Source organism: Odocoileus virginianus, chromosome 26 (assembly GCF_023699985.2).
Source record: "Odocoileus virginianus isolate 20LAN1187 ecotype Illinois chromosome 26, Ovbor_1.2, whole genome shotgun sequence".
In the NCBI taxonomy this organism is placed as follows: Eukaryota; Metazoa; Chordata; class Mammalia; order Artiodactyla; family Cervidae; genus Odocoileus; species Odocoileus virginianus.
In genome coordinates, this window is record NC_069699.1 from 5,984,415 (window position 1) to 6,258,689 (window position 274,275).

The 274,275-nt window shown below is 38.1% G+C and overlaps 2 protein-coding genes, 2 long non-coding RNA genes and 1 pseudogene across 43 annotated transcripts; 4 read left to right on the top strand and 1 right to left on the bottom strand.

Annotated features, from left to right (window-relative positions):
* Nucleotides 1-19,816: 19,816 nt before the first annotated feature.
* CLASP2 (cytoplasmic linker associated protein 2) lies at nucleotides 19,817-191,919 on the bottom strand. Of its 40 annotated transcripts, XM_070455323.1 has the most exons (43): nucleotides 191,710-191,919; nucleotides 180,922-181,000; nucleotides 168,865-168,968; nucleotides 167,022-167,113; nucleotides 165,734-165,809; nucleotides 164,164-164,261; nucleotides 159,308-159,378; nucleotides 133,621-133,767; nucleotides 112,527-112,606; nucleotides 109,715-109,807; nucleotides 106,326-106,471; nucleotides 103,313-103,448; nucleotides 97,631-97,701; nucleotides 95,434-95,493; nucleotides 94,231-94,308; nucleotides 93,380-93,547; nucleotides 90,658-90,713; nucleotides 89,460-89,633; nucleotides 81,689-81,712; nucleotides 79,637-79,654; nucleotides 77,407-77,508; nucleotides 77,226-77,252; nucleotides 74,378-74,404; nucleotides 71,410-71,580; nucleotides 70,860-70,967; nucleotides 66,993-67,055; nucleotides 65,908-66,014; nucleotides 64,217-64,240; nucleotides 62,655-62,899; nucleotides 60,680-60,743; nucleotides 50,302-50,465; nucleotides 49,414-49,492; nucleotides 49,245-49,295; nucleotides 45,245-45,388; nucleotides 42,061-42,204; nucleotides 40,325-40,431; nucleotides 38,415-38,568; nucleotides 35,720-35,948; nucleotides 28,464-28,657; nucleotides 27,370-27,498; nucleotides 24,668-24,874; nucleotides 23,503-23,619; nucleotides 19,817-21,582 (listed from the first exon to the last, which is right to left on the bottom strand). In XM_070455323.1, exons 1-43 carry the CDS (start codon nucleotides 191,902-191,904, stop codon nucleotides 21,496-21,498), a joined length of 4,710 nt encoding a protein of 1,569 aa, XP_070311424.1. In that variant the 5' UTR covers nucleotides 191,905-191,919; the 3' UTR covers nucleotides 19,817-21,495. The 40 variants fall into 40 exon arrangements, with proteins under 40 accessions (XP_070311424.1, XP_070311427.1, XP_070311425.1 ...); XM_070455326.1 differs by lacking the exon at nucleotides 81,689-81,712; XM_070455324.1 differs by lacking the exon at nucleotides 79,637-79,654.
* On the top strand, nucleotides 86,324-89,833 carry LOC139031196 (uncharacterized). Its single transcript, XR_011483588.1, has 2 exons — nucleotides 86,324-86,778; nucleotides 88,314-89,833. It is a non-coding gene; the product is annotated as an uncharacterized lncRNA (long non-coding RNA).
* Nucleotides 184,190-185,203, top strand: LOC110143682 (L-lactate dehydrogenase B chain pseudogene; annotated as a pseudogene).
* Nucleotides 191,920-204,138: 12,219 nt separating the features above from the next.
* Nucleotides 204,139-204,973, top strand: LOC110143688 (large ribosomal subunit protein uL30). The gene has a single exon (XM_070456138.1). The coding sequence runs from the start codon at nucleotides 204,176-204,178 to the stop codon at nucleotides 204,920-204,922; it is 747 nt and encodes a 248-aa protein (XP_070312239.1). The 5' UTR covers nucleotides 204,139-204,175; the 3' UTR covers nucleotides 204,923-204,973.
* A 15,246-nt stretch (nucleotides 204,974-220,219) lies between these two features.
* Nucleotides 220,220-256,551, top strand: LOC139031197 (uncharacterized). Its single transcript, XR_011483589.1, has 3 exons — nucleotides 220,220-220,592; nucleotides 240,712-240,842; nucleotides 254,943-256,551. It is a non-coding gene; the product is annotated as an uncharacterized lncRNA (long non-coding RNA).
* The last annotated feature ends 17,724 nt before the right edge of the window (nucleotides 256,552-274,275 follow it).

The following is a 274,275-nucleotide window of genomic DNA, read 5'->3' on the forward strand; positions in this document are numbered from 1 at the left end:
GGGTCAGACATGACTGAGCACACATGTCTCAAGATGGCTGTCACAGCTCTAGATATTACATCTATTTTGGGGCTTCCCAGATGGTAAAGACTCTTTCTGTAATGTACGAGACCCAAGTTCAATCCCTGGGTTGGGAAGATCCCTTGGAGAAAGGAGTGGCTACCCACTCCAGTATTCTTGCCTGGTGAATTCCATGGACAGAGGAGCCTGGCGGGCTACAGTCCATGGGGTTGCAAAGAGTTGGACACAACTGACTGACTAACACTTTGACTTCAGTCCTGTTGAGCCCAGTCTCCCCAACTGCAAAATTCCATTGCAGTGGTCCCTGTACCTATAATCATGGTCTGTCTATCTTTAACAATTATCATTGGTTTTTTTTCCCTTAACACTTAAGGCGTGGGACCAGAAACTGATACAGAATCTTTATTCTGCATTGTATTCTATTAGTCAAGCGGCCACAGAATCAGACTGATGGGCGGAGAGTTAAATCATTTGAGGATCATGTCTTAAAACTTCCAGAATCACCCTCTGACCACAAATGTTTTGCATTCTTTCCACATGCAGCATAAACTCGTCTTCTCCCCAGGCCCATGTGAAGTTCTCATTCCACTACAGCATTAAGTTCCAAAATCTTGTGAGGTCCTGGAGCAGATGAGGCTCTTGGATGTAGTTTCTTGGGTGTAATTCAAGTGGTTCCTCTCCATGTGAAGTTCTGTGAATTAAAAAGACAGCAGATCTGCACCAATCACTACCACAATGATGAGAGATGCACAGGAGACTGCCTCTACAGGCATTTCCCTTCTAAAAGGACAGCAGTAAAAGGCACACAGTAGTTACTAGTCCGTAAAAATTCTGAAGTCTAACTGGGTAAATACTGTCGGTTCCTTGATAAGGATTCTGTCACCTTCCTGGGAATACTCAGTGGCTCTTTTCTCCATCTACTGGGCTCTTGGCTGCACCTTCTGAGTTGTCCTTCCAGTTCCATAAAAAGTAGCCCATGTTTACAGCTAACTCGTTTTCTCAGCTGCTTCCTGTCCATAGTTGTGCAGAAGTCTGAAGACCTCTCTTCACGTTGTACTGTCCCTGTCCCTTCCAATCTAAGCTGATACAATTCATTTTTAAACGTTGTAGGTCTTGAATCAATTTATAACCTACTCCAATAAGCAAAAACTGCACCAACACATTGTGGGGGGAGATGCAGCTTAATTGTATTGTTCTGGTTCAGTTTCTTATAAAGTCACAGTCATGACATTCAGGCTGCAGTGGTGAAGGCTTAACCAGGCAAGAGGATCCACATCCAAGCTCACTTGCGTGACTGCTGGTCAGAAACCTGTGACTCAATGTTTGGGACCACAAGGCTGCTTGTTGTTCAGTCACCCAGTGGTGTCTGACCCTTTGTGACCCCACGGACTGCAGCGTACCTGGCCTCCCTGTCCCTCACCATCTTCCGGAGTTTGCCCAAGTTCATGTTCAATGGATCAGTGATGCCATCCAGCCATCTTATCCTCTGATGCCTTATCTTATCCTTCTTCTGCTCTCCATCTTTCCCAGCATCAGGGACTTTTCCAGCGAGTTGTCTGTTTACATCAGATGACCAAAATACTGGAGCTTCAGCTTCAGCATCAGTCAATATTCAGCGTCAGTGAATATTCAGGGTTGATCTCTCTTATGATTGACTGCTTTGATCTCTTTGCTGTCTAAGGGATTTTCAGGAGTCTTCTCCAGCACCACAGTTCACAGGCATTAATTCTTTGGCGTTCTGCTTTCTTTATGGTCCAGCTCTCACAAACATACGTGACCATATGTTGGGAAGACCATAACCTTGACTATACAGACTTCTGTTGGCAGAGTAATGTCTCTACTTTCCAGTACACTGTCTAGGTTTGTCATCACCTTCCTGCCAAGAAGCAATTGTCTTCTGATTTCATGGCTGCAGTCACCACCCACAGTGATTTTGGAGCCCAAGAAGAGGAAATCTGTCACTACTTCCATCTTTTCCCCTTCTGTTTGCCATGCCGTAATGGGGCTGGATGACATGATCTTAGTTTTTTAATATTTAGTCTTAAGCCAGCTCTTTCACTCTCCTCCTTCACCCTCATAAAGAAGAGGCTCTTTTGTTCCTCTTTGCTTTCTGCCATTAGAGTGGTATCACCGCAGATCTGAAGTTGTTGATGTTTCTCCTGCTTATCTTGATTCCCGCTTGTATCTCATCCAGCCCGGCATTTCTCACGTATAGGTTAAACAAGCAGGGTGACAGCAGACTCCTTTGCTGCTTGGGTGTCCTCAAAACAAGCCACTGGCCCCTCCTGAGAGAGCTAATTCTTAGATATGTTGATAAGGAGTCCGGGGCCCTCAAGGAGGAAAGGGTCCAGGGCTCTCGTGGAGGAGAAAGGGGTCTAGGGCTCTCAAGGAGAAAGAGACAAAACCATCTTTTGAAGGGACGAATGTCAAAGAGTTGGTAGATGTATTTTTAACCAGAAGAGCCACATTCATCATTATCGCTTAATAGGTTTTTGAAGGCACTAAAATAGAAGAATTAGATCAGAAATTCAAGGTATAAAATTGGAAAGAAGGAGGTTAAAATTATCACTGTTTATAGACTATCTGCTCATATATCTGAAAATGTCATGGGAAGAGAGTAAAAATTTAATAACACGGTAGCATCTAGAAACCAACTTACAAAGTATAAAGAACTGTGTGAGCAAAGATTTTTAATTCTGTTAAACACAAATGTACATTGAAAACTGAAACCACCACAGGTGTGTCCAGTCACTCAGCAGTGTCCGACTCTGCGACCCCATGGATTGTAGCCCACTAGCTCCTCTGTCCATGGGTTTTTCCCAATAAGAATACTGGAGTGTGCTGCCGTGCCCTCCTCCAGCAGATCTTCTGGACCCAGGGATTGAACCTGCGTCTCCTACATTGGCACTTTACCACTAAGGCACCTGGGAATCTAAAAATACTACATCCAATATGATAATGGTAGTTCTCCATAAGCTAACAGTAAGCTTAATATGATTGCAATAGAAATAGTAACAAATATTTAACTGGACAAGCTGATTCTAAGATTAATATGGGAAAATAAATGAGCAAAAATAGCCCCCCAAATTTGAAAAAGTCAAATGAGAATATTTATAAACCTAAATATTTAAAAGAGTGTGCATTGGTGAATGAATGGGTAGATAAGAGAATGAAAAATCTAGAAACAGATCAATATGCATATGGAAACTTACTGTGCAATAAAAACTGGCATCTCAAATAGTGGAAGAAAATGGAACATTCAGTAGATGACATGTGAATCAAGTTAACCATCTGAAAAGCATACCAAAACCAATTCTAAGTGGCTTCACTTTGTTTTTTTCCAAAAAGATTGGAAAGGATGGAAAGCAAAATCGTAAAACAATAGAAGTAAATATGAGAACATAAAAATTTTAGATATTCAGAGAGGACAAGGCTTTTTAAATTATTACTCAAAATCCAGAAATTTTAAGAGGTGGATAATATTTGACAATCTAAAAATTATACTTTTCTTCCTAATGACCACTGCCATAAGCAAATTCAAAGGAGAACAGGAAAAAAAAAAAAAAAAGAAGAACAGGAAAATACTATTTAGGACTTAGGTCATGGACAAAAAGTTTTATTTCCCTAATACATAAAGTTTCTATAAATAGATTAAACAAAGTACTGTGAAAATGGCCTTTATACACTACAACTCCAAAGAATACACAAATTGGGAGTCTTTAGGATATACCCATACAGAAACTTTCATTGAAAAGAGCAACTAAATTGAAGGGCTTCTTCTTGCAGGACAACCTAAAACCTCACCACTAGAATTTTATGTTGTCAGTAATGGTGAAGATTAGCCACATCTTTGTTCTTGTAAAACGGTGGAAGAAGCTGATACAGCTTTCAATAGAAAAGACTACTATAGCCATAGTCAGTGATCCCATACCTATCATTTTCTCCCAATTAGATGAGACCCTGGGGATCAGCTGAGGAACAACTGCTCTTAGACAGCCTTCATCCAATCAGAATTTAGTGGCAGCTGATGGCCAGGAAGACAGTGGTAAACAGGAAGGACAAGCTTCTGATAAAGAAAATCAGATCTTTAAGAAATGTTCACATTTGAGTGCTGGATTAAAAAGTGTTACCTGCTTGGAATTCTGCACAGCAGTTAATTTTCACTTGAGAAAAATGAATGATAGATAGCATGATTTTCAAATGCTCACGAGTTAGCATGATTTTAAAATGCTTCTGTGTAATAAGTCTTGGGCTTATGCTTAACCATTTCAAAATATGCATGCTTTCAGACTCTTTGTTAAGCGGTTCATGGGGGCTAGTGAGTGAATGTGCCCCCTCAAAATTCCAAGTGATAGTAGTAGAAGGCAGGGCCTTTGGGAGGTGATGAGCTCATAAGGTCCCACAGAGCTCCCTAGCCTCTTCTGCCATGTGAGGACACAATGAGAAATCTGCAACCCATAAGACAGCCCTCTCCTGTCTATGCTGGACAGCTGTTCTCAGACTTCCAGCCTCCAGAACTGTGAGAAATAAATCCTGGTGTTTTTTCGTCATAGTAGCCTGGAGAGATTAAGACAGTGGGGTGCTAGGTGTCCCTTTGGGACATATGGAGGTTTTAGAAAGTTAGTGAGCTGCAGTGTCAGCTTTTGCTGTACAACCAGCCATTTCAGAATTTACTGGCATAAACAACCAGCATTTACTTGGCTCATGCTTCTGTGGGTTAACTAGCTGGGCTCAGTTGGGCAACTGTTGTGAGCTCACCAGTCTTCCTCATGCCACTGCAGTAAGCCGTGGGATGGCTTTGCTGATCTTGGCCGGCTCTCTCCTAGATCTGGGGTTTGTCCGGGACAACTGGGCTGACTTGAGTTTCAATGTATGGCTTCCCACTCTACTGCAGACTAGCCCTGCTTTATGCCCGTGGCAGTTGAATGGGTTCCAAGAGACCGTGTAAGGACCTGATCAGCCCAGAACTTGAGCACCATCACTTCTGCTGAAATCTCTTGGCCAAAGCAAGTCATAAGACCAGCCCTCGTCCAAGAGATTGGGAAACAGACTCAACCTCTTAGCAGGAGGCAAGACAAAATCACAATTATCTGGATATAAATGCTGACAAGGAACAAACATGATTTTTACTTGCTGATTCTTAAAATGCTTCAACATAATAAAATGCACTCCCCCCCTCCCCCCCGCAGATTCTCTCTGTTAATAGGGGAGGGATTGGAAAATTGTGGCCATTTTTGTAAAAAACATTAGAGATACCAAGGGAATGTTTCATGCAAAGATGAGCACAATAAAGGACAGAAATGGTATGGACCAAAAAGAAGCAGGAGGTATTAAGAAGAGGTGGCAAGAATACACATATACAAAAAAGATCTTCATGACCCAGATAACCATGATGGTATGATCACTCACCTAGAGCCAGACATCCTGGAGTCCGAAGTCAAGTGGGCCTTAGGAAGAATCATTTCGAACAAGGATAGTGGAGGTGATGGAATTCCAGCTGAACTATTTCAAATCCTAAAAGATGATACTGTTAAAGTGCTAAACTCAATATGCGAGCAAATTTGGGAAACTCAGCAGAGGCCACGGGACTGGAAAAGGTCAGTTTTCATTCCAATCCCAAAGAAAGGCAATGCCAAAGAATGTTCAAACTACTGCACAATTGCACTCATCTCAAATGCTAGCAAAGTAATGCTAAAAATTTTCCAAGTAAGGCTTCAACAGTATGTGAACTGAGAATTTCCAAATGTTCAAGCTGGATTTAGAAAAGGCAGAGGAACCAGAGATCAAATTGCCAGTATTCATTGGGGATCATAGAAAAAGCAAGAGAATTCCAGAAAAAACATCGACTTCATTGAGTACGCTAAAGTCTTTGACTGTGTGGATCATAACAAACTGTGGGAAATTCTTAGAGATGTGAATACCAGATCACCTGACCTGCGTCCTGAGAAACCTGTATGCAGGTCAAGAAGCAACAGTTAGAACCGCACATGGAACAACAGACTAGTTCAAAATTGGGAAAGGAGTACATCAAGGTTGTATATTGTCATCTTGCTTATTTAACTTATACGCATTAAAATCATGTAAAATGCCAGGCTGGATGAAGCCCAACCTGGAATCAAGATTGCCAGGAGAAATATCAATAACCTCAGATATGCAGATGACACCACCCTTATAGCAGAAAGTGAAGAGTAACTGAAGAGCCTCTTGATGAAAGTGAAAGACGAGAGTGAAAAAGCTGGCTTAAAACTCAACATTCAAAAAAACTAAGATCATGGCATCTGGTCCTATCATTCCATGGCAAATAGATGGGGAAACAATGGAAACAGTGACAGACTTTATTTTCTTGGGCTCCAATATCACTGCAGATGGTAACTGCAGCCATGAAATTAAAAGAAGCTTGCTCCTTGGAAGAAAAGCTATGACCAACCTAGGCAGCATATTAAAAAGCAGAGACATTACTTTGCCAACAAAGGTCTGTCTAGTCAAAGCTAAGGTTTTTCCAATAGTCATGATGTGACAGTTTGACCATAAAGAAAGCTGAGTGTTGAAGAATTAATGCTTTTGAACTGTGGTGTTGGAAGAAGATTCTTGAGAGTCCCTTGGACTGCAAGGAGATCCAATCAGTTCATCCTAAAGGACATCAGTCCTGAATATTCATTGGAAGGACTGATGCTCAAGCTGAAACTCCAATACTTTGGCCACTTGATGGAAGAACTGACTCATTGGAAAAGACTGATACTGGGAAACATTGAAGGCAGGAGAAGGGGACGACAGAGGATGAGATGGTTGGATGGCATCACCGACTTGATGGATATGAGTTTGAGCAAGCTCTGGGAGTTGGTGATGGACAGAAAGCCTGGTGTGCTGCAGTCCATGGGGTCGCAAACAGTTGGACACAACTGAGCAACTGAACTGAACTGACAGGTAGGTAGGAAAATATTTGAAATACTTCAAGTCAGCTGGATAGAAAACTAGCAAAATTTGTTCCTGAAACAGTTAACAAATATGCTCATTGTGAGGTTGGTGGATAACAATATAATTAGGTAGGATTTGATAAAAGCCTTTTGCCTTTTTTTTTGTTTTTTTTTTCCCATTTATTTTTTATTAGTTGGAGGCTAATCACTTTACAGTATTGTAGTGGTTTTTGTCACACACTGACATGAACCAGCCATGGATTTACATGTGTTCCCCATCCTGATCCCCCCTCCCGCCTCCCTCTGCCCTTTGCCTTTGAAATGAGAATGTTAGGACTTCCCTGGTGGGTCCGGTGGCTAAGACTCTGTGCTCCCAGTGCAGGGGGCCTGGGTTCAATCCCTGGTCAGAGAACTAGAACCCAAATAAAAGCATGCAACAAAGATCGAACTAATCCTGTGTGCCGCAACAAGACCTGGTGCAGTCAAATAAATACTAAAAAATAAAATTAGAATGTTACCTTCCTGGTTCTGTGTTTGCATGGGAGAATGCCCTTCAACCAGACTTTGAGAACTGGAAGTATGTCACTAAGAATATGAGCACCATGTATTGAAAGAATGCATAACCACAAGTAAGGGTCAGGCACTCTTCTGAACATGAGACAGCAGGGGAGACGGCGGAGCTAGATTTGGATTTGAATTCCAGCTCTGCCCGTTATTACTGTGTGATCTAGGACTAGTTACAAAACCCCTCTTTACCTTAGCTTCTTCATGTGTAAGATGGAGATATGTTTTTTATGGAGTCGTTATGAAGATTAAATAATGCATTGAGCTTGAAACTCTGCACAGTTCACAAGCATTACGTGTTTGCTCTTGTGCGTAATCTCCGAAGACTCTCTGACATATCCCATAAACAAGAATGAGCTGACTACTGTGCCCTGAAAAAGCAGGCAATCCAAGCACAGATATCCCTCATGGTGTCTTTGACTATGTCATAAAACCAACAAAGGATGAAATGCTATTTGATCATATGTTAATGTGGACAGTTCTACAGCTTATAGTCAGTCATTTCACTGAGATGCCCCAGACACATGGCAGTTTCTTGGATGTTTTATTCAATGATGAATGACTGAAAATATTTCAACCTAGAGAACTGTGTGGGTCTGGTAATCCATATGCTTCCAAATGCCCTTTATCTCAAAAAACAACAACAACAAAAAAAAAACAGAACAGGTAATTTTTTTCCTCCCAGGCAAATATTATGCTTAGCCAAATTACCTTAAATCCTTTTTTTCTCTATTTAAGATTTTTAAACTTATAAGAAATTTGAAAGAACACAAAAATGATCACCTATGTATTCTTTAGTGATATATGACTATTGTTAATATTGTATTTATTTTTTCTCTTTATCTACTTATTATTTGCTTAAACATGTGAAATTAAGTTGCAGATATCATGACATCCCTATGTAAATAGTTCACAATGTATTCTAAGAGTAAAGAAATTCTCTAACAGAATTACAGTATCATTACGTCCCCAAGTTTTTAACTTCAATTAAATAAGTTATTTTCTATTATGATATATCATTAATGTATATTATTTTATTCATTTCTGAATCTCTCCATTTGCCCTTAAATTGTTTATTATAATTTTTTCTTTAATCCAGAATTCAATTAAAGGTCATAACTGTATGTTTTTAGTGGGTTTTTTTTTTTTTGGCCATGCCAAGACCATTGTGGGATCTTAGTTTCCCAACCAGGGGTTGAACCCAGGCCACTGCAGTGGACCGCCAGGGAATTCCCAAGCTTACTGCAATTTTGGAGATGTTTGTTAAAGCAGTTAGCATGTCTGTATAACCACATGTCCAGCTCCCTGTATTAGCTTCCTAATACACTGTAACAAATTCCTGGGTGATTAAAATAATGCAAACTTATTATCTCACAGCTCTGGAAGTCGTTAGTCTCAAATAAGTATCACTGGACTAGAGTTAAGGTGTTGGCAGGGCTGTGCATCTTCTGGAGGTTCTAGGGGAGAGGCTGGTTCCTTGCCTCTTCCAGCGTTTGGAGGCTGCTGGCACCCCTTGGCTCTCGTCAGTTCAACCTGTGGCCATCACATCACCTTCTCTGACTCTCCTGCCGCCTTCTTTCATTTATGATGATTATATAGGGCCCACTTCCGGGATAATCCAGGGGACCCTCCCCAGCTCAAGATTCTTAATCACGCCTGCAAAGTCTCTTTTGCCATATAACATATTCAGTTTCCCAGAACTAGGACTGGACATCTTCGGAAGCCATTATTCTGCTACTGATAAAGTAAAATTATATATCTGAAGGTGGGACAAGAAAATATTTAAACATATTCTCTCTTGGTCCATTTGCACCACTATCCACTCCCCTTTAGTGCACATTGTGCATCTCCATTACACATTAACTAGATCCCTTTAGAAAACACAGGAAGGCCACCCACCCAAAAAATGCTATTTCCTCCCAGTGCCAGCAAGGTAACTCCTTAGGAGGTACATTCCTTTCTCAATCCTATAACGGGTCACAGTAATCCACCATTCGCCTTGTTGGATTATGTAAACTGTCAACATGTTAGTTCCTTTGATGTACAACCCTTTGTCTCAAAAATTTATATAACTGTGCTTTGACCTCCAATGAGTGGAACGGTCCTCAGAGCTTTCTGAAAGTCTGTCTCATGGGCTATATACTTCAGGGCAGCTCAAATAAAACTTTCTATTTCCTTCTTGGAGTGACAAATCATTAATTTTTACATTGACACTTCCACACTTCACTTCCTTCACCTCTTTGCTTGATATCCTGCTCTATGAAGTCTTACTGCTGGTCTTTTTAGGGCTCCTACACATCCTCACCTTTTTCATCCCCCTTGATTTTTTTCCTTAGTCTTCATTGTAATCTCAAGGATGCTATATTTTTCTTATCTTTTCTGTTCAACTAGAATATAAGTTTGTGAGGGAAGATTTTTTCCCCCAGTTTTCAGTGCACAAATACCTAGAACAATGCCTGACATGTGAATAGGTGCCCAAGCCTTTGTTAAATAAGTGACTTTTTAAAAAATGGACTGGAATTATTTTTGTTTTGTAGCATTTATTGCTCAAGCAATAAATCTGATGGGTAACCTGAATCAGCCTACTAGATACTTCACCATGATACAACGTCCATTTCACTGCTACAGGCTGTGTGATTGTGGGATGCAGCACGAGAATTCCCGGGGTTGTAGTTAACACATTTGAGCAGAGATATCTTATGAGAACGTGTAATGTAAAAAACAAAAACGCTGCTAACTGGAAAGATTTAAAGTGGTGTCCATAAACTGCTTGCCAACTGCTTAAAGGATCCTGAAATCAAAGAGCTATGCATTATAAGTTACATCGCTGCTATTTATCATCAATACCTCTAGATCAGTGCTTCTCACACATTAATATGCATATGAACCACAAACCATGACACACCTGTGTTACCTGGGAGCTTGTTAAAAAGAATGCAGAATGCAGATTCTGATTCTGTAGGTCTGAGCTGAGGCCTGGGCTTCTGCACTGATGAATTTCTGGGTGATGTTTATAACTGCTGATCTATGAAACAGCAAAACTTACATGATGTTAAAATCAGAAATGTCAATGGTAACTTCTTCTGCAGGAAAGGTGTTAAAACCGAGTTCTAAGGACCTAAAGCAAGAATCAGCGTGCCCCAATTGTACCATTATGGATTACTGGTGTGGTAAGGGATTCTCTGAATTGAGATATCACTTAAGATTGGTGTTTGTAATGTATAAATACTGGTTTAAATACAGAGGGAAGAAAAAAAAAGGCACGCTGGGTCAAGGAAGCAGAGGAAAAGATGAGAAGGCTTAACTTTTTTTGTAGGAGTAAGACTTTAAAAAAAGAAATATATATGAAGCCATATCCCACATCTCAATACTCTTTTTCTTTCTTCAGGTCCCCCTGTCTTTGTATCCCCGCTTGCAATCTCAAATGAACCCTTTCCCCCCAGGCTATAAAATCATATATATATCATGTACACGTGTTAGTTTTTTATTGGTTATGCTTTTGCCACCATGGACATCTGGAAGTGCTGGTGTAATGTATTTACTTTTTAAGAAAACCAAACTGGCAAAAGTATGTGGCTTGAAACATCTACTACAGACATACTGGAAGGTTGGAATTGACATATTCACACTACTATATATAAAATAGCTAATAAAGACCTGCTGTCTAGCACAAGGAACTCTATGCAATGCTCTATAATGGCCCGTAGGGGGAAAGAATATTAAAAAAAGAGTGGATATATGTATATGTACAATGGATTCACTTTGTTGTACAGCAGAAACTAATACTGTAAATCAACTATGAAAAGTGAAAGTGAAAGACACTCAGCGGTGTCCAACTCTTTCTGACCCCATGGACTATATAGTCCATGGAATTCTCTAGGCCAGAATACTGAGTGGGTAGCCCTTTCCTTCTCCAGGGGATCTTCCCAACCCAGGGATCAAACCCTGGTCTCCTGCAGTGCAGGTGGATTCTTTACCAGTTGAGCCACAAGGGAAGCCCTGTAAATCAACCATACTCCAATACTTTTAAAAAACAACAAAACAATCCAATAATAAAATGATCCAACAAAACACAGCCCTCTGTCCTAACCTCCCTTCTCATGAGGTTGCCACTTTTCAAAGCACACTTCCAACCTTTAGCAATGGCTCCTGATACATAGTTCTGGACACTGTCTATTCACTTTCGAGGGAAGGTGAGGTTTCAGTGGTCTATATACCTCCCACCCAATCACAGCTAACGCAGCTTCGTGGTGAAGTTAGCTTTTATTATTACCATCATTATGAGTAGTAATAGCAGTAGCAGTAGTCGCCGCTCAGTTGTGTCCGACTCTTTGCAACCCGGAGGACTGGAGCCTGTCAGGCGCCTCTGTCCATGGAATTCTCCAGGTAAGAATACTGGAGCTACCTGGGAAGCCCTCATTATGTGTAAATATTCAAAATTAAGGATATAGTATATTATGATACATACTTCGCTTTTCATTTGCTTGTCAAATTACCTACATTCACTCCCAGTGTGAGAAACTTTCTTCCCAATATATTCATTCATCACATGAATCCCCCCTTCTCTTCCCTCTCTCCCTCCTCTTCTTGAAGACATTCCCCTACTACCTGTAGGAGCCTCCTCTACCTGTATTCCAGTCTGGGCTGGCTATCCCTCTTTAGGGCTACTGATGGCTTCTTCCCGAGTCATCTCTCAGCAGCTAGGCTTGAAGACAGGCAAGCAAAGGGCGGAAGAGCAGGAGGAAAGGATGATGAGATCAGAACTATTAGTCTCAGTGAGACGTCAGGAAGGGCTGGAGCAGGCTGCCCTGCCTAGCCACACTGGCTTACCAAGCATGTCCAAGACAAATGTTTGGCGTGAAATTTTCTTTTTTGGTCACACCACAGAGCTTGTGGAATCTTAGTTCCCCATCAGGGATCAAACCCAGGCCCCCAGCATTGGGAGCGTACAGTCCTAACCACTGGACGGCCAGGGCATTTCCTGTTTGGGTTGAATCATAAGGCCTCATTTTATCGATGCTTCCAGTACGACAGAGGATATGGAAATTGCATCCTCTTTTTAATGACTATGAATATTTTTTACTTATTTTGAGAACTTCTGTACTTCCCTAGGTAAGGTGTGCATTTTTAGAAACTTTTTATGCACCAGTTATACAAACTGTATAAGGAATATTTTTGAAATGTATAGACAGTTATTGATTTTAAGATTTTAAAGGGCACCAATATTCACAAAATTGGGAGGGGACCTTACAAGTGTTCACGTACAATAACTAGAGTATCCATAGCACAGAGATTAAGTTTTCTATCTCTGGCCTTAGTCTGGGTTTAAAACACAGCTTGAGATACACAACTTGAGCAAATCAATTAGCTTCTCTAAGTCTTAGTCTCTATTCTATAAATTGGGGATGACGATGATAATATCTGTTGTGTAGGACTGGAACAAAAAGTTAATGCATCTAAAGTACTCAGCACAAAACGTAACACATAGTAAAGAACAATTAGTATTATACATTTTCATGATAAAATATAGAGCAGCTGGTCAAAATGTGAAAACACAGAATAATTTTACTGTTTTTATGAGATTTGGATATTCTAAAGACGCACTGAATTAACTTACTTATGTATTCATTTATAAAACAAATATTAAGACTTCCTATGTTCAAGTGTTGCAGACAGTGTTATAAATATATAAATGGTTTTTAAAATAAAAGGGCCTATGAAGCATTTCAAAAGCCAAATTTGCACTGATAGATGAATGGATAAATATAGTATATAAGTATATTTCCTTCCTTATAAAGAAGGAAATCCTGGTATATGCCACAACACTCATGAACCTTGGAGAGGTTATGCTAAGTGTTCAATAAGTCAGTCTCCAAAGGACAAATACTGTAGGATTACACTCCTATGGAAGTACCTGAAGTCAGAATCATAAAAACAGAAAGTAGATGGATGGGTGCCAAGGGCTAGGGGGAAGGGAATTAGTGTTTAATGGGAACAGAATTTCAGTTTTGCAAGATGAAGTTCTAGAGATCTGTTATACAACAATGTGAATATACCTAACACTACTGAACTGCATACTTAAAAATGGATACAATGGCAATTTAATGTTACATGGTTTCTTTTTCACAATTAAAAACAAAACTTTTTAAAGCCCTGCAATTAGCAAATGAAATGCGGAGTCTAAGACGGTTAGGTGGAGAAACTCAGATCCGAGGAGGTGAAATGACTCAGCCTGAAGGAAGCCAGCAATAGCCCAGGGTGTCGGCTCGGTCACTGTGCCCCGCCCACAGCTGTGAAGGCCCTCACTTGTGGAGTTTCCGGCTATGTCCAAGAAACAGGCATTACTTCGTTTAGTCTCACAGTATTCTTATGTGCTAAGTGCTACTGTTTCTGCTGTTCTGTGGACGAGGAATTCGGAAATTTTTGAGAGATGAAGTTGTCCAAATGCTGGAAATAGTGACTCTGCACTTGAGCACCAGCTCCACCATAAAACGTATTCTCTGCTACTATCCTCTTTTGGGCAGATGAGGAAATCTGGGACAGATGCCGAATAGCTAACGCAACAGCAGAAGGTGAGGATGGTGACGAGAGGCAGAGGGGGGCAGATCTACTTATTGTATGAACCTTAAAGAAGGCAGGACTGAAGACAAAGTAGGTCTGAGTCCATATGCCAAATAAAAAAAAAAAAAACAACACATCAGCACTGACGTCAGAATCACTGAAATCAGTGCATGAACAGAGTGAGTAGAGAGTGCAAGAGACGAAGCCATGATTGGATTCTTGCAATCTCTGTGGCAATACATGTCAATATGCAACTTTTGAAAGAGTTGCTTCATCCAATAGGTAACTAATGAGAACCCACTGTACAGCACAGGAAACTACCTACTCAATGCTCTGCGGTGACCTAAATGGGAAAGAAATTCAACACAGAAGGGCTATCCGTTTATACATATGGCTGATTCACTCTACTGTACAGCAGAAACCATCAGCACTGGGAAGCAACTATACGCCAACAAAAATCAATTAAAAAATAAGTTGCTTTAACTTGCCTACTCTGTTCTTTTATATTACTCTGATACACCATGGGTATCATCTAATGTATTAGTTACTCAAACATCTTTACACAGAGTCATTTATGGTAATCAGGTTGTGAATAAAGTTCTTAATCACTTTGGTACTTTGACCCTATCTTAATGATCATTAAATTATTTTTTGGTTATTTTTATATATGGTAAAATGCATATAACATAAAATTTACCATCTTAATAATTTTAAAATGTTTAGTTCGGTGTCATGAAGCGTATTCACAGTTTTGCAACTATCACCGACATCCATTTCCAGAACTCTTCATCACTGCAACATGTAATCCTGTGCCTTCATTTAACAGTGACTCCCTCTTCCCTCCTCTCTGAAACCCCTGACAAACACCACTGTATTAAAACTTTCTGTCTCCAGGTACCTCATACAGGTGGAGTTATTCAATATTTGAATATTAAGTTTTTAATACTTTTCAACAAACCTCAAGGCCATTCTTCGGAGTCTCCTCGGTTATCCACACTGCTGCACACCTAGAGAAAACCTCGCTGTATGGAAATTCTCTGATCTCAAGAGCGAGAAATCAGTTCTTAGAAATAAAAATCACCATTTCTCTTACAAGAGCAAAATGCGAAGGATTACCCTAGCTCACAAGCACTAGACTGAGATTTCAGAATGGAGTAGGTGGCAGGAGAAAATGAACAGAAAATAGTTTGGACAGAATTGGGGATCATCAACCATTTGTGTTGAATGTTTGGCATGTGAGCTCATATGTATTAAAACATGGGAAAATTTATCCTAAAATTCGGCTGGAAATGAGTTCTGGATTCTTCACTTACTATTTAACATTAGTGTAAAAAATTGACTCACCGTTTTTAAACAGGGCTGTATTGCCAGCGCAGCTATCTACGGAAACTCCTTTGTTTTGATGCAAGGTCTCTCATCCTGGGCATTACTGACATCTGGGGCTGCATACTTGTTTTGTTGGGGGGGGGGGTTGCTGGAGGGGGCAGTCCTGTGTGTGTAAGATGCTTAGTAGCATCTTTGACTTACACCCACTAGATGTCAGTAGCACTTCCTTACCAAGTTCTGACAACCAAGAAACCCTTGACACTGCCAGATGCCTTCCAGGGGGCAAAATCATCCCAGAAAACCATGGTTTTAGGAGGATGGAGAAGAAAAAGCACATTTCTTGCTTCGTTGAAGTAACTCAACTGTAAGTCTCTACTTTGACCTGAACTTTGATAAAAATTAGTTATAAATCTGGTTATAGACTAAAACCAGCGAGCACTCTCTTTTTGCACTGACTTCCAATAAAATAGTAGCTCAGATGGTAAAGAATTTGCCTGCAATGAGGGAGACCTGGGTTCAATCCCTGGATCAGGAAGATGCCTTGTAGGAGGGAATGGCTAACCACTCGAGTATTCTTGCCTGGAGAATCCCATGGACAGGGGAGCTTGGCAGGCTAGTCCATGGGGTGGCAGAGAGTCTGACACGACTGAATGAGTTTCACTCACTCCAAAAATATCAGATTCACTTTCTTTGTGCATGCTCAGTCATGTCCGACTCTTTGTGACCCCACAGACTGTAGCCCACCAGACTCCTCTGTCCATGGGATTCTCTAGGCAAGAATACGCGAGTGGGTAGCCATTCCCTCTTACAGGGGATCTTCCCAATCCAGGGATCAAATCTGAGTCTCCTGCATTGCAGACAGATTCGTCACCACTGTGCTACCTGGGAAGCCCTCACACATTCTTAAGGAAAAAAAATACTGGGAGACTGGGGCTGCACTCTGGCTAGCTGGTCAGGACGGTTTGCACAAAGCAGCACGTCTGGGCACTTTCTACCCTGAGTTACAGGCCGACTCGTCCTATACCAATCACATTTCTGAAAGCTTATTAATGCATTTCTCCCATTACCAGATTCACAGCTACATGTTAACAGCAGATAGATTTTAGAGGTGTCAGATATATACCTTCCCTGGTGGCTCAGCTGGTAAAGAATCCACCTACAATGCAGGAGACCTGGGTTTGATTCCTGCGTTGGGAATGATCCCTTGGAGAAGGGAAAGGCTCCCCACTCCAGCATTCTGGCCTAGAGAATTCCAGGGACTTGAAGAGTTCATGGAATAGTCCATGGGGTCGAAAAGAGTTGGACATCACTGAGTGACTTTCACTTTCAAATGCACAGCAGGTGCTCAAATATTTACTAGGTAAAAAAGGATAATCAGAACCAGATTCATAGAGACCAATCTGGAAAAAATAACTGTAACCTGAAAACCAACTCACTTCTGAAGTTTTCGGAGTATGTAAAATTGAGGTGTCTGTGATGTTAATTCTATGATCATGCTGCTTTTCAGCTTGTCTTCGGTGAGCGCCTTCATCCCGTCAGATGAGGACTAGCACGCAGCCAGGCGCCATTCTCCACTGGCATCCCATGTTCCAGCTAAACCAAGCTGTGCCATGACGGCCAGGTGGGCAGATACAAATGCTATGTTTAGTCTGGAACGCAGATGTAACATTGTAACTTTGTAAGAAAAGGAAAACTTCTGAACTAAAACCACTGAAAGAAAAGCTACATCCAAGTATCTTTTTTGATTGTGAGAATGCATAGATTTTGAAGGAGAAGATCTTTTATGGGAATTTTAGGAGAGAATGAATTTTTTTTTTTTACATTTATAAAACAAACCGTGGTTTAAAAAGTTCTAGTGAATCACCCTAATGCTACTTACTTCACACATAGCCTTAGCACTGCCTTGCTCTCTGGCTTCCCTCTGCTGTTCCGGTCCTGTAACCCCAATGAGTCTCAGGCCCATTTAGCTCGAGACAAAGTTTAAGCATCACCTCTTCTAGGAAGCCTTCTGTGATTATACCTTATGTGCGCCTTCCCCCCATTCCCTACCTCCCATCAACACCTTGTGTGTTATTCTCTACAAGAGCACTAACCACACTGCATCATGGTTATTTGCTCTACTTTGCGTCACTGAAGGCAAATACTCAGATCTTTTTCATGAATGAATGTAGGTAAATCTGATACTGAAATTCTTACACATATAAAGATTTCTTTATTTTCTTGTTCTACTTTTGATTACTATTATAAGAATAATTTAAACCCAGCTAGAAGAATTTAGACACAGCTATTTAAGTAACTAGTAAATCTTAAAATAAGCGATGTCTTTCTACATTTGGCAATTTCATAGTAAAGACATCTATAAAGTTACCTAGTATGAAATAATTAGAGATGTGCCATAGATGTAGCATTTGTTACAGGAATATTCAGCAAAGGTCTACAACCCAGGATTATGCTGCACACATACCATGGAATATTTCGCTGCCATGGGACGTCATCCTATAGAAAAACAAACAGAGAATATTTTCAAAATGTAATGTTAAAATACATGCACAGAACAGATGCACTCAAAACCTTAGTTTTGAATTCTAAACTTTTCATTCTCTGGTTAATAAAACTGAATGTTCCTTTTTGGAGAAGGAAATGACAACCCACTCCACTATTGTTGCCTGGAGAATCCCATGGACAGAGGAGCCTGGTGGGCTACAGTCCATGGGGTCGCAAAGGGTCGGACACAACTGAGTGACTAACACAACAACAACAATATTCTTTTATAGTTTCCAGCATTAAGTCAAATTGATTATCTTAGCAACCCACAAAATAGCAACACAGACCATCTCAAGTGGTGCTATTAAGAGGTAATTTCTTTTGCAAACTTTCCAAATATTCCACAATAGCAATGGACAACTTTTTAACTGACAAGGTTTTTTAAAGCTTGACTCTGGACCTTGCATTTGCATGGCTATAAAACTATACTGATTAACTACAATAAAATGAACTAAAACAATACAGGAAGCAAATATGTCAAGGGTTAAGGGAAAAAAAAAAAACCTTACGGGGGGAGGGATAAATTAGGGGTTTGGGATTAGCAGATAAAAACTATTTATAAAATATATATATATATATATATACCATGTAGCACAGGGAACTATATTCAATATCTTGTAATAACTTATAATGAAACAGTATGATAAAGAAATATGTATGTATAACTTAACACTTTGCCATACACCATAATCTTACACAACATTGTAAATCATCTATACTTCAATAAAAAAAAGTTTCAGAAAAAAAAAAAAACAACCCTCATATTGTGGAATAATATTACCAATTCTCATTTCTATTTACTGTAAATGTCATTCTAAATTAACAATAAAACAACCCTCATTATTGTGGAGTAATATTAACAATTCTCATTTCTATTTACTGTAAATATTATTCTAAATTAACAATAAAAAAATAAATTAACAATAATAAGAAACACTTGAATTTACAAATAGATCTGCCCTGAAGATTTGTTTTCTACTGTTAGACATAACTTGGTGAAAAGTTGTTTTGACCTAAGTTTATAATAAAATATGAAGGAATAGAGTGAATTTACTCCAAATTTGAAACCTCAGATTCAAACCATATCTTACTTGAAATTGTCAGAAGTCTATTAATGATTTTGAAAACCCACAAGAAACAAACATGTTTTAAAACATGGAATTACATGCTTTTTAAATTGGTTTTCTGCAGCGTGGGTAAATGAATGACACTGATGCTTAGGGGAGAAAAGTAGAAAGAAAAAAAAATTAACCAGTAGCTTTTTATCACCATTCTTTAATAGCTGACATATTAATATGTTTCTGATGAACAAATTAAAGGTATTGTAAATAGCAATCTGAATAGTCAACAGTAATTTTCTTATAGTCTTATCAACTGAAATAATAGAACTTTAAACATGACTTAGCTTTCACCTTATCACATTAAACCATAATCTTCTGTTACCCATTCATTTCTTGAGTGCCTGCCTTTATGCACCAGGTGTTTGATCTAAGTTTTCAAGTAGAGTTATTATTCAGGCTGTGTCACTCTATTTGGTTGTCAACAGTAGTTAGAGCAGGACCTTAAAGAGGTCAAAATTAAATTAATATTTTGATCCAAAATGATTATAAAACATACCAAGGTCATGAAACATAAAACATTACTGAGATAAGTTCAATGCTTAAAATACCTTTTCTTTTTAAGGATAAGCTATAATATATACATGCATTTAGAGTTATATACATTGGATTGTGGTTGCTACTCCTGACAAATCCTTTCCCTTCAGATGCACTTACAAATTCATGAGAACACCACTGATATAGGACTTCCTAAAAGTTTTTAAAAACCTAGTTAGGAGATAAGTGACTTGTCACACAGTAACACAGAAAAACAACCGATATACATCGTTAATTTTTTCAAGTAATGTTATGTACAGTTTTATTGCCAGTATATGCACAACAGTAAGCATAAAACTATAAATACACAATGTAATTAACAGTAGAAAACAAAATTGTTACAGGTAAGGGGGGGTGATGTAGAGAAACTATTTTCCTGCTGCTAGAACAAAAACAAAGGAAGGTAAAAGCCTATGACAAATCATCCATTCAGTACTCTTGTCTTAAATTCTTTACATACATTTCTACATTTTTTTTTTCAATTAAACAAAGAAAGTACAGATAACTCTGTTAACAATAGCAAATTGCTTCCCTAATAGCCATTTGCCTTTCCAGTCAAATTCACTTTATGTTAAGATTTAAAAAAAAAAAAAAGAAAAGTCAAGGTAAGAAATCATTAGTATCCTGGTTCCATAAGATCTAATCTGCCTTTCACCAAAACCAGTAATTTTTGAAAGTTGGCTGCACGTGAAAATAAGAGGTGTAGCAAAAGGTGATTAAAAAATTTGTTAAAAAGTAACAGAAGATCACCCTTTTAGTAGTTTTCCAAAAGACGCTATATAGGCAGCAGCTCAGTTAAAAGTATTAGCCCTGAAGAGGTAGAGAATTTGAGCCCATTACATGAAGATAATAATAGCCTTGGCACCATCTTCTCTCTCATCAGGATCAATGTTTTCAAGTAAGACAATTTCATGGCAAAAGGAAACCAGGTTCCACCATATAAAGAAAAGGTGCTGGTCGACTCCCATGTCGCAAGTTTGTTTCATTAAATGAGAAACAGAAGACGGTCAAGGACACACATGCACTTGCTTTCTTTTTGTCTGTTTCCATTATCAAGTTTATTCATAAGTGAATTTGATATTAATAAATAAAAAAAGCATCATTCACAACCAAGATAAACAAACCAAAAAACCCTGCAATGAAACCTTCTACTTGAATAAGTAACAAGAAAAACACAGGCTGATGATTTGGTGCAGCTTTCTTAAGGGATCAGAGAGGGGGGACATGGTTTTAAATAAACGTGGCAAGGTCAACAACCAACAAACGATACCAGCTCTACAGAACTGGCTGGTTCTGTAACGTTTCTTTGAGGTCTTAGTTTTAAACTACAGATCACCCCAAAGAAGTTGCAACTAATGACATATATCACCATCACACCAACAGAGTCCAGCTGGAGTTCAAATTAGTCCTGTTTTGTTTCACATCATTTCAATATTTCTAGCATAGGACATGATACGGAACAAAACTCAAAAGTAGCAATAAAAATATTATTCTGCATTTGAATAAAGGCCAAAAAAAAAAATGTTTTAGACTGTTAAACTTTAAAGCTTTAAGCATTCCTGTTTAACCAGCATTAAAAAAAAAAAATTTATACAGTCGTTAACACTGGCAAAGGTTAATGGGAAGACAAAGAAGTACAAACATGTGAAATGATTAATTAGATTAAAAATTACTTTGTATTGATCAACTGATGTTAATACTGCTTCTTCTTGAATTTGGAATATCTATTGTAAAAGTTACATGCAGACTGAGGATAGTCCTCTGTTACGGAAAATACAAAACAAAACAAAAAACTAAAACTGGGAAACAATGGTAAGTTTCAAAAGCTGTATTTGAAAATTTCCTTTCATTGATGAGGGTGGTCTGTCTGTCCTTTCTTTGAGAGACCTGGTTCACTTCTGTCAGCTTCACTAACTTTGTCCAGAAACATCAGTAGTGGGGTCAACTCCTCCAGAACCTGTCTGTGCACGTTTGATGTAAAGATTCAGTAGCTTCATCTGCAGATTCAAGCCAAACACACATCATTTCGGCAAGATGCTCTAAATTATCCTGAGATGCTCATTAAAAAAAATTATACACATATGCGAGCTTTAAAAGGTATTTTAGACTGAGGGGTTATTATAATGCACCAGCTATTGTTGATAATTAAGAACTGAAAAAAAAATTTAAGTCTTACTTTTGTTCATGACTGAGTATTCTAGCATGCCTTTTCAAAAACAGAGTAATTAACATATAAAACTTAAAGAAGTCACCATTAGGACAAAAATGGTAAACATTTGGGCATTATGTGCTATACAATATGCTGCCTTACATTGTATCTTTTTATCTTCACAACACTTTAGAGATGAGGAAATCAAGATTCAGGATGTACCATCCCTGCCTAAGGTCAAAAGGGTAGAGAGAAGTGGGCCAGGAGATGAAATTAGGCTCTTGGGTTCCAGAACCCAAGATCAAGACAACTATGTCACTATTCTCCTAACAGGAATATTTTTTATTTCTCTGTCATTTTGCAGTCTGTACTGTATGAGATCATATTATTATAGTTTGGAATCAAAGCACATCCAATTCTGTTTTCTATTTTTTTTTTTAACCTAATGTTATTCTCAAATATTTTTCCCACCTTCTTATTGTCTTCACATGCAACATTACTACAGGCTGCCTAGAATGCTGATAAAGTGATGAATTTTAATTCTTCTACAGATAACTCTGGATTATCAGGACCTAACTTGTCACAAAACTCAGAAAACTTTTCCCTCTGAAAACCACACAGTTGTTCAAAATTTGCTTTTCTTAGCATTTACTCTTTGACCCAATGGTTTAACCCAGCATCCATGGCATTCAGTGGCTCACTGAACCCTCTGAAACTAGGCGTAAAATTTTCTGTATGAGTTTATTTTTCTTGAGATGAGATTACACCCGAAGCTCAAAGTGGTCTGTAATACAGAAAAGCTTAGGAATCACTGCTTTAATCTATCTATAACTTGTATAGGTTTTAATGTAAGGTATATATTTGAGTTCTTTTTCCTTTATATGTATTTCTTATTCCCTTTTGCTACTTAAAAAATAATTTTGATTATAGTAATGACAATTGTTAGGATTTGTGGAAACTCTTTAAATGAAGGTGAGTGTCCCGCTAACTGGTTCATAAACCATAATTCAACAATCATAGTTTATCCTCACCCTTCAGAACAGATTTAAGGTTTTGATGATACCAAAGAAATGAAGAAAACAAAACTAATGTTTTTTACATCTTAAGGACTAATTGTAAAATTTATTTTAACATATCAAGTAAAAATTAAACATTTATGGTGATCATAATAAGAGCAGAAAGAGAATGAGAACAAATATTTGATTATCATAATTCACAGGGGAGAATTTTCTAAATGTTCTCGTGTTCCATAATTTGGTACATGTAAGTCCATGAATATGGACAATTTATTCTTTTTTTTTTCTTCTTTTTTTCAGCTGTACTATGTGGCGTGTAGGATCTTAGTCCCCCAACGAGGGATAGAACCTGTGTCCCCCTACAATGGAAACACAGAACCTTAACCACAGGGCAACCAGGGAATTTCCAACTACTATTTATCCTTTTCTCTTTTCTGTTTATTTTTAAACAGCCACAGGGGTAAGAACTGAGTGTGAGAGTGGGAAGAGTGAGTTGGTGATCAGGAACAACTGGAAGCAGTAGGCATTTTTTCACAGCAATCTACCAACCATCCTACCAAACCGCTGACTTCACTCGAGTGACAGAAGTGAAAGTACAGATAGCTAAACTGCAAACGGTAAGAGGAATTAGGTTGGACGCTTAAAGCCTAATTAAAAGTCAAGTAACAAATTACCCTTCAATACACACAAAGAAGTCTATTTTGAAGAACGACCCATGGCCACCATCTTTGGGAGAGAGCAGCCTTACTTACTTTACTGCCAGTGAGCTGACTGAGATGTGGTTTTAGTTCATCACCAATTACTGCATGAACAGCCACCAGGCAGAAGACACAAGCTTTCCGAACACTGCTCTCCGAATTATCATAGCCCTGGGAAGAAATCCTTGTTAGTACTCCTGCGGGATCTGACAAAAGCACCACTGCACAGAAACAGAAGTGCAACTCAGAGAGATGTCAAGTGTGCTGACGAGAGAGCGTTTTACTGACTGGGTAAAGTTAATATCTCACCTTTTCAGGCAGAGACGTCTCTTTCCCTCTTCCCTTTCCCCTTGAGCACCCCCATTCCACTGTCAGCCTGTTTTATCAGGGTCTTTCTTATTCAGCCTGGTAAGCTACAATCTCTGGCTGCAAAAGTCTCTGAATTAACCTTTCTAAAGCCTTCAGCTTTTGGGTATTTAGCAGCTCCTCGCGAATGAATAAAACCAAACCTCCTTGGCCTGGCAGTCAGGGTGCTCCTCTAATCCAGGCTGAATTAGATTAACATCTGGACCATCCCTACCATTACTCTAAGTTATTTATCCAACAAACATTTATTCATGTCCACTACTATATGTGTGACACATACCTATTATGTATATTCTGTTCTTAGCACCAAAGCACAGATAAAGAAAGAAGACATTTGGATCTTATCTTCAAAGACCTCACAACTTAGTAGCTGCAGCTTAGAACAGTCACAAAGCTAATACTATAGACGCACAAAGAAATGAATGATGGCATCTTACACACACACTATTTAATATTAGTCATTAAAATTATACTATAGCATATTATTTATTAGATTGGAATAGGAAAAGGTTCCATTCTATAGAAAAGGTTCATAGTCTTTGATTAACTTAAGCAAAGCATGTCACAAAATAAGATCCCATTTTTCTTAAAGAGTTTTTCATATGTCTGGGTTTGTATGCATAGACAAAACCACATTACATGCTCAGTTACTACACTAAACAGTAAGTTTTGTGTACCCCCCGGCCCCTACACACACACACACAGAGCTAGCTATGGGAAGTCTTTTGCGCTGAACACCTGAGAGAGCAGGAAGGTTTGGTCATGACATTGGTGTTGCCTGGCAAGTGCCTAAAATAACTGAATCCCCACTGTATCAACACAGCTTCTTTCTGAACCAAGTTTTACTGCTTACCTGTATTAGGCCTGGCATGATCTCTGGCAAAAGCAGGTTAAGGGTTTCCTTGGACACTCTCTCGATCACTTTTGTTTGCATTTTGATGGCAGCCAGGTTGATGGGGTAGTCTGCAGTCTGGATGATGGGACACAGCACTTTGATGCACTGTTCCGGGCTGATAGAAGTGGCCAGCACTGATGCGGCCTCCTCAGCAGATCTCACCACCTAGGACAGAGGGCAATGCTGAGCAGGGAAATGACTCTGTAAAATGTATGCTCTGTCCTGGATGTGCACATTTCATAAAATACATAATACAACATGGGATCTGGAGTTTTCTTTGAAAACATGAAAGTAAATAAATGGATACATGGGGCTTTATTATATCATTCTTCCTTCTTCTGTGTTCTCTCTCTTTTTAAAAAATAATCAGCATGTATTTATTGGGTAACATTTTGCTCAGTGCTGTAATATAGAATGTTTGGGGATACCAAAAAGCATCTGCAATCAGAAGGTTTCTAGATATAAAATTTACATGAATTTTGTGAGTTTGGGGACTATGTCTTTATTCTTCTGTACTTTCTTAATGCTGGCCTGGTTTAACAATGAACGCAGTCTGACCATGATATTGTGGTCAGGTTCTGCAGGGGAGCAGGGGCTCTGTCCACCTTGACTATCCTGTCACTGGCGTCCTTAGCATCAGCCGTGCGAGACCCTGCTCACTGTGAGGACCCTCAACTCCAGGATGACTCATGTCCCTTTTATCACATTATTACAAAATAAAGTAAAAGTTATTTCATTAATATGTTATCAAGTTAACAATCTAGTTCCCCTACTGTTCATAATGATTTTCTTTCCTTCTATACTGGACTTGGGGAGGTAAGATGCTGGTTTTGCAAGAAAAATTATCTATATTTTTACTGGAATCTGTAATCTCTAAAGATGCTCTTGAAAAGATGTAAAAATTACTGCCCCTGTGGCTATTTTTGGTATTGTCTCACTTACGCTCTCAACCTGAGAGGTTTAGAAAGGAACAGTGGAGAATACACTGGAAATCAGAAGCTGCTGTTGTTTGGTTGCTAAGTGGTGTCTGACTCTTGCGACCCCATGGACTGTAGCCCACCAGGTTCCTCTGTCCACGGGATTTCCCAGGCAAGAATACTGGAGAGGGTTACCACTTCCTACTCCAGGGGGTCTTCCTGACCCAGGGATCGAACCCATGTTTCCTGCACTGGCAGGCAGGTTCTTTACCACTGAGCCACCAGGGAAGCGCCTGGCAAGTCAGAAGACCAAGGGCTAATTTTGGCTGTGATAGCTTAAGGATATCAACTTTATCTTTTGCAAAAATTGGTATGCTGCCGGCCTTATTTGGCTTAGAAGGTGGATAACTAAACTACAAATATTATGTAGTTTTTTTTTTTTTAAGGCTTCAGTAAGATGCTACAGATGTACCACTCAAACACCAGCTGATTTTTTAAAACTGGATTAAAAATCCGGGTAGATTTAAAAATTATGGTGCATAATACTATAAGATTCAGTCATAGCTTCTGAAAGGTGAATAACCCAGATGGTTTTGATTTCTTCATAGTATCACCAAGATTTTCTTATTGTCATGTATGTGAAATGTGGTGTTTCACTTGGTTTTAGCTGCATTTCCCTAAAAATGAATGAGGCTGAGAATCGTTTCATGTGCTTGTTGGCAATTTGTATATCTTCTGTTAAGAAGTGTCAACTGATCTGCTCACTTAAAAGACGAGTTATTTATCTTTTGATTGTTGAGGTATAAGAGTTCTTCATATATTATGGTTGTTATCAGACATGATTTGCAAAAACATTCTCCTATGTTGTGGGCTGTCTTTTCATTTTCTTGAGAGTGTCCTTTGAAGCGCAAAGGTTTTTAATTTTGATAAAAGTTCAATTTACACCTTTTCCCTTGTTATCTCTGCTTTTGGCATTATGTCTAAGAAACTACTGCCTAATCCAAGGTAACAAAGTTTGATGCCTATGCTTTCTTCTGGGAGTTTTACAGTTTTGGTTCTTATGCTGAGCTTTAATCTATTCTGTCTCATTGCTGTTTTAACTTTCTTTTTTTTGACTTGTCTTTTGCTTATGTCTTAGAGACACCTAATGCTCTCTCTTAGAATTGCAGTCCCTATTTGAAACTGGCTTTTCTAATTATTTCTAAGATTTTAATAAAAGTCCTTATGATTGTCTCATCAGTGCCACTGGTTATGGTGGGGGTATCCTAACAATGAAGTAATGAGATAGGTTTACAGGACTTTTTCAGGAAAGCTGTCCTCAGTGTTTTATTGAATAAACTCTTAACAGATACCCAGCTATTAAAGGCAATTTACCACTTTAAAATAACAATGATTCTTATTTCCATTAGTTACTAAAAAAAAACAAATCCTATCGGTAAATGGAAAGTGAAGTTAAGACTGGGAAACTCTAAGTGGAAATCTAAAACTGAATGAAAGGAGAAAATGAAATCAGATAAATTATATCCTGGAGTTAGCCTATTTTGGATAAAATGCCATGATATCAACATAACTAATTTAACAGAAAAGAACGTATCTTTGCCTTTCAATCAGATACTACCTTGAACATGAGGTGGTCATTAAGAAAACGCTTGCCAAGGGTACTTTACAAACACATTTATGTTTCATACAATAATATCAAAAGTACTGAGAACAAAATAAGAATTTATTTGTTAGATAACTCACCTCCTTATGAGGGTCTTTATGTGCTTCCAGTGTTTTCATGACAGTCAATTCTGCATAGTTTTTAAATCTTGCTGGTTGATGCCTTAGGATTTCTCTTAAAACTTTCAATGCCAAAGCCCTGATTGTAGGCTAAAAAGAAACATTTTAATGTTGTAATGCAAGAAAAGTTATGACCAACCTAGACAGCATATTAAAAAGCAGAGACATTACTTTCCCAGCAAAGGTCTTTCGAGTCAAAGCTATGGTTTTTCCAGTAGTCATGGATGGATGTGAGAGTTGGACTATGAAGAAAGCTGAGCGACGAGAATTGATACTTTTGAACTGTGGTGTTGGAGAAGACTCTTGACAGTCCCTTGGACTGCAAGGAGATCCAACCAGTCCATCTTAAAGGAAATCAGTCCTGAATATTCATTGGAAGGACTGATGCTGAAGCTTAAACTCCAATATTTTGGCCACGTGATTGAAGAGCTGACTCACTGGAAAAGACCCTGATGCTGGGGAAGACTGAAGGTGGGAGAAGGAGACGACAGAGGATGAGATGGTTGGATGGCATCAGACTCAATGGACATGAGTTTGAGTGGACTCTGGCAGTTGGTGATGGATAGGGAGGCCTGGAATGCTGCAGTCCATGGGGTTGCAGTCACACATGACTCAGCGACTGAACTGAATGCAAGGGTCTTAATAAAGGTTGAGGGAACTGTAGAGAACTGCATAAAATACGTGGTATATTACATAATCAAGCTTTCACATCTCCAGCTGAAAACTTACACTTCTCAAAGAAATAAAGAACCACTAGTTCTATTAAAAATTTTTTTACTTCTGAACAACTGATTCAGATATGCAAAAAAAATTGCACATTTGAATAAAAATTTATGTCAGCAATGTTTTATTTTTCCTGCGGTCAACTGCTTAAAATCATTGATCTACTTGGTTGAGAAGAAAAAGTATTTTATGGTGAAAATTTCATGCAGACTGAAGCAGCAGCAAAGACTCACTTCCCCAATTGCCAAATACGTGTAGTGTTTGATTAATAGGCAATGACAGGCAACCCAAGACACAAAGACAGGCTACTGTTTACATGCTCTGCTACTTACCTCTTTATCCCCAAGGGTTTCAAGCAATAAAAGTAATATTGTTTTGAAGTGTTCATCCCAAACACTGAAAGATTCTTCCTGTGTCAGTTTCATGAGTTCATACAGGGCGATTTTTCTTTCTTCTACGCGTTCATTATGGTTAGACAACTCCTTCAACAACTCTGCAACCAGGTCAGAATGGTCTAGGGAAAGATCTGTCATAAGGACATGATGTTAATTCTTTGACTTTAGAGGGCAACTTTCACAAGGATAGGGATGATAACTTTATAACATCATGCGACACAGGCCAGAAAGTTTAGTTATAAAAACAGCAAAGAAAAATGACCAAGATTCTTTTCCATTTGTCATCCCCAAAACCTCAACGCTAGCTTAAAACTGTTTATGATAAAAATTCATGAGAGAGAGAACTGTATAATGAACCCCCATGTATAATGAAACCTTAATTGTATAACGAACCCCCATCACCAGACTTAAAAATTAAGATTTTACCATTCTCACATCATCTTTGCCCCAACCCCCACCTAGTTTTATCAAATATTTCTAGCAAATCCCAAACTTGTCATTTCATCCTTACTCACTTCAGCATGCATGTCTATGTTGTCATGCCAAGGGGCTCACAGGGTTTGGGCACTCCATTTTTAGCGATACCAATAGTGATCCCTGGATTTAACTAGTAACAACTTGATCCCACCACTGGGAAGTTCCCTGTCAGTCTTTGAACTAAAGATTTCACTCACTGATGGGGCTAAATTACTTTATTAGGAGTTAAAAATGTGTTGGAATTTTTCTGAGAGTGAGTTTGTCAACTAGTGCTATTTTGATTACCCTGAAAAGGAGTTTAATATTTCCCCTTAAATTTCAGAGTCAAGAGTTTGGGCCCAGTGGTTATCAGAGAGTATTCATTTGCTTCTGTTTTTTAAAAGTGTAATTAGGAACTCATTAATTTTATGAATGTTAAAGGGCACGCTGCTGATTTTTCAACAGTCATCAGATAATGCTTTGAGTCATCTCTGTAGGAAAGATGATTCAATCCAAAAGTTCACTTCAGAACATTACAAAACACCAGAGTTCTTCCTAAATTCTTTTGATGATAAAATACATGTTAAATTCAGGTTTTAAGGGACTTGGACAGGCATTTGCGTGAGCAGAGCTTGTGCCACAGACTCCTTTTCCTTCTAACCTCATCTCTGGAATAAAATAACCACAGACCATGGTGCCTGAGCCTAGAAGGTCCACCTGGGGTCACTGCCTCTCCAGGAAAGACGGCTGTCAGTGTGAAGCTGTATGCTCTGTGGCTCTGCTCGGCACGAACATTCTGGTCTTCTGGAGAGGGTCATAGCCAACAAAAGGAAAGGTTTAAGAGGAAACTGCAGGTTTCCCAAAAGTGAACCTGGAGGTTGTAGTTTGTCAGATGGCTCACTACTGGTCCATAAAAATACACACTACTGTGCACATCCTGCTGGCTGAATAGCCACAAACCTAGAGATACCAACGACCTGACATTACAGATCTCAGGGAATCAACAACTACATAAAGAAAAGCTGTATTTCACTTAAGAGGATTCAGAAATCTGAAGAAAGAAAACCAAGCTGAACTACCAGAACAGATGAATTTTTTTCCCCCTTTTGGCTCTACCCCATGGCATGGAAACCTAAGTGCTCCACCAGGCACTGAACACATGGCCCCACCCAGCATTGGAAGCGCCGAGTCTTGACCACTGAACCTCCACAGAAGTTCCCAGATGACTTCTATTGGAATAAAACTAACAATGATAGGGAAGGGAAACTGAACCAAATAAAATGACAACACTTACTGACTATAAAAAAGGAAATGTGTTAGGACAACTTTTGTGGAACTATAATAACACTAAGAACCTCTGATCCCTAAACACTCATATATGACAGCACAAAATGTGACTAATGAAATTATAACTTGAGGTAATCTGGAAAGAATGAGTACTGAGGAGAACCAAATTAGGATTTTGGAAAATTAGGAAGAATTTTTAAGAAATGCAGAGCAAAATCATGAAAAATAAGAAATTTCAGTTCAAAGATCTTAATTTGGAAAATAAAAATAAACTTATAATAAATTCATCTGTTATAGACCAACAACAGAACAATGTTGCTGGTTTAACAAGAACTACTGCAGCAGGATAAATACATCTCTACAAACTCCTCAAGAATCACTCCTGAGAAGTTACATTATCAGACTTTCAAAGATGTCAGAAAATCATTCTGATTAAGAGTGTATTTTATTTCAGCTGAATAAAGGGAAATCTCAAGAAAATGCTTTGTTTCAAAGGAACTCAGTTCTCTTCTTCATGAATATAGGCTTTGTAATTACTCTAGAAGATAATTAGAAACGACTTGTCATATATAATGATCTGGACAGATGACTGACAGGAAAATAATTTCTGCCAAAGAAAGCACAAATTATTTGTTGATAAAGTATAGCCAACTGTGTTTCCTCTTCTAACACAGAGAGGCATTGTGGCTCTGTGAAAAGAACAGAGGCTCAGGGATCTCACCAAGCCTCTCTCTCTCAGCCTTTGTGGGACAGGAGCACACTCTTAATTACTGTGGAGGCTGGGTTTCCTTGATCAGTAGAACAGGAAAACGGCACCCACCTCCTAGGGTCAGAATGAAAATCTGGGTTTAAAACATGAGTTTCTCTTGAATAACAGTATTATCCTCATCAGAGATAGTATATATTCTGGAATATTACAGTCCCTGGTGAATTTTACAAAGGTCATAATTAGAAGTGGCTATGAGTGGGTTTGACTTGTTATTTTGATAAACCTATCACTAATGTATGTATCTGTCTGTGACATGTACAGAAACATCTGAGTAAGAGAGATACTTAATAAGAGTATCTCAGAGTTTTAAAACAAATTTTCTTTCGTAGAAAACTCCCACTTGAAGAAAACAGTAATCTCCTAACAAAGGTCCGTCTAGTCAAGGCTATGGTTTTTCCAGTGGTCATGTTTGGATGTGAGAGTTGGACTATAAAGAAAGCTGAGTGCAGAAGAATTGATGCTTTTGAACTGTGATGTTGAAGAAGACTCTTGAGAGTCCCTTGGACTGCAAGGAGATCCATCCCATCCATCCTAAAGGAGATCAGTCCTGGGTGTTCTTTGGAAGGACTGATGTTGAAGCTGAAACTCCAATACTTTGGCCACCTGATGCAAAGAGCTGACTCATTTGAAAAGACCCTGATGCTGGGAAAGATTGAGGGCAGGAGGAGAAGGGGTTGACAGAGGATGAGATGGTGGGATGGCATCACCGACTCAATGGACATGGGTTTGGGTGGACTCTGGGAGTTGGTGATGGACAGGGAGGCCTGGCGTGCTGCAGTTCATGGGGTCGCAAAGAGTCGGACACAACTGAGTGACCGAACTGAACTGAACAAAAGTTTTAGATTGTAAAAACAAAAAGAAGAGGAGAAATTTTACTTGGGGCCAGGGTTTAAAGGAAAAATCAAAACAGCAAAATTGATGTCAATATATTAAACAGGATAATGTTAGCAACATTCACAATAATGTCAAAGTCTTCACCTTACATTTTAAAAAGAAAACAGACAATAAGTGAAAATAATTGATGCACAAAGCCTGGAGAAACTATTTTGGTTTAGTAGGAGGCTTATCCATCTTTGAAGAGTGTTTACTCAACATAAAAGGTCTGGCTTATGTTTCAGAAGTCAATCAAGTATTATGCTGTGAAGAAATAATGTTCTCAAGTTCAGAACTATTCAACCCAGTTTAGGTTTCAGCTAATTTCCAGAGATATTTTCCTTTAACAAATAGGAAATAGATGATCTTTATTAAAGGAGAAGAAAATTAGAGTAGGGGTTACCCTGCTACATTGTCATAGTTTTGGCTTTGTGATGTGATATTTGTGATATATCCAGTCTCTTTTAACAGAAGTTGGTAAAAACACAATTCCTCAATCTCATAAAATGAAGATATTTTTTTCATTCATCAAAATTACAGGCCTGGGGACACATTCATGGGCAGAGTAAGCAGGGTTTCCACATGAGGATGGGAAAGGTAGGGTTTCAGAGTTCAGCCAGAATAAGAAGCGAGTCCCCGTGTAGTGGCAACCAGGTGTGATCTGTCAAGAGCCCAAGCAGAAGGGCACTGGGTATCAGTGTCCACGTGGAAGGGGGAGCCCAGCGGGGTGAGGCATGCATGTGTGCAAGTGAGGAGGTGGTGATAGGGATGGAGAACTGGTTGCACACAGAAGCGGGGATCAAATAAGCAAATATAGTAAAGATAATGGACGTCAGGTTTCTCATAGGGGTTATCAATAGCTAAAGAGAGAAGCTAAAATTAATCTCATGGTGCTAGACTGGAATTGGAGTTATTGGTACAAACACACAGCTTTTGACAGATACAGAAATAGATATATATCAATGCATACATACTCCTTAGCTCTAGTCACTTAGAGGAACTATACCAAGTGTCCAAACTTTAGTCTTAAAAGATCATTTCCTATTAAAAGAAACCAAGGATTGATCCTTGGAGAAATGGTTGGTTACAGGACTGAAGCAAGGACAGTGTAAGATTATGCTGTGTCAGAACGTAAGGATGGGGACCTGTTAAAAGGACACAAAGCCAGCTTAAATGGGATCCTGGTGGTCAAATCAAGGACCACTTGAGCATCAAAACAAGTGATGATAATTAAACATTATAACCCACTGAATACAATAGGAAATTGTGTCTGTACATAAATTATATGTCTATACTTATAGTTATAACAAGGTCATGTTGCATTTAGTCTTCACGTCTCCTTCAGTGTTCAGTCTTTTCTTGGCGTTCATGACCGTGGCACTTTTAAAAATTAAAGGCCAGTTATTTTGTAGCATTTCCCTCAATTTAGGTTTGTTTGATGTTTTCTTACGATCAGATTTAGATTATATGCTCTTGGCATCAGTATCACAGAGGTGATACTGCATCTGTTGACTAACACACGATTTCACTTTGCCCCAAGGGTGGTGATATAACTTTGATCACTTGATTATGGTGCTGCTCCTAGGCTTCTCCACTGTGGAGTTACCCATTTTGGAATTAGTAGGTTTTTTTTTTGAAAGATACTTTAAAACTGTAAATACCCTGTTTCTGATTTGTTGCTGTTCATTCGTTCAGTGTGGTCCAACTTTTTACAACTCCATGAACTGCAGCACTCCAGGCTTCCCTGTCCTTCACCATCTCCCAGAATTTGCTCAAACTCGTGTCCACTGAGTCCATGTTGCCATCCAACCATCTCATCCCCTGCTATTCCCTTCTCCTCCTGCCCTCAATCTTTTCCAGCATCAGGATCTTTTCCAGTGAATTGGCTCTTCACATAAGGTGGCCAAAATATTGGAGCTTCAGCATCAGTCCTTCCAATGAATATTCAGGGTTGATTTTCTTTAGGGTTGACAGGGTTTGATCCTTCTCAAGAAGAAGGAACCGTATTCACAACTTTTAAGCTTTTGCCTGTTTTGAAATAATACTTAAAAAACAAACAAAAAAACACCCTACACACAGACACACACACAGAGGGCAGACGGAGCAAGTCATGTCAGTTGTGACCACTGTGCATAAATAATATAAAAACAATTAAAGTTGTTAAAGCTAGGTCTCAATCACCAGGCTGCTGGCATGAGTCACGGGCCCAAGGACACTTTGCTGCTTCGTCCGCTTTACTCACACACTCCTGTTATGCTGCTGCTGTGACTAACCCTCAAGAGCACAGGCAACTACGAGCATAGACTGAAGTGCATAATGGTCACAACTTTATAGATTCTTATGTAATTTACAGCATTTGGCATATCGTCATAATTCTGCCTTTGTGATATTTGTGATATATTAAGTCACTCAATATGACATGTTGATAAAAACATGATTCATCGACTGCATTAGTGAAGAAATACAGAAGTGAAGAGATTTTTCTACTCTTCAAAATCACAAAAATTTAAAAAAAAACTGAGAGCTAATTTTTCAGTCTTCCTAACAATTAAAGAAATGCTTATTAGGATATCTATTTTATACCTATTACAATGATAAAACATAAAAACACTTAAACATTCTGGGTAGCTGAGGAAATCAGTACTACTTAAATTTGCCATGTGTTTTGAGTTGGTAACTGGTAGTAACTCTGAAAACTTAAGACTTACATATCCTTTAATTGAGCAATTTTATCTCTAGAACTCTCTTAAAATTATCTGTATATGTGCACAAAAGTTTATGCAAAAATAAGTTCACTGACAGCAACACTGAGGGAATAAAGGAATACCAGAAACTATTAATACCTAATTATGAAATCATGAGGCAGTGTTGAGGGGGAGACTTTCAAGTTTATCTACATATAAGTTACATATTACTAAAGATTACTTAAGCCTTTAGTTCAAAAAAGAAGTAATGAATCACGTAATTTACAGAGGAAATATGCAATTCCTTATTATTAAAAACAAAGAAAATACTATTTGCACTGTTTTACACTTTATAATCAGTTTCTATATACCTTATCCAAACCTCACAGCAGACTATGATCAGAAGGGCAGGTAAGACGGCATCTCCACCCATGACAGGTGAAGTTCAGGAAGGTCAATCAACCTCCCAGGTGATGCAGCTTATTTAGTAAGTGTTAAGAGCTTAGACCCAGACTTCCCTGGTGGCTCAGATGGTAAAGAATCTGCCTGCAACGCAGGAGACCTGGGTTCAGTCCCTGGGTTGGGAAGATCCCCTGGAGAAGGAAATGGCAACCCACTCCAGTATTCTTGCCTGGAGAACTCCATGGACAGAGGAGCCTGGTGGGCTACAGTCCACGGGGTCGCAAAGAGTCAGACAAGACTGAGCAACTAACATACACACACACAGAGAGCTTAGACCTAAGCCAACTCCAAATCTTAATTGTACCCTTTCCCATATTCAGTCCTTGAATTAAAGTTTGTAACTTCACACTAAAGAATGGGTATCCCTTTAATGGGTTTTGTCACTCTGTATAAAAATTAATAACTAAATGAAAATGTAACTGGTTTCAGTTGTTCCTGGGAAAACTAAAGTTTTCTTGATTTCAAGGATGATCTTAGGATGATTAATCTGTCTTTTATTCTGGAGAAGAAAACTACTAAACCAACAGAAATGAGCTCCTAGAAGATGGCAGAGAACATTCTCACTCTCAAAGATCCTTACTTTTTAGAGAATTGCACAAAAAGAACATGTATCTTCTTTTGCATCACTGATTATCAGTCCTCTGAACACAGACAGGACATACCATCAGGAAACTGGTCAGCATCGTCATCAAACATGGCCTCCTTGAGGGCAGACTTGTTGAAGGGACTGATGCTATCTGAATAGTTATACGGATTATAGTCTCGGGAGCGTGGAGAGGAGTGAGCAGGCATCGAATGGAGCAGTGAAGCCTTATTATCAAGGGCTGTTTGGCTTGAGTCAGTAGCATCACCTCCTGCTCTTGGGTCAGACATCCCAGGACCACCACACATCTATTAATGGGAAGAAGAAGGCACAGCAAATTAAATCATTTCAAATATCTGTTTGAAAGTCTAAAGAGGTACTTCCCTACTGCTTGAAAGTCTATTTTGAAAAGATAACAAAAACCAGCTGAAAAAAATTAAGTAATGAAATCCACATGATGATGAACTAAAACTTGAGTTCACAAAGTCAAAGTTTGCTAGAAAAGATGTAAAGAAACCATAGCTGTAAGGGTGAATAAGAATCATGAAAGAATGCTGTCTCTAATGATTCCCACAGTTTCCTTATCAAGGACAGAATCAAATATATACAATGTGATTAGCAATGCCAGTAAAAGATACAAAACAACTTTCATTAGAAACACAGAACTAAAAGGTCCCAGATTTCATTATTAAGGTTGTAAATTCTATAATGACAGTATAGTAATAAAGTATAAGAAAACAATTTTAAAAGGCCTACTTAAGGAAAAAAAGGCCACAGAGGACAGAATAACTTTTGGAAGGCTGTATGATGGGAGTTTGGGCACATTAACATAACCTATCAAAATACCAGTTACCACCATCAATATCACTATTACCACCATCTACTGAGCAACCACGTGCTATGCCAGTAGCAAGGTGTTTTACAAATATTCTTTAAATATTTACTGTACATGGAATACTGTATGTATTCCATGCCAGGCATCATTACTGGCATTGAGAATATACTAGTTAACAAATGAGAGAATGCCGTCTATGCTCACGAAGCTGACATTGTAGTTGAGGGACAGAGACGTTAGGAAAACGTAACGAGTGAGTTATGTATGCGGTACAGTAGGAGGTGAAGCTCACATGGCAGGCAAGTGCAGTATTAAAGGGATCCGAGTGCCAAAGCTGCAGATGAGCCAGTGTGGCTGGAGCAAGACTCACTGGGAAGCCACTGCAGCCGAGATCTGGAGGAAATGAGGAAACTGGCCATGGGTATCTGGAGTAAGAATGTTTAGGGCAGAGGGGGCAGCCAAGACAAAGGCACTAAGGCAAAAAGCATGCTCTGTACGTTCAAGGAACAGCAAGGAGGCATGTGGCCAGAGCAGAAGAGAGCAGTAGGGGATGAGGCTGGAGAGGTAACAGGGGAAAAAATTCTACTGTGTAGACTGCGGCTTGTATTTGAAGAGAGACTAAACAGATCTCCTGATGGACTGAGTAGGGATGATGAGAAACGGAGACAAGATGAGGACAACTGGTCTGTCCAAGGTTTTTGGCTAAGCAACTAGCACTGTATCAACTGAGAGAGAAAAGAACAGTTTGGGGGAAAGATCTGGAGTTCAAACAGGAAGCTAGATGTATGAAATCTGGAACTCAGAAGAGAGGTCTGGGTTGGATGGAATCACATGATTTATTATATGCACAATAATTTTTAAGGTATGCAGTAACATCCCTATTTTCCTTAGGCAGACATGAGGTTTACAAATGATAATCTGACTACTGAGTACATGGCACACTTACTCAGTCCTGCCAAAATCTACTACTTGACACTGCCCCTGCTACTCTAGGAGGGAAGTCTCAATCATGCAGTGATGCTTCCTAACCTCTTAATGCTACCACACTCAACTTGTGAGGCAGGGAACCTCAAATACCAGCAGTAAGCAGGGGTTTGGCATTCCGTTTACTAGGCCCATCTGCTATGTAGGCACGGGGAGAAAAACAATAGCAGGAAAGACGTCAGGAGGCAGAGGAGGGAGCCCTTTAGAGATCTGCTAAAGTACTGCAGTGTTCTACAATTGTGCAAACACTGAGAAACCACAGATTCCACAGGAAACGGTGGGATAGCTTGTTCTTAGAAAAGTCTAAGATGCCAGAGAAAAGTCAAAGAAAAAGTAGAGTAAAAAAATCAACAGCTCTTTATATAGTGGCAGAGATAACAAACTGAACGATAATATTCACAAATGTTAGAAAGATGGGTCATAACATTCTTAACTGGAACCACATAAACTGAAGAAAATATCACCATGCTGAACAGGAATTTTAAAGAGCCTGAACACTTTATTTTGTCCTACAAGAGCCATGGGATCTGGCCCATGTTCTAGGTCTCCGCTCTTTCATAACACACATGCTTTCATAACTACACTGACTTTCGTTCTGGTTCTCAGTGGGACAAAGCCTGCTCCCATCTAAATGTCTCTGTGCCTGCTATTTCCTTAATGGAATTCTCCTCTCCTAGACCTTGTATGGCTCGATTAGGGTCTCAATGCAAATGTCATCTTTCCTATAGCATTAATCTCTATCCAAAACTCCACAAGGAACTTGAAGGCAGCATCTGTGCCTTGTAAATCTAAGACTCTGTTAGAACAGAGCCTGGAGTATGGTAGGTACTCAGTAAATACTGAGTAATTGACTCCTGGAAGTTTATATCTGAAAGTGACAGAAAGCAAAGTTTAAAAACAAAATTAAAAACTCTTAATGAAAACATGTGCAATGTAAGAATATTCAAATACTCACTGAATCGCCATCATCTTTTTTAGAATCTCTTTTCAATGGTTCATTCATATCTTCTTGACTACGGAAGCTGAAATTCTGAATTGCTTCAGTGACACCTCTAAGAGAGCTATAAATATCTTCAGAGTTCATATTTTCCGTGTCATAATCAAAAGCACTATGAAAAAGACAACAATTAATTTTTGTTTATGTGTAGTTTTAAAATACAAATACATCTGAGGAAATGGCACAGGATATTTTTAAAGACAGAGTTAGAGAATGTTTATGTTCTAAAGCACAATTAGCAAAACAAAACCTGACAGCTACAAATGGCTAAAGAGCATGTTCCCCCGTTTGCTCATCAAGGGCAGTTTATAGTGACTCTAGAAGGCACAGCCCTTGACAACTGGTTTTTCTTTTCACCTTAAGAACTTTTTTTACATTTTTAAATAGCTGAGAAAAAAATCAAAACACATCTCACGACACAGGAAAATTATATGAAACTCAAATTGTGTGTGTGTGTGCATGCTCAGTTGTGCCCAACTCTTTGCAATCTCATGGACTGTAGCTCACCAGACTCCTCTGTCCATGGAATTTTCCAGGCAAGAATACTGGAGTGGATTGCCATTTCCTCCTCCAGGGGATCTTCCCGAAATTGTTTCGGAACATAGCAAGGCTGATTTATTTAGCTATTGTCTTTGGTTATTTCACACTACAGCAGAGCTGAATAGACCTGACAATGACCACCCTGCCTGTAAAGCCTAAAGTATTTACCACACGACTCTTTACAGAGTTTGCTGACCCCTGTGGGTTAAGTCACAATAACGGTAATGCTGGAAGAGGAGATAAATACATTTTACACAAATATGTAAGACGACTGAGAATTTTTAACATAGAATATAAGTTTTACTGATATGAATTCTTTTTTTTTTGCCACATCATGAGGCATGCAGGATCTTACTTCCCTGACCCCAGGGATAGAACCAGTGCCCCTTGCAGTGGAAGCACAGAGGCCCAAGTACTTGACTGCCAAGGAAGTCCCACTGAAATATGAATTCTATAATCAGATTCTAAAATTCAACTCAGTCTGGAATTTAGCCATCATAATTATCACATATGCATAGGCATGGAAAAAATATGATGGTAAGTTTAAAATATGTTTTGCAATATAATAAAACATCTTATGTAATTGTAATGAATATGATGAAGAATATGCTATTTGGCTAATAACAAAAATCAAGCTGATAAGGACAATAATGGCTACTAAGCCATTTTTTTAAAGACCAGAAGAAGGGAAAAAAATGTTAATTCATTAATGAGTTAACTTATAACTTCTCTGAAGTATAGCTCATGTAGGGATTGATCAAGTGTGTGAAAATTTCACACATTTCATGAAGGATCAATCTCAAGATCACATTTTTTTCCTAAGAAGTATACACATTGCCAATTTTATATTTAACCCTTCCCTATTTGTTTTTATTTTTACATTTTTTTGTCTATAAACTTAATTTTGTTTTCTATTTTTAAGAGGTGGTTGGCCCATATTAGATCTAAATTTTCATTATAACTTGATCTCATCATTTATATCAACCATTATAACTAAAAGACACAACTGGAAATTAATGGATATACACAGCTTATCTGAGAAACAGTAACTACGTTATTTAATGTTTAATTACTGCTTGCTTTTTTCCAAAAGCTGTGTCCAAAGTTTTCCTGTCACTTACAAGAAAAAGAATTCCATATCCTATATATTATGATCATCTAAAGGGCTCATTGTGGAATAAACCTAACATTGTTTTAATTTGCTATGTTCCTATGTGTCCAAAACATTTTAGTTAAGTAGTAATCAACTGGATTTATATTAATGTCAGCTTTTCTAAGAATGGGAATCTGCAAATACAAACCATGATGGAAAACAATCCTTTTATTACCTTGGAGACAAAGTATTCTGTGATGTATTGGTAGGAGAAGTAAGAGGACTGGACCAGTTGGCTGGTGACCGTGGTGCTGGTCTTGTCAAAGGACTTCCCATGGAACCCTGATGGACAAGAGTCAAATAAACATTAACATATGACAGGCTCTTAGGGAAGCCATTCAGTCAAGATGCTGAACACATGAAACAGCCAGATTTATACTAATAGGTCATTATTTTGTGTATTTTAAAAAATACTTTGTCTATGTAGTGAGACATGTGGGATCTTAATTCCCCAACCAGGATCAAACCCACGCCTCTGCACTGGAAGCACAGAATCTTAACCAATGGACCACCAGGGAAGTTCCCAGGTCATTATTTTACTTTTATCTTTCTTTTTTAAAATTTATTATTAAAATTTATTTAGCTGCAGTGGGCCTTAATTGTGGCATGCAGACTCAGTTCCTCCACGGCATGTGGGATCCCAGGTTCCCTGACCAGGGACTGAACCCATGTCCCCTGCACTGCAAGGCGGATTATTATCCACTGGACCACCAAGGAAGTCCCCACTAGGTTGTTATTTTAAAATATTGATGTACTTATCTCTAGTTTCTGTGGGGAAAAACTTTCTTTCTATTCAGCAATCTAGCTCTTTAAGTTTTGTTGTTGTTGTTGTTCTCCTCACCTACTTCTTTCTCCTAAATATTACCACAACCATCTTTTTTCCTCAATAATTAAAGAAGATTCCAAATTAACAATCTTAAATTAGCTTCCTGCCCTAAGCCAATTCCTTCCTCCAATCATTACAATCACTTAAATTTTGTTCCTCCTTCAGTCTGATTTACAAATGATTTTTACAAAGACATCAAAGAAGTAAAATCTGATCATATTAGCAATTTGCCTATCTCTTAAGATAATAACAAAACAATATCTTCTCCTTTTTTTAATTTTTAGTTGTTATCCCACATAGCTTGTGGGATCTTAGTTTCCTGACCAGAGAGTCAACCCACGACCCTGGCAGTGGAAGTGCAGAATCCTAACCACTGCACCACCAGGGAATTCCCCCTTTCCATTTAAAAAAATAATTGACTTTGGTCCCAAGAAATGGTTCTCACATTGTTTTATGCTTACATTTTATCTTACTCCTGCCATAAGTGCATCTGCTTTCTCCCTTATGCATTATCAAAGGTATTGCCCTCTTTGTCTTTTTAAAACCCAAGTTCAGTTCTTTGGCATATTACGCAAATAGTTCAATACCATTTAGATATAACACTAACGCTTCATTTACTCAGATCTTACTTCTCCAAAACAAACTCTTGTATTATTCAAGTACCTATAGACTAACAAGCCTGCACTACCCTCCTTGGGCCTGTCATTCCTGGAATAAGTCATCCTTTCTGGTCCTCCAATAAGGACTGGTTCATCTAAAGAGCATGTTCTAATTCTCATAGCTTGCGAGGGTGATGCCCTCATCTAAGTTCTGCTGTATTTCACTTTCCTTGTTCATACCATGGTTACCATTCACCACCACACTAAGGCACACCAAATAATAACAGAAAAATTATAGGCCTAAGGACTATTTTTTCCAAGACAATATTTAATTCTGCTCAGGAAATGCCGCCTAATGCAGATGCAAAAATTATATACTAGGATCAAAGTTTACTTCATGCAAAAAAGAAAGCAATTACTGTTGTTAACCATCCATCACATTAAACAATGGCCTAAAAAAAAAAAAAAAAACAAGTGAAAAAAGACCTGGGTTCCATTGCCAGTGTTTCGAAGGTGATTATGAAGAAGTTTGGTAGCACCATCCTGAAAAGTTTTTGGTAAAGCTCCTAATAACATTGTAAACTCTGGGGTATTGAGTTCAAATAAGGAAATCAGGACTGACTGTGCTGCCTAGAAAACAAAGACATACAAGAAGCAGATGAATATATTTTGGTTACTCAAAGGAGACCATTTTCTTCATTCAACATTTCTGTTCAATAGTGCCAGACCAGCTTTCCTAGGGAAAAAGATGTTCCTATACGCTTTCAAATTTCTTTGCTGAAACAATAAAAAATTTTTTTGACTTACCTTTTTTGAAAGTAAGAAGGGATTATGAAAAGTATAACAAATATGCCTACCAAGGGCAATGGTCTTGGCACCCTTATTGAAAATCAATTGGCCATAGACACAGGTTTCCTCTGGACTCTCAATTCTATTCCATTGAACTTTACGTCCATCCTTAAGCCAGTACCACACTGCCTTGATTACCACTACTTTGTATGGTCTGGGTTTGTAAGATAAAACTGCCCTCATAGAATGAGTTGGAAAGTGTTGCTACTTCTTATGGTTTTTATTTTATTTTTTTCCTCTTATGGTTTTTAAAGAAGAGTTTGAGAAGAATTGATATTAATGTTTGGTAGAACTCACCAGTTAAACCATCTGAGCTTGGCTTTTCTTTGTGGGTGGTTTTTTGATTACTAAATTAATCTCTTAACTTGTTCTATTGAATTTTCCAGTTAGTTTCATTAGTTTGTGTCTATCTAGGGATTTGCCCATTTCATCTAAGTTTACTACTTCCTGGCATACAATATTGAAGCATTTCTTTATAATCATCTTTATTTCTGTAAGGTCAGTAATAAACTTCTCTCTTTCATTTCTAATTCTAGTAATTTCAGCCTTCTCTTCTTTTTTCTATCAATCAAACTACAAGTTTGTCAATTTTGTTGATCTTTCCAAAAAACACAACTTTTGGTTTCACTAATTTTCTCTATCACTTTTCTACTCTCTATTTTATTAATTTATGCTTAATTTTTTTTGTTTGGTCTGATTTTTAAAATTGAAGTACAGTTGCTATACAATGTAAGTTTACAGGTGTACACGATAGTGACTCATACATTATAACTCATTTATACTTAATATTTCCCTTGTACAAGATATCATTGTGACTGATTTTATACTTAAATGCTTGTACCTCATCATTCTCCACTCCCATATTAGTCCTCTCCTGCTGGTAACCACTAGATTGTTCTCTATATCTGTGAATAGGGTTCTTTCTTACTATATTCACTAGTTTGTTAAACTTTTTAGATTCCACACATAAGTGATATCATACAGTATTTGTCATTGTCTGACTTATTTCACTGAGCATAAAGGTCAACCATGTTGCTGCAAATGGAGAAACTGCTCATTTTTACAGTTTAGTAGTATTCCATGGTGTGGGTGTATACTTATCACCTCCTCTTTGTCCATTTGTCTGCTGATGGACACATGTTGCTACCATCCATATCTTGGCAACTGTAAACAATGGTGCTATGAACATCACTGGAGCATGTGCATCTTTTCGAATTAATGTTCTTGCTTTTTTGTTTTTTGTTTTTTTAAAGATATATACCCAGGAATGGAATTGCTGGGTCATATGGTAGTTCTATTTTTAGTTCTTTGAAACTAAGGACCTGTTTTCACAGTGACTGCACCAATTTACATTTCCAACACCAGTGTATGAGGGTTCCCTTTTCTCCACATCCTTGCTAATACTTGTTATCTGTGTTCTTTTTGATGATAGCCATTCTGACCAGTGTGAGGTAATATTTCTTTGTGGTTTTGATTTGTATTCCCTTGATGATTAGTGATTTTCAGCATCTTTTCATGTGCCTGTTGGCCATCTGCATTTTCTCTTTGAAAAATAGTCTATTCAGTTTTTCTGTTTTTCAATTACGCTGTTTTTGGGTTTTTTTTTTTAATGCTGAGTTGTACAAGTTGTTTATATATGCTGGATACTTATCCCTTATCAGTCATTTGCAAATATCTTCTCAAATTAAATAGGCTATCTTTCTGTTTTGTTTATGGTTTTCTTTGCTCTGCAAAAGATTTTAATTAGGTCCCATTTGTTTATTTTTGCTTTTATTTCCTTTGCTTTGGGAGATGGAACCAAAAAACACTACTGCGATTTATGTCAGAGAGTGTTCTGCCTATGTTTTCCTCTCGGATACTAACAGTATTTGGTCTTACATGTAAGTCTTTAATCCATTTTGAGTTTATTTTTGTATACAGTGTTAGAGGATACTCTAATTTCATTCTTTTACATGTAGCTGTCCAGTTTTCCCAGCACCAGTTATTGAAGAGATTATTTTTTCCTCACTGTATATCCCTGGTTACTTTATCATAGGTTAATTGACCATTTGTGCATGGGCTTACTTCTGGGCTCTCAGAATTCTGTTCCATTGATCTGTGTGTCTATTTTTGTGTCCATACCGTATTGTTTTCATTACTTTGGTTTTGTCAGTACAGCCAGATACAGGATGCAAGAAATGAGTGATTAGGGTTTAAGAGGAACCTCAGGAGGATGGTGATAAGAACAGAGGGTCTAGAAAGGGACACTCCAGAAAAGAAAGAATCAGTGTTTTTGAGCATATGGAAAATCTCAGCCATAAGCATGTGGCAGAGATGTTGAACCTATTAACACTTAAAAAATATGTTGGGGGGAGAAACAGGACAATGAAAAACAAGGCAAATTATTAACACTAGGACAAATAAAGTTTCCATAAGGAGGGAGGCAGTAATTAACCACTTGGTGAAGGAATTAATACTTTCACAGTCAAAATTAAATCTTTTCTATTGATTACCAACAACTGATTCATAAGTATTTTGAAGGTTGTGGGGAAAGACATAGGATAGGATACTGGAAACTGAAATCTTCATTTACAAAGGCAGACAGACAGATACACAATGACTGAATCTATCAACAGGTCAGTAAATAATGCCTAAAACGAATACATCAAGAAACAGTATAAACTCTTATTATTATTTTTTTTTTTAAAGATCTTTACATCACCAGGTAAATAACCCTATGCTAATTGGTAACATCCTGAAAACATTAGCTTGGTTAACTGGCAATCTAAAATGACTGATTTGTTTTTCTAATTTATCTTCTGAATCTTAAATTAAAACATACCTTCCGAACATCAGAACTTTTGGGTTCTGTTGTCCAAGTGATGACTCGAGACACTGCCAGGCGAGTTTCACTGGAATTTACAAAATCTCCTGGATCCATCTGTTTGGCCAGAGTTTCTATGTATTTGAGGATAGCAACCTTCACCTACACGGGGATGCACAAAGAGAGAGGACAATCAGCTGGGCATCGTCAGGCAATAAGAACATTTCAGAAACAGTTAGGTAATAGTTGGTTTTTTTTTTTATAGATACAAAATGAAAAAGCATCAACAGCAAAAGAAAAGTTATACATACAACCACCTACCTATCAGAGGTACAAGTATATGATAATGCGGCTTTTTTCCCACACACAGCAGACTTTATAAATTTCATTACCCGTCTTTGAAGAATTGCTGACACTCTCTTGATAAGATTAGACACTTCTCCTTTAGTCTGCCTTCAGAGCTTATAGCTGACTCTTGTCTAGATCTCCCCAGGAACCAGTCTTTATACATCAAAGGATAACTTGCCTCTTGGGGAAATGAACCAAAGAGTTTTGGAAATAAGGTATTACACATCCAGTGGGTAATCAAGTGAATAATCAAAGTGGGCAATACAGATAAATATACATTAAGGCTCCAATGAGACCAGGTTCCTTAATAGGTCCATCAACTGCTAGAACCACCTCTCAAAATAAATGTGACAAAAAAGCTTTACAGAAGGACAACTGGGGAAGAGACAATAGTTATTTGCATAAAAGAAGTATAATATATGAGTTTTAAAAGTCTTACTATTCTCCTAGAAATTCCTGATATGTGGGTGGCATGGTAGGTAGGAGTGTGGTAGGATGCAGGCTTCAAAATCAGCAAGAGGTGGGGCAAAGCATACATGCTTCTCTCTTAGATGTAGCCTTCTCTTCCTTAGAGTAAGCCATTATTAAATAATCTCTCCTTTCTTGGTATGGCAGGGTAGAAAAAGTTAGAGAACCACTGTTTTTAAAGTCACGTCTAACATTCTAGATTTCTAAATAATGATTGTCTAAGACTTTATCAGTGTACTTTAGAAATGCCAGCTGGCAGAGTGCACAGTCCTTGGATACAGCAGACTCTAAACACATACTAAATGCTGATTTGCAGACTTAGAAAAAGGAAGGTTTAAATGTATGATTAAAATAGCAACTTTGAAAAAATACTGTCAAAGATTAAGGTAATCAGGTATTCTGTACTCCTTCATCCCCAATTATTGATCTTATTATTGATCATTTCTCTCACTCAGTCCAAATAAGGTCTCTGGGAAGTACTATGTCAAGTTAATATATAGAAGTAATAAGTTAAACTTCTTTTTTTTTTTCCCACAGCACTAAGTTAAACTTCTGACTCTTGAATATCTTCCCCTCTCTGCTTCCAGTTTAAAGAAGACAGAAGGCATCAACTTATTGTCTTCGTTTCATAATAAATGATTTTAAGAAGTAACTATAACTTTAAGAAATTTTTTTTTTTTTTAAAGAGTTAACCCATAACCATCCTGAGTAAATCATATAGTGAAGAGGGAAAGAGATGTATAGCTAATTTTGAGTAGCAGGCCCAACTAAATTATGGCAGCACATAACATTCTGGATTTTTAAGCCACATCGTCTTCTATTGGTGAGACCAGCTAAAAGAAAGCTAAAGTAAATCAAAGAATAAACAATGCATTTTGTTTTTTGAATATATTTATTTGTACTATGTGAGATTTAATTAGTACCATGTCCCGGCAATTTATAGAGGCATGTAAAGTTTCTAAAGAGTTTCATAGAATAGGTGTGTTTACTATACAAATAAGCAAAACAACCATAATACATATATAATCATTTGAGAATTTATATTTTGGTAGTATATTTCAAAAGGTTATAATACATAGTTTGTATTTTTAATAACATAAACATGCATTCTTCTTCAGAGAGGAAAAACAATATAGTTTCTAATGTGTGTATAATTCTAAACATATTTCTGAAACTCAGGGAAAAAAAAGTCAAAAAGTTCCACTTATTTAAAAAATATTACTCAAATAAAATCATCCTGTATGTCATCTTTTGTCTATTTTAATGCTTCCTTTTTGACATCTGGCGACATGACAGTCTGTGGGAAATATAAAATATTATCTGAAAGATCCAGGACTTTTTAAATAAAGAATTTTGATAACTCTCATACTCATTTGTGTTTTTCTATAATCTGTTAAGTTTTTAATTCTTAATCCTGTCAACCATCTGAAAGCTACTTTTATTTTCAGCATAAGGTACAGCTCCAATAGAATTCCTTTTTGCTATCCTAAGACATCAATTTGTGGGTTGAAGAGTGATTTTCCCCTACAGCTTTATGTGTATGTGTGTGTATAATATATAAAAGCCACACATATGTCCGTATTATAGATTATGATATATACATATATATAATACATTTACATAGATTATTTCTCTAAAAGTCATATACACATACACATACATATTCTCTCATAAATATGAGGTAATATGAGGTAAATATTCTTTACCTCAGTCGGTAAAGAATCTGCCTGCAATGCAGGAGACTGAGGTTTGATCACTGGATTGGAAAAATCCCCTGGAGAAGGAAATGGCAACCCACTCCAGTATTCTTGTCTGGGAAACCCCATGGACAGAAGAGCCTGGTGGGCTATAGTTCATGGGGTCGCAGAGTTGGACGTGACTTAGCGACTAAACCATCACCACGTACCTATGTGTGTGTGTATGGATGTATGTATGACTTTCAGAGAAACAGTCTGTGATTCCAGTCTTCAGTATGATATTTCCTAACAGGGAAACTAATTTTATACTTCCCGTTGTCTTTCTCTTCAGGTCTTTAGCAACTCTTATTTTGAAAACTAGTGATTCAGACCTCCATTTCTACTGGCCCATGTAACAACTCTATATATGTTTTCAATAGCATTTGAATACCTACCACCAATACCTAAATCATAATTCTTTCCACAGTTTACAGTTCATCATGTATTATAAATATTAATGACAGAAAATTATAAGGAATACATAGCACAATGGCTTGGACAAATAACAAGTTTAAATAATATCTATCAACAATATCAAGTAAATTATTCTCCTTCTGCAGGTCACTTTTAAAAATCAAAACAGATGGAACCTCTTTCACAAAGCAGCTCTGAGAAAATAACATATGTTGAGTACATGTTAACTCTGGTAAGAAATATAATTGTGACTTTAAGGCAAAATCATATTCAGAAACTTAAAAGGAAAATCAGTCCAAGGCAATAATGCTTATAGAAACATTTCGTGCAGAACAGAGCAGAAAATACAAGGTTTGTAAATGTACATATGCTTGTTATTTCCCTGATATTAATCTCATTTAAGAAAACTTAATAAAACCATTTTTAGTAAAGAATTCAGGGGTGCAAATTATATTTTCTTCTATGCTAAATAATTATTTTTAACAAAAAATTGGTATCTACCTAATTTCCACATGAATTATTAGAAAACGTGTGCTAATAAAGTTGAGAAAGCTAATCCCAAATCTAAAGCTTATGCACACATCAGAAATAGCACATTGTAAGAAGAAAAAAAAAAGCTCCTGTTTCAATTAAGAAGAACTGGAGAACAGCTCTGAGATTAAACTTAAAACACTTTGTTAATTGAAACACACAGGCAAAACGGATATTCTGCCCAGAATACCTGTTCAAACCCTAAACTTTGAAGAAAAAAAAAGGACTGGGAAATCACAAACATAAACTGAGAAAAGACTTTATAGAGAGAGTTTGCACAACAGCTTAGGGTTAGACGGCCATACTTGTGTTGCTTTCTAACTATGAGTCCCCAGTAAGCTTCTCCGGAAGATAATCTGGCACCGAATAACACTTGAAATCAAATCCGTGCATGCTTTAGAGGCTTATAATGGTTAGTAATTGAATATATAGATGCATACAAACATTATCAGAAACACTGCAGAGTTTGTAAAGAGAGTTAAGAAAAGAAATAATGCAGATTAAAACAAAACCAATAAAACCTTGGAGCTCCAAAAAGAGTGAAGCTGGTCCCGAAGTGCTGGCTTGACTGTCTGAAAGTTTATAAAAACAGAATCCACTGATTCTCATGTGACAGAAATACAAACATTAACTTTATGAATAAAATACTTGAATTCCTTACAATGTCTTCAAAAGACCTCAAATTTTTACCTTCAAGCTTGGTGTTTGGGTCTGATCAACTGTAAATCTCATTAGAATATTGAACTGAAGATCATTTGGAAAAGATTCTCTGAAATAAGGAAAGAACAAAGCAAAAAATTAAAAATTAAGTCACCAAGTAAGCTTTTAGCAAACTTAACAGATTATGTTTGATACCAAAACATAATGTCATTTAGAAAGCATGCATGAAGCAGTATCTATATGTGGGATAGTCTATGTGGTAAAGAATATAATAAAAGCTATTCCTAGAAGAACCAGAACGTTTGAATTTATACCCTGCAAGTATAAATTTAACCCCCTGTAGGGGGTTAAAAAGCAACACTAGAGCAAATAATGACCTCTTGCCTCAGTTACAGATTTAATTAGAAAATGTATACAGGGGAAAGTTCAACAGTATCAGAGATGTTTCCATACCTAATATCTGAATTCTAGACTCACCTCAACTTAGTAAATGGATATTTGAAATAAGTCACTTCAACAATCTACACAAGAAAGTAGAAATGTACCATTGATTCAAAATCTTCTGAAAAAAGAATGCATAATAAAACATTCTTTTTAAATTTAGCAAATATTTTTATCTTTATATCAGATTGAATAAAATCCTTAACTTTGCAGTTACATCTTAATTACAATAAATTATTACCTTGAATTACTCAACTGTTGTTAATGAAATTTTTTATAGATTAAATGCAATGTTTGAACTAAGAACCTATGTTGTATCAAATTATACCATGTAAATGACATCAATAACAATTTTCAAATGGAGCTCATGCAGTCTTTTTGGTTTGAAAGGACTCAGAAATCTGAACTTTCAATACAAAAACTAAGTATTCTTAATTACTACTGGGTAAACTTGAAATATATGAAGAAAAATCTTACCTTGTAACATCGAGGGCTTTCTGAACTTTTGCTTGAACAGACCCAAGCAAATCAGCACCCATTTTTTTAAGTAGTTGCGTTAGCAGTACAAACAACCAATCCTGAAGATCGTCTTTGTGGACTTGTATGAAATCCACTAGAGTCTCCAAAAACATGCTGAATACCTACAGTGGGTAAATGGGGGAAGGAGAAGAAAAAGGAGGAAATATTGACCTCTATGATCAATTCAAAACTGAAATAGAAAGGAATACAGGAATCAGAGGCACAGCGATTGGCAGCCAAGCGGAAAAACAATCTCTCGCTTTTCATTGGACTCTGTGATACAAGAGTACATTTGAACTGTTATCCAACTTCTGCTGAAGTTCGACAATTAGCTATTCCATGCAGCATCACTTGGTAAAGAAACTTTGGCCATAATGGCTGGCACACCTAAGGTTGTCAATGATGCCATAGCTTAAATTGAAATTCGTTTTATCTGAATTTAGGCCAAGAAACTACCTATAGTCTCACCAGCCCCCAGCTCTCTGAAGTATCAGTGAGTTAATCAGAGGAAGACTATGCTGACAGCTACCTTAATATATAAGATGATTTTTAACATAATGGGCTAATTGGAGACTTCTTAGTTCTCACAATGTTAGTGGCCACAAAATTCTTTGGTATAAGATGTCTTATTCATTAAAACTGCCCCAAAAGTAATTTTAAATGACCTGTGTGCTCAGTTGCTCAGTCGTGTCTGACTCTGCGACCCTGTGGACCGTAGCCCTCCAGGCTCCTCTGTCCATGGGATTCTCTAGGCAAGGATACTGGAGTGCGTTGCCATTTTCTCCTCCAGGGGATCGTCCCAACTCAGGGACAGAACCCACATCTCTTACGTCTCCTGCATCAGGCAGGTGGGTTCTTTACCACTAGTGCCACCTGGGAAGGCTTAAATGACCTGGATACCTGCGCCTAAAATAAATAAAATCAGGACACAAATCTACATCTACATTTTAGTGATTTCTACAAAGAACCAGATGGCATGCTATTAGTCTCCATTTCTCCATTTTATACTTGTTTCCAATATTAATCTACTAGTTTTAAACTCCTTATAAGATTCAAGAAAAATTAAAAGGGAGGGAAGCTAAAATTTGTAAGTGATTTATCTCATTAAAAATACAACAAGTGACAAACAGTAAGGTTATATCTCTTCAATAAATTCAATATCATACTGGACAATTTATTTCAACATAAGGAGGGAAGAGTTCTTAAGACAATGTCAGTCATGTTGTGTTAGGAGACAATTTATAATCCCAATGGATTATAAAATCTATGGCTTAAAAAAGTTAAGTCCAATGTAACTATGCTAATTTAAAATTAAGAGTTTTGCTCTCAATATATATTTTACTTCTTCTACTTCCTTTATGTAGTTATACACAAATTCCTGTTTTTTCGCTGTTAGGAATGAAGGACTTTTTATCTATCAGAATGATAACTAAGCTTTTTAACATCTGAATTTGAGTTAGAAAAAGATGTGCTTGTGTGTATGTGCTCAGTCGTGTCTGATTCTTTGCAACCTCATGGGATGAATATAGCCCAGCCAGGCCTGTATGTCTATGGAATTTTCCAGGTAAGAATACTGGAGCGGGTTGCCGTTTCCTACTCAAGTGGATCTTCCTGACCCAGGGATCAAACCTGCATCTCTGGGATCTGCTGCACTGGCAGGCAGATTCTTTACCACTGTGCCACCTGGGAAGCCCTAAAAAAATACACTTTGCTCAAGATGCTATTTGTAAAAGCAGAAAGTATGACTACTTAAAATTTCTGTTACTTCTGATCTCAAGGCAATAAGTACATGTGCCTCAACACTGTTCTTAATCACAATGCAGACTCATTAACTCCAGTCCTACCCTACCAGAACCACTTGGACCACGGCTTTACTGAACTGTCTCTGGCTCCCTCTTCAGGGCCTGAGGAACTTCAATAGACCTACTCAGTGACAAATACATGTATCTAACCTAGTGCTCACTCTGACTAGCAAATCTGTCCAGTGACATCCTGGAGTTAGCCAGTATCTGCCTAGAAAGTCAAACGTTAAATATTCAGGAATTTTGTGAGATGGTTGGTGGCTTGAAATCAGCCATTTGGGACTATTTACACCTCAGGAATTGTAACAAACATGACAAATCAGGGCTTCCTGCTACTCCCTTAAACCTGGTGTACCAGCACAACACTCTCTAATTCTCTGGTTCACTTTCACTCTTACTGTTTCAACTACAGCCTATTTTCCTTAAGATTCCAACTTTAAGCTTTCACTATACCAAAATCCATTTTGAAAATCAAAGGCATTAGAATGCCTAAGTCAACTCTCACATTTTATCTGATTCTCAGAAAATTGAAAACTAGAAAATTAAGGGACTTACTTGCTCAAGGTTTCCACAGCTCATCAATGGCTAAGTCACTTGGCTTTTAATTGTGTTCAATGCACTCAATTACTGGACAACTTCCTCATCTACTCGACTGCCATTCATGATAAAATTCTCCACTGACTTTCCCCTCATTTTGATTTCTTCTATAGCTATCCTTATAATAACTCTTTCTCGAAGGAAGAGCCAATTTTATTTCTAAGACTAGTCTTTCTATCTGTATCCATGCTCTCTAAAGTATGGTCTCCTCTATCTTTACTCTTCTATTCGCAACCTGAATTATTTGTTTACCAATGCAGAAGACACTGTCTCAAGAATTTCGCCTTCAATTTCCAGTCTATTGTGCCCATCCAATCGAGAAATGTCACAGCTTTCTCATGAGCTTAGTACACCTGGCCATTCCATAGTCTGACACTGTTTTTCCTCTTCTTATCTCCCTTTTTTCATTGTTACCAGGCGTTTTCCTTTTGTATCCTGAATGTGGGGAGATTTCTTAGATCTTCATCCTGATTCTCTTTTCATTGAAATTATGACTTCCTTGACAGAGCCTCTCTGATCTAGCCTTCTAGGCCCCACAATAACCTCTATAATAGCTCTCACTGTTGGCCTTACTCAAATCTGTCGATCACAAAATCACTGTAGGCACCAGGCCTTCCTGACCTCAAGTCTGGATTTCTCTAACAGGGCAGAAAGCAGATATTCTAGGCTTTGCAGGCCATGTGATGTGGGTCGCACTCTTCAACTCTGTCATCATAGCATAGCCACAGACACTATGCAGACAAGTGAACACAGTTTGTCTCAATAAAACTTTATTTACAAAACAGCAGACCAACTCAGACTTCTTTCTGTCAGACGGTGACATCACTCTTTTGACAGAAACAAGATTCTTTAATGTCCCTTCACTGTCTATAGAATAATGTCTCAAATGCTTAGACGAGGCTCTAACTCTTCAGACTGATGTTGGACTATTTGGCAACATAAAGTCTTCCTCCCTAAACACATATCACGCACACTCCTGATTTCCTACCACACTCTCTAATCCCTCTGTTTACACAAAGTACATGACTCCTGACAAAGCTTACCACTCAAGTCCCAGCCAAAGAGCTTCTTGGATATCTTTAGATAATAGCCACTGTCCATCCCTGTTTAAAACTGGTACTTGGGCTACCTTTACGGTGCTCTTTAACTTTTTCTGTATTTATGTTATCTTCCTATCTGGAATATATAGCATTTGAGAACAACAGCTCTATTTCAGTCTTATGTCACTAGTTAGAACCAAATCTAAAGTTATAAGAGTTTGAGGGTGCAATTAAAAAGTTGTCTGATGAAACTGTAGGAAAAGTTCTCTTAAAAGTAAGAATTTTCTTTTAGTTGAGTAAAATTTACCATGGTAACCAACCCCTTTTCTCAATGCAAGGGAAGATATGGATGACCTTCCTTTCACTACAGCCAAGGTTTTCTTCACTATAAACTTTCTGACATCTCCCACTTCTCTGGACTCAGGGTAGTCATTTGTAGGAGGCCCTTTCTTCTCATCCTGATATAATCCAAAGTTTATGTGCCTGTCAAGATCTGAACTGCTATTTTCTTCAGGAAGATGTGTCTGAGTCTCCTAAGTAGAAATTTCTTTTGATGAGATTAAATGTGAGTATAGCTAAATAAAACTGTAAATGTGTACTTATAGTACTTTACATATAGAATTATACTATTATTTTTCAAAATGCTTATATTCTATCAACAGTACTTCCTAAATGATACACATATGCATATATATACACATACATATATATATATATATCTCCATCCAAAATATACATTGGAAGTTCACATAAAATTTCATGTGACTGCTGTATTATAAAGAGTTCACTGTCAGACAGATGTTGCTATTCTCCAATTTCCTTATCTGATTAAAGGAGAAAGAGAAAAGTGGATATGCTAATAAAACATTGGGCTAAAAATCTGATTTCAGAAGAGAAAGCTGAGATCAATGCTCCTTAAACTGCTCTGTTTCCTTTTATAGGATACCATTAACAGAATAGTAGAAAGTACATATAAGGAGGTTAGAACTCAATTTAAAAAATTGATTGTGAAACTTGGGAATTATTTTTTTTTTAATAATTCAATGAAATCAACCTTCAACAGACTCAATGTATGATCCTATATATTTTACAACTCTAGTTCACTGGGAAAAGCACTGCAATATTCGTGTTATTACAATTGAGGCAGCCTTTTCTTCATCTTGCTATATCAGGCACGTCAGCTGCTCAGCTGTGTCCACTCTTTGTGACCCAGTGGACTGTAGCCCTCGGGGCTCCCTTGTCCATGGGATTCTCCAGGCAAGAATACTGAAGTGGGCTGCCATTCCCTTCTCCAGGAGATCTTACCAACACAGGAATCAAATCTGAGTCTCCTGCGTTGCAGGCAGATTCTTTACCACTGAGCCCCAGGGAAGCCCCCGTATCTTAGGTGTGCCAGTCATCAAATATAGAACAGAAGAACATAATCAAATTAGATTAATTAGTAGATTAAAAAGCACATCTCCAAACAGAATGACAGTTTGCGTAACTGCAAATAGCATTTCGTGGATTGCAAAGGTTCCAACACTGCATGAACTCTTTGGGAGAGAAAATAGAGAAAAAGGGTTAATTTCACAGTCATGCAGTAAAGTTAGGTTTCCAACAAATATTGAACCAACTTACTCTCTATTGAGAGTTCCAACACAGGGGACAGCATGCAAAAGGAAAAAAAGAAAAAAAAGAAAAACACACAAATTAGTCGCCATCAATGCCAAGTTCCTGTATGGAAGAAAAACACTTAGAAAATAAAAATGACAAATGTTTTCCAAAGTTTTATGATAAACTCAAAATAGCTTTTAACACAAGAGTTAAATGAATGGTATGGAAGAAGAGTATGTGGTTTTCCTGTATTTCTCTCTCACTTTCTTGCCAAGAAAAGTTACAAACAAAAAAAAGAAAAACTCCCTTCTTTTCAGACCCTACTATCCTTGACGTTCAACTTCTGGAAAGAATCTAAAACTAACAGACACCTGCCAACATTTCTGAACAGTACCAACATTTGCTTCCAAAGCATGGTATCTAAGAATTTTTCGTTTATTTTTTCCCCCTCTTGAGAAGCAATGTATTCACAAGTTAAATTATTTCTGTGAAGGACTGGAGCAATTACTATTGTATGCAGGTTAAAAATACTACAACTTTTAGTTTTCCCCAGGTAAGATGCCTGTTTGGTCTCTTGATTCTAAGACCTGTAGGCAGGTAAGACTACACAGACCATAATATGTCAAATCAAAGCATGTTCTTCAGTAAAGGTGGCGCTCCTCAAGTACTTCCTTCTGAGTTGACTGTCAGAATCACAGGGGATAAGCTTTCTGACACATCTTACATTTGGAGGAAAAAGTGTGTCTAGAGCAATCAAAATAAAAATCTGCCCTGAATTCCTTAATTTTTCAAACTTACGTGTTTTTAAAAAAGCGTATGTAGTGCTTATTGTGTTCTAAGGACTTTACATACATTAACTCATTTAATCATCACTGCAATCTTATTAACTCTGTTTTACAGACTAAGCAATGCACACACTGCTAAAAAGTGATGGAGGTAGGATTTGAACCAAAGCAATCTAGCTCCACTACTCATATTTGTCATCACTGTGTTATACTGTCTCTCTCAGGAAAATATTAAGAGGCTTTAAACTACACATTTGCAGCTTTATAATCTAAATTACTGTCATACAGACACCATGACTGAATCAGCAGTATATGAAAATTTAAAAAGTTTATCAAGTTATGGACATCAAGTAATTTCAGCTTGTACACTGTAAATGTCAACCACATTACTCATGTCACAGAAAAAAATCCAGCATCTACTTCAACTGTACTCAAAAAGAGCTCTTTTCCAGCCCTTCCTTCCTGGAATGTCTTTACTGTATAGTGGAGCTCACCTGGTATTTCAGCTGGACTCAGATACTTACTAACACAAGAAAGAGAAACATTCTAGGGGTTGGAGGTGATCCTCGATGAAAGGAGATGGGGCTGCTGCTCACACCCTGGTTCTCTAAGTCTCCTATTTCTGCTGGGGACAGCAGGTGGTCTACTGCTACTTTTCAGATGCTATTAAAATAGACTGAAATGTCGAATTCAACTTAAAAGGACACAGGAAAGTCCACTCAATCAATCTCATGATAGGAAGTGTCTCCGAAACCCTATGGCCCATTCTGGGGCAAGGCTTCAGATGGTTTCTGCCCTGTGAGCTCTCAGGATGGCTGAGGTTACAGAGAAGTGATTCTAATTCAGAGTGGAGAGCATATTTGAGGAAAGAAAGAGAAGTGACTTTGATGATCTGTTTCGAGGCTATGAGGAAAAGTGCAGGGCACATTTGGGGAAATGAACATGGTTTTCAGGTTGGACGGAGAGTGAAAAGGGAATAACAAGCAAAAATGACAGGCTTTGTTTGAATATTTTCTTGCGGGTAATGAGTAGTCACTGAAGAGTTTTAAGTCAGGAGAGATTTACCTTTCAGAAAAATTATTCAAGAGAATTTAGGGATAGGAGGTGGGGAGGAGGTACAGCAGGCAAAAGACAATTGTGCCAGGAATGAGTAGTGAGAATGGAAATATTTAGAAGGTTGAATCAATTAGGACTGAGTAAAATGATGCCCAGTGAGGGGATGGTGGCTTCATCTAATGAGATAACGTGACACAAGAGAAAAAGTAGTTTTAAGGTTTAAGATGAGCCAAAGGCATGTAAGTGAAGGAAAAAATATGGGCTGGAAGTACCATTTGAGAGTCATCAGGATAAAGTGGGTGACAAGCTTCAAATAAGGTACAGAGTGAAAAAGGAGGGCCCAGGGCAATGCTCTAAGATACAGCAACACTAGTAAAACAGAGACAGGTGTCTGAAAAGAGAGGTTGTCTGTTGCGAGGAAGACTGGATTAGACACAACAGAAAACAACCCTTCTCCTCCTCTTCCACACCACATTCCTTAGACTGTCAGAAAAGATAAACTGAATACACTTAAAACAAGGCTGAAAAATAAAAAGGGATGTCAAAAAGCAAGTTGAAATTTATGAAAAATTCCTGGAAGACCAAGCCGATGAGGGTATATTAGCAAAAAAATAGAGTACAAGTTTATGTGGCTGCTAACAGCTTCAAGGTAAGACCTCCTGCCATTTCCACAGGAGAAAAGGTAGAAAGAATGGGCTTATGTGAAATTAATTTTGCTGGTTTGGAGGCAGGAAATGGAGTTTCTGTTGGATGGCTTCAATTTTCTTGGTAAGCCAAGAGGCCAGGACAAATGCTCAGGATAGGAGATGGGTGGAGAGGGGAACAGGGCTGGAGTTAAATTTAAGGAGAGACTATTTGACACAGTCTCTCTGGCTGACAGAAGAGAAAAGCAAGAGGTACAGGAAAGGCAGGACTGAGCTTTTAGAGCAAAATCACAGATCAGAAATGGACAGCATATATATGGAATAAAGATTGATTTAACCCACCAGGGACCGGTACACTGTTTCCCCTCAACAGTCTTGACCTTCAACCAGTGGCATGACTATGAGCAGAGGTTCTTGAACATGCTTTTATTTTAGTGTCAATGTGTCAATCATTAAAGTTGATTGTATACAACAGGGGTTGGGAAACTATAATCTGCAAGCTAAGAATGGGTTTTACATTTTAAAATAGCTTTTTAATTTTTTAATCAAAAGAAAAGGCTATTTAGTGACACAAGATAATTTTATCCAATTAATATTTCAATGTCATAAGTAAAGTTTTATGGACACCTAGCCATGGTCACTTGTTTAGGTACTGTCGATAGATGCCTTTGTGCTGTAACGGCAGAGCTGTAACAGAGATCATTATGGCCCACAAAGCTGAAAATATATACTGTCTGGCCCTTTATAGGGAGGGGGAAAGAAAAAAACCAACTCTTGATAGACAGCAGTCGGGAAACTAAAACTAAAATTTTACTTGGAAGGAAAAGAAAGCATCAAGAACAGCTACTTGATTCAAATGACTGGACTATTAGTATTTTATAAAATTAAAAAGGAGGGATATCTACTACTTGAACAATATAAAGATATGCAAAAACCCTGATATTTTTAAATCCCCACTATATGGTGATATAACCAGTTTATTCTTAATTAATTACATTATTGGCAGTCTCTGATGGACAATCACCAAATAAAAGCTGAGCAAAACGAGTTAACAAAAATCTTCCCTTTATATATCTGTATTCAGTGAAATAAAAAAAAAAAAAGCCAGATGGATCAATAAGAATTGTATGCTGTCATAAAACTCCACAGGAAAAAAAAACAAAAAGTCTCCTTCCTGACACCTCTAGGGAAGATCGTGGCCGGTTCTCCATATTTACTAAGGGAGGCCAAACATCTGTGTTTTCACCAACATCAAACTCGGCTTTTCTATTTGATCTTCAAGAGACTTTAATTTTAAAATTTACTTCATTTAAAAAATTTTTTCTTCAAGAGACTTTTTTAAAAAAGTCTCTTTATTACTGTTAAATCCTAGGATCCAACTAAACTGCATTCTGTCCTAACAAAAAATAAAAAAACTATGACTTCAAGAAATAATAACGGCCTCACTCTCATACCTTCCAGTACAGATGAATTATACTACTTACTGAAGATGTTTTAAAACTCTATTTTTAAAGGTTGTATAGATTATTAACAAAATATTATTTAATAAAACAAGTCCACCCAGATCCTGTCTTGTTCTTTGACTCATACTGCTAACAAAAAAAATGTCAACAGTTAATTTGTTTAGGATTTATAGAAACTCTTCCATTATAATAATTCCTACAGTAATTAGTGGTAGTAATATAAGTATAAAATGGTATAGTTATCTACATGTTCAGTTTGAAAATGATATAAACTTAGTGTGCTTTTTGTCTTTAATGGGATCTTGCATTTTTGGATAAAATAAATATACCTTCAGATAAAAGGATAATCTTTGGAAGCTATTGCTTTAAAGTTAAGACAGTTTATTTTCCTTAGCCAGATTTTAGTTTATGAAAAGAGTGGGATTTTAGTATCTTTAAGTAGTGTAACAAGTAATGAAAATACTGAAAACAGAAAAAAATGAGGAGAAAGAAAATGTGCAACAATAAAGTGAAGACAATAAAAAAAAATGAAGCAAAATTCATTAATATTTTTCTTATGATTTCCCTTCCACATCTCCCTCTCACTTAGGTAAGAAATTCTCATGTAGACACCTGGTGTCCTAAAGGAAGATACTGAATAAAATTTCACCACTGTCAAACACACTGCTGAAAATAGAACAAATGAGTACATTTTACAACAAAACTTTACATTTTAAAGCAAAAATTCCACAGTACACATGCACCCTATACATAAGTACTTACATAAGATTTTAATCAGCATTAAAATCTGAACAAAGTTCTAAAGGTTTTTATGAACTCTTTCAACATATGAAATGTTTCTCTTTTATTACTCACAAACTATAGGTCAAACCGTATTTTGTGCTTTTTGTGTTTTTTTTTTTTTTTTTGCTTTTTGTGTTTTAATGGCAGTTTTTGTCTACAAAATTGCTCTTTTAAGAATATATGTTAAAAGAGAAGAAAACAATAAAAAGTTAGAAACTTTTTCCAACTTATCCCAATTATTTCTTTTACAAATAGTAAAATGTTTTTAGTAATACAAATACTCACCCTGACTAATTGTAGAAGAGTTGTGCATGTGACTATATATTCTTCAGTTTATAGCCTTAGATAATCTCTCTCTCTTTTGGAGAAGCTTAAATAGTTATCAGAGAGCAACTTCTAAATTATGTAAGATATCAAATACTCAATTTCAATTATGTTGAAAAGATCATTGCCACTTTAGGGCAATAAATAAATAAAAATGGCTTATAGTTTTTTGTTATTATTTACTTCTTTTTTGGGGCAATATAATAATGACACCTTACAGGAGTAATCTTAAATACTAAAACATACCTTGCCATGAGGATCAGCAAACATTCTTGTGAAAATTTCACATAATCTTTTCAGTTCAACTCGACTGTCAAAATAATAAAGTGGCTAATTAATACAATGCTGTAGAAAGAAGTCATTTAAGTGACTTACATATATATTTGAGCTTCTTCTTTTTTTTTAAGCCAAAAAAAAAAAAATCAGCTCTCAAAATTGAGAAATTTGTAGGATTTACTAGTCAGGGCTAAATTATACAATTTATCAAATGCAACAATAATTCTGTAGTAACACACACAATATTTTAAAGGTTGAAAGTTACATGAAAAATTTGTGGTCTATATAATTTATGTATAACCTTCATTGTTGTAAATTTAGGGGGAAATGCATCATACAGTTATGATTTTTTTTCACCAGTGAAACAATAAAGTTGCTATTAACAACAACAAAAAAAGGTTATATGAAAAGAAATACAATTGTACTTTATTAATGTAGCACAGCAGAGTAAACTATACAGATGATGTTCTCAACACATGAATCTTATCCTTTTAAATGCTTTTCTGTTTTCCTAAATTTTGCCACCTGAGGGCTAAAATCTTTCTAAACTACGACTACTTCCTTGCCATTTAAAATGATACACTGAACCTAACACTAATCTAATCTTGGTGGGGTTGGAAACAACATTATGATGATTTATTGTAGTGATTCATGAACTGTAATATGTAATATTCATGAACTGTAATAATATGTAATATGAAATTAAAATATATTAGGAAGTACATAGATAAACACTTATTGTAAATTATATAGTTCTAACACCTCCTAAAATCAAACCCTAATTTCAGGTATTAAGGCAGGAAGTAGCCCTCTATTTTCCACCATACTGAAACTTTCGAATTTTCTGAAACTAGGTTCTTAAATGGATAGACTGTAGAGATTTCAAACACTACACAGATAAAAACGATAGACTTTAGAGGGGAAAGGCAAGCGAAAGCCAGTAGGACAGGAAACCGAATCAAACCCAACTAAAAATCAATATAAACTTAAAAAAAAATTATTTAATTATTTATTGGTGACATCTCATGACATGGGGGATATTAGTTCCTTAACTAGGGATCAAACCCGTGCCCCCTGTAGAGGAAGCATGAAATCTTAACCACTGGACCACCAGGGAAGTCCCTAAACTTCAGTTCTTAAGAGAAATTCACTTCAAATCCATTTCATACTATACCAAGACTCAAACATCACATGAACACCACGAATATACCCTCATTTTCAAGTGAGCATAAATATTCTTTCATCTCAATGAAAAACTTATCAGGAATGAATTTTAATGAATGAGTCAACTTTAATATTATGTTATATTTTATTATTTATTTTCATTTAATTAATAACATTTTTATTTAATAACTACTTATGAATAAAAAGTTCCCTTTAATAATGTTTCTTTAAATAGAGCAAGATAATTATAATTTAAAAAATAACAATAGTATGGATGGTCCTAAAAAGGATTAAGGCTTGGGATAATATTCTGATGCCACTTTTGAATTCAGGACACATATGAGCCCATACCAGTATCTTTAAAGTTATGAAAAAGTCAAGTAAAAAAGTGCTAACTCCAGGGCCTTCCCTGGTGGCGCAGTGATAAACCATTTGTCTGCTAATGCAGGAGAGACGATCCTCAGTCCAGGAAGATCCCACATGCCATGGAGCAACCAAGCCCCTGCACCACAACTATTGAGACCGTGTTTCAGAGCCTGGAAACCACAACTATTCGAGCCCACGAACCACAGTGACTGAAGCCTGAGTGCCCTAGAGCCCATGCCCTGCAACAAGAGAAGCCAGCGCAATGAGAAGCCTGTGCACTGCAACTAGACAGCAGTCACGCTCGCCACAGCCAGAGCAAAGCCTGTGCAGCTCTGAAGACCCAGCACGGTCCCCCCCATCAAAAAAAAAAGCCCTAAACAGACACGATAATTATTTTGAAGACAATATAACTCACCTTAGCGTTCTCTGATTTTTTAGTAAGTTTTGCAGACCCAGGAGGCCTTCTTTCCTTTCTGACCAGTTGGAACTAGCACATCTGTTGAGGACTTCTGCCACATCTTCTGTCTGCCTCATGTATGTAGGAATACTACCATTCCGAGAGCTGTAGGAGCGTTCTGAACAAGCACTGGATGCATCACTGTTGGCATCATCATCTGAATGCATCCCATATGATTCGTATCTTCTTCGAGCAGGTTTTTTCTGTTATACATAAAGACTCTCATTAGTGGGAGCTAAAATAACATGCCGGTATTTCACGATTTCTACTGACCAGAAAAGGACTGGCTTTTGCATAAAAATCATTGTAAAGCATGCTGCTAACCATTGTAATAATAAAATGTCGAATTTTAGTTTTTTTCAGAAAACATGTTTTAGGAGTTAGTAGGAGATGAAATACTCTTTAACTATGGGGAGTGGTAGAAGCAGAATAAGACTACTATATGGAAGTCAGATATGTAAAGTGGGGAGTGCTAAAAACATAAGGTTTCCTTTTCTTTTTTCTTTTTGTGGAAAACCAATACCTACTACTAGAGTGTAAACAGACTCTCTACTAAAATTCTGAGTTGTTACAAGAAATTAAAACCTTTTTAAAGGATGAGAATGGGTCAGAAAAACATGTTTCCTGTGTAAAGTTCTATTTTTTCTGTCTCTCTACCTCCCTTTTCCTCTGTTCTTTCGCTTCCATTGTCACTTCTCTGCCACTCTTCCTTCACTTGCACCCATCCCTGATGTTTCTTCGAGAAGAGAATCACGGGGAATGATGACAGCCCATTTAGCTTACTCTTACTTTGGGGAAGCAAGCTCCCGAAGGGCTCTCCATGCCTTCCCCAATGTGTCTAAACTACCTGTTTCAATATATGCAAGAAAGTATTAATTTGATTTCTTCACACCTGAAGTTATTATTTAATAAATAAAGCTGCTAATTTTACCTTGAATATTAAAAAATGAAATGAGACAGAATAGATTATTTGAGATTTCCCTGAAAGAATTAGAAATAAATCTTTATGTCATCTGATACTTGAATTCAGGCTGGTGAGAGGTGAAGATGTTTCTATGAAACACTGCAGAACAATAATTTTACATGGCTCCAGGTGACTTAAATTGTTCAAGTTTAAAATCTAAAAGAAATATAACCTGAACTTAATTAAAAATAGTTTTTCAATGACTTTCCATCACTAAATTGATTTGATTTGGAGGCACCAACTTAATTTAGAATGGCAAAAACACGATATTTTTTGTATTAGACTCCAAGTCTTGTTATAGACATAGTGTCAATGACATCATCGCCTTTGTACAAAGCAGTAGGGCTAAAAGGATGAGAACCCCACAGGACACTATCTAAGCACTGTCTCCCTACTGCTAATCATATAATCATATGGACAGAAAACTGAGGTGTGTCTAAGGATTTTATTACTTCCACCTGAATTCTTCATAGAAGACTATCATCTGTTAAACTGATGAAGGAAAGAAAAGAACGTTATGGTACCATAAGATGTCAGAAAATAGCAATGTCTATACCTTAGTCCGTATGTCTCCTAAGAGCTGAGAGCAGTAGATTTTTAAAGAGAAAAATTGAAAATAATGAAGAACATTTTGCTAAACAGCACAGTGAAGTAGGCATAAACAATGCCCATAATCAGAACCATTAAGCTTTTAAATATATAGATACATAAGAACTGCTTATTAGCAGGCTATATCTTTAATCTCGTCAATATCCTTTAGTCCAAATAAAAATATGTAAGTTACAGATATATTCACATAACCAATTTTCCCAAAGAAACTCAAGTCTTCTTCCTATTTGGATCCTTTTGTCATTCCTAAAGTTAATTTTATTTCTATGATTTTCCCTAGGTCCAACCAGGCTTAATAGTTGGATAGTCTTTTCCTAAAAATTGATAGTTATAATTGGAATATCTATGTTATGCAAATAATGGAAGTAGACACAAATAATTGGGATTCAGCTTTTAGCACTGGTGGCTAAATATTCCTCATATAAACCAAATACATCTTATTATAAATAATAGGATAAAGATTACTCAAGAGTAATCCAATCAATTAATAAAATTTGTATGACTAGAATTTAACTAGTAAATCCTTCACATAAAGGAAACTAGAAAATGTGATTTGAGAAATACACTGATCAAGAAGAATAAATTTAAAACATATGACTAATTTAATACCATCAGAATAAGGTGTGATAAATATATCCCAAGCTCGAGGGAACAAAGTTCTTATTTAGTAAATACACTGATTTATGAAAAAAATCAGATGGCTGAGGTAAAAAGAAAAATTCAGCACACACACACTGTCAGAGCAGAACTACACATATGATTACATTTAATACATTATAGCTATGACCAATGAATATTTTTAAAAACTTGCTTATCAAATATATGTGGCAAATAGTGTATCAGCAATGGTTAAGAGCTGGCATGCAGGTTTAAAAGGCACAACGTATTTTCTTATTTTGAAACAAACATGATGCCTTTGTAAATTCCGTGTAAGCAAATGAGTAGATGTTTCTCAAAAATAGGATTAATATCATAATTTGAGAGAAACTGTCATACTGAATTGACGGGGAAAAAAGCAAAAGCCAATCATCACCACTGTCTCAAATACTTCCTTCATAATTTTAAGGGAGAAAAACTACAGTGATATCTGTACAGCACTCTTCTGACAAAACCATCACGGATCAGTAGATTATATTTTCAAGCCTCACTGTTTAACGTTTCAGGTTTAAAGAGCTAAAAAGATACCTGAAATATAATTTGTTTTGAAATTGTACTTTCTCTCAGCTCAGAAAATACAAATAAGTGAAAGACTATATAAACTTTTACTCTAAACTAAAACAACCCCTAAACACTCAAGGTTAAGCTAGCTTTGAAATTATATACTTGCAGTGTACATATTTATATACTAATCTATCTGCCTTTATTCTCAGTGTACTAGTGTATAAAAACTCCGTGTTAACAATATCAGTATTTATATTCCTGACATTCCATCGTGGGTGATGGCTTAAAAATCTGACCAATTAATAAGGATCAGCAATAAATTATACTGCTTTGCTTTTTATATGGACACATTTGATCTTCCTAGATTTAATCCACAAGAACCTTCCATCTCCTTTCCCACACTTGTGGACTGGCTTACTCAGACATTAGCTTCATTAACTGGAACATCTAGAGTGATAAGAAAATGGACAAGAGTACCAAGGCATCTGCCACTGCCTCCTCCACGTCGGAACCTGTGTTCAGGACTCGCATGGCACTGACCGAGGATGACAGTCGGCTTGATTGGCTGATCCCATACCCCGGACCTAATTCATCAGAAGAAGGAAAACAGCTTTGAGAGAGCTGTAAATGTAACATGGTCAGGCTGGAAAGTTTGAGATCCTTGAGGAGGGGGGGAAAAAAAACCAATGGGGCAAAGCATTTTAAAAGCAATATTGTATTCTCTGGGTACATTTAGTTTTGGTCAAATAAAATGGTAAAAGCAATTAAAATCACTGACAATGTGTGGCAAGTGAATTTAAGGAACAGTCGCTATGATACATTTATCACCAGAAGACAGAAGAAAGTATAGCTGGTCGACTAAGGGCTTGGAAGTTGGTAGCCCTGTAATTAATCCAGTTTTATCAGTCAGGCAAATTTCATCCATGTGGGTGAGCCACAGGGTGGCCCAGAACAAAGATCAATCCTCCAACCAGTAATGATTAGGGAGCTCAATGAAGCCATGCCAAGAATTTACAAGGAAAAACTCCTCCAATGATTCTCTCTTCTCCTTCAAGATAGGCTGATTCATTCCATAACTAAAAGACATATCATTTGATATTTGTTAAGCACCTACTATTGCCTGACACTCTGAGGTATGTAAAGACAAACCATAGTTGGGTTCTTCTCAGCTACTTTTTACAATATATCATCATTTACAATTAAAACACTTCATCCACCATTTTGGTTTTTTTTTTTTTAAACATACATACAAAAGATGAAGTACATAACAGAGAACATAAAACAATTCTATTCTATTTTAAAATGATGTAACTTAGGTTATACAAAAGAAAAATGTCCATCTCCAGTGAGAAAAACGCTCAAGTAAGATTGCTGAAAGGAAAAAAGTTACTTGGGGGGAAATTAATAACAACAACAACAACAACACACACAAATGACTTATTCTTCAACAAATTAAATAAAAACAAAATCAATTTTAAAACATGATTATTCAATGGGAACTGAAAAGGACAAAAAACTGAGATGAATGCACAGATGATAGTGAAAATGTACTCATCCTTCACCTGAGACCCCATACACATCGGGGGCGTAGAGGGCACCAGTAGATCTGGAGTGGTGTCTGGAGGCTGGAATAACAGGACCATACAAACCTCATCTATTACCACAGAAACAAGGTATAGTGGCGGCACTAGAGTCAGGCAAGGAGAGTTAGTTAACAATGGTATTATACTACTACATACTTAAGGGTCAGAATATTGCCTTAGATAAGGGCAACTGAACACTGCAGTATCATCCTTGACACACAACAGATCTTACACCTAAGGGGACAGACATAAGCCCACAGGAGACAAGAGGCAAGTATTCAAATGGAAGGAAATGTCAAAAGTACAAGCATGAAACAGAAAAATGAACACTGTAATTAAAAAAAAAAAACCACTATGGTAAATAGTAACCAATAGTAATCTTATCTCCTCTAATCCTGAACTCAGGGAGGTAGTTGTTACTATTCAATTTGACAAATGGCCAAACTAAAGCACAGAGAAAGGTTCATTAATTTGATCAAGGCCACACTCAGTAACTGTAGTTTTTAGGGTCTTTGCTCTTGAACAGTACACATACCAACTTCATATTGCTCAAAAGATAACATACCTCATTTATATTAACATAAACATTTTTTATAATAGTTTATACAACCTAAGTTCTGAATTCAGTAGATTTAAATATCAAAGCACATTTGAACACCAAAAGGGGAATATTAATAAAATTTAAAAAATCTAGAAATGTGTGACTTTTCCCTATATTTATGACATCTCTCTAAATCTAAATTTAGTATATTTTAAAATTTTAGATCTTAAAATCCTTATTTTCATAATGTTATAATGTCAGTCTTATTCTTAAATACACAAATAAGGGAGGAAAAATTCCTTTTATTATTTAATGAAACATATTACCCTTATTTTAAAAGTTACTCTGCTTCAGATATATTAGAACAGTTGAAGTACTTTTATTATATGAATTAATCTTTTCTTTGTCACAGGAATGAATAAGAAAATGATCAAAAAGATTGAAAGACAGGATTAAAGACAAAATGTTGTATAAAATGTTTAATCGGACCCTGAAAGGTGACTGGTATCATTAGTAAAACATACTAGTATATAGTTGGTTTTAATTTTACCCAACAGAATAATTAATAAAGTGATAAGGAAGAGTTGAAGCAATATGGAAATGGTTTAATAGATAAAAAACCTTTTGAAATCAAGTTATCTGTGGCTGAAGATAACACTCACATGCTTGTAATAACGTAGCCTTTCTTTTTCTATCTTAGTTCCAGAAACAGATGGAAACTAAGAGTGCAAGTTCCAAAGTTTATCTTTGTCTAGCTCTGATTTACCTCTGGTGTATCAGGGCCCTGACGCTGGCTTTGTGCTACAACTGAATAAATGGCAAGCTATGGGATTCATGTATTGAATGGCCATATTCAAGTCAGAGGCGACAGAAGGTTTCACCAAATGAAGGAAGACAGCAAAATGTAGGCAAATATACCAGAAAATCCTGATCTCTGGGAATGTTATTTTTATCCCTGTTTAATAAATAGGGCCAATCTCCTATCTTTGCAATGCAACATCTACATGTAAGCAAAAGGCTATAAAATTTAATTTTTCTAAAACTGTATGATAAAAAGGTTTAACCACCTCTAAACCAAATAGTATGTTTTATCACGACTGAGAAAACTGCCTCCTTTAATAACAAAATTCAAATGATCTCAGTTGCCAATTGGAGACTGAGATAAATCTAGAAGATTAATGACTAAACAATATCTTCCCTCCTAGCACAGCCTGTAAAGTATCTGCCTTCAATGAGGGAGACCTGGGATCAATCCCTGGGTTGGGGAGATCCCCTGGAGAAGGAATGGCAATCCACTCCAGTATTTTTGCCTTAAGATTCCCATGGACAGAGGAGCCTGGTGGACTACAGTCCATGGGGGACACAACCGAGTGAATAACACTTTCATTTTCTCTTTAAAAGTAGGCATATTAACATGTTTATAACTAGAAGTTGGTTATAAATTTCCTCTAATCTCTATTGCACAGGTTTAAAACAGTCTAGAAACATATTTTGTTCTTGCTATCTCATGCTTTCTACTGCTGCTGCTAAGTCACTTCAGTCGTATCCGACTCTGTGCGACCCCATAGGCTCCTCCGTCCATGGGACTTTGCAGGCAAGAGTACTGGAGTGGGTTGCCATTGCCTTCTCCATGCTTTCTAATAATTCTACATTATACAAGGTATTATACCATTAAAAAAAAAATCAAAGATCCTTGCCACTAACATGTGACAGAACTAACTGCAGGTGAGCAAGCACTGTTCAGGGCAAGAGGTGGAAGAGACGACAGTCCTGATGACCACACGCTCACTGTGTGCAAGCGCTGCTTGGAAGGATCGTTTCCGTGGCATCTCTGCTTTACAATGTCTTCAGATCAATGCTAAGAGCTACATGCTGTTATTACCCTCATTTCACAGATAAGGGAGCCCTGGTACACAACAGCTACAAAGCTGGGATATCAACCAGACCATCCAACCCTAGAACAGATGCTCTTAAACTACCACAAGCCCACTCCAACTCTTAAGGTGATGTGCTTATTTTACACAAATACAGGATTTATTTCATTTTTAAACAGATATGCATGAGGACTAACCAATACATATGCACCTGTATGTGTGTCTGCACACACACACACACACACACACACACACACACACACACACACAGACACTCTACAGCCTACTGTATCATCACACAGGAACTAAACCTATCTCTGGCAAAGTACAGAAGGAAACTCTTTGGTACCTGGAACTGGAACACAAACAAGGCTTGAGGATACCCCTGTCTGTGTTCCTAGCTCAAAGGGTCAGGAGAGGATAGTTTAGTAGTGATATAGTTGAACCAAATGGCCCAAAAGAAACTTAACTTCTTAGAAATTCTATACCAAAGCGTCTATTGAAGGAAATAATACTTCCAACAGCTAACGAGTGGAACCATGTTCTATTTAAGTGTCACAAAATCTAAAGTGCAACTCTCTTAAGTGTTACAATAACCTACACTCTATGGAATTAAAATAAAAAAATATGAAATGACTTTAGGTAAGTGCATAAAAATAAAGTACTAGTTAAAATGCTGAGGACCACAAAGAAATTCTAAAGATTTTCAACATAAAAAAATTCTGCCTCTCCAATTACTCTAAAATATGAAAAGTTTTAAAAGATCATTTAACATTTTATAATTGAGGTAAACAATACTACAGTCAAGGTTACAGTACAATCTCTATAATAAGGAACAGACAGGTTGCACAGCAATGACATGATAAAAGCTAATGCATGAGAAATGCTATTAAACTGTAAAATATACAAAAATATTAATCCCTTCCATTTTATGAGACTGATGCGCTGCCCACTGCGCTAAGAAGGCGCTAATCCCTTCCATTTTAATAGTTCATATATGATTTTGCAGCCTTCTTTCCAGCAATCTTAACTTAAATATCTAAGGTGAAGAGCAAATATTTCTGCTGAAAAGCATAAATGTCTTTATTCTTATCAAACTAAATAGTCCACATTTCACTTAAGAGTAATTACCTAAATATTATCTTTAAATTTTATAGGGATATTTATTAAGAAAAAATACTGAATTCAATATTATGTAATCTAAATCTGTATGATATTTACTTGACTATGAAGGCAATTTGTTTATCTAATGTCTAATTTGCTTATTTAAAAGAAGTAAATGTCAAAGGAACTTCACAAACATGTAACCTCCCTCTGACTGTCCTTAAAAAGGCAGAAAAGAGAGGCAAAGATACAGTTGATAAAGCTAAATCCGGGGTCTTTTGAGGTTATCAGATGGTGCGAACACAACAGGGAAGCCCAGACACTCACCAAGGGGCTGGAAAGAGCGCACAGGACTCGTATCCCTGCTGCTCTCCCGGCTGGCTTCCCGGCTGCACCCTTGACTCACGCTTGGCCGAGGAATCCGACTGCTTCGGGCTGGTGTGAAGCAACGGCAGCACAGAAGTGGAGTAAACAGGAGAAGGGTTTGTATTTTTGACATTTTGGTTTTATTCTTTTCTTTCTTATAAAGCTAATAAATAACAAGTTCTGCTAAGGATGAGAAGAAATGATTCTTGATGAAGCATTACCAGGAATACCGTTAAAATTCTTGCTTATACTCTTCTAGTTTATTTGTGATTAGAAGAGCAAACTGTATTTTACTAAAATTCAACAGCTGCAAAGAAAAAAATGGATTTAAAACAGAAATAATACTGCCAAGATAAGATATCTAATTTCATTTTTAAACCTGTATTTCACTTCTCCTTGAATGTGAAGCTGTTTTCCTCAAACTCAGAAGACCTCAACGCGGTCCTCAGTGCTGCCGAGGCCTGAGGTACAAAAGAAACACAAGGCCGCACGTCTGACACGACAGCCTTACCCACTGACAGCCGGGACGGGCTGGCCTCCCTGCTGCAGCCCTGGCTCCGGGGGATCTTGCTTCTCTTCTGCGCGGAGGCGGAGTTAACCAGGACTCTCTGAACGCCAGAGCTCACCGTGGAGAGGGCTGTCGTGGTCAGAACTCTTCCTGGAGACCCAGACCGGCTGCCAGCTGAACACCAAACATACATATAGATGTTAACCTGTGAACTCTAGGAGATCTCTGTCGAAAGGATAAAAATTCAAGAAGTACATCTGAGAAACCTGTGATATAATGGCAAGTTCTAAGTTCCAAGGAAATAGATTAAGGAAGCTTTATATATACTGAAAACCTGGAATAAAAAGATATACCATATATATATATATATATACACACACACACACACACATATATATATATATGTATACACACATACTAGGATTGAATGGTAAATCATGTAAATATATTTTCAGTTTTGGGGAATATAAGATGTTACATTTAATAAGGAAAACACTATTATGATTTCAGAACATAAATAGTAGAAAAGGTTTCCAAAGAAATAACTTATCTAACAATACATTTCATGTAACTAGAGCTATATGTTAAAAAGCTATTTATTAAAGCTATACATTTATAAGGACACAATAATTCTATTATTGATAACATTCTTGTTAAGAATATAATAATGAAAATTTGCTTCCTGTTAAAACAGTTTGCCTGTTGAGATGCCTTGAAATGGGCATAACAAAGTTGTCTATCTTGTTACTTACACGTATTTTAAAATTTTTACAAGATTAAATTTTATTTATTTATTTTGGCAACACTGAGCGGCATACAGAATCTTCATTCTCCAACCAGGGATCGAACCTGTGCCCCCCACAGTGGAAGTGTGGGGTCTTAGCCATTAGAAAGCCAGGAAAGTCCCAAGATTAAATTTTAAATGTTTACAAAGTTGGGCCAGCTAAAAAAGAAACGGATTTTGCTATTTGCCTTCAAATAAAAAAGGGGTCTTGGGTGGCCAAAGTCTGGCATGAAGATGTGTACTGAGGGTAGAACAAGATTAATGGACAAATAAATGTCAAAGAAAGTAGATTCTTTCAAAACTAGTAATTTTCAATCTTGGAAGAGAGAAGATGTGGTCAGGTAGAGAGAGGGAGCTGGATAAAATCTCAGAGACAGGGGTAAGACTTTTTAAAAAAGAAACATGCATTTAAACTAGAACTGTATAATTAGTTTTTAAAGGGGTAAGCTCCTTGTCAATCAGAGCATTTTGTGTCTGCATTGAAAAGGAAAATAAGCTAGGTAAGTCCAAGGTATAATTTAACTCTAGATTCTGGACAGTAGCATTATAAAAGTTAAACTTGCACTTAAATAAAACTTCATGAAAGCAATGTTTGCTCTTTGCTGGGCACTTCTCCACAGTCACTGCTCACCTTGTATCATCTTACCCAGCCATGCTTCATTTCCAAAGAGCAAAGATTAAAGACTCAAAGTCAATGGGGAGAAGCAGGGAACATCACTGAGGAAGGAGTGCTGAGTTCAAGGGAGGGAGTGGTGACTTTTTAGGTCAAACCTGTCCTGTCTTGAGGGCTGTCCTGGCCATATTTTTGGATTTTTTTTTTTTTGGTGAAAGCTCTGAAATTTTCTGATTTTTATCATGTTGTATAGACCAAATAATACATGAATAGAGGCAGACTGGATATGATCCATGGGTTGCTGATCTGTGACCCTTGTTACTGTTTTCTGGGCACTGTGTTTCTGAATACAATTTAAACTCATGCTTAATTCCTAAACTTTACCAATATACAATATGAAACTCATCTTCTGCTGTTTACAGCAATACTGTAAAACAAAGCAATGTTTATGATGAAATTGACAATTTATTATTTGTGTAGAAAGAATTCTAAATTATTGCAGGGAAATTACACAAGTGTACTTTAAAAATGATGGTTCATTTTAATTGTTCCCTGACATTTCAGGTGAAGAATCTTTAGATGAGGTTTCTTTCAGTCATAACCTCAGGGATACTCACAAGGCACCTATTTTCTCCATGCAGCATCTAAACTAAACATACACACCAAAAACACCCAAACACCCAACATGCCACAAACTCACAATGCAAGGTAAGCTGATGGAATATTTTATGGGGATGTGACAATATAAAAAGTATAAATAATAAACTGACCACATACAACATGTTATTCTGTTAAAACCAATATAAGTTTAGGAGGTGAAGGTGTTGGTAGGAAACTGGAGAATTCCTTGAGATATGGATCTATTCAGCAGAGAAGAAACATGCAGTATAGAAGCAAGAGTAATCACTCCATCTATTCTAGATTTGTTGAATTTATCAAAACTATGCAAGCTCACTCTCTATATATTTGAATTGATTCATGCCCTGTCCTAAGAAATGCAATTGGCAGTGTTAATCATTTCATGCTCTTCTTCACTACCGCCATGAACAGCATGATATTCAAGTGCTACAACCCATCTTGCAATCATTCATACTTAGAAGAAGAAAATATCACGGCTCTTTCCCCAACAAAAGAACTACAAAGGTTAATTATGTCTTCAAGGAAAACCACAGTTGATAAAAAAGAGTATGATGCACCTAGCAATATCATGCTACTAGAAAATATTCTAATATGAAAATTTGAAATTGGGTAACTAATTTCTCCTGTGCTGCCTCAAGTTTTCAAAACATTGTTTTGTACTTTTTATGAGATACTTTCAAGGCATTACTAAAGCTTCCCTGCTTTGGGATGTTTACACTTGTGGGATCAACATGGATAATTTTTAAAAACCAGGGTTTTGGTAACAAATAAGGACAGGTCACAGGAAAATCCTAATTGGGAACTTTTACCCCAATGATGGCTACAAAATGATAGAATATTAGATGTTAAGAATTTCTGCTGAATAGAACCCATTCTTGATAATGAAAATAGATGATCAAACAACTGATGCACATATAAAGTCTATAGATTCTTACCACCAATGGTATTAGCAGATTGTGATCCTGAACAAGTGTAAAGGCAGAATTAGGGTAAGGGTTATAATCCATGAAGAGGGAAGGAGCAGATTTAAAATGCATGGCAGATGGAAATAAGAAAGCTTTAGTCAGTTTTGAAAATTAAAAATCCTAAAGCAAAAAAAGCAAACTTTAACAAAAGCAGAACACTGAGTAGTTTTTACAGCTGATAACTGAAATCAGACACTAATGTACAAAGCAGATGAAATGAAGGTGTAAAAGTGCAGATTTTTCAGCTTTTCTTCTGATAGGCCTAAAATCTAAATAATTAAATGTTTAAATTTTTGTTATTTAAACATTTAATTTAAAAACTATAGGTAAGGAAGAATTACAGCATCTTCTAGCTGAAGAAAAATTACATGAAAAAGCTACAGATTTTATCTTTCTTAAGACACTGAGGGGAAAAAACTGAACAGTAGCAGGGTGGGTGGGGAGACAAAATTTCTGACAGGCTGTACAATCATTTGTACATAATCAGTCACTACCAACAACAAAAGACACACTCTTTGAGTAAATAATTAAGTCTGGAAGTCCCTCCATTGGGTCTGCTTTCAATTTATTTTTGGTTAGCCGCTAGAACATACCTGCTTTGACTCAAGACAATTTTTTTTCCCCTAAATGGTGATATAAAAATATGGAAAGACCATGCAAACCCTAGTGAATTACTTCACAACAAAGTGAAGATGGAGATCACAGTAATATTTCTATGTAGATGTGTGTAAAGAGACTTGAATCAAATTATATAAAGCAGCAATATCTTTTTTCAAAAGAATTTGAAATGAAACAGTTATTCAAATAAATATATAAGCAAGCAAATAAAAACCCACCAGTATGATTTAAAACCTAAGTGATTTTACTGTGGGAAAGTTATCTGATCTTAAAATCTTACTGGGTCTAAAAGCCTATTATTATGTTCTCACACTCTAGGAGAGGATTTGAAGTACTGTGCATAGGGTTTCAATGTCAAAGACCAAATATAAAAAAATTATTGTATATTCTCGATATGATCAGTAGTTATGATATACTTAAAATGGAGGTCCTTAAGTAATACATTAAAAAATCATACACAAAGCACTTTGAATCTCTGCCATGAGTTCAGTCTTAGTATTACTTTAGAAGAAAACTCAGTAAAATACCTCACATGAAATTGAGTTTTATCCTTAAGATACCAGATACAGTCTCTGGTTGCTATCTTTACTTTTCCTTATGCTTTAAATTTCCTTCACCATTATTTTTGTTTCCTGAAGGCCGTAAGACTAACAAGGTATAGAAAAGTGCACAACAGGAGTATAAAATTCAGTTGACATTGCAGTAAGAAAAACAAGGAGATCAATTTTATCAGCTAAAATATAGAGCATGTACTTTGTGCTCAGGCAAATATACTAATTTAATCCTCACAACAATCCTGTTAAGATTATCCTCTTCATTTTACTGTTTATATTAGAAGTACACAGAAATATAACAACTTTAAATAACCTGGAATAGCCATGATCAACTCTGGGAAGTACGGCTCCAGATACATGATCTAAATCAATACTTCTCAGACTTGACTATAACAGAAATCACTTAATGATCTTGTTAAAGACTGAATTCAGTACACCTGTGGTGAATTTCTCAGGTGTGCATTTCCCAGGTGATGCTGATGCTGGTTTGGGCATCACATTTGGAAGAGCAAGGCTCTAAACTTATGTGTTACACTGCTAAAGATTAAGTTACTTTAAACAATTACTCTAAAAATACACAAGATCAGGGAAGAATGTGATGTGATCTACTCCTAATTTGGTTGGGGAAAGAGCCCTTACCCAGAAGGCATTTGCCATTTTTCCTATTTGTAAATAATCCTCAATTTGCCGACCAATTTTACTGGAGCATTCCTGCTTCTTTTTAGGGCTCTTGTTGAGTGCTCCAATCTTTACCCTGACTGGATTTTTTGACTGTGGAAAGAAGAGAATCTGCTAGGCTGGACTTGTCTAATCATCTCCTGGCGCCCTCCAAGCCCAGCTCCCTTCCCTAATACCAAGATTCAAGAATCAAGTTAAAAAAGACGAACTAGGCATCTATATCCTGAAATATTATCTAAAGAACAGTAGAAGATAGCTACATGTATTTCTTTCTAAAATGGCCAAGTATTGATATCAAGAAGAACCCCAGAATTACCTCCCTAGAAAAAATTCCTGTTCTAAGAGACATGTACTAAGGAAAATTTCTTGATAAAGAAGGAAGGAGATCTCTTTTAATGATGCCATAAATGTATATATTACTATTCAGGAACATAGAGGAATGGATCATTCATTTTACCTAGAATTCAAAATTGTGCTTTTTAATAGTTGTGCTTATGAGAAACTCAGCTTCCAGTGAAATTGCAAAAATATAAATCTTAAATTGAACAAGGAATATTAACAAAACTGTTCAATTTGTTTCCTCTTTATGAATCAGTATATACCTGCCAAAAATGCTGACTGTATTCTAATGGATTTTAGGGAAAGTACAAGGATACTACATATCTGTCCTTGAATAATATTAGCTAGATGCAACCAGATTTGATGCTAACATACAGCAATTATTTTGCCCCTAAAAAGCACAATTTTCCACATTTACAAGTTTCTGAGTAGACTGTGAAAACCTTAATGCTAAAAGATTTGTGTTATTTAAAATATCTCCATGCAAAATCTGTATAACAGATGAAGTTTCTCTTTCTAAGTGGCAGGTATCAATGATGCAGCCCTAATAACACACCAAAGACAAGACAACACCCACTCCAAAAGTCTGAAAACATGCACAACTGACCCAAAACATTGAAAAAAAATACCTTCATTTTTGTCAGGTGATGACGAACCTAAAGTACAGAACAAGAACTCAGTATGTGGCTTGTCTTTTCGGGAATTAGTTTTGTCTTTTTCCACTGGTCAATCTCCTAATACAGTAACATACAAAGAACACGCTTATCCTAACACAGTAGAAACACGAGAGAACTCATAGGTAATACATACGCTGTGACTGAGACACCATCTTTGTTCGACTTCTTCCTCGGGAATCTGTCTTGGCATTTCCCATAGTAGCAAGTGGTGCTGAAAGCTTTGCTCTCACCCGGCCTAAAGAATAAAATGATTTAGATAACTACAGACATTTTTCTATAATATTTAGTAATGAGGGGGAAAAAAAAGACTCACTTTAATTTCTAATTGGGTGTGCTTCTCAAGTATTGTTAAATTCTCTAACACTGTAAACTTCACTTTAAAGATTAGAGTTCCCTTGAAATTTTAAAAATAAATACCGTTTTTTATGTGTTGCACCATAAACTAACTTTCCTTTAAGGGTAAGAGTAAAGTCAAGCTAAAAGATCTCCATTCTCGGTTTGATATTATTGGCCCAGTAGTTATAATTAAGATAACTACCACATGCATGCACTTCTTCAGTTTCCATGAAATTTAATTTATTCTCAAATTCAGCCTATAGTTTAAAATACAAGCCTAAGCTTAGAAACAACAACCCAGTCTTTTTGACTGAAAACGTACTTCCGAAGGGATTTGCAAGAAGATACAATACTAGCTAAAATATCTTTTTTAAAAAAATATCTTTTTATATACTGTGCTAAACATCAGAGTACTACAGATGTACATGGGCACGTTTACTATTCTCTTCCCCAACCAACCAACTTCCATTTATAAAATTATTTGAGGAAACAACAATCACAGAGGAGTTGGCACTTTCTCTACACATTTCCTTCTCTACCTCCAATCAGTATTCCTTCCTTCTCTATTACTGTTTCATCCACCTCCATGAAACCAAGGCATAGAAATGTTTCTAGAGTTCTTGAACCAAAGGAGAGAATGCTTATTTATCGAAGTGCTTAAGTAAACTTAAGAAATTTATGAAATTTAAGAAATGTCATTAGAAAAAACAAAAATATATTACTAGTAGGTACTTCGGTGTTCTCGAGCAACAGCCTCAATCACTATCACATTGGAACCCACACCCACGTGATTGTGAAGAAGGGTTCCGAATTGTTTTCACTTAAAAGGAACAACTTGAAGGGCAATCACGATCTACGGGCTAGCCTGATACGGCAATATTAATTAAGAAAACATATCTAAAGGTAAGGAAAATTTCAAAATTATGAAATGAGTGAGGGAAGAGAAGAGAATAACTAAGAAAAAGGAATAAAATGAAGCAAAATGAGAAGTACAGGTGGTAGATCCTTTCATTCTATCAACTTCTTCAAGGCCCCTAAAAAGCTCATGATTCAGGACTTTCACCCTTTTACAGAGTCTGCTTAGAATAGGGCATGATGTTCTCCTGACTAAGAAGTAAAATGAAAGAAAATTATTATTTTTGAAATGCAAAATTTATCTGTTATAATAAAGAAATTAGAATAAATTATTAGGATAAATTATTTTTTATATTACCATCTAAATTATAATGATACAGTGCCAGAAACCATTTCTATAAAGTATTCTAAAACTTAAAATATGAAATATTTCAAATATGTCAGAGTAAACATGAGACCATCAAAATGTCAAATCTACTTGGTTGTATTACAAGAAAATGCCACTCATAAAATTTAGGAAAAAATTGTGTTTCATATCAGAGGCTTAATTAATAAGATAGCCTTCAAGTAGCATAAATAAAAACACTGAAGTTTTTCCTTTCTCCAAATTGAAAAGTAATAAGTATTTTTAAAAAGGTAAACTGGTTCAGTAAAATAAAGTACTATATCTAGCAAGGTTTCTGTATTTCCAAATTCAAATCATATGCAATTCCCCAGGCACTGATTCAAAATCAAAGATACATTTAAAAGCTGACAAAATAAATGCATTTAAATGGGATGATATTTAAACTCCAATGATAAAGCAATGGTGCGTGCACTCACAAAGTATAAATGAACTGGCAAAAATTAAAAAACAAAAACACAAAAGAAAAGCATTAATGTCACTATAGAAAAAATGAAACTGTAACTTTATACTAGGTATTATTAAACATGTGAAGCAATTATGTTTTTTCCAGCATGAGATAATTCAAGATACACAAAACTCCAGGATGAAGGATTAAAAAAAAATCTACATGAATAACTAACACAACCAAACACAAAATGTGGAAGCTAGCACAGCTGGCAAATTATGGATTTGCAAAGAAAGTAGCCTATTTTAGTTTTTAATGTTTAATTCCTAATAATGAGAATATTAATATTTTTGTGTTACTAACAAAATGTTTAATTCTTACCATCTTCAGATGCTGTTCCTAAATAAGAGAAATAAAACAATAACGTTTCAACAAAGTCTGCCAATGTTGATATTAAGACTTTCCTTGTGCCTCCCACCCAAGACGAAAATAAAAGGGCAAAAGAAAAAAATATCTTCTAGTTTGATAGCCTTAAATTAGCTTTTAAAAGGTTTTGAGATAAAACAAAATTTGAGGTGACCTAAAGACTCACAGCACAAAAGAGTTAAAACTAGACAACTGAAAATAGCAAAATTCTGTAATAAACCAGTTTGTCTGCTGTATTTCATACTGAAAATGTTAAATGAAGAAAAGTAACAAAACTAATTACTCAAGAATGATACAACTCTGTCACTTATCTCTTTGAAACAAATGTTTCGATATATCTTTCCAGTGTAAGAATACTTTCTGAGCATTTTCAAAAGGGAGTCCAAGAAAGAACTAGAAACTGACAAACATGGGAATCAACTCCATGACCCAGGCCTTATTTTCATCAAAGCATTACCTATGACTCTATCAGCTGTTTAGTCAAGCTTTTTTGTACTCCCCAAGATGTTGTAAAAGCTAGCAAAAAAATGACCAAGTGAAGAGAATCCTGGTTAGGACTCCACATTTTACTGCTAAGGTCTGGGGTTCAATCCCTGGTTGGGGAACTGAGATCCCACAAGTTGCACAGCACAATCAAAAAACATCGAGGATGAACATCAGAACTCACTACTGTTACAGAGCAATGACAGATGTTTCTCTCTGTGTGCGCACATAGATTTTTTTTTTAAACGCAGGACTAAACATCAGTTAGAGTATCACATTATATAACACAGATGATTTCTCAAACAGACTGATGTTTCTGAACCAAACAAGAAAAATTTTTATCTGGAAAGTGAGAATAATTTGTTTTTCAAGGATCCAGACTCTCAGTGATAGAAGTGATATCACATGGTCTGAAATATAGAAACTATCTCTTGGTGGGTTTTCTTTCATTTAATAGTTTCTTAAATTTATGAAATACATTAAACATAAAGAGAAGCACAGAGACCAATTATAAATAACACTCATGTACCCAAGTCAAGATTAAATAAATCATCAGAGTGGAAGATATACCAGTTTCGGAGTTTATGTAATAATTGATAGAAAAACACAGTTTTCCATTTTTCCTAGATCTCATACTGTGACTTACAGATTCATGATCTTCTTACAAATTCTTACAAAAAAGTTCAAATTCCTAGATAACACTGTACTATCTGATAATGTGAAGGGAAAGTATGGATAATACAGTCCAGTACTAGACAAAAATCATACAGATAAAAGTTATCATATTGGATCAAGCAACTAAAGATAAAACTAAATAATGAAACTTAAAAGGTACAGCTCAAAATAAGTTCAATTTTGATTAAATGTTCATTTGAAACACACTCTTAAAAAGACAGCATCTGTACCTAGCATTTCATTTTCATAGATGACCACTGTTATTATTGTTTAATCGCTAAGTTGTGTCTGACTCTTTCGCAACCCCATGGACCATAGCCTGCCAGGCTCCTCTGTCCCATGAAATTTCCCCAGGCAAGAATACTGGAATGGGTTGTCAGTTCCTTCTCCAGGGGATCTTCCCGACCCAGGGATCGAACCTGAGTCTCATGTGTCTCCTACTGGCGACAGATTCTTTACCCCTGAGCCACCAGAGGAGACATATGAAACTGTATAATATGTCATCTGTCTCTCTATAGCAGAGGTTAGTAAATTAAAGAATTGAATCATGTTACTTATGAGACTCCTTTCTCCTGAATCTAGTATTTCTGAGAAAGACTTGAGAAATCCAGAATATTCTAAGGGCTCAGGTTAAAAGAAGTTCAAACAGTAATCTAGTATTTGAATAAACTGAGAAACCCAAAATGGATATGTCTAACCCCAAATTCAATCAGAGAATTACAGAACCATTTTCACATTAAGACTGCTGCTAACTAAGCAGTCTATTTTCAGAAATTAAGAGAACAAAGATATTCATAGAATCCAAGAACCATAAAATTTTTTAGTAGAATTAGAAAAGGAAGTTCTTACCATCCATCTTGTCAGAAGTATCCTCTTTGATGAAAGAGCAAGCAAAGAACAGAGGAAAACTTGGTATATTAGAAAAAGATTTTATAACCCCTGGAAAACATTATTTTTAAGAAGACAGAATTCACAGCACAGACATGAACCTTTTATTCAATTAAAACATACTAGATTAAATAAGTTTTCCTTTGTGAGACAAAGATCCCCCCCCCCCCAAAAAAAAGAACTGAATTGATGATACGTCTAATTTTTATTTGCCTAGAGAAGTTAGAAAAGCCCATGTTCCAACCTTGGACGCCTCCACCATCAGACAAACCTCCTGCTTGGGTCTGCTGAGCCTCTCATAATCTAAGACAGTTCGCCTTGCTTTCCTTCTTCCTCTATAGACTAGAGCACACCCCCAAATTCCACTCTAAATTTAGCTCTTCCGTCATTATCTTCCTTCTACTGCCTTGCTGCTTCCTCACCCCATCCTTTCCTAGTACTTTTGGTCCTGTAAGCTCTGAAATATGGATAAATCAAACAACTCTAATTTTCTACCCCACTACACTGAGGTGCCCCAACAGAGACAACTATAAAACCACAAAGTCATGCATAAAAGCACTGCTAGAAACTAGGGTAATCATCAGGCTTGGCCTTGAGTGACTGTGCAGAAAATTATTAACATAGCAGACCTGATACTCTTAAGAAGAGCCTAGTTACAGGGCTGGCCCTTAGCTGGCCGTTGGGAAGTTAGTTCTGGATCCTGATTGTTTCAGTGTTGGGGACAAGGTATTGCATTCCTGTTAAAGGAACATGCCTGAACTGTTTTTGCAGATAATGTGATTTATGGGGAATACTTGCTCTCTTTTTGGGAGAACAGATGCTGATAATTGTGGCTGGGTGTATGGCAGTGCTTACCTAACTACCCCCCTTTTACCCTCACCCTGGGCTGAGTCTTAAGTGAGTCTCTCTGGGCAGAAACACCATGCACATATTCTACAGTCACTGCCGGAGGAAGGAGCATGTTTCATACAGCCCATCATTTTGCCTCTGGGAGGGATAACTCTGAAAGCCCATGCCTCGACGCCTTCAGAATGCCCAATGGGTTGTTTTCCCTTGCTGATCCTGAGGTGTGTCCTTTTGCTTTAATAAACCTCAGTCGTGAGTACAGCCAAGTCGTGTGAGTTCTTCCAGCAAGTCTCTTAAATGTGTGGGTGGCTGCAGGAAGGCCAGAGGAGCACCCCACCTCTTGTGACCCCTCAACAAGCTGGTCCACACCTCAAGTCACCTCTCAGACATCCTGCTTTTAATTAGCACAGTGTCCTGACTCTGTTCCCTCAAACATGAAAACACAGACACCACAAACTCCTGATGACATGCGTTCGCCACGCCCAGCTGCCCCAAAGACATGTGAATCTACCTCCTCCTTCCTTTTCTTCCTCCTGCCTCAGTGACGCTGATGACCCGTCAACATCCAAAGCTAACTCCCTAGTGCTATACACCCTATTCCTTATGCCTCTCACAAGAATTCTGGCCATAAGCAATTTCTTCTCATTCTTGCATTTTAACTTTTTCTTCTCTACTGATCCTACCAACTTAGTATACAAAGATATGTAACTCCCTCAATTTTAAAAAACAAAGTTCATTAACCTTTATGGATAATTCCTACAATGTTTTTTCCTTTCTTCTCAACCATTAAGCATAGGGATAATTTACGCAGACTCTCCTTCCAACTTCTTCCTCAATAAACAGAAGTCTTACTTCTGTCACATGACACCACTGAAACCATTTCCTTTTTTTTCCTTTAGACAATCTCACAAACCTAGCCATTGAGAACAAATACTCATAAATTTGGCATAGATATATCCAGGCTTCCTTAACAGAAATTCCTGTCTCCCATTCTACCCAACTTCTTCTTCAGGATAAAGTTTTAAAGGGTAAACCTCAAAACACTCATCATATCCCACTGTCAAAAGGATTCAGTACTTTAGTGGAGGAAAAACCCAGTGACAACTGCTTTAAGTAATGTATTGAGTTTAATATTGAAAGATTATAATAAGAACAATCTCTAATCATTTCTGGATCTAATCTCAAGCACAGATCTCTCCTGAGTTTTCTGCCACTGTACGTAATTCTTTCTCATATACTATTGTGCCTCCAAAACAATTCCAGGTTGATGTCTCAGCGATGTCAAACTCAGAATGCATAGAACTCGACAAGCTTTCAGCTGCTTATCCTTTAGCAACCTGCTGATGGACCGAGAGACTATTTCAATACAGAAGCATATCATCTCTAGATCCATAAATGTGCAGCTATAATAAACAAGAATCAAAGTGAAGAAAACAAAGAAAACACAAGTCACATCTGTATAAGAAAGGTGAGAAAGAGGGGAGGAGGGCGTCTAGGAAGGAAGAAGAGAGGAAAGGAGGGGGGGAAGGAAGGAAGGAAGACAGGAAGGAAAAGAGAAAAAGACACAGAAATAGAAAGGATGAGAAAATCTATTCTTTAAGCCCTGGAAAGAGCCACAGGAAAGTATCTCATTGTCCCTGAGGGTGAGCCTGGGTCAGAATGAAAAAAAAGAAGACAGAGGGTACCTTTCCCTTCTGTAAGAAAGCAAACATGCCCTTCAAACCTTAAGGAACCAAAGAAACAAATTAAGGAATCTCATGGCACTGTTATGACTTTCTTATGAAAAAAACATTGCGGCAAATGGCTTTCAAATTCACATTAAAACATTTCAAATTGAGTATTTTTTTCCTAGTACTAAAAAATAAAAGCTATGAAATGTTTTTATTGTTAAGACTCACAATGGGTAAATTTTGTTTCCCATTTTCCCCACTTAAAAAATTAATGTATAATTCATGTACCATAAAATTAACTTTCATAGTACACAATTCAGTGCTTTTAATATATTCACAAGACTGCACAACCCTCATAAATATCCAATTCCTGAACACCTTCATCACCTCAAAAAGAAATCTTACACCCACTGATGTCACCCTCTATTTTTCCCAACTCCCATCACTTAGCAACAACTAATTTATGATTCCGTGGATTCACCTATTCTAGGCATTTCATGTAAATGGAATCATAAAATGTGCCAGTTTGTACCTAACTTTATAATGCTTTCAAGTTCCATCCATCTTAGAGGATGCACTAGTATTTCATTTTTATGTAATATGATCCTTTTTATGGCTAACATTCCGTTTCACTGTATCTACATTAGGGCTGTTATGAATAATGTTGCTTGAACATTTATTCATGTATATATTTTAATGAGAACATATGTTTCATATGTCTTGGGTAAACAGCTAGGAGTGGAACTGCTGGGTCACATCATAACTCTATGTTTCACTTTTTGAGAAACTGCAAAGCTGTTCCCAGGGTGGTTCTGCTTACACTCCATGAGCAGTATGTGATGTTTCAATTTCTCCATATCTTCACCAGCCATCCTAGTGAGTATGAAGAGGTGCTTTTGAATTTCATTTCCCTAATGTCTAATGATGTTGAGCATCTTTTTATGTGCTTTAATTGGTAATTTGTATATTGTCTTTAGAGAAATGTGTATTCAAATCCTTTGCCTATTTTTTAAACAGAATTGTCTTTTTGTTACTTAGTTATAAAAATTCTCTATATATTTGAGGTCGAAGTCCTTAATCAGATACATGATTTGCACATTTTCTCTATTTTGTGTGTTGTCTCTTCACTTTTTTTTTTTTTTCTTCACTTTCTTGATGGTACCCTTTGAAACAAAATTTTCAATTTTGATGAAGTCCAAGCTTGATAAAGCTTCTCTGCGGTTGTGTGTGTTTGGTAAAGTATCTAAGAAAACATCGCATCATTCAAGGTCATGAAGATTTATATAGGTGTTTCCTTCTAAGAGCTTTATAGCTGTAGCTCTTACATTTGGGTCTTTAATCTATTTTGAGTTAATATTTTGGATACAGTATGAGGTAGGGGTCCAAATTCATTTCTTGGCATGTGGTTATCCAGTGGTTCCAGCACCATTTGTTGAAAACAATTCTTCTCTACTGCATGGTTTTGGCACCCTTGTTGAAAATCAACTGATCAGAGATATATGGGTTTATTTCTGGACTCTCAACACTTTGCATTGGCATATATGTCTATCTTTATGCCAGTACCACATAGACTGAATTACTGTAGCTTTGAAGTACAGAAATTGGAAAGTGTGAGTATACCAAGTTTGCTCTTTTTTTCCCCAAGATCATTTCATCTATTCTGGATCCTTTGCATTTTCATATGAATTTTAGGAGCAGTTTGTCAATTTCTGTAAAAAGGCAGCTGGACTTTTGAGAGGGATTACATTGAGTCCATAGGTCAATTTCCTATCTTAACAATGAATGTCTTTCCATTTATTTAGATCTTTAAATTCTCTTAACAATGTGCTGTAGTTTTCAGTGTACAAATGCGAAAGAAAACACACATATGGCCCTAATTCCTGGCACAGAGCTCCGAACTCCCTTGTAATTTCTTTGGTGGTAGGATGGAGTACCTTTAGTTCTAATATTTACTGCTGGTGACCTGGTGCGTAACCCTGGTCTCCGCATTGCAGTCGGATGCTTTACCATCTGAGCCACCAGGGAAGCCTGGTGTGTGACAGAGCTCCTAAATTCCGAGGAGTTTCCTGGGTGACAGGAGTGTCTTTTGTTCTAATGAGGCATTTCCTGGTGGGCTCCTGGATAGCTTCAGGATGTGGGATGGTCCCAGAAAGATGAAACCATGGTCTGAAGCCTGGAAATTTTCAGCCCATCCTCCATCCTCTGGGAAGGGGCGTGGAGTTGGAGACCACGTAAATGATCAATTAACACTGTGTGATGAAGCCTCCATAAAAGTGCCAAAAGCACAAGATTCAGAGGTTCTGGCTGGTGAGCTCAGCCATACACCGGCAGAGTGGTACACTGCAACTCCACAGGCAAAGAAGCTCTGGGCTTCAGACTTTTCCAGACCTCATCCCCGATACCTCTTCATCCGACTGCTCATTCATATCCTTCAATACCCTCTGTAAAGGAGGGGGGCAAGGGCACCTCTGACTTATAGCCAGTTGGTCAGAAGCACAGGTAACAACCTGCACTTGCAGGTGACGTCTGAAGTGGGTGAGTCAGGGCGGGAGCCTTTAACCTGTGAGGCCTGTGTTAATATAGATTATGTCACAAGTGAATTGCATTGAAGGATACCCAGCTGTTGGCTGAGAATTGCTTGGTGTGAAATTCCACACATTAGTGTCAGCAGTGTGAGTGTGAGAGTAAAGGAGAAACACAGGAGTGGTTATTCCTAGAGAAGTCTTACAGTTCTTCTGTTATAGATTCCTAAGTATTTTTCCTTTTTGAGGTTATTGTCTTTGGAGTTGCTTTCTTACTTTATTTTCAGACTGTTCACTGCTAGCATTTAGAAATCCAACTGAGGGCTTTTCCCATAGCTCAGGTGGTAAAGCGTTCTACCTAGAAATCCAACTGATTTTTGCACATTGATCTTATCTTTTACAACTTTTGCTAAACTCATTAATAAGCTCTAATAGTTTTTTGTGAATTTCTTAGGATTTTCTATATATATGATCATGTTTTCTATATGTAAGATCAAGTTTTACTTCTTTTCCAATCTCGATATTTTTCATTTCTTTTTCTAGCCTAACTGACCTGGCTAGAATTTCCACGGCAATGCTCTTACCAAGGGCAAGAGTGGACATCCTTATCTTGTTCCTGATTTTCAGGGAAGCATCCAGTCTTTCATCATGTCATATATGATAGCTGTGGATTTTTCACAGATATCTTTATCAGGCCCAGAAAGTTTCTTCTATCCTAGTTTATTGAGTATTTTTATCATAAGAGGGTGACAGAATTTGTCAAATGCCTTTTCTGCATCTAGTGATCATGTGGTTTTTGTCCTTTGTTCTACTACAAGGTATATTATATTGATTGATTTTCATATACTGAAATAATAATGCATCTCTAGCAAGGTAATGTTTCAAATACAGAAAAGTTTTATGAAAATTAAAAGCAGTGATCAACCCACTGTTGACATCTTTGTCAACATTTTTGTCCAGTCCTATAAATAAAAATGTTCCTAAGTATTATTCATAATAACAAAAAGAAACCAGGAAACAACCAAGACGGCCACCAACAGAAAACTAAATTATGATATATTCATACAATATAACATTGTATATAGAAATATAAAGGAACTTTAGCTACATGCAATGATATAAATGAATCTTACAAAAAACCATATTTGCCCAGTCCTTCATCTATGTATGTAGACAAAATGATGAAATTATCATACATTTTTTGGTAGGATACATCACTTGATCTTTATTAAAAATATGACTTGTCAGTGGCTACATGGCATATATAAGGGTATGCCATAACTTAAACATTTCCCCTTTTAACATATCAAACTTGAATCTAATACATCATTAAAAACATAATAAATGTTCTTTTTATTTCTTGGCATAGTTATCTAAAACCACTGGACTATAGGCGCAAAACATCGAACATTTTTTTTAAAAGTTTCATGGGTATCATGAAAATGCCACTCAAATAAAACTGCTCCATGATGATTTCACATCTGTACTGTTAACCGCATTCTTTATGACTAGCAGTCATTAACTTAAACTTTCTTGTTTTATTTACAGGTCAATTTGCATCTGTTTGAGTACAAATGAGGTTTAATATCTGTTCTGATATTTTGGTGGCAACTCTGAAATATGATTTTCTTGATATATATAAAAGTTTTTTTTTCTACAAAAATAAGCTCATCTGTTTTCCCAAGATGTATAAAACTTGGAGACATTTTAGCTTTCTTTGCAGTACGTGGCAAAACCTTTTTTTTTTTCCCTTTCTGTTTTCAGCCACTTGTTTTATATTTTTACACTCAGATTTCAACCTGAGGGACTTTTCCCTCATGGTTTTTTGGCTTTTATGCTTAGAAATGTCTTCTTCAACCTGGGACTAGATGAATACTCAACTATTATGTTTTCATCAAGTTGCTTTATATTTTTGTTCAACTTTTTAGTCACCTGGAATAAACTGTTATACAGTGTAAAATGTGATTCTAACCTAGTTTTGTACCAGATTGCAAGCCATGTGTCTAAACACCATTTGATGAATATCATGCTTTCCTCACTGGATGCAGCTACGCCACCTTTATCATGTGCTGCACACACACCCAGAATCTCTGCCCTTCCTGCGACTGCCAATGGTTTGCCTGCCTAGTGTTCTACCACTACTCAAGAGAAAGGAAAATGAAGCACAAAAGTAAGACAAATAATACGGCTAACCAACCTGAAATTTTTAAGGCTGATGGATATAAAAAACAAACTCTGAATGGCTTTGGGGATGTATGTTTTAAGCTTTGATTATGATTAAGCTTTGCAGTTTTCCCACATTCCCAAAAGCCTTTACCTTCTTGGGAAGGGAACAGAGATAGGAGAAGGGGAATGGAGAAGCTGGGTACTAGGCCAAACTTCCTCAGTAACCAGCAGCTGAAAGTGGCAGTAGTGCAGAACTGTGAAAATTCTACAGGCAAATCAAGGAATCAAGAACTGTTCCTTTGATCAAGATGATTAGGAAGAGAAGGAGAAATAAGGCATTTTAGATATCTCAGAACTACATTCCAAGGACAGAATCATATAAAATGTATGGACTATTCATAATTAGAAAGAATGAAATAAAGATGATAAAGATATCATCATGATGAGTTACTGAAATTGACAATGGTTCACTAGTTTCCTGAGACCAGGGAGAAAATGCAGTACAATTTCTATAGTGAGCTATCTTACCTAGTGATGCATAGGAACCTGGATTCAGGGCCCCTGCACCTAACCGCCCACTTCGCACAGCCTGTCCAGCAGCGTGATGTGCCTTGGCGCCAGCAGCAGCATTCACATCGATGTCACTTCGTGAACGCTGCAGGCTTCCAGGAAGAGAACTGGCTTTGCTGCTGCTTGCTGATACTATGAAAAACAAAGGAAAGGTAACCTGTATTATTTTACATCATTGCAAATGGCATAAAAATTATATAAACTTGAAATCACCACAAGCTAATGAACGATGATCCAAAAAGGAAATAGTGGCCATATGGATACTAGAAAAGTACTTTAAAATCAGGATGCCTCAGTTTCAATGTTGTTGCAAGTAAATCTTGGACAATTTTCTTAATATTTCTCTGCCTCATTTCCCCCTTCCAAAAAAATGTGAAAAAATAACCATACTTTGTAAAACTTCCTAGGATTGTTTGGTAAATGAAAAGATGATATTTACAACTGATTCATGAAACTGAAGTGCTACACAAGATAAACAGACGACAGCAGAGCTGCTGTTCGACCATAAAAATAAAGCAAGCAGCACTAGTCGGGGATAAGATAGTTCAGAAACCAACTCAGGCTCTGTCCTTCTCGGGCAATGCAAATTACGTCATTAAGTTTCTGGTGCTCGTTTTTCAGTTTTAATAAGGAGTTTTATAAACTCTGAGTTATGGCCCATTCATAAGGCTCTGAAATTAACTGAGTGGGTCAGGATGGCACTTTAAAGAAACGAAACAGAACAGAAAAACAGAGTGTGTCATAAGTAAAGGTAAGCAGACTTCCTGGAACTTCAGACCATACTATACACATATACTGACATATAATATACTACATATTACAGGTATGTTCTAGGTATAAAATTACATACAATACATTGTATGTAGTATATGTATATGGTATACAAACACAGGTAGTAAAGTGTATATATGTGGTATTTACTATGTAAAATGATTTTCTTCTTGTGGGTCACATTAAAACAGTTTAAAAGCTATTGTTTTTAACTGTTTAAGCTTTTAAACAGTTCTAATGTGCTTTAAAAACTTTTAAGGAAAACTTTATTAATTCTTGATGACACTCTGAGTGAGAAAAGCTTTTCACACAGTAACTTTAATTTATAAAGTCACTTTTACTTTATTAAGTAAAATATGCTATGACTCTTAAAAAGGTAATTTACCTCTTCCAGCCACAGCAGATGGGTTTGCTGTAGACCATTTTGCAGAAAAAGGGCGACTGTAAGGTAAAAAGAAATACTTTTAATAATTTATCACTCTTCTGACAACACTTAATGAAATACCACTGAGATTTCTGAAGAGTTGAGAAGAACTTGATTTCAATTTTTCTTTTACAAATCACTTCAGAACAGTTGTCATGTATCAACGGCATCTAAATCAGCTGTGAAGCAAAAATGAAATAACTAGCACTGAATGAAGACTGTAAGCTCTACAGAATCAGGGACCAGGTGGCTGCTATTCACGCTTGTCCTTGGCACACATATTGTAACAGGGAACTCAATAATGGCACTCTCCAACAATTTTATTCTGAGGTATTTTACTTGGAAGGAGAGAGAGGGAGTATTATTACCAGTACACAGGGAACTCAGTGAAACCAAAGCCTCCAGCATCTAAGTCATAACAGTTGTGGCCACTGGCAAGTCAAGCAATTACTCTGTAGATATAACACCATCTACAGTGGTGCTATTAAGTGTTACTGTCTGCGGCAAGAGAAACAAAGCTACAAACTACTGCTGAGGGTAACATGTATTAATATGATTAGAATCATTTCAAAAGAATCCACTGCCTCCTTTAATATCTTTTCTGATTACTTACCTTTAACTACAATGGTACTCTGAAGCCCCAAAATAAACATATCTAAGTACGTAATAGGGTCTGGAAAGTGTATCTATGAGTTTTATTTTATTTTATCATATTAATGATTTATTCGTTTGCTTGTCGTGCTGTGTGGCTTGTGGGACTTTTAAAAATTTTCCATCTCCGGCTGCGCTCGATCGTCGCTGCTGTGCCGGCTTCCCCTCGCTGTGGCTCAAGGCCTTGTCGGTGTGGCGGCGCCTCCGCAGGGCTCGGGCCCCAGAGCACGCGGCGTCAGCAGTCGCGGCTCTCGGGCTGCAGGGCGCAGGCTCAGCTGCCCAGGGCATGTGCAATCTCCCCAGACCCGGGGTCGGGTCTGCATTCTCCGAGCTGGCAGGGGGATTCTTAACCGCTGGACCACCAGAGAAGTCGGCTGGTGGCTTTTTTAGTTCCCAGACCAGGGACTGAACCTGGGTCCGTGACAGGGAGCGCACACAGTCCTAACCACCGCACTGCCAGGGAATTCCTTATCTACAAATTTTAAACGTGAGGGGAAGAGAGGTTAATGTCAGACTACTGAAAATATTCTTAAGTTATTACTGTGTGTAAGTTGCTCAGCTGTGTCCAACTCTGTGACCCCACAGACTGCAGCCCACAAGGCTCCTCTGTCCATGGAATTTTCCAGGGGTCCCACACTGCAGGCCAATTTTTTACCGTCTGAGTCACCAGGGAAGCCCTAAGTTATTATTATTAAATGGTAAATCTGGCATTTCGTTATCAAACCCAATATTATTTTATTACTGTCTCCTAAAACCGTTATGTTGAGGCAGATTGATTCAAGTTCACAGATTTCAAAGTTGTTTATGTTTAAAGATGTTCGACTAGAGTAAGATAAAATATCTTATTTAGACCTTTGCTACTCAAAGAATGGTCCATAGACAAAAAGCAATGACATCACCTAGGAATGTGTGATGCAAAAAATGCAAAAATCTCAGGTCCCATCCCAGATGTACTGATTCAGATTCTGCATTTTAACAGTGATCTTCAGCCACCTCATATACGAAGTTTGAGTAAAGCACGTAAGAGTAAAGGGGAAAAAAGCAACAGAGCTCATTCAGGGTGAAGGGTTTACCACAAACTTAAATACAAGTTTAGGTACAATTATTCCTACAATAATTATTTTTTAAAATCAAATCGTATCTTCTTTTACTCTGAAAACTTATATGTCACTGAACTCTTATTTACTACAGTACTCATAAGATCCTGTGAGTACTTCCTGCAATTGTGCCCCAGATACCTCTCCTGCCCACCATGGTACCTGTCCTGGATGAGGAAGTTGCCAAGGCAACTAGCAGTCTTTGTGGGGGCAAAGACCCTAAAGACACAGCAACTACAGTGAGGCAGACTGATATTCTGTGAACTTCTCTCCCCTGGAGAAATCTGCAGATATCTGTGGCCACTGCTAGGGATCTTAGCCATCTTATAGGGCTAGAGAAACAAAAAATAGGGTATAACTGCCAAGGCAGCAAAGGTTTGAGGTGGCCAGCATAATGATGAGAGGGGTGTCACAGAGAAGTCAGTCAGACACTATAGATAATTTTGCCCCCTGGAGGGAGTTGCTGAAATCTCAAACTATGCCAGAGACGAGGAAAGAGAGTAATGGCATTTTTACCAGTCACACAGTGCTGTGTAGAAGTTCTAAAGACGATTTCTGAATCTCCATTATAATTCTTCCACAGCAGTGCCCGAGAAATGGGCTACTTACTATATGGACTATTTTGGGTGTATTAAAAAAAAGTATACAAATTAGTGCTTTCCAATCTTTCTCAAAGACATCAACATATTCTAACAAAACATGTCTGAACATTTTCGCACAAATTTTGAATCCCTAAACTGAACCCAAAGAGAAAAAGTTATACAAGCATGTAATCCAACCCCTGAGGCAACAGACTAAAGGAAAAAAGCACATTCAGTCACCATTCTTTCAAGGCTTTAAGAAGAAAGCAATCAGATACTCAACCATCCAACTGAAGGAACTCTGTGGAGCTGAAAAGAGGAAGTAATCAGTAATGATCATTTATATGACCTTACTTGAGGCTTTCCTGGGAGCTAGATGACGATCTGTCTGATTGTGGAAGAGATGCTACGCTGCCAGAACTCTTTAAGTAAGTCTGAAGACTCTTCTGATATGACGGCTCGAGGGAATTATACAGTGTTTCAGCTTCACCAGGGAAGTGGTTTCTAAGACCCATATATGTCCTGTAAAACAAATAAACAACAAAATTTAAGGGTTTTTCCTAAAAAAAAAAAAAAAAACAAAACACAACACCTTAAAGAAATAACTGTGCATGATTACACATTAACTGTAAACTGTGTATATTCAAGATGAGCAAAAGTTTTTAACACCAAAGGTTTTTAATACAGCCACAATGTGCCAAGTGAATACTTTCTAAATTAAACAAGTTTTTGGAGGAAGACAACAGGTTTTTGAGAAGAGGAGATCTCAGTTCAAAACCTGACTGTAATCTTTACAATTTGGGTGGCCTTGTGCAAACTTCCAGATCTCCAAACTTCAGTTACCAAAGGAGATAGCACCTTCATTGGATCATTTCAAGGATTAGAAAAGAACATATACCTACTGCCCTAGAAAGTATCAGGTACATAACAAATGCTCAGTAAATTAGTTATTTTTATTCACAACAAAAGTGAATATGTTATGATGTAATACGAATACTGATGGATATATAAACAACAAGGCTAAATGAACTGTTAAGACAACCAGTACAGGTTTAATGGAGTAAAATCAATCTCCATTTCACTAAAGAGCGAATCAAATACAATACTTGGGACACTTTCAATATTTTCATTCTCCCACTATAATTTCTGTTGAAGAAAAGATCAAAGTATGTTTAAACCACCACAAAAATACCTTATAGACTTACTTTCTTGCCTCCACTCTGGCCTCAGCATCAGCATCATGAATTCCCTTTTTAATAGTTTCAACCAAGACAGCTGCATGCCTATAAAATAAAGTACCTTTAGATTCGTGTATAAAACTATTTATTTCACCACAAGTGATACTGCCTATATACTATATATTACACATCAATCACAAATAGGCAAAGGAGAGAATAAAGGTAACTAGTATATAATAATGAATCTAAGAGTAAGATCTCCTAATAATCCACCCCACGTATTTTGCTCCTGTATGGTTTCCTTCTGACAAGTCAAACATTATAAACCTGAACATAATTATTTTTATATGGAGTCCAGATAAACAGTACTAAAATTTTAAATTTCTCATGAATTAAAGAAAATCTTTCTTGCAGTTCCTCACTAACTTACCAGTGTAGAAATGTGGTAATAGTACAGTGTTACAATCTAACCAAACTGGATAGCAGCTGCCATGAAAGAACTTAAAGAAAACCTGGAATTATATCATGCCTGCAGTAAACAACATATTCTATTTTTTAAAAGTGGGTTGTGAATAGATTTAATGCTTTCCATAAGAATGGAAAATCAGCAATGTATTCAACATAAATACATGTATATCCCAAGCTTCATATGTGAAACAAATGAGAAATACAGCCATACAAATAGCCAGTGACTGACTAGCTGCCCATATTTTCCTTTTTCTCACTGCAGAGCTTCATTAAACATTGCCCAGGATAAACATTGCCCAATGACACCTGACAGCTGGTGTGGAGAAATCTGCCAACAAACCTCTCTCACGTTTTTTATCTCTTTGCTCTGAAAAGAAGTGCCTTTCTTCTATCCTAAATCATTCATTACTTGATTAATTGCACCTTGGGAAACCTATCTTATATGACTAGAAATACATTTTAAAATACTTGCCCAATTTAACCTGGAATTTCTTGCCCAATTTAACCTGGAATTTCTTATATAACCTTGCCCATTTACCTAAGAGACCCTCATTCACCCCACAAAGAAGAAAATCACAGATGCAATGAGTAAGAGGAGCACCTCATCTTTAAAGGAAAATCAGTAAAAATAACTTTTAAAGGAAAATGAGAAAAAAAAAAATAAACGAAAATGAGAAAAATGCAAAACCATACCATCAATTTCTAAAGAACTGATGACAAAGGGGAGGGGAGAGTGGTGGAGGCGGAAGAGTCGATGCATACCTTTCCAATGAGTGAGTCTGCCACTCCTGTAATAATAAATCTAAAAATTCAAATGAACGCCTGAAAAATAAAAATTTACTATTAACTAAATGTTGCAACATTAATACTCAGTTATATAATTTTACAACTGAATGTTAATTAATACTTTCTTCTATAATGCTGCATTCTGTCTTCTGAATTAAAGTATAAAACATATTTTTAGATATCTTTACTCTCAAATACTTAACTTTTTTTAAGACTCCAACTATTCCTATGCTTAATAGTTCAAAAAGACCTTAATTTTAACTTGAAAATGTTTGTCAGATATAAAATTTAACTTAATTTAAAAGATACTTATCAAACACCTACTATACACTAGAAACTGAAGACACAGAATGGTGACCAAGAAAGCCATGATGTCAACTCAAACACTACATACAAAGCAACACATTAATCCTTACCCTCGCAATCTACTCATGGAGTCCATATGGTACGGATCAGGAAATAACACGGAGGTTAAACTAATTTGCCCATAGTGACAGAGCTGGGACTTAAACCCAGACATTCTAACTCTAGCGATCACAGCTTGAAGCAGTTGACACCTCCCTCATTCACATCCAATAATCACGTCTCAATTCTGTCTGAAATCTCTTGAATTTACTGAATAAAACCTCCTTCAGTCAATTATCACAAATACAGCTCCACTTTTGCACCCCGTCTCTTCCATGAGATGTAAGAAGTCCCACTTAATTAAACCAATGCTTCTCATTGTCCCTTTTTAATCACTGCTCACAGCTGGAATAGAAACTAGGATGGATGACATTACTTCTCACCAAAAACTGCTTATGAAACAACATCGGAATTTCTCTTTCAGTTGTTCAAAGCCCTCTATACCCTGACTTCTACCTACCCCCTTCTTCCCCGTACTGAAACCTCCCATTATCACATCTTCTGGCCTCAGTGGCCTGTTCACTGGCTCTGCAGCCTGCAGCATAGCTTTCCATCTCTGCCTACACCCCACTTAACTCCCTTACAGGTACTGAAATGCTCCCCATTTTCAGGATAATTCTATGATGCATTTCCTGACTTCCTCTTCTCTGTCACATTCCCAATTTTTCCAATTACCAGTTTATTCAGTGTAAGACAGTGACTGATAAATCTTTTCTATAAAGGGCCTGAGAGTAAATATTTCAGGCAGCAAATATTTTAGACTTTGAGAACAACACAGTCTCTATTTCATTTTTTTCCCCCACCTTTTTAACCACCTTTCAAAAATTTTAAGATACAGTCTTAGCTTGTGCCTGTACAAAACTAGACTGTTGGACAGATCTGCCCAATGGACTGTTATTTGCTGACCCTGATATAAGAGAGAGGTAATTAAACAACTGTCCCCAAATTCCAAATCACTTACAGGTAACAATGATGTCTTATTTTTCCAAACATTCAAAGTACTTAAATAAACATACTTATCAAACAAAAAAGGGGAAAGAGTTTTTTACAATTTCCTTAAATATCCAATACACAAATCTTACTTTTTGTCTTTAATACTAATGGTGCTAGTGGTGATGCCAGTGATATCAAAGACTGTAGAAATAATGAGACACATATTGAGGCTGACGTTATGGCTATATGCTCTGTGCCAGAGACTATGTTCATGTCTTCTAGCGTCCCTCTCATGTAGCCCTCACAGCTCTATGGGGTCCACATCATTAGACCCACTAACATCATAGACACTGAGGTTTGCGGCAATTAAGTGACTGCCCGAGGCAGGAGGGTCAGTCAAAGCTGCAGGATTCTAGGTGAGGACTGACTCTGGACTCCAAACTCTCCGAAAACCAAAGAAATAGTGGCCCAAATAAACCAAAATGTGGGAGATCTGGGTTTGATCCCTGGGTTCGGAAGGTCCCTGGGTGAAGGGAACGGCTACCCACTCCAGTATTCTGGCCTGGAGAATTCCATGGACTGTATAGTCCATCGGGTCGCAAAGAGTCAGACATGACTGAGCGACTTTCACAGACACACTTTAATACAAAAAGGCCAAAAAATGTGGATAGTCATAATAAGCACTTTGTTCCTTTTTTCCTTACATAAAATAAAAAACTTCAATAAGGTTTCTAGAAGGCAAGAAATTGATGACAACTAAATTCTGTGCCCAACTAAGAATCAGACATAATGCAATATTCAACATAAAGCTATACTAAATTTTTTCAAAACTTACCTCCTTACAGGAACTGATTTCGATGTGCAATTGCTTGTTATTAAAGGTATAAGTCTGGGTACATGAGTATGCTGAAAAAGACAGTTTAGAAGAGGTTGAGAAATACCATGTACCTTACACAATCTCTTCCTCTACTTTCTTTGCATTCAAGTATTTAGCTATATTAGAAAAGAACAAAAATAACCATAAAATCAGATTTTGAAAGAAATTAAGACCAGTCAAAAGGTTTTCCCAAATTAAAGTAATAGTAATGATACAATTTCAGAGGGGCAGATGTGGGTGTAATATTAAATAATAAGGACAAGTTAATTGATAACTACAGAGAACTGTTAGGACAGTGTACTCTGGGGGGAACCAGACACATCCTGGTCTTATTTTTTGACATACCACGGCTACTGCGGGAGAGCACAGTAACTGCTATGTCATCAAAGCAGGTTATCAGAGTGAATCTGCATAATTATTAAGAATGCACTTTGAAATGGTGATTTTAACTGAACTTTCATCCTGGCTGAACCACAGCTCTCTAGAATTCAGGTATATAATCTTCTGATTTCTATGAGTAATTCTTACATTCTTGTTTAGTGAGAGTGTTTGTGTGTTAGTCGCTCAATTGTGTCTGACTCTCTGTGACCCCATGGACTGTAGCCCACCAGGCTCCTCTGTTACTTGGATTATTCTCCAGGCAAGAATACTGGAGTGGGTTGCCATTCCCTTCTCCAGGGGATCTTCCCAACCCAGGGATTGAACCAGGGTCTTCTGTATTATGGGCAGATTCTTTACCACCTAAGCCACCTCTTCTTTAGTAAAGCAAACACTAAAAAGTTCACAAGGGACATTAACATAAAACAGTAACCTAAGGATACATATCTGACGCTTTAAATCTCCCATTTTTCTTCTGAGCTGATGGTTAGGCCAGGTTACCTGGGAAGCAGGCTGTGAGATGGAGTTCAGCCTTTTAAATATTAAGCAGTGCTTTGGGGATCAACACTGGCGGAAGTGAGAAGGAAGCAGGAACAGGCAAAGGAGAAATCAGTCTGTGATACAGCCCATGGACCCCTTTACCCAGAGTCACTGGGGTGCGCTGGAAGAAAGTCTCAAAATGGCCTAAGATGGCCAAAACTCCACTCGTCCACGTCCATCGGTTTACTGGTTATGTGCCACAACCAGGAAGGGGCAAGACTTCAGGAAAGGCAGATCTCTGAAAGCTGAGGAATGCCTTGAAGAGGCTGCAGCTGAAGGCGGTCAGCCCACAGTGCTTCCACACTTGTGAGGAAACAAGTCTTCGAGTGAAGGAAAAAGTGAGTGGCCACAACGAACTCAACCAATGCAGAGGGAAAACTTTTTTCACCTCTGACAAGAGGGAAGCCACCAACAGACCTGAAGTTGTTCAAGATGAGGACAGTGCAACACAGTGCTGATCTGCATATTATCCAACCGCTATATCCAGTATGGAAGGGCTCTGTGGACGGGCTCCCCTAGCACCATGGACTGGTTTTGTAGATGGCAATTTTCCCATGAACAGGTTGGGGGGTGCGGGAGGGAGGGCAATGGGGGGATGTGATGGTTTTGGAATGATTCGAACGCATTACATTTATCATGTACTTTATTTCTATTTGAGCTTCCAGAAGAACTCATCCCCAAACATTACTGAGGAGTTAAAGAAAGCCCAACGGGACTTTCTAGCCACAACATACCACACAGTAGGTCTCACCTACCTTCTTCCTCCTCTCTCTCATGATCTCAAAATCCTACTGCTGCTGATTAACTCTTAAACAACACAGTGGCAGAGACGGGACTAGAGACTAACCTATTGCTACACCATATTCAGCGGAGCTATTCCAAAGGAAAATAAGTGATCCTCACAATTACAGATGATGCATTCAACCAAATACTAAATCAGAACAACTTAGAAGCAGTCCCCTGGGAAACAAACAAAAATATAGAAAACAGGAAATAATGTAAAACAACAACAACCTGATTTGTATTTTCTGAGACAATGGGACATGTTATTGTTTCAATAACATGAGACAAGCTCATGAAAAATGGGCAATTTGAAAACAATACATAAAGTATAAAAAAACCTAAAAATGGCAAATTGGGTACTGTCAAGTGTAAGTAGAATTTAAAGGATTTTTCCTGAGAACATATACAACTGAAAGACAGGAAACAAACAGAAGCAATAAATAAATAATACACGAAAACTAACATAAATTTGAAGAAACTTCATTTCAGTCAGAAATCTTGCTCTTCTGTGTAAAGACAGCACAAATGAAAGATAATCAACTCCTAGACCGGCTGTGAGGGAACTCCTAACAGAGAGAATCTCCTACAAAGCTTCCTAAGGTGGTGGTGGTGCTGTTTTTAAATAAAACAATCAAACAACATCTCACTATAAAAACAATAAAGAGTTAAGAAAACAATTCTTTGTGAAAAGGAGATAATTCTGAGAGAAAACAAATGTGAACCTGAAGTCCAATTTTTGAATTCTTGTATAATGGCAAAGCAAAGCCATTTAGAAATATGAAAAGATAAATATCTATGAAAACTGAGAACACACTAAAATCAAGCAAATATTTTTAATGGGAAGAGTCCTAATAAAGACTGGGCAGGAATAAAAGCAGAAAAAAAACTTCACCATAGTCAACTTTAGTTGTTGGAAATTAATTTAGTGGTTAAGAGGGAAAAAATGACATGAATAAGATAAATATATATACTTTTTATTTTTTAAAAAATATATACTTTTTAAAAGGCTGGGCGAGTAAAAGAGAATTTATTCTTGACACTGTCAAAGAACAAGAAACTTCTAAGAAAATAAGACTTTTTCAAAAAATAAGACCATAAAGAACTGAAATATTATGAACAAACTAGACTTAGCAATGAATAAAGCACTCTATAAATGAATTCCATATTTTGCAAATACTAAAAGACTACCTATCTAAATATATGATGTACTCAGATACTAACAAAATTCAGGTTATTCAACGAAGAAATTGTACCACCAAATTCTCTGATCGGAATGTCATAAAATTACAAAATGATAAGAACAAAAGAACCATCTGAAAATGCAAACAATATCCTTATGTAATTCAATGAGAAAGTTGAAATGGAAATTACAAATGACTGAGAAATATAAAATACAGTGTGGTAAATCTAAATCGTTGGATGCTGCTAATGCCAAACTCAGAACAAAACATTATGATAAGACAGTCTTATGCTATTAAACAATAAAAACTATGACAAACTGAGAACATACCACAAAAATCTAGGGAAAAAAAGAAGCAAGCCATAGCAAGTCAAATAAAGGAATTAAGAAACACAAATATAGAAATTAAACAACTAGAAAAAAATCAAAGAACCCCATTGGGACCAATGTAACAAATTTGAAGCTTATAAAAAATCTCTTAACAATACCTCTAGCAAGTATGTTCTTTTCTTTTTTTTTTTAAAAAGAACATATAATAATATAATACAAAATGGTAATATAACCATGGTAGAAGAAACCTTTTGTAAATTAACAGTATACATCCTCATGTCAAACAGTCTTCTTAAAGTATTAGCCAACTGCATCTAACAGTATCATAATATAAAATGGCCAAGCAGAATCCATTTCATGAAAGTACAATGGATAACTGAAGAGAGACAATCATTTCTAAAAGGATATCTGACAAGATTCCACATCTACTACTGACCAAAATTTGGCAAAATACAAATTGGAGGAAATTCTCAGACCTAATCCAGAATATCCAAAAACTCATCCCAGAGGTCATATTTAAAGCACTCCTATTAAATTCAGAGAAAAAAATTAAGATTTCAATCATTTCTACTAGTTTTGAACTCTGTTGTGAAGGTGCCAGGTTTAGTGAAGCTCACAAAAACATTAAAACAGAAAGAAAAGGGACATTTTCAGAGACAGATTCACAGATTTCGTCACAGGCACTAGATCTTACTGCTGAAAAACACCTGGTACAGCAGCATTAGAAAGAAACACCATTTAACAGGAGAGGACAAATTGATCAAAAAAGCTGAAAAGGCATTTAAAAAACAGACCTGTTCATTTATGGAAATTTACTACAAGAAAACAGTGGTAGTTTAAGAAACAACTGAACTATAATTTACTTACTACACACCACTGGGTCAACTGGTTTTGTATTTGGGGGAAAACGAAGTCAGATACCCGTATTTTACACAAAAATAAAATTAAGTTAGATCTGAACCTAAGAAACAAAATCATAAAAGGTTTAAAAACGGATTATTTCTATAACTGAGAAAAGGGGAAGGTTGTTTTAACTATACAAAACCTACTATTGTCTCAAAACGGAAAAATTTCAAATTTCTATATATATCAAATGATAGCTTAAACAATATATGAAGAAATGACAAACTAGTAGAATATATTTACAAATAAAATTAATATACAGTTGTCCTTCAGTGTCCACAGGGGTGGTTTTGGGACCCTTTGAGGATACCAAAATTCGGGGATATGCAAATCCCTTACATAAAATGGTACAATTTTTTGCATAAAACCTACACTTTTTTTTCCTGTATATTTTGTCATCTCTAGATTACTTAATTAGTAATATAATGGAAATGGTACACACACAGTTGTACTTACTATAAATGTTATAGAAACAGATGCCAGCAGAAGGCAAAGTAAGTTTTGCTTACTAGAAACACACTAGAATTCTTCCCCCCAAAATATTTCTGATTTGAGGTTGGTTGAATCCACAGATGCAGAACCCATATATAAGGAGGCCTTAGAAAAAAAGCGAGGAAAAAACGCAGACTATAAACTGGCAATCCTTAGAAAAACTATTAAAGGGAAAAAAAGAAAAACTATTAAAGGAAAAAAATACCTAATGTTTTCTAATAATCCAAGAAATGCAAAGTGTAATATGAAATAATATTTCAATTATTAAATTTTAAACCTTTAAGATACTAATAATACAAAGTGTTGGTAAAGGATGGAGAAAAAGAATTTCATAAACTTCATGGAGAAAAACGGTGAGGACAGCTTAATATTATGCCCTTTAACTAAGAACTGACTTAGACATTAAAAAGAATTAAACAAGAGAAGCTGCCTGAGTACATGAAGTTTAAAAAGCAAGAGTAAAAAAACATTATTTTTACATATATATAAAATATAAATGCTACACTTACATTCTGTAGTAAATATAGTTTGTATAGGCACAAAATAGAGGTTTGGAAAAGTACATACTGAATGGCTAGAGTAGTGACTTGTAGAAGAGCAAAATTTAAAAATTAAAGTGGGGAAGTTTTATGTTTTTAACTCTTCTTCTGGCACCTTCAAGAGGTGGATGATGAGAAATATTAAGAATCTGCTGTCATCTTTTACCACTGCTTGTAACATTTTTACTGTTTAACATTTGCCCGTTACTACCTGTAACATGATTCTCACACATGCACATGCATATTGTGCCTATTATACTCTGTATACAAGCATCTTTACTTTGTAATCTTCTTTACTATTTAAATTTCATTAATATCTGTGTATTACTTTTATTATCAGAAAAATTATTCAAAAGTAATTTTTTTCTTGGGGTTTAAGAAAATTCCAATGATTTATTTCAGTACATTGAAAGAGAGAGACAGAGACAGACAAATGAACAGGCAGACACACAGAGGAAGACAGAAAAAAAAAAAAAAGAAAGGAAAAGAACCTACCCGAATTATGAATCTGATTGCTGCACATCCAGAAGTCGCCATGACTTTTGCACTATTGGGGACGAGATTAAAAAGCGTAGGTACAATGGCTTCAGCGCCATGATCAAACTTGTTTCCCAAAACTGTCGAAAGATGGCTATAAAGGAAGGCAAAAAAATGCTGTTTTAGAAAAATAGTTTAACATTAAATATAGGTAGGACCATATAATTTTAAAATATTCTTCTACTGAATTAACTTAATATCTTTATTTTAACCAGTTCTAACATGGCAGAAAAACAAAACAGAGAAAGGGAAGTGCATATTTCTTTCTCTTCCCTGACCTTTTACTGTCTAGTGCAAAGTTGAATTTTGGCATTTTAAGCATCTCTCTGCAATAGAGAAGCCATCTGATCTCAGAATTTAAGCATTAACATGACAGGTAAAACATTCAGCTCTGACTGTCCTGATGTTTAGTCTTTATCCATCAGATATTTTCATTCTGATGCCGCAGTATCAATCTTATATTCAACATACTGTACAAACAAGTAAAATTTTACCCAAATCAGTATTCTGCTATTTATATTAATGGTACCACTACTATTTCAGTCACAAATACTTCCTCACATCTCTGGTGTAGGATTTCAGAATTCTTGATTGAAAACAGAACTCTACCATACATTGGTTACCAGCTTCCCTGGTAAAGAATGGTGGTTCAGACAGTAAAGGATCTGCCTGCAATCCAGGATACCCAGGGTCAATCCCTGGGTTGGGAAGTTCCTCTGAAGAAGGAAATGGCAACCCATTCCAGTATTCTTGCTTGGGGAAACTCCATCAACAGAAGAAGTCCAAGGGGTCACAAAGAGCTGGACACAACTGAGCAACTAACACACACTGACTGGAGCTTCCCAGGTGGCACTAGTGGTGAAGAACCTGCCTGCCAATGCAGGAAACATAAGAGACATAGGTTTGATCCCTGGGTAGGGAAAATCCTCTGGAGGAGGGCATAGCAACCCACTCTAGTATTCTTGCCTGGAGAATCCCATAGACAGAGGAGCCTGGTGGGCTACAGTCCACAGGATTGCACAGAGTTAGATAGGACTGAAGTAACTTGGCATGCACACACGCACTGGTTAGTTGGGTGACTGAACAAATGTGTCTTCTCTTTCCAAATTTGCAGTTAAACAACTAATTCAGCCTAATTAATTTAATATGGTTTAGTATGATTTGGGGTAAAACACTTAGGAAGAATGCTGTAAATACTCACATTTCTGACAAGGTGCAGAACTGGTTAATTTTTACATACTTATACCTTATTTAGAATACAGTTAGCTCCAAAATATCAGATTCCTGATTCAAGGCGGTACTCAGACCTACTTACTAGTGTTCAGTCATACATTCAGTTTTCCCTTGTGAAACTCAACTGAGATGCAGGGCAGGCTACCTGTGCCCTGATGTTGCTGTCGTCCTTTAAAGTGTGAGCCTTTTGTTCTGGTCAGCAGGTGATGTCCTTTGGAAGCAGCCTGGTCTTTCCAAGCTTATTAGGAGGGGTAGCCTGAGAGTACTCAGCTTCCAGAGTAGCCTGAGCAGTACGATTCCTACACAGCAGCCTTTCTGGGGTCTCAAATGCATGCCCTGGGTGTCTGACAAGGTCTCTCCAGTCTGGCTCCTCAAAACTTGAACCTGTCCCAGCCCATGCAAGTTCTGGGAGTTGTTTACCTCATGGCTTCCAGCAGCAGGTCTTTCCTGTCCCCAGGGAGCTGTACCTTTCACATGCACAGATTAGTCTTCAACTAGACTCATGGATCCCCTATGCAGACTTCTATAGCTCTTTTTCTGTGTAGCTCTCTTCTCCCCAGTATTCTGCACTGAAAAGTTCAGCCACTTCAGCTTTCAGAACCTCCCATCTCTTCTCTTGTTTCTTCTTCAGCTCAGTGAGACTGTCTAGCTCTGCCTGGGTTCTCCCTCCCCCTCCTTGGTTCAGAAATGCATCCAGGTCAAAACTGTGCTGATGGTACTGTTAAATTGATTTGTTTCAAGAATTACAGTCCTGCCTGTCTGCTGTCTATCTGTACACAGTTGTCTTATACACTCTCCAGTTTTCTGCAAGGGGGCTAATCCTATACCAGTTATTGCATCATGACAAAAAGCGGAATTCTCATCATGGAGTATTTTTCAAGGTTACAATTTGCAGATTTTTGTTTTGTTTTGCTATCAAGAGATATCAAGATAACAAAATTTTATGAATTTTGATATCAAGATATCAATTATTTTGGTATATTAACTTGTATCTAGCAACCATGCTATATAGTCCCTTAACTATAATCATTTATTAATTCTTTTCTTTTTCTGTATGGATAATTATATCATCTGTTAATAAGGGCAGTTTTGTTCCTTTTCTTGCAATCTTCATAGCTTTTATTTCCTGAGTTTTTTAGTTTATTTTTTTCTGTTCTGACTAGGACATCTAATATGATCCAGATTATAAATATTAATAGTATATATCTAAGTGTTCCCTCTCTCCAAAGGAAGGCTTATACAACAACACATACAACAAATTTTTTTTTTGGTCAGGAGCAGCCGTAAAAGGAGTTCAAGTGTTCTACCATCCTTAAATTGTAGAAAAATATAAACATACTGAATAGTTTTAGATTTTGATAAGTTAATGATGTATGTTACAATTCGAGGACAATTGCTAAAATGTCAGAAATAAAAAGCTTAATACCCAAATTAGCAAATAGAATGTTATATAAGGGCCAGTTCTTAGACCCATTCATTTTTTTCTTACACTAACAGAGTTAGTGACCAAAAACCTACCAGTTGACTTCTGACGTATAAACACACTGCAAAGTTGGTATAAAGTACTATTAAGAAAGGTTTTTTTTTTCAAATCGCACAAATTTAACCCCTGTGCATATGATTTTTGGATCATGCTTTAGGGGGGTTATCCTACTAGTGCTTTACTGAATGAGCAACTCAATCAATGAGCACGGAATTAATTCATAAAAAATACTTATCACAAAAAGAATATACTTACGCTACAGTAATGCAAGCTTCTCTAACGACTTGGGATCTAAGATCCTTAGCTGAAAGTTTAAGTGCTCCATCCAACAAGCGTAAATGCTGGAAAAAGCAATCATATTGTGCAGCTCCAGCAACAAGCAATGATCGAATTTTCTTTAGCTGAAATAAAAAAAATTTTCATTACTGACATAAAAAAGTAAAGCAGTGTAAAAAAACAAACAACTGCCTAAACATTATTTGAACAAAATTTTTTAAGTTTTCATTAGATTTTATAACTATATTAAGACATTTTAACAGCATTAAACATAAATAAACATGTGAAGAAACAAACAAACCAGCTCTCTGGAAAAGAACATTACAGATTTAGTTATATGTATAAGAGACACATATAATGTTTGACTATATAAATAAATCTTAAAGTTTTAAGGGAGTCTATTTAAAATTGTGACAAAAGACACACTCAGGTGCACGTCTGAGCTCACACACCGAAGTTTAAAGTTTACCTAAATAATACCCATTATTATGTAGAATCTCATATTAATTTTGGAGAAGGCAATGGCAACCCACTCCCGTTCTCTTGCCTGGAAAATCCCATGGACGGAGGAGCCTGGTGGGCTGCAGTCCATGGGGTCGCTAAGAGTCGGAAATGACTGAGCAACTTCACTTTCACTTTCATGAATTGGAGAAGGAAATGGCAACCCACTCCAGGATCCTTGCCTAGAGAATCCCAGGGACAGGGGAGCCTAGTGGGCTGCCGTCTATGGGGTGGCAGAGAGTCAGACACGACTGAAGTGACTTAGCAGCAGCAGCATATTAATTTCTGAGGTCTTCTAAATTTTTAAAGATATCTTTAAAAGTTAAAAAAGATGAACTAAAGATGGAAAATATAAAAATAAAATATTGTGGATATTAAAAAAATAGTTGAAAGAATATTCTATAACCTTAAGGGTATATAAGGAAGGGAAACTATCATAAGCAGAAATCAGGAGGCATCTAAATGAGTAACTAAAAAAATCACAATATGGTAGGAAAAAATTATCTGCAACACAACAGTACAATACACAAGGAATGGCAATAAAGTTAAAAAAAAGACAACCAAATATTACATTGGCTAAAATAAATACAAGGAAATGTGTTCAACCTTACTAGTGATAAGCAAATGCAAATTACAACAAAGACACACCATTTTCCTTCATTAGATCGGCAAAAGTTAAGACTCAATAACACCCAGTACCAGATAGAAAAAAGATATTCTTACTGTTAAGTAGATTATGAATGACTAATATCTTTGTTCAAAATATTTTGGCAACGTCTATTGAAATAAAACTCCATCTATTCTTTAAACTCTATCTATTCTTTACCTATCAACCTCATTTATAAAAATTTAACTTAAAAAAATAAAAACACCACGGTTATAAATACATACAAGGATGTTTATTGCAATATTGTTAATATAGCACAAAACAGAACAAGTCCATCTTACTTTCTAGAAACATACAGCCCACCAAAACTGAATGAATAATTAACAGGCAATCTGAACAATCTGATCATGAAAAATTTCAGAATCTGCAATAAAAAAAAGCTTCCTGCAAATGGAAGTCCATGACAAGATGGTTTCACTGAGGATTTCTACCAAACATACAAAAAAGAACTTATACCAAGCCTTCTCAAACTCTTTCAAAAAGAGTGACTTACCTAGTGGAATGGCTAAGATGTTGCACTCCCAACGCAGGGGGCCAGAGTTCAATCCCTGGTCAGGCAACTAGGTCCCACATGCCACAACTAAAAGATTCCCCATGCCACAACTAAGACTTGGTGCAGTCAAATAAATAAATAAAACAAAAAGAAAAATTCGTCCAAAAGACTAAAGTAGAGGGAACCCTCCCAAAGTAATTCTATGAAGCCACCATCACCCTAACACCAAAACCAAAGACGCTACCAAAAAAGAAAATTACAGGCCAATATCTTTGATGAATACAAATGAAAAAATCCTCAACAAAATATTAGCAAACTGAATCCAATGACATATAAAAAGGATCATACACCTTGATCAAACTGGATTCATCCCAGGGTCACAAGGATGGTTCAACATTTGCAAATCAAACAATGTGACATAGCACATCAATAAAAGAAACCACATGATCATCTCAACAGATGTAGAAAAAACATCTGATAAAATTCAACAACCACTTATGATAAAAACTCTTACCAAAGTGGGTATAAAAGAAACATATCTCAACATATCTCAATAAAAGCTATTTATGACAAACTCATAGCCAATGGTTTATGACAAATCCAAACCCAACACTCAATGGTAAAAAGCAGAAAACACTGTGATTAAAATCTGAAACAAGACAAGGATGCCCACTCTACCACTTCTGTTCAACACAGTATTTATTAGAACTCTTGGTAACATGAATCAGGCAAGAAAAAGAAATAACAGGTATCCAAATTGGAAAGGAAGAGGTAAAACTGCCATCACATTCAGGTAACATGATATTATAGAAAACCCTAGAGACGTCACACTAAACCGATTAGAACTACTAAATGTATTCAGCAAAGCAGCAGGATGCAAGATTAACATACAGAAAGCTGTTGCATTTCTTTATACTAACAATAAAATATCAGAAAGTTTTAAAAAAGACTTTAAAAATTGCATCCATGGTGGCTCAGATAGGAAAGGGTCTGCCTATGTTTGATCACTGGGTTGAGAAGATCCCCTGGAGAAGGAAATGGCAACCCACTCCAGTACTCTTGTCAGAAGAATTCCATGGACAGAAGAGCCTGGCAGGCTAAAGTCCATGAGGTCACAAAGAACTGATACAACTGAGGGACTAACACTTTCATTACATATATATATTACATACACACACACCTAGGAATAAACCTGACCAAGGAGGTAAAAGACATTCACTGAGAACCATAACACACTGATAAAGGAAACTGTAGATGAATCAAAGAAATGAAAAGCTATCTCATGCTCTTGGACTGGAAGAATGAATATTGTTAAATGGCCACACTACAAAAGCAATCTACAGATTTAATGCCATTCCTACCAATTTAGATTCCTACCAACAGTGCCCAAGGGTTCCCTCTACCCCACAGCTATGTAACCCAAAGGAAAGCCAGGGCACTGGGGCATCAATGAAGCTCAACAAGTAACACAGGTGGAGACACTAACAAATGGATGAGATAGACTCTTCCTGAACAGCAAAACAGAAAAAAAATGCACCCTGAAAAAGGCCTATTATCTCAATTTGTTTTCCAGATTGAAATACTACTTATCAGACTCTATTTCAAAAGCAAATACCAGATAGTATTACTACTAAATTTCCAAGTTTTTGAAAAAGAACACTGGGGGAAAAAACAGAGAGAGAAGAAAATAAAAAATAGAACACTTACTGCATTGGCACGCTGATCCCAGTCGTGTTTGTCATCTGACAAAATTTCCCTGATTTTATTTAATGTTTCTTCAAGTTCTCGACTGGAATAGATCTTCAAGAAAAGATGCAAAATGATAACATTAATATTTCTTGCCACAACAAAATGATGCCCCGATGTTTAAAACAATCATTTAAGTAACAATATTTTTCCCCTTTTAGCACCATTTTTTAAATGAAGAATGGAAATACATTACAAACAATAATAAAATAAAATGCTTTGTCTTCCTTACCAGTTACGTAGGTAAGGGTATTTTCTCCACTCATAAGTAACTTCAAATATACTCTTAAAATGCTTTGTCATTTAAAAACAAAATACAAATATCCTACAGATTAGGAAAAATAGGGATGATTCCTCAAAATGACTTCAGGTATATAAAAAATCTATTACATTCATAGAGAGTGAAAAAGTTCACTTAAAGCTCAACATTCAGAAAACTAAGATCATGGCATCCAGTCCCATCACTTCATGGCAAATAGATGGGGAAACAGTGACAGACTTTATTTTTGGGGGCTCCAAAATGACTGCAGATGGTGACTGCAGCCATGAAACTAAAAGACGCTTACTCCTTGGAAGAAAAGCTATGACCAACCTAGACAGCATGTTAAAATGCAGAGACATTACTTTGCCAACAAAGGTCTGTCTAGTCAAGGCTATGGTTTTTCCAGTAGTCATGGATGGATGTGAAAGTTGGACTATGAAGAAAGCTCAGCACCAAAGAATTGATGTTTTTGAACTGTGGTGTTGGAGAAGACTCTTGAGATTGCAAGGAGATGCAACCAGTCAATCCTAAAGGAAATCAGTCCTGAATATTCATTGGAAGGACTGATGCTAAAGCTGAAACTCCAACACTTTGGTCACCAGATGTGAAGAACTGACTCATTGGAAAAGACTCTGATGCTGGGAAAGATTGAAGGCAGAAGGGGAAAGGGATGACAGAGGATGAGATGACAAAGGATGGTTGGATGGCATCACCTACTCAATGGACGTGAGTTTGAATAAACTCCAGGAGTTGGTGATGGACAGGGAAGCCTAGCATGCTGCAGTCCATGGGGTCGCAAAGAGTCAGACACGACTGAGCGACTGAACTGAACTGAACTAAATTGCATTCATATATTGATACGTATTTGTTTTAGGTTAATACCTCCTCCACCCCTGTCCATGCTGGACAGCAGCCAGGAGAGATGCTCACTTTTTTTCCCTCTGGAGCTAACCACCAAACACCTTTCACTCACTTAACAAGTGTTCACATAACAAGGATGCAATATTCTAGGCATAAAGGACACTATGGTTAGCAAAAAATAGGCATGGTTTTTGCCTCAGCAGCATATAATCTAGTCAAGAGAGAAAAGAATCAAATGATATAAAATATGAAATTACAAATAGAAAGTACCACCAAGGAGAATTACACACTGTCTTGAAAGTGTACATATGAGAGGGAAGTGAACTAGTGAGGAAAGTCAAACTTGAACTGAGGCAGGTAACATCAGACAAAACAGAGATGGGTGAACAGCATGTGCAAAGGCCCTGAGAGAAACTGAAAGAAGGCCGAGCACAGTGGTAAAGAGTGCAGAGGGAACCAGGCAAAGAGCCAGCGCCCAGGCCTAAGTCAGTCACACACAGGACTTCTCCACATCACAGTCAAGGCTCAGAGGTGGGCATGTGGCCCAGTCAGTGCGATGAGAGTGAAACACAAGTTTTAATGGTCAACCAGGAAAAGAGCAGAGTGTAGCGAGGGTGTGAGGCTCCGACAACTGCAGACATATTGCTGACCGCAAGGGAAGACAAAGTAGAAGGATCCAGAAATAAGACCTAACAAAAAACAGGGCTCTGGATACCATCTGAGTGGTATACATGGATACCTCAAAATGGCCGTGCTTGTATTTTTCACTTTTAGCAGCCATTAAATTCCCCTTTCACTTAAAACAGAAACTTGCCAGAAACAAGAGTACAAAGGGGAGCAAGGCAGGAGACAAGGTGGATGAGGTCAGAGGGGGACCAGATAACACTGTTAGAGAAGGATCACTGGAGGGTCTAAGCCTTTCCTGCCTCCTGCCTTCCCTGCTAAGTTAGGAATCAGTAGAAATAACTTCTAGGTGTCTGACTCTTGCAACTGATTAAGCAATGGTTTCCACATCAAACACTGAAAGAGTACATTTGAGAGGAGAAGATCATGAATCAAGTTGTGCACAGGTTGAATCTGAGATTCCTCAGAGACATCTAAAAGGAGATGTCAAAGAAACAATCAGTGGAAAAATTACTTTCACAATAGACAGATGTCTGGCTTAGAGATAAAAACCTAAGCATTATCTATGTAAAGGCAGGAACTAAAGCCATAGATTTGAAGGAAGCGATTTAGTAAAATGGATAGTAAAAAGAGAGGCCTAAAACTAACCCTTAAGAAATCTCAAATATTCAACAGTCAAATAAAGAAGGATGTAGCTATAGAGGAGAAATAGATGACGCAGACAAAAAAATAGGGGGAAAAAATGAAAGAACACTGTTTTCACAAGCACCTTTAAAAAAAAATAGTGGATATACTGAGACACTGTAATGTGATATGACTCAACGATATGGATTTAATTTTATGTCAGCCTCACTGAAAAATCACTTGAACATCCAATTCTACCAATAAATAATAACTTGATAATAGTAAGTCAAGTATTTTATTTATGTAGTTAATTTAGAAAAAAAGGATTTGAAAAAAGGGACAAAAACAACTGATTATAACAGGGAATATGAATGGGGAATGCCACATTACTGGTACCCTTACCTGAACAGAAGGGACATCTGTAAAAGCTTTTATAAAATCATCTTCATCAACTGCTCCGGCACCTCCTTCCTTAGAAGCACCTGATAATTAAAAAGAAAAAAAAATTTTTTTAAGTTTACTTTTAAGCATTTTAGCACCATGAATGCCATGAAAAAATTAACTTTTGATATGAAAAAGGCATAATTTTGAGACATTCCATTTCATAAGAAGACATTAAAAACTCTTCAACTTCTCAGAAAAGAGAAGGTACTTAGTAGTAGTTGATTAACTCTCTATAAGGTACTAGACGAGGCTGGTAATAGAATCCAAACTATACGAACAGAACCCTTTCACCCTTCGTTCAATGAAACAGCAAGGACACACAAGAACTACAGGTAAAAGGATAAACATTTAAAAAGAGGAACAGTTTAAGTGACAATGTCACTATCAATGGCAAATAAGTGAGGCAGAGGATCCATATGTGCTGCAGTGTCAGGAAAGCAAAAGTGAAAAAAATGAGGGTCCTCAAATGAACTTCAAACAAAGTAAAGTGAATAGGCAGTACTTATTTAAAAGCCACTAATTAAACTAAAAAGAAATACAAAAAGGCAAAATGGTTGCCTGAGGAAGCCTTACAAATAACTGAGAAAAGAAGTGAAGTTAAAGGCAAAGAAATACCCACTAGAATGCAGAGTTCCAAAGAACCGCAAGGAGAGGTAAGAAAGCCTCCCTCAGCAATCAATACAAAGAAATACAGGAAAACAATAGAATGGGAAAGACTAGAGATCTCTTCAAGTTCAGAGATACCACGGGAACCTTTCATGCAAAGATGGACACAATAGGGGACAGAGTGGCATGGACCTAACAGAAGCAGAGATACTAAGAAGAGGTGCCAAAAATACACATAAGAACTGTACAAAAAAAGATGTTCAAGACCCAGGTAACACAAGGATGTGATCACTCACCCAGGGTCAGACATCCCGGAATGTGAAGTCAAGTGGGCCTTAGGAAGCATCACTACTAACAAAGCTAGTGGAGGTGATGGAATTCCAGCTGAGCTATTTAGAAACCTAAAAGATGATGCTGTTACAGTGCTGCACTCACTATGCCAGCAAATTTGGAAAACTCAGCAGTGGCCACAGGATTGGAAAAGGTCAATTTTCATTCCAATCCCAAAGAAAGGCAATGCCAAAGAATGTTCAAACTACCACACAATTGCACTCATCTCACACACTAGCAAAGTAATGCTCCAAAAATTCTCCAAGCCAGGCTTCAACAGTACGTGAACCATGAACTTCCAGATGTTCAGGCTGGATTTAGAAAAGGCAGAGGAATCAGAGATCAGACTGCCAACATCTGCTGGATCAGAGAAAAAGCAAGAGAATGTCAGAAAAACATCTACTTCTGTTTTATTCACTAGGCCAAACCCTTTGATGGTGTGGATCACAACAAACTGTGGAAAATTCTCCAAGAGATGGGAATATCAGACCACCGAACCTGCCTCCTGAGAAATCTGTATGCAGGACAAGAAGCAAGTTAGAACTGGACATGGAACAACAGACTGGTTCCAAATTGGGAAAGGAGTACGTCAAGTCTGTATATTGTCACACTGCTCATTTAACTTCTATGCAGAGTACATCATGCAAAATGCCGGGCTGCATGAAGCACAAGATGGAATCAAGATTGCTGGGAGAAATATCAATAACCTCAGATATGGAGATTACACCATCCTTATGGCAGAAAGTGAAGAGGAACTAAAGAGCCTCTTGATGAAAGTGAAAGAGGAGAGTGAAAAAGCTGACTGAAAACTCAACATTCAGATCATGGCATCCGGTCCCATCACTCCATGGCAAATAGATGGGTAATCAGTGGAAACAGTGACAGACTATTTTCTTGGGCTCCAAAATCACTGCAGATGGTGACTGCACCCATGAAATTACAAGATGCCTGCTCCTTGGAAGAAAAGCTATAACCAACACTGACAGCATACTAAAAAGCAGAGATTACTTTGCTAACAAAGGTCCACCTAGTCAAAGCTATGGTTTTTCCAGTAGTCATGGATGGATGTGAGAGTTGGACTATAAAGAAGGCTGAGTGCCGAAGAATTGATGCTTTTGAGCTGTAGTGTTGGAGAAGACTCTTGAGAGTCCCTTGGACTGCAAGGAGATCCAACCAGTCCATCCTAAAGGAAATCAGTCCTGAATATTCATGGGAAGGACTGATGCTGAGGCTGAAACTCCAATATTCTGGCCACCTGACGCGAAGAACTGACTCACTGGAAAAGACCCTGATGCTGGGAAAGACTGAAGGCAGGAGGACAAGGGGACAACACAGGATGAGATGGTTGGGTGGCATCACCAACTCGATAGACATGAGTTTAAATAAGCTCAAGAGCTGGTGATGGACAGGGAAGCCTGGCGTGCTGCAGTCCATGAGATCGCAAAGAGTCAGACACGACTGAGCAACTGAATAACTGAATTGAACTGAATTAAGCTACTGTCTTATAACTCTTTCATATTCTGTGATACTGGGCCTAGAATCAAGCAAAACACTTTTTTCTGCTAATTCTAATGGTTTAGAATGGTTTCTTATTAAACTGTGTCAATGCAGGTATTGAAAGACCAGAAGCTGAAGGGAGAAGGAACCTGTTCCTTCCTAAGTGTTTCCTATTCTTGTCAGTAAAACCCTAGCAACCCTGGTGGGACACTCACTTCCGTAGCAGTTACAGATCGCAGTTTGTCTAACTAAACCAGTTCATCACACCTCTCAGAGACACAGGATGGCTACACCTGTCCCTCAGTGGTCTGAGTCCCAGCTCGGCAGTGCCTCTCCTCCAAGCCTCTACAGTTTAATCATTTTTACCTCCTCATTTTATTCTTCCAGCTTCAGGGGTAGGAGCTATGTACTGTGATTACCTACCTCCATGATACTTTAGTGTTTCCTTTTTGCATTCTTAATTCATCGATATTCATTTAACAAATTATATTAAATTCTCTCTGTAAAAATAACTTGTGGATTCTGTCTTCTGACTGAACCTTGGCTGGTAACACTACTTATTATTTATTTCTTCATCGTAAAAACCCAACACATGAAATGACTTTCAAATAGATAAGGTATATATTCCAATGGAAAACTATTTTAAAATCTCTCTGATTAAAAAATTAAATAGAAAATCTCTCTCCAATGAAGTTTATCATCTACCAAAGGAAATATTAGTATTTCAAAACTGTATTTTAAAAAATAATATCATTCAAATAAAAAAAAAAACACTCCGGATTTCCAAAGGTATGTTAAAAAGTGCCTTATCTTAAAAAAAAAAAGAAACTCTGAAGGTTTTTAAGCGTTTTAACAGCAACAAGAGATAGACCACAGAACAGAATAACATAAAAGTTTAAGGCAATATAAAACTGCAAATTAAAAGTAATGACAACTGAATAAACTAAAAGAGAAATAAATGCATGCTTACCATTGGAAATTCAATTACAAGAGAAAATAAACTATATAATTTCTTAAATGTTAAAAAGTTCAAGAAAATAAAATTCTCAACGCATGCCCATAATTAGTACAATTAAGTAACTGACTACCTGAAGATAATCAACAAAACCAAAGAAACAAAAAGTATGATACCAACCGTATTATTTTAATATCTTACAACATGCATTCATTTACAAATCTCTTAATACGGCAGGGAAAATTGTTTCTGACAATGGATCCCTTGATAGTAGTGCACAGACATGAACTTTTACAATTTTTTCTCAAAAAAATTTTTGGCCATGCCAAAAGGCATGATAGATCTTACTTTCCCAAACAGAAATTGAAGCCATGTCCTCCGCAGTGGAAGCACGGAGCTCTAACCAAAGGACTGCCAGGGAATTTCCCGCCAATCTATCACAGTTGTCTGTCTAAGTCACTGGACAGAAATGTCTTTAGGGACTTGTCCTTGTCCAGTGATGGGTATTGAAGGTGGTGGAGTAGAAGGATGTGTAGAGTAATAGGCAAACCTAACCTTTACAGTACAAAATGAAGCACGGCAAAGGCTAATAGAGTTTTACCAAGAGAATGAGCTGGACATGGGAAACACTCTCTTCCAACAACACAAGAGATGACTCTACACATAGACATCACCAGATGGTCAATACCGATATCAGATTGATTATATTCTTTGCAGCCAAAGATGGAGAAGCTCTATACAGTCAGCAAGAACAAGACTGGGAACTGACTGTGGCTCAGATCATTAACTCTTTATTGCCAAATTCAGACTTAAGTTCAAGAAAGTAGGGAAAACCACTAGGCCATTTAGGTATGACCTAAATCAAATCCCTTACAAGTATACCATGGAAGTGAGAAATAGATTCAAGAGATTAGATCTGACAGACTGCCTGAAGAACTATGGACGGATGGTTCCTAACACTATACAGGAGGCAGGGATCAAAACCAACCCCAATAAAAAGAAATGCAAAAAGGCAAAATGGTTGTCTGAGGAGGCTTTACAAATAGCTGAGAAAAGAAGAGAAGTGAAAAGCAAAGGAGAAAAGGAAAGATATACCCATCAGAATGCAGAGTTCCAAAGAACAGCAAGAAGAGATAAGAAAGTCTTCCTCAGTGATCAATGCAAAGAAATAGAAGAAAACAACAGGATGGGAAAGACTAGAGATCTCTTCAAGAAAATTAGAGCTACCAAGGGAACATTTCATGCAAAAATGGACAAAGAACAGAAATGGTATGGACCAAACAGAAGCAGAAGATATTAAGAAGAGGTGGCAAGAATACACAGAAGAACTATATTAAAAAGACCTTAAAAAAAAAAAAAAGATCTTAATGACGTGGATAACCAAGATGGTGTGATAAGTCACGTATAGCCAGACATCCTAGAGTGTGAAGTCAAGTGGGCCTTAGGAAGCACCACAACGACCAAAGCTAGTGGATGTTATGGAATTATAGCTGAGTTATTTGAAATCCTAAAAGATGTTGCTGTTAAAGTGCTGTACTGAGTATGCCAGCAAATTTAGAAAACACAGCAGTGGCCACAGGACTGGAAAAGATAAGTTTTCATCCCAATTCCAAAGAAGGGCAAGGCCAAAGGATGTTTAAACTACCACACAATTGCACTTGTTTCACATGATAGCAAGGTAATGCTCAAAATCCTTCAAGCTAGGCTTCAACAGTATGTGAATCAAGAACTTCCAGATGTCCAAACTGGATTTAGAAAAGGCAGAAGAACCAGAGTTCAAATTGCCAACATCCACTGGATCACAGAAAAGGCAAGAGAGTTCCAGAAAAACATCTACTTCTGCTTCCTTGACTATGTTAGATGGTATGGATCACAACAAACTGTGGAAAATTCTTCAAGAGATGGGAATACCAGACCATCTTACCTGCCTTCTGAGCAATCTGTATGCTGGTCAAGAAGCAACAGTTAGAACTGGACATGGAACAATAGACTGGTTCCAAATTGGGAATGCAGTACGTCAAGGCTGTATATTGTAACCCTGCTTATTTAACTTCTATGCAGAGTACATCATGCAAAATGCCGTGCTGCATGAAGCACAAGCTGGAATCAAGACGGCTGGGAGAAATATCAATAACCTCAGATACGCAGATGAAACCACCTTAATGGCAGAAAGTGAAGAGGAACTAAAGAGCCTCTTGATGAAGGTGAAAGAGGAGAGTGAAAAAGCTGGCTTAAAAGTCAACATTCAAAAAATGAAGATTATGGCATCCAGTCCCATCACTTCATGGCAAATAGATGGGGAAACAATGGAAATAGTGATAGACTTCATTTTCTTGGGCTCCAAAATCACTGCAGACAGTGACTGCATCCATGAAATTAAAAGATGTTTGCTCCTTGGAAGAAAAGCTATGACAAACCTAGACAGTGTATTAAAAAGCAGGCATTAGTTTGCAGACAAAGGTCCATATAGTCAAAGCTATCATTTTTCCAGTAGTCATGTACAGATGTGAGAGCTGGACCATAAAGGTGGCTGAGACCTCAAGAATTGATACTTTTGAACTGTGAAGTTGGAGAAGACTCTTGAGAATCCCTTGGATTGCAAGGAGATCAAACCAGTCATTCCTAAAGGAAATCAACCCTGAATATTCATTGGAAGGATTGACACTGAAGCTAAAGCTCTGATACTTTGGCCACCTGATGCGAACAGCCAACTCATTAGAAAAAGATCCTGCTGGGAAAGACTGAAGGCAGGAGGAGAAGGGAACGACAGAGGACGAGATGGTTTGATGGCATCACCAACTCAATGGACATGAGTTTCAGCAAACTCCAGGAGATGGTGAAGGACAAAGAAGCCTGCTGTGCTGCAGTCTGTGGGAATGCAAACAGTCTCAACTGAGCAACTGAACAACAACCTTATCCAGTAGTTCCTAAACATTCAACACAGTTTTCATAACAATTTTCTTTCCACAATTACTAATACATTTTGTTCCTTTATATATTAATACCATTTCTTGCAAAATACTTTGTTACAATATTAAGAGCAACCAAGCAACCATTAGGGGTGTCTGAGCACCAGCATCTGACTCCTGCAAAGTATACATCTCAACTGGTACAGGAGACCCGCAGAGAAATACCACACAAGTGCCGGTTAACCTCAGTGTGCTCAAGACTGGAAAACAGAAAGTTCCACAGACAAAGGGAGATGTGAAGGGGGAGCTCAGTGTGAAGAGCCACTACAGTGTATATGCAACTTCCTCAAGTGTCAATGTGCAGCAGAATGCTAATGCCCATACACCAGCCCGCCAGCCACAACACAATGCCAAAGGCCTCAAGGGAATGCAGAGAAGCTGACTAAACCCTGAGAAGCCCAGTGCCAATGACTAAAGACATACACAGGAGAGTCTAGGCTTGAAAGTCACAATTGACTCCAATCATAATGTCTTGATTATGCAGTAAATTCTGTCCCACTATGAGTAGGGCCAAGTAAGCCAGTGGACAACAGAGGGGGAGCAGAAATTAAATGGCTGCTAGAAGTTCTACAGAAAGGGGCTTCTCTGGTGGTCCAACGGCTAAGTGTCTGTGCTCACAAAGAAGGGGGCCCAGGTTTGATCCCTGGTCAGGGAACTAGATTCCAATGCTGTAAGACAGAGTTCACATGCTACAGCCAGAAGATCGCACGTGCTGCAATTTAGACAAATAAATAATTTTTTAAAAAGAAGTCCTACAGAGATACAGAGACAAATCAGCCTTAGAACTGTCTCAGATATGACAGTTAGGTCTCTAAACCTGGTCACAAATATTACCAAATTTGGTAAGGACCTGCATAGTTTGAAGAGTTGACCCTAATCTACCTTACTCTTACTTCTGAGAATCACTGTGGTTAAGCAGAAGTGCTGCTAACAGTGGTGAAGATCGAGGCCATACTGAGCTCTGCATTCTAACCTTTCTTACACCTCACATGTCTTACAAGGACACCCTTTTATAAACGTGGTTTGCCTAATGTTTTTCTTCACCTTCATTTTGACTGTTTGGCCTACAAAGTATTATAGGAAAAGGATCTCTACATAGGAAATAAACTGTTGAATCATTGTTTCATTTCACATTCATCATTCCATTTTCTGATACAACATTAAGAAGTTCACCTAAACATACTACAGAATCCCTTTAGCACCAGCAAGGAAATGAACTACACAGAAGAAAGTAAAAAAGAGTAATGGGCTTTCATGTCAAATATTACTGCAAGAAAAGGAGAATGGGCATGCACACCAAGAGGAGACGTATTTAGATAAATTAAGTTTGAAAGCAGGACCACAGGTAGAGGTTGGGCTGAAGGGACAAGCAAAGCTGGCCTCCAAGTTGACTAAAGCTCTTTCAAATATAAATGGGTTAACAATCACACCATAAGATGTTAACGAGCTGAAACAGAACAGAGGAGCTTTGCCCAGTTGTCTGGTGGTGGCGGTGGTGGTTTGGTCACTAAGTTGTGTCCAACTCTTGTGACCCCATGGACCGTAGCCCGCCAGGCTCCTCCGTCCATGGGATTCTCCAGGCAAGAATACTGGAGTGGGTTGCCATTTCCTTCTCCAGGGGATCTTCTCGACCCGGGAATCGAACCCAGGTCTCCTGCACTGTAGGCAGATTCTTTACCAACTGACCTACAAAGGAAGCCCGCAGAGTTGTTTAACCACTTTAAAACAGAGGTCAGTAATTTTTTTTTTGTAAAGGACTAGAGAGTAAATATTTTAGACTCTGTGGGCCATGTGGTTTCTGTTGCAATTTCTCAACTCTGGCATTATAGCCTAAAAGCAGCCACAGACAATATGTAAAAAATGAACAAGGCTGTATTCCAATAAAGCTCTACTTGTGGACACTGCAATTTGAATTTGATACAGTTTTCACGTTTCATACAATGTTCTTCTTTTGAATATTATTAGTCATCTAAAGACGTAGAAAACATTCTTAGCTCATGGTGAAATAAAGAGAGACAGCTGGCTGGACCTGGCCCGGGCACTCCAGTCTGCTGACCCCTGCTCCAGAATGCACTCCAAGCTGGTCCTCAGCTGCACGGGAGGCACCGGGAGGGAAGGGGGCGAGGCGCACTGTCGCCCAGGAGGCAGCACAGCCTCGGTGCGCCAGGCTGGCGAGAACAGGCACTCTCAGAAACCCTCAGCTGCTACTTCTAGACGCTCACGTACAGAGGGAAAACTCCACCCCTGCCAGTCTTTAACTACTAAGCATACAAATGTGAATGAAGCCGAGGGTAAAGTAGTATGTTCTAGATACAGGAGCAAGGAGAGCAAAGTCTCAGAAGTGGAGACACGCAGTTCTTCCCATGCGCCAATGAAGCAACTAGCACTGAAGAGAGATAAATGCAGGAACCTTGAAAAAATTCATAAAACATCCATAATTCCTCAAGAGAATTACGCTACTGAAACAACTATGGGTGCTTTTGAAGCATGCTATGAAAAGACAGAAGAGCTTTCTGGATCCTCAACTTTCTAAGGGAAGTAGGCTGAAAAAGATACTCAACTGAAAGCACAAGACACTTGTAGGCAAAAGAAGAAAAGATCTTGGGGGGCAGAGCCTAGGGGCCAGGGCGCAACCAACAAGAGGAAAACAATGTTCTAGAGAAGCACACCCAGAGAGAGAATGAAGCCTCCGTGACGGAACACTCACAATGCCTGAAGGAGGGGAACCTGACAGCAGACTCCTGAACGACTTCAAGATGCTATAAACCAGTGACTGGTATGAAGTTTCTGTTCCTCCCCTTTTTAAAATCAGAGTGTTTACTATGGTTTTTCCACGCTGGTACCACCATTATATGCTGACCATGTGGGGTGTAAATAGATGTCTTTTTGGTTCAGAGGCCTTAGGATGGAGAGGACCCACCCAGCGGCTCACATGCATCTGGACTTGATTCAGATCACAAGATGATGGACTTTATGCCTAATGGTATAATCAGGATGAGACTTTTAGGAAATGTCCACGAGTACAGTTCTGTATGTGGGAGACATATGAATTACTGTGGTCAGAGGGCAAGCTGCAGCAGACTGCACAAAGAGCTATAAAAGCTGCTTTCATTGCTGACAATTGCTCATTTTACAATACAATTTTGCAGCTTTCCCTATTGAAAAGTGAAGTTCCCAAGAAAGAGGTGGAGAGGTGTAACTGAGAATTCTAGTTGAGACAAAACCTAGGATAGGCTGAAGGGGTCCCTATCTGGTGATTCTCTAGTGTGTAGCATAAATAAATTTCCTGAGGAAAGCTTCTGGAGTCTCCAATTTGGACCTGAAGGACCAATTCAATTGAAGGACCAAGTTCAAGCAATCAACTGACAATCAAAGTTCAAATATGGTGAATCCTTGAACAAAACAGAATTGAACTGCATGGGTCCACTTACATATGGTTTTTTAGAATTTATTTATGTTTTTAAACACACTGAATTCTACACTTTGTTTTATTTATTTTTTTGGCTGCATGGCATGCAGGATCTTAGTTTCTCAACCAGGGACTGAACTTATACCCCTGGCAGTGAAAGCATAAAGTCCTAATCACTGAACCATGAAGGAATTACCCTAGGATTTTTTAAGATAAATAATGCAGTACCACATAATGCATGGTTTGCTGAATCCACGGGTGTAGAATTGCAATAGGGAGGACTGGCTAAGGGACCTGAGTATCCAAGGACTTGGCTATTTGCGGTGGGTCCTGGAACCAACGCTCATAGATACTGGGGGATGACGGTACACAAGAGGGCAAACCATTATGAACTAAGTCACAGGGAACAAAGAACGGAATTTTAGAAGTTTAGATATGAAAACTGTCTAGTTACAGACTACAGAATATTAATATATGTGGGTATAATATTTAAAGAAATAATGTGGATAGAATCACAAAGATGCCAATCAACAAAAGATAACAGGAATAAACAGGTTATCTGGGGGGAGGAGAATGCAGTAATACAACTATTTAAATTAAAACAAAACAAAACCAACTTTGACTCAAAGATTAAACAAAAGAAATATTTAGAGAACTAGAAGATACACCTGAATAAACTACTCAGAATGTGGCAGAGAGAAGTAGGGAAATGGAAGTATAGGAAAAGATATGGAGGACAGCGTGAGAAGTTCTAATCTCTATCTAATCAGAGTGCCTCAAAGAGAGAGCGAATGGAAATGTTCACAGAAAGATAATGGCTGTGAACTTTCAAGATTCATGAAAACCAGGAATCTATAGACTCAGGATGCACAACATAACCCAAACGAGATAATTAAAATGAAACCCACACCTAGAACTCTGTGGTGTAACTGCATAACACCAGTCAGTCACCAAAGAAAGAAGAGATCACCTAGAACAGAACAACAGACTTCTCCAAAGCCACAGTGGGAGCCAGAATACATTAATGTCCTCAAAAGTTTCAAAAGAAAAAACTATAAATCTAATTGTGTACTTAGGAAAATTAATCTTAAAATATGAATACAAGTGGAAAAAAGTCAATGCACTGAAAATGAAGAAAACAAAACAGTACCTAAAGATGGTCTGATTGTCTAAATCAGAGGTTGGCAAACATTTTCTGAACAGGGCCAGATAAAAAATATTTTACGCCTCATGGTGTGTGGTGCAATTACTCAACTCTTCACAAATGAATGAGTGTGGCTACATTTCAATAAACCTTTATTTCTTCAATCAGATAGCAAGGACATATTTGGCTGCTGGCTATAATTTGCCAAACTCTGGGGCAGATAGAAAGCTCAAAACAATATATAGTAAAATCATTTAAAAATTAAAATTTACCTAGGTGGTTAGTTGTAAAATCAAAATGTAATTAATTTAATTTCCATGCTTCAACCAACAAAGTTAGAAATTTTAAATTAAAAACTACCTCGCTGAGGAACCTTGAGGGCAATTACACTAAATGACAAATACTATGATCTCGATATTTGTAAAATAAAAAAAAAAAAAAGCACAAATACAGAGACCAGACTGGTGGCTGCTAGAGGCAAGGGGTAGATGAAATAGGTGAAGGGAGTAAAAAGATACAAACTTCCAATTATAAAATAAATTCAGTCATGGTATGTAAAGTACAGTATGGTCACTACAGTTAATATTATATTGCATATTTAAAAGTTGTGGGACTTCCCAGGTGGTCTAGTGGCTAAGACTCTGAGCTCCCAATATGGGGGCCCAGGTTCGATCCCTGGTCAGGGAACTAGACCACACACGCTACAAGTAAGACCTAGCGCAGTAAAATAAATAAATAAAACTAAGTTAAAAAGAAAAAGTTGCTGAGGGACTAAATATCAAAAGTTCTTATAAGAAAAAAACGTTCTGCAATTATATATGGTAAAGGATGTTAACTCGACTTATTATGGTGATCATTTTGCAATATATACAAATCTTGAATCATTATGTTATACAACTAAAACTAATCTTATATGTCAATTATACCTCTATTTTTTAAAAAAGAAAATGCATTGATTCTGTAGATGAATCTGGGGAGAACTTAACATCTTTGTAATACTGTTTTCCTATCCAGGAATGCAGTATGTCCATTTATTCATGCCTTTTAAAATTTCTTTCAATAAAGTTTTATAATTTAACAAAATATTATGTTTTTACCATAAAAGAAAAACATTATCAGGTACCTAGAAATAAACCAAACCAAACAAACAAAAAAAAAATCAAAAAACTTTGAGGGAAAGAAAGATTAAATTTTAATGAGACATTAAGGAACCCTAAAATTAGAGGACAGATACTCTGTGTTCATGGACAGGAAATCTCAGTATCATAAAGATGTCCAGTCCTCCCAAAGTACTGCCATAATCAAGCCTCAAACAGGATTTTTTGTGGAAACTGTCAAGCTGATTCTAAAATCTATTTGGAAGACCAATGGGCCAAGAATTGTTGAAATAACCCTTGTAAGTAAAAGGTAGAAGTACATGCCCAACCAGAAATCAAGACTTACAAAACTAAGATGAAGATGACAATTAGGTTTTAGTGCAGGGATAGATCAACTAATCAAACGACAAAATACACACCTCAAAAACAGATCCAAAAATGTATTAAAAAAATTGAAAGATGACAAATGATTCAGATTAACGGGGAAAGTAATTCAATAATAATGTCCTCAAATTCAACAAAAGACTGAGATAACAGATTATCTATTTTAAAAAAGTTATTTCCTTTTGAAGGGAAATTTTAGAACTTTTTAAAAAAGCAATCTTAAAACTTAACAATAGACATTCTGATTCGCATGGTAAAATGGTAGTCATCCAATTTCAAAGCAAATGTTCTACGAAATACTCCAAAACACAATGACCAAAAAGAAAAACAAATAAAACTGCCCAGAGCACATAACTTGTTATACACGTTCTCACTTCAAACTTCAATTGTCTCTTTATAGATAAATGGGGAATATAAACATCCTACAATCCTATAAATGTCAACTACAGGAGCCCTTGCTGGACAGAAAATTCCGAGGAATTTGTATGGAAGAGGAGGATCCTGTCAGTGGAGCATGCAGGTATCAAGTATGCTTCCTTGTAGAAGGAATAACCAGGGATAAGCAGCACCTGGACGAGGGAGGTATCCCTTCAAAGCCTGGTGGATAAAGGAAGGGAAGATATAGGTGCTCCTGAAACAAGATGGTGTCACAGACTCAGAAGCATAATAGAAACCCCCCTCGTATTAATTAGAAAAGAAGCTGCATTTCACTATACCAACAGAAGAGGGCATTCCTGAATTAAGAAACACTATTATTTTTCTTTCAGGCCCCACAGAATCACTTGTTATTTGAAAATATTCTTAGGATATTTGAAGAAATTTGAGTATAGAACGGAAATGCTTAAAAGGAGGTGTATAACTTAAAAGAATAAATTTACAGAAAATAAAAGGGCTCAAAGAAACAAGTTAAATATCACCACAACGAAATCAGACAAATCCACAATATGGAAAAATCTTAAAAGACTACTGGCTTAGACTCTTTTTTAAAAAGTCAATGTTGGGGTATAAAAATTGGTAAAGGAATTGTTTTATACATAATACTATGAAATATTCCAGCATATGATAATCGTATTATGGTTATAATGAAGACATTTTTAAGAATTAGAAGTTTCATGTTAAGTACTTATGGCTGAAATGTTGTGATGTTGACAATTTACTTTCCAACTATTAAGTTTTGAAAAAAGTATGCATGGGAATATATCTATATGGAGATGATTAAAACAAATACGGCAAAATGCTAGTTGTTAAATCTGGATGATGATTATTCGCTGTATGCCAACTTTGCTATAGCTAAAAACTTTTCACAAATAGCTACATAAATTCTAGGTCACTAAAAAGCTACAATAAGTATAGATTGACATCAGGGAAAAAGGAAAGAAACTATAGGAATCAAAATCCACAGTTAGTAGTTATCTCAATTCAATGGAGTAAAGAATGTTTCATCTAATTGCAAAGACAATAACTTGTCCATGCTTGAGGAAAAAATTAAAATGAATATACTGTCACCTTATACAAAAGAATTTCAGATATAATGAACAAACTAAACATAAAATAATTTTATGTTTTAGAATAAATTAGACTATTTGTATAAATTTTGGGACTGGTCAAAATAGTCTTTATACAATATAGGAAATATGAAAGTAAAAAAAAGGACAGATATTTTACCTACCAAAACAAAATTTTTAAATTTTGATATAAAAATGCCACAGACAAAATAGACTGAGGAAATATTTGTGACTTATAAAGAGCGTAGAAGACCTATTATTTTTAAAATTGTAACAAATTGTTGAGAAGATAAAACAGTCCAATTGTTAAAAATGGGAAAATAATAAATTATAACTCACACAAGAGGATATGCTAATTCCCATTAATAAATTCAAATATTCCAAATTTAACGAATATAAAGTCTAGGCGGACAGGTCTTGGTTCCATTCCCTGATGTCTCCCAGAGGTTACACAAGTAGCAGCACACTGCAAAAGCCTTCAGTAAACACTCGCTCACTGCTGCCCGGGTGGGCAGGTGGACTCGGATTAAAGAAAGAGGGACCAGGGCACATTTGCCAAATGTCATTCACCAAAATGACCATTAATGAAGCTGCTATACTCGATGCAGGAGAAGGTAAAATGATGTCTTTATTAAAATGAAAAACAAGCAACCTCATTGAAAGGAGTCTAGAAGGAAATGGTAATCTAGAGTATTCTCTTCAGAAGAGACTGGCAGGCTACAGTCCGTGGGGTTGCAAAAGTGTTGGACATGACTTAGCGACTAAACAACAACAAACAAAACAATTCTACCGATTAGAAGCACCAGAAGGTCCAAATATATAAGTACATGGAGACCTGCATTCTTAGTAATGGCATTAAGTTGTGAACAACCTGAATAACATTGACACTGAAACGGTTTATTAAATCATGGTACATCAATAATGTGGGATACTCTACATTATTAAAAAAATGTTATAGCTCTCTTTCTTGATGTTAAAAAACGAAAATATGTTTTGTGGTGGGAAAAAAAGCAAGTTGCAAAGTAACAGCACATTTAATGTGAGCAAAAATAAAATCTAATCTGAACACCTACACAAATAAACATGGAATAAGATATGGAAGGAATACCATAGATAATACTGGCTACTTAGGACAAAGAGATTAGAGAGGCAAGACATTATGAATTTTTTTTTCCTAAACATTTCTCTAATGTTAGACTTGTTAACAGTCAGTATATGTTTCATGGGCATCCCAGGTGGCTCAGCAGGAAACAATCTGCCTTTAATGCAGGAGATGCAGGTTCAATCCCTGGGTCGGGAAGATCCCCTAGCGAAGGAAATGCAACCCACTCCAGTACTCTTGCCTGGGAAATTCCATGGACAGAGGAGCCCAGCAGGCTACCTTCCCCGGGGTGGCAAAGAGTCAGACATGACTCGGCAACCAAACAATAACAACATGCCTTTTACGTAAAAAAAAAAAAAAGAAAGAAAAAAATCAAACGATGCATTGCATTCCTAAGAAACACAGAAACTGAGTCCAAAAGGGAAAAATGTCTGTGCATAACACAGATAACTACTAAGAACCTACGGGACAGCACAGGGACACTGACTCGGTATTCTGTGGTGACCTAGATGGGAAGAAAACCCAGAAAAGAGGAGACACACATATACGTATGGCTGAGTCACTGCTGAAAGCAGAAACCAATACAACATTACAAAGCAACCATGCTCCAATAAAAGTTAATTCTAAAAAAAGAAATTTAAAACTTTAATTAAAAAATTAAGTGTACAACATGGTCATCATAGAAATAATGTTTATCAATTCAATAATATAATGTGATGAATATAAGCTTGGAATTCTAAACAATTACTATTAAAAACTTCTACTTTATATGGAACAAGTATAACAAGTCTAACTAATGGAAAAAGTCCCTCCCATGTGTGATCTATGTTAATGATACTGCAATCTTTTCTGAGACAAATTTTGAAATCAATTTGCCTACCTATATGACACTATAGTTTTCTAACACTTAAATCTCAAGTCAAAAAGTACAGTCAAATGAAGCGTGGAAAGGCCAAAACACAAGCACTAACACTTGGGATAGTGGTGGGATAATGAGCATGGAAAGATATTGTCATTTCTTTCTCACTTTTTTTCCTTGAGCATTCTGATGGTCTGCTCAGTGGCTGATGTGAAGCCCTACACATAGTAGGCTCTACACAAAGATGTAGCTAAGAACACTAACTTATCTGTAAAGAGAGTGGGTTTTCAATATGCCTACTAATTTCAATCAAAATAGTCTGGCTGTATATACTACTTCCTCCCTTCTCTTAAAACATTCTGAATGCTTCATAAAATAAATTTTGCACAATGAAATTTTTTTCAAGTTTTGCACAACAGGTAAAATGAAACTGAGGTCAGAGAAAATAACTGTAGCAAAACATGCCAGGCAATTAGGCAGCTTATTAATTTAAATTTAACTACTTATCAGTTAATTATTCAAATCATATTTATCTTAAAACCAAAGTTGAGAGAGAGAGCATCAGGGCATCTTATGAATAAATGAGAGGGGATTCACAGTAATTTAAGACAGAACCAATCCCTAAATTTCAAATGTTAATAGTGTTTTGCTACATGGGATAAAAATAAGAAATATGTATCTCACGTAGTATGAGGGAGGAGACGACCCAGAGATGATCCAAAAAGCCCTTGACAGTGGGCCGAACACTGGGCTCTTGTCTTGTCTCTGTTAATAACTAACTGGTCTTGGATATATCATTTACTTTCTGAGTCTCTTCATCTGAATTGGGGTTGTATCATCTTTTAAGATAACTTCAGGGCTAAAATCTTCTGGGTAGTCATTCCCAGTCATTAGGGGGAAGAAAAAAGGAAGAAAGCAAGCAAAACAAAATACACAAACAGGAAAGTTACTTGGCTTTATATAATTTCAAAAACAAGAAACTAAGGTTTACAAATTAAAAATTCATATTTCAAGATTAAACAAATCCTATGAGATTTGTTTTATTAATTATATACCAATTTTCATAATCTTGATTTTGTTTAAAAGGGAAAACAACTCTGCTGTTTGCATGACAGGAATAAATGTGAATGATTAGCACAATCTGTAGAAAACAGACACTGGGACATAAATAATAAAACAAGTAAGACAGGTAATACTCAGTGACAAATCACTAACCTCAAAATCTGGTATGAATTATAAATAAGAGCAATTATATCATCAGCTAACTCTATTTTTATTTTGAAAAAAGGCAAAATAATTGGTACAGGAATAGGGACATTATAACTCAGAAGATAAGCTTTAAAAAGGCAATTGTAAAGAGGAAAACACTAAAAAAAAGCATTTCCATTTATAGTGAAAAATTACTAGTTTGCTTATTTCCAAATATTCTACTTTGTTGGGAATCACACTAGCTGAGGCTTGAAATGACTGATTTGTGGATGTTGAAAATAGTGATGATTCCCATAGATTTTAACCTCAGAGCTTTAGGATCTAAAGTTTAGTGAGTTCAGTACTGATGGCAATATAAATGATTTTTGTGCTTCACCCACTTATTAAAAGCATGACCAATTCAAGTTGCTTAAATTCTCCGAACTATAGTTTGCTCATCAGTAAAACTGACATAATAAAGTACCTAACTCAGAGTTTTAATAAAACTTGTTTTATTAAATTCAAGGTTTAAATGAAAACATACATAAAAAGTCCCTAGTTTTTTTGAAAAAAATTACTAAAATACTATAGAAATGTAAACATTTGAAATAATCAAGTACATTCACCAACTGTATTGAAGTCATTAAGCCAAAAGAAGGGAATGTGTTTATCTAAATTCCTACTATGAAGTCACAAATGTTATTCAGAAAATGGACTATTTAAGGGAATTCAATTTATCCTCATTCTAATTTGCAAAGCATAAAGATACTTTTGATATCCACATAATATGGATTTTCATAGCAATGGTATATCGATATGGAGCAACCCATAATCTTTTTAAAAAATTCTCCTTGGTTTAGAGGCCACACAGTATGAGAACAGGTTGGCACATCGAGTCAAAGAACAAAACAAAACTAACACTAAAGATTAAGCACAGGTCCTACTGACTTTAATTAACTGGATAGGTTACTTTGCTAAAAATAGCATACATCTCTTTAATCTGGACATATATCTCTGGGAGAAGTAAATTAAACTCCAAAACTTCAAAGTAGATTCAATCAGGGTTCTAAAGAAGTTCACTTTATTTTTATTTTGGAAATCTTAACCTGAAAAGAAATTTGTTAAACACAGTGAACTGTGATTGGCTTTGACCACTATTATATACCTTTACCTACTGTACTCTTTAAATTAGGAACTAATCATACCTATTTATTACATACCATGGAGTAGCAAACAAAATGCTTGGACTGAATCACCATTATTCCAATAAAGTTATGAGAAATAAAATGTACAGTCTAGAAAACACAATAGTCATAACAGAGGCAGGACAACCCTCAAGTATTTGAAAGCATCACGTTAACAAATAATCCACCTTCTCTGCCTAAATTACAAGGAGCAGATTTTTAAGCAATATAAAGCAAGAATTAAATTATCCAGATTTGAAATGGCTTATAACTTTTATGAAGGATACTATGCCAAACTGAAAGAGCATAAGCAATCCATGTACCTTTTGATTCAGTAGTTTAAAAATTTATTCCAAGAAATGGATGGATATGTGCTGAAATATATACATAAGAGAATGATGGCATATGACAGCAGAAAACATGAAAGCAAACCTAGATATTATTTAGCCATGAATAGTTTTAAATTAATAATTTAAGACAATGAGAAAATGGTCACGGTTAAGTATTAATATAAAGAAAAAAGGTATACAAAACTATACAATGAAGGATGCCATTCTTGCCCTCTTAAAAAATATCTGTATGTCTAAAAATAATTGGAAAAGTAACTATAAAAATAACTGGAACAAAGTTGATTATGTCTTATGTAGTGGTACTGCAGATGGTTTTTGTTCCAAATTTAATCCATGAATATACACTTAATCAGATGCTGAATAATCAACCACGTATCAGGAATACTGTGAAAGGGACTGCTATACCTAAATAGTAAATTTAACTAAATGACTCCCAATGTCCCTTCTAATTCAAAGATTCTACAACTCTAAGAAAACTATCTGCGACTGATTTAAAAATTAGTAAGCCCCTGCCAAGAACAAAAAAGTTGAAAGTTGTATTTTCAAAGGACTGACAGCCAAGAATAGCATTAATTTCTGAAGGAATATCAGTATCTTCTGGCTAAGAGCTTTTTTCTTAGATAGAAAAATGGGCAGTGAACCTAAATGAGCTATGGCAAACAAAAGAAACAAACAAACAAAAAACTGCAGAATGAATATGCTATCGCCAAAATGATGAGGAGGAGGAAGAGAGGAATGAAGGAAAAACGAAGGCGTATCCCTTGTTTTTATCAAAAAGGCTGACACCAAAATAGATAGCATACTCTGTATGAGTGATTAATGATGACAATCCTGAAAGCTACCTACATTCTTCTATCTGGTAGCATTACAAATCAGAGAAGGGAGTATGGTGTTAAGAAAAAGAAATCTGATTTTATCAATTTGATTAACATCAGAATTAAGTGACTTTTAGTAGGTAAACTACAACCTCAACTTTCATCAAAGAAAAGAAAATAAAACATGAAAATCACAGCTAATTATAAACCACCGGCTCAGAGTCACAAAAATGTTAAATATTTTCACCATGCATTTTAAATATTAATCCATTTTAAGTCAAGGCAATTTCATAAAATAAATATCATAATATCACAGATTGGAAACTTATAAGTCAAAATAAAGAAAACATATTTCCCTTGTAATTAGTGAAGGTAGCCATTTGTTACAAAAGTAAGCCACCACAGAATGTCATTAACTTTATACCAGAGATAAGAATCTATAATAGACATCATGTAATAGGATATAATGACTACAGAATGAGAATATACTCATAAAATTGCAAAACAAAAAGAAAATGATTAAAATACTAAAGTATAAATTACTCAAAATATCCAGAGAAGTTATCTATATGCATGCAAATATACATGTATATACCATACCATTTTTTTGCTAGTATTAAAGATATTTAAAAGATGAAATATTTAGAATAGTTTTACTGTGTTTAGAATATCCTATGACGTAGAAAATAACATTTGGTTGTATAGAAAGATCAAGAAAACACAACTTAAAGAACCTGGTCAAAATACAGTTTATTTTTCTTTCCTTTTTGTTTTTAATAAAAGAACTGTAGACAAAAAGAGAAAAAACAAAATCCTGAAGACCATGACTTTCCCACTAGCTATCATAAACAAGGAAAAATCTATTTTCCCAAATTATAATACATAAATTTATTAATTAAAAAAAGAGAAAGAAACTACTGTCTTTTTAGCATTAAATATTTATCCTTTTTCTTATAGAATTCATTATATTATAAAAACCTGGCAAAACTAGCACCTTAAAAATAGCTTTCTAATTAGTGGATGAAAAAACTACTCATAAAAAATTCAAAGATAAAAAAATATGCTAAAAAGTTTAATATGATCAAAGAATATACTATGTGTTGTGTAATTGCCATAAAACCTGGTTTTTCCTATTTATTATTATCTAATCCAGAAAACATTTTTGAGGTAATTTTACTTGACCACCACCCATTTCCTATTGTGACAGATTATTCAATACCCAGTATCTTTAACCATTTCTCCAATGTTAGAGTATTTAAGACTCATGCCCTAGATGAATGTATATGAACATTAGATGAATCAGTACTGTAAGAACTAAAGCACCTGAAAATAGCCAAATTCTGAAAAACCTACTTTCTCCTTGAAAACAAAAAGACCCAAACCCCTAACACTCCCTTAAATATCTTTTAATGGCATCTGAAAAATAAATAATCTCAAGAAAACACAAATTCACATATATTCTGACAGGAAATATCAATATACGATATTTTAAATGTTTTCGGAAAGGCAGTACATTCTTCTGAGTGCTGCAACAGATTCTCTAGCTCTGCAATCTTGCTGCAGTCATGAATAAACATATTCCTCTGAAGTTCTAAGTATGTGTGGCCATATCAAGGGCATGAGGCATGCACATCAGATTTGAAATGGATTTACATTACCTCCAACCTTAGGGCCACCTGCTGAACCAGGCTTCCTTGCACTGTTGACAGGATTTCCGGGTGTTTTAGGTGCAGGAACCTTGAAGGCCGAAGCAGCTGATGATGGCCTATTTCCATCCACTGATTCTTCATCATCAAAGCTTTTATCTGCACAAAGTGTTAGAAAAATGTATTTTAAGAGAACCAAGCTTTGCTCAATTTTCCTCTTATAAGACTCAAAAATCAAAAAAGGTATGTATAAAGTCATTACTTTCTAAGATAGGTAATACAAAATAAAGCTCCTTTGAATAAGCATTTATATAATAACACTATATAAAATAACCCAGTGTAATTTAAAATCAGTTTACAATATTATCTTAGTTCTTACCTAGATATATTAAGTCAAAACATAAAACCAAACACATTAAAGCTAAGAGTAGTAAGAAGCATTTTTCATTTCTCTGCTACTCATACAAGCATTTTCTGCCAGCTCCTCCCATAGTGCATCTTCCAGCACACCCTGCCTTATTTCTTATACCCAGATTCTGCAACTTACAATCACAGATCCGTTTGCAAATCAGTCGCCTCATTCCTCTGAAAGCTCTTAATTTCCCTCACCCTAGGATGCTCTGGATAGTTCACATGGCCAAATACAATAGATTTGATACTAATCAAAGATTCTATCAAAAATAGACAGCAACAACCACAGAACCACCACTGAGGTTTGTGCCGGCATTTTTCTTTCTCTTCCCTGCCCTAGGTGCTGTAACAGCCAATCAGCTACAAGGTGACATCATCTTATGGCAGCTACTGCCAGATGAAAGGTAAAAATTCTCCATGTATTAAAAAAAATTCTCCATGGAGCTGCAATCCTTAAGTCTATAACAAAAATTTCAAGGGTGTTCAATAATAAAGATTTATAAACCTAAATATGTTGCCTTCTCTTTAATCCACATGAAAATTTATACAAAGAGAAAATAACCTTTTCTGCAATGTTTGTTCTGCTGGAGTGCTTATTATTGCATCAGTAAAACACGGAGTATCACAGTGCTCGTTACTGTGCATAATTAACTCTGCAATCTTACAATTTGCTGTTTCTTTAGGCTACAGAAACCAAACTGAACAATTTGTTCTCATCAACGATTCAAAAATATTCTACAAAGCTCCTTTTAGACTATTTATGAATAACTACACTAGTATAACCTCCTCGTATAAAATGATCCCTCCCACCCCCAATCCGCCCTCCAAATCACAAGATGCATGCATTTTACTCGTCTGAGAAGACGGTTTTCTCTAGGACCCTGCACAAACCAACCACGACAAACAAGATGGGTGAGGCAGAGAAGCAGCTTTACCACAGGCTTCAGATCAATATGCCAGAAGCTCTTCCTTTCAGTCTGCATCCCTTGCCTACCCAAACACCCAAATCAGGTAAAACAGAATCATCCCTACAAACCACTGCAAGTTCAAGTACTAAATGTATTTAAAAAAATACCAGACAACTATTAAGACAGTTTTATTTACTGGAAAAAAAGAATCAAATAGTTACCCTAATACAAACCAAATTACATTTCAGCAAGAGTTTTTCTTAAACAGTACAACTTGTAGGAAAAACGTATATTTTAGTTAAAAAATATATACATATTTTAGCAATACGCTACTGGGAGCCAGTTTGGATCAATTAAATTTATGGAGACTGCTCTGTTAAAAAACATTAATATAATCTCAAATAAACCTTTTTTTTTTTGACCACCACCCTATTCTTTAAAAATGCAGCTCAGAGGGACAGAGTATATACACAAATCTACAGAGCGAGAGGTACTAAAACAGTGAGCAGCCAGGAGTTCCCATGGAAACAGGGCTCTCTGCTCCCACACACACACACAAGGACTGAAATGAGTAAATACTTCTACCACTTAAAAATAATTAACTCTTAACATTCTAAAACTATTAGGAAATTAATTTTTCCCTTTTTATCAAAACAAGGAAGAGAAAAGTATGTAAATTAAAGCATACAGCTCAATTAATTTTCACAAAATGAATATGCTAGTGTAACCAGTCTCCAGACCAGGAGATCATTACCAACATTCTGTAAGCACCCTCACTGAGTTGCCCTAAAGTCACTATTTTCTGCCAAAGCTAACTAGTCTAGTCAGTTTTGTCCATTTTTGAACTTTTATACAAAAAGAATCAAATAATAGGTACTCTAGTACCTAGGTTCTTAGCACTTGATAAAATGTTTGGAAGACATATTTTCATTGCTTCAAGTTTTTTAGTGCATGAAATGTGCCATGAGTTATTAATATCCATTCTACTGTTGACAGACATTTGAGTTGTTGCCTAAGATTGTTATAAAATAGTGCTAAGAGGTAAGTAAGGTTAAAGGGTTCTAAAGCTTTCAGTATTAATGTGGAAGTAGTAAACACAGTGATTTATTTTAGGTTGCAGTAAGTCAAAGATGTAACTTTACAAGAGGTTACAAAGATTGTAACCTCTAAGGCAGTGGAACTCAAAATGTTGTCCCAGGCGAGCAGCTGACCATCATTGGGCAATTTGTTAGAAATGCAAATTATGAGGCCCCAACTCAAACCTAGTCAATCAGAAATTCTGGATTAACAAAACCCTCCTGGTGATTGTGATTCAAGATCAAGTTTAAGAACCACATCACTATGGTAGAAACAGACAAATTTTTTCTAAACAGCCACATAGGAAATATTATAGGCTTTGCAAACCTTACATATACATAGGCTCTCTGTGCAACTATCCAATTATGCCACTATAGTGTTAAAGCAATGATAACACGATATGTAAGCAAATGAGTATGGCTGTGTTTCAATAAAATTTTACGTATAAAAACAGGAGGATGACTGGATTTGGCCTGCAAGCAACAGTTTCCCACCCCAGCTTGAGGGTAACCACTGAAATAAGAGTAAACACATACACAAAAAAACAAACCGAAGAAAAAAAATAACAAGAAAGACCTGATTAACTGAAAAAACTAGCAAATGACAAAAGACAAAACAAGAGGATAAAAATAGAAATAAAAGAAAAAGAGGGAAAAACAAAATCAAATATATCAGCAACCAGTTTAAAAGTAAATGAACTAAATACTCCAAGTAAAAAACCAAGACTGAACCTGTATTTAAAAACACGTTGCTTAAATGAGAGATATATTTTACATATAAGGGTCACAAAAAAGTTAAAAGCAAAATGAAGAAACAGACCATGATAAACACTAACCAAAAGGTTTGTGTAGCTACTAATTTCAAACAAAGCAATTTGAACAACCATTACTAGAAACTTTTTAATAATGATGAAGGAGCCCAGCCCAATAGGGGTAAAAAATCAGAACTCTACATTTTTATGCACTCATCTACATTTCCCTTCAAGAAAATTAGAGATAACAAGGGAACATTTCATGCAAAGACGGGCTCAATAAGGACAGAAATGGTATGGACCTAACAGAAGCAGAAGATATTCAGAAGAGGTGGCAAGAATACACAGAAGAACCGTACAAAAAAGATCTTCACAACCCAAACTCAAGTCCATTGAATCAGTATTGCCATCCAACCATCTCCTCCTCTGTCGTCCCCTTCTCCTCCTGCCTTCAATCTTTGCCAGCATCAGGGTCTTTTCAAATGAGTCCGTTCTTCCCATCAGGGGGCCAAAGTACTGGAGTTTCAGCTTCAACATCAGTCCTTCCAATGAACATGTAGGACTGATTTTCTTTAGGATGGACTGGTTGGATCTCCTTGCAGTCCAAGGGACTCTCAAGAGTCTTCTCCAACACCACAGTTCAAAAGCATCAATTCTTCGGCACTCAGCTTTCTTTATAGTCCAACTCACATCCATACATGACCACCGGAAAACCATAGCCTTGACTAGATGGACCTTTGCTGGCAAAGAAATGTCTCTGCTTTCTAACATGCTATCTAGGTTGGTCATAACTTTCCTTCCAAGGAGTAAGCATCTTTTAATTTCATGGCTGCAGTCGCCATCTGCAGTGATTTTGGAGCCCCCAAAGATCAAGTCTCTCACTGTTTCCATTGTTTCGCTGTCTGTTTGCCATGAAGCGATGGGACTGGATGCCATGATTTTAGTTTTCTGGAGCGGTTTTTTTTTTGTGTGTGTGAAGTCGCTCAGTCGTGTCCAACTCTTTGCGATCCCCATGGACTGTAGCCTACCAGGTTCCTCCGTCCATGGGATTTTCCAGGCAAGATTACTGGAGTGGGTTGCCATTTCCTTCTCCATGAAGTTGAGTTTTAAGCCAGCTGTTTCACTCTCCTCTTTCATTTTCATCAAGAGGCTCTTTAGTTCTTCAATTTTTGCCATAAGGGTGATGTCATCTGCGTATTTGAGGTTATTGATATTGCTCCCAACAATCTTGATTACAGCTTCTGCTTCATCCAGCCCAGCATGTCTCATGATGTACTCTGCATATAAGTTAAATAAGCAGGGTGACAATAGATAGCCTTGACGTACTCCTTTCCCAATTTGGAACCTGTCTGTTTTCCATGTCCAGTTATAACTGATGCTTCTTGACCTGCATACAGGTTTCTCAGGAGGCAGGTCAGGTGGTCTGGTATTCCCATCTCTTGAAGAATTTTCCAGTTTGTTGTGATCCACACAGTCAAAGCCTTTGGCATAGTCAATAAAACAAAAGTAGTTTTTTTCTGGAACTCTCTTGTTTTTCGATGATCCAGTGGTGTTGGCAATTTGATCTCTGGTTCCTCTGGCTTTTCTAAATCCAGCTGGAACATCTGGAGGTTCATGGTTCACACACTGTTAAAGCTGGGCTTGGAAAATTCTGAGCATTACTTTGCCAGCGTGTGAGATGAGTGCAATTGTACGGTAGTTTGAATATTCTTTGGCATTGCCTTTCTTTGGAATTGGAACGAAAACTGAACTTTTCCAGTCCTGTGGCCACTGCTGAGTTTTCCAAATTTGCTGGCATATTGAGTGCAGCACTTCCATAGCATCATCTTTCAGGATTTGAAATAGCTCAACTGGAATTCCATCACCTCGACTAGCTTAGTTCATAGTGATGCTTCCTAAGGCCCACTTGACTTCACATTCCAGGATGTCTGGCTCTAGGTGAGTGATCACACCATCGTGGTTATCTGGGTCATGAAGATCTTTTTATATAGTTCTTTGTATTCTTGCCACCTCTTCTTGATATTCTCTGCTTCTGTTAGGTCCATATCATTTCTGTCCTTTATTGTGCCCATCTTTGCATGAAATGTTCCCTTGGTATCTCTGATTTTCTTGAGGAGATCTCTCGTCTTTCCCATTCTATTATTTTCCTCTATTTCTTTGCACTGATCACTGAGGAAGGCTTTCATTTCTCTCCAGAATGTCTGGTTCTAGGTGAGTGATCACACATCGTGCTTATCTGGGCCATGAAGATCTTTTTTGTGTAGTTCTTCTGTGTATTCTTGCCACGTCTTCTTAATATTTCTGCTTCTGTTAGGTCCATACCATTTCTATCCATTCAACTTCAGCTTCTTCAGCATTACTGGTTGGGGCCTAGAAGCCTAGACTTGGATTACTGTGCCCATCTTTGCATGAAATGTTCCATTGGTATCTCTAATTTTCTTGAAGAGATCTCTAATCTTTCACATTCTATTGTTTTCCTCTATATCTTTGCATGGATCGCTGATGAAGACTTTATCTCTCCTTGCTATTCTTTGGAATTCTGCATTCAAATGCATATATCTTTCCTTTTCTCCTTTGCGTCTTGCTTCTCTTCTTTTCACAGCCATTTTTAAGACCTCCTCAGAAAACCCTTTTGCCTTTTTGTATTTCTTCTTCTTGGGAATGGTTTCAATCACTGCCTCCTGTAGGATGTCATGAACCTCCGCCCATAGTTTTTCAGGCACTCTGTCTATCAGATCTAATCCCTTGAATGTATTTGTCACTTTCACTGTATAATCATAAGGGATGTGATTTAGGTCATACCTGAATGGTATGTCTGAATTTGGCAATAAGTCTGAATTTGGCAATAAGGAATTCATGATCTGAGCCACAGTCAGCTCCACGTCTTGTTTTTGCTAACTGTATAGAGCTTCTCCATCCTCAGCGGCAAAGAATATAATCAATCTGATTTCAGTACTGACAATCTGGTGATGTCCATGTGTAGGGTTGTCTCTTGTGTTGTTGGAAGAGGGTGTTTGCTATGACCTGTGCGTTCTCTTGACAAAACTCTGTTAGCCTTTGTCCTACTTCATTTTGCACTTCAAGGCCAAATTTGCCTGTTACTCCAGGTATCTCCTGAGTTCCTACCTTTCCATTCCAGTCCCCTATAACGAAAAGGACATTTTTTTTGGCTGTTAGTTCTAGAAGGTCTTGTAGGTCTTTGTAGAACCATTCAACTTAAGTTTCTTCAGCATTACTGGTTGGGGCATAGACTTGGATTACTGTGATACTGAATGGTTTGCCTTGGAAACGAATAGATGTCATTCTGCTGTTTTTGAGATTGCACCCAACTACTTCATTTCAGACTCTTTTGTTGACTATGAGGGCTACTCCATAGTAGCCCACAGTAGTAGATATAATGGTCATCTGAGTGATATTAGGTTATTTAAAATGAAACACTAAAGGCCAACAACTATAAACACTGGATAAAATGTACATTTTAAAAAGTTTTCTTGGGACTTCTCTGATGGTTCTGTGGTTAAGAACCACTTTCCAACGCAGGGGATGTGGATTTGATCCCTGGTCGGGGAATTAAGATCTCATGTGCCTCGAGGCAACTAAGCCCTTGGGTCACAACTACTGAGCCCAGGCACCACAATTAGAGAGTCCCTGAGCTGCTAGGAAAGAGCCCGTATGCCACACTAAGCACCAACACAACCAAAAGCAAAACAAATAAAAACAACAAACACTTGTTAAAAAATTAAATTAAAAACTCTTCTTAATAACCTGACAAACAGTAAGAAATACAAAGACAAAACTTATACTTTTGAAGGTCTATAGGGCAAAGGAAGCAGAATTTAAGACTCACATTAAGATATAAAATATTAACGGACTTTTTCCACCAAAAACTGGTGTACCAAATGACCACACTTGCAAGGTTAAAGTGAACCGAAAATAAACCCTTACCCTCTCACAGTCTTTTATTCTTTTCAAACTTTTCTCAAAAGAGAGCAATAGAGAAAAAATCAGGAGGACTTCATTAAGGTCAACTGCTTGGACAGCTGAAACACTCAAGGCCCTTAAACTCAGTAGGCTCACACTAGTAGTACTCCCAAGCAACAGCCAAAGCAAATGCAGAATTTTCCTGGAAGAAAGTCTCTGGCCCACAAATTTATACCAATGGCTCTTTCATGCTGATGTATGGTAGAAACCAACACAACACTGTAAAGCAATTAGTCTCCAATTAAAAATAGATAAAAAATTTTTTAGAAGTCTCTAGCCTCATATTATTTGCACAAATAAATTTCCAAAGTTCACTTGGCATGACAGGAAACAAGACACCATGAGAAAGAATAAACAGAAAGAAACAGACAGCAGGAATGGATCCCAGAATTATCAAGATCCTACCTAGCATTCCAAATTCAAATCTGAGAACTGTTAAGCATAGACTATGAAGCATCTATATTTGGAAGTTTTTACTAAACAAGCTTGAAAATAACTTTAGGTGTCAGAAAAATATTTTACAAAGTGGACACAGATTGAAGAAAAAAAAAAACAACCAAATAGAACTTCTAAAAATAAAAATGCAATAATTGAAATTTAAATTCAGTAGGCAGGCATAATAATAGACTAGACACAGCTCAAGAGATCATTAGTGAACTAAAAGAAAAATCAGAAAAAAAAAAATCACCTAGGATATACACAGTATGTACTTTAATATTTACTGAATAAACAAAAAAAGAATCAAATACAAAAAGCAACCTACAAATCAGGATTATGCTGGCACTTCTGTTCTCACGTCAATGTTTCAAAATGACAACACTATGGTTTGGTGCATAAACTGAAAAGGATGAATATATTAAAAAGAACTAGGAGACAGAAACTAATAAAGTGAGTAGGCTGCAGTGGTAATACGCATGATGGAAAAGGAGAGAAGGTCATAAGAGTAGGTGATGAGATGAAGATGGAAGAGGAGGAGACTGGGAAGAAGAGGTGGTGACAGAAGGGAGGAGGGGGAGAAATAACAGGGAAGGAGAAGAAAGAGAGGGAAGCAGAGAAGAAGGAAATGGAGGCGGAGAAAAGAGGAGGAAGGGGATAAGAAAAAGGACAGGGGGAGGGCCAGGCAGAAATTGAGGAGGAGGGAAAAAAGAAGCCCAAGTTCGATAAGGCTTTACCTTTTGTTTCCTGCACTCAACATTTGCAAACAGTCCTCTGTTTGCAAACTGAGGTATTACAGGCCCACAATTCTGTATCTGTATTCCTGAAAGCCAAAAAGCTCTGGAAATCCAGTTTCAGCCTGTTTTGTCTTTTTAAATTCTTTTGGTGGCAAAATGTGAACTGATTTGAACTCAGTTTATAGCAAGATATGATGCGATTTGATAAGACTATTTATTGTCTTTATTTTACTCACTGTGAATTTGCATACATTTGACTGCAAAATATATTAATGTACTTGATTACAAGGGACAGTCTCAGACCAAGCTAGAGTTGTTATATAAAGACGCATGGTGTATGACCATATTAATTTTTCTATACTCTGATGTATTCTGAATTCCAAAACACAACTGGTCTACAAGGTTTCCGATAAGAAATAGTAAATTCATATTACCATAAGTCCCTTCCCTTTCTCCTTCCAATGAAAGTCATATATTTTATATGGCTATTTAAATATTCTACTTCACTTTTATGGGTACATATATACCAAAATCTGAAATTTCTGCTTCTGAATCCATATAAAATATGATTAAAAACTTCTCCATTTTACATGGCAAATGAAAGAGCGAGCCAAACCTTTATATCATTTCTCAAAAAAAGGAATTAACTGGGTGTGGATTTTCTTCAGTAAACCAACCGATTCAGTTAAGAACCCACATCACGGATTTTCATGTGCAAAACACACTGTTTCAAATTAAGTAGTTTCTTACACCAAAGTTCCTTTTTTCAATTGAAGCTATATCCTTCCTTATTTTAATTAAAACAACGAGTAAAAGGACTTTGGATTGCTAAACTGTTTTACACTCTTGCATACCAGTTATGACAATGATCATAGCTAAATTAGCAACTGAGATTAGGAAACAATAATCCAAAACATTTTGGTTGTCCACTCTCCTCTCAGCTGTTACAACAAGACACTCTCCTTGGCTTCCCTCTGACCTCACAAGTCCCTGTAGCTCAGTATCTTTCTCCTCCACTCAGCTACTAAATGGTGAATATCCTCTTCTCCAGATAATACACTTCATGAGTAGTTTCATCCGTTCTCAATAGTTTTAAACATCTTCTGTATATGTTGGCAACTCTCAAATGTTTTTTCTTCAACAAATAAATGGCAAGTGGAGAAAAAGAAAAAGATATGAATGAAGGATTAAGAGATCTATTAACAACTGCAATGGTGAACCTTGTTTGAATCCCAATTCAAACCTTCAGATTATCTGAAGAACTATGGGGAGAAGTTTGTGACATTGTACAGGAGGCAGTGATCAAGACCCTCCCTAAGAAAAACAAATACAAAAAGGCAACATGGTTGTCTGAGGAGGCCTTATAAATACCTGAGAAAGGAAGAGAAGCGAAAGGTAAAGGAGAAAAGGAAAGATATATCCATTTGAATGCAGAGTTCCAAAGACAGATATGAAAGCATTCCTCAGTGATCAATGCAAAAAAATAGAGGAAAACAAGAGAAAGAGAAAGACAAGAGGTCTCTTGAAGAAAATCAGAGATACCAAGGGAACATTTCATGCACGATAAAGGACAGAAATGCTATGGACCCAACAGAAGCAGAGAATATCAAGAAGAGGTGGCAAGAATACAAAGAAGAACTATATAAAAAGATCTTCATGACCCAGATAACCACGATGGTGTGATCACTCACCTAGAGCCAGACATCCTGGAATGTGAAGTCAAGTGGGCCTTAGGAAACATCACTATGAACAAAGCTAGTCGAGGTGATGGAATTCCAGTTGAGCTATTTCAAATCCTAAAAGATGATGCTATGGAAGTGCTGCACTCAATATGCCAGCAAATTTGGAAAACTCAGCAGTGGCCACAGGACTGGAAAAGTTCAGTTTTCATTCCAATTCCAAAGAAAGACAATGCCAAAGAATGTTCAAACTACTGCACAATTGCACTCATCTCACATGGTAGTAAAGTAATGCTCAAAGTTCTCCAAGCCCAGCTTTAACAGTGTGTGAACCATGAACTTCCAGATGTTCAAGCTGGATTTGGAAAACGCAGAGGAACCAGAGATCAAATTGCCAACATCCACTGGATCATCAAAAAAGCAAAAGAGTTCCAGAAAAACATCTACTTCTGCTTTATTGATATGCCAAAGCCTCCAACTGTGTGGCTCACAACAAACTGTGGAAAATTTTTCAAGAGATGGGAATACCAAATCACCTGACCTGCCTCCTGAGAAATCTGTATGTAGGTCAAGAAGCAATAGTTAGAACTGGACATGGAACAACAGACAGGTTCCAAATTGGGAAAGGAGTACGTCAAGGCTGTCTATTGTCACCCTGCTTATTTAACTTATATGCAGAGTACATCATGAGAAATGCCAGGCTGGACTGGATGAAGCACAAGCTGGAATCAAAATTTCTGGGAGAAATATCGATAACCTCAGATATGCAGATGACACTACCCTTATGGCAGAAAGCGAAGAACTAAAGAGCCTCTTGATGAAAGTGAAAGAGGAGAGTGAAAATGTTGGTTTAAAACTCAACATGCTAGACAAAGATCTTTTTAAAAAGTAAAAATTTCTGCCAAACCGTTAATGGTCAAAAAAAAAAAACTCAACATTCAGAAAACTAAGATCATGGCATCCAGTCCCATCATTCGCAAACAGACAGCGAAACAATGGAAACAGTGAGAGACTTGATCTTTGGGGGTTCCAAAATCACTGCAGATGGCGACTGCAGCCATGAAATTAAAAGACGCCTGCTCCTTGGAAGAAAAGCTGTGATTAACCTAGATAGCATGTTAAAAAGCAGAGACATTACTTTGCCAACAAACGTCTGACTAGTCAAAGCTATAGTGTTTCCAGTAGTCATGTATGGATGTGAGAGTTGGACTGTAAAGAAAGCTGAGCTTCGAAGAATTGATGCTTTTGAACTGTGGTGTTGGAGAAGACTCTTGAGAGTTCCTTGGACTGCAAGGAGATCAAACCAGTCAATCTTAAAGGAAATGAGTCCTGAATATTCATTGGAAGGACTGATGCTGAAGCTGAAGCTCCAATACTTTGGCCACCTGATGTGAAGAACTGACTCACTGGAAAAGACCCTGATGCTGGGAAAGACTGAAGGCAGGAGGAGAAGGGGATAACAGATGAGATGGTTGGATGGCATCACTGACTGGATGGACGTGAGTTTGAGTAAGCTCCAGGAGTTGGTGATGGACAGGGAAGCCTGGCACGCTGCAGTCCATGGGGTTGCAAAGAATCGGACACGATTGAGTCCAAACGACGGTTTGAACTCAAACCGTCAAAAGGTATGTATGGAACAATCACAGAAATGTGAACACTGAGTATTTGATACTGTGGGTTAATTATTTTAGATGTGGAAATGGTCTTATAATTGTTTTATAAAGAGATGTTTACTTTATTTTACATATATGAAGGAGTGCGTGTGCAAACAAACACATCCCAGTCCAGCAGGAGAATAAGGCTGGAGCAGACAGGTAGGGATACAGATGAATAAAGATCGGCTATGTACTGATAATTTCTTGAAGCTGGGTAATGGGTGGTGAGGGAGGTTTGTTGTAACATATTCTCTATTTCTGGGTATATTTGAAATATTTCCTTAAGATAATTGTGGTAATTTGAATCATTTTACTCTCTTGCTCAAGACCCTACAATGAAACCCCAATAAAATGATAAGCAACATCATAAGAGCAAAGAAAATGAAGCAGAGCAGAGAATATGTGAAATCAGCACCTATAGATAGTAACAATTTCCTATAAGATGCAAATAAAAAGGATGGAAGGCTTTTGAAGAACAGTATCACAGAAAAGTTGCAACTCAGAATTCTATGAAACAGCAGAGAAAACTGATGTACCCTGCAGAATGACAGAGAAGGAACAATTTCTAAGCTATTGAGCAAGGAACTGATAAGCAAGGACTGATTAGCAAGGAACAACTGGAAACCCATGGAATGATTCTATCATTAACCTCGTCCCACCCTCAACCCAGGGAGTTCAACATTTTGCATACAGGTATGCAAGTGCATTCTGTAAAATGGAACCACCAGAAAACAAAAAAGTCAGTTTTTTGGACCATTTAAACTTCTGTTCGTCAAAATTAAAATTTAATAGAAGAACTAGATGAGAAAGTCAAGGAAATCTCCCAGAACAGAGAATAAAAGGAAAAAACATAAAACTTAAGACAAAACATAAAAGACACAGTGAATCAACCTAGGAGGTTCAATATCTGACTATAAGCAATTCCATAAAGTGAGACGAAAACTAATCAAGGGGAGAAACTTATTATTATTAAAAAAATAACTAAACAAAATAAGAAGACTTCCTAGGGCTAAAGAAAACCACAAGCTTACAGAAGTAAAATAATCATATTCCAATAAAATTTTTTAAAAAATAAGTAAAATAATCCAACAAGAACAATAAAGAATGCTTTCAATTTAAACTAAAATAAATTTTAGCAAAATGATTAGAAATTGAAAATCAAAGTGCTTCAAAATAAAATAAACACCAGATTTCAATATTCACAGGAAGATATCATGTTCAACAGCACAGTTAATCTTAAATGGTTAACTCTTAGTTATTAAAAATAAAGTCTGTTCCATAAAAAGTTTAAGAGAAGCCAAGAAACTTGGTAATGTCTTAAAATTTCTAGGTAGATATTAACTCACTAGAGTTAGTCACTCAGTCACGTTCAACTCTTTGCAACTCCGTGGACTATAGCCCACCAGGCTCCTCTGTCCATGGGATTCTCCAGGCAAGAATATTGGAGTGGGTTGCCATTCCTTTCTCCAGGGGATCTTCCCAACCAGGAATTGAACTCGGGTCTCCTGCATTGCAGGCAGATTCTTTATCATCTAAACCACCTGAGAAGCTCTATTAAATAACTAGTTAAAAGATACTTGAAGACTCTTACCCTCTTCGTCAAAGGGATCTTTAAAAATTCAAGACTTTCTACTGGCACAAAAACAGAAATATAGACCGAAGGAACCAGACAGAAAGCCCAGAGATAAACGCACACACCTATGGACACCTTATTTTTGACAAAGGAGGCAAGAATATACAATGATAGTCTCTTCAATAAGTGTTATTGTGAAAACTGGACAGCTATATGTAAAAGAATGAAATCAGAACACTTCCTAACACCATGCACAAAGATAAACTCAAAATGGATTAAAGACCTAAATATAAGACCATAAACTATAAAACTCCTAGAGGAAAACATAGGCAGAACACTCTATGACATAAATCACAGCGAAATCCTCTATGACTCACCCCCTAAAGTAAATGGAAGGGAACATCGGTAAACCTATGGCTGATTCATGTTGATATTTGGTAGAAACCAATTCAATACTGTAAAACAATTATCCTTCAATTAAAAATAAATAAAAACAAAAATAAACAAGTAGGACCTAACTAAACTTAAAAGCTTTTGCATAGCAAATGAAACTCTAAACTATTCACATATAAAGGTGAAAAGACAACCAACCCTCAGAATGGGAGAAAATAACAGCAAATGAAACAACTCACAAAGGATTAATTTCAAAAGTATATGAGCAGCTCATACAAGTCAACACCAGAAAAACAACCCAATCAAAAAATAGGCAAAAGACCTAGACTGACATTTCTCCAAAGAAGACATACAGATGGCTAATAAACACAGGAAAAGATGCTTAACACCACTCATTATCAGAGAAATGCAAATCAAAACTACAGTGAGATATCACCCCACACCGGTCAGAATGGCTGATCATCAAAAAAAATCTACAAACAATAAATGCTGGAGAGGTTGCAGAGAAAAGGGAGCCCTCTTGCACTGTTGGTGGGAATGCAAGTTGATACAGTCACTGTGGAGAACACTGTGGAGATTCCTTAAAAAACTAGGAACAAAGCCAGGACGATGACCCAGCAATTCCACTAATTCTGAGGAAATCAAAACTGAAAAAGACACATGTAACCCAATGTCCGTTGCAGTTCTATTTGCAATACCTAGGACATGGAAGCAACCTGGATGTCCACTGACAGATGAACTGGATAAAGCAGCTGTGCTACATACATACAATGGACTCAGCCATAAAAAGGAACACATATGAGACAGTCCTAATTAGGTGGATGAACCTAGAGCCTATTATACAGAGTGAAGTAAGTCAGAAAGCGAAAAACAATTATCATATACTAACGCATATACATGGAATCTAGAAAGATCAAGAACCTACTCCCAAGCAGCAGTGGAGACAGACACTGAGAACAGACGTATGGACACGGTATGGACACGTATGGACACGGTATGGACACGTATGGACACGGTTCAGCCGGGGAAGGAGGAGAGGGTGGGGGGTATGGAGAGAGTACATGTTCAAATAGGAGGGAACATGGGTAAACTTATGGTTGATTTATGTTGATATCTGATAGAAATCAATGCAATACTGTAAAACAATTATCCTTCAATTAAAAATAAATGAATTTTAAAAATTCAAGACCTTCAGGAATTCAGTGAAGTAAAAGGACAAACACAATTTAAATCACTATTTGGTATTAGCAAAATTAAATGACAACATACTTCATAATAACCATAATATCAAACTAAACAATAAATGAGGCTCATAGTAAGGATTATTTAAAACCTTTAAAATGTCATCATTTTAGTTAGTTAAAATTTCACCACAGGGACAGGTTGGTTACAACAGCTGTCAAGAGCATCAACTATACATTCTACATGTACAAAGAAAAGATGTAAACCTTTTCATGAAGATTCAGGTTCATGAGCAACATCATGTTTGTGGATATGTTGCTACTGATGTCCAACACTTTGCACCCAGGTGGGTAAATGGGTCTGTTTCAAGAAGATTTTCAATCTTAGTAACTACTACTTTCCTGCCTTTATTGCTGTTGAATGCCCATTTTTTTTTCTCCCTTCTAATTTACTTCGTCTCCTCTTACTTCTTTTCCCCTTACTGCTTCTAGAAGAAAAGTTTTCCCTTTGGGCTAGAAGTTAAAGGGCTACTTCTTTCAGTGACTTAAATTATTGATTCAGAGTGTATCACATAGAACAGTCAAGGGTTTGGAAGGAGAGAAATCTATTCAGCATTAATCTCTTGCTATTGTTATCGATCCCCCAAACCAGTAGTTACATGTCAGATTAGAATGGTCCCAAAAGGCTAAGGGAAAGCCAAGGTTATATCATCACTTATTTGTCTTTTTCAAAAGATTCATGTTTGGAAGAATAGACTGTTTTGAATTGTTTGAAGTTTAGAAACAATCTATTTGCAACAAAACCTTATTTCTTTCCAGTCACTCTGTAGCATAACAACAAAAGGCCAAATTCCTCTCATGAGCTTTTGAGGCAGATTTCAAGGCTCAGTGCCACATAATAATCCTACAGGTTTTTAACTCTATCTGGTTTAACTGCCCAGAGCTACTTCACAATCATCTGACTGTTTTGTTTTGTACCTCTGGGTGAGGATAAAGACAACTAAACAAAAAAAAAAGCTATTCCCAACAACTCTTCAACTGATAGTCATTGCAGTGCTTCTCAAATCTGAATTTGCCTAGAAACGAAACTGTTAATAAAATGGTTCATATGTCCATAAAGTTACATTTTTAACAGATAACAGACTAATAACCAGAACACAGAAAGAGAAACTATAAATGAAAAAGTCAAAGGCAAAAAGCTGAAGCACAGGGAACTCTACCCAATACTCTATAATGACCTATATGGGAAAAGAATCTTAAAAAAGAGTGGATATAAGTATATGTATAACTGATTCACTCTGCTGTACAACAGAAACACAACATTGTAAATCAACTCTACTCCAATAAAAATTAATTAAAAAAATAAAATTTAAAAAATTATTCTCAAATACCTCTAAAAGATGCACCCAACCCAGGGATCAAACCCAGGTCTCCCTCATTGCAGGCAGATTCTTTACCAGCTGAGCCAGCAGGGGAGCCCAAGAATCCTGGAGTGGGCGGCCTGTCCCTTCTCCAGGGGATCCTCCCAACCCAGGAATCAAACCAGGGTTTCCTGCATTACAGGCAGATTCTTTACCAGCTGAGCTACCAGGGAAGCCCAAAAGATGCACAGAGGAGAAACAGTCGCCTAAAGATGCCACAAAGCAGTTCACAGTAAAGAAAATATAAACATTCAAACATATGAAGATGATCAATGTTATCACAAAGAAGACAGATTTTTTTTTTAAAGGGTGAGATATTTTTTACCTATCTGATATGCAAATTTTTAGAAGATTAACAATCATGAGAACTGAAACGAATGTAAGATAGAAGGCACTGTTGGTGAGAAGTGGTAAAGCCTTTTTTGGAAGAAATTTGCGAGAACTAAAACAACCTGAAGTGAATAAAAACTTTGATTCACAAATTCTACTTTTGTTTTTTAAAATTGTTTTTAAAAATGTGTGTGCAAAAATATATGCGCGTGCACACACACACACAAGATTTGTACAAAGGTGTTCATTTCAGAATCATTTAGAAAAGTTATATGTGATTAAGCAATCTGAAATTCCATAGACAGAGATATTTATGACACACATCCATACTACGGAGTACTATGCAACAGTGCAAACAAATGAAAACAGTTACACATGATGACATTTTTAGAAAAATCCACCACTATGCACTATTGAGCAGACACAGTAAACAGCAAAAATATGTTGAGAATGATACCATTCATGTAAACAAAGTCAAAACAAAACTATGTTGATACTTAATATGAATGTTAGGCAGAGTAAAAGGTATGAAAAAAAAAACTCCATACTAATAAAAGTGTTCCTCTCTGCTTATCTCTAGGCTTAGGGTTTAGAGGTGGTTGAGAGGTGGTTCTTTATTTACATTATTTGATTTTTGAAAAAGAGAAGATACTAGCGTATTAAAGAATAAAAAACAAAATACGTAGGGAACAGCATAATCCAGTGCTGTATGTATTCTCAAGATGTGTGTATGATGTGTGTATATTACATGTGAGAGAGACTAATACACAGAGGAGTACATATGAAACTCTTAAGAACTATAAACCCCAAGATGACCTATTACTGTTTAGATTTTTAATTTTTTAAGAAACATGTATTATTTTATCACTAAAGTCCAATAAAAGCATCTTCATTTTAAAGAAGAGAATATGTGAGAAGGTTATTCTCTGAGCTTTATAAGAGGTTGTTACTTTGATTTTTTAAAAAAATCAACACATTCCTAAACAGTCTGAATGTATTTAGTATTATTGAAAAAAGAAAAAGTAAGTAAATATACACTGATAGCTACTGAACCTATAATGTTTAAGAAAGAAATAAAATCTGGATATAGTCCAAATCAAATGCAACATTTAGAGCTGCTTAGAAAATAAGGTTTAAAAATAACAATCAAACCAACTTGGCAATGCCCTTAAGTATACAAGAACTTAATTCATTAATTTTGATGGCTTTTGCCTTAAAAACTGGAAGTTAAAATTACATTACTATTTTTATTTCTATAAGGACATATAAAAGTTACATAAATTCTTGAAATAAACTATAACAATATGCAAAATCAGATTTACTATCATTTTCCATTAAAAATATATATAATTATTTAAATGACTGTTTACCAATATGATTTTTTTAATATAAGTTTACACCTTATTCCTCAGCATCCCAAGGGGATAAACTCTTTAGACAAAAGTCATTAAATAGTCATAAAAGAAGGCTGAAACTGTTAAAAACTTCCATATACAACCAGCCTTCCTTAAGAACATAGTGAAAAATACATTAAACACTTCTGAAGTAACCTCAATTCCCCTTTGTACACATCTCTGCTGTTGATGCGATTATAAAGTATATATACCTCTAAGCATCTTAACAAAAGGTTTAATAATGAAGAAAAAAAAAAACTGAGGTGCTAAATGTTACAAAGGACAATACCAAAGGCGCATTTGAGGCTCTAGATTTGATTCTGGTTTGTTCTGTGCCTGAATCTGGGATTTATAATCTCAACAAGCCTTAGTTTCCTAATCTGTGAAATGGAAATACCAAAATCCTCTGTACACTTCATTTATTTGTACCTTAGGAATTAATGGACAATAAGTACACTCATGTGCTTTGGAAAACTAGACAGCACTATAAAAATACATTTTAAAAATTATTCTTATCACAATAAAACACCGGCAAAATAAAATTTTTTATCAAACTATAACTGTATAGAATTCGTAAAGGACTAAATATTTTCTAGAAAACTACTTACTAGAGATATTGACAAATAACAAGCACATCAATTAAAACAGTGTCTATGGCAAGCCATTTTGCCTCTTTACCTACTTAATCACCACAGAATTCTACTTGTTGTCAAATACAACAGGAATTTTGTCAAGCTAGGTAACTCTGTCAAATCTGTCATTCTTCCAAAGGCCATGTTCTCTCTTCAAAGCTTCTGCATATTTTCCATGTTTCTTTCAATATCCCTTTATATCCACCACCGAAGACTGAGGGTTTGCTTGGTAAGATGCAAGGTAAACTGTCATATTTGCCAGATTCCATACAAACATGTCAAGTAGAAAAAGATATCAATGACAAGTACACATACACGTGTATATATGAACATACAAGCAGTGTGTACACACACATACACAAAGTGCCCTTCATTCTTTAGGGAGAAATACATTTCTTATACAGCAAATGACCGTCACTTTAAAAGGAAGTGTACAGCACAAGCAAAAGAAGAAAAATAAATCTTACTCACCATCTCCCATAGCCATTCAGACGGTCCAGGGAGCTCTCAAACCGAGGGGTCAAACAGCACAACAAACAAATGCAGCTCGGAGCCTGCGCCACCGGGCTCGGCCTGCAGCCTGCAGACACCCTGCAGACACCCGGAGCACTGTGTGACCCAGGCCGCGCCGCAGCTCTGCACCGCAATAGCCAACAGCTGCTACTCCACTTCAAAATAAAAGTCTGGGGTCTTACTGAAAACCCTCGTCTCTTCAGCAGAGCCTCGCAGAGCTCGATCAAGATTATTCTCTAACTGCATGTAAGAGGTTAGACACAGGTTGTGGTATTTCTCCTTGTGCTGCTTGCCTGAAATTTAACGCAAGAAAAGCTCTGGGAGCCAATAATTGCCATCCCACTGAGGGACTTTTAATGCAGTCATCAAAACACAAGGCATGTGTTCAACAATCATTTTCTGCTTCCCTAAAGATATCCATGTAATCAGTAGCAATCACATGATCTGATGGATTAACTGATTTGTGCCTCTTTTAGAGGTTTTCATCCCTTTGTCGTTACCTTTTAATATTTACAACGGAAGACTGCTAGAAGCACACAAACAGGAATAGCCCAGTTTCCATGATTAACTGCTCTCATTATGCAGGAAGCATTTCTGGCTGCCGTAAACAAATCACGTCAAAGGCAGCCCATCAAAGGCTGCTCTGTGTGCGGACAGCAGGGCCACACGGAACAAAGCTTGCTTCTGGTGGAGACAGGACCCAGCCAGTGCGCAGCTGCGGGGACCCAGAGCACCCTCATCCACGCTGCACGGCCATCGGCACACGGTCAAGATCGAGAAGGCCCGGGGGCTCCTGGTCACAGACAGAGGCGTTTTCACTCAACCTAAGGAAAGGGCTGCTCTCCTTTTCGCCAAAGGGTACATTATCAACTAGACTGCCAGTTACCTTATTGCCTTGTATAGCCAAATATCAAGGTAATTTCAAAGCCTAGTTTCTATGCTTTATTTTACTGCCAATCTTCTAAAACAATTATTTTCCTAGCAACTGTTTTCAAACAGAAAAGCTGGGAGATATTTTACAATGATTACATGCCAGGACTGCATTCGATCCTACACACACACTTGACAAATCAGAATTATGCTGAGTTTTTTCAGTGAAAAAAAAAGAAAAAGACTTGCAGTGACAGCCACCAACACGTCCGTGTTTACAGCTAGGTGAGCGTAGGAGCCTGTCTAGAAAGTTCCATGATGACACCGGACCCAGCCATAATCACAGGGTGCCTGCAAGTTTCAGTCTTTTCCTTCCTACAGTGCTGCTATTGCCTTCTTTCAGCCATGATTTGATTAATTTTAAATCCAGTTTCCCTCTAATAGCAGAGTTAATTCCACTGCACTTAAGGATTCTGCCTAACTTACTCTATAATGAGAATTAAAGTCAGACTTGAAATACCCTCAAGACAAGAAAAAAACCCATGCATTTCTCACTATTCCCAAATTATACGATACACTCAAATCTCTGGTAATAGAATTTACTTTGTGTTCTTGCATGTGCTGAACTAATGCTCTAGAAAATCAAGTCAAAGAGTGCAAACAAAATTTAAAAGGGTACAGACATGGCAAGCATGAAAGAAACCAGAGCCAAAAGCATGAGATGTAAGGTTATGCATTAGGACGTGCATAAGGGAAAAAGAGGTAGATGGAAGAGGAGATAAAAAAAATAGATGATCTTCCCAAACAATAAACGTACATAAGGTAGTTTGAGGTCATATCACTTTCACTTACCACAAGCTTCTCCAGCCTAAAATCCTTCGTATTCCCAGAAGTCTATCAAGACTCCTCCTAAGGCCTACAAGCCTGTCACACTGTGGTTCCTGCTTACACTTCCCATTAGCTCTCATACAGATGCTCTCGCTTCCAACCTAGTCCTCGCCACACCAGGTTCTAGTCAGCCCTGGCCTCCTCCACTCCTTTCTTCATACAGATGAAGATCTTTTCTACCTCTCGGCCATTATGACCACATTTTCTCTGCCCAAAGCATTTTATACCACCATGTATCCAATGACCAGCTCATTCTCCTTTATTAGGTCCCAATTCAAATACGTCAATGCTCAGAGAGGCTTGCCCATCCTTCTGTCTAATGTGCCATCACTGAATTAACATCTCCATACCCTATTTACTTCACCTAATGACTGTGTGGATGACAGACTTTAAATTACAGTGGCTCTTAGCCACTTACACTACTTTTACAACAAATCCTCTGGGTTGGTTTTTGTTTGCATTTAATAAGATGACTTTTTCATCCCCCAACAACCTAAGTCAATATAAGAAGTATGGTATTTCATTATTATAGTTTCAGACAAAGACACACCAGAAGTTTTTACTTCTCAACAATTTTCTAGTCACAGAACATCAGATGAAACAAATTCAAATTAAATACCAGGTTTGGCTGAACTCACAATAATTTGTTTTCCATATGTACACCAAGTGGGAGAGAGAAGAGGTGGTATCTTTAATAGCTCTTCATTCTATTGTATGCATGAACTACTTCTGCAAGTTTCCATGTTGAGCCTTTATTCTGACCTAAATATTTTCCTGTCTGTAACTTTATTTTCAAGTTTTAGTTTGAGTGAACAGTAACAATGAGCCAACAAAGGATTGAAAATTACGTGGGGGAAAATTGTGCAGAAATTAAAAATGGAGTCAAATAAACCTTCATTACATCATTTTAGGTATAATCTTACTTGCTGTTGTTGCTTAGTCACTAAGTCATGTCTGACCCCTTTGCCACCCCATGGACTGTAGCCGGCCAGATTCCTCTGTCCATGGGATACTCTGCAGGCAGGAATACTAGAATGGGTTACCATTTCCTTCTTCAATTTGCTAGTTATAAAAACTGGTTTTCAGTGCTCAACTGACATATTTTTCTACCTGTGAAAATTATTCAGGCATCTTGGGTTGGGATGAAATATACTACAATGTTAGGAAAAATTAGGAAACTATTCATTTAATGGCTTTTTCACTTAGCAGCAAGGATTTGTTTTTTTTTAGTTCTACCACTTTATTGCTACCAACCCATCTCCCTCCACCCTCGTGCACATATGCTCACTCATGTAATCCCATGGACTTCAGCCCGCCAGACTCCTCTGTCAGTGGACTTTTCCAGGCAAGAATACTGGAGTGGGTTGCCATTTCCTTCTCCAAGCAGCAAGGACTTTAAGGAATAATTTAATTTCAGTAAATTCATTAGACAATGAGTAGTTGTATTTTCTTCCATTACCAACTGCAATCACTCTGGATATCCATGTGTTTACTTATTTATGATCTCTCTCTCCCTAAAACGTAGGTTTGTCTAGGCTGAAACTTTAACTGTCTTCTTCACTCTTGGGACAAAATCCATTTACATTTTAAAACCACTCTCAATTCTGGTAGAAAGCAGATTTCAGGGGTCAAACACAGAACTGAAACCTACTGCAGTAGGTTGCAGGTAAAAGCTAAAGGAGATTTACAGTAGGGTTTTAGCAGTAGCGATATGAAAAAAAATAAGCAAACTTGACACATATTAGGATTTCAGAGATAGAAATGACTAGTTAGAATGGGAGATCAATGCTAATTATTAATAATTCTAATCAGGAAAGTTTCCAGCTTGAGTTGATGGTGGTGCCATTGACTGAAATGGGTAAATTGGGGAAAGAACAGATTTGAGGGAAAGGAAGAGAACAGGCTTTAACTTTTGGACCTGTTAAGCCTGAGATACCTATCAGGCATCCAAAGGGAAAGGCCACATCAAGGTGACAGGCTCTGAGATGTAGAACACAGAGGGATAAATGAAGGCTAGAACTACACATTTAGGCGTCATCAGCAAATAGTTACCACGTAAAGCCTTTGGGCTGGATTATATCACTGAGAGAGAATAAAGACAAGGCGAGAGAGGCTTGGGCCCTGGGCCCTACCAACATGATAAATGGGCTGTCCTCTTTCAGCCTCTTAATAACAAAGCTGTTACAGTTATTTTTCAATGATAGTACAATACTGTCATCAAAATCATCTTGACCAATTTTTACACACCAACATATATATTATGGATTTTTAACATTCACATTTGACTATACTTTCAATATTCAGATTATAATCTCCAAAACAAAAGGATTCCTGAAGATTTCTCCCCAAAAGACATAAATGCCAGGTACTAACCCTAAATCTCCCTGTTTATGGAGAGATAATCAAAAGAAAAAGAAATAAGAGCTAAAAGAACAGGAACAAAAAAAACCTTCTATCTTTTGAAGGTAACAAAATAACCTCATAAAATACAAGAAGGGCAATACTTCCAAAATAAATCACAATCAAATAACAAATATCTTATAGTATACACTGTATTTTTCCTAAGAGTTGTGACTACATAGTCTGTAATACACAAATGAGAATGCGCTGTAAACGGTACGAAAACACAATTCCTTAATTCAAGGAATTTTAACAGTTCGCCATCTTTTTGGTCTTTCTGGTTTCTATGGAAATGGACAGAGGTAACTGCTGGTAAAATAAGAACAAAGTACTTAAAACACCTTCTATTCAGAGAGGAAGAGTGAGAAATAGCTGGCAATCAGGGTGAAGACTGGTAGTGCTGAAGTCAATTTATGCTCTTGTAACTAAGTTTAGATTAAGGTAGACACAATCTTTTTAACACTAAATTCTTACTACATCTGCCTTAATGCAATACAACAAGGCTTAGTCTTGGTTTAACCTGGAGAAAAATAACTAAATTATATTAGTAACTAGTCTTCCTATCACCTGACTATAACAATTCATACAACAAATTTTTTCTCCAATACCATATACACGATTAAGCTAAGTACACTATCTTTATAAAATAAACCTATTTTCCCAGGTGCAAAAACTACCTTTGCAAATACTATCTTTGGAAATAGAATATATTATTCACACATACAGTTAATTAACACTTAAGGACTGAAGGTAAATGCTACCCAGTAAGATGAAACACAATTTAGCAACCTTACAAAAAAGAAGAGCAACCACAAAATCAAATAAATACTAGATACCAACACCAAGCCTCCTTGAATTCCAAGGAGGTCTCATTCTAATTAAACAGCCAAAAATGATTATACTGGTGAAGTTCCTATGTCTGTGTTTCTTCACTGGTATCATCACTGATAGTCTAAACACAGGTGTAACACAGTAATCAACCCTACAATTTCTACTAAAAATCAGTAAGTAAAACAATTACTCTGCTATCATAGGCAAAACATTCTCTAACATAAATCATACCAATGTTTTCTCAGGTCAGTTTCTTAAGGCAATAGAAATAAAAACAAAAATAAACAAATGGGACCTATTCAAACTTACAAGCTTTTGCACAGGAAAGGAAGCCATTAAAAAAAAAAAAAAAACAACCCAGAAGACAACCTATGGAATGGGAGAGGATATTTGTAAATGAGGCAATTGACAAGGGCTTAATTTCCAAAATATACAAACAGCTCATACAACTCAATAACAACAAAAATAACCCAACAACCTAACTGAAAAGTGGGCAGAGACCTAATTATATAATACCCCAAAGAAAACACACAGATGGCCAACAGGCACAAGAAAAGCTGTTTAAAATCACTAATTATTAGAGAAACGCAAATCAGAATGGCAATCATTAAAGAGTCTACAATGGAAACAACTTCCATGTCCCCTGACAGATGAACGGATAAGGAGGACGTGGTACAGATAGACCATGGAGTATGATCCAGCCATCAAGAGAATGAAATAATGCCATTTGCGGAAGTATGACTAAGCTAGAGATGATCATATTAAGTGAAGTTAAGTTAGAAAGAGAAAGACAAATGCCATACGATATTACTTATATGTGGAATCTAAAATATAAAGCAGATGAACCAATCTATGAAACAGAAATGGACCCAGAGAGAGAGAACAGACCTGTGGTTGCCAAGGGGAAGGGAAAACAGGGGAGGATGAACTGGGAATTTGCGGTTAGGAGCTGAGAACTATTATATATAGAATGGATAAACAACAAGGTCCTACTGTATAGCATAGGGAACTATATTCAATATCCTGGGACAAACCACAATGGGAAAGAATATAAAGAATGACATATATATGTGTATAACTGAGTAACTGTAGAAATCAACACAACACTGTAAATCAACTATACTTCAATTACAAAATAAGTTAAAAAAAATTACTCGAGTAAAAAACACATTTTATGTATAGAAGGACACAGAGGACAAGGGGGTCATCGTATCTTCAACACAGAGGATACCAAAAATAAGGTTAAAGAATAATACCATTTTACACAATTAACCCATTATTAAATTTTCACTTATTCCAAAAGAGTCAGAGGACAGGTATTGATCAGTAGAATATAAAGACTTTGTTACTATATCCTAACCAAGTTTTAACCCACAAAGTCAAATCTGCTGAATCAGTGATATAATGGTTGACCTGAAGGCATATTTTAGTATCTAAAACTCTGCTACCTAATCTTAGAAATGTTTGAGATGCCCAGGCTGGATGCATAAGACAAGTTCTCGGGCCTAGTGCACTGGGAAGACCCACAGGAATCAGGTGGAGAGGGAGGTGGGAGGGGGGATCAGGACGGGGAATACATGTAAATCCATGGCTGATTCATGTCAGTGTTTGAGATCTGGATTAACTTAATTACTCTTACCTTTGCAGGCACTCAAAATCATACCGCCTGAATTTTGCACTTCATCAAATTTGGCAAGTATCATTTCTAATCTGGGAATAAAGAATAAATTATTTATTTTACATATACTTTTAATCAGAAACAATTTCCTTCACCACTTCCCTGAAAAAAAAACAATCCCAGGGATTCAGTTAGTTGTATACAACTCTCTTTTATAAGTAACTCACTTACTGAAAGCAGACACAAAATCCATCTATTCGGTAGAGAGGAGTCAAATACAGGTAGCACTCTACACATTCACAGGTACATTTGTAAAAAGGTAACTTTCAAAGAAAGGGGATTACAATGTAAAAATAAATAAGTTATGGGGATATATTGTACAACACAGGGACCAGAATAACCATAAGTGGAATATAAAAATTGTTCATTGCTATGTTGTACACCCAGAACTTATATAATACTGTACATCTACTATAATTCCACTTTTTTAAAAAAGATGGCTTTTACAAAAAGCAGTTTCATAGTTTCATCATAAAATTCTCTCTCCAAACCCATCAAATATACTTTAGTTCCAACCTTACAATGAATCCACTCAGTCACCAAGACATTTTTTTAAAGTACATAAAAATCATACTAAGGAAACTTAAAGCAAACATAAAAACAATGAAATACAAAATGTCAGAAATTAAAGTGATGCTGATGTGACTGATAATCTAATGTTAAATTTTAACTCAATACCAACTCTATTAATTCTTACATTCAGAATAATTACTTTCTACATTTCTGCTATAACTTTTAATTTAAAATGTGTTTTTTATTAGAAAAGTAATATATATTCATTACAAAAGAAAATTAGGAAACACAAATAGAAACAAAAAACACACAATCCCACCACCCAGAGAATTTATTCAACTGACTGCGTTCCAATTCTTTATATTTATATATAAATTTTCTTTGGGTCAAAACGGGATCATACTGACAGCACTATTTTTTAATTTTCCAATATTGTATCATGCTATGATATATTCTTAAATTTATGACTTAGAGATCTAAGTAGGTCTTTAACTGCCAAATGTTTTTCTCACATCAATGTTTCCTGTCATAATTTCACTTCTAAAACTTTAGTTAAGCCTTAGTCCACATTCTGTCATCTTTTACTTGTAAACTGAGGATGAAGATACTGTTTGGTTTAGAAAATTTTTTTTTTTTCAATTGAAAACCTTCTAGAAATTTCTTATAACAGGATTTCTAAACCTTAAACTCATCTCATAGTCACAAATTTGAAACCATTAAATTCAACAAATATTCATAAATCTGAAAGTACTTCAGTCAAAAGACACCAAGTCCCTTCAGCCTACAGAGCAGTTATCTTCCAGAGAATTGAGCAGACACTAAACAGGCTGCCCAGACAACATGTGGACAAGATGAGCCAATGAAGGGAAAACAGGAACTGGAAGATAGGAGTTCAGAATGAATACCACACAGGCCACAAATCTCTTTGGGAAAAAGTCAGAACAAGATGTTAAGAAGCATGAAATTAGCATGCAATTATTCAGGAGCAAAATGGGAGGAGGAAACTAAGGGCTGAAAGCTCTGAGAGAAAAGATGGTTGGTAAGGAATTGAGGTGGGAGACATAAAACAGCAAGGAGTGAAGATACAGGCAGCTTTAATGGGAAGAGGAAATACTAGCAAATGTAACAGCAATAGGGAGAAAGACAGGAATAAATAATAAAAGGCTATTAGAAAATAATAACATAACTATTTAGAAAAACAATCTTATTCAAAATGGAGGCTACATAATCTGATGGAAAATGAGGAAACAATGGAAGGGTAGAAGGAAGAAACTAGGCTCTTCTAAGTAATTCAGGAAGAAAAAAAAACTAGGCAATTTAACAGAAGGCAAACACAATAGAGGCTGGAATATCCAAAAGCAACTTAGAAGGCCAAAGGATAGAGGTATGTAAAGCTCTGGAGGCTTCTGATTCAGGGTAAGGATAGAGACCAATAAAGCATTAGGATGGAACTGGAAAAGAAACTCTATCTTTAGTCCATATATAAGTTTAGAGTCATAATAATAAATCACAGATACAACATGAAAGAGAGAATTAGGTATCTCAGAACATAATCTCTTTTCTGTATCAGCCAATTATTGAGAAAATATTCATACCATACAATTCACCCCTTTAAAGTGTACAATTCAATGGCTTTTAATATAAAGCTAAGAGACGTACACAATCAATTTTAGAATGTCATTATTATCCCCCAAAACAACCCAATACTCATTAGCAGTCACTCTCCCCAATTTTCTCAGTACTATACAACCATTAATCTAACCTTTCTATAGATTTGCCATATCTAGCCATTTCATATAAATGAAATCATCCAATATGGCTGGCTTTTTGCACTAACGATGTTTTCAAGGCTCATCCATGTTATAATATGTATCAGTCATTCCTGTTCATGGCCAAGTAGTAGTTCATTGCACAGATATATTGTTTTGTTTATCCATCAGCTTACCAACATGTGGAGATGTGAGACATTTTGACTTTTTAGCTATTATGAATGTTTACAATGTTGTTATGAACTTCTGTGTACAAGCTTTTGCGTGGATATATGTTTTCACATCTCTTGGGTATATAGCTGGGAGTAGAACTGCTGGATCATATGGTAATTCTGTTTAACATTTTGAGGAACTACAAACTGTTTTCCAAGGTGACTATACCATTTTACATTCCCACAGACGATGCCTTCTAATTGCCCTACATCCTCAATAACACTTATTATTGTCTATCTTCTAATTTTAGCCATTTTAGTAGTATCATCTTGTATTTCTCTGATGGCTAATGATGCTGAGTATCTTTTCATGTGTTCACTGGCCATTTGTGTATCTTCCTTGACAAAATGTCTATTTAAATCCTTTGCCTGTTTTTAAAATTGGGTCATCTGTCCTTTACTGTGGAGCTGTAAGAGTTCTTTATTATATACTCTTCATATACTTGGGACATATGTTTTTTATGAGATGTATTATTTGTAGATATTTTTCCCATTATGTGGGTCTTTCTTTCGATTTCTTGATGATGTCCCTTGAAACACGTTTTTAATTTTAATCAAGTACAGCTTATCTTTTTGCTTTGGTTGCTTATCCTTTTGGTGTGACATATAAGAAACCATTGCCTAGCATTTTCTATAAGTTTTATCATTTTACACTTAGTTCTGTGATACATTTTGAGTTAATTTTGGGATGTAGCTTGAGGAAGTTAAACTTTATTCTACTACATGTGGAAATCCCACTTTCACATCACTACTTATTGAAAAGAGAGCTATTTCAAATCCTAAACGATGATGCTATGAAAGTGTTACACTCAGTATGTCAGCAAATTTGGAAAACTCAGCAGTGGCCACGGGACTGGAAAAGGTCAGTTTTCATTCCAATCCCTAAGAAAGGCAATGCCAAAGAATGTTCAACCTACTGCACAATTGCACTCATCTCAAATGTTAGCAAAGTAATGGTCAAAATTCTCCAAGGCAGGCTTCAGCAATACATGAACTGTGAAATTCCAGATGTTCAAGCTGGTTTTAGAAAAGGCAGAGGAACCAGAGATCAAATCGCCAACATCCGCTGGATCATCGAAAAAGCAAGAGAGTTCCAGAAAAACATTTACTTTTGCTTTACTGACTATGCCAAAACCTTTGACTGTGTGGATCACAATAAACTGGAAAATTCTGAAGGAGATGGGAATACCAGACCACCTGACCTGCGGTTTGAGAAATCTGTATGCAGGTCAGGAAGCAACAGTTAGAACTGGACATGGTTAGACTGGTTAGTTAGACTGGTTCCAAATAGAAAAAGGAGTGTGTCAAGGCTGTATACTGTCATCCTGCTTATTTAACTTACATGCAGAGTACATCATGAGAAACGCTGGGCTGGAGGAAGCACAAGCTGGAATCAAGATTGCTGGGAGAAACATCAATAACCTCAGATATGTAGATACCACCACCCTTGTGGCACAAAGTGAAGAAGAACTAAAGAGCCTCTTGATGAAAGTGAAAGAGGAGAGTGAAAAAGTTGGCTTAAAGCTCAACATTCAGAAAACTAATATCATGGCATCTGGTCCCACCACTTCGTGGCAAATAGATGGAGAAACAGTGGAAACAGTGGCTGACTTTATTTTTTGGGCTCCAAAATCACTGCAGATGGTGACTGCAGCCATGAAATTAAAAGATGCTTACTCCTTGGAAGGAAAGTTATGACCAACCTAGTCAGCATATTAAGAAGCAGAGACATTACTTTGCCAACAAAGGTCCATATAGCCAAAGCTATGGTTTTTCCAGTAGTCATGGATGGATGTGAGAGTTGGACTGTAAAGAAAGCTGAGCACCAAAGAATTGATGCTTTTGAACTGTGGTGTTGGAGAAAACTCTTGAGAGTCCCTTGGACTGCAAGGAGATCCAACCAGTCCATCCTAAAGGAGATCAGTCCTGGGTGTTCATTGGAAGGACTGATGGTGAAGCTGAAACTCCAATACTTTGGCAAGTGAAGACTGAATCATTTGAAAAGACCCTTATACTAGGAAAGATTGAAGGCAGGAGGAGAAGGGGATGACAGAGGATGAGATGGTTGGATGGCATCACCGACTCAATGGACATGAGTTTGAGTAGACTCCAGGAGTTGGTGATGGACAGGGAGGCCTGGCATGCCGCAGTGGGGGGTCGTAAGGGTCAGACATGACTGAGTAACTGAACTGAATAACCTATGTATCCTTTTATATATTTTGAATATGATGACAGTCCAGAAAAATTAAACCTATTTTAAATAAGCACATGAAATTAAAACCTTTAAAACCAGTGACAAAAAAATAAATTTAGTAATACTTACCTAGCAGGGGGAATTCCTCTCTTATAAAGGTCCACTCTCACTTTCTCTCCCACATGTCTATAAATCTCCACCATAGCCAATATTGCAGCATCTCTTACCTGCCAAATAATTCAGAACTTAAAAACAAAAATACAAGATACAATAAAATACTTTACCTCAAGAAAACATTACATTCACAGACCAACTTGAAGCTCCAAGTTGGTTTTAATGCCTTTAAACCCCTGGGAGACTACATTAGGTCATTAATAAAAACCAAGAAGACCTACCAAGAAACGTCTAGAGAAACCTTGTAAAAGTTTTACAGAAATCTAAGAATCATCTAAATAAATGTGACTTTTGAAAAAGCTTCTACTTGTAATAAGATTGTGTAAAGAACTGATAATATAAATCATTATCACAGTTAACATATTTTCCTGGAATAAAACTGCCTTTTAGAAATGTGACCTGAACTCAAACAGATAATTATACACCAATGTTCACAGCATTATTATTCACAAAAGCCAAAAAGGCGAAACAACCCAAATATCTATCCATGGGTGAATAGATAAACAAGATGTAGTGTATATTATTCAGCCTTAAAAAGCAAAAGAAGGAAATCGTGACACATGCTACAACATGGATGAACCTTGAAGACATTATGCTAAGATACAGAAGGATAAATATCATATGGCTCCACATGATGACTGGTCAAATTCATATGGAGAGAAAGTAAAACATGGCTGCTGGGAAGATGGAAAATCCCTAAAGATGGCTGGTGGTGATGGCTGCACAACAATGCCAATGTATTTACTGCCAGTCAACTAACTCTACACTTAAGAATGGTTGAAATGGTAAATTTCATGTTTTGAATATTTTACCACAATGAAGAGAAAAAATAAATGCGGCCTAAACACAGGAATGTGGAAGATAGCTTTCAGTTCCTCTGCACAGCTCACTGCTGAAACGGAAATAAAGGGACAGCAGACCTCTCTACAAACCTCTACAGGAAGAGCGACGGCCTAAAAGCGGGGGAACCTAAATCAGGGTCCTTCCAAATCCCCAAGCTGTGCTGAAGAGTTAGAGTCAAGATCCAACTCCACCACAAGGGACAAGCCCCAGAGCGCATTCCTGCATTATGTCTGTAGTATCTGCGGCTCAGGGGGTGAGTTCTCCAGCAGGTGACACACCACTGGCACAAGCAGGGTTATGACTGCTGCAAAAACTACTGCTGTGCAGGAATGAAAAGGAAGCTGACAACTGTCCTCACAATTAGCTCACAGGAGGACTACAGAAGGGAATCCAGCTTCTTCGCTACTCAATCTTTCCAACTTAAGAATTATCCTTTAAGTCCCATCTATCCTTAATACTAGCCAAACAGTTAACAAACTGAAGTGACATTCTGAATAAAATATGTTCTTAATAACTAAATGTGGTGGATTTTGAAAGAAAAAAAAGAAGTGGAATCTTGATTTTACCACTCCCCTTCACCCTCTCTCTTCTTTTTTAAACATGGAATAAGAGCACTAGAAAACAAGAGGAAGCAAAAAAAACTGAATGTAAATTTAGTGCTTGAATATAAATAAAATTTTACCTGACTGTTGGAATCTCCAAACAGGATACACAAATGTGGTACCAACTTGCTGAGGATTAGTGGTTGAGCCCCAAAACTAAATATAATTTGAAAAAAAAAAAAGTAAAGAGAATTTGGTTTTAATTACACAGTAAACAAAATATTGTTATACTTTCTTGTCTGTCTTCATTAAGACAAATATGGTGGAGAGCATGAGCATACATCATTAAAACATGAAAGGTATGAGACACAAGCAAAAACTAATTCTAAACAATGTGAGATATGTAAAGTTGAATAATCATGACTGACAATGAAAACTGTCAACACATGATCCAACAGAGCAAAATGTTCAACCAATGGCACTCTTAAACCTAACAACCTATCAATCACTCAGAAAATTTGAACGTTTGTATTAAAATACTGATTTTTTTTTAAGACTCTGAGTCTCACACAAATTTGCATTCCACTAAAATAAGTAAATTTAAAGACGTTTATTTATGCTTACTAATATTTTGATGAGGTCATGGGTTGAAAGCAAACGATAAGGGAGCCAAAAACCACAAAAGCTGTGCAGACTGAACGCACTTACAAGCTCTAGATGGCAGAAGGCCCAGAGGAGTAAAGGAAATAAAACAGAGGTGTAGTTAGAGAAAAGGAAGTAACTACGGAAAAAAGTGAAAGCTCCTATATATTACCTATCTCGCTGCACAGAAAGAGAACAAATGCTTTAGTTCACAATTTCTTCAGACTGCAGCTCTGTGGCATCTACGCTGTCAGATCTCTGCATACTGTTGCCAGCTTCACTGTCTGATTACCTGGGGGGTCTTCCTCAGTCTATGATTTTGGTAACCACTTGCACTGCTCTAGAAAGCCGAGGGCCAAGTGGCAAAAGGGGCTGGGAAACTGGCTACAACAGCTAAAATACCACAAGAGTTAAAGAAAACTCCAAACTGGGTCCAGAACAGAAGGAGATTCTAAGTTCTACCAGCATATTTATTACATGACCATCTATTTCGGGCGGCAACTCTTAACATACTAAAGAGAAAAAGAGAAACTTCTCATCAGTGACTGACAATTTTTAATTAACAACATGAGGGATAACGTTCACACAAAAAAATTAGCAGATAAAGCTATCAAACAGATAAAAATTCTGGTGCCAGAGATCACTTAACAACTATTTAAAATCTGTTACTTAAAAAAATAAAAAATAAAATCTGTTACTTCTATAGCTTGCCTTAAGCTTTGTGAAATCAATACATTGTTTTTTCTAGAAAAATGAAAAACATATTCCAATAATCATAAAACTTACATGTTTAATGTTTCAATAAGACACAGACACACGCCTTCTCGAGATCGAAAATTCTTGTGCTTAAAACCAGAAGCCAACTGTTCCCAAATGTACTATTTGAAAGAAAAGTAAACATGTATAACAAAAAATTAAATTACTCATGTTATAATCTTTTATCTATTCTCAACCTTACTACCAGCCTTACTAACAACTAAATTTTCCCATGGACTGTTCATTTCTCTACAAGCTTTTTTAAGCCAAATTTGCACTGATGCTGCTCTCACCCATTTTTAATATCTTAGTCATATTTTTAATTTTGATTTTATATCTTTCACTTTAGACTTCAATTATTCTTGGAAAAATTGTTTCTAATACCTAAAAACCTTAGGCCTTCCAAGGACACATAAATTCTTCTAAGCTTTAGAAACCTTCAGTAACAATGCTACCATTATAAGCCTCGGAGTACTGTCAGCATTTAAAAGGTCCAATGTTGCCTAGCAACTAGTACAGACTGTCACAAGGAACGGGCTTCTTCAACATTTTATAATTCAGGCTGTTTTCCTTTTAACACTGGATACATGTTTCCCAATATAGAAACACATTTGGGCAAATTATTCTATTGCTACCCACCCAGTAATCTTTTTTTCTTGAAAAAGCATAGATAAACCTATACAAACAATCTAAAACAATTACATGGGTTTGTTATAAGAAGGAATTGAGCAGTGTTTTTCCAAACATACAGCCAAGTGTCCCAATCAGTCTTTTCTCCACATTTAAGAAACACCACCCTTACCATTTACTAATGTGTACATACAGACATACACAAACTCTCACACATACATACACACAAACGCCTCTTCCTGGACTCTATTTTCCATGGACTCTATATTCAATTTTTACTAATATTATTTCTCTCTGCCAAATTTTCTGGAGAGTAACTTACAAGTTTACAAGAAAAAAAAATCTTAAATGTGAATAATCTGACCTATTAACACCACGTCTGGAACACTTCTCTATACTTACGTCTATGTCCAAAGAAATAAGGATGCCCTTTAGAGCACTCATTATAACAACAGCATGTCAAAAACAAGTTAAAATTCGAATTGCTAAGCAAGCGTCAAAGAATACTCACCAAGTTATAAATAAGGACTTGCACACATATTTATATCTTTATATTCTAGGGTATTAAAAAACTGAGGAAGTCTACTTTTATAACTCAATACTCCAGATTTTTTAAATAAAATATACATAATACAATTCTTATATTGTACTTTAAATAACATGGTATCTTGTATTTTGTAAACTGATTTTTTTCCCACTAAAAGTGAGCTACTCTTTAAATATTTGTTTACATGTCAATTTATTCTTTACTCCTCTTTCAAAATACATCTGAAAGACCAATTATTCTCTACCATATTCATAAAACACAGGTACTGTCATCTAGTATATGCCTTATATAACTAGCAATCAGTTGTTACAATAAAAATTTTCTCCCTCTTTCAGTAAGGGTTGCAGAAACTCATATAACACTCACCAAACACCAATATAATTTGCAGGTAGCAAAAACCAGAAAATCCTAACAAATAATATAATCAGTACACTGTCAAATCACTGAAATCTATGAGTTAGCTTTTTGAAAAAGCTTGAGAGAAGAAAATAAGAAAAAGAAAAGCAAAAATCAAGCAGTTAAATACTGACAACTTTTCTTAAATTTCAATTTCTTTAAAGCATTAGCAATAATTCACTGTTTAAAATTCTAAGTTTAACATCCCTGGGGCTTTACTAACTTGCTGTGATTACCACCTATCTTTACTGTTAGTTAATCATCAATTAGCAAAATCTGAACTTTAAAATGTAGGCCTACCATAGGTGGTGCTACTTGATCCATTAACTTCAGTATCAGAGTCTGAGCTTCATCTCGAACCTTGTCTTTGGCATCTCCCATTCTGTCTACTAAAGCTACAATAACTAGAGAAATAAAGAGAGGAAAGAATAAATATTTATAATTCATCTCCATTTATAAACTGTACTTTATAAAATTACAGACATCAATTATTTCCATAACAAAAAGTTATGAAGCAAACTGTTTCAAGTTCTCTATCCATGAGTCCAGTCAAAAATAACCGAGAAGCAAAGTTTCATAAGAATACATATGGTATGATATTCACTTAATAATGTTCAAAAAACAGGCAACTCTTACTATTATTCTGTCTAGAGATTCATATAGATGGTAAAGCTCTACAGAACAGCAAGGGAATGGTTATCCCAAGGTCATGACAATAGTCACCTCTGGTAGATAGTGGGAGGTGTCAACAGGAAATGCAGAAAGCACTTATAAGGAACTGGTAGAGTTCTAGTTTTCTGTCCTGGGCATAGGCAGGTGTTGGTTTTAGAATTATTCCTTAAATGCTTGATATGTATTCTAGATGTACAATGTATTACTCAAATGACAAAAACAAAGCCTGGTCCATGAGACTGAGGTCCTTCTCTGGCACTAATCCATGAAAGACAGCTGGAAAGGCAGGCTAGAGAGTTTTCATAGAACAGGCTTCCATACCTATAAATCAACAAAGCACCTTGAAGAAATGATACGTGTTGGGGGTTGGGAAGGAGCAAATGGGAGGGCGGCTAGAACTGAAGTGATGGGCTATAAACTCAGCCCGTAGGGTAAAAACACCTCATAGTCAAAATTATCTTTCTGTAATCCCTTAAGACACCACTATCACTGAGTGTAGTGATATCAGGTGTGTGACCAAGCTACTTAATCTTGTGGTCTTTATCTCCTCAACCCTTAAATGTCTAGAGCAGGACTCACCTCAGATTACTGAGATACATGTAAACAACTTAGAAAGTGAAGGACACTGGGTAAACATTAAATGGGTCACCTACTGCTCCCATCAGCCAACAGGTTCAAAAGCATGGATATTAACTTCTTTTGCTTTTCCTTTGATCTTACAGCAACAGGCTTCCTTTTGCTGAGGCAATAGAGGCTGAGGCCTAATTACTCTGGTTATTGACAGACATACAATTAAATGTGTAGGTAATATGATGCCAACGTATTCTACAATGTAACACTGTCTACACTGTAACAATCAGAACTGATATAATAATGATCAACAACGTTTAACACATCCTTTTTGGAAAGAAATGAAAAGCCAACCATGCAAAATGGAATGATCATCCAAAAATCTAACCTTAATCAAGGAAATGATTATTTAAGAAAACAAAAGCTTTTCCATAAAAAAAAATCATAAGCCTAATCATGAGGCAACTGAAGTATCTGTCAGCTGAAACAATATAAATCCTTCTCATCTTTTTTTTGTTTTTTATTTTTTTCTTATTTACTTATTTGGCTGTGCTGGGTCTTAGTTGTGGCATGCAGAATCTTTAGTTGTTGCATGGAGCATTTAGTTCCCTGACCAGGGATCGAACCTGGGTCCCCTGCATTGGGAGGGCAGAGTCCTAGCCAGTGGGCCACTACGGAAGCCCCAATTCTTCTCATCATGCTTAGATACATATTGTTCACACTAGAGAAGTTCTCCCACATCTATAGAACTGGCTATTGTGGGACTCTGGTTCTGACACCTTCAGACAGAGACAAAACAAAACACTTAATAAATGTTAGATATTATCACGTACTATAGCAAGGAGAGATAGAAAAGCCTTCCTCAGTGATCAATGCAAAGAAATGGAGGAAAACAATAGAATGGGAAAGACTAGAGATCTCTTCAAGAAAACTAGAGATACTAAGGGAACATTTCATGGAAAGATGGGCTCAGTAAAGGACAGAAATGGTATGGGCCTGACAGAAGCAGAAGATATTAAGAGGAGGTGTCAACAATACACAAAAGAACTGTACAAAAAAGATCTTCACAACCCAGATAATCACAGTGGTGTGATCACTACCTAGAGCCAGATATCCTGGAATGTGAAGTCAAGTGGGCCTTAGGAAGCATCACTACGAACAAAACTAAGGGGGTGATGGCATTCCAGCTGAGCTATTTCAAATCCTAAAAGATGATGTTATGAAAGTGCCGCACTCGATATGTCAGCAAATTTGGAAAACTCAGCAGTGGCCACAGGATTGGAAAAGGTCAGTTTTCATTCCAATCACAAAGAAAGGCAATGCCAAAGAATGCTCAAACTACTGCACAATTGCACTCATCTCACACACTAGTAAAGTGATGCTCAAAATTCTCCAAGGCAGTCTTCAGCAACACGTGAACCATGAACTTCCAGATGTTCAAGCTGGTTTTAGAAAAGGCAGAGGAACCAGAGATCAAGCTGCCAACATCCTCTGGATCATCAAAAAAGCAAGACAGTCCCAGAAAACCATCTATTTCTGCTTTACTGACTATGCCAAAGCCTTTGACTGTGGGGATCACAATAAACTGGAAAATTCTTCAAGAGATGAGAATACCAGACCACCTGACCTGCCTCTTGAGAAACCTATATGCAGGTCAGGAAGCAACAGTTAGAACTGGACATGGAACAACAGACTGGTTCCAAATAGGAAAAGGGGTACATCAAGACTGTATATTGTCACAGCTTATTTAACTTATATGTAGAGAACATCATGAGAAACACTGGGCTGGAGGAAGCACAAGCCGGAATCAAGATTGCCAGGTGAAATATCAATAACCTCAGAAATGCAGATGACACCACCCTTATGGCAGAAAGTGAAGAAGAACCTCTTGATGAAAGTGAAAGAGGAGAGTGAAAAAGTTGGCTTAAAGCTCAACATTCAGAAAACTAAGATCATGGCATCTGGTCCCACCACTTCATGGCAAAGATGGGGAAACAGTGGAAATAGTAGTTGACTTTATTTTTCTGGGCTCCAGAATCACTGCAGATGGTGACTGCAGCCATGAAATTAAAAGATGCTTACTCCTTAGAAGGAAAGTTAGACCAATGTAGACAACACATTAAAAAGCAGAGATATTACTTTGTCAACAAAGGTCCATCTAGTCAAGGCTATGGTTTTTCCAGCAGTCATGTATGGATGTGAGAGCTGGACTATAAAGAAAGCTGAGTGCCAAAGAATTGATACTTTTGAACTGTGGTGTTGTAGAAGACTCTTGAGAGTCCCTTGGACTGCAAGGAGATCCAACCAGTCCATCCTAAAGGAGATCAGTCTTGGGTATTCATTGGAGGGACTGATGTTGAAGTTGAAACCCCAATACTTTGGCCACCTGATGCAAAGAGCTGACTCATTGGAAAAGACCCTGATGCTGGGAAAGACTGAGGGCAGGAGAAGGAGTTGACAGAGGATGAGATGGTAGGATGGCATCACCGACTCAGTGGACATGAATTTGGGTAAACTCCAGGAGTTGGTGATGGACAAGGAGACCTGGTGTGTTGCAGCTCATGGGGTTGCAAAGAGTCGGACACAACTGAGCAACTGAACTGAACTGAAGCACTGAATTATCCCATTTAATCTTCATAACAACCCTATGAAATAGAGTAGGTCCACTGGATGAAGAAGGTCCAGAGGCATTTTAAATACCTGGATCAAGATCACACAATTAGCAAGTAGTGAAAACCAGGATTTAAGTAATCTGTTAAGGAGAACTCAAAAGCTTTACAGACAAGCAAAAGCTGAGAGAATTCAGCACCACCAAACCAGCTCTTCAACAAATGCTAAAGGATCTTTTCTAGACAGGAAACACAGAAAGGTTGTATAAACGCGAACCCCAAACAACAAAGTAAATGGCAATGGGACCATACCTATCAATAATTACCTTAAATGTAAATGGGTTGAATGCCCCAACCAAAAGACAAAGACTGGCTGAATGGATACAAAAACAAGACCCCTATATATGCTGTCTACAAGAGACCCACCTCAAAACAAGGGACACACACAGACTAAAAGTGAAGGGCTGGGAAAAAAATATTCCACGCAAACGGAGACCAAAAGAAAGCAGGAGTCGCAATACTCATATCAGATAAAATAGACTTTCAAATAAAGGCTGTGAAAAGAGACAAAGAAGGACACTACATAATGATCAAAGGATCAATCCAAGAAGAAGATATAACAATTATAAATATATATGCACCCAACATAGGAGCACCGCAATATGTAAGGCAAACGCTAACGAGTATGAAAGAGGAAATTAACAGTAACACAATAATAGTGGGAGACTTTAATACCCCACTCACAACTATGGACAGATCAACTAAACAGAAAATTAACAAGGAAACACAAACTTTAAAGGACACAATGGACCAGCTAGACCTTATTGACATCTATAGGACGTTTCACCCCAAAACAATCAACTTCACCTTTTTCTCAAGTGCACACGGAACCTTCTCCAGAATAGATCACATCCTGGGCCATAAATCTAGTCTTGGTAAATTCAAAAAAATTGAAATCATTCCAGTCATCTTTTCTGACCACAGTGCAGTAAGATTAGATCTCAATTACAGGAAAAAAATTATTAAAAATTCAAACATGTGGAGGCTAAACAACACACTTCTGAATAACCAACAAATCATAGAAGAAATCAAAAGAGAAATCAAAATATGCATAGAAATGAATGAAAATGAAAACACAACAACCCAAAACCTATGGGACACTGTAAAAGCAGTGCTAAGGGGAAGATTCATAGCATTACAGGTCTACCTCAAGAAACAAGAAAAAAGTCAAATAAATAACCTAACTCTAGACCTAAAGCAACTAGAGAAGGAAGAAATGAAGAACCTCAGAGTTAGTAGAAGGAAAGAAATCTTAAAAATTAGGGCAGAAATAAGTGCAAAAGAAACTAAAGAGACCATAGCAAAAATCAACAAAGCTAAAAGCTGGTTTTTTGAAAAAATAAACAAAATTGACAAACCTTAGCAAGACTCATTAAGAAACAAAGGGAAAAGAACCAAATTAACAAAATTAGAAATGAAAATGGAGAGATCACAACAGACAACACTGAAATACAAAGGATCATAAGAGACTACTACCAGCAGCTCTATGCCAATAAAATGGACAACTTGGAAGAAATGGACAAGTTCTTAGAGAAGTATAACTTTCCAAAACTGAACCAGGAAGAAATAGAAGATCTTAACAAACCCATCACAAGCAAGGAAATCGAAACTGTAATCAGAAATCTTCCAGCAAACAAAAGCCCAGGACCAGATGGCTTCACAGCTGAATTCTACCAAAAATTTAGAGAAGAGCTAACACCTATCTTACTCAAACTCTTCCAGAAAATTGCAGAAGAAGGTAAACTTCCAAACTCATTCTATGAGGCCACCATCACCCTAATTCCAAAACCAGACAAAGATGCCACAAAAAAAACCCCAAAAAACTACAGGCCAATATCACTGATGAACATAGATGCAAAAATCCTTAACAAAATTCTAGCAAACAGAATCCAACAACATATTAAAAAAAATCATACACCATGACCAAGTGGGCTTTATCCCAGGAATGCAAGGATTCTTTAATATCTGCAAATCAATGTGATACACCACATTAACAAACTGAAAGATAAAAACCATATGATTATCTCAATAGATGCAGAAAAAGCCTTTGACAAAATTCAACATCCATTTATGATTAAAACTCTCCAGAAAGCAGGAATAGAAGGAACATACCTCAACATAATAAAAGCTATATATGACAAACCCACAGCAAGCATTACCCTCAATAGTGAAAAATTGAAAGCATTTCCCCTAAAATCAGGAACAAGACAAGGCTGCCCACTCTCACCACTCCTATTCAACATAGTTTTGGAAGTGTTGGCCACAGCAATCAGGGCAGAAAAAGAAGTAAAAGGAATCCAGATAGGAAAAGAAGAAGTGAAACTCTCTCTGTTTGCAGATGACATGATCCTCTACATAGAAAACCCTAAAGACTCTACCAGAAACTACTAGAGCTAATCAATGAATATAGTAAAGTTGCAGGATATAAAATTAACACACAGAAATCCCTTGCATTCCTACACACTGAGAAAACAGAAAGAGAAATTAAGGAAACAATACCATTCACCATTGCAACAAAAAGAATAAAATACTTAGGAGTATATCTACCTAAAGAAACAAAAGACCTATACATAGAAAACTATAAATCACTGATGAAAGAAATCAAAGAGGACACAAACAGATGGAGAAATATACCATGTTCATGGATTGGAAGAATCAATATTGTCAAAATGGCTATACTACCCAAAGCAATCTATAGATACAATGCAATCCCTATCAAGCTACTAATGGTATTTTTCACAGAACTAGAACAAATAATTTCACAATTTGTATGGAAATACAAAAAAACCTCGAATAGCTAAAGTAATCTTGAGAAAGAAGAATGGAACTGGAGGAATCAACCTGCCTGACTTCAGACTATACTACAAAGCCACAGTCATCAAGACAGTATGGTACCGGCACAAAGACAGAAATATAGATCAATGGAACAGAATAGAAAGCCCAGAGATAAATCCACGAACCTATGGTCACCTTATCTTCAACAAAGGAGGCAAGGATATACAATGGAAAAAAGACAACCTCTTTAACAAGTGGTGCTGGGAAAACTGGTCAACCACCTGTAAAAGAATGAAACTAGAACACTTTCTAACACCATACACAAAAATAAACTCAAAATGGATTAAAGATCTAAATGTAAGACCAGAAACTTATTATAAAACTCCTATAGGAGAACATAGGCAAAACACTCTCCAACATAAATCACAGCAGGATCCTCTATGACCCACATCCCAGAATTTTAGAAACAAAAGCAAAAATAAACAAATGGGACCTAATGAAACTTAAAAGCTTTTGCACAACAAAGGAATCTATAAGCAAGGTGAAAAGACAGCCCTCAGATTGGGAGAAAATAATAGCAAACGAAGCAACAGACAAAGGATTAATCTCAAAAATATACAAGCAACTCCTCCAGCTCAACTCCAGAAAAATAAATGATCCAATCAAAAAATGGGCCAAAGAACTAAACAGACATTTCTCCAAGGAAGACATACAGATGGCTAACAAACACATGAAAAGATGCTCAACATCACTCATTATCAGAGAAATGCAAATCAAAACCACAATGAGGTACCATTACAAGCCAGTCAGGATGGCTACTATCCAAAAGTCTACAAGCAACAAATGCTGGAGAGGGTGTGGAGAAAAGGGAACCCTCTTACACTGTTGGTGGGAATGCAAACTGGTACAGCCGCTATGGAAAACAGTGTGGAGATTTCTTAAAAAACTGGAAATAGAACTGTCATATGACCCAGCAATCCCACTTCTGGGCATACACACCAAGGAAACCAGATCTGAAAGAGACACGTGCACCCCAATGTTCATCGCAGCACTGTTTATAATAGCCAGGACATGGAAGCAACCTAGATGCCCATCAGCAGACGGATGGATAAGGAAGCTGTGGTACATATACACCATGGAATATTACTCAGCCATTAAAAAGAATTCATTTGAATCAGTTCTAATGAGATGGATGAAACTGGAGCCCATTATACAGAGTGAAGTAAGCCAGAAAGATAAAGACCATTACAGTATACTAACACATATATATGGAATTTAGAAAGATGGTAACGATAACCCTATATGCAAAACAGAAAAAGAGACACAGATGTACGAAACAGACTTTTGGACTCTGTGGGAGAGGGCGAGGGTGGGATGTTTCAAGAGAACAGCATCGAAACATGTATATTATCTAGGGTGAAACAGATCACCAGCCCAGGTTGGATGCATGAGACAAGTGCTTGGACCTGGTGCACTGGGAAGACCCAAAGGGATCGGGATGGGGAATACATGTATATCCATGGCCGATTCATGTCAATGTATGACAAAAACGACTACAATATTGTAAAGTAATTATCCTCCAACTAATGAAAAATTTTTAAAAAAAGTAATCTGCTAGACCATGGTCATAAATAATTCCATTTATTTGTACCTGAGGTGTTGGGTGGGTGGGTGTGTGTATTAACCACATAACAATAATGGGAAAATAAATAAAAATAGACACTTTATTCCTGAGTTTAACTCCAAAAAGAAAATAAAGGCACTTTCCTGGTGGTCCAGTGGTTAAGACTACTTGTTTACACTGCAGGGTTCTATGTTTGGTAGGAAAACTGAGATCTCCTAAACTGCAGTCGAAAAAAAAATTTGATCCAAACAGGAGCTCACTTCAATTTAAAAACTAAAATTTATAAAATATAAACAACAAAATCAAAAAACTTCACACTACATAAACTTCAGACTTACAGCTATTAACAAAATTTCATAAATTTTTTCCACTAGAATCCCTTTTTAACATATACACTCTTGGAGTCAAATAGAACAAGATTTATTTCTAGCTCTACTGGTTATTTAATTACATAAGATAGTAAACTTCTCTTAGTTCAGATTTTCTTGTCTGTAAAATAAGGAGGGATCCAGGTCTATACCTCACATGGCGAGTGAGAGAATATGTAAAACTGGTAAAAAAGCACCTGTGCCAAGATCATAATAAGCATTCAGAAGGGTTAGCACTGTTCCTTACAGATCTGTATATAATGACCACCAAATTATTTATTATTCAACATGATGAACATGCAACCAATAATCACTGGGAATCCAAAACAGAGCTTTTCACTCTGTAAACTCTCAAAAAGAATTTGTTAAACAAATAAATATATCTGTCATAGACTGGAATTTGGACAGTGAAACATGGAAGGAGTTAGTATATTTTATTAGGAAGTATAAACATGGAAGCATAGCTGTTAGTATATTTTATTCTCTTAGCATTATGTAAGATGCAAACTATTTACAAGATGCAAAACTGAGGACCATGTACCCTGACTGTTCTAATACTTTCTACAATATCATTTTGGATTAAAACTTATGTTTAAGATTTGTAAATATCTTTAGGTATCTTTACTGGATTTTGTTTCATAAAGTTCCCTGACAGTTCAGTGGTCAGGGCTCCCTGCTTCCACTGCCAAGGGACCAGGTTCCATCCCCAGCCGGGGAACGAAGATCCGGCCACCTGCATGGCCAAGGGTGGGAGTGGTGGGCAGGGGACAGACAAAAAACAACCGAGGTGGGTGATGGGTGTTACACTGTGTTTTGGGGAGGCTTGAACATTTAATTTTTCCATAAAACATCTAGTCACAAAAGAAAATGTAAATATATTAATGAAATACATTAATAGAGTCCATACTCTTTTTGGTACTAAAACTGACCATGGATCCCAATTTTCCTAAAACTTTACTATTAATATAAAAAGATTAAAAATATCTATAACAATAGTTAATAACTGAAGTGTATCAAAAGAAAAACAGTACCACTCATATCAAGTTACATATACCTAAAAGGTTACATTATCAAAAAAACCTCCAGCACATAACTTAATTCAATTTCCTTTCAAAGAAAGGCTTCTAAAATGGTTTGGCTAAGATTTACGACAGAGTAAAACAAGAAAGTGTTAGTCGCTTAGTCATGTTCGACGTGGACTTCTCCAGGCAAGAATAGTGCAGTGGGTAGTCGTTCTCTTCTCAAGGGGCTCTTCCCAACCCGGGGATCGAACCCAGGTCTCCTTCACTGCAGGCAGATTCTTTACGTCAACTCCTGGGATTCTTAGTCTAGTACTATATCTCTTTAAGAGCACAAGATACACCGCAGCCTATTTTGTAGAGGTAATTTGTCACACAAATTAGAAATAATTATTTGAGGATAATCTTTCCTTTATGTAAAGAAGAGAAGCCCAGTAAATGGATAAAAAGTGGACATTCAATAAATGGTAGCAAAACTGTGATGAAATATTCCTATTATATCACACTGACTCTCAAGTAATAACGAGCTCAAGTCAGTAAGAACAATAATGAACACTTAGGGTTTAAAGCAAAAACAACACTAACAGTAAATGCACAAGGGGTAAACAAAAAGAGTAAGAGATTAACATGTAAAAGCTACACATAAAAGCTACACATGTAAGACTATGCAGATATGTGGGAAATATATACAAAAAACAAAAACAATGTAATTAATTAATTTTTAAGGGTATAGAAGCATGAAGTAAAGAAAAATTCAGTACTGGGTGAAATTAATCTGCAAAGCTCCCAGATACTGAAATCAGAAGTAAATCATTAAAAAAGAAAGGAAGGACCCGGAAGAAGAGAGGATTTGAAAAAGAAATAACAGCATAGCAGAGGCATAAACAAGCTAAGCCAGAACTAACAATAGTGAGCAAGTTTTTGATTAACAAAAGTGGAGAGCATTACTGACGATCACAGATAAATAAGGCTGCTGAGGTGGAGAAGAGTCATATGGGCTGAGAAGACTGAAACTCCAAGGATGGCAAAGTCAGAAGTAAGCTTTGAAAACAGGACAGTCCTGGGAGGCAGCAAATGAGGATTCTGGTCCTAATACTTCCACAGTACCTAAATTAAAGCAGTCAGCACATACGTCAAACTCCATCTGGTTATGTGTGAGAAATAAGTGAGATATGGAATACCTAGAATTACTCTGAACCCTGAAATACTGTCTGCAACAACTTATAGGGCAGGGTTGGTCACAAGTTCAGATGCCTACAGTCAAGGAGGTACCAGAAACACCAAAAATGAACCAGATCTGAGAGTTGCAGTATTCCAACCTCTGTGTATTATAACCAAAATTCCAGTTACGAGGAGTTAAGAGGAGACGGGAGGAACTAAGGACTGGAAAGCTCATGACCCAGACAGAGAGGAAGCCACAGCAGAGCTTCTGCCGGTGTTCATGTGCGGGAATGGAAGGGAGACCAGGGTTGCTGTGCTGGCCTTTTTCAAGTCAAGCTGCAAATATGAATTTTTATGTAAAATGTCCTACATGTTAATTCAAAATACTTTAAGATAAAACATAAGCAAGTAACACATGTTAACAGCTATCATAGGATTTTAATCAGGAGACTGACAGTTTCAAAAATCATCTTTTCAGAAGCCATTCATACAAAGATTGAATAGGAACAGGTATTGATTAAAAAGGAAATAATATAGATAGGGACAGTTACTAAGATACTGTTGAAAGGAGAGGAAGTAAAAATAAAGGCATAAATTGGCAGAATTGAGTAGCATACTGAACATGAAGCTGACAAAAGATAATTTGAAAATAAGAGTGATGATACACCGTGAGGCATTAACTGAATCCATAAAAGAAATCACAAACATCTGAGGTTACCCTTAAATACATTTCTATATAACAGGACCAAATCCACTCATTGAAGCACTCCAAAAGGCACACGAAGGGCGCTTAGGTTGCGAAGGTAAGTCAAAGCCCACTCTGCCATCTAACTACTACACACAAGCGTGACCCCAGCACAGCACTCGACTGCAAACGCTCCAGAAGTGCTGCTCAGAGTATGGCCGGTAGCCCAGGGCCAGTCTACAAACATCTTGAGGTCAAGACAGTCAGTTTTTCCAAAACAAGGTTTGGAAACAATGTGACCAAAGTAAATTTTACATTTGTTGATGTTCACAATAAAAAATTGAGCCTTGTATTTTTTTTTTCATTTAGTTGTGCTCTAATTTTTTTGTATTGTATCTTATAAAATACTGGTCTGCAACAGACTAGCAATCAAAAAACTAGTCCTTCACCACAGATAGGGCTGAAAAGTGATGCTGCAAATTATGTTATAAATTATTAATGTTACAAAAAAGTAAAAGACACAGTAAAAAAATTTGAGCTATGAAGTAAAAATCTGTTAGATGTATATTCAGTAATTTTTTTGCTTTTGTTTTTGTCTTAAAGGAAACATATTTATTTAAATAGGCTTAAAATCTTTTATGTCAAAAAAAATCTTTTATATCTCAGCAAATTAAAATGCTAAGTAGTGGATCTCTGAGTTGTATACAATTACATTTGTGCATTTACAGAGAACTAATTCTGTTAAAAAAAAAAAGAACTATGAAAAAGTCAGTGTGTCAAGCACTACAATAATTTGTAAATAAAATTAACTTACCCATTGCTACATAGGACTTAAATCGTGTTGATAATCTGTCCACAAAGGCACTTAAAATTTCCAATCCCATTAATGACACCTATAGAAAGAAATTTTAATGAATACAAATTACAGATGCATATTATAATAACAATATGTAACTGTGACATAAAGTTCTTCATTTATTACCAAGTTTAAAAAAAAGACACTGAAATGTTCAGGGTGAACAGTCATGAGGTTAGGGCACACTCTTCTTAAATAGCCAGTAACAATAATAATATGCAAATGCAGGAAGATAGTGATACAGCCTATTTGGCAAAATATTAATTATTGGTGAATTAGGTAAAGGGTACACAGGAGTTCACAGACTATACCTGCAACTTTCCTGTAATGTTGAAATGTTTCTTAAATGAAACATTTAAGCAAAACAGCACATTTAATTACAGAGGAATTCCAGCTTCTGTCTAGGATGAAGAAACTGGAAAAAATTATCACTCCCACTGTAAACAAGAAAAAGCCAAATAATCTACAAAACTGTAATTATTATTGAATCCATTTAGAAAGTTATGGTTGTAGAATAATCATCTAGCTTGAAATCTTAAGGAAAGACAGATGCCAAGGAGAGATATGAGACATAAGCAGTAGGTCACACATGGAAGAGGACGGAAGCAAGATGAAGCCACAATACAAGTGGGTAAAAAGAATTCAGGTATGTTCAACTCCACGTTAATACCTGAGTGTGGGTTAGCATGAAAATTCAGAAACCTATCAGCTGCAGACACAAGGAGAGTTCACATCTGCTTTCAGGCTTTCTCTACAAACCTCCACTAGACACTCATAATTAAGACTGAGAACTGGGCAGGAGATCAGAGAAAGTCTCTTGGTAGTTACAGGTCTTGGTAGAAAGGAGTAGCTACCGCTGCGAGCAAATCACAAACCTTTTCCAGTTCCTTGTCCTGTAAGAAACAAAAATTTGAAGCTACAGATGGAAAGAGAAACACTGTTATCCTCCTGGACAGAGGTAAAAACTAACAACTACTAAGTAAAGAGAAAAGGAAAAAAAAAAAGCCTTCTACTTCAAGCGTAGGAGCAGAAAACCATGCTGGGTTCTCATGATTAAAGCTTTCCAGTTGAGGAGGGGCAGGATTTCTGATGAAGCTTTACCTTAAGGATCTAAGACTGAAGCTGGACCAGGAAAACCGAATAGCCCCACTACTCATAAACGAGTCAGCAAGAGAAGAAGAAGCAACCGCAGTTTACCACTGGGGAAAGGAGAAAACCCCTCTATGAAGTACAGGAAAAAAGAGAAAGCCTAAAGTGTACGGCTGAATGATTTACAAGCTGGAATCAAGATTGCAGGAAGTTATCAACAGCCTCAGATATGCAGATGATACCACTCTAATGGCAAAAAATGAAGAACTAAAAGAGCCTCTTGATGAGGGTGATAGACAAGAGTGAAAAATCTGTCTTCAAACTCAACATTCAAAAAACTAAGATCATGATATCTAGTCCCATCACTTCATGGCAAATAGAAGAGGAAAAAGTGGAAGCAGTGACAGATTTTATTTTCTTGGGCTCCAAAAATCACTGCAGATAGTGAATGAAGCCATGAAATTAAAAGATGCTTGCTCCTTGGAAGAAAAGCTATGACAAACCTAGACAGCATATTAAAAAGCAGAGACACCACTTTGCTGACAACAGTCCATATAGTCAAAGCTACGGTTTTTCCAGTAGTCATGTACAGATATGAGAGCTGGACCATAAAGAAGGCGGAGGGCTGAAGAATTGATGCTTCGAACTGCGGTACTGGAGGAGACTCCTGAGAGTCCCTTGGACTGCAAGGAGATTAAACCAGTCCACCCTAAAGGAAATCAGTCCTGAATATCCACTGGAAGAACAGATGCTGAAGCTGAAGCTCTAGTACTTTGGCCACCTGATGTGAAGAGTCAACTCACTGGAAAAGACCCTGATGCTGGAAAAGACTGAAGGCAAAAGAAGGGGGCAGCAGAGGATGAGACGGTTAGATAGCATCATTGATTTAATGTACATGAATGTGAACCACCTCCGGGAGATAGCAGAGGACAGAGGAGCCTGGTATGCTGCAGTCCATGGGGTCACAAAGTGTCAAACACGACTCAGCGACTGAACAACAACAGCAAAGTTGGGCGGAGGGGTGCAGAAACAATGAGAACTCAACAATTCCACTCCTAGGTATAAACCCAAAGGAATCAAAGCAGGACATATAGATGCTTGCATGCCAATGTCATTATACATCATTCATTACAGACCAAAGGGAGAAAAGCCCAAATGGCCATCAGATGGATAAATAAACAAAATGTGGTATATGCCTGCAATCAAATACAATTTGGCCATAAATAGTAATGACTGATGGGTTTCATGGTGACTCAGACAGTGAAGAATCTGCCTGCAATGCGGGAGACGTGGGTTAGGAAGATCCCCTGGAGGGCATGGCAACCCACTTCAGTATTCCTGCCTGGAGAATCTCTAGGGACATGGGAGCCTGGCGAGTTACAGTCCATGGAGTTGCAAAGAGTCGGACATGACTGAGAGACTAAGCACACAGCAAGGTAATGACTAATACAAGTTACAATACGGACAGACCTTAAAAACATTCTGATAAGTGAAAAAGCCAGACACAAATGGTTATATGTTGTGTGATTCAATTTATCAGAAATGTCCAGAACAAACAAATCCAAACAGAGAGAAAGTAGATTAGTAGTGCTTAGGACTGGTGGATGTAGAGGGGTAGGGAGGTAACAGGTAAATGGTACAGGGTTTTTTTTTGAAGTAATGAAAATGCTCCAAAATTGACTGTGCTGATGGTCATGCAAATACACTAAAAAACAATGAGGCGTGCACCTGAAATGAGTGAACCGTATAACATGTGAATTACATCAATAAAGCTATTAAAAACTTAACTGGAAGTGCACAGACACACTCATACACAAAATTTAATAGATGATGAAAGCAGTATCTGAAATCAGCAGGAAAAACATGCACGCTTAGTAAGATCTCACTTAGGATATCTATCCTGAAGATAGACCACCACAATTATGAGAAGACACAAAAAGATTATTGCAAGAGACTGGAAACTACCCAAACATTCATCAGTATGAGACAGATTCAAAAAATTATGGTACATCCACACTACAGGCAACTATGACACTTTAAACATAAAATTGAGCCTTGCGGATCCTGCACCAGAGGAGACGCATGCTGCTGACTTTGTCTTCGTGCAGCCCTCACCACTGTCTGGAGAACCTTCTCTCCCCTGGGCACAATGGCAACTCTTAAGGAAAAACTGATTGCGCCAGTTGCAGAAGAAGAGGGAACAATCCCAAACAATAAGATCACTGTAGTGGGTGTTGGACAAGTTGGTATGGCATGTGCCATCAGCATTCTGGGAAAGTCTCTGACTGATGAGCTTGTTCTTGTGGATGTTTTGGAAGATAAACTCAAAGGAGAAATGATGGACCTGCAGCATGGGAGCTTATTCCTTCAGACACCAAAAATTGTGGCAGACAAAGATTACTGTCACCGCCAATTCCAAGATCATGGTGGTAACTGCAGGAGTTCGCCAGCAAGAGGGCGAGAGTCGCCTGAATTTGGTACAAAGGAACGTTAACGTCTTCAAGTTCATCATTCCTCAGATCGTCAAGTACAGTCCTGACTGCATCATCATTGTGGTTTCCAACCCAATGGATGTTCTCACATATGTTACCTGGAAACTAAGTGGATTACCCAAGCACCGTGTGACTGGGAGTGGATGTAATCTGGATTCTGCTAGATTTCGCTATCTTATGGCTGAAAAACTTGGCATTCATCCCAGCAGCTGGCATGGATGGATTCTGGGAGAACATGGTGACTCAAGCATGGCTGTGTGGAGTGGAGTGAATGTGGCAGGCATTTCTCTCCAGAAACTGAATCCAGAAATGGGAACAGAAAATGATAGTGAAAATTGGAAGGAAGTGCATAAGATGGTGGTTGAGAGTGCCTATGAAGTCATCAAGCTAAAAGGATATACCAACTGGGCTATTGGATTAGTGTAGCTGATCTTATGGAATCCATGTTGAAAAATCTATCCAGGATTCACCCAGTGTCAACAATGGTGAAGGGCATGTATGGCATTGAGAATGAAGTTTTCCTGAGCCTTCCATGTATCCTGAATGCTCGAGGGTTAACCAGTGTTCTCAACCACAAGCTGAAGGATGGAGAGGTTGCCCAACTCAAGAAGAGTGCAGATACCCTCTGGGGCATCCAAAGGGACCTAAAGGACCTGTGACTCTGGCTGCGAGGCTGCAGAAACTTAAAACTACAGTCTGATTAACCACAAGCCTTTAGTTTGCGTCCATGTACATGGAGCACAGTGCGCTTTTGTCTTCCTAAATCTGTGAATCTGGGTTCCCAGAATCAAAGCCCATGCTTGCTTTAATGCTTGCAAGATGAGTCTTTGAACAAATAAAACAAATCACCTAGTGTAGTGTGGAAAAAAAAAATAAAATTGAGGGCTACCCTACTCTTGCTTTGCAATGAACTCCAAGATACATTAAGTGAAAAAAGCAACTTGGAGAGACACATATTTAATATATATTTAAAAAGGGGACTACAGGTTGGGGATAGAAGGGAAGCTCAACAGCAAGGGAATATATGTATACTTATAGCTTATTCACGTTGTTATACAGCAAAAAGTAACACAATGTTGTAGAGCAATTTTCCTCCAATTAAAAAAATTTAATTAAAAGAAATTTTTAAAGGAGGGCTACAAATATTAAGGGATATAGTTATGAATGTTTAAAAAAATAACAACAATGGAAGGACAATCAGAAAAAAAATTTTATGGCTGGGAACAGGGTATAAGTCACAGATAAAGAAATCAGACTATTTTGAATATACCTTATTTGCAGCAATAACTAATTTCATTGAAAATGAAATAAGTAAACATAACGCTGGTGTTGGTCACTCAGTGATGTCCAACTCTTTGAGACCCCATGAACTCTGTAGCCCACCCAGGCTCCTGTCTGTCCATGGGATTCTCCAGGCAAGAATACTGCAGTGGGTTGCCATTGCCTTCTCTAGGGATCCTCCCGACCCAGGGATCAACCCCAGGTCTCTCACACCGCAGGTAGATTCTTAACTATCTGGGCCACCAGGGAAGCCCAAGTAAACGGAAATGTATACTCAATTAACAGTATAACTGCACAGAAGACTATTCCAAGTGACTTTAAAATAAAGCAATTTGACTGTCCCTCTCTAGTGGGATATACCCTAAAGACAAAAACAAAACTCTGCAAAAGAGAAACTGTCAATGTTACTTAGAATTTCTGTTGATAAAAGGAGATATAGATGGAACATATATAAAAATAGCAAAAACTGCAGTCTTGAATCTGAATATCAGTATGAACTCAAGAAATATTATTCTTTAAAATTAAATTAAACCTAACCCTCTTCATTGAAAAAAATCTAGAAACAAAGATCAAATGAGTAACAATAAGTTCCATTAGCACCTATGTTGTAGTTTCCACATACCATTTCCCACAAAAAGAACCACGTAGCTAATTCCAGGGCAGGAGCAGGAATATGATCTCATGATACTGGAGAACAAAGACTATCAAAGATTCTTAGGGTCATCTGATAGAACAGTTTGGATATTAATAAGAATAATAACTGGGAACTTCCCTGAAGATTCAGTGGTTAAGACTCCACCCTTACACTGTAGGGGGCATGGGTTCAATCCCTGGTTAAGGAACTTGAAATGTATTAGACATATTTAAATAAAGATTTCATATGATAACAAAAACTATCTGGCCAACACTGGAGCATGCTAATTATTTTTACCTCGTTATTTTGACAATTAGTAAAGAAAGAAAGAATTATACAAACTATACGAAAGGAATGAAACAAGGTTCGGAATTTAGAGTTCCAGAATATCACCATCACTGACAGCAATGCCACCTGTGAAGTCTGAACCACCACAACCACACACCGGTAGTGGTCTGAACTGGCAGTGGTAACATGTACAGCAATACGTACTGGGGCAGCCACCTGACTAGCATTATGTCTTCCTGGGTAATCAGGTTGGCACATTTATACACTGAAACATTTTATCTCATTGTAACTACATGTGATTTTCTTTTATAATACAGTGAGAACATACTGGGGATTTTTAAAAATGATGTGGATTGAGTATTATCTATAAACTTTATTTCAGGATTGTAAGGGGCAGCATTAAAAGAGGGTGCCGGCAGCTTCCCTGGCAGTCCAGTGGTTAAGACACCATACTTTCATCGCAAGGAGGCATGCGTTTGATCCCTGGTCAGGGAACTAAGATCCCACATGCCACATGGCACAGCCAAAAAATAACGAAAAGCAGGGGGGCACTAAATTGGACAGGGTTCATAATCACTACCCTACAGAACTCTCATGCACACATACAAGGTGACAATGCAAAAGAACAATGTGAATAGTAAAGAGTTAAAAATCTGGATGTTCTTCCTATGTGGCAGGTAAGAGAAAAAGACAAGATCCATATATACAGACAGACTTCAAACAAAAAAAAAATAGTATACTGTAAGAAATTGATGGTTTATAAGATATACAATCAAGGTTTTGCTAACACTGGAAGGTAGCATCATCCTTTAAATGGTAAAAGAGCTGTGATTTTGGATTCCAAGAAAAGACTTAAAATCCTAGCATGTTACTAGCCCAGCACTACACAGTTCATAATATAAATGCTATTTAGTGTTTTTTCCATTTTGAGAGTCAACTTATGATCACATTTACAGATAGACAAAATAAGAGAGTTAAGAGTAGAGATGACAAATGATAGGATGTTGAAGAGGTTTACCGAAGTACAGAAAAGGAAAGGAAAATTCTTATGTCCCTTGGTTCAAGTACTCTACCAATTTACCAGGCCTAGGACCTAAGCCAAAATACTTACATCTTTTCTACACAATGAGGAAACAGTACTGGCTTTCTAAGGCCACCTTAAAGATTAAATGAGATGAGATAATGGAAACACAGCACCTGAGACAATGCCTGGTACTCACTAAGGACTCTTTAAATGGTGGTTATCATATTTAACTGCATTTTACAAGGAAGATTTTTATTGCTATAACACCATTTTTAAATTTGGGGACTCCTAAAATCACAGGACTTACCAAAATCAAATGCCAGAGCATACATATTTAATATAATGTACATACCTATTCACACATTTTTAAACCTTCAATTAATGATTTCTCCACTCAGCTGAAGATCCCAACTACCCGTTTAACAGCTCAACTTGGATGTCAGACAACCTTCTCAAACCTAACTTTTTACCTCCTTCACATGACTTGTTTTCTCAGTCTTCCCCATTTCAGTAAATACCACCCTCTATTAGTGCTTAAGCAATGCAGTGACCCCCAATTCCTCTCTCTCAACCCTCATACTCAATGCTGTTGACTCCACCACTAAATCACAGCCCAATCTCTCACTTCTCAAGTACTGCCACTGTTACCAAACCAGCCTGAGCCACCAACTCTCCGATTCTTTTGCTGCTTTAACTGCCCATTCCTCACAAAGATGGCAACCCACTCCAGTACTCTTGCCTAGAAAATTCCATGAACTGAGGAGCCTGGTAGGCTACAGTTCATGGGGTCACAAAGAGTCGGACATGACTGAGCGACTTCGCTCACTTCACTCACCTCACAAAGCAGCCAGCCCTCTAAGTAAAAGCCCTCCAATGATTTAGAATAAAATCCTATACAGCTCTTTCTACCTGCCTCCCCAGTTTCACCTCTTTGAACACCTCAACTCACATGGAAACTCTAGCCACACTGGCCTACTTTATGTTCCTCAGCAGAACTAAGTTCTCTGCATCTGTGGTTTCCTCTGCCCAAAGGCATTCTTCACTCCTGTATTTCTTTCCTAAATGTACTCAAATTTCACCTCACTTCCTTTACATCCCAAACAGTCTCATCTTCGCCTCCTTCTTTCACAGCAGTTGATTCATAAGCCTTGTTACATGAAACTAATCTGTATGCCCATCTGCCTTCCTCTCTCTAACAGGATCTCCATGACAGCAGCAATCTCACTCCCCTGCTTTAAATCACTCCATCAGTGAGGTCTTCAGCGACCATTTAAAACTCACACATCTGCATCCTACCCAATGCTTCTATTCCCTTCACTGCTTTTCTCCAAAGCATTTATCATCATCTAACACAGAAGAGACTCCAGGTATTTATCTTGTTTATTCCTCTCCCCCCTCGAGAATCCAAGCACACAAAGGCAAGGACTTCTGTCGTTTTTTCACTTTTGTATCCTAGTGCCAAGAAGAACGTCTGTACATTATAGGTCCTCATGTAGTAATGTTAGTCGCTCGGTCGTGTCCGACTCTTTGTGACCCCATGAACTATATACATAGCCCACCACGCTCCTCTGTCCTTGGGTCTTCAGGCAAGAATAACAGAATGGGCTGCCATCCCCTTCTGAATCTCAAGTGCCCAGAAGAGTGTCTGCACACTGTAGGTCTTTAATTAACGCCCAAATGAAGCTGAGTGAATAAGTCTTTCTAGTCTTGTTCATAGATGGGTCCTCAAGATCCGGAATAATACTTAGCATTAAGTATATGCACTCAGATTCACTGAAGCAATGACTGTTATTAAAGACACTCAAATTGTGAAGTACTAACAAATCCGAAGCAAAACTTTATTCTGTTCAGCATAATTTGAAATTTAAGTATATTTCTATTTGTGTGTATATTCAAAAAACTAATACACCTTTTTTCAAAAGATTTCAATAGTCATTGTACCTTCAGTAAAAAATGATGACTTCGCTTGGTAACTCAGTATATAAATTTCAAAGAAACTAATTAGAATGCCTTCTCCTGAACCATGTCAGAAAAGGTCTTATATTATAGAATTCAGTAGAAAGAAGAGGAATAAGGATTTGGGCAGGAGAGATCCAAGCTGATAAATTCATGTCCTTGAGAAGACAAGAGGGCATGGATACACACGCCTTCAATACCCATGTGGAGGTAGAAGAGAGAAAGGTGACTTGTTCACTGTGACAGAAAAGGCAGGGTGACAGGGGCACACAAGGAAGTCTGTGGGTGAGGTTACGGGAGTTCTCCTCCCATCTCTAGAACTGTCTCAGGCGGCAGTATCTGCCGAGGAGCATGGAGACAATGTGTAGTAAAGACACAAGAACTTGAGTCAGGTCCCCGATGGAGTCTAACTCTGAAGGACCGGTTAAAGGAAAAACAAAGCAATGAGTAGAAGTTCTGCGCAGAGATATCAAAGGAAAAGCAGGATACTGTGGCATCACAAAAGCCAAGAATATGTTTCAAGAGATGGGACCGCTCAATTGTCACTCACTGATGGTACCTGTGCGGAGTGAAATAGCCCAAATGCCAATTCAACCACAGGCAACATAGGGGTGACACAGGGACCTTCAGGTGGCAATGGGAGTAAGCGTTACCAAAAAGCCACCTTTCTACAACAGCCTAGGCTACAACACAAAAATCAACTATCTTAAGCACATATGCCCTTCTTACAGTGCAAGTAAATTTAGGCCGTTTCTTCCAAAGAAATAAGACTAATCCTCTAAACAGTAATGGTGTATTCTTAAACATCAACTTTTCCCAAAGTTTTTAAAAATAATACAGAAGCAGTATATAATGGAACACTGAGGTGATTAATTCTCAAACTGTTTATTACCCTTGTAAAAAGTCAAATCCTTCCAAAACTCTTAAGTTTCATCATTAAATCTACATAATAATTTTAGAGTTTCCCTTTCTTCTCTGATGATAAAGCTTCCAAAGTACAGCCTATTCGCTGTTTTAAGTATCTGTTACTAAGAAGAATCACTTTCAACCACACGACGCTTGGACCAGCATTTTAAAGCAACACTGCCACCAGAAGACTAGCAAGCAAAGTTACTGCTAAAAATCACAGTACAGGCTGACTGCAGAAAACTTACCTGGTCTCCCAACATGGCTACATTACAACCTGCCTACTAACGGCTCTTCTGAAACACTCATTCCTTCTTGTACCTCATCTTTTTATTTTTTTGCCAGTATCAGCTAACCTGCCACAGCACGGTTTCAAATCCGAGTTAGTCCTCAACTGCGGCAAAACAAAATGACACAGAGCGTTCAATTGCTTTCCGTCGACTATACACGAAAAGCAAATAAATAATGCCATGAAGTCATAATCTTTTCACTAGATTTAACGGTAAACTTAATCAGGCACCTTATTACGCTCTAAAGATGCTTTAGACACGAAAAGCACAACCTTTCAGAAACAGAAAAATAAATTATATAAGAAAAAAGAAACCAGGCGATTAAGTAGGATAAAAATGGTAATTCAAAAGGATTAACTTGACATCTCTTTTGAACTTAAAATCTGAATCTTCCTGTCCTACGTCTCGCCCTGGGTAGCGTTACACAGGTACGCACGAATGTATAATAAAGGGTCTGCTACACTTTTACGTAAGTCAATGATCACTGATTTTTTAAAAATAGATGTTGAAACATAATGCCCTAGTGCCAAGGAACTCCGCACGGTGTCACGGAATCGCTGAATTTGCCACTGCTCACAATCATGGAAAAAGTTGGTGTCGGTGGGAAGGTGGGCTCCCGCTCGCTTTCGGAGAGGCAGGCTCGCCGGTGGGGACAAGTCGGGGGACCCAGGGTCCGCGGGGCGGTTCAGAGGTGCCCGGGGGCCCACCCGGCCGCCCCAGCACGTCCGGGATTAAAGGGCCGGCGGGAGAGGGCGTGCCCCGCCCGGCCGCGCAGCCGCCGCTTACCCGGTAGTTGCTCGAGCCCACCCAGCCGGTGAGAGCGTCGACCGTCTTGCTCAGACGGGCCAGGTCCTCCTCCAGATCCGGGATGGCGCCGGGCGCGCCGAGGTAGAGCAGCAGTTCCTGGCCGACCTGCAGGCGGCCGCCGACGTCCTTCTGCTGCACCTGGGCGCTGAAATACTCCATGCTGCGGGGCTCCATGGCCGCGGCCGCCCGCCCGCCCGCCCGCCCGCTCGTGAGGGGCCAACTTTCGCCGAGCGGCGCCCAGCCGCCAGAGCGGGGCCCCGCGGGAACGGGCGGGACGCGCTCGGTCCGGCCGGGGCGCGGCTCGAGGGGCGCGGCGGGCGGCGGGAGCAGCGCCAGGCGTCCAGCGGCCCCCCCAAACTAGTCAAACTCGGCGCCCCCCGCGCCCCAACCCGCTTCAGAGGCCGCGGCCGCCGGCGACGTCAGCGCGCGCGTGACGTCAGCGCGACGCCGGCGAGCGAGTGCCCGCCCGCCTGCCCGCTGGTCCGCACACAAGGTTCGCGGAGGCGGCGGCCGCAGCGGGAGCTGCTGGGGGTCGTGGAGCGTCTGGGGAAGTTGCGGTCGGTCTGGGTTGGCACCCCCGGGAAGCCGACGATTCTCTGCTGTCCGCCACCTCAGCACTCAGTCATCGCCTTGTAAAATCTTAGACCCTTTCAAGTTTTCCTCCGCTTGAAATCAATACTTGGGAAAGTTTCTTTGACTTGGAATTCCCCCTTCCCTAACCCCAGTCCCAGATTTGGTTTTTTGTTTTTTTTTAAGGCTTTGGGCGTTTGGGTTTGTTGTTGTTGATGTTATTTTTTTGTTGTTGCTTTGTTTGGGTTTGGGGGTTTTTGGTTTTTTGTAGAATACACTTTCTTATATTTAAAAAATAATAATAATGACCCCTGCTTCCAGCCATCGCCACTCGTTGGGTTGCCATTTGATTATGCTTTAAAAAAAAAAAAAAAAAAAAAAGGTTTAATTTACACAGACTAAAATGCACAGATTTTAAGTGGTCCATGCGTTTTGGCAAAGGTATGCACCAGTGTGAATAACCACCACCCTAGGAACGATAGAGCATATTTCCATCGCTCCTGGAAGTTCCAGGAACTTCCAAGTCAATAACCACTGCGTTGCCAGGAAATACTAATCAGATTTCTATCACGGTAGCATAGGTTTCTGTATTACTTAATTTCACGTGACTTCATACAGTCTGCTTTTACTGAGTTGGACTTTTTCCTTTAGTATGTTTTGAGGTTGATCCAGTGCTGCTGGCATGTCAGTAGTCCCTTCTTATTGCTGAGCAGCTGTCCTTATATGGAAGCACCATAGTTTGTCACCCAGTCACCTGTTTATAGACATTTGCGCTGTTTCATTTTTCAGTTTTCCGGCTGTAACCAGCTATAACCGCGAGTGTTCAAGTCACTGTGCAGAGACAAGGTTTCATTTCTCTTCCGTAAATACCAAGTACTGGAATTACTAGGTCTGTGTGATAAGTGCTTGTTTAACTTTAGAGGAAACTGCTGAACTGTTTTCCAAAATGTCTATATCATGTTAAACTCCCATCAGCAGTGCTCAGAAGTACCAGGTGCTCCACATCCTCCACAATATTTAGTATGGTTGGGGTGATTAGTTTTATCCATGATGATGTTATTCAGTTGTTCAGTTGTATCCAACTATTTTCAACCACATAGACTACAGCATGCCAGGTTTCCCTGTCCTTCACTATCTCCCAGAGTTTGCTCAAACACATATCCACTGAATTGGTGATGCAATCCAAGCATTTCATCCTCTGTTGCCTCCCTTTCTCCTCCTGCCCTGAATCTTTCCCAGGATCAGGGTCTTTTCAAATAAGTCAGCTCTTTGAATCAGGTGGCCAACATATGGAAGTCATATTAGTGGGTGTAAACTGGTCTAGAGTACATTCTAAATGTACATGGTATTTAGCTTCCTGCTAATTATTTCCAGCCACAAGTTAATAATTTTAAATATCTGTCTCTACTATTACACAGAAACTCCAGGATCATCTGTGTTTTCCCTAGGATGGTGCTGGACCAATAATGGGTACTCAATCAATTTAAGCTGAATAAGTGAATGAATTTAATGAAATGCTTAAAATGTTCACATTAACAAAATAAGAACAAAAACAATAATAATACACTCTCCAAATCCAAAGAAACCTTTTCTGTGTTTACTCTGAGGTTTTTTTCCCTATATTACCCTGTTTCTCTTTGTATCGTGATGTAAAGTTTCTTCCATTGTTAATTAGCTGTAATTTCCCTGCTGCTAAGTCACTTCAGTCGTGTCCGACTCTGTGCAACCCCTTAGATGGCAGCCCACCAGGTTCCCCGGTCTCTGGGATTCTCCAGGCAAGAACACTGGAGTGGGTTGCCATTTCTTTCTCCAGTGCATGAAAGTGAAAGTGAAGTCACTCAGTCGTGTCCGACTCTTAGCGACCCCATGGACTGCAGCCTAACAGGCTCCTCAGTCCATAGGATTTTCCAGGCAAGAGTACTGGAGTGGGGTGCCATTGCCTTCTCCGGTAATTTCCCTGCAGTTGGGCCTAAATCAACTACTGTAGTAACTGTTCCTTGCTGTCTAAAGGTTCCTTTCCTAAGGGTCGTTGTTGTGTTGTTCAGTCGCTAATTCGTGTCCGACTCTTTGTGACCGCATGAACTGCACCATGCCAGGCTTCCCTATCCTTCACTGTCTCCCAGAGTTTGCTCAAATTCATGTCCATTCAGTGATGTTATGTAACCATCTCACCCTCTGCTGCCCCATTCTCCTCCTGCCCTCAACCTTTCCCAGTATCAGGGGTCTTTTCAACTCTTCACCTGACGTGAAGAGTCAACTCTTCACGTCAGGTGGCCCAAGCATTATGTCTTCAGCTGTAGCATCAGGCCTTCCAATGAGTATTCAGGGTTGATTTCTTTTGAGATTGCCTTGTTTGATCTCCTTGCAGTTTGAAGGACTTTCAAGAGTCTTCTCTAGTACCACAGTTCGAAAGCATTAATTCTTTGGCACTCAGCCTTCTTTATGGTTCATTTCTCACATCCATACATGACTACTGGAAAAACCATAGCTTTGACCATACCGACCTCTGTCAGCAAAGTGATGTCTCTGCTTTCTAGGTTTGTCATAGCTTTCCTTCCAAGGAGCAAGCATCTTTTAATTTCATGGATGCAATCATTGTCTGCAGGAAATTTTGGAGCCCAGGAAAATATAATCTGTCACTGCTTCCACTTTTTCCCCTTCTATTTGCCAAGAAGTGATGAGATCAGATGTCATGACCTTAGTTTTTGGAATGTTGAATTTTAAGCCAGTTTTTTCACTCTTGTCTTTCATCCTCATCAAGAAGCTCTTTAGTTCCTCTTCACCTTCTGCCATTAGAGTGGTATCATCTGCACATCTGAGGGGTTGATATTTCTCCAAGCAGTCTTGATTCCAGCTTGTGACTCAGCCAGCCCAGCATTTCACGTGATGTACTCTGCATATAAGTTAAATAAACAAGGTGACAATATGTATAGCCTTAACATACTCCTTTCCCAATTTTGAACCAGTCAGTTCCATGTAAGGTTCTAACTGTTGCTTCTTGACCCACATACAGGTTTCTCAGAAGACAGGTAAGGTGGTCTGGGATTCCCATATCTTTAAGAATTTTCCACATTTGTTGTGATCTACACAGTCAAAGGCTTTAGTATAGTCAATAAAACGGAAATCGGTGTTTTTCTGAAATTCCCTCACTTTCTTTCAGTTCATTTCAGTTCAGTTGCTGAGTCGTGTCTGACGTTTTCGATTGCAGCACACCAGGCCTCCCTGTCCATCACCAACTCCCAGAGCCTACTCGAACTCATGTTCATTGAGTTACTGATGCCATCCAACTATCTCATCCTCTGTTGTCCCCTTCTTCTCCTGCCTTCAATCTTTCCCAGCATCAGGGTCTTTTCCAATGAGTTAGTTCTTTGCATCAGGTGACCAAAGTATTGGAGCTTCAGCTTCGGCATTAGTCCTTCCAGTGAATATTCAGGACTGATTTCCTTTAAGATGGACTGATTTGATCTCCTTGCAGTCCAAGTGACTCTCAAGAGTCTTCTCCAGCACCACAGTTCAAAAGCAGTAATTCTTTGGCACTCAGCTTTCTTTACGGTCCAACTCTCACATCCATCCATGACTACTGGAAAAACCATAGCTTTGACTAGACAGACCTTTGTCAGTAAAGTAATGTCTATGCTTTTAATATTCTGTCTAGGTTTGTCATAGCTTTTCTTCCAAAGAGCAAATGTCTAACTTCATGGCTGCACCCATCTGCAGTGATTTTGGAGACCCCCAAAATAAAATCCCTCACTGTTTTCATTGTTTTGCCATCTATTTGCCATGAAGTGATGGGACCAATGTCATAATATTAGATTTTGGAATGTTGAGTTTAAGCCAACTTTTAACTCTCCTCTTTCACTTTCATCGAGGCTCTTTACTGCTTCTTCACTTTCTGCCATAAGGGTGGTATCATTTGCATATCTGAGGTTATTGATATTTCTCCCAGCAATCTTGATTCCAGCTTATGCTTCATCCAGCTTGGCATTTGTACACATGATGTACTCTGCATGGAAGTTAAACAAGCAGGGTGACAACATACAGCCTAGCAATCTTGATTCCAGCTTATGCTTCATCCAACTTGGCATTTGTACACATGATGTACTCTGCATGGAAGTTAAATAAGCAGGGTGACAACATACAGCCTTGACGTACTCCTTTCTTAATTTGGAACCAGTCTGTTGTTCCATGTCCAGTTCTAACTGTTGCTTCTTGACCTGCATACAGATTTCGCCGGAGACAGGTCAGGTGGTCTGGTATTCCCGTCTCTTGAAGAATTTTTCACAGTTTGTTGCGATTCACACAAAGGCTTTGGCATAGTCAATAAAGCAGAAATAGATGTTTTTCTGGAACTCTCTTGCTTTTTCAATGATCCAGCAGATGTTGGCAATTTGATCTCTGGCTCCTCTGCCTTTCCTAAAACCAGCTTGAACATCTGGAAGTTCACAGTTCATGTATTGCTGAAGCCTGGCTTGGAGAATTTTGAGCATTACTTTACTAGTGTGTGAGATGAGTGCAATTGTGTGGGAGTTTGAACATTCTTTGGTATTGCCTTTCTTTGGGATTGGAATGAAAACTGACCTTTTCCAGTTCTGTGGCTACTGCTGAGTTTTCCAAATTTGCTGACATATTGAGTGCAGCACTTTCATAGCATCATCTTTTAGGATTTGAAATAGCTCAACTGGAATTCCATCACCTCCACTAGCTTTGTTTGTAGTGATGCTTCCTCAGGCCCACTTGACTTCACATTCCAGGATGTCTGGCTTTAGGTGACTGATGACACCATCATGATTATCTGGGTCGTGAAAGTCTTTTTTATACAATTCTTCTGTGTATTCTTGCCACCTCTTCTTAATATCTCCTGCTTCTGTTAGGCCCATACCATTTCTGTCCTTTATTGAGCCCATCTTTGCATGAAATATTCCGTTGTTATCTCTAATTTTCTTGACGAGATCTCTAGTCTTTCCCATTCTGTTGTTTTTCTCTACTCTTGGCATTGTTCATTTAAGAAGGCCTTCTTATCTCTCCTTGCTATTCCCTAGAACTCTGCATTCAGTTTGGTATTTCTTTCCCTTTCTCCCTTGCTTTTTGCTTCTCTTCTTTCCTCAGCTATTTGTACAGCCATAGGGTTGCAGAAGAATATAAAAAGAGGGTCCAACCCACGGAAGTTTATGTTCTGTTCATAATTGCCAGTGACCAGGTATGCCAGTATGTTGAAGAGAAAACAAATATATAGGAGCCATGGATTCCAGGTTCAGCCCTATCTGTCCCTGTGACCAAAAGTGACTGAATTTGTATAGCTTAAGGTCTTTGGGTTATAAGACAACTAAATAGTCTTCATGTTATAAGACAACATGTGTATAGCGTCTGAGTAGGGCTTCCCACGTGGCTCAGTAGTAATGAATCTGCCAGCCAGTGCAGGAGATGCAGGAGACCCTGGTTCGATCCCTGGGTTAGGAAGATTCCCCTGGAGAAGGCAATGGCAAAGCCGTTGCAGTGTTCTTGCCTGGGAAATCCCATGGACAGAGGAGCCTGGTGGGCTACAGTCCATGGGGTTGCAAAAGATTTGGACATGACTAAGTGACTAAAACAGCAACAGAAAGTATCTGAGTAACTCTAGAAGTACCTATGCAATGTCTAGTTAACACTGGCTACTATTACCTGTCTATGTCCTCTGTATGTTTCATTAATTCATCAAAAAATATCTTCTGAGATCTTGTTATATGCTACACCCTGTGCCATAGGCCACAGATGGAAAGTTCATTTAGATATGATCTCTGCCCACAACATACCTATGTAGAGACAAGAAAATCAACATTTCTAGGATGCAAGGATCGGGTAAGCAGAGGGTTTCTGGAAGCCTGGATGAGAGTCTCTCCTTGTCTAGCTGGCACAGAGAATAGGGGTGGGAGAGTTGTAAATTGGGAAGTTTCCTTGAAGAGGTTTATATATATAGAAGTTTGAGACTATATGGGATTTGGCAGAGGTTTGAGAATATATAGGATTTAACTAACTAAAGAAGCATCTCTTTCATAAGATCCAGCAGTCCCACTCCTGGGCATATATACTAAGCAAAACAATAATTCAAGAAGTCCAAAAAAGAGGGGATATATGTATATGTATAACTGATTCATTTTTCTGTGTGGTAGAAACTAACACAACACTCTAAAGCAACTATACTCTGATAAAAATTAGTTTAAAATAAACCATAATTAGAATAGATACATGTACCCGCTATGTTCACAGGAGCACTATTTACAATAGCCAAGACATGGAAATAACCTAAATGTCCATCAACAAATGAACAGATAAAGAAGATGTGGTGCATATACACAATGCAATACTACTGAGCTATAAAAAGAATGAAATGATGCCATTTGCAGCAACTTGGATGGACCTAAACATGATCAAGTAAAGTAAGTCAGAAATAGAAAGACAAATAACATATGATCACTTATATGTGGAATCTAAAATATGACACAGATGAACATATCTACAAAACAAAAACAGAGAGAACAGACTTGTGTTTGCTCTGGCACAGTAAAGGGTGAAGGAAAGAAGGACTGAGAGTTTGGGATTAGCACATGCAAACTGTTACATATAGGATGGATAAACAACAAAGTCCTACTGTATAGCACAAGGAACTACATTTAACATCCTGTGGTAAACCATAGTAGAAAATAATATGAAAAAGAATATGCGTGCATGCTAAGTAAAGAGCAATATTGCGTAGGAACCTGGAATGCTAGGTCCATGAATCAAGGCAAATTGGAAGTGGTCAAACAGGAGATGGCAAGAGTGAACCACCTTTTAGGAATCAGTGAACTAGAATGGACTGGAATGGGTGAATTTAACTCAGATGATCATTATAGCTACTACTGTGGGCATGAATCCCTTAGAAGAAATGGAGTAGCCATTATAGTTAACAAAAAGAGTCCAAAATGCAGTACTTGAATGTAATCTCAAAAATGACAGAATGATCTCTGTTCGTTCCAAAGGCAAACCATTCAATATCACAGTAATCCAAGTCTATGCTCCAACCAGTAATGCTGAAGAAGCTGAAGTTGAACAGTTCTATGAAGACCTACAAGACCTTCTAGAACTAACACCCAAAACAGATGTCCTTTTCATTATACCAAACTGGAATGCAAAAGTAGGAAGTCAAGACACACCTTGAGTAACAGGCAAATTTGGCCTTGGAGTACAGAATGAAGCAGGGCAAAGGCTAACAGAGTTTTGCCAAGAGAACGCACTGGTCATAGCAAACACCCTCCTCCAACAACACAAGAGAAGACTCTACACATGGACATCACCAGATGGTCAACACCTAAATCAGATTGATTATATTCTTGCAGCCAAAGATGGAGAAACTCTATACAGTCAGCAAAAAAAAGACCAGGAGCTGACTGTGGCTCAGATCATAAGCTCCTTATTGCCAAATTCAGACTTAAATTGAAGAAAGTAGGGAAAACCATTAGACCATCCAGGTATGACCTAAATCAAACCCCTAAAATAGATTTAAGGAACTAGATCTGATAGACTGCCTGATGAATTATGGGTGAAGGTTCGTGACATTGTATAGGAGACAGGGATCAAGACCATCCCCAAGAAAAGATATGCAAAAAAAGCAAAATGGCTGTCTGAGGAGGCCTTACAAATAGCTGTGAAAAGAAGAGAAGAGAAAAACAAAGGAGAAAAGGAAAGATATTCCCATTTGAATGCACAGTACCAAAGGATAGCAAGGAGAGAGAATAAAGCCTTTCTCAGTGATCAATGCAAAGAAATAGAGGAAAACAATAGAATGGGAAAGACTAGAGATCTCTTCAAGAAAATTAGAGATACCAAGGGAACATTTCATGCAAAGATGGGCTCAATAAAGGACAGAAATGGTATAGACCAAACAGAAGCAGGAGATATTAAGAAGAGGTGGCAAGAATACACAGAAGAACTATACAAAAAAATCTTCATGACCCAGATAATCATGATGGTGTCATCAGTCACCTAAAGCGAGACATCCTGGAATGTGAAGTCAAGTGGGCCTTAGGAAGCATCACTACAAACAAAGCTAGTGGAGGTGATGGAATTCCAATTGAGCTATTTCAAATCCTAAAAGATGATGCTATGAAAGTGCTACACTCAATATGTCAGCAAATTTGGAAAACTCAGCAGCGGCCACAGGACTGGAAAAGGTCAGTTTTCATTCCAATCCCAAAGAAAGGCAATGCCAAAGAATGTTCAAACTCCCACACAATTGCACTCATCTCACAGGCTAGTAAAGTAATGCTCAAAATTCTCCAAGCCAGGCTTCAGCAATACATGAACTATGAACTTCCAGATGGTCAAGCTGGTTTTAGGAAAGGCAGAGGAGCCAGAGATCAAATTGCCAACATCCACTGGATCACCAAAAAAGCAAGAGAGTTCCAGAAAAACATCTATTTCTGCTTTATTGATTATGCCAAAGCCTTTGACTGTGTGAATCACAACAAACTGTGGAAAATTCTTCAAGAGATGGAATACCAGATCACCTGACCTGCCTCCTGAGAAATCTGTTTGCAGGTCAGAAAGCAATAGTTAGTACTGGACATGGAACAACAGACTGGTTCCAAATTGTGAAAGGGTACATCAAGACTGTATATTGTCACCCTGCTTATTTAACTTCTATGCACAGTACATTATGAGAAATGCTGGACTGGAAGAAGCACAAGCTGGAATCAAGATTGCCGGGAGAAATATCAATAACCTCAGATATGCAGATAACACCACCCTTATGGCAGAGAGCAAAGAAGAAGTAAAGAGCCTCTTGAGGAAAGTGAAAGAATAAAGAATAAAATAGTTGGCTTAAGTCAGGATGGCTGCTATCCAAAAGTCTACAAGCAATAAATGCTGGAGAGGGTGTGGAGAAAAGGGAACCCTCTTACACTGTTGGTGGGAATGCACACTAGTACAGCCACTATGGAAAACAGTGTGGAGATTCCTTAAAAAGCTGGAAATAGATCTGCCATATGACCCAGCAATCCCACTTCTAGGCATACACACTGAGGAAACCAGATCCGAAAGAGACACGTGCACCCCAATGTTCATCGCAGCACTGTTTATAATAGCCAGGTCATGGAAGCAACCCAGATGCCCATCAGCAGACGAATGGATGAGGAAGCTGTGGTACATATACACCATGGAATATTACTCAGCCATTAAAAAGAATTCATTTGAATCAGTTCTAATGAGATGGGTGAAACTGGAACCCATTATACAGAGCGAAGTAAGCCAGAAAGATAAAGACCATTACAGTATACTAACACATATATATGGAATTTAGAAAGATGGTAATGATAACCTTATATGCAAAAAAAGAAAAAGAGACTCAGATGTATAGAACAGACTTGTGGACTCTGTGGGAGAAGGCGAGGGCGGGATGTTCAAGAGAACAGCATCGAAACATGTATATCTAGGGTGAAACAGATCACCAGCCCAGGTTGGATGCATGAGACAAGTGCTCAGGCCTGGTGCACTGGGAAGACCCAGAGGGATGGGGTGGAGAGGGAGGTGGGAGGGGGGACCGGGATGGGGAATACATGTAAATCCATGGCTAATTCATTTCAATGTATGACAAAAACCACTGCAATGTTGTAAAGTAATTAGCCTCCAACAAATAAAAATAAATGGAAGAGAAAATAAAATAAAATAAAATAAAATAGTTGGCTTAAAGCTTAACATTCAGAAAACTAAGATCATGGCATCTGGTCCCATCACTTTATGGCAAATAGATGGGGAAACAATGGAAACAGTGGCAGATTTTATTTTTGGGGTGCTCCAAAATCACTGCAGATGGTGACTGCAGTCATGAAATTAAAAGATGCTTACTCCTTGGAAGAAAAGCTATGACCCATCTAGACAGCATATTAAAAACCAGAGACACTTCTTTGCCAACAAAGGTCTGTCTAGTCAATGCTATGGGTTTTCTGGTGGTCCTGTATGGATGTGAGAGTTAGACTATAAAAAAGCTGAGTGCCAAAGAATTGATGCTTTTGAATTGTGGTGTTGGAGATGACTCTTGAGAGTCCCTTGGACTGCATGGAAATCCAGCCAGTCCATCCTATAGGAAATCAGTCCTGAATATTCATGGGAAGGACTGATGCTAAAGCTGAAACTCCAATACTTTGGCCACCTGATGGGAAGAACTGACCCATCTGAAAAGACCCTGATGCTGGGAAAGATTGAAGGTGGGAGGAGAAGGGGACGATAGAGGATGAGATGGGTGGATAGCATCACCGACTCAATGGACCTGAGTTTGAGTAAACTCCAGGAGTTGGTGATGGACACGGAGGCCTGTTGTGCTGCAGTCCATGGGGTTGCAAACAGTTGGACACGACTGACCAACTGAACTGAACTGAACTAAGTTTCTTTTGTTGTGTGTTACTCTTTGCGACCCCATGGACTGTAGCCCTCCAGGCTCCTCTGTCCGTGGGATTTTCCAAGCAAGAATACTGGACCAGGTTGCCATGCCCTCCTGAAGGAGATCTTCCAGACCGAGGGATTGAACCTGCATCTCTGAGGTCTCCTGCATTATCAACAGGATATGTATATATAGCTAAGACACCTGTTGTACAGCAGAAATTAAACAACATTGTAAATCAAGTATACTCCTATAAAACTTTTTTTTTAAGAAGTGGGTTTTTTTGAGGCATAACCTGTTTATCTATAAGATGTATACTTGACTATTTAAATTTAACATTTGTTATTATCATTACATACCTCCTACAAAATCTACTTACTTCTCTATATCACTGTTGTCTGTCCTCCGTTAAACATCCTTAGAACAGAAAGTTATCAGACCTCCTAGTTCAGCACTTTATCTCAGTCATTTTTCACACACCCATAGACCAAAAGAAACACCTAACAATTACCATCTCCTGAATACTAAGAACCAAACAACTTAATGAGTATTCACGTCCTAACACCTTGGTAGACACATGAAAAATAATACACATAAGCTGAAAAAAGTGCATTTTCATTTCATTCTTAAATAACACACTAATGAAGTATCTATACCTGTTGACACAGTGCATGACTTCCACAACCTTGTAATCAGACTGGATATAACCATCTCCATCCTGTGGTACACTGATTTTCATGCAGCACTTGCTTTTTATCACAGCAACCACAGAAAACAAAGCCTTGTAAAAATAAGACATCAATGAAAGAAATGTACCACAAACTAATGTTGAAACTTTGAACTCCTTGAAGCTGGTAGTTCACTCTATGACTGACATATGCCAAATATCACTGTTTCCCTTTAGGGTTAAACTATTTTGGAATGCTCTTTCTTTTAATTTTTTTTTTTCAGCCACTCTGCACCAGCAGGCAGAAACCTTGTTTTCTGACCTGGGATCGAAGCCATTTCCCCTGCATTGGAAGCACAGGAGTTTAACCACTCGACCACCAGGAAAGTCCCCTGGAATGCTCTTGGTGAGTTTCTGGCAGCACACTGCGATACTTGAGCACACAGATTAGGAATCTTGGCAGACATATCTGATGATGCTCGAGTTATCAGAGAGACAAAGAGAATAAGAAACAAAAATAGCAGCTCATACAGGAAGAAGGCGTAGGTCCAGTGAGAAATGGATTTCATGAAGGCCATTGCTCAGCTTGACACTTGTTAGGTCTTTTTTAAAAAAATCATTTATTTTTGGCTGTGCTGGTTCTTCCTTGCTGCTCAGGCTTTTCTCTAGTTGCAGTGAGCAGGTGCCAGAATCCAAAATAAAGCAAATTTTACTTTCCTTAAGCACAAAAATGCTTCCCCAGTTGTGGTGTGGGGCCTTCTCATTACAGTGGCTGCTCTTGTTAAGAAGCACAGGCTCCCTCTTTCCCGGCTGGAACCATGGAGGGTGCAGAAGAGAAGAAAAAGAAGGTTCCTGCTGTGCCAGAAACCCTTAAGAAAAAGCGAAAGAATTTCGCAGAGCTTAAGATCAAGCGCCTGAGAAAGAAGTTTGCCCAAAAGATGCTTCGAAAGGCAAGGAGGAAGCTTATTTATGAAAAAGCTAAGCATTACCACAAGGAATACAGGCAGATGTACAGAACTGAAATTCGAATGGCTAGGATGGCACGAAAAGCTGGCAACTTCTATGTACCCACGGAACCCAAATTGGCATTTGTCATCAGGATCAGAGGTATCAACGGTGTGAGCCCAAAGGTTCGAAAGGTGCTGCAGCTCCTTCGCCTCCAGCAGATCTTCAATGGCACCTTTGTGAAGCTCAACAAGGCATCAATTAACATGCTGAGAATTGTGGAGCCATACATTGCATGGGGGTACCCAAATCTGAAGTCTGTAAATGAATTGATTTACAAGCGTGGTTATGGCAAAATCAACAAAAAGCGAATTGCCCTGACAGACAACGCATTGATTGCTCGATCTCTTGGGAAATACGGAATCATCTGCATGGAGGATCTGATTCATGAGATCTATACTGTTGGAAAACGTTTCAAAGAAGCAAACAACTTCCTGTGGCCCTTTAAATTGTCTTCTCCACCAGGTGGAATGAAGAAAAAGACCACCCATTTTGTAGAAGGTGGAGATGCTGGCAACAGGGAAGACCAGATCAACAGGCTTATTAGAAGGATGAACTAAGGTATCTACCAGGATTATTTTTATAATCTGGTCCGTTAATAAACAATTGAAACAAAAAAAAAAAAAAAGAAGAAGCACGGGCTCCAGGTTGGGTGCATGAGACAAGTGCTCGGGCCTGGTGCACTGGGAAGACCCAGAGGGATCAGGTGGAGAGGGAGGTGGGAAGGGGGATCGGGATGGGGAATACATGTAAATCCATGGCTAATTCATTTCAATGTATGACAAAAACCACTACAATATTGTAAAGTAATTAGCCTCCAACTAATAAAAATAAATGGAAAAAAAAGAAAAAGAAGCACGGGCTCTAGGGTGCAAGGGTTTCAGTAGCTGTGGCCCCGGGCTTTAGAGCACAGATTCCGAAGTTGTGGAGCATGGGCTTAGGTGCTCAGTGGCATGTGGGATCTTCCCTGATCAAGGATCAAATCCTGTGTCTCTCTGTTGCCAGGTGGATTCTTTGCCTCTGAGCCACCAGGGAAGCCTGACACATGTTAGGTCTTTTAATCCTCCAAGCAACCCTATGTGGAAGATATTGTATCCCCATTTTAAAGACGAGAAAGCTAAGGCTCAAATGTTAAGTCTCCAGCCTCACTCATGAGTTCAGATTCATGACTGAAACACAGGATGTCTGGCTTCTCCCCAGCAGATAATTTTAAAGGAAAGAAAACAAACAAGCAAAAAAAGTTTGTAATTTACTACCAAAATAATAACACTCCTTACACATAACAGTCTTTCTTTGAATATCTATACAATAATTCCACCGAGAATCTGCTTTCCTCTGAATTGCTGTTAAAAAGAAAAGGACAAGGAGACGAAGGAAATGGGTAGAAAAATTAAGGGAAAAAACAGCATAAGAAACATCTACATTTTTTTCATAATCAGTCACTAAATGTATCTGGGAGTACAAGTTTATTTTTAACTGGCAACAAGACTGAAATAGATCATATAAATACAGGAGGCTGACTTCCTGACCTATTTGTTCATTATTTGTGATAATAGTGGAAACTTTGAGTCAACTTTGTTCTGACACTGGACTTTATTTTCCACATGGAGACTGACAGACAGATCACCACACTGCTAGTTTAAAACTATACTTCCAACAAATATCCATCAAGAGGGGCATTGTGTTAGTGATACTAGAGTGTGGGGGTTGGGTGGCTTACCAAAGACAGATCACAATTGCTCCTCAAAGGTTAAAAGGTGTTCAGAGTGTTAAAATGAGTGTTCAGGGCAGCTTTATTCATAAGTCCAAACTGGAAACACTCCAAACATCCACCAATTGGAAAATTGATGACTGTGGTACATAGCCATACAATGGAATTCTACAAAGCAATAAAAAAGCAAACTACTGATACACTCGCCAATGAGGATGAATCTCAAAAACACCATGCTGAGCACAAGAAATCATATTCAAAAGAATATACACTCTGTGATTCTATAATCGAAAGTGGGATCCGGCTGCCCACCGCTCAAAAGCCATTGACGAGGCAAGGCTGGTGGAAAGGAAAGTTCGCTCTATTTTGAATGCTGGTAACTTGGGGGTGGGAGGGTAGGGGGCGTTGCGGATGCCCATCCAAAGGCTGACTCCCCTCAACTGGCAAGAGTTTTTATAGGCTGAGGGAGAGGGCCGCATGCAAAAACGTACAGTCAGCAGTGACAGACATCTTGAAATTGGTCATCAGTGGTCTGGTCAGTGTCATCTTGATTGTTTTAGGCAGAGTTAATCTTCAGTTCCAGGACAGGTTTCTTTCCATTCCTCTGAGGCCAGTTCTCAGAACTGTGCCCCTTACGTCATGGCTACTTCCCAGGTGGTGCAGTGGTAAGGAATCCAGCTGCCAACGCAGGAGACGCGGGAGACTCAGGTTTGATCCCTGGATGGGGACGGGCCCCCGGAGAAAGAATGGCAACCCACTCCAGTATTCTTGCCTGGGAAATCCCGTGGAGCGAGGGGCCTGGCGGACCCTGGTCCACGGGCTTGCAAAGAATGGGACACGACTGAGCAAAACCGGGCATGCGCACACGCAAGTCATGGCTACAGTCTGGTCATCGTGAGTCAACTTCTCCACCCAACTGGGGTTCCCGTATCCATAAGGTAACTCACGGGATCTGGTTCAGAATATCATCTAAAGCCCTTGAGGAGGAACTAAAGGTCCTCGACGAGGCTTAGTGACTAAACCATTACTATCTGGTCTCCTTTGACTGTTTTCCTTTGTTTCTGCATGTTCTCACTTCTCATTAAATTTATCCCTTGGCTAAAGTTTTTCCACAGACAAAAGGCAAGGGGGACAAGGATCTGCTCTGTTTCAGTTCTGATTACAGGAAGTTCTCATACAAGGAAAACTTACTGATGGTGATAAAAGTTAGAAGAGTGGTTATCAGAAAGAATGGCAGTCAGTGGGTATTGACTAGGAAAGGGCCTGAGAGAACTTTCTGCAGTAATGGACACGTTCTATGTCTTGACCTGAGTAGTGATTATTGAAGTGTATGCATAGGCATCAATTCAACAAGCTATGCACGTAAGACTAGTACATGGTGTATTTACTACATTTATGTTAAAACTAATAAAAAATGGTTAAAAAGTTAAGAATCAATTAAAGGAAAATAAGAGATAAAAGATTCATGGTCTATTGCAGTGCTATCCAGTAGAAACATAAAATATATGCAATTAAGTTTCTTCTAGTAGCCACATTTTGAAAAGTAAAAAAAAAGAGGTTGTACTTGGTAACATATAGATTATATTTCATAATATTTTATTTAATGATATTTTTAAAATAACATTTAATAAAATTATAGGCAATATTTTCACATTTATATTTATACAAATATTTTATCAATATATTTATCAATATATATTTATATAAATATTTTATCAATATTCAGATGTTATTTAGACCTGTGATCAAAATGAAAATTATTAATAAAGTATTTTATGTATTAGACAGTGCATTTAAGTCTATTGAAATTAATACCAATTTAGAATTAGAAAACAAGTTATTACATGTATAACTGAATACTTCACTGTATACCTAAAATAACACTGTAAATTAATTAAACTCCAACAAAAAATTTTAGGTATTTAAAAAAAGCAAAAAATAAAATTATATCATATTTCTAAAAAAAACTGAAGAAAACTCAAGTTCTGAGTTCTTAGTTATGTAAACTTAGTCATGTAAACTATCAGTTTGTCTGAGCATCAGTGTTTCAGCCTAAATAAAGGAAATTAATAACAATTGTGGGGAGAGAGACCCTCCTACATGAGTCTCACATACGTCTTGCTCGGTATGCCAACAAAGAAGACCCTGACTGTTACTGACAACGGCTTTTGGTTTCCTTAATCAGTAGAAATTGATAAGTGACTTCTCTGGTGGTCCAGTGGTTAAGAATCTGCCTGCCAAAGCAATGGACATGGGTTCGATCCCTGTTCTGGGAAGATTCTACATGCCATGGTGCAGCTAAGCCCATGTGCTGCAACTTCTGAAGCCGGAGCACCCTGGAGCCTGTGGTCTGCAACAAGACAAGCCAGCGCATTGAGAAGCCCACGCACCACAACTGGAGAGTAGCCCCCACTCACCGCAACTAGAGAGAGCCGCGTGGAAGACCCAGCACAGCCAAAAACTTAAAAATTAAATTAAAAAACAGAAATCGGTAAGAGGCCATACAAGAAATCCAGGTAAGGCTTTATTGGCGGTCTCTGTTGCAGCAGGGCAGGGAGTGAAAACAAATAAGTTTCCTTTGCTTGCTTGCTCACTTCCTGGGCTGCCGCAGGCTGAGCTGGTTTCTTCTATGGGGTGAGGATGGGGCAGGTCCGGGGTGGGGCCAGAGGGCAGGTGTGGGTGGTTTGGCCATTGCTTTGGTGGTGGTGTGTGCACCTTTCACTTCCTAATGTACTGCCTACATGCACAGTACCCTGCTCTTGCTCCTGGCTGTTCAGAAATGGCAGTTGGGGTTTTTGGCCTTTTTGTATCTTGTTGTCCATAATTTGCCCCAGCCAGGCATACATGCAGTTGTTTTTAGTCCCCCCTAGTGCCTTTATACTTTGCTGCCAAAAGAGACATTAGTCTGGGTAGGAACACTGAGGTGAGGGCTCCCAGGTCCCAGGTTCCAGCTTGCCTCGTGGCCGCTCTTCCCCTGGTATGTCTGCAGTGAGCAGCCTCGAGGGGTGAAACAATGTCTCCCTCCAGGACAAAGAACAGGTTACTTAGGGCTTGCTCTAAAGTGGAGGATTTCCCAGCCTCTGTTTCTCTCCTGTGACTGAACCCTGTGAAATCTGGGTGGAGGCAAGCTTATGCTGGTTATTTGCCTTGAGTGGAAAAGGCTTTTGGTTCTGACCCAGGAGTCTTGGCGCTTCCGTTAGCATCTATGAAACAGCAAATGGCTGAGTAATTAGCTTGTAAGTAGAGTAAAATCAAATCCCATTTCCAACAATCAAAGGGTTTTTTTTTCTTTTTTCGGTAAAAATAAAATGAAATCCATTAGAAGTGAAAATATTCCATCAAAGAATATGAAAAAGAACATATATATATATGTATAACTGAATATATAAATATATATAGGTACAACTACTGTACAGAAGAAATTTACACAACACTGTAAATCAACTATACTTCAATAAAATTTTACAAAAAGATTTCATCAATGTAGCAGATATATTTGAAAAACAATACCAGGTGGCATATAATGAACCCCTAGACAAATTAAACACAAGTATTAAGGAAGTCTGGCTAAAACAATCAGACAAAACTTCACAGATCGCTCTAGAAATTAATGATGAAATAGACCTACCGGTTGCAGCAATGTTATAAAATTATTTCTGTGAGTAAATATTTTCTCATAAATTTCCAATATAAGAAATCCAGGGACTTCCCTGGTGGTCCAGTAGCTAAGGCTCTGCCCTCCCAATGCAGAGGGCATGGTTTCAATCAGTCAGCAAACTAGATTCCACATGCCATGACTAAGACCTGCTGCAGACCAAAAAAAAGAGTCAAAGGTAGGTTCCCAAAGACTAGAATGCTTTGTTGAAGAATGGGGCTAAAAGTTAAAAGGGTGATCAAGTCCAGATGCATTGAGAATTATAGTGTTTAATCACCCTGCCTATTGGGTAGGCTTTATCCAACTATACTACCAATGACTTCAAGTCTCCTAACTTCCCACTATGACACGGGGGTACAGGACTTATTTATGTATTTCTTTAACTAGAAAATACCTTTGGGTTTCCTACCATTTTTAAGAATTTGAGTTACATTCCCATGGGTACCCAACCTCTGGGATCTAAAGCCTAATGATCTGAAGTGGAACTGATGCACTAAATCGCATCATAAATGTAATGTACGTGAATCATCCCCAAACCACACATCCCAGTCCATGGAAAAACAGTCTTTCAGGAAACCAGTCTCTGGTGCCAGAAAGGCCAGGGGCTGCTGCTATGAGGGATCATTCAAAGCCAGAGGGAACTTAACACTTCTTGGCGAGAAGAATTTAACTCAAAACTTTCAACTTCAAAAATGTTTGTTATCATGCTAGATGTAGAAGTAGTCATAAATGAGTGGGGTCCAAGGTGGTAAAAATGATTCTCACATGGCAGATTTAAGAGATGCTTCTATAGATAGGAGCAAATGAGGCAAGTGGGAGTTTGGATGTGACCTCAGCAAGGAGAAGCAGGGAAGGGCTCCCAGGGACAGGGAAGGAATCTGGATGCAGAGGCAGGAAATACCAGGCTGAGCTCAGCAATCATGGCCTGGCCATTTCAGTTGGTTCCTGGGACCTATATGGAGGAGTTCTTACCAGAATTTTTAAACCCTAAAAAGGTTTTGTCACATGCGTTCAATAAGGAAAATAAACAATATCCCACTTTTTCATGACAGCCAATCTTCCTTTCCATAAGAGTCTGGAAAAATAGAAAATTTTATGTGCAACAAATGATAAGAAATTTTGGTGGTTTCATGTTATCAGGGTGTCCAGTGATGGTTTCCCATCAAACACATCAAAGGTGAGTTAGAATGTGGTAAGAAAGCCGTGAAAATGTCGCTGGGAATCATTGCTTTAATGTGAGATTTCTTGCTCAGTCCACAAGGATGTACTCAGCCAATATCTTCAAAAATAAATTTTCCATCTTATAAAAGACTTTTAAAATTTTTAAATGTTTTTGGGCCACACTGAGCTGGGCATGTGGGATCTTAGTTCCCTGACCAGGGGTCAAATCCACACCCCCTGCATTGGAACGCCGACTCTTAACCACTGGGCCACCAGGGATGTGCCCTGTTTTAAATTTTTCCATGACAAAAAAAAAAAAAAAAAAGACCTACTAATTCTCATTAAATCAATTCCTGCTCAGCTGCTTATGACTGGATATTTTCTTCCAAGTGTCACTTTTTTATTTCATTTACCAGTGCACTGTCTGATAAGAAAAAAAACACACAAAAGTTTGTGTTTTGAGACTTTCATTTCTGTCTGATTTTCTTTCAGTTCAACTCAGTTCAGTTCAGTCACTCAGTCATGTCCGACTCTTTGCGACCCCATGACTGCCTCAAGCCAGGCCTCCCTGTCCATTGCCAATTCCTGGAGTTCACTCAAATTCATGTCCATTGAGTTGGTGATGTCACCCAGCCATCTCATCCTCTGTCATCCCCTTCTCCTCCTGCCTTCAATCTTTCCCAGCATCAGGGTCTTTTCAAATGAGTCAGTTTTTCCCATCAGGTGGCCGAAGTACTGGAGTTTCAGCTTCAGCATCAATCCTTCCAATGAACACCCAGGACTTGATCTCCTTTAAGATAGACTGGTTGGATCTCCTTGCAGTCCAAGGGACTCTCAAGAGTCTTCTCCAACACCACAGTTCAAAAGTATCAATTCTTCTATTGTCTTTATTCATTATTTATTGCTGAGTAGCAAATTACTTCAATTTAATGGTATTAAAAAAAAAAAACAGTATAGGACTTCCCTAGTGGCACAGTAGATAAGAACCCACCTGCCAACGCAGGGGACAGGTTCAAACCCTGCTTGGGGAAGAATCCACATGCCACAAAGCAACTAAGTCCATGCGCCCACAACTGTTGAACTCGCATGCTGCAACTGCTGAAGCCTGCGCCCCTAGAGCCTGTTCTCTGCAACAAGAGAACCTACCACGATGAGAAGCCTGAACACTGCAATAAAGAGTAGCCCCCACTCACTGCAACTAGAGAAAGCCCGTGCAAAACAACAAAGACCCAGCACAGCCAAAAAATATGTATGTGTGTACATACATACACATACATATACATACAGGGGACTTCCTTGGTGGTCCAGTGGCTAAGACTCCTCGCTCCTAAGGCAGGGGCCTGGGTTCCATCCCTGGTCAAGGAACTAAGATCCCTAAATCAAGGAACTAAGATTTTAGGCTGCATGGCACCACCTAAAACAAACAAACAAAAAAATCAGTATATATTCATAATCCCACGGATGGGTGACCAGGAATTTGAGAGCAACATAGCTGGATGTTTCCTCACACACTCTTTCATGAAGCTGTGTTTAAGACATCAGCCAGTAACAAACATATGAAAAGATGCTCAACATCACTCATTATCAGAGAAATGCAAATCAAAACCACAACACGGTACCATTACACGCCAGTCAGGATGGCTGCTATCCAAAAGTCTACAAGCAATAAATGCTGGAGAGGGTGTGGAGAAAAGGGAACCCTCTTACACTGTTGGTGGGAATGCAAACTAGTACAGCCGCTATGGAGAACAGTGTGGAGATTTCTTTAAAAACTGGAAATAGAACTGCCATATGACCCAGCAATCCCACTTCTGGGCATACACACCAAGGAAACCAGATCTGAAAGAGACATGTGCACCCCAATGTTCATCGCAGCACTGTTTATAATAGCCAGGACATGGAAGCAACCTAGATGCCCATCAGCAGACAAATGGATAAGGAAGCTGTGGTACATATACACCATGGAATATTACTCAGCCATTAAAAAGAATTCATTTGAATCAGTTCTAATGAGATGGATGAAACTGGAGCCCATTATACAGAGTGAAGTAAGCCAGAAAGATAAAGACCATTACAGTATACTAACACATATATATGGAATTTAGAAAGATGGTAATGATAACCCTATATGCAAAACAGAAAAAGAGACATAAATGTACAGAATAGACTTTTGGACTCTGTGGGAGAAGGCGAGGGTGGGATGTTTCGAGAGAACAGCATTGAAACATGTATATATATATATTTTTGAAACATGTATATTATCTAGGGTGAAACAGATCACCAGCCCAGGTTGGGTGCATGAGACAAGTGCTTGGGCCTGGTGCACTGGGAAGACCCAGAGGATTGGGTAGAAAGGGAGGTGGGAGGGGGGATAGGGATGGGGAACACATGTAAATCCATGGCTGATTCATGTCAATGTATGACAAAAACCACTACAATATTGTAAAGTAATTAGCCTCCAACTAATTAAAAAAAAAAAAAAAGACATCAGCCAGGGCCTGCAATTCGGGAGACCTAGGTTTGATTGCTGGGTTGGGAAGATCCCCTGGAGGAGAGCATAGTAACCCATGCCAGTTTTCTTGCCTGGAGAATCGCATGGACAGGAGCCTCGCCAGCCCCAGTCCATGGGGTTGCACAGACTTGGACACGACTGCAGCGACTTAGCGTGCACATGCGCTGTCATCTGAAGTCTTGACTGGGTTGGAGAATCTCCCTTCCAGGTGGCTCACTCCAATGGTTGTGGGCAGGAGGCCTCAGCTCCTCACCTCTTTAATTTTTCCAGAGGTCTGCTTGATCTTTGTGACATGGCAGCAGACTTTTCCCCATGTGAGTGATCCAAGGACCAAACAGAAATTGACAATGTTTTTTATAGCCTTATCTCAGAAGTCACACCATCGTTGCTCCAATAGTCATTGCTTATAGGGATCAGGGTGGGAGGGAACAATACTACTGCGTGAAAACTGGAGGCAAGAATGGGGATTTATTATGAAAGCTGATAACACACTATCTTTCATTGTGATGTTTGAAAAATGGGAACAGGAATCAAAAGTTGCAAGGATTAAGTTTTTAATAGTTAGTTTGAAACAGTGAGAACAGAAGAAATTCAGAAAAGCCTGAAATTATTGAGGTTACTCACAGTGAGAACTATCCCAATTTTCCTGTAATTATTTTGACAGTGATATATTCCAATCATCATTTTAACAAGCTGAAGTCCATTTGAAATGTATACAGGATATAATCAGATGTTTAATACAAATTTCTATTATTGTACAAGTGTGAATGAGTCTAAAGTTTGGTATCTGGTTTTTGCGAAAACTGAGTAATAATTGCCTAAAACCATTATATTTGAAGTGACTTAAAATCAAATTTGTGGGGCTTCCCTCGTGGCTCAGCGATTAAGACTCTGTCCCTGATCAAACTGTAACCACATTTTAAAATTATTAACAGAGAAGTCCTGACTACAGTATTACAATAAAATTCACAGATCAATTAAAAATTTCTTAAAGCTTCAAGACTGGTTTTTTTAATTACCTTGGAAACTGACATTTATTTTTAAAATATGGGAACTTCCCTGGGGATCCAGTGGCTAAGACTCTGTGCTTCCAGTGCAGTGTGTGCAGGTTCAGTGCCTGGTCAGGGAACTAAGATCCCATATGCTTCTTGACCAAAAAAGAAAAAGAAAAATTGGCAACAAGTTATGTGATTTGTCATAGTTGTCGTGTCCGAATCTTTGCAACCCTGTGGACTGTAGCACACCAGGCTTCCCTGTCCTTCACTATCTCCCAGAATAGATATTTCCAAATCTGTTTAGGTCAAAAAGAGATTGCCAATCTGAAAAATATGTTCTTATAAAAATAGCACAGTTAATAAACAAACGAGTGATTTTTTTAAAAAGTCGTATGTAATCCAGTTCTTTTTCATGCAATTGGATGAATGCATAGTTGACTAGGAAATTTTTATTATGTTTGTAAAATGGTGATGTCTGTGAAGATGTATGTTGATAAACTGATGAAAATATTTTCAACCAAATAGTAAAGGATTTTAGCACACAGCATTTTCTGGAATTAAAAGCATGGGAATAGGCAGAGATGAAACATATCATGGATACAACTCCAGAAGTGGTAATTCACATCAAGGCCCTACTTCAAGAAGACATTTTGCAAATAATCTGTTTTTGTTGTTTTTTTTAAGAGGGCTAGTAAAGAAGTAAACGTTGCTTTTAAAAGAAATTAGTGGTTTGATCATTTCTTCTTTTGAGTAAAAGTTATATTTAATATGTTGGTTTTGAAAACTTGCTTTACTATGCAGATACATACTGACTTAGAAAGAGCAGCTGGTCACAGGTTTCTAACTTAATTTTGAATTGTTATTTTTTTTATTTATATAAAAAAGAAAGTAAATGCTATGACAAAGAGTAAAATTTGGATTAAATGAATGAATTCTTTATAAGACCATCTTATCAATCACTAAGTTGGATCATTTGCATTTTAAAAGCTAAACTCTCAAATGACAATTACAAAGCAAAGCTAATGTTTTGACTGCATGTGACAAGACTCCTGGAGTGAAAATAACGTCTGAGTTAGAGGAGAGTTCAGGCTTCCCTGGTGGCTCCACGGTAAAAAAAAATCTGCCTGCCAATGCAGGAGACATGGGTTCGATGGATCCCTGATCCAGGAAGATCCCCTGGAGAAGGAAATGGCAACCCACTCCAGTATTCTTGCCTGGGAAATCCCATGGCCGGAGGAGCCTGGCAGGCTGCAGTCCGTGGGGCCGCAAAAGAGTTGGACATGACTGAGTGACTAAACATCAGAGGAGAGTTTATGGTGGAACTATGGGTTGTTTGAGAATTCTGGTTCATTTATATTAGATTTCAAATATTGGCAGTTAACTAAGAATCATCAGTAAGCTTTTCCAGTCACTGAAAAAGTCTTTTGACAAGTATCCTGAGAAAAGAAGGCAACGGGAATGACCAATCCCCCCCACTGCCTTTGTTTTGGCTGAGACTCAGGGCATGCAGTCCCCAACCAGGGACTGAACCTACATCCCCTTCTGTGGAAGGAAAGAGTCTTAACCGCTGGACCTCCTGAGAAGCCTGGGGAGCAGGAATGGTTAGAAATGAGTTCTGTCTGCCAGTAAACCAAAGCAATTCAATCCTGTGATGCACAGTGGTAGACAGCTATATATTTTTTCTGCCTAGCACCCTTTTCCATCCACCTTTGGGTTTCAACCAATTTTCCTTTGGGTAACAGGAGAAACAGACCAACTGCTTTGGTTTGCCCTAACTCAGTTTTAGCACTTAAAGTTCTATGCATAGGAAACTTTATAGTCCTGGGTAAGCAGGAAGCATCGGTCATCCTGGGAGTGTGAGATGTGGAGTGGTGACAGGCTCGTTTCTTCCCAGATGTAGGTGTGGCACTTGATCAAGGCCTGATCACTTATGGCATCCTACCCACGTGGTCACAGTGATTGAATGAGAAGTGGATTTAAGCAAAGCTGGTCTGTCTCTCCCAGAGGGAATAGGGAAAATGAGCTCTTTTCAACTTGTACCATTTACCATGATCACCATCTTGATTGCCTTATGGAAGGATCCTTCCTAGAAGTGGAGAGCCAGGGACCTGATCATCTGACCCCTGGAAACAGCCACTGATGAAGCCAGCTGCCACCCTGGACTTTAAACTTACTAAGCTATAAATTCCCTTCTCTGCTCTAGCTTGTTTAAGTTGATTTTCTCTTGCTTACAACCCTAAGAATCCAACAACCTGTCAGCACGAAGGCGTACTTATTAAAATTTTAATCAACAGGAGTCTGAAAATGTACTTTTCCACCTCTTTGTCAGCTTTCAATGCATCTCTACTTAATCATTATCCCACATAACACTTAAAGCAGGTAAAAAAATACACACACACACACACACACACACATATATATATGGAGATTTAACTGTTTGGATTCTAGAAATATTGTGACACCAACAGCAAAAAGAAATTGCCTAGTCTGAGCTGTCAGGTCTGTGTTATTTAGTCTAATTATCCCAAATTGATGCAATAACTTTCATCAATTACCCAAGGAAACAAATAGGAAAAGTCCTTTGAAAACTTTCCTGATTAGCAAGAAGTGTGAAATGTTTCTGAAGTTAAAATAAGCATGGCCAGGTTATGGATTAGAATGTAAAGTTGACATAAAATTTTAAGAGCCTAGAATTCAAAGACATTTCTTACTTGTGCTTCATTGTTTTAGTTTATATATATCCCAGGGCACATGTTCTTTCTTTCTTTCTTTGTTTAGTACTTAGGAAAGGTATTTCTGTACAAAACTTAGCAAAGTCTTACAGTGGAAATAGAGACCTATTAAAAACCTTGAAAACAAGCAGAGACATGACCAGAGCCACTAACAGCAATAGGTAAGATGGTCTGAGAAAAGAGGAGGTTACAGATGAGACCCCTTAGGAGCTCAGTGCAGTTGTCTAGACAAGTAATAATGACCGTCTCAGGAATGATACATGATTTCCTGCTCTGGTTTTCCACCTGCCCCATGCAAGCGCCAACCGTAAAAGGGAAAGGACATACTAAATATTTAACAGTCAACATACATAAAATGCTTCATTTAGCAAACACCCAGACTGCATTTATCAAGAGCCAGACACTATTCTAAGCACTTTACAAATATTAGCTCATTTAACTCTCATTACAAATTTACGAGGTAGTGGGACTTCCCTGATGGTCCAGTGGCTAAGACTTTGAGCTTCCAATGCAGAGGGTCCGGGTTCAATCCCGGATCTGGAAACTAAGACCCCACGTGCCGCATGATGCAGCCAAAAAATAAGTGAACAAGTAGAAATGAGACTTTGCACCTTGCTCACCCCTGGGCAGATCCCAGGGACCTACTGCCTAGACCTGCCAGTCTACATGTTCCAGTGTTACATGGGAGGAGCAGAAAGAACAGTGAGCTATAGAGGTGTCTTGAGGGTAGGAATGAAGGACAACTTAGCAGTGAACTGCTCATGTCTGATAAGCCAAGTATCAGACGCCTAGGTAATAGAGAGGATTAGGGATCCTACCAAATTCTCCAGAAGGCAGGAATTGGGATGAAAACTTAAGGAGAAAAGGGTAGCAGGGACCACACAATTTGACCAAGATTAAATTTCCACCACTCCAAGTGGAACAGAGGCTTACAAGAACAATTATAAGGGAAATTATACAGGATACAGGAAAAAAAAAAGAAAATAGGGACTTCCCTGGTGGTCCAGTGATTGGGAGTCTGCGTTTTCGCTGCAGGGGGGCCCAGGTTTGGTCACTGTCAGGGAAATGAGAACCCACAGGCCATGTGGTGTGGCCAAAAAGTAAATAAATAAATAGAATATTAAAAGAATGAATGTAGTATCTTTGTATATCTGAACACGTTGCCTAAGATTTGTATCCACAAAGCACAGAAGCACAGAGGTTACTGACCTGCGTCCTATCATATGCCCATAGGATAGAGTGGCAGAATGAAGGAAGTTACAATGGGAGAGATTCAGTCTTCGAGAAGACAATGGATCTTCTCAGGGGCTCTGTTAACATTATGGCTCACTGTACCTTGTCGGCCTCACATGCTCAGCTTCCCATGCTGTTTCTCCCCAGTTAATATGCTCTCCGCTTCCAACTTTTTGTTTGGAAATCTTATATGTCCTCCAAATCCCAGCACATGAAACCATGAAGCTGTGAGCACTCCTTCCCGATATCTCTGAGATTCCATCATGTATACATAGAGGGTGTGTGTGTGTGTGTGTGTGTGTGTGTGTGTGTCCTAAGCCACCTCAGTCTGCCTGACTTTTTGTGACCCCTTGGACTGCAGCCCACCAGGCTCCACTGTCCATGGGATTCTCCAGGCAAGAATACTGGAGTGGGTTGCCATGCCCTCCTCTAGGGGATCTTCCCAACCCAGGGACTGAATTCATGTCTCTTTTATCTCCTGCATTGGCAGATAGGTTCTTTACCATTTGCATCACCTGGGAAGCCCATATATGGAGGATATTCCATATTTTCTGCATGAATAAAAAAAGCACTTGACCTCATCTTATATTTCTGTCTCTCCATGTCTCACCTCCCTAACTAGTTTTTACTTTCTGTGAGGGTCTGGACTGTATTATATACATCATCATTACTGTTTCTTTTTTAAAAGAGTTATTCTCTATTTTATTTATTCTTTTTATTCTTCTATTGAAGTATAGTTGATGTACAATGTTATATGTTACGGGTGTACAGGTATATAGTGATTCATAATTGTAAAGGTTATACTCCATTTACAGTAATTGTAAAATATTGGCTATATTCCCTGTGTTGTACAATACATCCTTGTATCTTACTTTTTACATAATCGTTTGTACCTCTTAATCCTTCACCCCTATATACCCACCTCTCCCCATTACTAGCTTGTTCTCTATACCTATAAGTCTGCTTTTTTGTAGTATTTTTTTAGATTTAAGATATAAGTGGTATCATACAGTATTTGTCTTTCTCTGACATTTCACTTTCAGCATTTTTTCATAACAGCATCAAATACATAAAAGGTATTCACTGTATATATGAAAAAATTAATTCCCAGGGTGTCTGTGCAATAAAATAGAATACCTAGCACCTTAGATTGGGTTCTTCCAGAAGCCAGCTGAGCCACAGCTTCAAGTTGAAGTTCTTCTGGCACAGGTTAATAAGGGAGGAAGGGAAGCAGGACAGTGAAGGGGACGCAGACAAGAAAAGGGTGCAATTTTTGATGAATTCTTGGACATGGTCTGAGCGTGTAGCGAGCTCTGGAGCATAAACTGCACCTTGAGTTCCTGCAGCCTTGAGGTTAGAGAGCTGGGCTTCATCCACCCTCACCAGTCAGTGGCTGCCTACCAGCCACCTTGGGGGATGGGCACTCCCAGGCATCTGGAACCTTCCAACTGGAGGTGGCTCCAGTAGCCCAGGGGCAATTCTTTGAAGAAGGTTGCTGGTATAACCCCAGGAGTTTCTGAGGGTTTCTGAGCAGTGTATCTCTGTGTTCATTGCACCTGGGAACAAACAGGTCATAGAGGGCATCTTTGATTCATTTTGAACATTATGTTCCTGTTCATCCTTGGTTTTTTTTTTTTTCTGGTTCATTGATTTTTTTTTTTCCTGGTCTGTTTGCTAATCTATATTGTACCTCCTTGTATTTGTTTATATAAAACAATAAAAAGAATTTTAACTATTCTTAAACGCAAGCAAATACCAGATAGTCCAAAGATTTATATCTAAAAAAGGAAACCATAGAAGTCCTGAGGAAGGCTCCCAGCTACTTTGGGAAGTAGGGACTTGAGAAGGTCAAATTACTCTACAGAGGAAATGGAAAGAATTTGTTTTTTTATTTTTTCTTTATTTTTTTCTTCTGGGAGGGCAAGCAGAGAGGAGAGAGGAGTAAGGCAGAAACAACAGATGGAACCAAAAGACTGCCAGGAACGAGTGCCTGATGTTTGATTTTAAGATGCTGTGTGGCTCTGTCCCGCTAAGCGGTTGTTACAGACAGCTCCAAATCTTGGGTAAATAGGAGCTGCTTCTGGCATAGAAACTAAGCGATGGATTGAAGAGGAGAGATGAAAGAACAGCCTGGAGCTGCACTTGGAGAACAAGAGTTCAGTGTCGGCAGCTCACACCAGCCAGGCCAAGAGACCAGAACTCCACAGGGGATTGCAGCGGTCGTGACCCAGGTACTGGATTTCCTTTTCCTGGAGGCATGGAATATGACCAAGCCAATCTTCTCTAGATCCTTCTGATAACTGAACTGCACTGAGGAAGCTAAAAGCCCTTCAAAGTGTCTTTACAAAGTGCTTTTATAAAATAATGTCCAATCATAATATGGGAGAAGTTACATAAGTTGTGTGAAAATTACAGAATAAGGCAGAATCAGAACCCGAGAAGTTCCCAGTCCAGGCTTCTGTTACATATTTTTGTTCCCCAGCATCAGCTTGCAATGACAGGGCCAAAGCTGCTGACTGCATCTGGTGCTTCTCTGAAAAGCTTCACAGTGAAACCGGGAATCTCAAAAATGGGTTCATTTAAATCCCCTCTGTGTCATTCCTGCCTGAAAAGTCGCAGACTTGGGGAATAAGATAAATATATAGTCACCATGACAAATTTCAAGTTTTGGCCAAATCAGTAAAATGAGTGTGTACCCTCCCAAGGAGGGACTATGGTGACAACCAGCTCTTAAGAGTGCATAGATATGCAGAGGTTGGGACCAGTGGGGGAGGGAGGTGGTTGATTCAGGAAGTGATCCCTGAAAGGATGATGAGAGAGTTGAAAAGTGAGACCAGGAAGGAAAGAGAGCCAGGAAAGGAGACGTTAATGAGTGAGTTACTACAGTGGGTAATCAGGGCTCTATCCTTGTGCAGAATACTTAGAATTGTCTCATAGAGAGGCAAGGAAGATGGGATATTTATTGACCAATTCCTGGACCTCTTTGGTTGAAGGTTGCTCTTGGGTTTTTTGTTTATTTGTTTGTTTGTTTTTCTTAATTTGACTGCACCAGATCTTAGTTGGGGAATGCAGGATCCTTGATCTTTGTTATAGCATGTGGAATCTTTAGTTGTGGTGTGTGGAATCTAGTTCCCTACCCAGAGATCGAACCCAAGCCCCTGCATTGGGAGTATGGTGTCTTAACCACTGGATCACCAGAGAAGTCCCCCTCTTAGGGTCTTAATTCCCCAGCATTCCCTCATTGCCAGAGGAATGATCTGGGAGAGAAATATGTGACTTCAGTTGTCTGCAGGTAGGGACAGTGAGAGTTTATGTGGTCTCTTAGTTATGTGACTTTTCTTCTCTGTGCTTCAATTTACTCACCTACAGAAGCATGTTGATAACAATTGAAACTTACAGGGTTTTCATAAGAGTTAAATGACAAAAGCTATATATGTAAAATGCTTAGAAAATTCTCAGGAGTAAATTTAGTAATACAATTCAATGTTAAATACATGTTAAATCTGCCACGTTCATTAAACTAATTTGTTACGTGAATTATAGCTATTCTGTCTTATTCTTTGGAACGATAATAACTTATTTGCATTAGTTGCCTTTTTTCTAAGCAATCTAATGTTTTTTTCCTTAACAGATTTCAACTTCATTCATGCTTATAATTGTGAATTTTATAATGTTCATAATGAATAGTTATAAACGTGGGTATCCATGAAGCAGATGACAGATTAAGTAATTTCTACACAGCTTGAGCTGCAGATCAAGTTTTATGTACAGTCAGGTTTTTCTTTTCTGTTTTGGTTTATTTTCTAATGTCACCTCTGCTAAAGGAAATGACCTAAGCTTTGCTCCAGATCATGGGGACTGGCACTGTGTTTGGGTATCACTGTCAGCTACTGCTAAATATTATGATCAAAGGTGAATCTTGAAATTAGAGCAGTTTCTTTTTTTATTGATACCATTTCCAGCATTATGCAAAGTCAACGAACATATGCCCTAAACTAGAAAAAATATTTCAACTTGGGAAACAGAAAAAAAAATGGATTCCTGGGAATTTCCTGGCGATCTAGTGGTTAGGACTCAGCGCTTTCACTGCTGGGGCCTGGGTTTGATCCCTCCCTCGTGCCTCAGATGGTAAAGAATCTGCTTGCAATGCAAGGGACCCGGGTTCAATCCCTGGGAGACCCAAGTTTGATCCCTGGGTTGGGAAGATCCCCTTGAGAAGGGAATGGCAACCCACTCCAGTATTCTTGCATGGAGAATTTCATGCACAGAGGAGACTGGTGAGCTACAGTCCATGGGGTCACAAAGAGTCAGACACAAGTGAGCAGCTAACATTGTGGGGAACTAAGACCCCACAAGCCAAACTACACAGTGTGGCCAAAAAAAAAAAAAAAGAAAGAAAGAAAGAAAGAAAGAAAGAAAGAAAGAAAGAAAGGATTCCTAATCTACTTCTGGCTGGTTTTTGTCTGGGATTTCTTCATGTTCAGGTACAATGTTTAGATGTTGTTTACAACCACACGATGCCATCTGCTTATGTCCATTATGTGCACTGAAAGTCATCCATTGCCGAGAAAGGCTGAAATGCTCAGGGATTGATCTCCTCAGTTTCATCATCTTGAGATATTGCATCCTCAATATTAAAGGTTATAATATGTCAGTTGTGTGAGAGCTAGTGAAGAGGGTAAATATATCTCTGACATGTGCTACTCAAGCAAGCCACTTGAAAACTGGCTTTAAAAATGACATACAGAAATGTATTCAGATGATCCCTCCTTAAAAAGAACAGCAAGAACAGGAAAGGTGCTTCTCCCCTCAACAAGAAAGATGTTTCTGTAGGGAAGCTCAGTTATAGTTGTTGCTTTTTTTTTTTTTTCTGCCTGAGGTGAAGCTTGAGGGATCTCAGTTCCCCGACCAGGAACTGAACCTGGGGCCTGGCAGTGAAAGCACTGAGTCCTAACCACTGGACCGCTAGAGTAGTCCTTTTTTTCCCCTTTAAGTTTTAGAGCAATGTTAGGTTCACAGCAAAACTGAGTAGAAGGTACAGAGATTTTTCCATGTACCCCTGGCCTCCACATACACACAACCTTCCCTACTATCAACATCCCCCACCCCCCAGAGTTGTACGTTTGTTACCATCTATGAATCTACATCAACACCTCTTACAACCATAGTTTATGCTGGGATTTACTCTTGGTGCTGAGTATTCTGGTATTCTGTGCCGTAGAATACCTGGCATGTAGGCTTCCCAGGTGGCCCTCGTGCTAAAGAATCCACCTGCTAATGCAAGACACATAAGAGATATGGGTTTGATCCCTGGGTTGGGAAGACCGCCTGGAGGATGGCATGGCAACCCACTCCAGTATTCTTGCCTGGAAAATCCCATGGACAGAGGAGCCTGGGGGGCTACAGTCCATGGGGTCGCAAAGAGTCGGACACGACTGAAATGACTTAGTAAGCACACATGCATAATGACATTATGATATGGCGCAGAAGATTCACTGCCCTAAAAACCCTTTGTGCTCTGTCATCTCTCCCTTGCCCCAACCCCTGGCAACCACTGATATTTTACTGTCTCCATTGTTCTTGCTCGTCCAGAATGTTAGAACCATAGAGCCTTTTCAAACAGCCTTCTTTCCCTTGGTAACATGCATTTAAGGATCCTCCATGTCTTTTCATAGCTTGATAGCTTATTTCTTCTTAGCGCTGAGTACTAGCCACTGTCTGGATATACCATGGTTTATTACCCATTCACCTACAGAAGGACATCTTAATTGCTTGTAAGTTTTGGCAATTATGAATAAAGTTGCTTTAAAGATCTGTATGTAGGTTTTTGGGTAGACATGAGTTTTCAACTCATTTGGGTAAATACCAAGCTGGATCATTTGGTAACAGTGTATTTAGTTTCATAAGAAGTCTCCAGGTGATTCCTTAAAAAACTGGAAATAGAACTACCATATGACCCAGCAATCCCACTCCTGGGCATACACACCAAGGAAACCAGATCTGAAAGAGACACGTGCACCCTAATGTTCATCGCAGCACTGTTTATAATAGCCAGGACATGGAAGCAACCTAGATGCCCATCAGCAGACGAATGGATAAGGAAGCTGTGGTACATATACACTATAGAATATTACTCAGCCATTAAAAAGAATACATTTGAATCAGTTCTAATGAGATGGATGAAACTGGAGCCCATTATACAGAGTGAAGTAAGCCAGAAAGATAAAGACCAATATAGTATACTAATGCATATATATATGGAATTTAAAAAGATGGTAACGATAACCCTATATGCAAAACAGAAAAAGAGACACAGATGTACAGAACAGGCTTTTAGACTCTGTGGGAGAAGCCGAGGGTGGGATGTTCTGAGAGAATAGCATTGAAACAAGTATACTATCAAGGGTGAAACAGATCGCCAGCCCAGGTTGGATGCATGAGACAAGTGCTCAGGGCTGGTGCACTGGGAAGACCCAGAGGGATGGGATGGGGAGGGAGGCGGGAGGGGGGATCGGGATGGGGAACACATGTAAATCCATGGCTGATTCATGTCAATGTATGGCAGAAACCACTACAATATTGTAAAGTAATTAGCCTCCACCTAATAAAAATAAATGAAAAAAAAAAGAGAAAGTAATGGGAAAAAAAAAGAGAAAGTAATGGGAAAAAAAAGAAGTCTTCAGGCTGTCTTCAAAAGAGATTGTACCATTTTGCAACCCCACTATCAATGAATGATAGTTCCTGTTGCCCCACATTCTCACAAGCATTTAGTGCTGTCAGTGTTTTGGGTTTTAGGTGTGCTGTGTTAGCTCACACTTACTTTAATTTGCATTTCCCTAATGGCATACAATGTGGAACATCTTTTTGTATGTTTATTTGCCATCTGTGAGGTATCTGGTGAGCTTTCTATTCCAATCTTTGGCTTATTTTAAAATCAGGTTGTTTCCTTATTATTGCATTTTAAAAAATCTTTGTGTATTTTGCATAACAGTCCTCTATCAGACATGTCTTTTGCAAGTATTTTCTCCCAGTCTGTGGCTTGTCTCTCATTCTCTTGGCAGTTTCTTCCACAGAGCAGAGCGGAGTTTTTAATTTTAATGAGGTCCAATTTATCAATTATTTCTTTCATGGATTATGTCTCTGGTATTACTTCTAAAAAAGTCATCACCATGCTTGAGGTCAGCCAGATTTTCTCCTATGCTACCTTCTAGGAGTTTGACATCAATAGTTTTGCATTTTACATTTAGTTCTATGATCCATTTTGATTTATTATTTTTGTCACAGTTCTAAGTTCTGTGTCTGGAAATTTTTCTGTTTTTGCACATGGATACCTTGCTGCTTGGCACCATTTGTTGAAAAAGATGATCTTTTCTCCATTGTATTGTCTTCGTTCTTTTGTCAAAGATTAGCTGACTCTATTTGTATGAATCTATTTTTGAACTCTCAATTCTATTCCATTGATCTGTTCATCTATTCTTTCATAATGCAGTCCTCTGACTTTGTGCTTTTCCTTTATTATTGTGTTGGTTATTTTGAGTCTTTTGCTTCTTTATATAAATTTTAGAATCACTTAGTTGATATCCACAAAATAATTTGCTGAGATTTTGATTGAGACTGTGTTGAACCCACAGATCAAATTGGGCTGAACTAACATCTGGCATGCTGCAGTCAACAGGGTCACAAAGAGTCGGACACAACTGAACAAAATAAAAGTGACTGAACAAAAATAAACATCTTGACAATTTGAATCTTCCTAACGATGAACATGAGATATCTCTACCTTTATTTAGTTCTTTTTTGATTTCTTTTATCAGAGATTTATAATTTTTCTCATATACATCTTGTTGCTGATCTTTGTAAAGTATGTATTTAAAAAAAAATAAAGTATGTATTTGAAGACATACATACTAGTTGCACTTTTGTTCAGTCACTAAATTGTATCTGACTCTTTGTGACCCCATGGACTGCAGTATGCCAGGCTTCCCTGTCCTCCACTCTCTCCTGGAGTTTGCTCAAATTCATGTCCACTGAGTCAGTGATGGTATCAAACCATCTCATCCTCTGTCGTCCCCTTCTCCTCCCACCTTCAATCTTTCCCAGCATCAGGGTCTTTTCAAATGAGTCAGTTCTTCACATCAGGTGGCCAAAGGACTGGAGTTTCAGTTTCAGCATCAGTCCTTCCAATGAATATTCAGGACTAATTTCTTTTAGGATTGACTGGTTTTCATCTCCTTGCAGTCCAAGGGACTCTCAAGAGTCTTCTCCAGAACCACAATTCAAAATCATCAATTCTTTGGCACTCAGCCTTCTTATGGTCCAGCTCTCACATATGTACATGACTACCAAAAAAAAACCATAGCTTTGACTAAATGGATCTTTGTCGACAAAGTAAAATGTCTCTGCTTTTTAATATGCTGTCTAGGTTGCTCATAACTTTCCTTCCAAGGAGCAAGGGTTTTGTAACTTCATGGAGGCAGTCACTGTCTGCAGGAAATTTTAGAGCCCAGGAAAATAAAATCTGTCCCTTTTCCCCTCTTCTATTTGCCATGAAGTGAGGGGACCAGATGCCATGATCTTAGTTTTTTGAATGTTGAATTTTGAACCGATTTTTTCACTCTCCTCTTTAACTCTCGTCCGGAGGTTCTTTGGTTTCTCTTCAGTTTCTGCCATTAGAATGGTATTATCTGCATATCTGAGGTTATTGATATTTCTTCTGGCAATCTTGATTCCAGCTGTGATTCATCCAGCCTGGCATTTCACATGATGTACTCTGCATATAAGTTACAGGTTTTTTTTTTTTTCATTTCTTTTTATTAGTTGGAGGCTAATTACTTGCATATAAGTTAAATAAGTAGGGTGACGATATATAGCCTGGACGTACTCCTTTCTCAATTTTGAGCCAGTGAGTTGTTTCATGTCCAGTTCTATCTGTTGCTTCTTGACCTACATACAGATTTCTCAGTAGACAGGAAAGGTGGTCTGGTAGTTCCATTTCTTTAAGACTTTTCCAGTTTGTTGTGATCCAAACAGTCAAAGGTTTTATCACAGTCAGTGAACCAGCAGTAGATGTTTCTCTAGAATTCCCTTGCCTTTTCCATGATCCAGTGAATGTTAGCAATTTGATCTCTGGTTCCTCTACCTCTTCTAAATCCAGCTTGTACATCTGGAAGTTCTCTATTCATGTTCTGCTGAAGCCTAGCTTGAAGGACTTTGAGCATTACCTTGTTAGTATGTGAATTAGGTACAATCATGTGGTAGTTTGAACATTCTCATTCCTTGGCCCTTCTTTGGGACTGTGGCAAAAACTGACCTTTTCCAGTCCTGGGGACACTGCTGAGATTTCCAAATTTGCTGGCATATTTAGTGCAGCACTTTAACAGCATCAACTTTCAGGATTTGAAATAGCTCAGCTGGAATTCTATCACCTCCACTAGTTTTGTCTTTAGTAGTGCTTCCTAAGGCCAACTTGACTTCACACTCCAGGATGTCTGGCTCTAGGTGAGTGACCATACCATTATGGTTATCCAGATCATTAAGACATTTTTGGTATAGTTCTGTGTATACTTGCCATCAGTTCTTAACTTCTTCCGCTTCTGTTAGGTTCATACCATTTCTGTCCTTTATTGTGCCCATCTTTGCATGAAAAGTTCCCTTGATCTCTCCAGTTTTCTTGAAGAAATCTCTAGTCTTGCCCATTCTGTTGTTTCCCCCTATTTCTTTGCACTGTTCATTTAAAAAAGCCTTCTTGTCTCTCCTTGCTGTTCTCTGGAACTCTGCATTCAGTTATGTCTGTCTTTCCCTTTCTCCCTTGCCTTTGTAAAGCCTCTTCAGACAACCAGTTTGCCTCTTGCAGTTTTGTCATATTTACATTTTTTCCAACTATTACATTATTTTTATTACTATATTTATATTATGTGGCAAAAAAAAAAACACACCCAAGCCTGTTTCAGAACATTTCCAATCAACATCAATTAAGTGGTGAAAAATAACTACAAATTATAACAACTTTTGATCAATACCAACATGAAAGAAAAAGTTCTTTGGATATGGTTCCATCCCCAATAAGAATATAACACAATGACCAGCACAAATGATATCCACACTGACACTTAAAGCTGGTCACAGTTTTGAATCTCTTTCATGAAGCTAGCACATTTGATAAAATAGTTTTTTTAACCCTTTTAAGAAGGGTCATTGATCTGTTCCAAATTAAAGGAGACTGAAGAGATACAACAATTAAAAGCAATGTGTAATCCTGGATTGGACCCTGGACTAGGGGGAGAGCAGATATAAAGGTCAATACTGGGATTATGCATGAATTTTAATATGGATTAGCTAGTAGCATTGCATTAATGTTTCACTTCTTGATTTTGATCACTCATATGTCCTTGTACTTTGGAAATATACACTGAAATATTTAGAAATGAAAGGCCTGATATTTTCGGGTTTCTTTCCTTTTTTGTTAAACTATAGTGCATGTTGTACATGTATACGTGAAAAAGTGTACTTTTTTTTTTATACAGAGGGAGATAATGAGAAATATAATGCAGGAAAATGAAAACAAACTAGGTAAAGAGTACATAAACAATCTTTGTACTCATCTTGAAACTTCCCTGTAAGTTAGAAATCATAACAAAATTAAAATCACCAAGCCAATAAAAATGCTCTAAAATTAAGTCTAAAAAGTTTAAAAATCATGTATTTGACATATTTTCCTGACTTCACTCTAATATTTCACACTTTTTAAAAAGCCAATTCAATGCAATATTTGGCCTAAAAATTTAAACATAAGTAAAAAACAGCTTAAAATATTACATAATGTTCTAGTAATACATGACTGCTAGACAGAAAATACAAAATTGAAGAGAAACACTTAATCTTAGGTTCTTATAATCTTTTGTTTCACTATTTGTGAAGTTAATACTCATGAAAAGATAATAGTATAAGTAAATTTTTTTTCTTCAGTGAAAGAGACCTGAGAGAAGACACACTTCTTTGCCTTCATGAGAAGTGGGAAGTGTTTAGAGGTACAAGGACATTATGTAAACAAATTACTCTCAAATGGTTTGGAAAATAATAATATGAGATGGGACTTCCCTGGTGATCCAGTGTTTAAACCTCTGAACTTTCAAAGTAGGGGGTGCAGATTTAACCCCGATCAGAGAACTAGATCCCACATGTCCAAAAAATAAATAATAATAATGATAAGAGAAGCTAAAAAAGTAAAAGTGGCTTAAGGTTAACAAAAGTGGGACTGAGATGAAGCGTGTATGGGAGTTCTTTGTACCCTTTTCTTTTTCTTTTTCTTTTTGACTGAAACTTTTCTGTAAGTTTGAAATTATTTTGATATAAAAGATTACAGGGAAAAAAATCCCCAAACACCTATTATGAGTCATCAGACAGTCCTTCTTATAGCCCTTCTGGTCTGTTCCATATTGCACAATCTGCTTTCTGAGGCAGCTGTCAGCATGGGCACATGTCTGGATCCACCCCATTTGGCCTTCTATCTTTCTGGCGTCTGCATCTCAAGCCCTGGGACTACCTGCCAGTGAGCCTGACTCAGGCTAGGACATCACTACCCTGAGCAACTCGGCCAAGACTGGTCCAACTGGTTAGGGTCCTCTGACCGTGCATGTAGTTAGGCAGGCAAGTAGCGCCAACAGCACACCAATCAGTAAGTTATGTCTGACTCTTTGCAGCCCCACTCTTTGCAGGCCACCAGGCTCCTCTGTCCACGGAACTCTCCAGGCGAGAATACTGGAGTGGGTTGCCATTCCCTCCTCCAGGGGATCTTCCCAGCCCAGGGATCGAACCCACGTTTCCTACATTGTCAGGCGGATTCTTTACCACTGAGCCACTTGGGAGGCCCCACAGGCCCATTATAAAATATACGCTGTTTAGCTGAAGCGCTAAAAACGAAACAAAATCAAGTTTGCTTCAGCAACAGACCAGTGTGCTGTTTTCTGTTTGCTGATAGATCCTGAGCAGCTGAGAGCACTGATCCTTGCTGTGGATACCTGAAACCTGGCTGGCATGAGGCACTATATCCCCTTCCTCCCCGACCCCCATCTCTGATTACAGTTTTTATTTTCATGATTTCCTTCAGTATAAAATCAAGGTCAGGGAGCATATTCTTCCCCACAAAGATGGTGATTAAAGCAGTGTGTGGACTGACATTCAGTCTAACCTTTTATTTGCATATCCTTTCTTGCTTCCTATAGAGCTGGTGTGTCATCAGCTGATAGGAAAGCACATTTTCCTGGTATGAAAGTACATTTTCCAGGCTCTCAATATTATTGTAAATATTAGGAAACATTCATTAAAGGGGAATTTACTGTATTGGATTTAGGATATTTAGTATATCACAAATGGGATAGCTATGAAGGATGTAAATTGTAGTCAACAGAGGATTTGAAAGGAAGACATATATATATTCACATGGTGATGCATGCTGGGTGAAAATTTTTTTGTGCATAACTTAGTGGGGGGAAGAAAAGAGTGCATTGACTCAGTGGAATCAGATAAATACATTTTGATCAGCAAGGGCACAGGCACTGATAATGAGGAAGAGGTAGTTCAGTTTCTGCACTTTTTTAGTTAAAAAGTGAAGTGAGACAGAGCTGAGGTTGTAGCAAGGGGAACAGAGAGCTTGACTGAGAACAGGCTGCATAACCTTATGAGTGCACACTAAGGCCTGCCCTCTATGCTAATTTCATTATAATGAGCAAAACCACATGGAAGCATTGATAGCATAAGTTGCATCAAGAGCCATTTGGACACTTGGAAGGTCTGTTGGGCATAACATTTAGAAGGAGCTTCAGGAAAAGATAAAAAATTATATCATCTGGGAAGGACATAGATTTTAATTAATTGATTTACTTACTGTATTTCATCAGTCTTATCTAAGTCATATGGAGAAAAAAGGTTCTTTCCAGCGAGCCTGTTCCCCAGGATGCAAAAGGGTGGGTGAGGAAGAGATACGGGTGTGGTTGTCTTTCCCAATTCCCCCTGTTTTCCAGGAGCTCAGGTAAAGTTAAAAACTGGCAGTGTCTTTGGAACAATTTCATCCCTTTCACTTCATCTTCAAATAAGAACATGGAGACTTCTTGGTGAGGAGTTCTTTTTTTTTCTTTTTTGGCTGTGCTGGGTCTTCATTGCTACAAATGGGCTTTTTCTAGGTGTGGCAAGTGGGGGCTACTCTCTAGATGTGTTGGAGGGGCTTCTTATTGCAGTGGCTTCTCTTGTTGAGGAACAAAGGCTCTAAAGCGGGTGGGCTTCAGTAGTTGTGGCATACAGGCTTAGTTCCTCCATGGCATGTGTGATCTTCCTGGACCAGGGATCAAACCCATGTCTTCTGCATTGGTGGGTGGATTCTTATCCACTGTGCCACCAACAAAGTCCTAGATGAGGAATTCTAATGCCCCAATTTATTGCAGCCTATCCTAGGACACTCAGAAGCTCAGAACTGGTTCCAAAGCTCTGGGTCATGGATCAGGTAGGAAACTGGAGAATGCAGCAAGACGCAGGGAAACCAACAAAGGGGAAGGGAATAGCATACCATTAATGTCTCCTGAGTATTTCTTAGCACTCAAGTACAGATTGCAGGGTGACGATATTATCATCCTGCTTATTTAACTCACAAGCAGAGTACATCATGCAAAATGCCAGGCTGAGTGAATCACAAGCCAGAATCAAGATGCCCAGGAGAGATGTCAACAACATGAGATATGCAGATGACACCACTCTAATGGCAGAAAGTATAAAGGAACTAAGGAGCCTCTTGATGAGGGTGGAAGAGGAGAGTGAAAAAGCTGGTATGAAACTTAATATTTAAAAAAAAAAAAGAAGATAATGGCATCCACTCCCATCACTTTATGGCAAATAGAGGGAAAAAAGTGGAAACGGTGACAGATTTTTTTTTTGGGGGGGTGCTCCAAAATCACTGCAGATGGTGACTGCAGCCATGAAATTAAAAAACCCTTGCTCCTTGGAAGGAAAGTTATGACCAACCTAGACAGCATATTGAAAAGCAGAGACATCACTTTGCCAACAAAGGTCCATATAGTCAAAGCTATGGCTTTTCCAGTAGTCATGTATGGATGTGAGAGTTGGACCATAAAGAAAGCTGAGCACTGAAGAATTGATGCTTTTGAATTGTGGTGCTGACAAAAACTCTTGAGAATCCCTTGGACTGCCAGGAGATCAAAGCAGTCAATACCAAAGGAAATCAACCTTGAATATTCATTGGACAGACTGATGCTGAAGCTGAAGCTCCAATCCTTAGGCCACCTGATGCAAAGAGCTGACTCATTGAAACAGACCCTGATGCTGGAAAAGATTGAGGGCAGGAGGAGAAGAGAGTGGCAGAGGATGAGATGAATAGACAGCATCATCGACTCAATGGACATGAGTTTGAATAAACTCCAGGAGATGGTGAAGCCTCCAGGAAAGCCTGATGTGCTGCAGTCCGTGGAGTTGCAAAGAGTCGGACATGACTTAGCGACTGAACAACAACAGATTGCAGAAATTTTAGAGACACTTGACTTCCTGGAGAATCAGACAGCCCTTGTATATAAGGAGAAAAAGGGTTCCTTGGTGAGCATAGATATTAAATAAAAGGAATACATTGTACCTGTAAGTTCCGAGGTATCATGGACACTGCTCACACCTATAATTTCCCCCACTGGTAAAGCAACAACATGAAAATCAACCAAGGACCAAGGATCTATGAATCCACACGGCCCTGCCTATCTTGCTTCCCAGGGCTCCTGCATGGAGAAAACTTGGAAATGGAGACACCAAACTCTCTCGTATCATAGATTTAAAAAAATTTTTTCCCTTGGCCATGCCATGTGGCTTGTGGGATCTTATTTCCCTGACCAGGGATCAAACCCACTCCCCGTGCATTGGAAGCACAGAGTCTTAACCACTGGACCACCAGGGAAGTTCCTCTCTCCTCACAGCTTTCCAGGATTGGTTTTGTTAAAATTAAACTTTTAATTTTGTACAGGATTATAGCTGATTAACAATGCTGTGATAGTTTCAGGGGGATAGCAAAGGGACTCAGCTATACATATACATGTATCCGTTCTCCCACAAATTCCCCTCCCATCCAGGCTGCCACACAAGCAGAGTTCCCTGGGGAAGGGATAGTTAAGGAGTTTGGGATGGACAGGTACACACTGCTATATTTAAAATGGAAAACCAACAAGGACCTACTATATAGCAGAGGACTGGTTTTGATATGCACGTGAGAGGAGCCGGTCACTCCTCCCTGCTCCAGGGGAGGTCAGAGATGAAGGTGAGATGCCTCAAACTTAAAACAGAATGTTCTCTTGGAGCATGGGTTTGCAATAATAAACGGAACAAGAAGTCTTTGAGCACTTTCCCCTCAGGTATGCCAAGAGCACTTTTCCCTCCTGCTCTTACATAATTTTGACCAACTCAAGAGCTAAATATCTGTGAGAATGCATACATGATGGCGATTTATTTTCTATGTCCAACAGTGTCATTTAATAAAATAAATGTTGCCAACAGTTCATTCTGCTAGCTCTCCAAGCCTAATGTTTGACATGAACTTTGTTGCCTGGACATCCTTGCTTTTTGATGATAATTTGATTTACTCCTATTTTGTTACTCAAACTGCAACTTTGAATGATCTTTTCCTAGTCTTGGCCTCCTCCCCTATGTTTGTAACAAGACCCATTAGCTACATCGCTCTGAAATTAGTTAGCAGTGATGGCAACTCTGCAAATATACCCCAAGCCACTGAACTGCACACTTTCAATGGGTGACTTTTACAGTATGTAAATTACATCTCATTAAAACTGTTCTTTTTTTTTTAAGTGCTAACTCCCAGTGTTCATTGCGACACTGTTTACAATAGCCAAGATATGGAAGCAACCTAAATTTCCATCAACAGAAATGGATAAAGAAGATATAGTACATATACACATTGGAATAATTACTCAGCCATTAAAAAGATAAAATAATGCCATTTACAGCAACATGGACGAACCTAGAGCTTGTCATACTGAGTGAAGTGAGTCAGATAAAGACAAATATCACATGACATCACTTATATGGGGAATCTGAAAAAAAAATGATACAAAAGAACTTATTTACAAAATAAACTCCCAGACTGAGAGGAATGAGCTTATGGTTCCCAGGGGAGGGGTGGGGGAGGGGCAGTTAGTGAGTTTGGGATTGACGTGTACACACTGCTATATTTAAAATAAATATCCAGCACTTCCCTGGTAATCCAGTGGTTAAGACTCTGCACTATCAATGCAGGGGTGCAGGTTTGATCCCTGGTCAAGAAGCTAAGATCCCACATGCCTCAAAGACAAAAAACCAAAACATAAAGCAGAGGCAATATTGTAACAAATTCAATAAAGACTTAAAAAATGGTCCTCATCAAAAAATCTTTTAAAAAAAGAAAATAAAATGGACAACCAACAAGGACCTACTGTATAGCACAGGGAACTCTGCTCAATATTATATAACAATCTAAATGGGAAAAGAATTTGAAAAAAGAATAGATACATGTATAACTGAATTACTTTGCTGTGCACACCAAACTAACTTTTTGTTTAATATTGCAGTTAAAGAGCAGAAAGAGACTTGTTTATAGAACATAGCTCACATGGGTAAAAGAATTATGATTAGATATTATCCCTGCCCATCTTTATTGTCTTAAAGAGAGGTTTTATATGGGGTTGGAGCAGCCGTTTCTTTGAAGCAGGTGACTTGCTGAGAGGGAAAATCTCCCTTTCCCTAACACTATCTCTAAAAAAAGGTAGAGGATCAAATTCTGCTTGTACATATTACAAGTAGAAAGCTGAGATTATTTTTAAAAGACTGAAACCAATGTGGTATTATCTGAATGTTGGACATTATGATTTTTATAGAGCAATGATTCCCAACCTTGGCAGTACACTGGAATCACCCGAGGAGTTTGAACAATACAACAACTGGGTCACGCTTGAAGAGACTCTGATTTACGTGGTCTGAGGTGTGGCTGGGGTTTGGAATTTTAAAAGCTTTGCTAGTGATTCTAGTATGTAGACAAGGTTGAGGTACACTGCCATGGAGAAAAAGGAGTAGCAGAATATCTGACTAGTTTATTAGTCCCTTGGTGCTCTGAAATTTCCAGTTACTGCTCATTTTTAAAAGCTTAAATTTATGCCTAAGTCAGACAAGTGATGTTGGTAAGTGCCTAGAACAGCTAAGCTATTCTTAGTGGTTGTATTTAGGTTACTAATTTTAAAGTCTTTATTGAATTTGTTACAATATTGCCTCTGTTTTATTTTCATTACTAATTGTAAGCTTCCAATAACCATCTTTCAATGACTGATGTAATGACTTGGGGATATGGAACAACACAGCAGAGAGCATCAAAGATAAACTTATTTCTTTGAAAAATTTCTCACCTCTATTGCTCTTTCTTTCCAGAACTATTTGTTAGACATTAGACTCTCTGGATTAGTTCCACTCATTGATTTTCATATCCTTTTTTCCTTTTATTTCAAATGTCTTTAATTTTGATTCTACTTTCTAGGAGAATTCCTCTATTTTGTTTTCCAAACTATCTATTGAATTTTAAAATGCTGGTTGTTATATTTTTATTTCCAAGAACTTTTTCTAAATCTCTTACTGTACTTTTAAGAAATCTGTTCTTGTGTCATAGATGTAACTTCCGTTATCTCTCTAAATGTTCTTACAGATTTTTTCCTGCTTCCTGCATATTCTGTTTACCTGAACTTCCTTTTTTTTATCTCTGTCTTTCATGATAGAATGTGTCCCTAACTGTTTATTTAGTAGGAGGATAACAAAAATATATTGGAAGCTCTGTATGTATGGATCGGATCACTAGGGGGTGATCAGGCAAGAACAAGGATGTTTGATTTGTACTTCACCAAATGTCAGGATCTTTAGGTTTGTTCCTCTTGACTAGGGCGTTTTCTCAGAGAGTAATCCTTCAACCTCCTGCCTAGAATGCAGTTATGGGTTGAATTGTGTTCCCCAAAAAGATATGTTGCAGTCCTCACCTCCAGCACCTCAGAATGTGACCTTATTTGGAAATAGGGTTGTAATTCATTAAGATGAGGTCATTCTGGTGTAGGGTGAGCCTTAATCCAATATGATGGTGTCCTTATAAGAAGAGATAGAGACACACACAGGGAAAGAACCACCATGTGCGGACAGAGGGAGAGACTGCAGTGACACATCTAGGTACCAAGGAATACCTCGGGTTATCAGAAACTAGAAGAGACGGGGAAGAATCCTAGGAGCTTTGGAGACAGCGTGACCCTGCCAACACCTTGATTTCCAACTTCTAGATCCTTAACTGTTAGACAATAAAGTGAAAGTGAAAGTGTTAGTCACTCAGTCTTGTGACCCCATGGGCTGTAGATCACCAGGCTCCTCTGTCCATGGGATTTCCCAGACAAGAATACTGGCATGGTAGCCATTCCCTTCTCCAGGGGATCTTCCCGACCCAGGGGTCAAACCCAAGTTTCCTACATTGCAGGCAGATTCTTTACCGTCTGAGCCACCAGAAATGTTTTAAACCGGCTAATTTGCAGTGCTTTGCTACAACAGCCCGAGGAATTAATATAGATGCCTAAGCCTGGTTTTCACGAAATAGCAGGGAAAGAATGCTGCTGATCCCATTCAGTATCTAGACCATAATTAAACCCCCCTCTTCTCACTAGGGCGCTTTACCCCTGCCCTCAGCTCTGCCCCATATCCTCTTTGGTTCAATTTTTTCAGTATCTGAGCCTCCAGTATTATGCTATTGTGGAGGAAGGATAGCCTTCTGGAGGCACCAGAAGGGGCAAGTAACTTTCTGTTCCTCAACTGCTATTTTAACTGCTCCTTCTTCATATAATCAGCCAAACCTCCCACACGCTCATCCTACCTTTGGAAGTACTGGGTCCTTCTTTTATAAATAGAATTATATTTATTTATTTTGGGCTGTGCTGGGTCTTCGTTGCTGCATGAGCTTTTCTCTAGATGCAGTGATGATCGGCGGCCACAGTGGGTTCTCTGGTTGCAGTCCACGGGCTCTAGGCTCGGTAGTTGTGGCTCACAGGCTCTAGAGCACAGGTGCAGAAATTGTGGTACAAGGGCTTTGTTACCCCATGGCATATGGGATCTTCTAGATCAGGCGTTGAACCTGTGTCTCCTGCATTGGCAGACAGATTGTTTACCACTGAGCCACTAGGGAAACCCTTGGTTCTTCTTTTTTAAAGTCTTCTTTTTATTTATTTTTTGAAAGATTTTTTTTTTGAAGTGAACCATTTTTAAAGTCTTTATTGAATTTGTTACATTATTGTTTCTGTTTAGGTTTTTTGGTTGTGAGGTATGTGGGATCTGAGCTCCCCCATCAAGGAGTGAATCTGCATCCCCTGCATTGGAAGGTGAAGTCTTAACCACTAGACCACCAGAGAAGTCCCAGTACTTATTCCTTACTTATTCTGAGTTCAAGTCTTTTTGGAGGGTTTTGCCCTTCAATGAAGTTTGTTCTAAATTGCTCCCCCCACAACTGAAAAGTAAGTAGGCTTTCAGCTTTTTCAGTGCTGTTAAGTCTGGATTTTTGGTTGTCAATATTTTGGCTTTTGTTTTTTGTTCTTATGAGTCTATATCTTTAAAAAAAAATCATATGTGATAATTTTGGTGAGGATTTGGGAAGGAGCAGATGAATGTATGTACTCAATCAAGCATGGTCAGCTAGAAATCCAACCATATAATTTTTTAGAGGATCTAGTTGTGAGTTAAGTAGAAAGAAAAGAGAACTTGTTCAACTTGATAAAACCTACAGCTAATAAAATATTTAATTATATATAATGTTTAATGGCAAAATTATTGAATGCTTTCTCCCCTAAGATCAGGAACAAAACAAGTATGTTTATTGTCACTTTTACTCATCACTGGAGATGCTAGCCAGTGCAATAAAGTAAGTTTTGCTTTTTGGAACTTTCTGGAAAAGAAAATTTTTTTCTGAATACTTTCGTATTAGTTGACTCTGTGGATGTGGAACCCATGGATACAGAACTTGTGGATACAGAGGGTCAACTGTAGTTAACTGTATGTCAAATGTACTTCAATAAAGCTGTTAAAAATTCAACTCAAAGAAAGATAAATGTCATATTATATGTGGAATAAAAAAAATGATACACGTGAACTTATTTACAAAACAGAAAGAAATCCAAAGACATGGAAAACAAACTTATGATTACCAAAGAGGAAAGGGTGGTGAGGGAGGGATAAATTAGGAGTTGGGATTAGCAGACACAGACTACTGTGTGTAACATAGTTAAACAACAAAGACGTACTGTATAGCACAAGGAGTTATACTCAATGTCTTAATAACCTCTAATGGAAAAGCATCTGAAAAAAAGAATCTATACCACACTTATGGCAGAAAGTGAAGAAGAACTAAAGAGCCTCTTGCTGAAAGTGAAAGAGGAGAGTGAAAAAGTTGCCTTAAAACTCAACATTCAGAAAACTAAGATCACAGCATCTGGTCCCATCATTTTATGGCAAATAGATGGGGAAACAGTGGAAACAGTGGCAGACTATTTTGGGGGGCTCCAAAATCACTGTAGATGGTGACTGCAGCCATGAAATTAAAAAATGTTGCTCCTTGGAAGAAAAATTATGACCAACCTAGACAGCATATTAAAAAACAGAGACATTACTTTGCCAGCAAATGTCCATCTAGTCAAAGCTATGGTTTTTCCAGTAGTCATGGATGGATGTGAGAGTTGGCCTATAAAGAAAGCTGAGTGCTGGAGAATTGATGCTTTTGAACTGTGGTGTTGGAGAAGACTCTTGAGAGTCTCTTGGACTGCAAGGAGATCCATTCAGTCCATCCTAAAGGAAATCAGTTCTGAATATTCATTGGAAGGACTGATGATGAAGCTGAAACTTTGGCCACCTGATGCGAAGAATTGACTTGTTTGAATAGACCCTGATGCTGGGAAAGATTGAATGTGGGAGGAGAAGGGGACGACAGAGGATGAGATGGTTGGATGGCATCACCGACTCAATGGACATGAGTTTGGGTAAACTCCGGGAGTTGGTGATGGACAAGGAGGCCTGGCATGCTGCAGTCCATGGGGTCGCAAAGAGTCAGTTGGACATGACTGAATGACTGAACTGAACTGAACTGAACTGAACTGAATTTTAGGGTTGACCAAAAATTCTCTGTCCCTGGGATTCTCCAGGCAAGAACACTGGAGTGGGCTGCCATTTCCTTCTCCAAAGCATGCATGCATGCTAAGTAGATTTAGTCGTGTCTGACTCTGTGCAACCCCACATACAGCAGCCCACCAGGCTCCCCTGTCCACAGGATTATCTAGGTAAGAATACTGGAATGGGTTGCCATTTCCTTCTGCAATATACACACATACACACACACATATACACACATACAGCTGAGTCACTTTGCTGTACACTTGAAACTAAGACAACACTGTAAATTAACTATACTTCACTTTTTTTCAAGTGATGCAATAAAAAAGTTGGACTCTTGTCATTTTGGTGTGGTTTCTGGATGGAGCAGAGAAATAGATGTGGTTCATCCATCATGTTTACCTGAAAATCTAATCACATAACTTTTTTTTTTCAATCATATAACTTTTTAAAGAATCCTGTTTTCATTTCAAAAACATTTTTTTGTAATTTTCTCGGTCTATTTCTATCACTCATGAATACTCCCATTCATTTATGCCTCATTTTGTTCCCAGCCCAACCAAGTTCTGGGTTGGGTCCTAGGGATGGGCTTCAATGTGATGAATTATGGAAGGTACCTGGAATGTTACTGCCTGAGGATTAACTGCATAGTTAAATCAGGTACAGATTTGTCCCTGAAGCAAGAGAATAGACCAATCAATGTTTCAAGTTCTTTTCTTCTCAATACAAGCATTGATTGCTTATGTTATAAATGGTGACTCTTAAAAATGAAGGAGGTAATAAATTAGATAGTATGTCTTGGCATTTGCAGTTTCGTATATGCCCTCTCCCTCCTCACCCCTTCATCCAAGCGTAATCCAAGTCTTAATAGTGTCTGAAAAAGACCTTGACTCTACAGGTTCCTGAGATGGGTGGAGTGAGCATGAATGATGTACACCTGTAAGGTATGCCTATCACAAGTGTGGACATGTCAGAGGAACACCCATGTCGTGATTGGTGAATCTAGATGGGCATTCTTTTCCTCAGCACTGCTTTAATCATGCATTACTTCTTTTTCATAAAAGGAGTCTCTGGTTTTACCAGTTATATTTTCCTTATAACACATTAGATAAATAATGGTTTTCATTTTAAATGTTTTTGTTCTCACAGTGAATGGGAAAGTCCCAGGATGATCAGGAATTTTTCTTGAGTATAAATCTGAAACAGAATCTCCCAGATCTCAAAGACCTTTCAGATAGAAATCAGAAGGCTCCAGTCTGGAATAGCACCTTTCAAATCAGGTAAAGCCATTTACTATATTGTTAAAGGGAAAAAAAAGGAAGAAAATTGGGCGAAATGAGCCCCTTGAGGGTAATGTCTGTGTTTTATTACTTCTGTACTCATATTGCCAAGCACAATAGGTAGACATCTGTTGGGCATCTATCATTTGGGATGTAATTTGCGTTCCTCTCCTCGAACTCTGATACCAGACTGCTTCTTTCCTGTGGGGAAGTCCTATCATGTGGGTCTGCTGAGACTGTCTGTGTTCACTCCCCGACAGGTGACCAGGTCTGACCATTCATTTCCCTGGAGACATTAATTGATTTAGATGAACAGTTCCCTGAACTAATGTAGGCCAAATGCAGTTTTCAATTAAGACTTCTTTTGCCTGCTCGTTGGAGAGATTTCTCTGAGATATAGATACTGCTTTTTTATATAAAATTTTTTTTTAATTTGCTTTTTATTTGTTTATTTATTTGGCTGTGTGTTGCAGCACGCAGGATCTTTCATTGCAGCTGAAGGAAAGTTACCTGGCTCAAAATAGCCTCAAGTTAAAACTCCCCTCTGGGTCCTCCCCACCATTCTATGCAAAACAAAGAACCCTCTCACCAGAAGAAAAAAATTAAGGTTGATTCCGCCCAGCTCCCAGCCAGTCCAGCCTCTGGCTGAGCTCCAGAATTCCTTGCCCCAGCCGTTTAAGAGGTAACTACTCCGAACAACCTTGGAGAAGAACAGGCCCCCTTAAGACAGTAGCTCTCCACATACTTGCCTATATATACTTACTCTTTAGCGCAGCAGCTCACTAATCTGACTGCTGCCCCTTCTCACCTCATTAAAGGTGATCTGTTCCTGTAAAGTGCCGGTCTTGGCCTTTTTCTGAACTGACTCCCCTACCCTACAGCAGGTCTTGGCTTCTCTAACTGTTGCGCGGCGACTCCAGAGCACGTGGGTTCACTAGCTGTGGCATGCGGGCTTAGTTGCTCCATAACACATGAGATCTAGTTCTCCAATCAGGGATCAAACCTGCGTCCGCTGCATTGGAAGGTGGCTTCTTAACCACTGGACCACCAGGGAAGTCTCATGAGATACAGACGTAACCTTTGATTGTAAGAGAAAAACATGGGCCCCCGTAGACAGTGTTTGAACCCCTAATCCAGCTACGGCAGAAAGTAGACACAATCCTTTATAGTTTGAGCTAACTTGAGTTGGGTTTCCGTGACTCACAACCAAAGAAATTCCAACTAATGCAATCATGATTCAATGGCACCCTCTAAAATATTACTTTTTAAAGTAAATATGAAGGTCAACGGTCTCCCAACTCAAATGAAAACAAAATACAGGAAACTAAAATTTAACCCCATGTTGGGAGAGAATGGTTTGCAACTCGGATCAATTTTCAAATAGTAAAATCTTTCAGACAATGAATAGCAGTAGTGAGGAACTCTAAACGTTCCTGTTGAGGGACTTCCCTGGTGGTCCAGTGAATAAGACTCCATGCTCCCCATGCAGGGGGCCTGGGTTGGATCCCTGTTTGGGGAACTAAGACCCCACATCCAAAACCAAGCCTGTGTGCCACAACTAGAGAAGCCCACACACTACAATGAAGACCCAGTGCAGCCAAAACAAATGATAGAAAATGAAAATATAAAGCAGAAGCAATATTGTAACAAATTCAGTAAAGACTTAAAAAAAAAACAACAGGTTGAGCCATAAATTCGAACATGGACACACATACATACCACACACACATGCTTACACATACGCATGCTGCTCTTTAGCTACAGAACACAGTCATTTTTATAAAGTAAATATATAGTCTCTCCACCTATAGCAGCACGGACAAATTTTACCTTTGTCATACTGAGCACTCGAGCAAAAGTAGAGGCTTTCACATCTCCATTTCAAAGGGAGCTCTTTGGTTTACATTTATTTTTAAATGACGGTATAAAACTGGTGGTGAAATTTATCACTTACTTTTAATTTTCTACATTCTTTTAATTTTAAGGGAGTTTCTGGTGTTGACATTTTACCAGTTTGAGTGAAGCATGGAAACCGTATTGTCTTTTCCCCTTATTTATCCCCATTTATAATTGTCTTAAATGTTTCCTCTCCACATATTGAGTTACGTCAGACAATGTCACCATTTTTGCTTCAGCAAACATAATTTTAAAAACTCAAGAAGAAAAGTCAATTGTATTTATCAGTATTTTCACTCTATTCATTATCCTTCCTTCTTCCTTTCTCAGGTCACAAGATTCCTCCTTTTATAAGTTTCATGGACTTCCCTGGAGGCCCAATGGTTAACACTCAGCTTCCAATGCAGGGGGCGTAGGTTCGATCCCTGGTCTGGGAACTAAGCTCCCACTTGCCACTCAGTGCAGCCAAAAAACAAAACAAGAAAAAAAAACGAAAACCACTACTTATCTCTTTTTGTAAGTTTCCTTCTGTTTAAAGGATTTCCATGAACGATCTTTTCAGGTTTAGTCTGATGGTAACAATTTCTTTTAGTTTTTCTCCATGAGAATGTCTTGATATCCTCTTCTACCTGAAGAATATTTTCACTGAATGTAGAATTTTTTGGAGTCTCAGTTCTTTTCTTTTAATGCTTCAAAAATGTTGAGCCACTTCCTTTTGGCCTCCATGATTTCTGATGAGAAATCTGACATCATTCAAATTGTTTTTACTCTACTTACTTGTAGGCATCACTTCTCTCTCTCTTTTTTTCTGTCTTTAGCTTTCAGAAGTTGGTTAGGATCAATCTTGGCGTGTATTTCTTTGGGCTTATCCTGTTTGGGATTCAACAGCTTCTTGAATCTATGGGTTAATATCTTCTGCCAAGTTCAGAACACTTTCAGCCACTATTTTGCTGAACTGTTTTTCAGTCTCACACTCCTTCCCTTCTCTGGAAAGACTCGCTATGATCTCACATATACCCGAGGTTCTCTTCATTTTTTTTTCTTTCAGTTTATTTCCTTTATGTAGTTCAAATTGAATAAGTCTTACTGATCTCACTTCAAACTCACTGATTTATTCTCCTGTCTGCTATTGAGCTCTTCCAGGGAGTTCTTATATTTTATTATATTTCTCAGTTCTAAAATTTTATTTTGGCTCTTCTTTATAGTTTCCATTTCTTTGCTGCAATTTCCCATTTTTTCACTTGTCTAAACCATGTTCAAAATTTTTCATTACAGCATTTTTTATGATGGACTCTAAAACCCCTGTCGGCTAGTTCCAACATCTGTATTATCTTGGTCTTGCCATCTGTTTGACAATCTTTTCCCACTCTAGTGGAGATTTTCCTGATTTGTGGGAGTAGGGTTTCTTTTTCTAAATCAGTTCCAGATATATTGGCTATTATATTATGAAACTGTGTGTCTTATTGAAACCTTCAGTTTTAGCAGGTTTCCTCTGACACCACACCTTTGGACGGAGTGGGATGCTGTCTTTGACTGCCAGGTGGGAGTGGAAGCCAAGTTCTCTGCATGAAACTATGGAGGATGGAGGGCTTTCGAACTGGATGGTTAGGATGAAAGTCCCGGCTCCTCACTTGACCTTCTTTGACATCACCCCCGTGTGGTGAGAAGCAGGGAGGAGGGTGCCTCATTCCAGCGAGATGAGGATGGAAGTCTAGGCTCTCCACTCAACCTCTGTTGACAAGGGTGGGGATGGGGCCTGTTATTCCTGATGCATTTGACTGCAGTAGGGCCATTATTGTCAACAAGTTTTCAGTCTTACTAGACTGCTCCTTTCCTGTCCTTTGGCTAGAAAGAATGAATTTTTCTTAGACCTTTTTTTTTCCTTTTGGTCGACATGGCATTTCTAGGTTGGTAGCTTCTCCAGAACCCAGTTGAGAATATGAGAGAAAAAGAAAACCTAGGAAATTCAATACAGAGCAATCCTTGAGTCTTGAGGTCCCTAACCATTCTGTTTTCTTTGCTCCATCTTTCAAAGCTGTCTTCATTTGTTTTAAATATAATAACCAAAGTTTTTAAGGAGTTCAAGTCAGTCAATCCTAACGGAAATCAACCCTGAATGTTCATTGGAAGGACTGAGGCAGAAGTTAAAGTTCCAATACTTTGGCCAACGGATGCAAAGAGCCGACACTGGAAAAGACCCAGCTGCTGGGAAAGATTGAGGGCAGGAGGAGAAGGAGGCAGCAGAGGATGAGATGGGTTGCAAAGAATCAGACACAACTTAGCGACTGAACCACAGCAATTCATTTAATGTATATATTCATCAGCCCCGTGCCAGTGGATGGCAAATAGTAAGTACTCAATAAAACAATGAGCTTTTATTGTTTTCATGACATGAAATAAATATCTGCTGGATAGACTGTCCCAACCCATGGGTTAGCAGGCTGTAGCTTCTCTTTTCAATGTTTTGTGTTATCCAGTATATTCCAGGAGAAGGTATGTCTAGTCTATTCCTGAATTAACCTACACTTGAACCCAATTTTTCTGTTGCACGGCACCTTAAGGGCTCAATCCTCAGTACCGAAGTCAGGTCTTTTTCTGCTGGTCCACTGCTTATATTGTAATTGTTCCTGGTAGTTGCATCTCTCCACTATCTCAAGTGTTCAGAAAGGTCTCCTTTTTCACCCCCAAACACTCCATATAGCAGGTTTACCAAAAGTTTTAACACAAGTGAATGTTAGCACAGAGAAAGTGAAACTTTGAAACTGTATATCAGGAGACTTCCCTGGTGGTCCAGTGGTTCAGATTCTGCCTTCCAATGCAGGGGACATGGGTTTGATCCCTGGTCAGGGAACTAAGATTCCACATTCTGTGGAGCACCTAAGCCTAGGTGCTATAACTAGAGAAAGACCAGGTGTTGCAGTGAAGACCCAGCACATTCAAAAAAAGAAAAAAAAACTGTATAGCAATCGTTACTACTCCTAAATCAGCCATGCTGCAAAATCTTGGTTTTTTGTATCAACTAACAGCCCTTAAAAGACTCTTTACAGCTTTTACAACCTACAAAGCAAAAGACAAAAATTACAGCTATAAATTTTAAAATAATATTTTCTCTTTCCCTAAAACCCTAGGAACAGTGTTCCCACAATACTCTCTACAACGAAGGAGTATTAAAACCATCTTTTAAAGTGATACTTCTTTTCCTGTGTCTTTCCACCAAGGATTCAAACATATTAAGGCTCTAATTTATATAAATAACCCTATGTGTTCTCACTCAGTTGTGTCAGACTCTTTGCAACCCCATGACTGTAGCTCGCCCGGCTCCTCTGTCCATAGCATTTCCCAGGCAAGAATATTGCAGTGGGTTGCCATTTTCTCCTCCAGGGGATCTAGGGATTGAACCCCCATCTCCTGTATTGGCAAGAGGATTCTTTACTACTGAGCCACCTTGGAAGCCCTCCATACTCTCCATATTGAAATACATCTTTTTTTTTTTTTTTGAGATACATCTTTTTATGTGACCAAGAAATATTCACAAAATATGATTTTTTAAAAGTTAATAAATTTCAAAAAATAGGAATGATATAGGCAACATTAGGTTTTGAAAATATTATTTTTACCTAATATAATTAAATCAGAAATTAATAATATGATTACACCAGTAAATCATAAACATTTTAACCATTTTTTGGATTAAAGAGGAAATTGAAAGTGAAATTGTAACTGAATTTCATATAGGAAAACATCTGAGATACATACAAAAGTACTAAGTTCTAATACATTAATTTTTTAAAAAGAAAGACTGACAATAAAAGAATTAAATGTTCAAATCAAAAAATTAGAAAAACACAAGAAAATAATCTTAGCATTATAAAAATTAATGAATTAAATATAAAAGCAAAATTAACAATTTTTTAAAGTGGCAGATCTGAGAAATAAATCCCAAACAGAATTTAAAAAAAAAAAAAGCAAGGTTAATAAACTGTTTTTTTAAACTTAATTGAAGTTATAAAAATAAAACCATAAATATATAAAATGAGAATTTATATGAAAGTTAAATATACATACAGGAGAAGTTAATAGATTAAGGTGACACTATCTTGTATATCACTAGAAAAGAAATTTGAGAACATGGTTCAAATGAGGGATTGCCAAAACTGACCTTAGAATGGATAGAAAATAAAAATAGACTGAGTACCATAGAAACATGGGGGGAAATATTAAAGAGTTACTCCCCCCAAACCACGCTGGCACAAACATTTTCACTGAAAACTTCTACCAAACCTTAAGAGATAATGACTCTGGGCTCTTATGTTGTAAAGCGTGTAATGAAAAGACTTCGTAATGTTTAATGAAGTGAATATAACCACAAAGATATTACCAAAAACTAAAACTATAGCTTAATATAACTTACAGATATTTATATAAAAAGCAGAGACTTCACTTTGCCAACAAAGGTCCATATAGTCAAAGCTATGGTTTTTCTAGTAGTCATGTATGGATGTGAGAGTTGGAAAGAAGGCTGAGAGCCAAAGAATTGATGCTTTAGAACTGTGGTGCTGGAGAAGACTCTTGAGAATCCCTTGGACTGCAAGGAAGTCAATCCTAAAGGAAATCAACCCTGAATATTCACTGGAAGGACTAATGCTGAAGCTGAAGCTCCAATACTTTGGTCACCAGATGCAAAGAACTGATTCATTGGAAAAGACCCTGATGCTGGGAAAGATTGAAGGCAGGAGGAGAAAGCGACAACAGGATGAGATGGTGGGATGGCATCACTGACTCACTGGACATGAGTTTGAGTAAACTCAGGGAGATAGTGAAGGACAGGGAAGCCTGGCATGATGCAGTTCATGGGGTTGCAAAGAGTCGGACACGACTTAGTGACGAAGAATAACAACAAAACAGAAATAATGCATGCATGCTAAGTCACTTCAGCTGTGTCCGACTCTTTGTAACCCCACGGACTATAGCCTGTCAGGCTCCTCCGTCCATGGGATTCTCCAGGCAAGAATACTGGAGTGGGCTGCCGTTTCCCTCTCCAAACAGAATTAAGGAGTACATTAAAAGAATAATACAGGAACTTCCCTGGGGGCCCAGTGGTTAAGACTCTGCACTCCCAATGCAGGGGGCATGGGTCCAATCCCTGGTTGGGGAATTAAGATCCTGCATACTGCACTGCACAGTCTATTATTGTTTAATTAAAAATAATAATAAATAAAAATAGAAAAAATGATACAGCTTCATTAAGTGGTATTTACTCCAGGAATGCAAGGATTGTTCAATAATTCACCACTTACTAGAGGAAAAGCAAAATCATATTATCTCCACAAGCCTTGAAAAATATTAATGAAGTCCAACATTTATTTTTTATAGTATCTAGACAGGAATAATGTGATAGGATTTTTAATAAATTATATTGAGATAACTGGTTATTCATCTAAAAAAAAAAGAACTGCATTATTTCTTTTCAATTTGCACCCAAATTTCAAATGCATTAGATTAAATATTTTAAAAAAAAAGGAAAACTTATAAAAGTATCAGAAGAAAATGTGGGAGAATTTTCAAAACAATTTGAACCAGGGAAGAACTTACCCAGTAACACATAAAAATCAAGAACAATAAAGTAACAGATATATATGTTGAACTACCTGAAAAAAAAAAAGAATTCTGCATAGCACTGAAACCTCATAAAGAAAGGAAAAGGATAACTAATAAACTTGGAAATAATATTTACATCACAGAGAGTTAATTTTCCTAATATATAGAGTGCCTACAAATTAATAATAAATAGCAAAATCCATGCCTGGAAAATCCCAGGGACGGAGGAGCCTGGTAGGCTGCAGTCCATGGAGTTGTGAAGAGTCGGACATGACTGAGCAACTTCCCTTTCACTTTTCACTTTCATGCATTGGAGAAGGAAATGGCAACCCACTCCAGTGTTCTTGCCTGGAGAACCCCAGGGACAGAGGAGCCTGGTGGGCTGCCATCTCTGGGGTCGCACAGAGTCAGACACAACTGAAGCGACTTAGCAGCAGCAGCAGCAACAAAATCCAATATAAAAGTGGAAAAGAACATAAATAGTGCCCAGAAAAGGAAATACCAATGGCTCTTAAATATATAAATACGTGCATAATGTCATTCACTGTAAAAGATATCATTTTTTACATTTCAGATTGGGAAATATAAAACAAATAACTACACATCATGTTGGGGAGGGTGAGATAAACAGCCATTTCCACATATTTTCCATGGCAGTGAAAACTGATTTAACTTCTGTGGAAAGCACTTCAGCAAAATCTGGCAAAATACATGTACCTTTTGACCCAGAAATTCCTCTAATGTGAATTTTTCCTATAACAACATTCATAATTTATGATATTTCACACAAAACAGGATTCACTATAGCATTCCCGCATGCACTTATTTAGTACTTAGACTTTGGAAACAACCTCAGCACGTGCCTTGTGCTCAGTCATGTTCAACTCTCTGTGACCCCACGGACTGCAACCTGCCAGGCTCCTCTGTCGATGGGATTTTCCAGACAAGACTACTGGAGCGGGTTGCCATTTCCTTCTCCAGGGGATCTTCCCCACCCAGGGATCGAACCTGCATCTCCTGTGTCTCCTGCATTCCAGACGGATTCTTTACCCACTGAGCCGTTAGGGAAGCCCTACATCTACATGTTCATAATTAGAGGACCAATTTCCGAATTACAACAGAATACTGAACAGCTTCCACAAGTGACACACCATTGTTTACTGGTCAGGACCCATCTCCAGCATACATTTTCAAATACATATGCAAAACAGTGACAGTGATACCATTTGTTTATATTAAACAAAGATAAACCCACAAACATGCATATTTCATACATCTAATTTATATGTACATATGATATATATGGGCTTCCCTGGTGGCTCAGATGGTAAAGAATTCACCTCAATGTAGGAGACTCAGGTATATTTTTATTTTATATTTCAGTTAGTTTATCCAAAACACTGGCAACCCTGGTAATCTCTTATGAGTGAACTGGATGCCTGGAGGAGAGATGCAGGAAGAAAGCTTACTTTTCACTTTATCCTCTTGACTTATGTCATATTCACTAGATGCAGAAATAGGGATTCTTGAATCTGTGCTTTCAAGGAAAGGGCAGGGATCAAAAGCTAAGCAAGAGGGCTTTCCCTGGTGGTCCAGTGGCTAAGACTACACGTTCCCAATGCAGAGGGTCTGGGTTTGATCCCCGGTCTGGGAACTAAGTCCCATATGCTGCAACTAAAGATTCTACAAACAGTAGTTAAGGCCTGAGACAGCCAAATAAATAAGTAAAAATAAATATTAAAAAAAAAAAAAGAATCTGCCTTGCAATGCCAGAGATACAGACAGATCCCACAAACCATGGGGCAGCTAAGCCCCTGTGTGCCGCAGCTACTGAGGCCATGCTCCAGAGGCTGCGAGCTGCAACGACTGAAGCCCATGCAATCTAGAGCCGGTGCTCCACAATAAGAGAAGCTGCTGCAACGAGAAGCCTGCGAACAAGTAGAGAATAGCCCCGGCTTGCCGCAATTAGAGCAAGCCCACTCATAGCAACGAGGATCCAACAGGGCCAAACATGAAATAAATAAGTAAACATTTTCTGAAAAGGTAAAGTGAAAAAAAAACTAAGCAAGAATGTGTCTTACCTGGAGTCTAGCTTCTGCCTGACACCTTGAGGAGCTCCGAAGTGTGAACTGTACCTTGAGACAGAAGGTCCAGGCTTTTGTACCCTTGTCAGTCAGTCTCAGGCTCTGAGCTGCCTTCAGGAGGAGGGTATATCCTCTCAGGAGAAGGGGCTTCTGTTGTCTGAAGGTAAATCAGCCCTGGATACTCATTGGAAGGACTGATGCTGGAGCTCAACTCCAATATTTTGGCTACCTGATGTGAAGAGTCACCTCATTGGGAACTGAGGTGGGAAATATTGAGGGCAGAAGGAGAAGGGGCGACAGAGGACGAAATGGTTGGATGGCATCACCAATTCAACGGACATGAGTTTGAGCAAACTTCAGGAGATAGTGAAGGACAGGGAAGCCTGCCTTGCTTCAGTCCATGGGGCGGTCAGACATGACTTAGCAACTGGACAAGAACAACAAGAATTCTCCAGGAAAGGGGCCACTCTGAGGAATTAGCAATCAATTTTTCGAGCAGCCAAGGAACTAAATTAGAAAAAGGGTTGTAGACCCTATAGGTGTCTACTACAAACTCACTGTACTGCCTGAAATCTATATGTCAGTATTTTAAAAAAAAAAACAATTAAAAAATCAATATTACAGAATGGTCTCTTTTTTGTTGTTTGTCTAGATTCTAAATCCAGCACGGATGCCAAAATTTAAACAGTAAAAGTTAGCATTCAAAATACTTAGCAAGATTCCAGTTTCGGACAACATTAGTCAATTTTTCCTCCAGTATTGGAACAGATTGGGTTTTTCTGGACAAGCACCACATGAAATAGTTGGCTTGCATTTAGGTGACCTCCTGTTTGAAAAATCCACAACTTTAAACATTGGACTCATTCATTGACCAGAGTCTCCAGGACACAAAGAGGAACTGAGGGAAGGATAGATTTTTATCTCCTTTCCCAGGCTCATCCCACGACGAAGGGTAAGGTGACCAAGCATATCATTTGTCTCTGTCCTTTATTTGTCCATACCAAATATAGTTATAAATGTTGTGTATGGTGGTGTACAGAAAAAATTTTCCAGAAACTGGACAGAGGGCAAAAACATGATTAGGGGAACCTTTTCTCCGGGGCTGCAGGGCATGTGGGATCTTAGTTCCTCAGCCAGGGACCAAAGTTGCACATCCTGCAGTGGAAGTGAAGAGTCTCAACCACTGGACCACCAAGGAAGTCCCCATATTAGAGCATTTTCTCATAAACTCTCCTGAGATCATGTCTCTCAGAAAGTGTAACTTTGTTTGGCTAGCAACTGATTAGGGCCTAGCTATCTCACAAGACTGTAAAGTTAGATGTTGACTTGCAAAAACTGTTAAGGTATGATATTTTCCCCCTATCTGACAGAGAAGATAATCCAAAGGCTTTGATTTTATTGCCTTGTAGGAGACAAACCAGTTTCATATCTAACTCAGCACTCTGATCTCAGCATTCCTTTCCCACTGACATTTATACCCCCGGTTCTCACGTGGGCGTGCATGTGCTAAGTTGCTTCAGTCGTGTCCAACTCTTTGCGACCCCGTGGACTGTAGCCTACCAGGCTCCTCTCTTCTTGGGATTCTCCAGGCAAGAATACTGGAGTGGGTTGCCTTTCCCTTCTGCAGGGGATCTTCCCGACCCAAGGGATGGGACCCACGTCTCTTGCGTCTCCTGCATTGGCAGGTGGGTTCTTTACCATTAGTGCCACCTGGGAAGCCCCCCAGGTTCTTATATTTTCATTCAACTATTTTCTCTGTCTTCTGGTTCCTTCATTAATGAGTTAAATAAAACTTTGTCATGTGCTATTTATATGAGGATCATGCTTTGTAAATAATTTGAGAAAACATGTTTTTTTCAGTGTAAATTAACATAGTGTAAAATTATATGGTTAAATACACATATAATGTAGCTTGTTGTGAAAAAATGCATTGAGTGACAGTGGAATAATATATTGAATCCCAGTGGAATAAAATGCTACCAGATTCATTACACACTATCTTCTCTCTTGAGGGCAGGATTGTATATGTGTTTAAATCTGGGTTTTTGACTATTAGCCAGGCTGCTGAAGGATTTGACATACTGACATAGGTGATGCTTTGAAAAATGGCTTCACCAGGAAAGAGAATAAAAATAAAAAATATTTATATATTTTTCCTGGTGCATTTTCTCTTGAAATATCCTTGGGAGAGCCCTGGGACTAGGGTTGCCATATTTAGCAAATAAAAATACAAGACATCTAATTAAATTTGAACTTCAGATAAACAAGTAATAATTTTTAAATATGTCCCAAATATTGCAAGCATTTTATCTGAAGAGCAGAGCCTAGAGCATCTCAAAGTTCAGGGGATGTAAGAAGCACATGACACACACCTCAAGGAAACCAGAATTGAAAGAGACACATGTACCCCAGGGTCCATTGCAACACTACTTACAATAGCTAGGACATGGAAGCAACCTAGATGTCCATCTGCAGATGAATGAATAAGGAAGTTGTAGTACATATACACAATGGAATATTATTCAGCTATAAAAAGGCTGAGTCAGTTCTAAAGGGTTGTTTGAAACTGGAGCCTATTATGCAGAGTGAAGTCAGTCAGAAAAAGAAACACAAATACTGTATATTAATGCATATATATGGAATTTAGAATGACAGTAACAATGATCCTGCATGCAGGGCAGTGAAGGAGACACAGATGTAAAGAACAGACTTTGGACGCAGTGGGAGAAGGCAAGGGTGGGATGATTTGAGAGAATAGCATCAAAACATGCACATTACCATATGTAAAATAGATGATCAGTGCAAGTTCAGTGCATGCAGATGGGCACTCAAAGCCGGTGTTCTGGGACAATCCGAGGGATAGAGTGGGGAGAGAGGGGGGAGGGGGGTCCAGGATAAGGGGGCACATATATACTTGTGGCCAGTTCATGTTGATGTATGGCAAAAATCATCACAACATAGTTACTATCCTCCAATCAAAATATATTAATTAACTGAAAAAAGAAGCAGCACACGGGGGAAGCAAGTGGTTGCCAGTCGTGCCAGGAATGCAAAGGATCGTGGGTAACATTGGAGTCCTATGCTGGGGCATCCCAAAGGCCAAGCCCAGCAAGTAGAATCCTGTTGTCAATTCCAAGGAGTGGAAGTTGAAACCTTAGGTCAGGAGCTTGGTGGCCCTGTAGTAGGGCAAGCAGCTAGAGTCAGGAACCGGGCCAATCAGAACTGACAAAGCTGCTCTGAAGGGTAATGTGTTACAGAGGGGGTTTATCGCCCAAGGACTCTCAAGAGTGATCCAGATGAGTGAGTTGACCAGCCATATTTTAAAATTCAGACTCAAAGAGAACATTTTTAAAAAATTCTTTATTTGGTGGTGCCGAGTCTTCGTTGCGTCATCAGGGATCTTTAGTTGCAGCTCGTGGACACTCTTAGCTGTGACATGTGGAATCTAGTTCCCTGACCAGGGATCAAACCTGGGCCTCCTGCATTGAGAGCTCAGAATCTTACACATTAGATCACCAGGAAAGTCCCCATATATCTTTTTAAACATTTATTTGTTTGATTGCATTGGTTCGTAGTTGCCGCAGGCAGGATCTTCGTTGCATCTTGTGGGATCTTTCATTGCAGCGTGCAAACTCTCTAGCTGTGGCTCTCAAACCCAGTAGTTATGGCACACAGGCTTAGTTGCCCTGTGGCATGTGGGATCTTAGTTCCCCAGCCAGGGATAGAACCCATATTCCCTGCATTACAAGGCGGATTACTAACTACTGGACCACCAGAGAAGTCCCATATTTTAAAAATTGTGGTATAATGTACATAACATAAAATTTATATGATACCAACCATTTTTAAGCATACAACTCAGTAGCAATAAGTACATTCACAGTGTTGTACAACCACCACGAGTATCTATTTCCAGAACTTTTTCACCTTCCCAAAGAGAAACTCTCTCTCAATAAACAAAAATTCCCCAGTCTCTGGTAACCTCTATTACACTTTCTGTCTCTATGAATTTGTTTATTCTAGGTATCTCATATAAGTACAATGTTTGCTCTTTTGTGTCTGGCTTATCTCACTAAGCATAATGTTCTCAAGTTTTATCCATGTTGTAGCATATATTAGAATTTCATTTCTTTTTAAGGCTGAATGATATTCCATTGTATTTATACATACAGACCACATTTTGTTTATCCATAAAGGGAATATATATGTGTGGATATTTCATTTTTTTCAATTTGCCTATAAACTACATTGCTACATAAAAAAATCACACCATAGTTAAATGTATTAAAACAACAACTTGAGGGATTTCCCCAGTGGTCAAGACTCCACGGCAAGGAATGTGGGTTCCATCTTTGGTTGGGAAACTGAGATCCTGCATGCAATATGACCAAAAAAAAAGAATAAAATAGTATTTTGAAATTGTGTTTTGTACTTCTCAAATTGATCTACAGAATCTACAATGCAATCTCTATCAAAATTATAACTGCTTTTCTCTGTCTCTCTCTTTTTTTTTTTTTTGCAGAAATGGACAAGCTGATTCTAAAATCCATACAAAATTTCAAGGAACTGAGAACAGACAAAAGAATCTTAGAAAAGAAGAATAAAGTTGGAGGACTCACATGTCCCAATTTAAAAACTTACTGCAAAACAATAGTAGCCAAGACACTGTGGTATTGGCATAAGGGCAGACATAGCAAACAAGAGAATAGAAATGAGATTCCAGAAATATATAAGTCACTGGTCGATTGAAATTTGACAAGAATGCCAAAACCATTCAAGGGAAGAAACAATAGCAGTTTCAACAATTGGTGCTGAGACACCTGGACATCCACGTGCAAAAGATTAAAGTTAGATCCCTATCTCACATCACATACAAAATCAATTCAAAATGGATCAAAGACCTAATGTAAGAGCTATAACTATAATACTCTTAAAAGAAAACAGTAGTAACTTTTCATGACCTCAGATTTAGCAATAGATTCTTAGATATGACACAAAAACCATGAACAACAAAGGGAAAAAATAGATATCACTGAAATTAATAAATCCTAGTGTCATGTTTCAGATGACATTACCAAGAAAATGAAAAGACAACCCACAGGATGGGAGAATGTATTTGCAGATCCTATGTCTAATTAGGGATTTATATCTAGAATATATAAAGAACTCTTAAAATTCAATGATAAAGACATATAACCCAATTTGAAAAGAGCAAAGAGGGACTTCCCTGGTGGTCTAGTGGCTAAGGCTCCATGCTCCCAATGCAGGGGGCCCAGGGTTCGATCCCTGGTCAGGGAAGTAGATCCCACATGCTGCAACTAAGACCCAACACAGTCAAAGACATAAATAAAAACAAATATTGAAAAAAAAAGAGCAAAGAATATATATATAAATGGCCAATAAGCACATATATTGATGACAATATAATTAGTCATCAGTGAAATGCAAATCCAAACCACAAAATACCACGTCACACCCACTAGGATGGATATAATAAAAAAAGTCAGAAAATAATATGTTGGTGACAGAAACTGGTCACAAAATATTACAAATTTATGATGCCACTTATATGAAATGCCCAGAATTTGGCAAATCTACAGAGACAGAAGGTAGATTATTGATTGTTTGGTCTAGGAAGAAAGGCTGGATAGGAGATCATAGCTAAAAGGTACAGAGTTTCTTTTAGGGGTGATGAAAATGTTGTAAGATTAACCTTTATGATGGTTACAAATATCTGTAAATATACTAAAAACCATTGAATTGTACACTTTAAATATGCAAATGTTATTGTATTCAATTATGTATTCATAAAGCTGTTATTTTTAAAAGGTCATGTGTTATATGACTCCATGTATATAAAATGTCAAGATAGGTAAATCTATAGAGATGGAAAGTAGATTAATGTTTGCCAAAGATCAAGGGAAGAGGGAACCAGGAATAATTGTTAAAAAATGTGGAATTTCTTTTTGAGGTGATTTAAGTATTTTGAAATTAAAGAGTGGGGATGGTTACACAAATTGTGAATATGTTCAAGATCACTGAGTTGTATAATTTTTTTAAGATTTTTTTTTATAAGGACCATTTTTAAAGTGTTTATTGAATTTGTTACAATAAAGAAAGTTTCTGTTTTATGTTTTGGTTTTTTGGCTACAAGGCATGCAGGATCTTAGCTCCTGGACCAGGGATCAAACCCTTATCCTCTGCATTGGAAGGCAAAGTCTTAACCATTGGACCACCAGGGAAGTCCCTAAACTTTAAAATAGTGAATTTTATGTCACAGGAATTTTATCTCAATAAAAAAAATTGTAGTTTGTTTGGTTTGTCTGCTTTAGACACAGAAAGACTAGTGATTGCATGCACTTCTATTTAAAGAGTTAGTGGTAAAGAACTCGCCTGCCAATGCAGGAGATGCAAGAGACACAGGTTTGATTCCTGGGTGGGGAAGATCTCCTGGAGGAGGGCATGGCAACCCACTCCAGCATTCTTGCCTGGAGAATACCATGGACAGAGGAGCCTGGTGGGCTACACTCCATAGGGTCACACAGAGTCTGACATGACTGAAGTGACTTAGCGCACATATTATTTAAGATAAGCTCATTGAGTAATTGGTCCGTTCACTAAATTGAAACATAATATCTCAGAAATTTTAAGTAAATCACTCTAGTTTTCTAACTTTCCACAGCTCTGACTTACAGGGACTATAATTTGCATTAATATGCGTTCTTTAAATGATCATGCTTACTTATAGGAAGAATAAGAAACCCAAGAACTATTCTAGGTTCATGGTTTTAATTACTGTAACTACAAGAGTCTGAGACAGTTTTGAGGACTTTCCTGGCAGCTCAGAAGGTAAAGAAATAAAGCAGGACCAAGTCTGCTTGCAGCGCAGGAGACCTGGGTTCGATCCCTGGGTTGGATCCCTGGGTTGGGAAGATCCCGGCAGAAGGGAATGGCAACCCACTCCAGTACTCTTGCCTGGAGAATCCCAAGGACAGAGGAGTCAGATAGGCTATAGTCCATGGGGTCACAAAGAGTTGGACACAACTGAGCGACTAATTTTGATAAAAAGCATTTACTGAACATTAAAGTAGGTTTTAATTTTAGCCCACTTATAACTTTAGCTATAGTTTTCAGATTTAATATTTGGCCTAGATATCTAGTTACTTTTTTACAAATGTATGCTTACAAAAAAGAAAGAACAAATTATAGTTACTTCTGTTTTTGGAATTCTTCCTGGGTCCGCATAATGACAAAGTTCTTTATTTAGTCCAAAGAAGATCAACATGGAGTGATTCAATACCAAATTGATCTTGAATTACAAGTATTGTCATAGTTACATTATAGCTAACATTATAGAGTAACAGCATACCCTGGTTATGTATGAGATGTTATGCAAATAACTTTTAATTTGTTACTTTATCCTTAAGCTTATTGCCTCAGAAGTATGTCTATTGAAACTACATTACCAAATGTTTGATCAACTGTTACTATTTTACACATTTTTAGGTCTTTTTCTAAAAATGAAATATAGTTGATTTACAAAGTTGTGTTAGCTTCAGGAATTCGGCAAAGTGATTCATATTTATATCTATTCTATCCACAAGAGGTTAGGGAAAAATTTGAACAAACTTTTTGACCAACCTAATATCACACCTATATATGTATGTTTTTCTGGCTGTGCTGTGTGGTTTGCAGGATTTTAGTTTCCCAACCAGGACCAAATCTGGGCCCATGGCAGTGAAAGAGACAGAGTCTTAACCACTGGACCACCAGGGAAGTTCCCTTCCATTTACATTAAAAAAAAAATTTATGTATTTATTTTGTGGTTGTGGTTGGTCTTCATTGCTGTGTGAGGGCTTCCTCTGGTTATAGCAGGTGGGGGCCACTCTTCATTGCAACGTCCCGCTTGTGGAGCACGGGTTCTAGGTGCTTGAACTTAGTTGCCCTGAGGCATGTAGGATCTTCTCAGACCAGGGATTGAACCCTTGTCCCCGGCAGGTGGATTCTTTCCCACTGTTCCACCAGGGAAGTCCCCTATACATTTTTTAAAGTATCACTGGTATCTGGGGCTGGGAAGATTCTTAACATTTTGAGTAAGAAATGAATTTTCAAAAAAAAAAAAAAAAAGAAATGAATTTGCTAATTTAAAAAATGATAATGCCCACTGTATCACCATTTTATGTAAAAAGTCACTGTATGCGATCTACATTTCTATTAATAGGTATTGCGTTTGACTTCTTTATACAAGGATATAGTCTGGCCATAGATTTATATTCATTATCATGAAGAGATGTCCAAAATATATTACTGATAAAAAAGTGAAAGTGAGTGAAAGTCGTGTCCAACTCTTTGCGAACCCGTGGAGTGTATGGTCGATGGAATTCTCCAGGCCAGAATACTGGAGTGGGTAGCTGTTCCCTTCTCCAGGGTATCTTCCAAACCCAGGGATCAAACCCACGTCTCCTGCATTGTGGATGGATTATTTTTTTTAAATTTTTATTTTTTTCATTTATATTTATTAATTTGGAGGCTAATTACTTACAATATTTCGTGGTTTTTGTCATACATTGACATGAATCAGCCATGGATTTACATGTGTTCCCCATCCCGATCCTCCCTCCCACCTCCCTCCTCATCCCTATACCAGCTGAGCCACAAGTAGCCCAATGAAAAAAGCAGGTCATCAGTTGGTATTTGTCAACTAATCCAATTAAAATTCTACAGAGTTTATACTTTCCAACATTTCCTGGATTTTTGCAATAAGTGAGTAAACTACTTTCTATCTGAAAAAAAGATGCCTTTCTTTGTCTTTCCTCTTTAACTAGTAGATGGCATTCGTATTCTGGGACTCCCTGTGAGGACGCTGAAGTAGTATCTCCTTCCTCCGTGGCAGCTTTAGAGATGCCAAGGTCGGACTTGCCTGGTGGTCCAGTGAGTATGAGTCTGCGCTTCCACCGGTTCGATTCCTGGTAGGAGAACTAAGGTCCTGCATGCAGAATGGGGTGGCCAAAAAAAAAGTCAGGCCCAAGGTCACACCAGAGAAGGGCAATGATGGTCAATTCCAGGGTCAGTTAGCCTGTTGCTAATTGATTAATTCTTACTAGTTCTTATTGACTAACTCTTAATTAGCCCATTCAGGGTTCTTAGGTAGAGGATTGCTACCATGTTTCAGAATTAAGTTTGACTGACACCCTCTGCGGAGCTTTAATGAGCTAAACACAGGCCACCCCACTGACCTCATCGAACCCTATGCCCCCTCAGCCTTGGGGACTCTCTTCATCCCCCAACACCACTGTCTGCTAAGCCAGCCCATCCCACCCCTCCTGTTCTCCCTCCAGGAGAATCCTGCGTAAGCTTCCTTCAAGGAGGCTTTAGCACCAGTGTTGGCCTTTAGTAATAGAATCCTGCATAGGCTTCCTTCAAGGAGGCTTTAGTAACAGTATGCGGAGGCGGGGGCTGGGGGAGGACAGCAGACAACTGTTTCCATCATGGTACACATCAGGGACACCAGAACCATGTATTAAATGTGTTTGGTCACCTGGATAAAAAGTTCTTTTCACCTGGCTATTCTCAAGAGGAGAAAGTCCCATCCCTATGATGGTGTTCTATAGACTTCAGGATGGTAGAGGTAAAGTGTAAGAGGCTAGGACATGGTTGATCTTGACATAGCTGTATTAGTCATAACTGTCCCTTTTCCTGGGGCGGGGTGGGGGGGGGCATGCGGAAACAGAAAAGAAAAGAAAAAAAAAGAGGATAGTAGGAGGCAGATCAGATTCAGAAATGCCATTTGTCCAAGAATTGTGTGCAAGTCATCTTATCACTGTTATTATCCATTGTGGTACCCCCTGCTGCTCATTTTCAATAAATGTCTATTAAATGTAAATGGAGGTGGGACTGCCCTGGTGATCCAGTGGTTAAGACTCCTTGCTCTCAATGTAGGGGGCACAGGTTCCATCCCTGGTCAGGGAACTAAGATCTGGCATTTCACATCGAGCAGTCAAAAAATAAAAATAAATGGAGGTAACATTGACAGGGACTTAACATGTGTTTCACATACTTGGATCTTGATATACTGAATGTTTGCAAAAAGGGCTCCACTGTTACCAAGTCAGATTCAAATCTGTAAACAGATTGGCCCAATTCCTATTTATTAATATTAAGAGGAAAATTGCATCCTACAGAGAACACCAAAGTCCATAATTCTGCAATGGAAATCAGTATTTATAAAAGGGAAAAAAATGTTTAGTGATCAGAAGACATGAGAAAAGTGTAAAGTTTTATTGTTTCAAACTAGCCAAGCCTGCATATTACACAAAGCTTTGTTACAAAGTGGAATTTGGGTTACCAAACTGAAAATTAATGCAACTGAGTCCTAGATTATAAAAATGAGGCAAATCTCAAACGATCTATTTATAAGCAGTGTGTGAGTGTGATTTTTCACACTCACTCTGAGGCAGGCTGAAATGAGCAGTGTCTCACTTCAGCTCCTGTGGTTGGCCCACCCACGTATGTTCCCAGGACTGTGCCATGTGACCGATCATACACTCCTTTCCTATTGCCTTTCCTGGTTAACCTGATATACAGCTCCAGGATAGTGCAAAGCAGACTCCTTTCAACTTGGTGATTAAGCGCATTTGAAGTTTTTGTTACTTTCAGTTTGTTTTTGGACCTGGGCTCCCTCTTGTGGTTCATTGGGTAGGCCTATGCTATACAGGATCTAAGAAATTTTATTGTCATTTTTACGGCTGCAAGATTACTTGGGCCCTGGTAGAAAAAAACGATTATAGCTGAATGGATTGATAATTTTTAAGGAAGCATTGCCAAAGACCTAAGTTAACTTATTTCATCCAGAATGATACATTTATACACCCAGTGTGGGGCTTCCCTGTGGCTCAGCGTAAAGAATCCACCTGCCAACTGGGAGACAGTTTCCATCACTGGTCTGGGAAGATTTCACAGGAAACTAAGCCCATGCACCAGGACTGCTGAGCCCACGAGCTGCAGCTGCTGAAGCCAGCACACATTGATCCCATGCTCCGCAATGAGAGATGCCACTGGGAAAGAAGCCCGAGCAACAAAGAGTAGCCCCTGCTCGTGGCAACTAAGAGAAAGCCCGCACAGTAACGAAGATCCAGCACAGCCATAAATAAATAAAATACCCAGTATGTAGAAAATTGTACCAATTGAATACAGAAAAGGCTAACTTATTTATTCTCCCAAAAATAATAACCAGCATTTTTTGAGTGCTTAGGCTTCCCGGGGGCTCCACAGTAAAGAATCCACCTGCAGTCCAGGAGCTGCAGGAGACGTGGGTTCGATCTCTGGGTCAGGAAGATCCCCTGGAGGAGAGCATAGCAACTCAATCCAGTTTTTTCGCCTGGGAGATCCCATGGACAGAGGAGCCTGGTGGGTTACAGTCCATAGAATCACAGTCCATAGAATGACGGAAGTGACTTAGCACTGAGTGTTTACTAAGTTTCAGGTACTGCTATAAACATTTTATGTAGAGAATTATGTAACCTTTTATTTTGGCAAATTTTGAGCTTAAGAAATAAAGAGCATGGAAAAAACCTCTATGTATGTGTTGCACACTTTTTTCTATTGTTCTTTTTCTAATTGGAGTATAGTTGAGTTACAGTGGTGTGTTAATCTTTGCTGTATGGCAAAGGGACTCAATTATATTTACATTCTTTTTAAAAATATTCTTTTTCATTATGGTTTAATCCTAGGATACAGAATATAGTTTCCTATGCTATATAGTAAGACCTTATTGTGTATCCATTCTAAATGTAAATAGTTTGTGTCTACCAACCCCAAACTCCCAACCCCTCATTCTCACTCCCCCGACTCTTGGCAAACACAAGGCTGTTCTCTCTCTGTGACTCTGTTTTGTAGACAGGTTCGTTTGATGTAGCACTCACTTTAAATCATTATCATCAACATTTTAACATTTTGCCCTATATGTTTTATCTACCACCACTGTTTGCCTCCCTCAAATTTTTTTCTGAAGTATTTAAAGCCAATGCCAGATGTCCTATAACTCATTCGTAACTATCTTAGATATATTATTGATTTTAAAAATATGTTAGCTATTTTAGTCCTTAAAAGCAGATCATCTTATTATTCCCATTTTCTGTATGTATAAACTGAGGCAAATGTGATTGGATGATTTAAACCCTGGAGTCTGACTACCAGCCTCCCAGGGTCCTGTGCCCTGCCTCCTGATATCGATCCTCTGTGTAAGTTCCCCCACACGTTATATCAGGGTGGATCTGTGAGACCCATGGCATACGGCAGAAAAGATGCTATGTCACTTCTGAGATTGGATTGTGCCTTCTGTCTTGGGTGCCTCTCCCTTTGTTGGATTACCTGCCTCTAGGGGAAGCCAGCTGCCACGTCCAGCAGTTCCGTGGAAGGTCCCACATGGTGAGGAATGCAGGCCTCCAGCCAGCAGCCAGCCCAGGGCTCAGGTTCACCAACAATGGCATGAGATAACTGGAAGGCAGACTCCCCAGCCCCATTTGAGCCTTGAAATGATCACAGTCAGAACTAACAGTGTGACTGCAACCTCAAGAGGGACCCTGAGCCAGGACCATCCAGCTAAGCCACTCCCAGATTTCTGACCCACAGAAATTATGAGAAAATAAATGTTTATTGTTGAAGCTGTCAGGTTTTGAATAACTTGTTATGTAGTGCTAGATTATTAACACAGTCTGTGTTCTCAATCACTGTTGTATTCTGTCCCCAAATACAAGTCTGTGATAGCTTTTGCTTTGCCACTACTGTGATACTTAAATGACAATGCTGAGGCAATGAACTGAAAGGATATATTTAGGGAGCTTGATATCATGCACACATTTCACTGTTACTCTAATCTTTGAGTGGTGAATATAATAATAAAAGAACTACTGCAACCATGAAATTAGAAGACAATTGCTTCTTGGATGGAAAGCTATGACAAACACAGAGTATTAAAAAGCAAAGACATCACTTTGCTGACAAAGGTTCACATAGTCAAGGCTATGGTCTTTCCAGTAGTCATGTACAGATGTGAGAGTTGGGCCATAAAGAAGGCAGAACGCTTTTTGAATTGTGGTGTTGGAGAAGACTCTGGAGAGTCCCTTGGGCAGCAAGGAGATCAAACTAGTTAATACTAAAGGAAATCAACCTTGAATGCTCACTGGAATGACTGATGCTGAAGCTAAAATTCCAATATTTTGGCCACCTGCTGCAAACAGCCAACTCATTAGAAAAGACTCTGATGCTGGGAAAGATTGAAAGGCAGAAGGAGAAGAGGATGATAGAGGATGAGATGGTTGAATGGCATCACCAATTCAATGAACATGAACTTGGGCAGACTCTCGGAGATGGTGAGGGACAGGGAGCCCTGGCATGCTGCAGTCCAGGGGGTCACAAAAAGCTGGACACGACTTGGCGACTGAACAACAACAATCCCACTGTTCATATCATTTTCAATTTACTTCATACTTTAAAAAAAATGACTACGAAGGAGATCCCCTGACAGTCCAGTGGTTAGGGCTCCATGCTTCCACTCAAGGGGCCCAGGCTCAGGGAACTGAGGTCTTATAAGCTGTGTGGCAAAAAAAAAAAAAAAAAAGACTGCAGAGTATTTTCTATTAGTTATCACACCAATATCCTATTAATTGCAATTTGACTATTTCCAGGTTGTCTTTTTTTTTTTTTTTTGGTGCAACTATAAATGATGCTTCATTAAACACCTGTATACTTTCAATCTTGATGAACTTGGGCAGGTATGACCTTATGGAATATTTTTAGCAGTGAACTTGACAGACCAAGCATATGTGCATTCTCCACTGACAGCGACCCTAAATCACATACACAAAACTCCAACTAGTTATAATACCACCAATCCTATGCGAATATCCCCGCCTTCCCACACTTTTGTTAGAACTAGATACCATTAAACTTACCAATTTTGCCAATCCAAAAGGTGTTAAATATCTTCCATTGTTTAGATTTGCATTTCTTTAACTGTGGCTGAAGTTAAGCCTTTCTTTATGAGCTTATTGATGGTTAGTATTTCTTTTTCGCTGAACTATCTGCCATATAAGAGCTGTTTGCAGTTTGGACATTAGCTTGTCAAATATATTGCTAATATTTTTCCCAGTCATTTGACCTTTGACTTTGTTTATGATTTATGGTTTTGGATTTTAGGTACTACTTAGTAAGGCTTTCTTTATTCTACAATAGCAAATATATGTTCCCATGCTTTCTTCTAGAAGTTTCTGTTTTTCATTGATTGCATAACACTTTTGCTCCCCCTGGAACTTATTTTGGGTTAAAGAATGAAATAAGGACTCAGTATTTCTCCCCTCAGTATGTATAGTAATCTAGTTGTTTTGATGCAATATATATAATTTCTCATTCCTCATCAATTTGACATGATACCTTTATGACAAACTAACTCTCCATGTGTATTTGGATCTACTCTGCACCCTTTATTCTGATCCAATGATCTGCCTATTTCTTTGCAAGTTTTTTTTTTTTTTCATTTATTTTTATTAGTTGGAGGCTAATTACTTTACAATATTGTAGTGGCTTTTGTCATACATTGACATTTTGCAAGTTTTTAAGCACTTTCATTATTATAGTTTCAATTTGTGGTTGGACCAGTTCCCATCCATACTTTGTTTTGAATGTTCCTGGTTACCATGAATAATAGAATTATTTTTCAAGATTAAAAAAATCCATTGTATTTTAATTGGGATTGGATTGAATTTACATGACAATCTAGGAAGAATTTCTATATTTAACATATTTAGTCCCTTGATCCAAAAAATGTTATGTCTTTCAATTTACTTATCTTCTTTTATGTCCCCAAATAGAATTTTGAAGTTTTCTTCATTCAAGTTTATACACTTTTTATTTGTGAATGCTAAGACAGTTGATCAGTTTATAGTTTTTTTAAATGGTTTCTTCCAATAAATTTTCTCAGAGTTATTGATTAGGGATATGTTGCTCATTTTTACACACAAAGTGTATAACCTTCCATTTTCATGAATTCTACAGTTGCTTCTAATAGTCTTTAGTAATTCTCTAGGTTTTTTTTTTCCTTCTAGATATATATTGTAAACTCTGTTTTTAAAAAATATTTATTTATTTGGTTGCACTGGGCCTTAGTTGTGGCATTCAGGATGTAGTTCTCTGACCAGGGATTGAATCTGCGTCCTTCCCGTCCCCAGCGCCCCCGCACAGGGAGCATGAAGTCGTAGCCACTGGACCATCAGGGAAGTCTCCACCAACACTATTGGTGTCCCATCCAGATTCCCTTTCCAAGCCCAGCACACCCGTCCCTCAGGAGCTGTGAACGTTGATTATGAGCTACTGACAGTCGGCCCCTTCTGTGGAGAACTGGGGATTCCCAGGTGGCTCAATGGGTAAATAACCTGTCTGCCAATGCAGGAAACACAGGTTTGATCCCTGAGTCAGGAAGAGCCCCCCCGGGAGGGCCTGGCAACCCACTCCGGTACTCTTGCTTGGAAAATTCCATGGACAGCGGAGCCTGACAAGCTACAGTGCGTAGGGTCACAAAGGGTTGGACACAACTGAAGCGACTTGGCATGCACGCTGGAGAACTGCCTTTGGATGGATGGGAACTGAGTTGCCTGGGAGATAACATTCCCTTCCACCTCAACCAAGCAGCTCGTAGTCAATAACTAATGACTTTAATCGGGTGAAAAATATAAGCTTACTCCCTTGTTTCAAAATGGTACCAACTCTGTGTTGCCATTCATGCGCCAGAGGTCTTCAGGGCAGGCTGAGTCTAGACTTCAGCTGAGACCACATCCCTCCTGAGTTCCTCTCGCTGCCTTACCCTGCTCCCCACATTACCTTTCTCCAAAGAGCATGCCTTCAATAAAAAACACGCTTGTGCATCCCTGTCTCAGGCTTTTCTTCTAGAAAACTTTATTGAAGACCATATACAATTCTATGGATTAAACAAATATTTTTTAAACCAATATTAACGGGCATTTGTAATGAGCTAGAACTTCCAGACAGGTATCTGAACAGACCAAGTTCCCTGTCTCGTGGAGTTTACATTTTAGTGGGAGACATTGACAGTGAACAAGTAAACAAAGATATAAATATATAACAAGGAGGATCAGGGTGCGTGTGATAGGGTAGGAGCACTATTTTTTTTTTTTTTTTTTTTTTTTTTTGAGGAGCACTATTTTTAAAAGAACAGTGAGAGAAGTTGTATCCGTTATTTTACTTTTGGTACAAGTAAACAGAAAACCCAACTCAGTGTGGTTGAAGCAAAAAAGGAAATTTATTATACCACATAACAAAAATTCTAGAGGCATGAGGGCTTCAAACTTAGTAATATAAAGACATCACCAAGGAACCAGGTTCTTTCTGTATTCTTGCTATGCCATTCTTAGTGTATCACTTTTGACCTGCCCACCAAAGAAACAAACAGGGACTTCCTTGGTGGTCCAGTGGTTAAGACTTAGCCTTCCAGTGCAGAGGATAGGGGTTCAATCCTTAGTTAGGGAGCTAAGATACCACATGCCTAGTGACCAAAAAAAAAAAAAAAATCCAAACATTAAAAAAAGAAAGAAACAATACTGTAACAAATTCAATAAAGACTTAAAAAAAATTGTTTTAAAAAATGAAACAAAGATCCTGAGGCAGAGTATTTAAAAAATGAAACAAAGATCCTGAGGCAGAGTAAAGTGTTCATCCTCCAAAAATACTTTGGAGACAAATTTAGCATGAAGTCTTCAGGATTTACTTATCTAACAGGTATAAAAGAGAGAAACCAGCCTTCTGAAGACAGGGTCCCTTGTCTCTCAAGGGCAAGGGCAGGACCTATAAAGGCAGAAGTCACAAGTTTTCACAGAGAATAATGACTTCTTGGTTTCAACAACTCCTTTGATTGCAAGTTCTAAGTTGGTTAGTTATAACAGAGCTTGGCACAGCTAACTTATGCCCCACGTCAGTTTGTTGAGTCTAGATAGTACAGTCACAAATTCCTCACAAAGTAGCTTTTCTACTGATTGACTAGTTTTCTGAAAAAGAGTTGCTCCGGTTCCTTCTTCTGGGGAAGCAGTTGCTCTGATTCCTTGCTAATATTACAGGCTCAGGGTCACGCAGTGAGCAAGTCTGAATACATACATTCAAGATGCAGGAAAAAAAATTTTTTTTAAATCCCTTTCCTCATGGTCACAAAATGGCTGCAGCAGTCCCAGAGGTCAGACACAGGCATATAGTATTAAAAGACTGTCTTAGTCATGCTGCAGGACAGCAACTTATCAAGCCTTCAATAACTTGTTTTAGTAGTGTACTAGATAAAATGTGCTGAATGCACAATGCAATACTCATTTACCTCCAAGCAATGAAGCAGAAAAATACTGGTCAGAATGAGAATCATAGTGACTCATAGTTTTAAAAAGGGCAGGTTGAATCATGAAAGGACCAAAGATTCTAAATAAGTTGCCCAAAGAAATACCCAATTCTGTTTGCATCGGATTACCTTCCTGACTAAGTAAATGTATTTTGGAGCTGTTGATTACATATTGAAAAATCCCTGAACTCAAAGACTTCTTGTATGCCTGAACATTTTAAAGAGCTATACTTCTCTGCACTGCCTCCCTTAACCAATCCATGTCAAGTTTTAACTACACTACCTAAGGAGGAAGCTGGGCTTTCAACAAGCAAACTTCTGGAAAAAAAAAGAGTAGAAAATAAAGGCCAGAAACCCCATCTCTTCTAGGAAAAATACTGGATTTTATTTCAAACCATTGGTGATGCATTCACTGTTTATAGCCTGGGAAATCTGTCCTGAGGCCACTGCAATACAGGAATTAGGGGTATTTGGGGAGCTAATTTCAACCTACCACCACTATACTTTCCTTGAGATGTAAAAAAAAAAAAAATGGGTGGAGGGGAAGGGAGTAGAGAAAACTTGAGGGGATTGTCAGCCTGGAAAAGGGCTGAAGGAAAGAGCAGAGGTCTAGGGATCACACAGACAGACCAAGCCAGTTTCACAATCTTACCTGGGGCCAGGTCGAAATGGTTTACTTCAAAGCTCCTGTAACTGGTTGAACTACCTCTTCTCTGTCTTAACTCCAAAATTTCTTTGTCTATAAACTTCATTCATAATTACCATGTGGCTTGTCATTAACTAATTCAATTCTTAAACTTCTTAAAAGTTTCTTATCACCTCTACCTTCCTAGTTTGGTTCATGTTTTTGTTTCCTTTTCACATAAACAACACTATTTTTTCAAAAGATGTAAGAGCTTTCCAGTCCAGTTCCAATTCTGGTGAACTAGTTATGGAGACTTCCCTGGTGGTTCAGACACTAAAGAATCCCCCTGCAGTGCAGGAGACCTGTGCTCAGTCCCTGGGTTGGGAAGATCCCTTGGAGAAGGGCACGGCCACCTACTCCTGTGCAGGTGACCTTCCCAATCCAGGGATCGAACCCATGTCTCTTAAGTTCCCTGCTTTGGCAGGAGGATTCTATACCACTAGCACCACCTGAGAAGCCCATATATGTATATAAATCACATACCTACCCTATCATATAATCGGTCACTCCCATCAACATTCATATAGCTTCATTTGAAAGCATACCCAGAGGCTCACACTTAATGCACAGAACTCCCTTGTTGATATGCAAATGCCCTTCCTCTTTTCCTTATCAGGGAGGTGCTACTCTTGCTGTCTTCATTTTTCATCCTCACATACCCCACCATGGAACTCACATAGACCAGGCTTTCGCTGCACCAAAATATGACCCTTGCCTGGACGATACCAAATGCAACCACCAAATTTTCATTCTCTTTGTTTAAACGGAAGTATAGCTGCTTAACAATGCTGTGTTAGTTTCTGTGAGCAATGTGATTTGGTTACACACACACACATTCTTTTTCATCACGTTTCATTCGAACTAATAGCACTTGGCACATCTGATCATTCTCTCCTTCTTCAACTGTTTTGTCCACTTGGCCTCCAGGCCACGACTCTCTCAATGTTCTCCTGTGGCTCCAGCTGCTCCTTCTGTCTCTCTGCTCACTCCCCTACATCATCCTCCTGAGCTCTAAACATTGGAAGGACTCTGGCTCAGGTACTAGCGGTCTTCTCTCCTCTGTCTACCTCATGGTCTTCTCCAGTACTGCTTTTCTTTTTTTTTTTTCTTTAATTTTTACTTTTAAAATTAATTTTTATTTTATTGAAATAAACACGTATACACTTAGAAAAGTCAAATAGTACTTGTGAGATAATGGAAAATATGTATCTTGGTGTCTGTCCCCATTTCCTGACATGGAATTCCTAAAACTGTTGTAATTTCCTAAGTGGTAAGAACACTAGGAAATCCTAAAGAATTCATTGGAAGGACTGATGCTGAAGCTGAAGCTCCAATACTTTCGCCACCTGATGAGAAGACCTGACTCATTTGAAAAGACCCTGATGCTGGGAAAGATTGAAGGTGGGAAGAGAAGGGGACGACAGAGGAGGAGATGGTTGGATGGCATCAGCGACTCAAAGGACATGAGTTTGAGCAAGCTTCGGGAATTGGTGATGGACCGGGAAGCCTGACGTGCTGCAGTCCATGGGGTCACAAAGAGTTGGACACGACTGAGCAACTGAACTAAAGAAGACTAGAAGCATCGCTTTTGTTTTAAGTTTTGGTTTTGAATTTTTTGACCTCACAGCATCTTTGTTGCATTTTGTGGGATCTTTTGTTGCAGTGCACAGACTTTCTAGTTGCAGCAAGCGGTCTTAGTTGGGCTGTGACATGTGGGATCTTAGTTCCCCGACCAGGGATCAGATCCATGTCCCCTTCATTGGAAGGTAGATTCTTCAGGATCCAAAACTTGTAATTTCCAGCCTCACCCCTCAGCCTCCAGAGAGGAGAACATAGCTAAAAACAATTATTTATTGATTATGCCTACAATATACATCAAGGCTGTATATTGTCACCCAGCTTATTTAACTTTACATCATGTGAAATGCTTGGCTGGATAAAGCACAAGCTGGAATCAAGATTGCCGCGAGAAATATCAATAACCTCAGATATGCAGATGACACCACCCTTATGGCAGAAAATGAAGAACTGAAGAGCCTCTTGATGAAAGTGAAAGAGGAGAGTGAAAAGGTTGGCTTTAAGTTCAACATTCAGAAAACTAACATGATGGCATCTGGTCCCATCACTTCATGGCAAATAGATGGGGAAACAATGGAAACAGTGAGACTTTATTTTCTTGGGCTCCAAAATCACTGTAGATGGTGACTGCAGCCATGAAATTAAAAGATGTTGCCCCTTGGGAGAAAAGCTATGACCAACCTAGACAGCATATTAAATAGCAGAGACATCACTTTACCAACAAAGGTCCATCTAGTCAAAGCTATGGTTTTTCCAGTAGTCATGGATGGATGTGAGAGGTGGACTATAAAGAAAGCTGAGTGCTGAAGAATTGATGCTTTTAAACTGTGGTGTTGGACAAGACTCTTGAGAGTCCCTTGGACTGCAAGGAGATCCAACCAGTCCATCCTAAAGGAAATCAGTCCTGGGTGTTCATTGGAAGGACTGATGCTGAAGCTGAAATTCCAATATTTTGGTTACCTGATGGGAAGAACTGACTCATTGGAAAAGACCCTGATGTTGGGAAAGATTGAAGGCAGGAGGAGAAGGGGATGACGGAGAATGAGATGGTTGGATGGCATCACTGATTCAATGGACATGAGTTTGAGTAAGCTCTGGGAATTGCTGATGGACAGGGAAGCCTGGCGTGCTGCAGTCCATGGGGTCACAAAGAATTGGACATGACTGAGCAACTGAAGTGACTAACTGATGCCTACTCGAGGAAACCTCCATAAAATCCTGACAGCATGGGATTCAGAGAGCTTACAGGTTGGCAAACACATGTATACCTGGAGGGTGACACATCCCAACTCCATGAAGACAGAAGGCGCTGTGCTCTGGACCCTCGAAGACCACATGTATAGTTCTTTGTCTGCCTGTTCATCTGTATCCTTCATACATCCTTTAATAAACTGGTAAAATTGTCTCCCTGATTTCTGGGACTTGCTGTGTCAAATTAATCGAACCAAAGGAGGGGATCATTGGAATCTCTGATCTATAGCTGGTTGGTCTGAAGCACAGGTGACTACGTGGGCTTGCCCTGGTGTCTGAGTGTGGGGGTAGTCAAACGGTTAGGTGGTATGATTTGGTTGCTAAGCAAGCCTGCTTGGTTTTGTGATTAAGCAAACATGCTTTCTTGAGTAACCCTTAACTCACAGGGGTCTCCCAGACTTTTTTCTATTTACAATCCCCTAGTGGGATTAACCAGAGAAGGCAATGGCAACCCACTCCAGTACTCTTGCTTGGCAAATCCCATGGACGGAGGAGCCTTGTAGGCTGCAGTCCATGGGGTCGCTAAGAGTCGGACACGACTGAGCGACTTCACTTTCTTTTCACTTTCATGCATTGGAGAAGGAAATGGTAACCCACTCCAGTGTTCTTGCCTGGAGAATCCCAGGGACCGGGGAGCCTGGTGGGCTGCTGTCTATGGGGTCGCACAGAGTCGGACACGACTGAAGTGTCTTAGCAGCAGCAGCAGCAGCAGTGGGATTAACTGTTTAATCACCTACTTTGTCCCTGTTCTCTATCCCTATCAGTGGGAGCAGTCTCATGGGACTGAGCCCTTGATATGTAGGATCTGACACTATCTTCAGGTAGATAGTGTTAGACCTAAACTGTAGGACATACAGCTGGCTTGTGGTGGGGAAAAGAACGCATGTATGTGATGATCACAAGTGTCAGAAGTGACGCGTTCTCTCTGAAGGTAAAGTGATGCAAGGAATAAGGAAGGACACAGTAGGGAAGGGCTGGGTTTTTCCCTACATAGGAAAGACAACAATGCCTGAGTTTTTCCTTTTCAGTACTACAAAAGCTTACAACAAAAATACAGCCCTTTTCCCATCTCTCTCTAGTTCCTTCATTCCTCTTCTCTAGAAGCAACTAATTTTTACTCCTTGGGCTGTCTTCTCTGGCATTTATGTCTGTACTTATTTGTAATAACATGCACATTCCACTTTAATTTTTTAAAGACTTTTGTTAAGATTTTAAAAAAAATTTTTTTATGTGACTTTAAAAAAGACATTTTAAAAGTCTTTATTGAATTTGTTACAATATTACTTTTATGTTTTGCTTTTTTGGCTGAGTGGCATGCGGGATCTCAGCTCCCCAACCAGGGGTCAAACCTGTCCCATCTGCATTGGAAGCAGAGTCATAACCTACTGGACTGCCAGGGAAGTCTCTGAGTGCTACTTTAGATATTATCTACCAACTTCCATCTATTATGGTACATGCAAATTTATTCTCTGATAGTGTTATTCCCTTTCTTACTATCCTTCATCTTCTGAATATAGTTGTAATATTTGGTCAAATCAATATTCAGCGTTTATATTATTCAGTCCAGTTCAGTTTAGTCGCTCAGTCATGTCCGACTCTTTGCGACCCCATGTTATTAGATATACGCAAGTGTAACTCCCAGCAGAGTGTTGTCATGTTTTATGATTCAGTTCAGTTCAGTTCAGTTCAGTTGCTCAGTCGTGTCTGACTCTTTTATGATTAGGTTTTTAACATATCTTCCAGTTCATCTGCTTGTAAACTCATACATTTGTCTTAAATTCGGTTTATACAGTATTTTTCTCTGGTCAAATTTTATTTGGTTCTTTTATAAATGTGGTTTGTAACTTTTTAGAGTTTCCTGTTGAAAATTTCCAGTGTGGCTTTTGCATTCTTTAGCAGGCATCCTTGTTTAGGATGTACACTTGTTTCACTATTTGTGTTTTTTGTTGTTTTTATTTTTGTCTTCATTTTAATATTTATTTTTGTGTATTTATTTATTTGTCTGTGCTGGGTCTTAGTTGTGGCATTTGGGGTCTTTAGTTGTATATTTGGGATCTAGTTCCCTAACCAGGAATCGAACCCACATCCCCTGCATTTGGAGCTAGGAGTCTTAGCCACTGGACCACCAGGGACGTCCCATTTGTGTTTGATAATTCCAATATTTGGATGCCTCTAGGGTTGTGTCTGATGTCAGTTATTTCTGTTGGTTCTTGTTCATTTTATCTTGGCTCCTTTCATGTCCAGTTCATATTTGACTGCGTGCTGAACAATGTATTTAAAAAATTAGTTATAGAAATAACATTAGGATTATGTTGTCTCTCTGAGAGGATTTTCACTTGCTTCTCTCAGGCTCCTGGCACCCCTAGTAACCTGGGATCACTTTAATCTGACTTTAAAGCTTTCGGTTTGGTGTGTGTGCGCTCAGTCATTCGGTCATGTCCAACTCTGTGTGACCCCACAGACTGTAGCCTGCCAGGCTCCTCTGCCCATGGAATTCTCCAGGCAAGAGTACTGGAGTGGGTTGTCATTTCCTTTGATTGGGGGCCACCCATAATTAGAAGCTCATGACAAGCTGTTTGAAGGCTGGTTTACTGTCAATTTACTCTGACCTCTAGGGTGCAATCCTTTGAGGTCTTAATCCAAAGCAGGAGATTGTTTACCAGGGTTCCTCACCCTCAATGGGTGGCCTCTAGTTCTAGGAAGCTTTCAAAAATGCAAAAAATTAGCCACTCCTTTAGATGAGCAAATGCCCACAATTTAAGTGACATGAATACTATGCTCACCTTCCAGGTTCCATTCTCTCCTGTGTCCTACCTTGGTATCTTGTTAGCTCATTAGTGCCTTAAGAAGGGTTGTTCAATATTCTGTGCAGCTGTTTCATTTGTCTTTGGTGGTAGGGTTGGTCTGAAGAAGCCAGTTCCACTACTATTAGATACTGAAGTCCTCATCTGG

What these genes read in the sequence shown, in the direction of transcription:
- CLASP2 (XM_070455323.1), bottom strand. Translation starts at nt 191,904, where the DNA reads ATGGAGCCCCGCAGCATGGAGTATTTCAGCGCCCAGGTGCAGCAGAAG. An exon ending in ATCAAGTAGCACCACCTATG is followed by an intron (nt 167,114 to 168,864) that starts GTAGGCCTACAT and finishes TCTTTCAAATAG; the next exon opens with TACATTTGGGAACAGTTGGC. An exon ending in AGGTGGCCCTAAGGTTGGAG is followed by an intron (nt 112,607 to 133,620) that starts GTAATGTAAATC and finishes TTTAATTATCAG; the next exon opens with GTGCTTCTAAGGAAGGAGGT.
- LOC110143688 (XM_070456138.1), top strand. Translation starts at nt 204,176, where the DNA reads ATGGAGGGTGCAGAAGAGAAGAAAAAGAAGGTTCCTGCTGTGCCAGAA.